The 288,358-nt window shown below is 40.1% G+C and overlaps 6 protein-coding genes and 1 pseudogene across 13 annotated transcripts in view; 2 read left to right on the top strand and 5 right to left on the bottom strand.

The window, feature by feature from the left end:
* Positions 1–21,993: 21,993 nt before the first annotated feature.
* On the bottom strand, positions 21,994–74,831 carry LOC109984350 (zinc finger protein 516). Of its 4 annotated transcripts, none has more exons than XM_065957781.1 (6): positions 72,144–74,099; positions 41,510–43,843; positions 36,392–37,732; positions 31,467–31,571; positions 28,234–28,304; positions 25,810–26,001 (listed from the first exon to the last, which is right to left on the bottom strand). In XM_065957781.1, exons 2-6 carry the CDS (start codon positions 43,275–43,277, stop codon positions 25,942–25,944), a joined length of 3,345 nt encoding a protein of 1,114 aa, XP_065813853.1. In that variant the 5' UTR covers positions 43,278–43,843; positions 72,144–74,099; the 3' UTR covers positions 25,810–25,941. The 4 variants fall into 4 exon arrangements, with proteins under 4 accessions (XP_029133292.2, XP_065813851.1, XP_065813853.1 ...); XM_065957780.1 differs by lacking the exon at positions 25,810–26,001 and adding an exon at positions 27,667–28,026 and having other exon boundaries at positions 72,144–74,101; XM_029277459.2 differs by lacking the exons at positions 28,234–28,304; positions 72,144–74,099 and adding an exon at positions 74,780–74,831 and having other exon boundaries at positions 21,994–26,001.
* Positions 74,832–99,865: 25,034 nt separating this feature from the next.
* Positions 99,866–165,173, top strand: LOC109984324 (zinc finger protein 236). The gene is made up of 32 exons (XM_020634431.3): positions 99,866–99,954; positions 101,758–101,891; positions 105,223–105,387; positions 105,514–105,692; positions 107,565–107,695; positions 109,376–109,548; positions 114,234–114,356; positions 115,099–115,272; positions 116,118–116,298; positions 116,615–116,887; positions 117,674–117,877; positions 118,089–118,212; positions 119,796–120,056; positions 121,020–121,252; positions 122,088–122,195; positions 123,147–123,289; positions 123,814–123,917; positions 127,660–127,811; positions 128,603–128,779; positions 129,097–129,400; positions 132,701–132,804; positions 133,854–134,282; positions 137,381–137,526; positions 140,801–141,032; positions 141,129–141,302; positions 143,291–143,449; positions 147,929–148,086; positions 148,809–148,937; positions 149,461–149,655; positions 156,816–156,945; positions 162,039–162,212; positions 164,137–165,173. The coding sequence occupies exons 1-32, from the start codon at positions 99,903–99,905 to the stop codon at positions 164,256–164,258; spliced, it is 5,547 nt and encodes a 1,848-aa protein (XP_020490087.1). The 5' UTR covers positions 99,866–99,902; the 3' UTR covers positions 164,259–165,173.
* Positions 165,174–168,062: 2,889 nt separating this feature from the next.
* On the bottom strand, positions 168,063–186,656 carry LOC109984383 (myelin basic protein-like). 5 transcript variants are annotated; one of them, XM_020634520.2, is made up of 7 exons: positions 186,394–186,656; positions 176,926–177,030; positions 176,715–176,741; positions 175,953–175,982; positions 174,018–174,101; positions 173,848–173,866; positions 168,063–169,626 (listed from the first exon to the last, which is right to left on the bottom strand). In XM_020634520.2, exons 1-6 carry the CDS (start codon positions 186,511–186,513, stop codon positions 173,864–173,866), a joined length of 369 nt encoding a protein of 122 aa, XP_020490176.1. In that variant the 5' UTR covers positions 186,514–186,656; the 3' UTR covers positions 168,063–169,626; positions 173,848–173,863. The 5 variants fall into 5 exon arrangements, with proteins under 5 accessions (XP_020490176.1, XP_020490167.1, XP_020490192.1 ...); XM_020634511.2 differs by lacking the exon at positions 173,848–173,866; XM_020634536.2 differs by lacking the exon at positions 175,953–175,982 and having other exon boundaries at positions 174,018–174,092.
* On the bottom strand, positions 186,650–236,420 carry LOC109984374 (myelin basic protein). The gene is made up of 4 exons (XM_020634498.3): positions 236,169–236,420; positions 221,728–221,786; positions 207,858–207,960; positions 186,650–186,948 (listed from the first exon to the last, which is right to left on the bottom strand). Exons 2-4 carry the CDS (start codon positions 221,770–221,772, stop codon positions 186,650–186,652), a joined length of 447 nt encoding a protein of 148 aa, XP_020490154.1. The 5' UTR covers positions 221,773–221,786; positions 236,169–236,420.
* Positions 236,421–247,426: 11,006 nt separating this feature from the next.
* Positions 247,427–261,513, top strand: LOC109984364 (galanin receptor type 1). Its single transcript, XM_020634486.3, has 3 exons — positions 247,427–249,114; positions 249,211–249,276; positions 257,492–261,513. Exons 1-3 carry the CDS (start codon positions 248,449–248,451, stop codon positions 257,810–257,812), a joined length of 1,053 nt encoding a protein of 350 aa, XP_020490142.1. The 5' UTR covers positions 247,427–248,448; the 3' UTR covers positions 257,813–261,513.
* Positions 261,514–271,803: 10,290 nt separating this feature from the next.
* On the bottom strand, positions 271,804–272,539 carry LOC109984136 (uncharacterized; annotated as a pseudogene).
* Positions 272,540–279,726: 7,187 nt separating this feature from the next.
* The window catches only part of LOC109984358 (DEP domain-containing protein 1B), a 13,352-nt gene continuing 4,720 nt past the window's right edge, over positions 279,727–288,358 (bottom strand). The window contains exons 5-11 of the mRNA XM_020634473.3: positions 287,326–287,456; positions 287,183–287,230; positions 286,154–286,294; positions 285,866–286,032; positions 284,568–284,744; positions 281,198–281,380; positions 279,727–280,935 (exon numbers count right to left, since the gene is read on the bottom strand). Of these exons, the coding sequence (XP_020490129.1) occupies positions 280,771–280,935; positions 281,198–281,380; positions 284,568–284,744; positions 285,866–286,032; positions 286,154–286,294; positions 287,183–287,230; positions 287,326–287,456 (1,012 nt within the window). The 3' untranslated portion in view covers positions 279,727–280,770. The remainder of the gene's footprint in view (positions 280,936–281,197; positions 281,381–284,567; positions 284,745–285,865; positions 286,033–286,153; positions 286,295–287,182; positions 287,231–287,325; positions 287,457–288,358) is intronic.

Here is a 288,358-nt window from a genome sequence, read left to right as displayed (position 1 = left end):
GTTTGGAGCAAAGGGAGACACAGATTCATGTCTGCTATTACGGGCTGTCCATGTTAGCGGGGTGAGAATTTGAAGAGGGGGGGTTGTTGGTTGAGTTGGTTGAGGGGGTTGGTTGCAGCCGTCAGGAGCAAGACCTTCTGGGAAAGTACACAGTGTCAGCTCCTTGCTCTACTGTGAGTCTGTGACGTGGTACTACAGTATGTGGGTGAGGTATTGCATTGTATATCATAAGCAGATGTAGGCCTACAAGCCACATGGGGGATGATTTTTATTTTCTTTGGTAAAGAGTGTAGTGTTCGGTGGGCGGGACAGACAGGGAAGCACACAAAAAAGTTTGATACACCCACTGATAGTGTGTTACCACACTGAGCACGAGGGAGGATGAAATCTATTCTATCATCACTCCTCGCAATAAATACGGCTTTGTGCGCGAGACTGATATGATCATTTTGATTTATGACACACACGCAAGACTTCCAGGAATCCCTGAGACTGCATGTGTGTCTGTGTGTGTGTGTGTGTGTGTGTGTGTGTGTGTGTGTGTGTGTGTGTGTGTGTGTGTGTGTGTGTGTGTGTGTGTGTGTGTGTGTGTGCGTGTGTGTGTGTACATTTTAGTGTCTGTGAGAAGAGCAGAGGAAGGGACAAAGAGACATACATAAACACAGAAAGAAAGGGAATGAAATAGCCAAGCAGCGGAAGTGAGACAGAGTGCAGCAGACAGTGAGGGAGATTGTGTGTCGGTGTGTGCAGTGTACCATTGACTCCTGCATGCTCCCAGTGATAGATAGTGTCAGGTTAGGCTGCTCAGTGGCAGGTCTCACACTGTCAATGCTGTGGCTGTGGGGAGAGCAGGGGCCTGAAATGTTTTAACACCCATCGCTGATCCCTGTCAACACACACACTAACACACATGACATCAGGCGGCAGTGGCTGATCCGTGTATGCGTGCACTTCGAGTGTGTGTGTGTGTTTCTATGTCTACTAGACCTCTACATGTTTCTGCACGTGAGTGTAACAGAGCACACTTCATGCCCTTTAGTGCTAGCATTATCCCAGATTTTAAAAAAACCCTAACATCTCTGTATCACAGCCTTAGAAAACAATTATACCAGCCCAGTTTTTTTTTGTTTCATACGGATCTTTTTTTTTTTTTTTTTCTCCTCCAGGCAGCAACAGAGAGGGGAAAAAAAGGCCCTCATTGTTCCATTGTTCACATTGTGTCATTCTTTGCCTTGGAACAGCGATTGTTTGCTGCACTGTTAGGAACACAATGGTGTTCACATAAAAATGAGCCACTTAGCTCGCACACTAAATTGCAAATTGCATAGCGCTGCAGAGGAGGAGAGTCAGGCTTTCCAAATTCGCTTATTCACATTTTCCGCTCCTTACCAGCCCTATAAAACCCGCCGCTTCTGCTGAGGTGGACAGAAACGGTGACAGCTGCGGCGCACGCTCTATCTGTAACCAGTGTTTTGATAGAGTTAGAAAAGAGATATTCAATTACATGGGGAGAATTGGGTTATCATTGGCCATAATCGTTTGGAATCAAAATCAGTAGACTGTTGCAGATAATACCAAACAACAAATACAGGGATTAACTATGAATGCAGACATGAGCTGCAAAATGTATGAAGTGTTAAAGGGGCTGGGGGGGATGAAAAGTTTGACATATTTGCTTCCAAAGTGAAATTCTTCTGTTTCTGAAGAGTCCCGTGCTTACTCTTATTGTAAATTCAACATACTGTAGCATGTGTACGTTACCCCGGCTCGCATAGCTAAAGGAGCCATGTTGCACCGCTGCAGCTTTAAATCAGAAAAGTGGCCGTGAGCTGCTCCTGCTGATGGGCGACTGGAAAGTATTGTGTCATCTGTAAAGAAGAAAAAAAAATGGTAGCACGGGAGTGGGTGATTTTTCCTGGCGCTGTTAAAAAATAGTTTTGCATGGGTGCCTTTGCTCTCCTGTTAGTAAAACACGTCTCCGAGCCCTCCTGCTGCCATGACCAAGAATGAAGTACTCTCTCGGGCCAGACAAAATCAATTCCTCACTCGGGTAAATTTCCTCCTTGCCTGCCTTTTTTCAGTGCGGCTATTTGTTTTTAATGCTGGCATAGACTTATGGCTCAGGGAAGGCAGTTATGCCAAACAGTGTAAAGTACACCTCCTGACAAACATTCACAACGCCATTGAACTTTCATTCATTTTTGGAGGTGTCAGCCTCAACTTTCCAAGGCTTTTGTTATGAAGAGGTAGTGTTGTGAATTTTACAGTTCCTCAAATGTTGCACACGGTTTTTTTTTCTTTGGGAACACATATCCGTCTGTGTTTATCCAAAACCAGCGTTTATCACCGAGATCTGTTTGTTTGAATGATTCCCTGGATGAATTACCTAAGCTGTTAGATGCAGAGCATTTACAAGAGATAGAGGCTTTTTTTTCCTGTGGGAAATCAGAGTCAGTGACTCAGTACCAAACATCCCCATTAAACCAAGTATAATCCCACATTTACAGCTTGGTACTTATCCATGAGTACAACACTTGTGTCATAAATTGATGTTGCTCATTCATTCATGATGTACACGTCGGAGAGGGATTGACCAGAATTGATTCATACCAGTGACTTTTTCACATTTAAAATTCTCCTCCCTCTATAATCACTCTGTTATTCTATAGAGTCAATGACTGGCACATGACAAGAGGATGATTCAAACGTCTTTTCATCAAGTTGTCTGCAGGACATTCGAAATGAACTTAAATGCCAATTTATAAGCTATAGATTTGAAATATGGACTAACACATTAGCACAAGAGGAAGGCCATTGTATGAAGCACAATCCTCTTTTTGATAACATAAAAATCCCCTTGTGAGCAATCATCTTTGTGTATTTGGCCGGAGTCCGTTTCACACGGTTTTCAGCTCCTCCTCCTCTCTTTCTGCGTGGACCCGGGCTGATTTCCATGAGAATCAACGTGGCGATTAATCACAGTGTTCCTCCACTCCCAGATGTCATTCAGGGCCTTTTAAAGACATCAGCACTCTGTGATGTTTATAGGAGGAGAGAGATATGAGCTTGGCAGCCCGGCCCCAAAGACCCTGCTGCAGTCTCCCTGTGGGACATTCACACAGTCAGGCAGCTACTACTATCCTGAATCGTCCTCAACAGTCAAACTTCCTCCTGAGAGACAGAAAAAAAATCAAAGTCAGACCTGAGCGACAGCTCTACTCTGTTTCTGATTGATCATGATTATGAGGCATCCCCATTCAGATGCTGTGTTGTCTATATGTAACCTTTATTTTACTATTATTTCTAGAAAGAAGTGGTTTATTGGCTGCAAAGTGAAAACACTCTTGCTTAAAAATAAGTCAAACTCATTGGTTGCATTGAATTAATTCAAGATTATTAAGTCATTCAGAAGTTTATCTTATGATTATAAAATTATATAATTAAAATATAAGTCTCATTCACAGATAAAATATGTACGGTATCTATTAAAGCCATGTTCAGGAACAGAAAGACGTTTCTTACTCAAAAACAAGAAGCTCTCTATCAAACCTTCACAGCAACTTCATTAAATGCTCATTAGACATTTAAAAGATATACTACAGATGTGGTTCTGCATATCAGAGCCCAAAGGCAACAAGACAGTTTTAAGACTCTCACAACCCCCCTTTTATAAATATTTTATTTTGACACGGTGAAATAGCTGATGTGTGTTTAAAAGTGGGTGAAGAAAATGTCAGCTCATCGTTTGATTCATCAGAAACTAAATGCTAGATTTGTAGAGTGAACAACCTCTCAGAAGAGGTTAAAACGATTTAACCCAGGACGACTAATAGGAAAGAAATCATCTGCATGAATGTCTAAAGAGGTGAACGTGATGGTTAAAGGACAGCTTAGATGGTGAGTTTGCTCTTAAAGCGGCTGTGATTTATTTATTTTTTTAATCTGGATGTGAAACAGGCCTAAATGAAGATGGCTGCCTCTCCTCTAAGCCAGCAAGATCCTTGTAGCAAGATTCATACTTCTGAAATAGTGAATTTTAATGCCTGAAGCGGCTGAAGCTGGGTAGGTGTCAGATGATGGGATTGACAGTATGCTTCAGAAACAGCCTCGTTTTTGCATTTTCCATATGGCAAAGATTATCAATGAATCGTGATTGTAAGAAGAGAGCAGGATATATAAGAGGTGTTGCATCCATTACATAGGTCGCTGGGACAGAAAGTTCCTCCTTGGTGCTCTTAATGTGCTTGTATGCCACAGTTCTTAACCCGTGTTGCTAGTTTTTAAAACAGAATTCAAAAGGCGTTAGAAAAGTTTCTCTCCACTTTTTGGCCGGTGTTGTTGTTTTACTCTCGTGTTTTGGTGAAGTATATGGCAGCCTCCACATGGTAGCAGAGAGAAAAGAGGAAGATTACCGCCTGCAGGGAAATTCCCCCACATGAAACCAAGCTAAAAGGTTAAGAATCCTGCGTGCTAACAGGTCCCTGATAATGAAAGGGAGAGTTCCAGTTAACGGTGACGCCTGAGTGAAGGAGGTGGGTGGAGGGGTGAGCTCAGTTTAAAGAGTCTGGTGAAGTCAAAGACGTGTTAATAAACAGTTATGGAGAGTAACCGGGGATGGAGGGGGGGGGGTGAGGATTGGAAGGAAGCAAGAAGGGTGAAAGGGGTTAGGGAGGGTGAGCTGGATGGGGTGATGCGGGGCGGGGGGTCAGGATCATGGTAGTCAAACTGCTGTTTCCTCCTGGGGAGAAGAAAGGAGTTAATGACACCCTAGAGCTTCCCACCCCCACCCGCCGCTCCTCCCTCTTCTTTATGGAGGCTGATCGACACACACAGCCGCACGGAGGTGAGGAGGCCGAGGAGACAGCCATGCCGTCCCACCGCCCCGCTAACGGGAGGCTCTAACAAAAAGGAAGGAGGAGGAGGAGGCGGCGCGATAACTGTGATTATTATTACTAAATATAATATAAATCAGTCGGTTTGCGGGGGCCCCGGAGAAAGTGATCCACCCCTCCGCCCACATGCTCACTGCTGAAAAACAGTTTTGAAGATGCGGGGACAGGTTTAAAGACAGCGCCTTTTCAATGCCAGGGCAGAAGGGAGGGGTTAATGAGGGGCTTGGTGAAGGAGCTTATGGCAGGGTGAGGGGTGAGGGAGCAGTGAGAGGGGGGGGGGGAGAGGGGTAAAGCCTGGCTGCCATAGTGTCAACGGAGAGGAGACGGCGGAAGCAAAAACCTGGAGACAAAGCTGAGACAAGGCGACAGTGAGGATGTCTTCTCCCGCACAAATGAGGGACAATCAGTAACAAATATGTCACCGTGTTTTTGAGCTGTAATGGAAGCTTCCCTCTTCTAACCACGAGAGTGTATTTTTTGAAAAGGTGAGATGCATCATTTCCGCAGGTTTTTTTTTGTCAAAACTGGCACGCATTGGTACATGTTGTTGGAGGTAGTAACAAAGTAGCTTCCCTCGGCTGTTGCCATTTTGAAAAATACCAGAATGTAGTGGATGTGTGTTTACATGTGGGTTTTCTTGTGATTTATCATGGACTGAAACATCATTTCCCCAAGAATCGAGAAAGTAGAACAGTGGTGACAAAACCAGCGAACAAACAAATAAACCGACACAAAGGCTTTGCTTTGATACATGGATTAAAGAAGGAGTTAACCTGATTTTCTCAGTCGCTCCGTAATGAACTGACAGCAGCAGCAGCAGCAGCAGCATACTGACAGCTAACAGCAGAGGTGTTGACCAGCAGGAAAGTCAAGTTGAGACAACACCAGAGACAGTCAAGGTCGCAGGAAATCAGAGAAAAGACATGAAGTTAAGTGCTGATGTGCTGTGGCAGCAAAGGGGCACTAAGTATGGGACGGTCCAGGCTGGTGTCCCAGGGCTATAAATCCCTCCTCTCCCTGTCTAAAAGTCATTAATGGCCACACAAAGTGGATGCTGGAAGGGGGGGAAATAAGGGTGGAATATAGGTGGTGTTGGGTCCTGGGATAGGGGGGTAACTGGTTCTACTCCAGTGTAGTGTGAAATTATAAAGCGTTACCTGCTTTAATTTTCTAAATACAAATTAAATCCTCAGTAAGCTGACTTTAAATCAATAGTTTCATTTAAGAGGGCGCGTGATTTAACAAAAATGAAAACTAGCTGGTCTGGTCAATGGAGTCGGGTCATAAATCACACAGCTTTGGGGAGGCAAAAAGCCGATTTGACTTGTATATGGAGCGCTCGGTGGCCAGGGGGGAGCGCGGCGGGCGAAATGAACTCACGCTTTATTAGGACTCATATTGACCTGCCTTCTCCTCCACCGGCACCTCCTCCACTCTCATAACGTCATGCTGCACACACTCCCTATTGAAAAACCAAGAGGCGTTCCAATTTAAAACATTTACTCCTTAAGTCATACGAATGAATTTTCTGTTTTTTTTGCTCCTGACTTTCTGGTTCAAGAGGGAGAAGAAGAAAAAAAGAGAAAAACAATCCAAACTTTTAAAAAGGGGGGAAAAGGTAAACTTGAATCAAATCTGGAAACAACAGAAAAACAACAAATGTATTGTCAAAATGCAAGAAGAAGAGGGGGTAAAAAAAACATGTCTCACCGGTGAGGTTTTTATTTGTACATCAGTTGTGCATGCCAACATCAAACATTTAATGTCAGCATTCTTCAGAGACGCAGACGAAAGGAAGAGAGATGCAAGGCTCACATTGTCATCAAACAATCAAACAGTCATCCGCTTCTCCAAACAGCTTGCAGCTCAGCTCAGCTGGCACCAGACACTCACATTACAATAAACATTCGCTCCTAATGTTGTGCTTACACCGCGCCATGCTTACACAGACACAATGCACACACACATAAAAAAAATAATACTCTGTTTAATAGGTCGGCCTGACAGCTGGAAAATGAAAGTCAGAACAAGGCGTGCACAAAAATACACGCACATCAACATGCAAAAAAAATAAAAAATCAGTGCTAGTTTAAGCCGCTTTCTCCATCAATAGTTTCCCCTGCGGATTATGGGAGAAGAAGGCCATGAAGAGGATGTTTGATTGTGAGTGAGCGCCACAATAAATCCATTATCAAGTAGTTATGTCATACTTAGATTCTCTCCCCCAAAGTGTTCCCATACATCTTGTCAGTGGTTCATTAGCCGTTTGGACAGGTAAAGCTTTCTTAGTCCGGCCCACAGCTGACCCCACATTCTGCATCTGTGTTCCACTTTAAATAATGGACATCCCCTGTTCCGCACCCATCAATCACACGCTGAGAATCCTCCCGGAAAAAATAGTTTAGAGGGCTATGGCATTACAGTTACGGCGGCTTTGTGACTGCGGATAGATTAGCCAGGCATTAGCAGTGTTTCATTAACCTTGCGTTAAGTGACATCCTCACATGATTAATGGACTTTATTAACAAAAGGGAGATTGTATTTCCGCAAAATGAAGCTTTTGTGAAATGTCTGCCGCATTGTTAATAGGTTTGTTTATTAATCATTCATAGCGGAGAGCCTTCATTTCAGAGGTAGTGATACAGAGAATGGACATGAGGCGGACTGACAGCAGCACTGAGTGAGCTCCGTGCAGAATGAAAGTATCTCTCTGCGACTGCACACTCTGCAGGATTCAGCGGATTCATGCCGTTCGTACTGCGTGGTGGAAGGAGGCTTGGCACTTCAAGGTACCTGCACTTGACTCAAGTATTTCTATATTATGCAAATTGATACTTTGACTCCATTATACCTTGAATGAAAGATTAATCCTCTACATTTATTTATTTATTAGCTAGAGTCTATGTATTTAAATGTTACCTTACTTTACTGTAGAAAAATACTTAGCCTTATTGAATAATAAAAATGTGGCTTGTCACCCAGTGAAAGTTAGGACCACTTGTTACGTTTTAAATGTCTACAAGTTGTTAGCACTTGTTCATTATACTTTTTAGAACAGGAAATTAAAATTGATTCAGTATTACTTTTTTTATAAAAAGACACATTCATCCTCTCAACTATTCTGATTCATCTTGTGTCCCTCAGGAGGAGGCCCTAAGATGGGAACCAATGGACTTAGCTTAGAAAAATGAATTTAATAGTATCTACAAGTCCACAATGTATATTATAAATATGCTATAATGTCTTACATAACAATATATCAATCAAAGGGAACATTTTACTGCAAAATAAATACTTTTAATGGGATGTGTAATTAGGGGAGACTGGGGACTTACAACCCTCTCTGCATTTCTCTCAAATATTCAGAGACTATTTCCACATGACAAACAAAATACATCTATGTATAAGATAAATAAATATTATATAGGGCTCACGATAGTTGATAAGAAGAAGGGAAGAAGTTAAAATAAATATTTTTCTTAACTTGTGCTAAAGCCTACATGCTTCTTTAAAATGATTTTATAGCCCTTGATCACTGATAAAACACATTAGTGAATAAAATTCCGGCTGTTAATAAGACTTTGACATTTGCTCTTCTAAAATCCAAGCATGAGCCACACAAGAGGTGCATGATGCATTTGACATTTAGCATGAAATAAGTGCAAGTCCGAGCTCTGACCACCACTGTGGCTGAAAGATCACCACCCACAACATCATTTGAAGTCATCAAACTCCACAGATACCTACTGACTGACACATGAAACCACAAAGCTAAGACATCACAGCAGCAAAGAGAAGCGGAAGCAGGAGCGTTTTGAGGATTACCACTTAAACTCTTCGCCTGTCACAGCGAGCTGTCTGTCCATGACGTCGGCTGGAGAGGGCGAGAGTTCACACCAGAGACGGCCTGTCCATCACCTCCCATCCTGCCCGGCTCTTCTGAGGGTTGCTGTCCTGCACAGTGAAAGGCGGCGAGGTGAGGCTGGAGGTGGGGGTGATGAAGATGAGGTGAGGGCATGAGGTGCTGCTGTCCAGGCCTCCTGTCCTGCTGTCTGGAAACTCTCCTGGCCACATGGGAGCTGGCGGGGCTGTGGGCTGTCGGATGGCCTGACAACACATCTTCTGTGTGTGTGAGTGTGTGTGTGTGTCTATGAGAAGTATGAGGTGCAGGTGTTTTTGACTATACACCTGTGTTTGTTTATGTGTGTGTGTGTGTGTCCTTGACTGTCATGATTGTTGTAGGGGGGGCTGCTAGCTAGTTTTTTTTCCCCCATTGACATATTGCACCCTCCTGCAGCTTAGCCCTAAAAAATATATAAAGCAGCATAAAATGAAATAAAAATGCAGGTCTGCCTGTTGGGACTGACAGGATAAGCAGCTCAATCACCAAGTTGCCAGCTGTCAAATCCCCAAACCAGACACAGAAACACACACAAAAGAAAACTGCAAGAGGGTAGAGGGCCACTAGACTCTTGAAATGTCACTTCAAAATCTTAAAACCTAAAAAAAAAAACAGGTATCACCCTCCTTTCCTTTGAAAGTGTGACTGCTGGAAGAAGTCCATCACCTTCTTTTGTATCTGCTTTGATACGTTTAAAAGACATTAGCAGAATGATCCCATGTAAGATCTGAAATGTCACATCGTTCCCCCGTAAACGCACAACGCTGCTCACTTTCTCACCTCCTCCTATAGTCAGCCTGTGGTGGTCTTACTCACTCCCCCCCCCTCCCCCATTCTCCTCCTACTCCTCCCCTTCTTCTTCTTCTTCTTCTCCTCTGTCCCGCAGCCTGCTGCTGGGCTGGAGGATGACTGACGCTGTCATAACGTCTGGCAGTCAAACAGACCCGCTCCTGACGGGTGGCGGCAAACGCAATGTGACACAGCCAGCAGTATCTGGTTTCTCCTGCACCGACTACATTTCATATGGCTCAGAGGGGCTTAGAGCGGCCACGGGGAGGGCGTCTGTGTGTGTGTGTGTGTGTGTGTGTGTGTGTGTGTGTGTGTGTGTGTGTGGCTGTAGGAGGTAATCGAGCAGATGTCAGAAGAGAGTCTGAGAGGGGATGTGTACACTGAGGGACGACTGAAACCTGTCACATTGATTTTCAGTGGTCTTGTAGCATTGGCGTGTGAGTGTGAGTGTGTGTGTGTGTGTGTGTGTGTGTGTGTGTGTGTGTGAGAGAGAGAGAGTGTGTGTTTGTGTAGAATACAGCAGCATGTCCATGTCCAAAGCAGAGAAGTGTTTGTGTGGTAACAGAGCAAATGTAATCACACTGCTGAACACACTGTTACACTCACTTACAGCTTAAACACCCGACTGAATTTTGAAGAACGATAGAGAGCAGTTATATTTATATATAACCATGAAAAAATAAATAAATGCTCAATTTTAGATTTGAGACATTGTATCCCTTTGCACTTATAAAGTGTGATTATACATCGTTTTAAAAAGGCAGTTCATTAACATAATCTATTTCCGGAGCCCAAACGATGTCACATATTCATGTTGCATTTTTGTGATAGCGGTAATATGATGCTTCCCAATAAACCAAAGAAGGGACATTACTAATCATTCATGTCTGGAAAAAAAAGAAAGAAATAGTTTACAACAGATTTGAACTGTCTCTGCAGCACCAGTGTGAGGAAAAAATGATAAAAAGAAATCAGCAACATCCATAAAAAGATGACTTTAGTGGCATTAAAGAAGTTATTTTCATGAGAAATTTGTTTAAAAAATGATGAATGAAGGGCTGCTTTTTCATTCCACTCTCATTTGTTTTAGGAACACAGAAATATTAACCTGCTCAATCTGCCCTACCTGGTTGGTTAGTGCATCAATTTTCAATGTGAGGCGTCAGATCAACAGAACAGCCGTTATTTTTAAGCCCTATTATCTGAGATTGCACTGAAACTCCACAAAGACAAAATGAAGCGGATGAAATGTCACATCCATATATCCTCAGGCTCATTTCAGTGTAAGAGCATCCACAGTTTGGCCTGTTGAGCAACATGAGCAGAAGCATGACATCCACTCACCTACCCAGCTCCTACTACTTCCTCCTCCTACTCCTCTTCCTGAATGGATCCTGGAAGCAAAAGATTCCCAGCAGAGGAAACACAGACGCTCTCCAGGTTCTAGGTTAAACACAGACACCAACACACACACACACACACACACACACACACACACACACACACACACACACACACACACACACACACACACACACACACACACTCACACACACACACACACACACACACACACACACACAAACACACACAGCCGCATCATCACAACGGCCCCCTTTTTTTTTCCTTCCATACATAGTGTGCCATCTTTTGGCTGCTCTCAGAACTGCTTCCTGTCTCTTCACCTTCCTTTTTTCTTTGCAGTGAAAAAAAGGATCATAAAATCAGTGAAATAAAGTGAAATGGTTGTCTGGGGATGGATATGTCCCTTGCAACGTGAAGTGGAACTTGAGGAAATCGACGGATCTCCTGCAGCTTTGCGGGGAACTATTGCTGCAGGGTTTTTTTTTTTCAAACCCTTACAATTTATGCAGGCTCTCCAGCCGTAAAAAACACACATTTCTCCCTTCTGATGTCTCTGCGCTCTCTCCTGATGAGACGATCGGATGAATGAATGAGCCACGAGCTGCGAGTAATTATGGCAGTTAAAAACAATTAGACATAAATATTACAACTTGGTGTAAAATCACGAGGACAAGTGTGCATATATGTGAGAATGTGTTTGTGTGTGTGTATGTGTGTGTGAGTGGCATGCATGCAAACACACAGCATAATACAGACAGAGAGAGAGATAGAGATATTCACCTTCGAAAGGGTCACTCTCCTCTCCCTGGCTCATTAAAAACAGCCCCATTAGCAACGTTCCTTCAGAGCCTGACTGCCGACAGATATGTGAGTATGTGTGTGTGCACGTGTGTGTGCGTGTAGGCTGGATGGTAAAGACATGCAGCGTTTTTGGAGGCCTCTAGGCTGCCGAAGAATACATTAAACAGCAAAGACTCCCTCTCCTCTTCCTGACTGACTCCTGCTGGGACTACTTAGCATTTCTAGGGTGAAAACTTCTCCAGCAAGGTTGTCAAACACTATATACAAATTACAGCCAAGCTAAATTGCTCCTGTATATAGTTGTTTAACTTTTTGTGGACGGCTCGTGTGTGTGTGTGTTTTTTTTAAGTGTGTGTTTGTCTTGGCCTGATGAAGGCTGTATTCCCTTGATGCTCTACGGGGCAATGTCGCCGGAAAGGAGAGAGCTAGATCTGTAAAAAAAAAAAAAAATTGCAAAAGAGACGTTCAAAGATGCAAATCCCATAAGGGTGCAAAAACAACTTCACAATCGTATGCTCATGAAAATTCCAGCAGTGTTAATGTGCTTTTTTTGGGTCACAGATGGAAAGAGAAAGTAAAAAAAAAAAAATCTAATGTCTTTGCACCCATCATATAACGATCCAGTAAGAATTATGCTGAATTTTTTAATTAAACCAAATGCTAATCACAATTAGTTCTCATGCAGGTTTGTCCTTGTTGCTCCATGAAGCTAATAGATGGGGTTTGATTGGAAAAAGGCCTTATCAACACTTGAAGGTAGAAAATGTCTCCAAAGTATTCTCCTTCATTACATCTGTCCTGGCTGTGAAATGAGAAGGTGATAATGCATAATGTTTGAACTCTATTTTAGACTTAATTGCTTGTTTTTGTAAGGATTGTGATGTGTTTTGCAATTGTAAGCGAGAGTGGAATATTCATTGATGGTTGGAGAGTGTTTGTTTCAAGGGAGAGTTAGCAGATTTGTCACCTTAGCTATATCCATCCAAGTTAGAGAAAGTGTGAAAAACTCCTGCAGTGGTTGCAGATGTTCTCAGTTTCTGGGGCACAGCAGTTAGCTGCGAAATATGTTGTTCTCCCGCCATTATCACCTTTATTAATGTTGTTGGCCAGAAAAAGATACAGAAGATTTTCAGCTTGGATTTTTTGTTCCCTTCATCAATTGCATCAAATTCTAGTGACAAGGGGGGTTGCCGGTAGCGTAGTGGTTAGTATATGCACCCCATGTACGGAGGCTATGGTTTCCAAGCAGGTACCTTTGGCTGGAATCTGACCTGTGGCTCTTTTCCAGCACGTCATTCCCCACTCTCTCTCTGCCTGATTTATTATTGTTTATTTGTTGGGTCGGGTGAGGGGCTTTTTATGCCTTTATTAAGAGACAGGACAGTGGATAGAGTCGGAAATTAGCGACAGAGAGAGAGGAGAACGAAATGCAGGAAAGGAGCCAAAGGTCGGATTTGAACCTGGATCGCCACCCTTGAGGACTATAGCCTCTGTACATGTTGCATGTGCCCTAACCACTCGGCCACCAGCGCCCCTCTCCTCTCCTCTCCTTTCCCTGATTTCTGACTCTGTCCACTGTCCTGTCTCTTAATAAAGGCATAAAAAGCCCCAAAATAAACCTCGCAGCAAAACCACCAACAGCACAAAAAGGCATCCCTAAAGGAGAAGAGAGGATATGAAGGACATCCAGGTTATCAAGATCATGATTATATGTTGTTGTGTATTTTTCTGTATTGGTATGTGCTTCTTTGTTTACATGTGGGATGTGTTTGTTTCTATTGTTTCTATTGATTATACTGTAGAGGCAGCTGATTGTGTGCAGCATTTCGGTGACAAGACAAATCTCCCCAGGGGACGACACAAGACGTAATGTAAGATACATTTTACATTTGTATTCATAACACAGAAGAGTTACTCAGAATATCTCAGATTTACATTTTTAAAAGAACTTTTAGTAATATTTATTAAAAGAGGTCTAAATGTGCCTTGTGACTTACACTCTTAAAAATACATCAATGTGTACGTAGCATTGTAACTGGTTGAAGTGAAGCTTCTGTCACTGTTATAGTTTTGTAATGTAATCAAGTGTTTAAAAAAATAGTGGGAAATACATCTGAAGATTTATGGGTCAGAAATATGTTAAGTAAGTTTTTCTGTTTGTGTAATTTTTTGATTCTATAATGAATCTTAAATTCTTGTTTTGTATTTAATGAACTACGTACTTGTACCTCTTTGGGACCGAATAAATTATTTGAATGGAAATATTTAAGAGGTCTCTTTCTGATGGAACTGATGTCAACTCACAGCCACCTTGTGATTTGAAGAACAGCCGAGTAAAAAAATTTTTAACCTTTTTTTCCTATGAGGGATCCCCAGCATCTTCCTTTGATTCTGAATATTTGATAAAAAATTATTTTATTTTATTTGACTCTTGAGTTAGTTTGTAATGGAAACAAATGTTTAGGATATATTTAAAAAAATAAAATATATTTTAATAAATGTCTGATTTAGTTACTGTAAATGTTGTAAGATTCAATCTTATTTCATGTCGACAATTATATAGTTAAGTGTTTTTTAACCGACCATCCTGTTGGTCGGCTAGCTTTTGTTAGAACAGGGTAAGCTTTGGTTTAACCTTGTAGCCACAAAAGAGAGGCATTAGGGAACCTTCTGTGTCTGTCCTAAGAAGGACAGTAACGATAATGTGTGTGTATGTGTGTATGTGTTAATGTGCATGTGGACGTGTCTTGTAAGAGTGATAACAAATGGCCCCTCTGCTCTCCAATACCACTCATCCATTAAAGCTGAACCAGGATTCAAACACTCGGCCCATCAGAGGTGCCAATAACGAGGAGCGCCATAGAAAATTACAGGGGAATTTAAGTACGCCGGCTAATGGCATTGGCACCGACACTTTGCCAATACACATTTAGTGGTGTGCTGGTGCGGCTGGCCTGGGGTGCCGCTGGAGACTGACACATCTCTCTTGAGTCTGTCCGGGCGGGAGATTGGCCTGTCTGTCAGCAGCTAGGTCCCTGCCATTACCCGTGATCACCCCCAGCCCCTCTTACCCTTTTAACCCCCCCACCCCTTTACTAAAAACACCCCTTCTCTTGCCTTTGTCCGCAGCAGTGTTTTCCTCTTTTACTGCCGCCTCTGTCCAGCAGCCTTGTATTACAATTGTTTTTCAACAGTTAACAAACAGACAGTGTGTTAACTCTGACCTCCAGTTTAAGATCTTAATAAGACCTAATGAAGAAGCAGATGAACTTGGAAACAGTATCAATGGCTGTAAATGAAATAACATTACCGAGCTCTTTTACTTTACCTCTGACATGTCTGTACTCTCAGTACCAACATGTTTTCAGTTCTTCAGTTCTCTGATGCGGCAGTCTTGAGTAGATTGTGGCTAAAGAAATTAAAAGTTGCCATGACAATTGGAAAATGAAGTTAAAATACAAATATATCTATTTCATCTTTAAGATTGTACTAAGTTTTGTTTGGTTATTATAATCAAGAATGTTCCATTTTTTGGTTGAACTCAGATTTATTGTTTAGTGTCTCTTGGGCAAAAGTATCAAAAGTTTATTGTACAGTTTTTATCTTGTAAATTAAAAAAAAATAACTAAAAAGGAATGTCTGCTCAAACATCCAAAGTGATTTTGACAAGAGTTTAAATTTACACATGACCTCTTGTCCCATTTCCCCCTTCAAAAGTACAAGTATTCTCTCATTACAACTATATTTAAAAAAAAGCACAATTAGTTAAGGAAGCTGATGTTGAACCACCTTGCTCCTATGTTTGCTAAAGGATCTGTTGACCTCCCTTATAGAGACACAGCTCAGTGCCCTTGAACAAGGTTGGCGACCATCACTAATAACTAGAGAGGAGGGTGGGGGGCTGGTGGAGACAGTCATTGATGGAAACACAATGCTCATTTTTTCACACAATAATCTCCTCCATGTACAGATCTGAGCACAAAAAAAGATAATAAAATGCCAGGGTTTACTTCAGGCCCTGTGATCCTCTGTGATTTGGCTTTGCTGGATTTGAACTATTATAGCAGAATGAAGTTCAAGCCGATGAAGAGGAAAAAAAGAGATGAAGGGTATCGGACAGCATTTGTTTCAACAAGAAGCACTGAGGGTGATAGAGCAGGCGTTGAGCCAGAAGAGAGAAGACCCCCCCCCCCCCCCCACACCCCCACCCCCCTTATTCTTAATCTGCTGCGATGCTCGTGTCAATTGGTAAAGAGGGTGTGACCGATAGAATAGATTCCCAACTTAAAGGCTTTATATCATCCGCCTCCTCCCTCTCTTTCTTTAATTCTCCTTCCTTGTTGTCCTCTCCCAAAGTGGCTGAAAGAAGTCAAGAGTAGAGAAAAAAAGAAGGGGCGACTGAAAGATTTCTGCCAAAAGTGTAACGTGAAATTTAAGCTGCAGGAGGCAGCAGGCAGCATTAGCTGGTTAAGTATCAGCAGCAGAGAAGAGGTAATGGATGTAGAAGGGGAGACATATGAAATGTCGTTAATGTTAATTCTAATCACTTTTTGGCTATTAAGCACAAATTAGTGAAGGCGATGTTAAATGTCATGGTATGTCCTGGGATTCATATAAGAGAGGGGTGGGGGGCAACAGAATAGGTTTTCTCATTTACATACTTAAGATCCAACTTAATTCTCACAAGGGGTGATGGAAAATGAAGCTGAGCCGTAAACCGATGACGATGACACGCCGGCTCGGGAAGAGAGAGAGAAAAAAAAAAAACACAAACGTTTTCTGGCGGGCTGATTCTTCATTGTTCGCGCTCAAGGTTATTTTCTTGAGCTTGTCGTCGAACGTCATTCCCTTGAATAATTCCGCTCAGGCTTTTCCTCCCTCTGGCTTTAAGGTTTGCGCTATTTAAGACCAATCATGTCAATGTGGAAAGGAATTAATCCTGCTTAAAAAATATATTACATGACTAGAATGTGTGTTAACGTCGTTCCCCCCCCCCCCCCCCCCCCCGATTCTGTCTCTGGATATAGACTTTGGTTTGGCGGAGCAGGAGATAGTTGAAGTAAATAATCATGCAGGCTAGATATCAAGAGGAGTTCATTGTCAAGTTCACTTAGATACTTACAAGGGCTTGTTTTCATGTAGGTACTCTGTATCTGTCAGGCGCTCCCATCCTGGAGAAAAATCAAGGCGGTGAACAATGCAGCATTTTAGGAGCAAGTCGAGCCAAAGCCCCACAAAAAAACCCATGTCATGTAATTCATTGCGATAGATAGATTAACCTCAGTGCACCGTGGAGGCCTCTGCATTCTCGTCCACATTGTTCTAATGGCAGCCCACGGTCTTTGGGAATATCCTGTTGTTTTTTTTTTGCTCCTCTTTCTTTCTTTCCTCTGTGGCTACAGTTGACTGTGGGAGAGTAAATAACATTTGATATGCATAAACAGCCCCTTCCTATTCATTACTGTCAGAGCGCCGGAGTGCAGGAGGCGGAGGTCAGCATATGAAGGTCCTCCTCAGGCAGGAGAAACGCCTGTGGTAGCTGTCACTCCTCTGCTACCCCCACCACCACCACCACAACTCAACCCCCCCACCCTCCCTCCATCACCTCTTCTTTCCTCTCCCCCCCCCCCCCCCCCCCCGCCCCTCACTCCCCTATTAGCACAGGCTCCGGGTCATAACCTTTCCGTGGCATTTTGCGATTCCACAACTCTTTGATTAGTGCAATATTTACATATTTCACAGTGGAGAGGGCGTTCTTGTGTCGCAGACACTTGAAGTGTTGTAAATGCGTTTGGCCTTTTGCCTGGGAGATGCGGAGGAGTCGGACTCTCTGGTGGTAACTGTAGTCAAGGCTGCCGCGCCAAATGTACGCCGTAGTGTGTTTTAAGTATATTTACCCCTTCCACCCGCCCACGCCGCCGCGGCCTTTGCACATATACAAGTGCCATTTGGTCTGTGATGTGGCCCTTGTACTCCTGAGGAAGGCCGTTTAGCAGCCATTAGAGAGGCATAGTGCTCCCTGGTGGCAGATACAGATCATGCCCTCTGACTCTGGACAGAACATAGCAGAGAGTTTAAAGTAAAAAAAAAAAATAGAAAGGAAGCTTCAGAGAGATAACTGCTATTCATTCTTCAAGGCAGGAACCGTAGAAGGGAAACCATACACATTTATTCACAGTCGACGAAGCAGCGGGAGCAACTTGGGGTTGAGTGTCTTGCGACTTGTGACTGCAGTCACACTTAAGATGACCAACTACAGCTTAAGCTTTAATACGGGTTTTCCAAAGTTCCAAAGGTGTAGGGTTCTGTATGGGTCACTGATACTTTCTGATAGTACCAAACAATTAGCCCCAAAGAGAGAAAGTGTCTCAGCTTACAGTTTGAAAGAACAGGATTTCTTTAAAAAAGTTATGCTCTATTTTGGTTTATTTCTTGAATAGTAGTTTGAAGGGAAACCCAGAGGATTATAAAGTAATTGTCTTGTTAGCATTGCGTCCTGTTGTTCCTTCTGATCCTCTGATCCTCCTGACTGAAATGTCTCTATAACTATTGGATGTCTTCTCCTGGGCTTTAGAACTAACATTTTCCCTCAGCATGAATCACAATGGCTCTTCTTATCCCTTAAGCATCCATTTAATAAACTGTATGTATGGAAAAAAAATACATATAATGTTTTATACACTATGGCCAAATTCCTCCAAATTTCATTGAATCCCCTTTACACTAAACTAAACTTTATGTTAAGCGCTAATTCGCATAGTTCAAATTCAAATTCAAAAAACTTTATTTGTCCCCGGGGGCAATTCAAGGGTTAGGGTTAGGGGGTTTCAGCATATAAGATGAAGCTTAGAGGATGTACAAGGTAAAGTTTATACCTGCTATATATTAACATGTTAACACTCAGAAAATGTAAATGTACTGATGTTAGCATTTAGCATTCCGTATGGGATCAGAGAGCTGTCAAGTAATACTTCTGTAATAGTAATACCTCTCTATCTTAAAAAAAAAAAAATAAAACGTTGTCTGACTTGAAAATAAAATGATAATTTATGACAGTGGAGTATCTTAAGACTTGGCTTTGCTCAGATTTTTTTTTTAAAGCAGGTAAACAGAATTTGTCCAACAACATCTAAAGCTAGATTGTTTAGAGTTACAAAAGTGGTCATGTTCCTAAGAAGGAAGAAAATCTGTCACAGAACAGAAGACGCCATAATAATGACAGGTTCGGAAAGTCTGTCTTTGAAACTATTCTTCAAAACTCACTTGTTTGAACAACAAACTAAAAGTGATATTTGTTTAGAGAGAAAAAAAAAAGAATTGAGCAAGAGATTAAATTCTGCCTACCTTCTTGTTCAATTGCAGCATGAAACGTGCTTGTCAGATTTGGTTTTTGTAAAGTTACCAAAACTGTCTGACAGAGCGCAGAGTTGAATACTTCAATAGAGGTTTGGAGAGGGCCTTTTTCTTCACTGATGGACTGATAGAATCAAAAAATACTGTTTCAAAACTGGAGTTGCGCCCACAAATATATTAGCTATAAACATGCATTCGTACTGATAAAAAGACATGTGTCCATACAACAGGGGAAGTCATCTGTAAACGAAATCTTACACCCATGTAAACACAAGTAAACAACAAGTCTTTTGTGACAAAAGAAAAAAAAAGAAAGAAAAAAGAACATTATACAGTGTTGTGTTCTCCACCACACCTATCCATCAAATCTGAGTCGGCCTGACATTCAGCTTATTTTCCTCCTCTGCCAGTCATTCAGTCAGTCGGCTTCTGACGCTGTGTGACAGAAAGAAGAGATGTCAGGGAACAGGTTTTTCAGGGAGCTCAGGGCCGTCACGTCTGCCTTCGCAGTGACTGATGAGGTTGGGAAGAGTGACGGGCAGCTGCAGTCTTTCCTCAGCCCGCGGGCCTGCCTGGCATTAACGTTATGTGCCATGTTCTCAGAGGGAACCTGTCAGTCAGCCGTCACTCAAACCGACAGACAGATGGTGCACGTAGACACGGAGCATGAAAGAGACTGGCAAAGCAGCAACCAATCCCTAGGTGGTCCCTCGCAGTTGAAGGGTGAGGGGTTCTCATCTCTGTTGCTTGGCAGCTCGACTTCAACCGCGCGGCCACACGTGGACATCAAGGTGCCAACGGGGCCCGATGAACATCAAAGTCACTATCCATCAAACATGTCACTCAGTATGAAAGGGAACAGCATGCAGCATGGCTAAGGTCTGATCTGTTTTCACCTCGTCTTCATGAATCATGACCGCTTTCCCTTTCTTCTTTGGGGTGATGGAGATTGTGTGCCGAGCAAAACAGAGCCACAAGGTTTGGGGAAATAGACTCTATTAGAAGAGCAGACGGTATTAGAGAAGCAAATTAGGATGGTAGACCCTGGGGTCTTCAAAGTGACAACCAGTTTGACTTAAAGTAACATTAAACTATTTGATTTTTGGAGGGAAGTGGCAGTTCCCTCCACTTTCTTTCTATATTATGGGAGAAAAACATATTTTTAAAAAGGACTTCAGGCTTAGAGATGGTAAAAATTATTAAGGAGAATTTACACCACGAGACGCTGATGTCAATATCACCGATGTAATTACTCAGACGTCAGTACCACCTGCCAATCACCACTGTGCAGATCCAAATGATATCACAAGATGTCAGTGCCAATGGGCATTTTTTGACTTTTGTACAATGGGAGGAGGTGGATGTGACGTCCATCCGCAGTCAATTGGGCAGACCATCTGTCTTTTTTCTAAAGTGTGATTAAAGTTAAGATGAATTGTCTTGTAACTATTCTTTGTAAAAAGTCCCAATCATCAGATCTTCTTATTTTATGTCATCACCTTGAGGTAATAATTGCTGTCATTCTTCACATGTTGCCTAACGACGAGTTCCTACATGCAGATGTTCTATTAAAAACAGTTTGCCTTCAACATGAAGCAGGCTACTTTTGTTTCACTTAAACTTGATGAGATACAGACAAGATAGAGAGAAGGACAGCTGTGGCTCAGTTGTTAAGAGTCGGTTGTCTCTCAGCCGGAAGGTCGGGGATTTCATTCAGCAACCTGTCCAAGTTGCTCCAGCTGCTTTGTCGGCTGCATGAGCTCAAGCTCAAGTCCATTTACCATTTACCAAAGAGTATAAAAGGACTAAAGACAGCATGCCATGGCTCACTGACATGATTAAAAATATATAAATCCTTATTCAATTTTGTTCTCCAAATGTTCTGATGGCAAATATTCCTATCAGGAAAATCTTTTGTTGCATGCAGATATAAAAATGTAGAATCCCGTTTGGTTTTATCAGGCGCAGTGTCAGCTCATTGTTGAGCTCTTCAGCTACAACCTTCTTGTTTTTGTTTGCTCTGTTTCAGTTCTAGCTGCAGAAAGCAGATGTTTTTATCTAAAAAGTTCCAAAAAATATACTATAAACTAATCACTCAGCACGAAAGAGCAGACATTCACTATGTTTTTGGATGTCACTACTATGAAAGATGGAGAGAAGTACTGTTCAAGTCATTTGTCAGTGGAGATAGTGGAGAATGTTTTACCTTTGCTTAAGTTATTTATCCTGTAGTTCCATTCTGGCTTTGGTTTTTGGACTGATTGCAGTGTATATTTATTGAACTATGGGACTGTAATCATGTATCTCTACATTTCAAAATGCCTGGTCTTCCAGCTCACCTGGCCTGCATGTATGGGCCAGGTGAGCCCGAAGCAAAACATATAGGAATAATAAGTAAACCTCACACATACCATTTAGTACATGTTGACAGTGTTAAAACAGAGACAACATAATGGTAAAATCTCAAAAACAGCTCTATGATTATTTTCTTCTGCCAAAATGGTGACATATTCATAGCAGATTGTGTCGAGCTTCTGTTTCCTCTAGCTGAGGCCTGGGTGAAATATGGACATGACTGACTGGCTCTATTCAATATTTACCAGTCCAGCTTGTGTTCTCGTAGCTGACAGTAAAATCAGATGACAGTGAGTGACCATGGTGAGAACAAGTTGTGTTAAGAGACACAAAGGAATACAAAATATGCTCCGTTTTTAATCCTGTCAATATTCAGAGCACTGCATGCCTCTTTGTAAATTTCACACCATCAGTGAGAGCAAAAGGGAAGAGGAACATTTGCAGACTGCGAGCGCACGGAGCTTTTTCATCTAAACTTGGAAGTGTTCAGTCACACAGCGGCTGAGGTAAATTTAAACAAACAAGCGGAACCAGATGAAACAGCGCCAACAGGTGCCATTTTGTGTGTCTTTATTGTGGACATGACATTACATCTTTTTGAAATGATGTACAAAAGTGTAACAGAACTGAGAATGGCTCAGACGAGGTAGAGCTTTCACATCGGCTTGCTGGCATGAAAACTACACAGTATAAAAACAAAAACAACCCAGAAAAATCAAATTAAACAAACACTCCTGTCTGCCTCTGTCCTCGCATCCTTTTTGAAGTGATAATAAATACAGATATCAACCAAATACATTTGGAATAATAATAATGTCTTCTAAGGTAAATTAATCATGAAGTTCAAAACGAATAAAAAATAAAAGAAAGCAATACGGACACAAATAATACAACTTAAGAGGCATCATAGAAAGAAAAAAAACAAGCAAAGAGAAAAGAACAACACCTGCCAGCCCCTCTGGGAGGGCAGCCATGACTAGCTACTGAACAAATCCTGCAGTTTAGCAAAGAGAAAGACTAAAAACACACTCTTACATCTTTTTTTTGTTGTTGTTGAAAAAAAGTAAAATAAAGCACTGCTGCAACTAGCATTATCAAACTTTCCATGAGCTAAGCCGTCACAGAACAAACCCTTTGTCATTAAAATCTATGAAATTATGCTAACAAAAAAGACTCTAAACCAGAAATGACATTGAAGAGTGTTAGCCGGCACCATTAAAAAAAAAACATTCTCAAAGAAACCTTAGCTAGAACGGTGCAAACTGAGAACGGTTAAAGCAGTAACCTAGTCTAAGTGCACTATTAATGCCATTTGGTTTCTACCGCTGTATATAAGGGTTTGGTAAAGAGTGGATTACAGATATACACTTTATATTACATACACTCACTCCTGCTTCATAGTTTTTCTAAGTCACACTTCGGAGTACAAATTCATAACTGAGGAGTTAATCTTAAAGGGAATTCTGTACAACATTGGTATTAGTACTACACTACCTCCAAGGCTAGAGTATCCTTATTTCAAGTATTTTCACTACCCACACCTTCAGTATACACACCTGTGTATGATCAGGCATTTTTTTTCAAGCATACAATTTTGTATGCAGCGACCCACTGGTACAGCAACCATTTTCATTAGAATGTAAAAACTACTGAGGTTTTAAAAGAGACGGGATGTACACGACTCTGTAACCTTTAACCTGTTTGAATTTAGATTTTTTTCAAGTGTACAAAACCATCTCTACGGCTCTAGTCCTACTTTGTAATTATGAGTTTTCCGGATTTTTACTCCAATATATCAAGGCATGGCTTTTTTTCAATCATTAAAGGCTATTGAGAAGGGGAAAAAGCCCCAGGTACGTCCTCCTATAGCAAAGAACAGTCAGGCCAACCAGCCAATGAACTTCAAATAGGTGTTCTTTGCTAAGGAGGTAGGCCAGTGTCCAAAGCATCTGCAGGGAGGCTGCAGGACAGAAGTGAGGCGGCCTCTTATACAGTGTGGAGAAGTTTGGAACAAAAAGAAACATACACACACACACACACACACACACACACACATCTGTGTTAAGGCTGTGACAGCTCTACAGCTTCCTTCAAAATCTCCATCTGGTGTGTTTATACCTGAACTCTCTGGAAGCCTGACCTCAGACCTCTGGCTGTTCTCTCTCTCTCTGACCTCCTCACTCTTTTCTCCTCGAATGCAAATCTTCTCATCACCATTCAAGAAACTAGACTGACAACACCAGGGAGTTTGGCTTATTAGTAAAGTAGCACCGTAACTCTGGTTGTTTACTTTTCCAGGTGAGCGCTAATATGAAGTGGACATGATGAATAAAAGGTCATGTTATATTATGTTGACAAACTCGACAGGTTTGAAGGAATGAGTCTGCTTTATTTTAGGTAATCGGCTCGTTCACTGTCTTGATAAGAGTCGGATGAAAAGATTGATACCACTCTTGTGTTTTGCATTCAACATGATGGTAAAGCAATTAGCTGCTAATTAGCTTAGCTTAGCACAGAGCCTGAATACGGACTTACTTAGTGTGGCTCTGAATGCTACACTACAAAAACACGATGGCTTGAAAAAGGTGAAAAAGAGAAACAGAATCTGTGTTGAAGACTTGTATTTTTGGAAATAGTGTCACTCTTTCCAGTGAAAAACTTTACAGTTTCTGTGAAGTTGAGTTTTTTAGTTTTTTTTTACTTAATTTTTACATCTTAATCTTCACAATTCACACAGCATATCATTTTAGACCTTTTAAACTTTATCAACAAATTGGTCCTAGCATCTGTTTCTGTTTCTGTACAGTTAGGATAGCTCAGAGCCCGGCTAAACCTACTAGCTGAAGCTAACTTATTCTGTACAGTCAAAACGATTTCTTCAAAAGTTGCAGGATTGGTTTGGTATCAAAGCTTTCATAACATAATGGGTTAAGGAGACTGAAGGGCCAGAAAGCTATTGGTTCCCTTCAGAAATATGAAATTAAGCTAACTCTAGCAAGGCCATATTTTTGTTAGCAGGAACTCAAGTTGGGAGCTATATAGCATCTTCTCTTAATTCCAACTGTTTTAGAGTCAGTCTAATTCAAAGTCAGAAGGATCTGTATCTGTAAACCTCCCCTAATATGAAGGAGTTATGGATGAAAACTGCCTCCACTCAGCCCCTTCCTCTTAAATGGACAATAATTGAATGACCATAAAAATGGTCCGCTCATTTATATTGGCTATTAAAAACGCACACTCTTTTTAATGAGCACTAAAGCAGACACCCCCATTAGCGTTCTCTCCCTCTCTCTCTTTCTCTCTCTCTCTCTCTTGCTCTTTTAATCCCATCTCTCTTTCTCTCTCTCTTCCTTTCTTCTAATCATCAACTGCACAGACTCAGAGTGGTCACTGCACTCCTAACATTACACTTTGGAGTGTAGGGAAGTTTAACCCACACACACAAACACACACACACACACACACACACACACACACACACACACACACACACACACACACACACACACACACACACACACACACACACACACACACACACACACACACACACACACACACACACACACAGATGGAAGTATTCCTATTTATGAGTCAGATCCCAGTGTCTGTTGACTGTTGATGAACTGCAGAGTGTCTCTTGTTTCTGATGATTGGTGTCCTGAGGAATGCACAATTCTTTAACTATAAAGCTTAGAAAAGGGAAAAGATGGGGGCAACTACAGCAGCCATGCAATGCCACAAGTCATTGATTTAACCCTCGAATTTAAGCTCAATTTATTTTTTCATTTTTTCTTGTAAAGCATGCCCGATGGCAACTTCTTCACCTGTTGGTACCTCCAAAAAGGCAGCAAGAGGCAACTCTTTACATTTTTTTCAGGCCTTTTATAGTCATCATGAATCATTAAAGGTGATGTAAACTACACACAATTTATTAACTTTCGTCAACCTTCATTTCAAACAAGACCAAGAGGAGCACCGATCAATCAGCGTTAAGTCCAGTTTTCCTGCTGATCGGACATTTCTCAGTTCACTCTTCATTTCTACTGCGTGGGGGGGATTACAAGCCAGTGCGCACACCTGACACCAGAAAAGTCTTTCTACAAATAGATGAGAAACTCTTGTCTTCTGATGTCAGTCATTTTGATTTTAAAGTTGCTTGACAACAAGCTTCATATATAGAGAAACAAATATTTTAAAAACTACAAGGGCCTTTCAGAAACATATTTGAAGGGATAATAGATGTTAAGTAGAGGCTTGGGTCCATCCTTTAGTCCTCTCATTTTTCAGAACAGTGATGCTGTTTTTGTGGATGTTTAATTCCCTGACTAGTCTAGTCCACAGTCCCGATCCTTCTCTATCCGTTGTTTGGTGGGTGTTTGGCATCCAGCGCTCCTTGCTCCTCATGGCTCAGAAACAAACTCCTGGTGTCAGGGTACTGGCTGTTGTCGAAAGGCATATGGTGGACACTCTGGACGTGCGTCTTTAGGTTCCCTTTCTGAGAGGCTCGGTATGGGCAGAGCTGGCAGCAGAATGGCCTCTCCCCTGGTGAACACACACACACACACACACACACACACACACACACAAGACACACACATAAATATGAAAGGTCAGGAGGAAGCCAGAGAGGACTCATACATTGGATTTAGTGACTTTTTAGAGGGGATTCAACATGACAGAAGAATGTGAAGCACAGAGACTGTGGCTGCAGTTGGAAAGAAAATGGGGAAAAACAAGAAAACACACCAACAAACAAAGACTGAGACTCATAATGGCATCCAGCTGTAAATTAAACCTTCTGCAGGTTAAGAGTAGCATTTAAGTTGAACTTCTCTTCCCTATTTTGACCTTGATGGACTCACTCTACCTTTTTTTTGCCATCTGGAGTAGAGCTACACACACGTCCTGTCTGAACAGTCCGACTTTTGTCTTTATGAATTTCTCTCAATCACCTAGTCTATTCCCCCCCCCCCCCCCCCCACACACACACACAATGAGATTCCACACACACCCTATACTCTCTCTTCTAATTAGACTGACCTACAATGGCACAGGCACCTCGGCAGAAATATACGAAATAATAAAATAATAAGCCACACACACCTGAACAAAACAAATGAGATTGCCATTTAATTGCACCTAATTATCATTTTGATAAATGGAAGAGTATCAAAGCGGGAAAACAAATGACTCCCCATGCCCCCCTCCCGCACCTCTCTCCCTGAAGAAGAAACAAGGAAATATAGCTGTTATCATACATCATCAGAAACACAACAGAGAGGAAGAAAGAAGGAAGAGAAAGAGAAAGAGAGATAAAACAAAAAAAGGTGTAATTAATCACACAAAAATCTAAAAAAAAAAAAAAACAGCTGGAGAGATGGCGAGGTGGAGACGTGAGAGGAAAGCGAGAACCTCCACGACATCGTCCTGCGAGAGGAAACATCGCTGACGGAACCAGTGCACTACATTATACTAAAGGTTATCGTCACCGTAAAGCAGCGTCAACACAACATCTAATTGGACCTCTCCGCCGCGCCTGCTCCCATCATTCATGGCGTGCGGTAAATCTGAGTCCATGCGGGTGTGCGAGTGTGTGATGTGTGATTAATTAAGATGGAGGCGCGGTGTGTAGAAAGCAGCACTCTCAGAATGTCAGAGCAGAAACTGATTTACTCCTCTTGTTTCCTCTGCCTCGACGCTCGTCTCTGTGACAAACTGGAAATCTGAAATGTCATTCGACAAACTACGAGGGATTTCATAATCAAAATTGATTTACATGTTCACCACTCACACTACGTTTATTTTTCTTGTTTCAAATGGAATTGATTTTATGACTGGTCAAGGACGACTTATTTTCTCATCACATTAATACAATAGTGTCTTAAATGTTGGAAACAGAACACCTGAAACCTGCTAAGATCATCTCATCTCTACTATCTTATTATCTTTTGTAGTTAGAATTTGTGTGGGCGTGTGTTTGGGGGGGGCGGGGGTCTCAAGTTTCTATCTTTGTACCAATACAGTGATCTAGTGGTCTGTTCAAATGTAACTTATTCAACTTTAGCATGTGTTTGTGTTTCGCTTCTGAATGTTAAGCCATGCGTTTTCCTCTACATGCAGATATTTGCAGGTTCAACACATCGTCGTCTACACATGTCCGTTGTCTTTCATGCTTGCTATGTTACTGTTTGCAGCCAAAAGTAGAACCAAGTTTGTAGTTTTATTTTAAAATGTACATTGAGTACAGGCCAAGACAGAACTTTACATTGTAAAATGTGAAGAGGTGATACAGATATAATCAGAAATACTTTGTTCTAAAGAACCCTACAAGAAGCAGTTAAAAACATGTATAGTGTGTGCTTGTGACTTCGTCCAATCAGGTATGTAAGAGCCTTTTCTAAATTGATTATGGCACCATTTGTGTTTTTGCTGTAATTAAATTGTGAAAGTGATTTGAAAAGTTTTCAATCAGCCAGCTGTGATTTTTACGCTGGATACACATGTTGTGATCCAGCAGAATGAGAGAATGCCAGGTGTTAATGCAGGTGCAGAGGGTGCCACATGTGACTGTTACACATGGAAAAAAAACAACAACAACAACAAAAGGATGTTGATGCAGGATTGACACACACACACACACACACACACACACACACACACACACACACACACACACACACACACACATGCAGAGGTGACACAACAATAAAAAAAAAAAAGCAGAAACATGCAGAAGCGATGAGGGAGCCCAGTGTTAGCCATCGTGCCACATACTTGTTTGGGAGCTTCAGAAGCGGTGGTGTGAGCGTCAGTACCTCTGTGGAGTCCGTTAAAATCAAAACCAACTGTGGGGGGAGAAGGAGGGGGGGGTGTGGGGAGGAAAAAGGAGGAGGAAGAGGAGGAGGAGGAGGAAGAGGGGGAGGAGGGCATTCGGTTAAAAGCGCAACCAGATCCATACAAGCAATTTTTTCTTTTTCTTTTTCTTTTTCTTTTTTTTTTTTTTTTTTAATTCCACCAGCACCCCACACAGCAGCGTTTGCCACCAGCACACCCTTGCTAATAGAGGGGAGCTGGCAGTGAAGATGATGGTGATGATGGTGCTGATGATGGTGATGGAACCTGGTGGAGGAGAGTCAGTGATTTAATATGACGCATGTTAATAGAGGCCTCGGGGTGGCTGGCCTTTTCTGCGTGTGCAAGTCAATGCTGAAGACAACCGTCGGTGACAACATTAATTACAGCCTTGGCGAGTGTTTACAGACCCTATGCATGGCCGTGTGTGTGTGTGTGTGTGTGTGTGTGTGTGTGTGTGTGTGTGTGTGTGTGTGTGTGTGTGTGTGTGTGTGTGTGTGTGTGTTTGGTAATGCAGTGTGTTTGTTTACAATGCAGCTCCGGGGGAAGCTGAGCTCTGCATCACTTACCATTTGGCCTCTGTCACTTGGAATCACTGGCCGTGCCACATATCATTCACACTCTCTATAAAGAAGCTACTTATCACACTGTCTACTGTGATCACTGCCAGCATGGGTGATGGACATGACAGCACAGGAGAGGGAAGAGAAAGAGAAGGAAGAAGTTGAGAGAGAGAGACGTAAGAAGATGAGAGAAGAAGAGAAAGGATAGCCAAAAATAAGAGAAAAAGACAAGAAAGAGGAGAGGAGATAAGGTGAGATGACAAGGGGAGAGGGTGAACAAGAAAGAAGACATGAGATGTTGGAAGTGGAGGGATATAAGTCGGAGACGGCAAATACAAAAAAAGAACTAGAGGAGAGGAGAAATGGAAATGAGAGGAAAAAGGGGGAAAAAAAGATGTGAAATGAGAGGAAGGGAAACAAGCATGAGGAGAGAAGAGACCATAAGAGGAAACGAGAGGTAAAGAAATAGCAATCCGGGGAACAAAAAAGATAAGATGGGAAGAGAAGACAAGACAGAAAATATGAACAGGAAAAGCACAATGAATCATAGAAAACAACGGAGGGCGCAGAAGAAGATGAGAAGTAACGAAAAAGTAGTTAAAGGAAACGGGATGGGGAATTAAAAAAGATAGAAGAGAGATATAACAGGGGGGAGGAAACGAAAGAAGCAAAAATGTGGATTAGAGAGAACAGAAAAAGGAAGGAAAGACAAAGTGGACTGAAGATAAGAGGGGCTGAAGTCAGACGAGACAAAAGAGATAAAAGAAGAGAAAGTGAGAGTGTAACAAAGAAAAAGAAAGGGATGAGAGCTGGGAAAAGAAAGGAAATAAAGGGGGGAGAAGTACAGGAATGAAAAGGAAGGGGCCGTCATGTAAGGGAATGCATTGGCTTTGAAGGAGATGGGAGTGGAGGAAAGGACTGAGACACAGAGGGAAAGTGATGAGGGAAAGCATAAAGTAGAGGAATGGGAGTAGAGGTATGCCTAAATCAAGCTGTTTGGTGAATGGCATCAGGACACATGCAAATGTCCTCATAAGGTTTGCGAGGACAAATGCTGCTCCGTCTCATTAGAATGCACAATTCCATCTCTCTAATTGACATGTGATTAATAATGTATACAATTTGTCACAGGTCAGTATCCGGAGCAAATCATGTTTCAGTTTTAAAAAATAGAGACAGCTGCCCAGCCCAGGGCGGGGACGACTCACAGACCGCCTGTCACACTCAGCTGAAGAAAAAAAAGATGTGTTGTGATTTATCTCGGAGTCAAGACAATGAAAAATGTTGAGAATGTTGAATCCCCATGCATATATTCTCTATATCTCATGCGATGAGTTTGCGGGGTGAATAAATAGCTGCGAGGACGATGATGTGTGTGCAGGTGAGTGACTGTTGGTGGAGTGGTTAAAAAATGTGGGAACATTTAGTTTTACATGAATAACAAGTAGATAATAAGGTTGTTCTTCAGGTTCATGCTGAACTTTTTGATTCACTTCGAGGTTCTGCTTCTTCCTCGCTAAATGCTGTTAGTCTTCTGTGACTGATGCCCCAGCGACGTGATTAATGATTATATTCTATCCATAATGTCTTTTGATTATTCCATATGCATTTGAATACTCATGTTTAAAGAAATATCACGGGACTTATTCTTCTGTCTCTGCTCCTGGAGAGTGAGGCTCTGCTCTATCTAAGGCACAGAAACCTATGTGCACCAATAGGTGTGTGTGTGTTTTTGTTCCCTGTACTGTTTGTCCCTTCTCCCCTTCTGTTGTCTCCCGCTCTGCCCAGATGGAGCTACGGATGCACCATGAGGTACCTGGCCTCAGTGCTTAAAAGCCCAGTGCTGACTTCTGAAGGCAGCGGCATTTGGAGCGGGGGACTGATGCCAAGCTGCCCCTCTCAGGGGTTTGGTGTTTTTTTTGTCGTCTTATCCCTGAGTTGATCTCGGTTTTAACATTTAGATATTTTCGAGTCTTATTGAAAGTCATGGATTTGAGTCTTTCCTGGTGTGTTCTTTGAATTTATTTGGTCATGCTGTGGGTTGTTGTTCATCCCATATGTTCACCTGTTGGTGTGGAGTAACACATACAACTTTTTTTCAGATGTCTGATATATCATGACCTGCTGGGCTTGATTTCAAACAGCTAACAGACCAACTTTTTTCTTTATGGCAAACACAAAGTATTGACATAATAGAGGTTAATTTATTCATTGTATATGTTTGGATCAAGCTTAAGTGAAAGTAGGTCATCTTAATTTAACTGTAATACGCATTTCATCATTGTGTCACCTGAATCACATGTTTGAATTGGTATAAATTGAAGGATTGCTACTTTTTATAATGGTTACAGTTTTAACTATTATGATTATATTCACAAATACAGCAGGTCATATGCTCGGACTGTAGTGGGACTCCAACAATGAGAAAGTGAAGCCGATTTTCATCCAAACAAAAACATCTGAAAATCACCAGTACATATACAATTACATAACATTTTTTGGATGAGTCAATTATATTTCTTCAGACATTTCAATAATGTGTATTTATGCAATCTGTGTGTTCCTGTATTACTTTTGTAAGACAAACTTTACCTGTATGGGATCTCATATGGGTGCGCAGGTGGCTCGGCTGGCTGAAACTCTTCCCGCACTCGTGGCAGAAGTACTGTCCCTGCCGCATGAGAGACCTCAGCATCCCTGATAGAATACACAGGAGAGGAAAAAAAAGAACACGATTACACCAAGTAATACGTTCAATATTACACATTCAACAAAAAAAAATAAAAAACTGAGCTGAAGTAACTTTTGTGGTCAAAAAAAGATATTGAAAAAGTCCACCTGATTTTATCTCAGTAACAATAATTTGCTGTATTTCGTCTTTATTAGGAGTTGTGAGCTTTGCCCCTACCGTATCTTGAGAAGTTGAATTAAAATCATGAGCATATTTTGAGCATAGGTTTTAGATATAACCACTAAACTTTTGTAAAAAAATTTTTAAAAAAAAGGGAAATCAGTATCAAATATTCTGACTGACTTTTTTGAGTTACATGTGCACATACAAAGGCCAACGTGTCCTTAAATCACATATGCTTTGAATTCCCATGCAAGATTTCACATGTGACTTTTTCTAAGAAGAGCAGGTGAAAAGGTGAACATCAGCATCAGTTTATTCTGTGTCAGAAGACATTTCCATGTTTCGCAGAGATTGAATGAAGACGTAAAGGTCAGTAATGGGCAGAGAGTGAGTGGGGTGTACATAAGAGCAGAGGCCGGCTGGATGGAGCGGCGGTGGTGGAGGGAGGTAGGTAGCGTCAGTAGTGGACTCGCGCCGGCATCATTAGTATGTCTAATGTGTCATTATGAGCGGCTAGCTCCAGGGGCTGGACTGCAGCTGTCACACAGCATCATCTCAGAGGCTGACAGCCAGACACACACACACACAGCACACACACACACACACACACACACACACACCGCATAAATTACAGGCAATTAAAACGCCCCGGCTGTGATGTGCCTGCTCTGCTGCCCGTGTGTCACATGTCAGGTGTGTGTTTCTGCATGTGTGTGCTTTAAGAGTTGTTTTTATGTGTGTTTGGTGAGGCATAGGCTGCACACACTTTCTACTTTTATACACACACACACACACACACACACACACACACACACACACACACACACACACACACACACACACACACACACAATGACACAACAACACTCTATATGCACAACACAAGACAGCTTCACATGTTAATAGGGCACAATGAAAAAAGAAACTTGTTGAATTTGATGACTTCAAAACTCATAAATATCAGGTTGTTTCCACTTTGTTTGTTCAGGTGGTGAAGCGATCTCATCATCCGTGCACATCTTTAAGTGCCCAACAAAAAACCCCTTGACCATCTTTAAAACACTTCATTAACATGTGAGAAGAACTTTGATTCTTTCGTGTGCCTTTAATCAATCGGGCAGTGGACAGAGTAGCAAACCAGGGAGAGAGAGTAAGAAAATGACATGAGGGTGAGGAGCCAAGGGCCAGACTTGAGACGCCCGCTTGGAGGACGATGGCCTCCTTACATGGGGCACGACCTAAACCGCTAGTCCACCTGTGCCCCGATCATGATTCTTTCATCATTTTGTTTTCAGTACATGAATCAATATTGATGCATCAGCCAATAAGAAATTAGAAATCAAATACTTGTTTTATAAAGCCTCCAACATGAGTTACAATGAGGCGTCTCTCTCTGTATCAGAGGGATCATCAAACTAGATTGTTTAGAACACTTGTTGATATTTGCATAAAATGACTCTCGATACGTCTTTTCAACATCATTATCAGCCTGAAAAATGTCTATACTCGGTCCAACTATAGTCTCCATCACTTTATGTGTTATACTATTAAACAAATGTACATCAAGTCTGGAAAACCAGGCAATGTCTTACTCCAGACAGTAAAGGGGAGTTTTGAAACTCTAATGAGGCAATATGAGAAAAATACAACCAGGAAGTTAATTGTTAAGGGACATGAAGCCCCAAATGTGTCAGTAAAAGAAGACTGAAAACAAAAAAAAGCTTTGAGATAAAGAAACATGTTGTAACATGTTGAGGGTCAAACAAAATAAGTGTATTTTGTGTTTCAACATTTTCATTATTTTTAAATGAGATGTTTTATGAAGAGCTGTCAGTCGTGTAATAATTGTCTTTTTTGCTGGTGTTACATGTTACTATGTTTTAAGACGGTGTGGTGAAATGGTGAATATTAGAAACAAACACAAAGTAATGCACACAAACACATGCAACATGCACTCCTGTGACCTCGCCTGCTGACAGATAACATGCCTGGGGGCTGGGGATGATTTTTGTACTACACTCCCCCAAAAGCACCGAGGCTGGTATACTACACCTGGGCAGTGCCCTATAGATGTGTGTATATGTTTGTGTGTGTTTGTTCCATGTAGACGGAAGGGGGGGGGGGGGGGAGCAGGACAAGGAGGACAGAGAGGCGGAGGAGGTGACAGAGAGTGTCTCTGGCAGCCCGACTGCTGGCCTCTGGATACTCTACTTGTACTCTGGGCAGCCAGCCCTTCTCACTGATGCACTAATGAAAGACAAGACAGAGCTGGACGGGAAAACACAAGCAGACACACACACACACACTCATACGAGTTTATTACAGGGAGAAATGGGAGAAAGACTCAGTTGCTCAAAAAAGGTCACTTTATAGCATGTGACTCAAAGGGCTAAGGCGGGTGGTGACGATATGCGCCTGGACGGCTGACAGCGATGTCATGCGTCCGCTCTGGGGCTGTTGTCTCTGACCTCTGGCTCTGTACAGCCCCACTTGACCTTAGAGACACAACTGAAAAAATGGGCAAATAACGTGGATGTTTGGTAATGACCATTTCCAAAGCAGCTGGTGGGGTAATTATTCTGTCTCATCTTTCTCTCTGCCTCACATGTTCCCTCTTTCTCTCTCTCTCTCTCTCTCTATCTCTCTCTCTCTCTCTCTCTCTCTCTCTCTCTCTCTCTCTCTCTCTCTCTCTCTCTCTATCCCTGTTTCGCCTCGCTCCATTCGCATCTGTGCGAGCCTCTCGTCAGGCAGAGCCGTGACCTAAACAGTTTGTGACAGCTTTCTGGGAGAGTGGAGCAGGAGCCTAGGCATGCCTCGCAGACCTGAGAGAAGCAAAAGGTTCTCTCACGTCTTTCAAAGTAAAAGAAAATCACACACACACACACACACACACTTTTGCATCTAAAACCCAAGCACATATGGACACACATGCACAGGCGCACACACTGCCCCAGTTACAGCCTTTTATTTTATCTTAACAAACATGCAAGCATGTGCATTCGATGGATCCTCTCCTTACTAATTCAGAACCTTGATGCTGTGTCTGTCAATCACTCTCATGCCAGATGGCGAGTTAGTGTGAGGGAGAGAGTCAGTGTGTGTTAAAGGGGGTAGATATTTATCAATGATTGAATATGGTTCATATGTTAAGTCTGGATCGCTGAGTCTGTTGGGTTCTTTTCCTGTGTCAGATTACGCTAACTCTACTCCAAACTATCACAATGCTCAGTCATTGGAAAACATTCATCTTCAACTCTTGACATCTGGCATTTTCTCCAATGCAACAGATCCTCTGGGGATTTTTGTATGTGAGCAGTGGAGAAAGAGCCTCTCCCACTTGATGATGTTAATAGTGTTGTAGTGCCTGAAATCAGTGTTGGTCTATATGATGGGTCAATGCCACTTTTTTAAAGGTTTTGCCTCGTCTTAGACAGATACATTGTTTACTTAGTCTTGTCTTTCAATTGGATAAGAAAGCTAAATATGAGACATATATTTTTACACATGAAGTAGCTTTGTGTGTCTGGCTATAAGTGCATTGCAATTTGAATCCACAGATGCTGACCAAATATATATTGTTGTTTGTTTTTTAATATACTTTATAATCCCCCGGAGGGAAATTATTTAAAAAATTGACTCTGTTAATTAGAGACATGCCACACACACATATGCCTCAAATACACACACATGCACAAAAATGAAATTTTGGAGATGCACTAATGGAGAGATGTCAGAGTGAGGGGGCTAAACATGAATGGACGCCCCAAGCAGTTTGGGGGGGGGGGGGTTTGGTGCCTTGGCCAACGGCATCCTGACAGTGCACAGGAAGTTAACTGGCACCTCTCCAGCAACCAGAGTCTAATTCCATGCCAAGACTTGAACCAGTGACCCTCCTGCTCCCTACAGACCTCTACAGACCGAGATACTGCAGCCCAAAGCATATATGAATTGGCGGGGAACTCCAAAAGCTTTGGTCGGCAGTGCCTTGAAACTCTTTTGTGCATGTTCTTTCAGTTTCATTAGCTTCTACTCTTTGTCTCTGTCAATCACTGTCTACTCTCTTCACGTGGACGGTTAATCACCTTACAGAAGATATTGTATTCAGTCGGGGTGATTTTTAGTATATTTTTGTTTGTATTGTATTCCCAATAGAAAATAAAGAAAAAAAACTACCAACTCACAAAATATTAGCCACTACAGGCCATACAGACATTTCTTGTTTTGAACTTCAACGTGCAAACAATTTCTGGCAATGAAAGAGATGATTAAAGCAGAATCTTAATTGGTTTTTCAGGGAATGTGGATCTTTCAGATTATTAGATGAGTGCCTATGGATTGCAGGATCAAGGGAAGGTGTGCCATGCTTTTGTTTGTCTGCTCGTACTCTTAGCTTGGAATCGGCTTGACTTGATCTTGGCCTAAACAGTGCAGATCAGTTGGTCTTAGTTTTGTCTGATCTGGGTACACACTGATCTGGGTACACACTGATTTGGGTACACACTGATTTGGGTTCTCTGTTCAGGTGGTCTTGACTTTAACACTAGATATAAAACATCCATCAAAAATCTAAAATATCAGCAAAAAACCCTGCAATATTGCATGGTGATAGGAAAAATGTAAGTATAGGCCTTTCAGTAAAAATATGCTTTAAATAACTTCCTACCAGTGGGATCCAGTAGTGCGTTAGCTGCACCCCAGCGGTGGTAGAGAGAGGCGAGCTCATGGGGACTGTAGTTTTTGAGGAAGCCGAGAACATCAGCTGGCATCTCTGGTGTCTCTGCAATTAGCTCCTGCTTTACATTCCCTCGAGCCTCTGAAGGCAAAGAAGAGGAGGAGGAAGAGGAGGAGGAAGAGGAGGAGGAAGGATTCTGCATGGAGCCTCCATGTGCCTGGGAGGCCCCGTAGTTAAGTCCCGCTGCAGAGCTGTGGGTGATGGTGCTGGGCCTTGTAGCATTAGCCCGGCCCTGGCTGTGGTGGGAGTTGGCGAGTGGCTGATGAGGGGAACCCCTGGCTCGGCTGTACTCTGCTAGACCGTGTTTGCTGGTCAGCATGAAGCCGAGGCCCTCCTGAGGCATCATGTAGCGGTCAGAGATCCGGGATGCAGAAGCAGAACTGGGGCTCGGGGCTGAGGAACGGGAGAGGGCTCTGGTGCTCTTCTCCAACGAGCTGGAAGAAGAGGACGAGCTTCCTCGAGGGTAAACATCCACTTTGGGCCTGAAGCGAGACTGAGGACTCTGGTCCTCCGCATGTCTGCTGGAGCTCCCACCTGATCGGACAGGGACTCTCACAACTTGACTGCCTGAGGTGGATGAGGGGCCCCTGGGGAGTGAGGAGGAGGAGGGAGTAGCAGAGGATGACGAAGGCATGGCTGCTTTAACAGTAGGCTTGCTCTTCTTCACAACCTCAGTGGAGTAGTTTGGGGGCTGGGTGCGTTGGGTGCGAATGGATGAAGGCAGCGGTGGACACTCCTTTCCTTCCAGGACTGGTGGAGGACCAGTACGTCTCTTGGAGGATAAGGAGTTGTCCCTGGAGACCTTGGAGCTGTTTTTCAAGGCCCATTTTGGAGCAAGATTTGAGCTACTGCTGTTGATGCGGTGAGCCACAGTCTGGTGCATCCAGAGCACCTCTGGGTAGCGAGTGGAGTGGGAGCAAAAGGAGCACTTGTGGCTAGGGAGGCTCTTCCTGTCCAGGTTAAGGGAGTTGATGCCCCTGCAGCCCTCGGCCCGCACACAGAGATCCACAGGGGTCAGGCTGGGATCGAGTGGGGATGATCGTGCTGAGCGGTGAGCAGAAGGTGAAGCAGAGTTGTTCGACCCCTGTAGAAGAGCCTTCTTCAGTTTGGGGTAACCACTGGGGGTGCCCCTGTCTGAGCTGGAGCTAGGGCTTGGAATGGGGCTGGGTCTATCATCAGAGGCAGCCGGGTGTTGGACACGAACATGAGTTGAATGGGTTTGCAGCTCTGTGGTGACAAAGTCTGACAGGCTGCGGATGTAAGGCTTCTCACCTTTAGGGAAAAGAAAAGAGAACATAATGGTCAGTGAATGTACAGGAAACCATTGATGCCTTATTCATATTGTTCGAGACAAGTGTAGTTTTCTTGCACAGCCACGAGGGGGCAGTGCTTACCAATTTCCCCAAATCTCCCCTTTGTGCTGTATTAGGGTGCTGAGAAACAAATCTCCATTTGTTTCTCCCATGCAAACAAATTATTAAAATCTAACTGTTACTTATTCTATTACAAAGTTAATAAACATATAAAACAATTATAAACAACTAATAATTAAAATTATATCATCTGTTGTTACTGATTCAAGCTTTTATTGGTTGGTTACAAACAACACAGCAGAATAGAGTTAAATAAAGATAATATTTTATTACATTATATTAAGGATTTTTTTTTATTGAATGTTGTGTAACAATAAAACGTGTTTATTTATGGTTAGGTCTTTGAACTGTTTTGGATTAGATTGCACAGTGTTAATTCTCAAAGTGCAGTTCTATAAATTTGCCACAAGATGGCGTTCGTGACCTGTCTGTCCTGGCAAATTAATTTTACTGTTGTCACAGGAAAACTTTATATCTTTCAGAGCGTACAATTTTAGGATTAAATACATAATTACATAAGAGCACACTTTGAGTAGAATACGTTTAATTAAGAGTGGAAGTAATGGGTTATTAACGGTGAATAAATATATAAAAGTCATCATGTTGACAATAAGAATAAAATAAAAAAAAACATAAAACCTTAAATTAAGAGAAACCAGGTAATAGAGCATCCTACACACACACCTAAGTCTCCAATGATGCAACAGCTCAAATTGCACTCCTCCTTCTCGTCTTTACAATAACACCAGCTACCTGCCATCTGTTTTTCATTTGGCTTCCATATTGGCAACAACACAGCTCAAAGTCTGCCAAGGTGAAGCTCCAGGGCTGGGCACTTATATAGGGAAGTGGTCAGGCATGATTTTTCCTTTTTAGCAGGTTGATATTGTTCTTCATTACACCATTAATGACCAGTCGGATCAAGAAATCAAAAAAGTAATTAGTACAGGGATTTCTAATAGTTTTACATACAAAGGATTCTTATTGCCATCCAAATACTGGTACCATCCTGATTTAAAATAGCATAGGTCCCTCTTTCATGTTTAAAAATGCAAACAAGCCTAAAAATACAAACTGAATAACATGTTTGTATGTATTTTATAATGCTGACATCCTCTCATTGCATAAACTGTTGTCTCTCAACATACTGTGTACCCTGGGAACAAACAGAACGAATCAAAACTATCCATGAAACCTTGACATTGAAAGCTACGGTGCAAAAGCAACCTCAATTTCACACTTGTGTAGAGTTGTTTGAAAGAATGCTCAGATGTGAGCTCACACTGTTAAATTTGCGGTGCAGAGATCTAATCTGTTAACACAATATTAACCGCTAAGGGGGAAAGAATCCCATCGGAACGCGCATTCAGCTGAAGTTTCCAATTTGCATTTCCAAAAAGTAACTTAAGGGACATCAGAACATTTGTAACTAAACTGTCCTCTGAATGACTCTTTCCCCATTGCCTCAATCCCTCTCAATCGGGAGGTGACTCTATAAATAACTGATCCCTCAGACATCGGACAGCCTGGCTGGCTCAGTGGTAAGAAGAGTGGATGAGAGACAGTGAAGGTGTCACAAGAGGTGACCTTACATATTTCGAAAGAGTCACAAGGAACAGAGAGTAGGGTAAGAGAAAAAGGATATATGGATGGACAGATTGCTTTCTTGACAAATGGCCTCTTCATTTAATGTATGATATGTTTGTGACAAAGTTTGTCACAAAAACAAAAAAAAATCATGAATTGTCAAGTAACAGGCTTAAATGGATTACATCACAATTCTCATAGCTACTGTTAATGTAGTTTTTGTCTTTTATATTTATATTATTAATTTGAATACATTGTTAAAAGAAAAGAAAAGTGTATCCAAAAAAACAGTGGTTTCTCAATCCAGACATCATGCCAGTGCTTTTGGAGTGATTGAATACAATAGAGAACACCTCTAACCAATTACCAACTGTAATAGGAAGTAATACTCGCCTCCAAGTGCAAGAGAACGTTGCTGTTATTGTGGTTCAGAATTAAAATAATTAGGTGTTACACCACAAACAATGTCAATGAAGAGTAAACAGGAACACAAACACAGATTTTCATGGCATCAATAGGAGAGCAAAAAACATATTCACACACAGATAAGGGGGGCGAAGGGAGTTTCCTGAGACAGGAAGACCTGAAATAGCTCACTGCTCGATCAGGCCTGAAGAAATGTTGCTGCTATTTTTGAATGTCTGTTCTAACAGGGAGGAATGGAAGCAATCACGACAGCTCTTAGCTATCCACTAACCATACCTGCACCAAAAAAAGTCTTTTCCGGGAGATTTTTCAGATAAAATATTAAGACCACAAAGCTCTGAAGTCAAACACGGGGATCCTTCCTTTAGCCTATTTTAGTCATGATTATGGGTGTTTTGCCCTTGCATGGGTAGGCTTTCCTTTTTTTTTGCTCTGCAGTGTTTATTGGGTTGTGGAGGTGAAAAAAATGACAGGCATTCCAAAAATGCCTTCTTCTCTGCTGACATGCCACTGAAAGTCACGAGGTTTAACTTAACTGTCTGCTTTATTGCCTTGTGATAGAAAATAATTGCCCTGTTGTAAACAGTATAGTCAGAGGTAGTTAAATTTTATTGTCAATATTTGATAGTTCTTTTCTGCAGCTCTCTATAAAAGAGCTTCAGCGGGATGCAATGTTGACATTTTACCACACGGTGGCTCCACTTCCCACTCCATAAAGACAGAAGATGTTTACTACAGAGTGACAGTCAGAGGCCATGAGTGGGAGGCTTGAAAGAGGCTACACTAAAAACTCTGCAGAACATTTGACTATTGATGACTTTATACATTCATTCATAACCATTCATAGCAAAGATGTTTTCCTATGTTATCATTATATATTGTTTGAATGCTACATAATTAAGGTTGATTCTGTTCTTTAAAATATGACAAAATATCACTGAAACAGCAGTGGTGCCGTCTTATGCAATTACACAAACAGCAACAAAGGAACCGTCAGTGCTATGATCTCTGTTTTAACTGTTAAAGATCTTCTTATTGTCTTAGTCCATTGGGCATCAAGATTATATGAACAATCAGTGAAATAATCATGAACTCTTTAATTATGCTGAGTATGTGTTTAAATGATAAAACTGGATGATTCTCAAATCCTAAATATTTATCAACCTCTACATTGATTCTTTAAATTTAAGACCATATCCAAGCAAAACATGTAAATAAAATGGCAAACCTTAGACTAAATAAAAGTAATGAATGTAGCCACTGTGACGTCACCCACTGGTTAGTAAACTCCCTGTTTTGTTAATCCTCCATTTCAACATCTTGGCCTTAAGCCATTTGGCCTTTATTGAGATGAATGAGTGGATGCATTGCTACATCATTATCCTTGTCAATTACAGGTAGTTATGACTTAAAGCATATCCTGCTTGTTTTGATTGTGTTTTAAATTTGATCAGAATTAAAACCTGAAATTAAGAAAAATAGAAAATACAAATTTAGACCATAAAAAACAGGGTTCCCCTCTAGTTTCATACAATCAGACTCCTTTCTGCAACAAGCTGAGTTGTCCCTTGCTAGTCCAGTTATGGGTAATTCTGCATTGGCTTTATTTATAAAACACAAGGCTACATAATGTAAGACAGGTTAAACTGAAGTTTCAACCAACCTGTAATATCTCCAGAGTTTGCCGTACCCATCCCTGAGGCCTGGTCTCCAAGGGTCGATCCTGGTGGAGAGTCTCCATACCCTGGAGTGCTGGGCCGGCTAGGGGAGCCTGACTCTGGATCACTGGTCGAGCCCCATCGGTCATCCCTTGCAGTTCTTTCCTTCTCCCCCACAGATGCTCTACCCCCGTCCTTTCTGTGGACCCGTTGGTGGACAATCATCTGGTGACGACTGCGAAACACCTTCCCACACTCAAAGCACTCGTTGGACCTGGCTTGCGACTGAGATGGTCGCCTTCGGTCCTGACGAGAAGAAGGCCTGTACTCTGAGTCGCTAAGGCTCTCTGGTGTCCGATCACCTGATGAAGCATGGCTTCCCAAACCAGAGCTGCTACGTCGCCCTGAGCTGCTGCGTTTCTCTTGACTCTGCAGGACATAACGACTGCTTTCCTTCTCAAAAACCACAGCTGCTTCGGCAAGGGCTTCCTCGCCCATACTTCCTCCCCCATAGGAGGCTTTGTAACTTGGCTCCACGGGCTCCACAACCCTTCCTTTAGTAGCTAATTGCCAGGCCTGGTAGCTGCAGACTGGATCTAGCTCTGGGATTCTTTCACCAAGCACCATGTTCTCGCTCTTATCCCCTTCTTCCCCTTCTTCATGGGTCTCTTGAGCAGGCTGAAGGTTCAGGTAGTCAAGAAGACGTCTTTTAGCAGCTGGTGAGTCCTCATCTTCGCTCAGTCTGTTTTGGCTTTGGGATTTCTTGCAGGAGCTGAGACTGTGGACTTTCTCATGGGCCCTGAGGCTCTCTTTGTTGTGGAACAGGTTGCCACATTTGGAACACACTTGATAATTGGTCGTAATGGAGCAAGTGATAATGTCAGGATCCTGGGTGACATCGTTGATGGTCGCGGGAATCTCGGCCGACTCCGCCTTCGACCGTGACCTGGATTTGGTGTTGTGTGTTTTCATGTGTGATTTGAGGAACCACGCTTCGCGGAAACGTCGTCCGCAGATTCGACAGCAGTGGTCCAGGATGCCTGCATGTTTCTTCATGTGTGATTTGAGAAACCATGCCTGGGAGAAGACTTGGCCACAGGTCTCGCAAGGGAAACTCCCATCGCTCTGGGGTTGGGGCACGTCGGCTTCAGCCACAGCCTCTTCTTTGACAGCGGCCTCGTCGTCTGCGTCTGCTGTTATGTGGACCTTCTCAATGTGACTGAGGAGCTGGTCCTCTCGCAGGGCCTCATAGCCACAAAGACGGCAACAGTAAGGCCTCTGGTCGGTAACTGACTTCTCTCTTTTCACGCTCCTCCCTGGAACTTTCCTCCGGTTCTCCTCACCACTATCCCCGTTGATCATCCGGTTGCATGCCGAGCTGCTCTTAGTCGGACTCGTACCTCCGTCCAGACCTTCTGAAACACTCATCTCCTCCTCCTCGGCCCCGCCATCTTCGTCATCATTGGAGTGGTGGCTAGACAGTGTGCCCAGTTTGTGGCTGCGAATGTGGACTTTGAGGTTGCCCTTCTGAGAGGCTCTGTGGTCACAGTAGGGGCATTTGTAAGGGCGAGCCCCCGTGTGGCGTCTCATGTGCTGCGACAAAGAACTGAGGAACGGGAAGCTGCGTCCACAGATGTTGCAATCGTAGGTCCCAGAGATTTTGTCATCCTCGCCTTCGATGTCGTTTTCAGGGTTCATTTTCCCTCCGAGCAGCTTCTCCTTCAGGCCTCCCTCCTGGGTCTCCATTAACTCAACACTCTCTCTAGTATTCATGGTTCACACTTAACAACCCTCTCGACCTAGACTCTCACAAGCTCAATGAAACTTGAAACTACTGCTATCTGCGGCAGCACATCTAGGGATATCTAGTGCGTCTTTGTTGGCCAATTAAAAATACTATCTACCTCCAGTCATCCAGAGATCCAGCTGCTTACACGGCAGCTTATTTAGTACCCTGGAGTTACTCAATGTGTCACCATCTATCCATCTTCATCCGTCAGTGAATCAGAGCCTTAAACTAGCTACGTCCCACTGGCATCATAGAAAACCTATGCTGTGTAGCTTCATCATTTGGACTGATATAGTGAAATGTTCAAGGTGAGACTGCAGTTTTAGAATGTCTTAGTACGTAGGAAGCAAAGGTTTCACTCAATTCCCGGTCATCATCGTGTCATTGGACAGAAAATTTGAGGGATCTTTCCATCAGGGTAATCCTTCCTTTCTTCATTATTTCACAGGCCTCTCTTCATTCTCTTCAGTTTATAAGCACCTAAGCAGCTTCCAGATCATACAACAATATCCATTTCTTGCACGTCCTGCAGGTTCTGTATATCATCCACCTAGAAAATGAAAGAGAAAGAGGAGACAAAATGGGACAACGGTTAGAGGAAACACAAAACATTTAAGTACAAGATTTGTCGTGATAATCATAAGGTCTACTACCAACAAAAAAGGAAATTTGCTTCTTCTGAATGGATTACACATGCAAACACACATTTGACTTGTGAGCTACAGATTCCATACACGGTTTGGTTCAGTTGATACAAAATCTGTTTGATGATCAAACTTGTAGGACACAATGAGTTTCTGCCGTTTTAAATACCCAAATCCATTTGGTGAAAGCTTATAAACGTTTTGGGCTTACAGTGCATGTGAGAAAGTTCTGGTTTTCCCTGATTATCCTGCCCCCTGTAGACAAAGCAGTGCTTATTTTCTCTTCACTGATCTTGTCCTGTACATGTGTAAGCTGTGTTTTCTAAAAAAAAAAAAAAAAATGCTCATCTTGCTTTACTGTGTTTTTTTTGTTTTTGTTTTTTTCACAGTGAATTTTTGAAGTAGAAACATGTTTCTGCAGCTTGTTGTAATACTTTGTCTGACACCTGCCCTGGAGCAGAAGGTATGGGGCATTAAAAAAAACTGGACTAAGAAGGATTCATAAATCTTATTGCTGATGGTTGTCTTTGCTTTTGTAGGTCATAGAGACACATCAGACACAAATTCATTCTCTTTCCAAACCAGATGCAAACCTCTCACCGTATCTTTAAATGAATTTAAATTAACCCACTACATACCTATTTCTATGCATGTGTGTGTGTGTGCATGTGTTGTGTGTTGTGAATGTCGATGACTACTGCAGGGCTAGGGGGGCTCGCACACCACACTGGCTGAGTCGACACTTTACACAAACAGGGGGGGTGGGGGTCAGTGTTGGTGAGGGAGGGGGAGACTCTATTCACATCAGCAAGATCAGCAGTGCCACCATATTCTCTCCCCGTACTGGCCTCATACGCCCGCCTCAACTGACACCATCACATGACAGGGATCTTAAGTACACAACAGGAAGTGGCTCTTCAGACAGTTTGCTTTGCTCTATTTCTCAGACTGGAGTTGAATGGGGTCGGGGGGGAAGGAGAGAGAGAGTCAAACAAAAAAGAAAGAGAGCAAAATAAAGAGAAAAAAAAAAGAACGGCTTTCACACTGCTGTGCTTTCTTTAAACGCTGGACAATTTTCATAATTTGCATATTCTCAGAAACATTTAATTTGTTTGCTCAAATACTGAAACCTTAAAATCCTTTTAGTTATACACATATTGAACGTTATTGTATTTTTCCACATCAAACTTCTGTCAGGTCTCTTTTCACACATTTCAGTATGGATTATTGGTTTTTGCTGCGTGGTAGAATTCTTATCACAAGAATCAGTGAGGGTTGAACACACCCTTACTCCTTTCTCGTTCTCTCTACGCTCATTGGAAACATCATTAAATAAGATCTCTTTCTGTTATAACTGTTGATCACTGACACGTTTTTTACTGGGGTATTAATTTCAGCAGATGCTTAGCGCCTGAAAGTGGGACTATATGAAATGTGACTGACAGCATTATTACAGGCTATTATATAAAGTGCCAGGGCCCATAAGCTGAGTTACTGCCAGCCTCTAATTATAAGTGGATAATTGATCATAATCATAAGAGGATAAGGTGGTGTAGGAGGGGAGTTAGCACAAGAACAATCATATGTCTTAAACTCTCACACTGAAAATGACTACTCTGCACCAGAGCCACCTATCTATCCAGAATGATTTATGCTATTGAAATCGGCGCGGCCTCAATGGTTCCCCGTGCTTCCTCCTGGAGTGCTTAGTAAGCTAAGGCTTTCAGCTAACAAGTGCTGCTACAGCCAGAAGTGCAGCTGTGGCTGGCATTACTGTGAAACTTCATTTATTTGCAGATATAGATCATTTAGTTTCAAGGCTTTGAAAGCACATTTATCCATTTTAGGATCATTGCCCTATAAATGGAGGTCACATGCTGTCAGTCAGTTTATCACATTTTCTACATATATCTTTCTGTTTCCCAGAGGATGAATCAAAGTCCTTATAACTTCAATGCTACCCAAATGAATCCTCTACAGCAAGTTCACATTTGTGGATATTTTCTTTAATAAATGAATTGACCAGGATGCCATCGGTAAAGCTATCATTTTTGGAATTTGGATGAATTCTTATTTGGTTTGGAGACTTCTGACTTAACATTATCAGGTATAATTTTGAATTTGTCAAACACGTTGATTTTACAGTTAATCAGAAAACCCACAACCTTTAAACAGCTCCAGCTGTAGCACAGACTAAAGCATGGTAGCATGCTAACTAGCTCAAAGCATCACTGTGCTCAAATACAGCCAATATATATCTGATATAGCACGAAGGGGCAACATAGAACACAGTTGATGATAAAATAATTAATGAACAAAACTGCTGAGCTATTTCACAATATTGCTTTATGATATTAATTATCCTGCATACAATTCAAATCCTTTAAGGTGAGAAAACAAAATTAAAATTATTTGAGTCTGTTGCCATACTACACATTCATTTACAAACCGGTACAGAGATGAAAGAGACAGTAGTGCTATTACTGACATGTAATGTGATACTCTAAGCTGTATGCACTGCACATATAAAGGTTCTCCTAGAACCAGCAAAGACTTAGTCTTTGTATATAACTTTGTTAATTTGCATCGTACCTATCAAATAAAGGAGCTTTCAGAATTAATTCAAAACTGTTTAGAAAGGATGAAACCACAAAAGTGAATAATTTAAGGAGAAAATTTCAGGCACCCTTAAACGTAGTTTATATTGTAGAGAGAAGGGAGAAATCATACATTGACAAACACTTGAGTGAGGAACAGCAAAGCTGGAGGGGTAACATCTAACACATGACATTAGAACCAATCAGGTGATTATGGACATAAACCAGCAAAAACAAAGCCACTTCAATCCATCCATCCTCTGTGGGTTTCCCCTCCATCTGTCCCATCTGCTCCCTGCCTACACATCCTACTGTAACTCATTAATACCATGGAGTTTCTTCCACTTCTTGCACTAAAAACAGGCTAATAATCGTATTTCCTGTTAAATGGCCTTGCTGATTGGGTGTCAGAAGGTCTGGGGGAGGGGGCGGGGGCGGGGGGGTTGAGTCTATTCAACAGTAAGCCTGTCATCCACCAGACAGTCGCATGTGCAAATTGAAATGTAATGAGATTATCCCCCAGAAGGGAAACAATGCAGGCTCCTCGCTGAAGGGGCAAAGTGTGTGTGTGTGGGGGGGGGGGGGGGGGGATAATGGCAAAATGGGCTTAAGGAGGGAGAAACTGTCCAGGAGAGCCGTACAAGATTAGGAATCATCAGAGTCATCAGAACAGAGAGGAGGCATCAAAGCTCTGCTAAAGACTATAATAGTGCAATAAATAGATTCAGTGTCTTCCTCAAGCTTGTAAGAACACTTCAATTTGTCTTTGACATCCTCCAGGCATCTAAACACAAAAATAATGACATTATGGATAAAGTTAAGTTTCAAATGATTTTGTATTTCTAACAGTAGTGTGACTGTAATGAAAACTGACTTTTTGTTTATTGCAGGAACATGGTCTTCCTTCAACACTTCAGACACGTCTAACCCTTGCTGGGACCGTCATGTGTCTCATGTCAGTCATGCCATTAATGGTCACTTTAGCTGCTTCACCATGACTCACTGGTAGTGAGTGGAGCCCTACTCTCAGCTGATAATGACTGCAGTGTCAAACATAAAAACAAACTGTTCCTTGTACCCCCCCCCCCCCCCCCCACCCCCCTTCCTTTGCACGCTCAACTTCTGCTGTTCTGCTGTTCTGCTTTCTGAATGCTGCACCATGGCAGCTGAGGTGGGCGAAGAGGAGGAAATCCACTCTTATTTTCCCATCCATGCACTACATTTGCAGAGCAGCCTGGCTATTTCTGTGCCTGCAGTCTCCTGAGGTTCACATCTGGAGTGAGTTTTGAAACAAACAGTGTCAAACTGTGCAGGCGGGCCAGCAGAGAGAACCTGCTTACAGCTGTACAGCTCTCTGTTTTGTAATTGTTTTCACACAGAAGAACTGTGCCAAAGTCAGATTTAAATTTTGTCATCTATACTACCTTGAGAAAAAAACCTACAATCATCAAATATAATGAGTAAACTATATAATATTTTTTTGTTTATTATTTTGGGTTATTGTTCTGTCTTACAGCAAAGTTTGAAAGAAAACTGCCTGTTCCTTGAAAATTGTTTGTTATCCATTGCAATATGCTCAATAGCTCCATCTAGAGGCCCCCTGGACATTCAGCCTGCAGAACACATTTGTTGCACTGTATGAAAATAAACCTCAGCATCTTTGACTTTATGGATAGACTGGAGTATATTATTTAAAAAGTTAAGCAATTAACAAAGAGCTGTATAATATTTTAGAAAAGAGCCACAGTCTTTAGCACCTTCTCTTGATTGAATCCACACTGTCATCCAGCCAGAAAGCACCTTCATCATAGCAATCATCTCAGAGGCTGCGGTGACACAAATCTACAGCACCCAAGGGTGCTGAGATTGGCTTTCATAACACGGTGACTCACTCATGCTGTCACCTGATCACTGATAATGACTGCAGGTCATTCTCGTGTGGGACATCCTTCAGCCATGATGGGATCTCTCCCCCCCCCTCCCCCCACAGGGACGAGTATTTAAGTTTTAAGAAAAGTAGAAGGGAAAACCACACACACACACACACACACACACACACACACACACACACACACACACACACACACACACATGCACAAACGCTTACATACATATATACAAGGAAACTAATGAATCAAGAAGCAAAACAGTGGGGGCTTTTAGTGTTGTCCACACACATCCTTTCAAAGTCTATATGTACACTGTGGGCTTTTAACACTGTTTCATACAGGCAGCATTGAGAGCTTAACGGCCCATACACAGAGCTGCTCACACACACACACACACACACACACACACACACACACATGCACGTACAAGCACACACACATTAACACATAAACTGCTCCACAGAGCATGACATACAGAGAGCACTTTCCCAAAACCTTGCTATCCTCTGTTCAGGCGCTCATAAAGTGGAGACATTCAGTGCCAAAAGTGGGACAGAGGGGATGGTATGGAGACTTCAGCACACACACACACACACACACACACACACACACACACACACACACACACACACACACACACACACACACACACACACACACACACACACACACACACACACGCATACACACAGTGCAGAGGCAGTGTATTCTCAGACCAATCTATAATCCATTATGAACAAACTGCTCTTCACCTCACACCCGGCTCTAAACTGGCAGACAAAGAGGTCTGCTGTGAGCTCCACGATGAAGAGAAAGAGGAATGAAGCACAGCTGGATGCATGCACAAACACATACACACATACCTACAGGGTGTTAGCTTTAGGGCATTTTCAGGGTGACAAATGTGTCCATTGTGGAACAAAAAAAAAAGGTTTCTGCAAACTTGTTTTGGTTAAAAGAAAAGGATTGTGTTCAACTGCTGTGCGGTGGGATGGACTCAGTTACATCGCATGTATGAGAAACACATCGAGAAGTATAGAGTGAAAAATCAAACACATACAAAGGTCAATTACTTCTTTTAAAAGATGCTACAAAAATATGCTTTTACACAAACAAGATCCTTAAACCTACAATGAGTGTATAATACTTGCAGTTTTTTGTTGCTATGGGCTTATTCCAGGATGTACTTACATAACTCACATACTTGCACAGAGCCACATCTGGCCATGTATGCATTTCTGTGTGTGATCAGGCTGCATGGGACAATCCTTTAGAGACAGGACGCAATGAATGTGCTGCAGCTGTGTGTCACTTTTGGTCCAGTTTAGGCTACGTGATGCTCCCTCATTTAGGTCTTTTCTAAGTTTAGTTTGGACCAAAAAAAGACTACTTCAGATTGACTCTTCATATCTAATGTGTTTTATCAACAGTAGTTTTTAAATCAGGAAACTTCATTTGTCATATTAAGACATCTTTTGTTCATTATCAGGTGCAGTTATGACTTTCATTACATTTCTAATGTGTGAATCTTTTTATATCACTTGCAATATTACGATCCATTTTGAGACATGTTGTGGTTATATGACATTACTTTCAATATTAAGGATATGTTCAACATTACCATTGTGAAACTGTCGCTATCGTGTGCTATTATTATTATCACGTACAATGGCTTTTAATATCACATAATATCTCTCATTCTCTATAGCTACTGTTTTTATCCCCTCTAATTATCACTGCATATAACTGTCAATAAGCATACTTTGTCACTTTACATATATTTATATCCACTATAGGCATGGTTTCTTTGCATTTAACCCTCACCCACTTAGTACTTTATTACATTTATTTTGTATTTCATGTATATCCGATGCCCATTCTTGTCTCGTCTTATTTTTGCAGGCTCCAGTTTTGGTCATGTTTGGCTCATTGGTGCCATTTCATGTTGTTTTTGTTTGACTCTTGGAAGAATAAAACACATGACTGAGTCAATGCAGCAATCCCAATCCACAGATAAGTGTCATAGTTAGGATCTCATTTTTCACGTGTCTCCTGTCTAGTTTAACTGCAAGTTGACCCACTTTATTGAAAGCTAGCAAAAGCCTTTTTTTTCTAATCAACAAACCATTTAGTTAAAGTTTTCTCTGAGTTATAAAGTTCTCGTCTGTGTTTGGGGGTCTGTCCCTCTCTCTGGTCTGTCAGAGCAGGTCATGCTCATAAGCAGGAAGAGCAGTAGGGGGCTTGGTGGCATTGTTGGGGTCTCCAATTCCCATCCTATTCCTAGTTCCATCCCTGCCCCCTGCCCCCTGCCCCCTGCCCCCTGCCCCCCCTCCCCATCCCTTAAACCCAGACAGAACAATGGAAGGGGTCCACGCTGTCTGTCCTTCCTCAAACCCCCCTCCTCTGATAAATAGGCTGAGAGGGGATCCTGCCTGCCTACTCTATTTGTGTGAGAAGAGCTTTAGGATAGAAAAGTGTCCTCTGGGTCTATGTGTGTGTGTGTGTGTGTATGTGTGTGTGTGTGAATAGGAAGTAGCAGGTTTTTTGGTAAATACTGTCTTGTCACATTTTGGGTGACCAGTCCATGCTAGTGGGATTACTGGACAGGTTAGTGGGAGTGAGGAGTTATTCCCACTTTGTCGTAAATTGAAAAGTTCATGGAAGCATACTCCATGTTAGTATTATTGAGCATATATACATGCTGTAAACAATTGTAAGTTGTTGTTTTTTTCTATTCATTTTTGACCAATGAGCATTTCCGGCACTGAACCGTGCTTTTATTAAAGTTGCTTGCATATTATTTACTCTTTAAGTAGAGTACTTATCTGATCAACATGAAGTGATACCTGCTGCTTTAATCGCCCTCTGTTTAAAGAGAGCTGCCTCCCTCGTGGGCCCGATTGTCAGCTTCCCTTTGGGAATAATAGTGCATATGTGTGTATTTGTGTGAGTGCGGATTACCCCCCCCACCCCCCCACCCCTTCTCAAACTCTGCCTGTTTTTCTCACACCGCTCGTTAACCCCTGGGTGCTCCTGCATGTAGATCCCCCCCACCCCCCTCATCCTTCAACACAGCAGCATTCCTCACACTCACACATACAACACACACACACTGCGATCTTCTGTCACTGTGCAACAAAGGCTAAACTATCATTACATGATCTAAACTCCCTTCACAAACAAAAGATATGCTTCCTGCATAAACTCGGTTTTATCTAACCATCAATCCAAATGTTAATCCTAGTTGTAAGGATGGTCAAATTATAGTTATGTAATAGGATCTTGTTCATTTTCCTGTAAACATTCAAACATTTCAAATGCTTGACTCAAACAAAAAAAAAAGAACCCCACAGATTGAAACTCTATGAAGCTTAAAATAACCTTGCTCCTCCATATATCACAGATCTGCTTTTTATTTGATGTTCCAGCCAGATCACTTAGCTCCTTTAATGCTTCTCTTTCAAATATCCCTCATGTCCCCGAGCACTGGTGGGAGCTTCGTGTCTTTTATACCCCTTAACCCTTAAAGACCTGTCTTTTTTAACTTTTCATTTGGAGTATTTTTCCCAGCCTTGGTTAATGTTTTGTATCATTTTTGTTGTATTAGTAAAAGTGTCATCTTTTGCATTATTCAACGATTTTAGGATTTCATTCTTTTGATTAATTTCTTGTTTTCTTTCCTCGGTTAATTTCATCATCACTAATGTAACGGCGCTTCTTGGATGATGTTGATTATCCTCAGTTGTCTTGCCGTTAACTATAACACTAAACATACTTAATTAAATATATATATCCGGGTGTGGGTAAGTAAAAGCACGGCAACAACTTCTGCTGTGCGTCTCATACGTTTATTGCCCGTCCGTAACCGAGCATGACATATCCAGACTGACCAACAACAGCGACACCTTACTTGTCTTAAAGCAATATCGCTCCTCAAAGCGTAACCATGGGTAACCTTAAAGGCACAGTGCATCATATCAAACAGATACTCTTGTAAAGTACAAATTGTAAATATAAATGAAATGAGCATTAAATCAAATAATGTATATTATCTCAACCTAAGAAAAATGAAGATCTATAAAATAAAACTTCACAAAAATAAATCTCATCTCCATCTTACACTAATATTTCACTGTTTCTTTTTTTTGTGTTTCCCTCTCTCTCATTTTAGCTTATTATAAAATGAATTATTGTTGTCAATTTCTGTTCTTATTTCCTGTGTGTTGTTTCTTTGAGAAGAACTTTAGGTTTTTTAGTTTTGTAAACAAACAGACTAATAATTAGGAAAGTTTCATGCAGACAGCTGAGAGAAAAGCTCCCGGTAACTCACACTGAAATCACAGATGAAGAGAGGCGGTATAAAGGAAGGAGGGATTAGACGGGAGCAGAAACAGACAAGAGGTAAAACAATCAGCAACAGCTACTAGTTGGCAGCGACAGCAGAAGAGGCACTCGTGGTTATAGTGTTCGATTTAAATCTAAATTGAAACTCCTCCATCTGCTATCACACCGTGCCTAACTGTCCGCTCCTCTCCCAGCTCTCCCTTCTCTTCTTCTGCACTCCTCCATCCGTCTGCAGCCCCCCTGCTCAACCTCTGCAACTGAACCTAAATCACTCTCTCTGAAGTGTAATTAGACCGCTGACCTCAGCGCAGGCCACCGGTCTTCTCACTGTCGCACTTTCTGATATCACTTTTTCTTTTTTTTTAATGTCCAGCGGTATGTGTTGGAATGGATTATTATTATTCTGCAACCAGGGCCTTTGGAAACTAATCATGTGGCATTTTAAATGAAGCATATATGGAAAAGACAGCAGTACATTAACTTACTATTATTCACTAATAATACCGCTTTCCTTTGCCTTGGACTTCAAATAAATATTATAATTTTACATTTTGGTTTATGACCTCAGGAGACAACCTCTGCAAAGAGTAATCAGGATCCAAGTAAGTAAATAAATAAAAAGCTACAGTCAAGAGAGGGATTTTATAAGGAGGCTGACTCACTATTTTAACATTTATGAGTAACAGCTGATCACTCAGTTCACCTGTATAAGGGGGGTTAATGAAAAGAGACTACACTGTGTGGTGTACCTTAAAGTTGATGGCAGTTTGAAGCAGAACAAGTAAGGAGACCACAATTCACACCAGTGAATCGCAATGAATTATGTTTCACATTAAACATTTTTTAAAGATGCATGTTGCAGTGTCACTTTTGTTTTTCTCTGTAAAACATGTTGGCTCTGTGGCATACTGACTTTGTAATTCTTAAGATAAGATAAGATATAAGATAAGATAATGTTTTATTGATCCCCAGAGGGGAAATTCGGGCGCTGCAGCAGCAAGACAGAGAAGTAGGTTATACAAAATGCACAGAATAGGTAAGATAAATATAAATACAAATAACAATAGGAGGTATATTACACACATTGTTAAATTCTAAAGGACTTTGTTAGAAAAAAGAAGGTGTCTGTGTGTTTTCATTCATTCATTCATGATGTTTATATGTTGGCAGGGTTACTTGAAAATACTCTCTAAGGGGCAGAAAAAGTTTGTGAACCACAGCTGTGACTGCAGGGAACAAAAACACATTTTCAATCTTCTGTCTGATGACAAATTAAGATTAGAATTAAATTAAATTTCAGAAAATGTGTCAGAGCTACTATTTTCTCAGATGCAAGCTAATTGTAATTTTAGAAAGTATTAAAAATGTGTGGATCTGAATTATTTGAGAATTAAAATGATTTTTGTTTTAGATATCACTCCTTAATGGCTTAATTGCATCTATTTTCATGCTACAAGTATCCTTAATTCTACTGATATGCTGCATTCTAGTTTTGTTCTCCTGCAAGAGCAAATAAAAAATGCCTGTTTGAATGTTTCTTGACTTCTCATTTACTTTTTGTTGCCTACTGTGTACTTTGTTTTCAACCTGTCCTTACCTCCAGGCAAATTCTGCAGAACACATCCTGTAAGAGTTGTCAAGGGGAGATATGTGAACATTAAAGGGCACCAGATCTGCCTTTATCTCTTCCTTACCAGTTGCGCATACACACACGCACGCAGGCACGCACACACACACACACACACACACACACACACACACACACACACACACACACACACACACACACACACACACACACACACACACACACACACACACACAAGCTGGCAGGCAGGCAGGATGGGAGGGTTTCCACAGAAATCTCCTGATGGCTCTACTACAGAGAGAGTGTGTGGGCTCCAACAGGCAGTTGTTGTTGTTGCAAGGTGGTTCACACACTGCTGCAAAGTACAAACACACACGCCAACCCCCCTCCTAACACGCACAACTCCTAACAAAGTAACCCGGGGGTAAAATCCAATTCCATCCCCTGAAAAAGTATTATTGAGCTCAGCAAACCGTTTTGGGTATTGAATCCTCTCTGTGTGTGCATATGTGTGAAACGTGTGTGATACCACAGGAAGTAAAAGGCAGAGCCAGATGACTCACCATGAATCACTTTTGGGTAATACTTACACATTATAGATAGGATTACCCACTGAAATAAAAACATCTTACATGGAACAAGATAGGTTAAGAGAAGGTGTAACAATAGTTAGAATTATATATTGGTAGTAGTATAAAATAAATTCTGATCCCCCATCTATCACTGATGGTGGTATGTCTTCATCAGACAACCTTTCACGTTTCGACAAAAACTGGATGATAAAAATTAAACAGTGTGTTCATAAGAAACTGAAAACTATTGTGGTTGCTGCAAATGCATATAAAGTAACTGGAACTCTTATATTCTAACTTTAGTGAAATTTGTACATCTTGGTGTTTTAGGAACCTCCTTTAAATGTTTCGAGCATAGACTGCATATTAAAATGGACAGAGCGACAGGTGCCTCGGAGAGATGTCAAAAGATTTAGCGCTCCCCCTGCTGGCTGCTCACTGCAGCATAAGTTACAAAACCTGCCTCATCCCTGATAACAGTTCGGACATGGGTCAAAATGTCAGCATCAAATTTACATCAAGTACATTTTTGTCAAAACTGTGTTTGATAATAATGTTGATGCTGATATATGTCTAAGTGTTTGTTTTTCCAAGTATTTTTTTTCTTATTGGTTAATTAAATAAGGACCGTGTCACATCATGATTGACAGCTCTTTCAACAAATGACTCTCCTGCAGTGTTCTCAACTGGATTAGCTAACGTAACAAAAACGAATAATACGGTCATTGAACATATCATAACCTCGAGTGTCTGCTTCAAACGGTCACAAGAAACAGTTTTGCTGTGGACTGTACCGTACTGAGGGGTCTAGGACCTTTTAATAGTAAGTTAAATGTGTGCATCAATTAGCAGAAGGGGCGTGGCGTTCTTTCTGCCGTTCCACCAGCTAGTATTTTAGCTTCATTTAATTCAAAGGAAGGAGAAAGAGAGGCACTGTCCATATTAGTACACAATTAATGGTTTAGAAATAAGACAACAAAAGGGGCGCAACTTAGCTCAGTCATCACAATGTTGTTGTTCCTGTTTGCATTTTTACACATCACACAGTTACCGCATTGCAAATGTTAGATCCTGCCAGCTCCATTGAGTTCACAGACGCCATTTTGCCTCTGTTATTTCTCTGTTACCGCCGCCAATTTACAACCTAGCATTGGAACAACTTCCTCCCATCGTTCTGCCCGTGTTCATTTTACAGTAAAAACAAGGTGCAACAGGGTCATAACAGCCCTGCTTTAAAAAGGCAATGTAAAAGGGGATTTTGTTACAGCCACCATACGGTTGATAAGCTAGGGCGAATAAAAAAATAAAAATAAAAATAAATCTAAAGCCCATCTGTCAATTTCGAGTGAATAAAGTGATGACATTAGCTTAGTGTTTTGAAAAAAGATATTGCATAAAAAGTAAAGTAAAATTAAAAAAGTACTCAAAATGAACTGTCAGCACCAGTGAGCTTCACCTAAAAAACATCTTGAAATACAGTTACTGACTGGAGTTATTTAAAAGTTTTCATAATAACACTCTTATGTCTCAGGTAAATATGGAGCTATCACCAGCAGACACCTAGCTTAACTTAGCATAAAACCTAAGGATAACATCTTATCGAGGTAACATCAAGTCAGCAAGCTACCACAATGTTTTATCTTTAATAATTTGTTTGTTTGTTTTTTACATTAAATACAGTAGAAATATTTTTTTGACTAGAGTTTGGCAGGTTGACTTTGTTAGCTTTGGAAATAGGCTACCTATGCTAGCTGCTCACCTCTGTATTGTGCTAAACTAACCTCTGCTCACCTCTGTATTGTGCTAAACTAAGCTAACAAGCTGCCTGTCAAAAGCTCCATGTTAACAGATGAGGGAGCAGCATCCATTCGTCAAACTGGCAGCAAGAAAGCAAAATGTAGAGATGAATGTGAAGCTATACTGTAATAAACAATGTATAATAAAAACGGTTCCGGTCTACTGTGAATATTGCTACAGTAAAAAAAATCACTATTGTGTCCTCCAGACATACTGTTTAAGTCCCTGTGGTATTATTATGGAATAGGAAGGCAATACAAGAGGAAATAAAAAATACATTCAGGGTCAACATAAACCCATTATAACCATATTATGTCCCCAAAGAAATATAATAGTGTGTGTGTGTGTGTGTGTGTGTGTGTGTGTGTGTGTGTGTGTGTGTGTGTGTGTGTGTGAGCAAGTGTTTGTGTGTCCGAAACATCTGCCCAGGATATTTTTGGGCCAAAAATAATAAAGCACCACACACACACACACACACACACACACACACACACACACACACACACACAAACATACTGCGACAGGGGAAGATAGACGACACTAACAAACACTGTAAGTTCTATAATACAGGACACTGAGGTTTTCTAGAAAGCTACACAGACACTTTATGACACATTTCTTTCATCCGAGGGCTGACAGGCATCACAGTGAGACAGAGTGTATAGTGGCTACGCAGTCTTGATGGATGGCTGTATAAAAAGTGCCAAAGATTCCTTCTGGGTCACGTCTTATCAGGTTGACTGATTCACATTGATGAAATCATGCCAGCTTGTTAACCCACCCAGTGGAAAACCTCTAAGCTAATAGTGAGGAAAACAAGGCAGTGTCTGAAGAGATAGAGAGAGAGGGAGAGATGCATGTCAAGGAGAGTAGAAAAGGCAGAGCAAATAACGAGAGGGAGGGCAGCAGAGGGAAGATAAGTGGTAAATAGTGATGTAAAGTCACGGCAGGAGATAGATTGGGATAACAAGAGCTGACGGAGAGGGAGAGAGAGGGATGTGTGAGGGATCAAGGAAGACAGAGAGAGAGAGTGAAAGAGAAATGCAGGCCGTGGGCTGCGCTCTGCAGAAAATGTCCATCGCACAGGAAGACTCTGACTTTTTAGGAATTCTGACTATTAGCACTGTGAGGGGAAAAATGGGACCAAAACCAAATTTGTATTTCTGGTTACTAGTTTTGACTGCTGTTCTGTCACTGAAACTATTAAATGATTAATAGCCTTGATACACCTGCTGATTTTGACAGATATTCTTTGCAGTGTAACCATATAGCACAGGAAGTCGGCCAGAATCCACTCTCTCAACATTCATTTAAAAGACCTACAGGGACAATCTGCTAGTCTAGTTACACTCTAACCTCTCAACCTCCCAATCAACCCTCACCGCACAGTGCAAATTAAAGTGTGTGTGTATGCAGCACAATGCAAAACGTGTGTGTCTATTCCTAATTTTTGTGTTTTCATATGTTTGTTAGAGCGTGTTAAATGGTGAGTTTGAAAAAAAATATTTGAGGTATTTTTTTTCTGTTTTAAACAGATGTTCCAGTTTAAAAGCATCAAAATCAGAATAATTGAAGACTAAAGAGGAAGTTTGAGAGCATTCGACTAAAAGATACGTTCTTTAAAACAGAGAAATAGAAGATAAACCGATGCAGTTTGAATGGTTTCAATGTAAAATATGACAAATAATTGATCAAATTACATAAAAGATGTACACTAAAATAGGAAAAAAAAATTTAAGTCAGATGAATGCGTGGATTTCATCGAAGATGTGAAATAAAATCATGGGATGAATGATTCAAAGTACAGCACAATATGTGGGGGAAAACTCAGTATAGCTGAATCCTGATTTCACCCCTCAGATGCAGGCTGATACACAAAAAGCAGAGTGCGGCATCACGTTGGAAGAAAAGGAACATTTCTCAACCTGTTTGCAATAAACACCATGCACAACTGAGCTGCACCAGTTGCTGTGTTTACACAGTGGAGGATTTGCCAGAGCAGCATCTGGAAGCATGCATCACCTAAAATGGCATGAACCACAGGCAGCGACAGTGATACTTTAATAGTTACACATTTGTGTCAACTTCTCAGCTGTCTAACTAACTGTGTTTACTCCAACAGTGTTAATGACACTCCTTCAAATGAACAGCTTGTTGTATTTTTACTTTCTGGAATCACTGGAAGGAAAAAAATCTGACTTTATTTCTTTGACTCAGACGGAAATATTTAAACACCTATTGGACGGATTGCTATGGAGTTTTTTTTTTTTTTTTTTATAAATCCTGCTGACTTGATGATCTTCTGACTTTTCCAATAGCACCAACATGAGGGTGGCATTTTGTGCTTTCTTTTTATACTTTAGTTTTTGTGCTCATTAACAAGTGTTAGCATGCTAGTATGCGAAAAGTTAGATGGTGACAATGGTCATTCTGAGCATCCTAGCAGGCTAACATTACACATATAACTCCAACCCTAACCCTAACACAGTGCCTGGAGGACAGCGAGCACGACCATGTAGCATAGCTTCAACATTAACCTTGCTTTACCCGCTCCCCTTTTCTTACGTTCATTAATAAAACATGTGTTTAGCTGAAGCGTTAGACCATCAGTCATTTGAGGATGACATACTATTGTTGTTATAATAACATGTACTGAGTATTACCAAGCCACAGTTGCTCTGTTGCTTATCCTACTATTAGACATCAACAATAAATCAATAGTCTTCATTCTGTGGCTGACCCTGATATTTAGGACAAACTGCAGTGTAACGGGCTGGCACAGAGACAGCGACTGGAAGGATAGATGTGCCTCATTGAAAAGGCAGTTTATCACCCTATAATGTCTGTACACTTTCAAAAACAGAAAATGCTTTTGTGTGTCATTCGGTCAAGTAAAGTAGAAAGATTGGATATAGGCATTCGTTTAAGAAGATCTGATATGCTCTCTTTCACCATTAATTAGTCAGTCGAGGACATCTATTTAGAAGCATTTCCAGATGTGTAGCTCAAACACCTCTTTTTATACTGGCGTCAGCAGAATCCACTAACTTTAGCCTCTGCCTGTAATGCTTGATTTCAGCCACTGTCTCTATAAGACCCCCCGCCCCCTTCCCCCGTGCCCACTTTCCTCTGATCGGCCAATTCTGTCTGAAGCGGCAGCAAAATTTGAGTGGGGCTTCCTGGTGGGTGTGTCCTTAAAAAACCAGTGGGGTAGGCATGTCCTACAACTTGGCTTCATGCTTTGCTTTTAATACGTCGGCTAAAACCTGACATCGGGTTCTGGCCAAGTCTCGCAAAGTTCTCGTAATGTCTCATTCAGAGCAGCAGGAAACCACGTCAGGGGATTTTGCCAACAACTGTGTATGTTGTGTTAAATCAAAACTTTGCAGAGGTTTGGTATGGACATCCAACATCATAACATTATGTGTATGGATTTAAACAAGGATCATAATAGATCTCCTTTAATAGTAATGCTATTCTCATTGTAGAATTGAACATAGTAACAGTAAAGTACAGCATGTGAGAAGTTGTTTTTTAAGAGGAGAGTTTAAATATAATTTTTTTCATTAGTTGTACATCTTTGAGTTTTTTTAGTATGAATATAATTTTTTTATCTTTTGCAAAAACTCACAGAAAAAAAACAGCACCACCTTGCAATCTACTTAACGCTGCACTAATAACTCTAGAGAAGCAACAGCAGAAAGCAAATGTTGCATCAAGGAGTCATGTTTGCGCAGATCTCCTCGGAGAGATCAGACGCTTTCCATCGGGAGTTACCTGCATCAGCCAGGCAGCAAAAACAGCCATTAAGCCAGCCAAGCAGCCAGCGGGGCCAACGCTACAAACAGACAGTCCCTCCTGTTACACAAGAAATAAGCGACTGAGGATTACGCACACTGTCATTCTCTCCACATCGCACCAGTGGACACATTTACACAACACAATCTGTGCCGAGCCCTGACTCAAAAAGACTGCAGGATGGGTTACTAAAAATGGAGACAATTCACACCTAGACACACACACACACACGTACACACACTAAGAGAGAGCCTTCTAGGTAACTTGCATAAATTTGTGTGAATCTAAGATAAGCAAATGAAATAGTGTCGTGGATATGAACTTCAGGAAAACTATAATATAACATGTTATTGTTAAAAGGACAGAAATGGAGAGAGATCACATGTTATGAAGAGATCAGAAGAAGCTCCACTGTGAATACTGTCTCAACAGTATAACAGCAATTATGAGCTGAGCTTGCGTCATATTCAGTTTACACATAACATGCAGTAATACAAAGGTGATTATAGTCTTTTACTGCAGATCAGACAGGGTCAACTGACTGTTATGTATTTGCTATTGCTTAAAGGGTGGTTCCTAATTGATTGCCTCTTCGTTGTAGAGTCAATCAATAACCCTTGCTGAGCTGGCACAATAAAATAATCAGGCGGACTTGTTTTGATGTCGTGATGTTGTATTAAATGCTGTACAGGAGCTTTTCTACTCTGATTATTTGGATTTCCTTGAAAAGGTTTTTAAGATAAAACATAGCCGTTTTAAAAATACAGAACCTTGGCAAGGATTACCTGCTGCTTCAGTTAAAGTGTTGGCAGCACAAGCTTTCAAAATTTACCCAATACATCCAAGGATGTATCAGATCTATCTGGGACAATGATGCCCGTGGTGCCAGCAGTCCAGGTATTTAGACTTAAGCATACCAGCTGCTAGCAGGATTGACTCAAACCTAACTGTGGGAAATCAATATGCATTTACAAATGGTCATATCAGGGCACGATACAACCTTTAATAACCACATTATATACACCCACAGCATGCACAGTTTGAGGGTCATGTAAATCGGAGATAACAATGGTCTCAAAATCGTAGACTAACATATTTACAAGACAGAAAAAAATCAGATATGTTCCCATTTTCAAGGATTATTCTGTACCCCACCTGTCTCTCTGTTTGAGACTAAGAATCAGATTATAACTCCAGAAATGGGTCAGATTTTTCAGGGTTTTTCTTCTTCTTTTTTTTAAGAGAAGGACAGCTTTTGTGGCCCTTCTTAAGACTATTAATTGGGTGATTTTGTGGACTTGGTTAGGTATAATCTGGAGGGATTAGCGGCCATGCTCTTTAAATAGAGGTCTACGGCCAGGGATTAGATGACCACAGCCAGTCGGCCTCGAGATAGAACAGATTTTCATGGTTTTAGTTAAGCAATAAAAATACAGAAGCAGTCACTAGTATTACACAGCAATCCCAAGAAGATAAACATATTTGTGTATGTGTGCACTAGCAGAGATATTGTGGAATATCAGATAAGAAGCCTTTAATGTGGGAAATAAGATTATTGTGGGATATTTACTACCACAAGTTAAACTCATTTAGTTGAGTTTTAAGCTGATAATACTGGGAAACCTGCGCTGTTGTGATGCTTTAAGATCAGGTCGGGGGGGTGGAGGAGCGCACTACCAGGGGCCCCTATACCTTCCTCCCTTCAACTATCCTCCTCACATCTGGATACAATGTGGGAACAGGGCACTGAGGCCAGATGGAGAGCTGGAGGGAGGGTGTGAGTGTGCTGGGGGATTCTTTACACAACATCAAGAGCCAGTGGAAAAAGGTGCTGCTGCTGCTGCTGCTGGTAGTGGATGTGGGGCAGTGGGGTTGTGTGTGTTGTGGTGGGGGGTAGTGAAAAAGCTCCCTGTCTTTGGTCTCTTCTTTCCTGTGTAGTTGCAAGGCCCCCCCCCCGAGCAATAGACATACAGAGCGAGAGAGAGAGGCAGCTGGGGCTGAGGTACGAGGCAAACAGAAGCTCAGGAATCACAATTTGGGAGCAAACATCCAGAGGAGGGAAAAATGTGGTGTTTCTGCTCATAACGTGGTAAATAGACTAACAGCACTAACAACCTGTTATAGGAACGATGTGTACACTTTTAAGAACAGTTTTCAAGTTCCAGTTTTAATGTGATACACACAAGAGGAATTTATATGAAACCAAAAAACTGAGGTGCACACAAAAAAGGTCATTTAAAAGTACTTCAACTTGAAACGTCTGCGGCATTGTGAAACCTGCTATGAGCTGTTTATCATGGGCGAGGCAGTGCAGCCAATCATATTGTCTTTTTCTTTCCTGCCTTTCTCTTCCTTTTCAAACTTGGACAAACACATTTCCCATAATCAGGGTGTTCTTTTTAAGGGCCTTTTTTAAACCATGTAACATTGAAACAAAACTGGCATTTATATCTTAAATACCTGTTCACAATTATTAAAGCCTACGTTTGACAGGAAAATAGAAGGGAATGATTTTTACATTACAGCTCCCTGGAACCACATAAGATGGGAAGTGAACGGATTAACAAGCACGCAATGATCGCTTTTATGAATTGAATTTGTAAACATCAGCACTTGCCTGCTATAAGAAGATGAACTTCTCAGCTGCCGTTTGCTAGCCTAGCAGTAGTGACATTGCTGATGGCGCTGATTGAAACTACATTAAGAAAAAAAAGATTGAAGAGCCGTCTGCAAAAACAATCCAATGGGGCAACAGTCCCACTTTTACTAGCTGACTGCCTGCAATCAAAAACCAAAAACCTTCTTTGACTAAAACAACTGCCTAGGTGGGAAAAATTAGTTAGAAATGTATCCCTAAAAATGCTAATCAACTGCTGTCTTATCTACATCAGACTGACATCAAGTTACACAGAGGACATTTATCAGTCTTAAAGTATTACAAAGGGTTTTTTCTACAAGTGCTCCTTTACTCACACTTTGGTGTGTTAATTTTGACTTTCACTTTACTATTATGTAATTCATCACATCAGTAATCTGTCAAACAGAAAGCCCTTCCAGTTAAGAGCAAAAATAATCTTTGCAATCGGATCTTTGCAACATGAACAAAGCACGCAATACAGCAATGGTCTTGCCTGAGAATTCATAATGTCATAGTGACACTCACAGTCAAAACACTGAAATGACTGACTCATGAGTATTTGCATACAGGTGAGAAGAAGAAATGGATGCAAGAGGATTTACACCTGTGCTTGCAACTACATTCATCTTGCTTTCATGCTCAGTATTGAAGTGTAGCTCTGATGTGGATTTGGGTTAAACCCTTTAGCCCATGAGCGACCCTCCTCCTCCTCCTCCTCCCCCTCCTCCTCCTCACCTCTGTCCTCGGTGACCTTAAACCTTGTTGACCCTGCCAGATCTGCTGTATTACTCCTCGTATCTTAACGCCAGCTCAGTCTCTTTACTGCAAAGTAGCATATATAGTTAAAGGAGAACAACTAACAGACAGATATTTTCAGACGTTAGAGCACAAATTTAGTTTTTCAAATTCTTCTATTTGGCTGGTAATGACGTTTTTTTAAGTGTAGAAATAGGGTCACTTAATAGTATGATTAATTCTTGTGACTGTTTTTTTGAGGTGGCCAACAGTTTCCAGCCCAGAGAGACTAAGTGCCTTCTTTATTTCCATATGAGTGGCTCTGCCCTACCACAGCAGGATGTCTTTTCTTTTCCCCCCAGCAAAAAAGAGACAAAACAATAGTGACATGCAGGCACGTCAATTACAGCGCCATAAAAAAAAAAAGTCCTGCTCATTTAAAAAAGCAAACTTTTATCATTAAAGTTGTGATCCCATAGCTGAAAAAAAGGAATGATGTCTTTTTTTTCCATCTGTAATCAGAAAAACAAACATTTCTGACAGGATGAAGTCCAAACTTCCGTACATCTGCACCCCCCCCCCCCCCCCACACACACACACACACACACACACACACACACACACACACACACAGGCTAGATCAAATCCCGGCAAGGTTAGGCTAACGATCAGTTCCTCTGTGTGCTGAATGATTAGCTGCAGTAGCCTGGAGACATTTCCAGTTTGTTTCCCTGAGTTGGTCAGACATGCAACATCACTAGCCTTCAAACTCCACTAACTACAACCACTATGTTCAATTCAGTCTGTAAAAAGAAGGGGAAAAAACACTTTACACACTAATAGATGATGAATGTGGGTCAGCCGAGAGGCATAGAGGAGCACGGGGATAAACATTTGTCTGTCATGTTAAAAGTTTTTTTCATACTCAAATGAGTAACAATGGGAGATAAGTGTGTGTGTGTGTGTGTGTGTGTGTGTGTGTGTGTGTGTGTGTGTGTGTGTGTGTGTGTGTGTGTGTGTGTGTGTGTGTGTAGGGTGGAGTAGGTAGCAGTTACATATTTGCATCAAAATGAAACTAAAAGTGAGAATGAAAAGTTGCAAATATTTTTCTTAAGTAAAAAAATACTAAACAGATAAAGTCCTTCATGTGGATTTGTGTTGAATTTCTGCTTCCAGCCTACCAGGAGAAACAAAGCAAACAAATCTTGAAAATATTCTCGTCATGAGCATTGAGCTCCTACAGGTGACACTCCTTTCTTTAGCTGTTTCCACACATGTACTCCAGTCGGATGATTTCAAACAACATTCAGGACAGCCTGTCTGACATCTTCCTGAGCTGCTCGTTCATATATGTCAACTCACAGCATGAAGTTTTCCCCTATGGGACGCAGTAGGCTCAGGGCCTCAGGAGGCAAGACATGACGTTAATCCACCAACATGGTCAGGGTGCAGGCAATTACAGTCTGATGCTATGATGACAGTTTATGCCTTTATATCAATGCTGCGTGTAATTTGACGTCACAGTGTTTAACAAACAAGGGAGAAGAACACACATGAGGTGAGCAGAAAGTTCCCACCTGTTGCACACTGTTTGCTAACTGGTTACTTGATATAAATGTCATCACCGGTCGGTTCAAACTCAGGGAATTTTCCTATTTTTTTGACTGAATCAGCTCCCCGGGCTTTACTTTGAAATTTTACTAAGGGGGCCGGCAGGAATAGATCAGATTAAAGTCGGAGTGAAAAATGTGTTGTTTCGTTGTTAAACATCCAGCTCAGCCTGACAATGTCTGGACATTTTCAGGAGTTTAGTGAATATGTGAAAACAGCATTTGACACCTGATACTGACTACTCCTTTAGTTCAATTGTCAACAGCTGTGAATAAAGCAGGACTTCTACCTGGGAAACCATAAAACACACCCTTAATCTATACACTCTTGGATTCAGCATATACTTTGCAGACTTTTTCATTCCCATTTTGAGCGTGTTTATGAACTGGTGCACAGTGGTGAATGCTAAAAAGGAGCCTCTCTCTCTCTCTCTGCTTAGGAAACAGTTCACCCAACCCCCACCCTTCCCCTTAATACCCTCTGGGCTGCTGTGAGTTTGGATTAAGTTTGGGTGCCATGTCCCCTCCTCCCTATACCGAGCCCGGCCGTCACCCCTGCAAAACAGTTTGTGTGGCCCATCAAATATGAACAAGGGGGCATTAGGAAGGCCATGGTCTTACAAAGAGACAAACAGACTGGACCGGAAAAGTGGAAGAAATGTGGAGACGAGAAAAACCTGTTCCACACATGATTAGTCAGTGACGAGATACACTGCATAACACACAATCAAATATGTTTTTAATAGTTTAAAAAAGATCTTATAGTTCAGAGGGCTTTGTTTGATCTTGTTTGAAAGAATCAAACATCTATATTAAGCATGCTTACAGTGTTTACGTAACAGATATGACATTATCCTTTAAAATCCCCATTTGAATGCTTTCTCACTAAGGTAATAAGTGCATCAATGTGTGTGCGTGTGTGTGTGTTTAATGCAGTGGATCAATAATGATAGTCTACTACAGTGACATCTGGGCTGGACAAAGAGTGCTGTTCCTGTCTCTCTCTCTCTCTCTCTCTCTCTCTCAATCCCTGATCACAGCCACATGGTTCTCTGGACTATTTCTCCCAGCTAAGCTTATTTCTCTTCTTTAATCCCGCAATCACAGCAACAATGCCAGGCGTCACTTCATAGATGCAGGCAGAAATCTATTAACTATGATCACTATGTCAGCCAAAACCTGATAAGCACAGCTGATGAATCCAGCACGCCCGGCTCGGCGCGGTGTGTCAGTCATTGTTATTTCATCAGATCATTAATTAATGTGTAAGATGGAAATCGGTGGACATATAATGCAGCCTTGTAATGCAGAATAATGTGTGGCTTTGAATCATTGGAAGTGTGGTTCCACTTTTGTGTAAAAAAAAAACGGCACGCTGCTGTGAGCATCCTCGGTTAATACAAACAGAGCTGCACTGATAAATGGGGTCGATACCCAGCCCTGATTATCAGATTATCAGCCACTCACTGTGATGCATCTCTGTCCAAAGTGATGTAGCTTCTGCACACATACTGTATACATCTGTACAACTTGTATATGGTCATAGTAGTAGTGGAAATTTGACACTGGCAAATTGTAGGGTTATTTATTTGAAGGGGAAAAGAGTTCGTGCTCATTTTGAATACACACACACACACACACACACACACACACACACACACACACACACACACACACACACGTGTGGAATAAGAAGACCAAGAAAACTAAAAAAACACAAAAGTCATGACACGTTTGCACTTTATTTGATAGCTTCATATTGTTTTTGTTTTTTTTACCTGTTACGAGTATATTCATCTATTAGTTGTAACGTTTGTAGTATATATTATACATATATAGTATAATGTGTTTTTTTTTGTCAATCTACAAAAGAGATTCTAGTTACACTTACTAGAACTAGCACTGAATCAATCAGTCAACACTTGACTTCCACACTGTCATATAGCTTCACATTTCAGGAACTAAATCACACTGTGAAATGTTTAACTGTTCATAAAAAGATCATCTGATATTAAGATCCCCTTAGAACATGGAAATATTCATGGGGACTTCTGTAGTCCCATGATGACATGCTATGTCAGAAGGGTTTTCTGCTCTACTGGAATACAGAATGAACTTCTAGAGAAATAAAAAAAAAATCAATAGAATGTGTAGCATTGGTTAAGTTTGATAACAATCTCAGCTCAATCATTTTGGCTGACTACAATCAAAAAGAATCAAGACGTGCAACAGGTGAGCAATATGCAACACTACAACCGCATTTGTCTCCCCCATCCTACAACCATGGTGGTACTAACCCCTCCCCCTCCCCAATACCCTGACCCCTCAGACACACTAACGCCTCTCCTATCTTAATCCTCTGATTACCACATCATTTTCTTTGGGTCTCATTTAGACAGCCATCAGGCGTCGCTCTATTATACCTGTAGAGAGCTGCATGGCTTATTGATCCATGTGGGTTTGACAGATGCAGGTGCGACCCAAATAAAGGGATTAACCGCCCCACATGTCAACAAAGTTTCAAGAAAACTGGCAACAAAGACTGTTTTAGCATTAAAAAACTAGAAATGTATAGGATGACAGAAGCAGGAAATGTAAATGCCCAGTGATTTAGTGCTACGTTTCCCATGGAGGACTCATTTATAATTTAATCTAGGAGCTTGGTGTTTCTAGGCTAACACAGAGAGATTGCCCTTTCAGAGTGGAACCCCCCCCCCCACACACACACACACACACACACACCATGCAGCAGGGAATCAATGCCGTCATCAAAGAATAGACACCAAACCTCATATTAAAATGATGGGACTGTCTGGACCGCCAGCAAAGAGAGCAGTTCTTCCTGTATGGTACTTTTTTCATTTCTGATTCCAAACCCCCGAAGAAAAAGGAACAGCAGCTAAAACAGGTCTGCACTTGTTTTCTGTCTGGCTCAATAATCCAACCTCAATATGCCACAGAAAGTTATTCAAGCCAGTGAAGGCAGATACATCTTTGCTTTCATGTCAAAGAGGCTGATACAATCTAAAGAATAACAAGGAAGAGATGAGAGAAAGAACAGGACGTGTAAAAGCTTCAGCTCAGCAGGAAAACATGTCTGCCTTGTGACTTGATGTCTTCAAGTCAAAGCCACGCAGTGCTAACAGGAGCAGCTTGGACAGAGATAAAGACGTGGAAGTCAGAGCAAGTTAGTAATTCAACTCTTAAAAGAACTCAATGGATACAATCTATGACATAAGCATGAACATGTATACACCAGCTAGCTCGCTCTGGAACTTTTCCAGCCATGAATTCCAAAAAAAGAAGGAAACCACCCAGAAAGACCTCGCTTGGTCCATGCTAATTCTTCCCAGCAGCACATAAAAAAAGGACTTTTCATTGCCCCAAAGGGAGATCAAGACACCCAAACCAACCCCTCATTTCAAGAACATTTAGCTAAGGAGATACTAGCGGAAAGGTGCCTATGATTACAAAAACAAATACAACTCTTAGTTTTTAACATGTCTTCCATTAAGGCAACCACAAAGGTCATTTTAAAGTCATTGCAGAAAGAAAACAAGCTGTAAACACAGCATAACACATGTAATCACCTTTCAAAGTTAAGTTGATGACCATGTTAGCAAAGGCTCATTTACAGCTTCACTAGATATGGAGAAACATGAATCTGTCTTTTTGTTTTGGCCAATTGATGAATGTAAATCCAATCTTTACTCTCCTTTAAGCTCTGGTGTCTCCAACAACTCTTGGGAGAAGTGTCTGATTACTCAGCTGGTAATTGCACCACTTTGTTTGCTAGCTAGTGGGTTATTTGGTCTTTCTATATGGTATATTTTTCAGGTAACTTTGCTGGAAAATATTATGACTCATTAGACTATTAGACCGGTCAAAGTGAATACAGTCTGGTTTGGGGTCAGACCACCAAAAAAATATTTCCTGAAGTTGCAATACATTTCTGCCAAGCTGAGGGGAAATGTAGAGTTGGGTGATAACTCACTGGGTGAAGGTTTTTTTTTACTGCAAATGGCCATGTCACACATCTACCCAATGGCAGACGTTACTGTCAATATCAATGTAGAACTATAGCCAACCTCGCTTATGGTCTTGTTTACTTGTAGACGTCATATAGAGTTAAATCACTACAAATTTCAGTCTGTCTCATAACCATCTTAAAACTCACCACAGGAGCTTTCACATACATCTAAGATATGATCTAATTTATGGAATATACCTTCTTAAAAGGACATGTTCAGCAGAAGCAATGACTTATCAATCAGTCAAAAGAGGAAAAACAAAAAAAGGGGCTGCTTTATAGCCAATTATAAAATATTGCTTTAAAAAATCTCCAGTGACAGGGTCTGTTTTAGTGTTGAGCCCCCCTGAGTTGGTGAAGGTAAATGACTATGTCCATGGTGAAAAGGCACAAGGCAGTAATGAGTAATGAAAACAGCCGAGTTAGTGCTGCCATTCAGTGAAGGGCCTGCTGCTGTGGAATGTGAGGCACCATTCATTCACATGGGTTAAAAATGCATTTCTGCCACCACAAAGCCCTGCCTTGTCCTCATTGTTTTTCAGCACACCAATAAAACACTTCCACATTCTGAAAGGAGAAGACAAAAAAATTAATTTCTAATTTTACTCCTACATATACATGGGGGGGCGGTGGGGGGGGGGGGGGGGGGGGGGGGGGGGGGGGTTGGCAGTGAACTTTGCAAAAACAGTCAAGTCTTTTTGAAGGAGATAAAGAGTGGTGGTGGAGTTGAAATTGAAAGTTCATGAACATGATAAGCATGAAGATGGAAAAGTAAGCACACACACACTGCTTACAGAAGACAAACAGTCCTATTGACGTGAGCTCAGTGTACGCAGCATTTATTCAGTGTATGAAAAGAGGCACGACAATCAAATACAAAAAGCTTCATTCGAGTAATGTCGTGGCTTTTGAGTGACCCGTTTGTGAATGTGAGGCATCTCCAACAGGCTATCTTAAAGAAAAAAAAAGTTTTCCTGTAATTTTGTAAGCTTTGTCAAAAAAACTGAATCATAACAGTAAGCTGATAGCCACAACATGTGACATATAAACATAGGTCATGTTCCTCTTTTGCTACTCAACAAGTGACCTCAGACATGACACTCTCCTATGACATAACCCTCTCAGAAAAACACCCCCTCATTGAAATCTTAATGTAGATTTGTGGCTTTCTCTTGAAAAAAAAGTACAACCTAAAGTCAATCAATGCAATGTTCAGAAAGGCTTCACTGACTATATGGCTCCTTTTATTCCTAGTACTCTTTAAGAACAGGTGGTGCTTTCAAGGACCATTTATTATCTAACAGTTGATTTGGGAAACTTAGGTCATTGATTGTTGTTTTTGTGCTATGCTGTATTGCTGCCGGGTGTAACCACAGAGTAAGAGCTGCAGGCGGTAGAAGAAATGTTTAACACAGTGTCTGAAATCTGACATGGGGGAGACAATGTAATCCTGTCTGCAAAACAACACTCTGTCTCTCTCCCTCCCTCCCTCCCTCCCTCCCTCCTCCTCTCCTCATAGCTCTCTCTCTCTATCTCTTTCTGTGTGTGTGTGTGCTGACAGAGAAGAAAATACTGTATCTTTAAACACCAAGACAGAAAAACAGCACACTGCAGAAAGTCAATATTTAAGGAGAGGGGGGAAAATGCTGTCAAGTACAGAAAACTCCCGGTACATGATACTGTGCACACACTGAGTTTATTAAGATTATCACGACTGTACTAGGCTAATACAACCGACAAAGACACTGAGAGAAGCTGCAAACACCAAACATTTCAACTCACCTACACACATGGTGACAACAGGAATGTTAATATGATTGTGTGTGTGTGTGTGTGTGTGTGTGTGTGTGTGTGTGTGTGTGTGTGTGTGTGTGTGTCAGCCCTACAAATGTGACAATTAAAATTCTTAATTGCTTCAAAGGCATATCAGACAACGCCCACATGTTTGTCTTGATCTTGTGTTTTCCTTGAATATAGACAGCACGGAAAAAAGCAGGTTTTGACTCTCTCTCTCTCTCACTCGCAAACACACACACACGCGCACACACACACACACACGCACACTGCAAACTATGCTTTTACATAACTATCTCCTCTGATAACTACTCCAGCTTTCCCCTAGGGAGGATCACTATGACAATCCTATTATAAACCTGTTATAGCACTTAATGTTTACTGTGACCTTAATGGATGTTAGCTACTATTATCACCTATGGTATAACAATAATTCTAACTCCAGCTACTGCTTTCTAAGTTTATAGGTCTCTTAGGCTACTTTATAACACTGTTTTATCACCTAAAATGCCACAATTAGATTCCTTTAAGAAAACAATTTACCCCAATATTAGGCTCCTATAACACACTTTCTGTTGCCTTCATTTATCAAGGTCCCATACTCTTGTTATCAGGCATACATTCCTCAAAATGACCCTTATCGCCGAGGTAGCAGCACATGTCCTTTAGCTGCCCGTTTCTTAATTCACTCGTAAAGGAAATGACTACAGGTTAAGAGTGTGGTAGTCAAAAGATTACTTTAAAGCAGCAGCAGTCCCGTGAACGCACCCTCCAAACAACAAACAATACTAATTACACACAGTCACTTCCTTACCAGTTCAAACACCGCTGGGCACAAACCCTCACACAGATACAGTGGAGACCGGTGCGAGCTCTCCAAAAAAGCTCACGTAAAGAGTCCAGATCCACAGAGATAAGAGGAGACACTGTTCTGTAGCTTCCAGTTCAGCGACTGACAACAGAGACCCCGAGGTTCAACTCTCCAAAAACCGTTAACAGTTTATATTTATCGGGTTATCTCTGACGGATTCCTGTCTCCCTGTGTTATAGAACAGCACAGGTTCCTCTCTCTCTCTCTCTCTCTCTCTCTCTCTCTCTCTCCCCTAGCTGCTCCGCTGTGTCTCTCTCTCTCTTGTCTCTTGTCGTTTCTCTGTTGCTGCCTTCAGGTACGGTCGGAAATGGCGATATTCCATAATGAATATCAGGACAAAAACAGGACAAGCGAAGGAATTCCATTGTAAGTTCAGTGAAAGGCTAAATAGGCTAGTGGGAGCTTTCAAAGCTCCTTTTTTATACCATTTGCATACAGGCCTAAGAAGATCGTTTTAGGTCCGTTTTATCCATACATAGCCTAATAGAATAATTATTAAGATCAGATAGCCTAAGCCCTGAAGCTGTCCTGTTTTTCTTTAGTGAGGGCTATTTAATTATTTAATAATAGGTAATAAGAAATAGTTACTACATCTGGGTTTAAGAAGATGTACCAGCAACAACATGTTCATGATTAATTGTTTTTCCATTGCTGTTCTTAGTTTCTCATTTGTAATGACTTTTAATTGTCCTTTAACAGTGTAAGTTTTAACTTTTGTTTTTTTTCTTGATTATATTTCCTGACATCAAGAGATGAAACCCACTGATTGGCGGATAAATTGTGAAAAACGAATCTTCACAGATTCATCAAACAGGAAATTATTTTTTTGTTATTAAGTCATTTAGACTCTTGCCTAAACTATTTCCCATAATTTATGTAGAGCCTATCTATAGAGAACCCTGAGTAGGCTAACGTGTCTTTCCTTTGTAAAAAAAAAATAAATAGCGCATTTGTATTTTTTGTCTCTAAAACACTTATTTGAATTTTTGATCAAACTCGTGCACTTGGATTATGGAAATTGCGGAGCTTATGGCTGTACCTGAACGCACCGTGAAGGGAAAGAAGCCCCGTAGAGAGCGAAACACCGAGGACAAGATTGAGGGCGAAAATGAGAAGCAGAAAAGTTTGTCCCTTGTCACTAAACCGCAGTCCAAGCAGAGAGACATTATATTTCCCAACATCTCTGTTTCATGTTCTCTGTATGTCTCCATCGCTTCCTATCAGCGGGGTCCATCCGCCGATGTGTTTGTGTCCCTGTGTGTATTTAGTCTAAGGTGCACAAGAGTAGAAAAGAGGCGAAGAGGCGACAGTGAACAATCAGCTCCACAGCAGTCTCAACAAAATACATGCGCAGCGGGATACGTGCGTAAAAAGACATGTTGGTGCTACAGGCAGATAGCGCTACCTGTGACATGCTTACTTATGTCATATTAGTGTCACCTGTATGTAATTTGGACAAAAAAACGAAAACATAAAACGTCAGTTTTACACACACACACACACACACACACACACACACACACACACACTCCAGCAGCTGCAGTTTGGCCCCCTTTGTGTCCCTATATCGTATCAGCAGACTCACATCCTGTAGGTGTATTATCAATTGGGGGAGAGAAAAAATAAGTTACATGCACATGGACGCGCATTTGCCCCCGCCCCCCCCTCCCCCCCACCTTAAACTCACGCACGCACGTACACACCAACACACCATGCAGATGAGTTGTAGGAGCTTGAATATGCGCAAAAGAAAAGAAAGCAGAAGAGAATCGTCACAGAATCTTCCAGCGGTTTCACATCCTCTTATTGGTGGGTGACAACGCACAACCCTCTCCAGCTAAAGGCACCTGTGCCTTGCTCAGTGGCAATTGTGCCATCACTATTAAGTAGGACAAGACTTCCTAGTATATATACCCCCCCCTCACCACCACCACCACCACCACTACCACTATTTTCCCCAGCGTCCACCTCCACCCTGTGTGTCTGTTTCTCTGTGTAAATAAAACAGTGTTTAAAAGACTTGGAAGTGTTCCTCCATCTCCTGAATGAGTTTGGATGTCTGTTATTTAATTCTTCTTGCCACAAAATGTGTGTGTTTGAAGCTGAGGTGATCGCTGTCCAAAAAAAAGGAGATGAGTGTGTTTAGTGGTAAACTGGTGGAAAGTTTGTCTAGTCCCGGGGATGTTTAGTGGAGGGTATGAATCAAGTCTATTCCTACATTTGTTTTGTTTTTAATTACAGACATTAAGAAGGCTAAGTTTTCAAAGATTGACACAACTGACTCGTAAAATTCACAAGTGTCCTTTAACTACTCGAAGTTATATTGTGCGTGTGAAAAGGGGTAATTGTACAAGTGTCTTTATCACCTTTATGACTCCGTGTTTCCTTAATATGGTCACCGACACAGGATTTTTTTTTCCGAATTAAAACACCCAACTCTTGCCTTTCCTGCATGTAACCTATTTATAAATCAAGATCAGACAATCGACTTCCACCTCTAGCCCATTCAAAGCCCACGATGTGGTCCAGCACACTGTGTAATGCGTAGAAAAGAGAGTGGGGAAAAGAGATGTTCATACCTGTTTTATCCACCAGAATAATCCAGGGTGACTTCAAGAAGCACAGACAATCCTAAAGGTGAAAGCATGCTCTTTGCAGTGTATGCTGAAGTGCATGATTGAGTAGGTTGAGTCTATTCTGCCTCGGAGGGGTGAACAGGGATTCCAACCGGATGTTTAAACTACTGCCAAAAAAACAAACTCCATTTAAAAAATAAAGGAATACACTCATGTTACATTTCTAAACACAAACACGAAGCTAACATAAAAATAAGTTAACTGAGTATTGCTGTGTCTGTTTTGACATTTCCTAACCACCCCTTTTCGGCAGCCAAATGGTTCCTCCCGCATTAAATGGAACTATCTGCTTTTGTCTCATCAGCGAAAAGTTGTTGGTATTACTAAAGACTCCAAAAAGTGCGTATATGGTTTGAAAATGGCTATACCGTATTAATCATGCTTGAATTTAGATTTAAAACGATGTCACAGTAAATTAAAGGGACATAACGAAAGATGGTGTCATTGAATAGTCGCCTAAATGGATGGCTTGAGAGTATCCTCCCTCATCCACCCTTTTGTAACACCCACAGCTGTGTCCAAGGGAGGGAATATATCTGCTTATATAGGAATGCAGTGGAGCCACGTTTTTGGCAATGGAAGGAAACCTAAGAAAATATGTCAACATTAAAGTCTAAATGAAATGAATTACTGGTTAAATGTAGTCTATGAAAGCCCACTTCCCATTTTTTATTAAATCCATTTATACATTGTTTACTTATTCCACCAGTTTATTGTCTCATTCTGTGCTGGCAAGGCAAATGTTTTCTGTTTTGAGTGGAAAAGTCCTGTAGGAAATGAAAATGTATTCAGACATTGAACATCTGTCCTAGCTTTACTTGCAGACTTTGACCTTTTTTTCTTTTTTTTTAGATTTGAACTATCTAAAGTGACTTTCAAACCATTTCCCTTTACAGATAGACAACATAATTTTCGGTCAAGCAGGTTCCAATCCTGTTCTACACACTCCTGACAATGACAAACAAAACAAAAAAGACAGACGTGTCTCTGTAAGGTCAATCGTTGTTGAAAAAGTTCAATGTGGTTACACCAACAAAGGGCTGGATATAGTAGTAGAAGTGATGCTCTTCCTTGAACAGAAAAGCATAAAAATACTAAATTTATTATTTTATTTGTTTTAAGATTTACATAATCTGATGGGCAACATAAGGGTTAAAAGTAACTCCCTTGCAGGACTGGAATATCTTGAAAAGCATGTAAATAAATGTGATAATCAAAAGGTGTAGAAATATTCAAACAGATCCCAATAAATGTGATTAGTCATATAATTATGTACCTGTGTCTTCTGCGGCTTTTATGAGCACGTCTTATAGTCACTCTATGTGTTCCTACAACAAGGCTGTGTAGCTTCCATGCAAATACTTCCGTACAGTTTATTGTACACTAAAGTCGTGTGTGATAAGTGTCACTTCACAGTGTTGTTGCGGGTGTTGTGCAGAGGTCAGGCTTGTTTGCTCAGCATGTGTTCAGTGAGAGGGAGCCATGTTGCTGACTGCTGATGTACCAGTGAGTTAAGACGTACGGACGTGGTATCAGCGACAAGCCCCTGAAATTGTAACGACAGACGCAGTGCTTTGTGCAGCTCCCTCAGCTTTTACACACACACACACACACACACACACACACACACACACACACACACACACACACAAATACACATTGACCCATGAGTATCATAAGCACTTAAATGCATCACCATTTCCTCAAATATGCTAATATCCTAAAACACTTTTATGTATGCGTACAGGAACATGTGAGAATTTTAAGAAAGTTCATTATGAAATATGATCATCTAAGCACAAAAACAACACACACATGAAGAAACATTAAAAGCTCTCAGAGGAATCCACACACATACTAACTGCTAAAATTCAGTGATGCATTCTTGAAATGTGATCTGTACACACACACACACACACACACACACACACACACACACACACACACACACACACACACACACACACACACACACACACACACACACACGCACACACACTACTGAAATGCATCATTGCATGCTTTGAAAAATGTGATACTCCCATACACACAATGTCACCACTGACGCTCCTTATTAGATGCATGTGAAAACCATCCAGTCACACCCATGAACATAATGCCAAACACACACATGCACATAAGTGATACATAGTTATAACACAATGAACAGAGGCTCCTCGCTGTCTCTCTCTCCCTGTAGTGTGTGAGTCACTGTTCAGATACTTCCTGTTATAAGATATCAGTCTTTAAAACAGCCCTTTTCTCTCTTCATTCCTGCTTTCCAAGTCAGAGGGAATGTCAGTCCAAACATACACCAAGGTGTCCTCTCTCCCTCTCACCACTCTCTCTCTCTCTTTTTCATTTCTCTCTCAACCGGGCGGCAGAGAAGCTCCACTGATGTTCGTCAAATGCCCTTCAGACTGCAGGTCACCCACTCAGCATTTTTTTTTTTTTTAAACAAACCTCAGTGAACCTTCACCTTTCTAAAAAAACGAGGGATTATAAAGTGTTCTGTTCTACTGTACATGTGCAGACAAACAATGCATGCATGTGCACAATTCTCGCATGCAGAGCTGCTTGTGCATGCGTGGCAGACACAAACGCACACCTAAGGGCAGCTCTTATAATAGCTCCCCGTTTCTATTCAACACAATGATGTGCACTGTTCCAAGCAGCATTGATTTACATTGCTGGTTATGACATCTGTGTGTCTAAGTGTTTTCTATAAATCTATAAACAAATATGATGTAAATGTGTGAGCAACAACCATAGAGAAATTCTACCCATGTAGTCCTTATATTGTCGAGTAAACATATGAGAAACATTCCTTTAATCTAAAAGGCCTTATACTGACTTTAATTTGCTCTTGATGTCACCCATTTTATCTGAACTGGTTCAATACATTTGATCCCCTCTCGTCTTAAAATGGCACAGGCATTCGCTTCCAGGATACGCAGGGCTCAGAAGCCTTCTCCAGTGACTGACACCTTCAGCCCCCTTGTGCTCAATTAGCTCGTAGTGCATTAGCGACTGAATGCTAATTGTCAGCTGGCAAGGAGAGTCCTCAAGGAGATACCTCAGGGAGTGTTGGGTGCTGGTGGGAGGGGTTTGGTGGTGGGTCTGTGCTTTGTTGCCTAACCAGCCCATGAGCAAATACCGTATCACGGAGCAGCAGGAGGAAGCCCATGTCTTGCTATACAACGTGAAATATTGATGGGATATCCCATTACATCCTTTGAATAAGGCAAATAATGCCTCTTTGAACCCTGACACCACACCTCTTTCAATTCAGCTGCTCAGAAAACACTTTAAGTCAGATGTGCTCAGTAGGTGCAAAACAAATAAATCCATTTCATTTTTTGCCTTCTTCACTGGCAATTAGGTGAAATGCAGACTTATGTACACGTTGAGTTAAATGCCTTTTTCTTCTTCATCAGGGGGTTTCCGAGAGATGCAAAGCGGTTTAAGTTTGAATACATTACAGTTAGAATTGAGAAAGGCAGGCTTGTTTTTACTTCTTCATGGTGACAGGAAGAAGTGCAGCTCCCTCACTCTCACTCTTCTCTTTCACTATCTTGTTGACTCAATCTGAAAACAGCTTTTTGGATCTCATCTATTTCCTGGTTTCACTGCTCCCCCTCCCCTCCTCTCCTCTTTTGATATTTCCACATCTCAGCCCCTCTCCTTCCTCTGTTTCTCTCCCTCTCCTTCTCTTTTTGACCACCTTTTCCTCTCCATCTTATCAAATTCCATAGGGTGGGGAGGGGGGAAAGCGAGCAGTGGATCCACCCACGAGTAATCATTCGTGCTATTTTAGCGGCGTTGTTCACAGCTGGGCTGCTACATCCACCTGCAAAAAGGCTCCCAAACACAAACCTTGTTGCGTCACTGGATCAACATAAATTCAGAGACATAAAAATGGCAATCCATCAGCACGAAAACATTGTTAAATCAAGCTCATAATAGCTCATTCAGCAGCAGTAGCAGCAGCAGGAAGGGTAAAGATAAAGGTAAATGGCTGACTCCTGCTGTTGTTAGTTCAGGGTGTGTGTGTGTGTGTGTGTGTGTGTGTGTGTGTGTGTGTGTGTGTGTGTGTGTGTGTGTGTGTGTGTGTGTGTGTGTGTGTGTGAGGCACGGAAGGCTTGTTGAAAAGTCCTCTCAGTATAAAGGGAAGGTGACTGATTGAGAAGTCCCAGGTTTGTGTTCTGTTGCTAATATAGTTATGCTGTGTAATCGTGCAGTAATAACATCATAATCCCATCTGGAATGAGAAACTGTGGACTGTGTGCTACAGTGATTGAGGCCATTTCCTGTGTGTGTGTGTGTGTGTGTGTGTGTGTGTGTGTGTGTGTGTGTGTGTGTGTGTGTTGCGTGTGAGTGAGAGAGACGGAGAAAGAGTGTGTATATGTGTGTGTGTGTGTGTGTGTGTGTGTGTGTGTCTGTGGCAGTGCATTTTAAGCAGCAGTGACTGCAGGAGGCAGCCTGATGGATACAGGATCATACTGCAGCGCTCACATTGTCTTCAGTACTCCTCCTCTTCCTCCTCCTCTACCCTCCCAACTGTCTGCCTGCCTCTCAGTAGAGTTATCACAAAAAAAAACCACTCACACACACAACACACACACACACACACACACACACACAATGTAGCCCTGAACACACACACAAACTGATGCAGTGTGCACATTCTCTGCATGAGCACATGTGAAAAATATGACACTAAAAATGTGCACTAGCTGATTGCAGGAGAACTAAAGTCCCAAAGAAGCTCACATGCAAAAGGTAGCTGCATATCCACCCCCCCCCCCCTCCCTTCCTCCCCGTTTCATACAAAGGCATTCATGCATGTTTAGAGACAAGGTGCAGTGAGAGCAAGCAATAAGACAAGAACAACCATCAGGGATACACAGAGAATATCACAACGATGGGACTGTATCATGTAATCCACTGTAATTTTTGTGAGTGCACTGCGAGGCTCACAGAAGGATCCCATGTCTGACTTATACAAGGCAAACAGGAAGTCGGTCAGGGAGCTGTTGTTGTACCTTTGCCACGTGTGCACGCATGGTTTATCTTAGCAGTGACAGCGACCCTGTTATATACAACTCGTCGTGGAGGAGGGGGTGTATCCACGCTGGTCTCAGCCCTTTAATTCAAACACACAGAGGGTCTGTGAGTCCACAGGTTCAAAGGAGATAGCAGGGAGGGAGGGGTGTTGGCTTTGAATTGGTGAGGTGCAGGACAAGGTGTCTGTTGTGTTTGAGCGGCTGCATTTGCCTGCCTGTTTAAAAGCCTTGTTCCACACATGCACACTGCAGTGTAAAGCAATAATGAGTCTATAGTGGGTTTTGTGACCACTACTGCTGTTTATGCATTTACAGTATCCAGTGACTGTAGTTAAAAAAAACACTAATTTTAACATCCTTTTTACTGACTTGACGTACTATCACTTCCTCTTCTCTCTTCAGGTCAGTGAGCTTGCTGTCATTTCTATGGAAACTGTTTTTAAAAAGAATTCATGAGGACAACAAAGAAGGAAAAACGGCTGCAAGTCATTAAAAGTTTTTTTTTGAAAGGTATTATTTTTCATCTAAACTACACAAATTTTATATGTATGGAATTTCTGTTCAGTTCAATGCTCAAGACTGTTTTAAATACCAGTTATTAAGAACTCTTTGAAATCATGAAAATTGAAAAAAAAAAAAAATTGAATGTTTAAAAACATTTACACACACGATGTATAGGCCAGACATTATATTGAACCACATACGACAACAAAAGCATTGCATAAATATTTAAATATGTTGAGGGTGGAAAACAAGATATTTTCTTCGTCCAAAAAAAAAAAAACGTTTTTTTTATTATTGGATTTGTAACAGAAAAATAGATAAATGAATAAATGAATACAATGCAGGGGAAAAAGGGAGATAACAAAGTGAGAAGTAACTATTAGTCAGAGTTGGAATAGTTGAAATACTGAGTACCACAAAACTTCAATTAAAAGCCCAGGCTTTAATTTCCTTCATTTTATGAAATGACCCTTCTTTGGAACAGGCGTCAATACAAGACGCGCCTTTAATCAATTTCAAACTAAATTCATGCAGAGCGAATATGGGACACACCATCAAATTGTAATTTAGCACCAGAAATAATATTTAACTGAGTATAAAACGAAGGATATAAATAAAGAAATTCAATTACAAATCACTTATTTGATTTGTTCTTTGCTTTGACAGCCCAACCACCAACCTGCTGCCCTGTGGGGGAGAGGCAGACACCCCTTTTTATACATTTTGAATCTGCAAACTAATGAACATTAAATACAAAGAGGCCTCTAACTGAGACCTGCCTTCATATGTCATAACGTGCGGCGACACCAGGCTAGTATAACAATTGGAAAAGGCTTTTATTTAAAGTTTTAAGGTAGTTGTTTATATAAAACCAATGAAGACATTTTTACTTTAGAACAACTTGGACAATGTTTTTAATAAAGTCATACAAGTTTCTTTCTAAAAAAAGTTTATTTAAGAAATCTTTTCACTATGGAGTCTACAATAACCAACCTTAATGAGAAGAAATTCAATTTCTACAATATTTGAGGTGAATGTGTCAGGTAGTCTTTATTCTTATATACGGTCTACTTCAGATTACATTATACATTATCTCCCCATTCTCACATTAGAAAAAAAAAAACAATCATACCCTGTGTTGAAAGCTGTCATGTAGAACTGACATGTTTGTTTGTGTGATGATTTTGTAATTAACACGTTGGCCCGTACGTGTTGCCTGTCTGACATTGTGTCTGACATTGAATCTGGCAGTAGACGAGATCGCTCACAGGCATGCGATGAGTATGCCGGAGAGAGGCCGGTCTAGACTCCAGGCGACACACCATATGATATTGATTATCTTTTGTTTGGCTATCTCTGCAGCTCCTTGCCCTAAAGGACTTAACTCACATTATTGTCTGGCATGAGGCTCTATTACTCCAATTTAGCTGCTCTACAACCATGCTGTATATGCAGCGCTGCTGAAATGTGACCATTTGATCCCATAACAAGGCAGCTACACTTCTCACTCTATTCACTCACAGCAGTTACATTAAAACTTTTTAGGATAAATCATCTGAGTTGCAGCTCTTTTTGATAAGTGCCTTTGGTTTGGGGTTTATTTCTGTAGCAGGAAAAGAACAATTAAGAAGTTGCCAGGGAAGTGGAGAAATAGCACTTTGTACACCAGTGCACAATAAATCTGTATGTTGTGACCATGCCAAAACCTTTCAGAAAAAAGGGGTAGTTAAAGGCACATTAAGTAGGTGCAGGGCAATGCAAAAACAGCACACTGAGGAAGACGATAAGCCTGCACACAAAAAGTGTGTGCAGGGCATATCTTCTTCAGCATGCGAGATTGTTAACATTGAACGTTGCAGAGATATAACGAGAGGTCAATTACAAAATGTGTCGATTTAAAACAGACCTGATCAAAGTCTGTATGTGTGAGCCGGTGTTTTTTATGTGACTTAGGTTGTGACAGTGAGACTAAAGTGTCACTTAGACCAGCAGTTTCCTCTCTTTCTTCTCTATGTTCTTTTTCCTGGGCAACCTGTTTTGAAAGAAATACACACTGTGTTCTGCTAAAAGAGGTCACAGGTGTTTCAGAGGGTGAGGCACTTTGACTCCTGTGATAATCCACTGGGTTTTACATATCTTTAAGTTATTTGAAGCAATATTTCCATAACTAGAAAATGTGGACAACAACAATTTAAGTTAACCATTGTTAGTTAAAAGAGAGCCATACTGTAAAAGAACACTATTTAAACAAAGAACAATGGCTGCAGGCCTTTTTAAGAATAACTGTAAAACTGCCGCTATAACAGTAATGGTGTTTTCACACTTGCACAAAACATCTCAACATGTCCCAATTTTTTTGGGGGGTGAGATGCATGTGTGAACAGAAAGAAACACATTTTTCACACAGACTTTACCTGATAGTCCCCTAGTCAAATTCTTGCGTGAATTCATGATGAGCCGCTGTGTGTACGCAGCAGGTAATGCGGAAAGAAATACCTGCAAGTGGCCAGGGGTGAGGACTTCTAAATCACGAGAGTGGTGCACGACCAGTACAGTCATCTTTTCAGATTGCAAATATGATCTATTCAATTTATTTTGTAATTTCACACATTGCTAACTGGAACCTTATTCATTTGTTTTATAGATGGTTAAGTAACATTTTTAGTTAAAACATTACATATTGATTCATTTTTCTGTTTTCACTAGTTTTAGAATCTGAGTAAAGAAATGTAGCCCTATATGTAAATGTATTAATTGTTTACGTATTAAAGAAACTAAAGGCGAATAGGATTATTAAAATGATTAAAATGTTTGTCTGTCCCCAGAGGAAACTGTTTTTGCAGCAGCTGCAGAGTAAAGTAAAAGACATAGACATACAAGACAAGACACAAACATAAAGAGTGAAAACATCATAAAACATATCCAAAAACTCCAAAATTCTAGCACTGAGAACACCAAAAAAATACTCAATTTGAACAGTGTGTGTACTTCTTGGTGAGAAAATTATGTAAGAGAAGGAAGATTCAACATTTTATTTTCATACTACATTATGAAAATTCCAGTCATTTAATTTTAAATGTTGAAATAATTCCTTTATCGTAGTTTAGAACTGTAAGCCTGCTTTCAATAATTCGAACAAAGCAGTTTTAAATACAAACCATTTCAACATTTATTATGTTTTACTATACAGTGCTATGTTTAAAATAACATGTAACAAGAATATATGTATGAGTCAGGCTCATGTGTTTAATGCTTTGGGGTTTTTTAACATTTTAGAAGTACCTGGCAAAGGATTTGAGTAAATGTGCTGACAGGAGGATATTTAGGTGAGACCCAGTGTCACTGTCTTCATTTTTTTTTTTTACTTGCACCTCTGATTTATCCATGAAACATGATGGTAGCTTGAGCAGCTATAGAGTTCAGGCCCCATATAAGCTGCTTTGCAGACACTTCTAAAATCTGAAATAGTACTACTGTAAATCTAAAAACCTGCTTACACACCCACTCAGCTAACCCTCAACTCAAATAATCTGCCTCACTATCATACCCACCCCCACACTCACTCCCTCCCCTGCACTGCTGGAAAGTTGAAACATTGCAGCTGAAACTTGGAAAACAACTACGGCTGTTACTGTTGAAACCGACTTCAGCAGTGGGTTTATAATTTCCAGAGTGACATCATCGAAGGGTTACTGCAATGAATCAGTGTTTCACTCGGGAAACTTTGTGAGCTCGAGAGAAAATTAGATGAATTCAAATTAGAATCAAAGAAGGGGAGCAGTTTCTAAAACAGCCTTTCAATCAAAGGGCTGACTTTAGACTAGAGCCTGACCAATTTATCAGCCGATATTAGCACATCAATCGACCATTGGTATTGGCCTACATTACAAGATATCACTGAATTACACCAGCAGTTCTATTTCAACAGCAGAGTGTGCTTTATGGATTACAACAAGAATGATCACGTTCCAGTCGAGCGATGATGCACGTACATGCGCAGTTACTTTCAAGTTGAGTGACCATCTTGTCCTCAATATTTATCTTTTCTAAAAGAGCTGGATAATTTGATGATAAATGGTAAAGGGACTTGAGCTAGTCTTATGACTACTCAAAGAGCTTTTACATCGCAGGTCACACCTACTCATTCACACTCTGATGGTAGAGGCTGCTATGTAAAGTGACCATCAGAAAGAAATCATCACATTCATACACATTTAGACGAGGCACCACTCAGTGACAGTCCAACTAGGACCGACGGTCGACGATCTCCCTGCTGTGTCAGGGCCTTTAGAGCCACATGCACTTGCAGGCTGGCTTGCTATTTGTGCATTTGAACACATATAACACACACACACAGGACAGGAAGTTGTATTTTGCTGAAGCATTCCTACAACCTCTGAAAGAATAAAAAACAAAGATGCTGAAAACATTTTTGCATGAGACCTCAAAGTGTGTCATCATTGATGAATTAAATCTATTAAAATCTACATCTAATAAATGTTGGTTGGACATAGTTTAGCATTGGTGCTGTAACACTTTACCATGCACGAGCCCCAGATTTACTGCTCTTAGTGTTTATAGCAAAAATGCTAAGTGATTTGCAACACCTGTCCACAGAAAGCTGTAAGAAATAACAGATAGAAATAAAGAAAAAGAAAAAAAATGAAAACTATGCACTGGTAGAATGGCAAAAGGCTGACAATGATAAACAAAGACAATAAAATATTAGGAGTCATAACTCGCCCTCGGCTTATCCTGTACAACGGTTGGTAATGAAGAGAGCCATAGCCTACTCCTTTTTGCCACATCCTGTGTGAGATAGGTTTTTCTGCTGTAGCCTCAATCAACACAAAATACAGATCAAAGCTGGACATTGAAACATTGAAAATTAACTAGGAGTGGCATACTCCCACTTGAGAAGATCTGTTGCACAAAATAAATCCACTCTATTTAAATTAATTGTAGGACTGGAAGTAAAAAATCTCACAAGAGGATTTTTATCATTTTCTTTATGTTGGGGGAATTGTCCATTTTCAAAAAGTCAGGTTTAAAAACATCTGCTTCAGGCAATGATGTAGTTACATCTTAACAATTTGGAAGTTTGATGTTGTATTGTCACGTTTAATTGCTTCCCCCGTTGAAGCCATTTGTTATTTTATTTTGTTGCTATTCTGTATTTTCTGTAGACAATACTTGAGATCAATTCTAAAAAAATATATTAATTTATTAGCACAGAGCATGACTGACAGTGTGTTTAGTGTATATCCATACAGTGTATGTGTCGATGTTTATGGTGAGGGGGACTTGAAAATATTTGTATCTACCAAATGGGGGCTCGGCAGAAAAGTTTGGGAACCTCTGACGAAATGGACAATGAACAGTCTGCACCCATATCTGTGTGCTTGATTGCTGGTGGTACTCATATACTGTATGTATAAGAATGATTTGAATTCAACTCTCTGTTTGTGTTTTTGTATGTTTAAGACAGAACTATCTTATTAAAAACTAAGTTTGAATGTATCAGCAGATACACTGATATTAAACTGTGGAGTATGTGTGCTTTTGTGTATCCTGAGTATTTGGAACAATCTCCATAGAACATGCTCAGTGGAAGTTTGTAGTGAACTCACCGATGTCTGCCCATGTTCTAAAATGTCCTCTAAATAGCGGGAACATTCTGCACCACAGAGTGTAGACTTCAGACCGGCTTTCAGGTGTTCTAAGGTGCAGTCGTTTTTCTGTGTCTTCAAGATGGGAACACATGCCAAACACACCCACACGAGTGCTGGGCATAAAAAATGACAACTGCCTCAGGTGGAAAATAGGAACATCTGACAATTTCTAGAAAAATGTCAGGACAGCCAGCTTGCCCCGGATGTTTTCCCTCATTCACACATGTCAAGGTGTAATGTTTACAACAAATGGAAGAGGGTGGCTGAAGCAACAGAGTCCAATGCTATGACAAGATTTTGCATTTGTATCAATGCTACATGTAGTATGACGCATTTGTATGCATAGAAAGTAAAAAAACAGCTTCGTTATTTGACAAAGTCTCCACTGATATCTCACCAGTCACATCACCACGCACACTGAGATACCTGAATGTCACTTGCTGCTCCCACACATCGGCTTACCTTGACTTCACTCCAACATTTTAGGCTGGCAGGAAAAAAGTCAGAGTTAAAGGGTTGTGAAAATTCAACTTTTTGCATTAACATATGACACCCATCTGAAAAAACATTAGTAAACCTTTATTAATCAATCAAACTTTATTTATATAGCACCTTTCAGACAAATTAAATTGCAGTTCAAATTGCTTTACAAGAGTGCAGAAAAGTTATTGACTAAAAAGTAGTTTATAAAATCCTTGAGAGACTAATGCACACCAATAAGAATTAAAAAAAATATGTATAAAAATAAAAAAATAAAATACGACACATAAAAGCAATAAGATATTAAAATTAATACATAGGAGAAGAATATTTAAAATTGTCGTAGGATAAAAAAGAGAATACAATAATGTTAAGATTTGAATTGACATAAAGCACTATATAAAAGATAATGAGGCTGAACCACCTGAATCATCACCTGCCAACAAACTTCTCCTTTAGCAGTTCTTTACACCATTAAGCACAAAGTTGTGTTTTTCAGACCAGATTAATAAATGGTCCTCAGAGAGTCACATCTGTAAAAAAAATTTAAAAAAAGAATATCCTCAGCTCACTACACATCCAAGACAGAAACATGTGATGCAGGGCCAAGACTAAGAACACTGTCATTCCAGCCAATAATAAAAGCAGGTTAGGTCCATCACCAGCTGTGCACGAGTTGTGGGATTAAAAACTGGCACACATGGCTGAGATGCCTTGCACTTTTTGACACTCTTTAACACAGTCATGTCTCAAATCTGGTGAACACATAAACGTGCGATAAGCAGGGTGACGGAGCCTCGTGCTGGCTCTCCCAGTTAACATGTAGCATCTTGGTGGTATATTCACCTGCCAGTTAGTGCGCCTTTATTTTCATCTGTAGGACAAATAATTGTTTTGCCAAGCACAAAGCACACACACACAATCACACACAGACGTCCTGAGTTGCCTCCTCCCCCCCCCCCCCCGCCCCACTTATCTTGATCATGCTAATTATATCTAAAGTGTGTGTTTGCGTGTGTGACTGCGTACGCAACAGTGTGTTTGACTTTCCTACTTATGCCACAGACAGCTGTTGTTTGTGTTGCCCTGAGAGCTCAAACACTTTGTAATTATCCCTATCGGTACTTTGTTGGAGTGATGAGTGTGTGTGGCAGTAGGGGGTGGGGGGGTGGGGGGGCAGCACCACCCCAATTCACAACACCCTAACTACCCCCAATCCCTTCTGCAAAGTATGGAGTGTGAGTCCACATACGCACACACACACACACACACACACACACACACACACACACACACACACACACACACACACACACACACACACACACACACACACACACACACAGGCCTGTAACAATAGCCCCGACACAGAAGCCATGTTCAAAACAGCTGACATAGAAAAGTGTGAGTTTATGACCTCAGTCACAAAGAATTGGGGGCGAAAGGAGTGTATGTATGCATGGGATCACACTGAAACAAGTGTTTATGAAAGCAGCGTCTACGCACAGAAACCTGTTGCCTCATAGAAGCAAACTTAAAAAAATAAAATAAATCTTGAATCAACACTAGACCCAAAAAGGTCACATGAATAAAGATACATTAGGTAATAAAATTAGAATGTTAAGAGCTAAGTTGAAGTTAAATAAACACAGGCCTCATATAGAAAGGTGAGGGAGGAAATCATGGTAAAGGCATGTGTGTGTGTGTGTGTGTGTGTGTGTGTGTGTGTGTGTGTGTGTGTGTGTGTGTAGGGGGGATGGGCAACTTTTTCGATGGTCCCTCCTCCCTCTTCCTCTGTCTTTTTTTTTTTTCTCTTCCCTCTCATCTTTGTTCAAGAGCTGCCCAGCTACAACAAGCCACCCCTGCACTCTGAAAGAAAGTCAGAATAAATTAGTCAGAAGTGTTCAAAAGGTTGGGGGGGGGGAAGGAAAAATATTGTCACTCACTTTGAGCTTGTCAGTTTACTTGAGATATTGTGTATTATAATTGTGTGGTGGTGGTGAGGGTGTGTTTGATAGAGCATGAAAAACTATGTGTGTGTGTTTGTTTGTGTGCATGGGAATGAGTGGATTCAGTAAAGTGAATATAACATACTTGTTTGGTATAATTGGAACTTTGATCACTTATTTATAATGCTTGACATTTCTTTTCCATTTTTGTTTACGCTCGTCTGCGATGAACTAAAAATACAAAGGACTAAGGAAAATCATTCATCATCATCATCATCACCATCATGCCTTTTTCATTCTCTCCTTCATCACTATAAGTGGCTCTGGTTTATCTCCTACTTTAATGACCACTGATGACGCACAAACACAATTTCCAACTCCATCTATATGCTGCGGGGAGGCAGGGACACACAAAGCTCCTCTCTCTCTCTCTCTCTCTCTTCCTCTTTCGCTCTCTCCCTCACAAAGCCTGCATGCCTCTCATTTGTAAATCACTTAAAAGCATGACAAATGTGCATTGGAAGTTCCAGAGCGTCCCCCCCCTTGAAAGCGTTTGTGAGTCTCTCTTTCACAGCCTTTCTCTGATACACCACTGTATTGTGCAAACTAGACATATAGCTTGGCATTTGAAGCACGCTTTTTGTTGCTTAATTACTCTCAGCTTGAATATGTAACACAAATATTTAGTGCGATGAAAACACAAGCCTCTTTGTGTTCCGATGAATAATGGCATATATTTTAAAAAAGGGTGGTAGCAGGTCCAGGGTGATTTGGATGATTACATTTAGGGGTTTCTGGTGGCTGAGCAGAAAGGAGGTTTGTAGTTGTGAAATGATTTTGAGAGCGGCGAGAATGTTCAACTCAAACCCTAAAACAAAGGAGTCTTGTCCACAACACTAATCCCACAGGAACATTTCTGCCATAGACTGGGAATTACTGTGTATTTCAATCATGTGATGGACCATCAAGCAGGGGGTTACAGCACTTTTGTGTGTGTGTGTGTGTTTGGGTTAGAATGTAGTCTGAGCTGCAGATCGATACAACAGTGTTTTATAAAGGTATAGACTCTGTATGTACAATAGCTGATCGCCTCATTTACACAAAAGACGTGGGGACCGGATTGGGGGGGGGGGGGGGTGGTGCAAATCTACAGCTTTTGAAGATTATCACTGGGTCAAAAAAGGGTCACCAATTAAAAAAAATGTAACCCACATGGAGTAGATTAACAAGCACACACAGGCTGTAAAAGTAGATGTCGCCGTATTGTGTGGGCTTCATTTATTGAACAGAACAATTTCAGTCTTTAACAGGGGATATATGGATGACAAACTGTTGTAAAAGTAGTAAACTTCACAACTTACTTTGTCAGTGTTTTTACACTAAATAGGATCATAAATGACAACATTAACATTGATTATCATAATGATTATTACACATTATAGAACATTGTACTTATAATGCTCATAAAGAGTCTTTTGAATTTGACTATTTGTATTATTTTTCATTGATTGCTCCTGACTTAGGCACAGGATCTTATTCCAAATTGCTCCTAACCTAACAAGTGATGTTTCTGTATTTGTCATGGGAGGTTGAAATCTTCCACTGACGGTGCTTTAACCACTGGCTGGTAGACGAGTCTCCTGAAAATGTAATTACAAGATTAAAAATATGTAACCATCCACTTTCAGAACAATACTTGCTGTCAACAATGATTGAATGAATGACCGTCTCTCTCCACTAACGAGACAGTTATTACAGACACAAGATGAGGCTATGGTGCCAGTCATTGAATCACAGACAGTTTATACGGAGGGACTTGACAAAAAGGAACAAAAAAAATAATGGATTTATCCTTCAATGGCAGGTGGTCTATTATGTCTATATGCTTAGCTGTCGCTGAGAACACACCTGAAGCTGTCTATCTATAGGATGTTGACAGAAGTCTTTTAGGTTGCTGTTCTCACAGGAAATCATGGCTTACTGCCAAAACTGCTGTTGTAAGGACTTTTTCAGATACTCTCTCTTTCATACTTGAATTATCCTATGGGTTTGGAGCTTTTCTTATTATCTTTTTAACATAATAAAAAATGTTAAGTATGAATATGTGACATATTCTGCTTCAGATACTGCTTCAGTTGTGTTTGCTTACTTTGTTTGTATTTCTTTGCCAGAGCTAGGCTGTCTATATAACAGCACCAAAACTATGAATTTGGACTCTTGTGATTTGTGAGTTTTGTATTAAAGGATTTACAACCTTGTGAAAGACTAAATATTCTGCTTACCCAAAAAAAGTGGCTGCCATAAGGGGGGGGGCATTGCTCCTACACAGAATATAAGCACAGATATCTAAGATATAAGCATAAAGATATAAGATATGAGCATTGAATACAAGTCTAAGCATAAAGATATATGTTATATGTACAATACAATAAAAACAGTATATAGCAAAGTAATATAGTTATAACTATAACAAGTATATGTAAAAATAGGAATATGCACCAGACATGTGTATCCAGACTATGAGTATTAAAAAATGAGAATGTACAAGATATGTGAATAATGTACAGATCAGTTACATACAAAGGGGGTGTATAGTGTAATAAGTTTAGTTTAGTTTATTTGTTTATTGTTTCGTGGACAATCCCCTTTAATTTACTGTACAGTAAAAGAAGCAGCTTTAGCCTCTAATTTCCAGCTGTAGTCCCCGGCCAGTTGTCAGTAGGCAACCTAAAATGCAATTGTTAAGATTTAAAACACAATAAAATTCATAACATTAGTAATTACAACAGGCCTAAGCAAAAGGAGTGGTGCATCATGGGGGGATAAGACTTTAGCACTGAACATTGTCCGGTGCTTTTCTAGTACTGCGTGGAGTTGGTAATATGCAGGTAACCTGCAACCTAGTCAGTATCCTCCACCCCCATAGTTGTCTCTTAATGAACCACTTAAAACAATCCAGTACAAATGGTGTATGTGTATAACTTGTCACATTCTCGCTGAGATAAGCGCACAAACTGTCTTAGGAATAAGAGATTGCTTGGTCAGCTCTATGAACCGTTTGAAGAGGAGCTGCTCCTCCAAAGTTTCCCCCCTGACAACTTAAACCGCTACTGCTATCACATCTTCACAATTCACCCGCAAATATGCTGCTGTGAAAAATTCATGAGGTGTACTTTGTCAAAGGATCAATTATTTATCTCCGCACAGGACTCCAACACCTCCATTAGGCCTCTGGTCACTCCCTGCATGCCTGTTTTCTATTTCTCTTTCACCACAACACACAAACTGAAAGGACTTCAAAACACATCAAAGTTTTCAGCTCTTGTCCTAAACTCCCTTTATTCCTTGCACTTTGGTGTCTTTGTCTCCCAAACCCACATGCATACTTCACGTGTGCACCTCTGCTCCCACCCCCCCCCCCCCCACCACCACCCCCACACCTCCTCCATACTCTTGTGTCTTTGTATGAAACCCCTGCCTCATCCCCATTGTCATGTTAATTACCTGTTTGCTCTGTTTTGCAGGAGCCCACCATCTATCAAAGCGTCTGCCTGCTTTTCATCTCGCGCAGTGCATCTCTACCTGTAATTAGGTTTGGGGCGAGGGAGAAGATGGATTTTGTTAGCACCCTGCAGAGGAAAGAGAAGACATTAGGAAGTCTCCTTGGCCTGTTCTGGGCCCGGCCTTTAATGCTGTCTAATTGATCGGAGCCGTCATGGGGCCCCGGCTTCATGTGGTAGGAAGCTGATTATCCCTATGTGTCAACCTCAGTGCAGCAACGTTAGCATAGCGCTGTGGCTTTTACAGTGTGATAAGGTGGATGCATGCATGTATGTGCATCTGGGAAGTCAAATATAACTACTTTTGAATGTACTCTGTATCTGTGTGAGTGTGAATAAAAGTGGGGGATGGGATAATGGATGGTCCTTCTTAGTCTATATAAAGCATTGCACTCAGGCAGTCATGGATTAGTACACGCTGTATTGCTTTGTGTATAAAGAGTTATACATACTGTTATGTGTGTGTGTGTGGGGGGGGGGGGGCACCTTAGTTCTTTTATATGTCTGTGTATCTGCATGTTTGTATTTATAGTGGCTGTGGCGAGCCTGTGCTGTGCTGTGGTTAGAATAATTTAAAATCCAGATGTGCGGAAGCTTGTGGGAAATCAATCCAGGCCCATGGCTCCCGAGCAGGTGATGAGCATACTGTCATAATGCAGTAAGGAGGGAGAGGCAGATTAATATTTAACAGCTATCCCGACTGAGCAGAAGGCTGTTGATAAAAATGCTCAGGAGTGTGAGGATGAATTAACATCAAGGACAAGTTACCACAGTAATACAGTTATAAGAATAAGATGAAATGATAATTAGGAGAAGATGAAAATGGCATCTACTCATTACACTTTTGACTTCATCCTTACTGCGTATTTATTCTGTGTGCCAGATATAAATAAAATCGTTTTCAGATACCTACAAATGAAGAAAAGAAGATTGAAGATGAGAGAATAAGAAGGTAAGAATTGTAAAATAGAAAAAAAATAAAATATAACTAATTTTTTAAATTATAATCATTGTTAAATTAAAACCTTAATTAAAAATGAAGGACCACACACTGAACAAGCTGTGTTTCATTTCAGGGGCTGCATCCTTTGAAGGTCACATTTAAAGACTGATTGCTTCCAGCGGCTCATCAAAGGCTTTCCCATTTCGAAGGCTCCATCAAATGCATCAAACTTAATGTGTCCTACTTGACCAGGCCACAGAGGATTCAAATTAAGATGAACTTTCAAGTATCTGTAAAATAACAGGTAACGTTATGTGATGATGGCTATGTAAGCTAGTTCCATTGCAGCTGTCAATGTTGCTAGGTGACAGCAGTGGTGCTTAGTAACCATAGGGAACAGCTGTTGATGAAACAGAGAATCTTCTGTAGACCAGACTGTACATTTCAGTTCAGTCTGAATGGTCTACACAGACTGGGTCCTTCATAGCCTGCGTCCTTCGAAAAGGATGCTACCCCCTGAACTGGTAGACAGCTCGTGGTTGGTTCCCCTTCAGGATTAATCATGCACTGAAACGTTGTTAGAATACGCTGAGAAATAGATTCCAAGTGGACAATTGCTCCTTCAAGGCTGACCAACAAAACTGAAGCAGAAGGACATTTGATTCTAAGTTAAAAGATGTAACAGAGTTTATTATAGTTTCTGTTATTCTACTTGCATACCGTGAGATTTATCTTCCTTTTGTGTAAATGGCTCAAGGGCACCCTTCCTCAAGTGTCATACATAAACTCAATGGGCAGCCATTATGCTTTGACAGTACCATGTACAACTATCGTACATATATGTTTGTATTGACACTTTATGGACTCATAAATACATTGTGATGTATAGATGCATTAATAAGATACCCCTGAGTGAGTGATTGTAATTTCTGTGTGGTAAAATGTCTACTTAACAACATTGTACACAAAGTAGCCAGCTAGCTAGCTCCTGCGTTAAATTCAATCTTTTTCTAGAGTGCTGCACATGAACTATCAAAATGAGCCAAAATGTATGACTGACCGGTATGTACTCTGTTCCTGTTCAAGTACATACATGTATTATTGTGCAAATGTATGTGTGCTTTGTCAGTGTATGAGAGTGGGGCCTGAGTGTGCTGTGTGTGAACTATCGAAACAAGCCGAATGTATGACCGACCAGTACTTACTCCTGTTCCTGTTAATAATAGAAGATTAAAAAATGGCGGCATAAACAGGAAGACAAACCTCCCGCTCATCACTCTATGCACAATGCAGAGTCGAGGGGTTGCCGTGAAGTGCAAGTGAGCACAATTACACATGAGGAAAATTCATGCAGAAACATGGTGGACCGCAGAAAACCTTACCTAGGTGTTTTTTTTTTTTTTTTAAGTGATGCATTAAATCTGCATTTCAAAGTATGCTTGCATACGCGGGGTAATTTAAAAAAAAAGTACTCACTGTCTAATTGTGTTCTACAGTCCACTTTAACAAATCAAAGAAAGAAAATGTCTTTTTTCCTGTACCTCATTTGGACCTATCAGTGTCCACTAAGTGTCTCCTTTGATACCCAATATTAAGTTATAACACTTACAGCCTTCAGCCCAAACAGATAAGATTAAATTATTGATCAAATAACATTAAAAGCACTTAATCAGAGGAGTATAATCAGCATGCGGGGGAGAATCTAAACATGTCTCTATATGGCAGCAGTAAATGAACAGTAGAAGTCTTTCCTCTATGTGTTTACTTCCTGGTGATATGCACTGCAGGGACGTCCATGCTGCTCTGCTGACCTTCAGCATGAAATGAAAAGTGTCTGATGCCTTTGGTGTGTTTGGAGGGGCTTTCTCCTTTCCCGAAGATGGACAGCCATGCATTATTGATTACAAAACACTCCTGCGAAGCTATTTCATCTCTCAAGCACAGCTGACCAAGAATTGGGCTTTATTTTGTGTGTTTTTTTAAGTGTGCACTTTTTTTTTTTCCTGATCAGCTGCATGGTTTTGTTTGTGTAATGCTTTCTCGTTCTTTTCACTCCCCCCGCCCCCCCTCCCTCTCTCTCTTACCTCCTTCCCCTACAACACCCAGTGGGAGGCTAAATAGTAGATATGCACAAACAGCTCCCTTATCTCCACATCCCTCTGCACAGTACACTCACTGAGAACTGCACGAGACAGAAGACAAAGGTAGGCAGAGACAAACCAGGAACAATGGGAGAGTGAAAATAAAATCTAACGGTTATCAAACCAACTCTGTCACATCTCACAGCATTTATTTGACTTCATTATGAGCTTTGTGTGTCAGCAGTTAATAAAATACACGCCTGTACACTGAAACACACTGTGTATGCATATCAGATGTCAGACTGTATACAATGCACATCTTCATTTTCTGTTCAATATTCTACAACCAAAATTATTATTCTTTATTTCTCTGGTTCACTTCTGCTCTACTGCTGTTAACAATATCTCATTAGAATTCTTATTCATTCCAGTGTGTCAATTACCGACAGTGAGATATTAAATATTCATTTCTTCGTATCTTATTCAGATTCTATATTTTCTCCTCTTTCAAAGCTTCAGAATTTCATCTTTAACCATCGAAACTTCCGCTGTGTTTAAGGTCTGGATATGTACGATAAAACACTTTTGCATAGTCAAAAGTCACTCCTTTAGCCTGCATAATCGATCATTTCTATACAAAAGAAGGGACCCGGCAGACCATAAAGTGTTGCTGAGCATGGCCTTACCTCTGCGGTCCCCCGTCGAGGATGGTCACAGGGGAGGACGCCCGTGGCGACCGCGGCTGTCAGAAGCTGTTTCCATGATGCCAAAGAATGATTGGTTCCATGGATGGGGACGGTGCTCTCTGACAGCACAGGGGGAGTCTCTGCCACACCTGGGAGAAGAAACACTGGCAGGATGTGAAATGTTACCCAACAAGGTCATTCCAGGGGTCATTGTAAGACCTGTCACCCTTTTTACCCCCACCATCATCAAGGAAGCTAAAGGCAAGCCTTGTGCTACATAGGGGGAATTTTATGTCTGAATTTATCCATTGTGTGGGATGGGAGTCTGACTCAAGCTTTGTCTACTGAATCTGCAGACAACAATGTCCTGGTGTAAAAAGAGAAACCTTCATGCCTGAATCAAAAATGTGTTTCTGTTCTTACTGTCACCGGTCTGGTGCCGTTTAAAATGCAACGAAAGCTTCTGATTGCTAAGAAATCAAGGAATAAATCTTTAATTACACAGGCCCCTTTTCACTGGATACCTCATCTGCAAAGTGCTGCAAACATGCACCACATTTTCAAGTCTGACTCATGTCTAGTCTGTGGCAAAGAGAAGCCAGCATCATTGATGTCAGTGTTGTTGGTGAGGCTTGTTAGCATGAATGACAAGGCTGGAGATGCGACTGAACAACAGCAGCCCCCTCACACTCTCTCACTCACAGCATGTTTTTCACATCATGAGTTTAGCCTGTCTTCTACAGAGGTGGGCTTCCTGACAATCCCCGCACCGCGAGTCCACGACAATTTTTAATGATTGATCACTTGTCTTTTGACTGCGGTGAGAGGGGGAGAGAGACAACCAGAGAGAAAGGAGAAAATAAACGAGGGAGGGAAAAAGATGGGCGTGGACAATCCCACAAGGTCAGAAAGATGTCCAGTCTTTTGTTTTCAGCGGTGAGATCAGTGGCCTGTGCAGCCGCGAGGGGACAAGCAGAGTGACTGGAGGCCTGGCAGGAACAGATGTTCTTACACAATGAACATGCACTTGGTTGGATGCCTATTCACAAGTCAAGGGGGTGACTTCCCCCTTTTTTTTTGGAAACAAAGACAATTACAGCAGAGTCAAAGCTTCCTACCTTTTTACCGAGGCATTAGGCTTATATGTAGGATAATCAAAAGATAAATCCATATAACAGTGTATTCACTTTTGAATTGCCATTTAAAAGTTGAAATTAATTGTGGTATGTATTCAAGCATGTTGAATATTTCAAGATTATAGGAAGTCAAACCCTCGTCGTTCTGAAAAAACAAACAAACATCTGGACGGGGGTGGCGCTCCTTTCTCTTCTCAACAAGCTAATACTACTCCCACTTCTTTTCATCTCTTTCCTTTAGGTGTGTGGCGGAGCATTTAATATTTCTCATTACCAAGCATTGCAAAGTACAGTGAGTTTGACAAACATGTGAAGAAGTTATGCTTAAACTGTCCACACACATAAATACTGTTTTCCTTTTCAACAAGACAACATACCTCCATAGAAGCAGCTCAGCGGTTTATGCATGTTATGATATTTGTCGGGCAAACCAAACAACAGTTACACCCATCAGGTCATTATATGAACAGGGAGAGAGAAGAATGGAGCAGAAATCAGTTAGATGACACCATCCCCTCATTATAAAGAAACAAAATATACTGAGACGTTTTTTTAACTTTTCCTTTATAAAACAGATTTTTACTTGTGTAAACAACCTCGCCCTAGAAACAATCAGTCAGCTGGCAAACAAAACGAACAGTCAACATCGGGTGGAAACTGTAGAGCACCAAAACACAGAAGAGGAACACACCTGCAGAACACATCACCATCTGAAATATTTAAAAAACTGACCGAGTTCAAAGTTTTTAAGACACGAGTCAAACAGTGGCTGAAACTGAAGCACGTCTGAGAGCATTGCATGTTCCCTCTGATAATCCTCATTTTACTGTTTGTTCTTATTTAGTCTCTTCTTTGTATTGAGTTTATAATGTCTGTATTTGTGAAGTATCACTATTTATGTATTTATTTAAGTCCAATGATTCTGTTTTAATCCAGGGACAGCCACGGCTAGAAACCTATATGTATGGCAACTACCATGAAGCAATGTTCGTTGCATGTTTCCCTGTTAACTAAACCAACAAAATAAAATACATGTAACGACAGTTATATAGCACATGCACCAAGTTCATATTTGAATACTTGAAGTTTATGATTGAACTCAACAAACACTTGTCCTAACAGTTTATGTTTGCATAACATGATAAGAAAATGATTGTCTCAATGTGGGTACATTAACAATGTAAGCTCAGGTTATCCATACAGGAAGTGCAGAATGAAAGACAACATGCTCATAATTCAATTAAACCCTTCAACTAGTTCAAAGTAATTGTAAAATAATATTGGTAGAGGTAAGGATTTGAGTTTGACTTTTTAATACTGCAGATATAGACCTACTGGTTTCACTTACGAGAACTGCTGGTGATTAGGACTGAATGATAATACTGCACTCCAATCCAGATCTGAAAAGGCTAAAAGGCATTTAGCAAACACTTATCGTATGGTACGTATCACAGTTCCTCCACCTTAAGTCCACATTAATCTTCCGTTACCTCCTTTTACTTCCTCTAAATCTGACCATCCTCAGTCTCTCTTTCTTCCTTATTTCCAACACACAGCTCTGCTAACTATGGTCTGTAATCTACCGCTATTTATAGAGTGCATGTTTGTGTCAATTTGAAAACAATAGACTCTCCTGACTTCTAATTAAGAGATGCTTAGTATCCATACCAGCTAAAAACACAGAAGGACAAGAAAAGAATAATGAAACATGTCTAATGTGTGTCTTTAAGTAGGGATGTCAGGTCAAGTGGCATGTTACATTTCCAGAACATAGCCTATACAAAATAGCTTAGAAGCTATATGTTGTTCACATCCAGAGGACAAAGTTGAGGCAGTCGATTAAAGATGTAGTCTTGAACATGACTATCAGTATGTTTGTTGACATGGCTGGGGTTATTGGTCCATAAATGACTGTATGACTCATTGCCTCCCTCTGCTGGTGATAAAATGTAGTGAAGTCATTTTACAAGCTGCCTCAAACCCTCAAACCTTGTTGAAAAATCAAGCTATGATATTGTCAATGACACGCAATTGAGAGTGCCAACACAACATAACACTTTTTTTAAATTTGTATGTCTGTTACTGTAATGGGAGTTAATATTCAAAAAAGGGAGTTTAAAAGCATCATATCAAACAGTATGCTACTTTATGACGTTTTTATTTCATATAATACCTCGTAGTTCATGTGTCATGGACTACCAATATTGACTTTCATAAACTTTATGGTGTTTTCTCTATAATACCACCAAATTTTAACCAAAGCAGTGCTTTGACAATTAACGTGTGTTGCTTGTAGGGAGTCGGACAAGTTTAATATAAATATTAAAGATAATCAAATTGGTCTACTTAATTATTCATGTGATATTCTTGTGTTCTTTGCTGTTTCATTCAACTGTTTGTTTTTTTGTCAGAGCTATCATTGTGAATTAGGATTATGTTTCATAGAATCTGTAGGCTTTGTGTATTGTTAGGCCTTCTAGCTTATATTTCCACCACTATAAACTCACCTTTATTTCCACAACTAGGATGTTATCTAAATAGGCCTATAGAATTCTGGGGTCATAGGGGTTTGCAAAAGCTTTTCAGTATTTTTTCCTGAAATATTTGAAGGATTAGTATGGTCAAACAGGTTCCTCACTTATATATTAAGGAGGATATACCATTGAATGCAGTCATTTTATCCTGAGCAGGCTGCCAAAAAAAAACAACAGCCTAACTTGACAGTCAATCTGATATAGGCTACTTTTAAATAACAAATTGGCCTAATTAGTTATTGATTACAATAATGTAGCGCGCTCCGTTTATCATTCACTTAAAGAAAAAAGTTGTTTTTTTGTGGAGCCTGAAGTTGTATAGTACAATTACTCAAACGGTAGATGTCTCCCTACTCCATGCAGCTGTGTGTCTTCATGGTGCTGTCTACAGATGACAGAGTCGCCATTTTGGAAAGCATATCGTTCACAGCACACCCACCCCGAGTACTGGAACTATGCCGCGGGGCCGGCCTCGCAAACAGAGAGTTAAAAGCAACGACGACACAGGTAACAAGTACCAAAATGCAACTAATAAAAAATATGGAATTTGGGCTACCCAAATAACCCGCCATTGTTCGGTTAAATAGCTCTGTATCTTTTATAATGACACTTCAATGTAGTGTATATAGTCCCCGGATATAGTATTGCGGGTGGGCTTTGCTTTGTGCGGCGAAGGAGTGATTGAGGCGGAATGATATTAATAACATCTCGGTGCCTCTTCTTATTGGCTTCCAGTCTAAATTGGTGTCCGGGAGGAGAAGAACCGCGGTAGCGTGTGGTGTTAGTCAATATTTGGTCGTTACACTTAAAATTAGTTTATTTGTAATTCATTTGTTAGCTTGTTGTTGCTAACTAGCTCACGTTGCTACTGGTAGCATCGAGGCTAACACGCTAAATGTTTGCAGCTGTGAGTTAGATGTTGTTAGTGAAGGTGTCCAGCTGCTCACGGATGTGTTGTGTTGGTCAGCATGAGTTGGCTGTGGTATGATCCAAACAAGGTGTTCACATGTGTGTCGGAAATCATTCAGATTGCTAGCTGTGTCAATGTCAAGATTGTACATATTTGGCCAAACCTAGACATTATAAGTGAACCTGCTGGACAACTAAACTAAATCAGCTCCAGAGGGAGTTCATACTGTGTTCAATAAATGGATTTCGGGCACATATTTTTCTATCGATGAGCCCGTAACAGACCAAGGTAGTGTAGTGTGGTACCAAGCTGTTGAACATTAGTGTTAAATGTTAGGCAAGGCGATTTAAATTTAAGTATAGCCTCGCACATTTCCGCATCAAGGCTATTCAAAGGGTTTCACACACATACATCAAACACACAATGACAAAAGGGGGAAAGGAATATTAAAAAGAGGGCTTTTGAAAGTTATTAAAAGTAAAAAATAACACTTAAAATTTCAGGTTTCCTATAAAAACTTAAACGTCACTGTTGATGGATTTATTCATATGTGACAGTGAGTAAAACAAAAAATATAGTATTTGATTTTGACACACCTTGAGTGACAGATAAGGTGAATTTAAAGTCTTTCAAATCTAATACACACACATGTTCGGCTCTTTAATTTGTATTTATTTATTAACTATTAACTATTATTATTTCCAATCTGACATGAACATTTAAAGGATAAACGTTTATTAACCTGACACATTTCAAAAAACTAAATAAAGAGTGATATCAGAGGGTGTCAGTTTCTGCCTCAATCTCTCAATTTTGATCTCCTCCTGTCATTATTAGAGTTTTGCCTTGTTACTTTTATTTTTGTTTTGTTTTTTAATCTGTATTGCTCTCTTGTTTCATGTACAGCACATTGGTCAGCTGTTACTGTTTTTAAATGTGCTTTATAAATAAATGTGATTGATTATTAGACTTTAACATTGTCAGCCCTATGAGATTACTTTAGTAGGGTTTTAGGCTACTGGTCAACTTTACTACCATGTGTACCCCAGGAAGGAGGTTTCATTTGAGGCATCAAATGGATCCCTAAGGATCCTGTTATACAATAATAATAATAATAATAAAAACTCCATGTAGTATCTATGGCCATAGTTTGAGAATAATATTTTTCATATTGATGCCAAAGTGTCTAGTCTTCAGTATGCTAGTTCTTAAAAAAATCGACCACACAGTTTCATTTTGGAGAGAGGATCAATAAATGATGGGGCGTATAAAAACAGTCTTTTGGAAGCAGACAGTTATTAAAAATATAAAGCTACAGACTTCAGCACCTGTGTCATGAAAGAGGCCTCTTGTGCAAAACTGGTACATTCAAGCCTTCTCTCTTACACTTTTCAATGCAGATCCAAGTGACTCTAAGGCGGAAAGTTTCAGTGATGGAGAGCTCAGGGACAAGAAGTGCACTATTTGCTCCCAGGTCTTCACCACTGAGAGCCAGCTGCAGAAACATCTACGTGAACACGAGAGTAATGATAAGGTAAGCATCAGTCTATCATAGTCAGGCATTGACCTTTGCATTGAACATGCAACAGTCTGTATTTTTTCAGATAGTGTCATTGAAGTATGCTAGCTCTATTATCAACACATGTTTATTTACAATTCTTGTGATTCCACACTTCAAACGATTGCATCCAGTTGCAGCCCAATGCTTCAACACTGTAAAGGGCCTTTCAGATAGGATGCAGTGGGCTCTGTGCACTGTGCAGGAGCATTTCTGCGGCCCGCTGAGCTGAGCGCAACTTGCTGTCTGTGTGCACTCTGTGGAAGTTAAAACATTTTCAACTTAGGCGCATCACTCTTAGACGTCACCTCTGCACGTCCAATAGGAGGGTAGATCAGATCACAACAAACAATGTCTCACTTTCCTGAAGTCTAGTTTAAAGACCCACTGGGACATCTACAAGAAAGTTCTTGTTTGGAAAGAAATGTCCAACGGTTTGGGCCTACCAGGTGTGTTTAAAACAGCCGCAGACATGTGTGTGTAATGCTCGTGAAGTGGTCGTTGGAGTGCTGCAGCTCCTGGACGAGCCTAAACTCTCCTTTTGTGCCCTGAGGATTTCCTAAACACACACCCTCTTCTCCTTTAATTCTGCTCATCTCCTCCTCCTCAGCAGCAGAAAGGTCAGGGCATCTACTGAATAGTGAACAGATATTGTACAGTGTGTTGGTGCAGAATCTACTTTCCTAACTATCGTTTAGGTCACCTAGCAACACGCGGCATTGATTTGCATGCTCCCCCCCTGCTCTGCGCTCTATCTGAAAGGCCCTTATTTGTTGGCTTCTTTACAGTTCCACTGTTAGGGTAGAGATATCTTAAAAAACATCTTGAATCTTCAATGTAATTGTCATGATAATTATATTTCAGACAGCATGTCATTCAAAATGTATTTCAGCTGATTGAGTTATTGCATCTTTATTACTGATAACCTTACCAATGAGTGCATTGTTCAGCATTGAGAACTTTTATGGCCTAAAAAAGGTCATAGTTCACAAGTGTCAGGGTGCAGCTTGAACACTGAGAGAGCTGACTGAGGTATAAGCTGGGACCATTTAAGGCCTTACCAGAGCTTTACACTACATCTGTTAGGTAGTTGACATCTTCTGGATTATGTTCTCAAAGCACATCACAAATCTCCACATTTTGTGTGAACAGTGGAAACCCTCCCCCCTGACATCCGTACCTGAGTTCGGTGCAGGTGTAGTGTGTAGCTAGTTTGCCATATTAGGTGAAAATGTCACTGCCACAGTTTGGATACAGGCCAAGCTATAGTGGATTTTTGCATCAAAGCTGGAATTGTCCTCAAATTTTCTGCTCTGATAATTATTCACAATGTGAAAGTTAAAGCTGCCGTAGATGCCAACGTTTTATTTGTCCGACGTGGCAGAGAGGTCTCAGCTTAGTCTGCTAATCACAGCAATTTCATGCCAGCTGATTCCAAAGCCTCTTGACTATTCTTTTATCAGTATCATGGCAGACATTTTTGGGGTATTTTCTTCTTACACAACACACATTGGAGTGGCTGTGGCTCAGTGGTAGGGAGTAGGTTGGGTTTGATCCCTAGCTCCTGCAGTGACATGTCGAAGTGTCCTTGGTGAAGGCATTGAACCCCGAATTGCTCCCGCTGCTACGCCTGCACCATGTTAGTGTTGATGAATTGAATTAGCTAATAATGATGAACACTTTACATTGCAGCCTCAGTCATCAGTGAGTGAATGTGGTGTGAATGGGTGAATGTGACATGAAGCGCTGTGATGGGTCAGAATACTAGAAAAGGGCTATATAAACTCAAGTCCATTTACCATGTACTGTATATCTCTAATTAATAACTATTCTTCTTTTTGCACAATGACATTAGAGGAAAAAAAGTGCCACTACTTTGGAGTCTCACTGATATATCGGTCATCCAACAATATCTTGCCAATCTGGCACTAAGGGATACGTCGGTATCAGTGTCAGCGTATATGTGTTCCTTCCAATGCTAAAACCTTCATTATAAGGATATAGATCCCCCCCTCCCCCTAATTTAGAATATGTAAATGAGAACGTTCTTGGTGGAGCTTCTAAATAAGACCCGATGCAGGACTGTGTGAGACATGTTTTTTGCCATGTTTGGAAAGCTGTGGAGTGCACAAGCACAACATGTACTCTGCCTTTGAAATCTGAACAGTGGGAACTATTGTCAGGCTGCAGTGACACAGTCTGACCCCCAGATGAAGACCAATATGGAAAAATGCATACAGTCACAGCTGCTACAGCAGAACTATAGCTGAGAAAACTATAAAAAAAAAACCTGAAAGCTCTCAGAACAGAACAATCCTTCTTGTACATGTTGAATCGGAGTCGTAATGTCCTCTGCTGCAGTGTTTACTGATCAACAGAAGTGAATCAGTGTCAGTGGCTGTTGTAACTTCCTCCCTCTGCTGCCATGTTTATGGTCCTACGTAGAAACATGCTCCAAAACACATCGCTCAACTGAAAACAATTAATGTCAAGACTCGCCACATGAGTCAGTGTTCTTGTGAATGTATCGATTTTCAAAGCACACACACTTACACACCACCCTCTCCTCACCTGAACCTTTTCTCTCTTAATTCAAATACCCCCCCCCCCCCCACACACACACACACACACACACACACACACACACACACACACACACACACACACACACACACACACTGCTGTTTCTCTAAGCATGTATCTGTCTGATCTTTGACATTATACTTCTCATCAGCAGATTGATAAGCTACAGCTATCTCTCTTTAATCTCTTTCTGATCACCTGCTGCAAACTAAGCATGTGTCATGTGCTGCAGGTTATAAGACGCAAGATAGCGAGTGAGGGGTGTTTGCCCACTGGTTCATCGTTTGTGAACGCCGATCTTAAACAGGTTAAAATGAAAAAAAATGCCAAAAGTAAAACAATGTCGGCAAATACACTTGGGCGGCGGCAAACCACCCAGGTATTATCTCTCTGTGGAAAACACCAACCCTAACCCTAACCCTTGTGAAATATTTTTAATGATTCAATGATGACAGGAATATTATCTTTGAACTCAATTTATTTGCAAAGTATAGACAGGAGTCTAGGAGACAGTTTTTTAAAAAGTGAAACAGGGGAAGAGTAGGAGGATAAAGCTTTTCAACTTAACAAATGTAGTCAAAATGTCAATAAAGTAACACCTCAATCAATCAGGCTCTCTCAACCAAGAGTAAGAATCGATGGCAGCATGGACTGAGTGCAGAGGGAGATGTGAAAGGTAATTTCCACTTATTTAATTCAATACTCTGTCTCCTCTCCTCTGCAGCCTCATCGGTGTGACCATTGTCCACAAACATTTAATGTGGAATTCAATCTCACACTCCACAAATCCACACACACAACCTCTGACTTCACCTGCCCTGTCTGCCACAAGAAGTTCTCCCGCATTGCCAGCCTGAAATCTCACGTCATGCTCCACGAGAAGGAGGAGGTTAGTCAGCTGACCAATTCAACTTGAAATATTCACTGATTTGCATTGGCTACCGGTTACAAACAAAAAAACTCACTGTTGTTTTTTTTTTTTTTTTTTTGCATCCTTACCACTTTTTGCTAACAGAATTTAATCTGTGCCGAGTGTGGGGATGAGTTCGTTCTTCAGAGCCAGCTCTCTCTGCACCTGGAGGACCACCGCAAAGAGCTGACAGGTGTCAAGGTCTACACCTGCAAGACCTGCGACAAAGAGTTCAAGACGTCAGCACACCTCAAGGAGCACATGAAGAGTCACGCCAAGATGAGGTCAGGCAGGGCTACAGATGCTGATTTATTGCATTCGACCAGGTCAGACAAAACTGCTTGAAGTTGAGGCAATCTAACAGTTAAAGAAACTGTGATTGTTATATATATATATATATATGCACTGACTCTGTCCTCAGTCAGTGTTTGACATTATTCAAAAAATAATTTCCCAAGATTAATGCCAACTGAATTACAGTAGTGTGCAGTTTTTGCACCATGTAGATCTAAGGAGACACAAACATGAGCTTTATGATTGTTTTTTTTAGTTAAAGTCTTTATTATTACTTTATGTTTTATTCTTTTATTATACTTCTGGTTATAGAAATGTGTTCTGCAGGTATCCATTCAGTGAAATGTAACATGGCATTCAAGAAATCAGGGAACACAGTTTGTACATTCTCATTCAGCCTCACAAGTTGAATGCATGCAAGAGCCAAAATAAGCCCCCACAAGGCTAACAGTCCTCCACGCTGTGTGCCAAACATCCATACACTATCACCAAGGGAGGCTGTACATTCAAACCAAGGTGAAAGAATGTGCCAGGCACAACAAAGGTAACAGCAACAGCTCTTGAGGATGTCGCTTCTGCATTCTCATGCTTTATCAACTTAAATCTGCATGAAATTAAAGGTGTGGTCTAATGGAAAAATAGAAACCCAGAATATCTTAGGGTCACAGATAAAACAGTGTGTCACCTGCACTTAGTTTTGACTACTGCAGCTGCTCACTGGCACATCTTCCAGCTTTCACACCTCAAACCTCTGCTGATTATTCAAAATGTAGCAGCAGAAGTTGTCATCAGCATACCCCAAACAGCACACATCACTCTACCGCTCATGGCCCTCCACTGGCTGCCAGTTTCGCATCAAATTCAAAACCCTGCTGCTCGCTTACATAACAGCAACAAAAACGGCCCCTTCCTTACCTAAACTCCCTCATCCGGGACTACAATTCCTTCGCCCTCTACACACAACGAAATGATAATGATTAAGCTGTTTATGATGAAAAAAACAAGGAAACAAAAACAAGAAAAATAGATTAAAACGGACAAAAATATATTCTTTACCCCATGAGCTTTATGGCATCACCTTGGACGGATTGGACTTGAAGCTGTTTGTTGGCTACCGTGACATTGTTTCCGTCTCTCTAGATCCTTGCTTGTAATTCCTCTTAGTTGTACATCTCTTTAGACAAAAGAGAATTGTAAACACAAACATTTCTATTCTTCAAGTTCAAAAGAAGCAGAGGATTTTCTGGCACAACTTCACCAACTACCAAAGTGCATGAAGAGTGAAAGGCTTGAAGAGGTTAAAAAAAAAGCTCCAGATGATCAACTTTATTAACAAATTAGACCGACGCCTTTCGGCTTGTGGCCTTCATCAGGGTCATCAAGAGACAGATTGCAAACATAATTTAAATAGGGTAGGTGCAAAATTGAAAGAAAGGTCCAACAATTCAAAAAGGTAAAGTAATACTGGAAAAAAAACAGCACTGTTCTGATTTAAATAGAAATAAGCACTTTTTTAAAAACTTATTTTCACACTTGTTTTGTAAAAATTGCTCTTTCATACATTTATACATTCTAATTGAAGCGGTTTCGGGTTCTTATTTAATATAATATCAAACAAGGAGCTTGTTTTTATCTTTATTTTTGTATCAAATGACAACACTTCAAGGTTCAATGTCCAAATTATGTAATTGAAAAAATGAGTACATTAGAGAGGTTCCATTCACACAAACAGTTTGTCTTCACACGACCAAAATAAAAAAGAAAACATGATCAAATCCTACAGTATATGACATGAACATTTTTCATTGTTTTGATGATCCTCTGTGATTTTTTTCTTAACCTTGATTTTCTTCTCTCCACAGGCCGCTTAACTCTAGTTCCAGAAACTACAAGAAGAACATCGACCGCAGCGGGTTCTCAAACAGCTGCCATCACTGTGGAAAGGCTTTCAAAAAGCCCAGCCAGCTTGTGAGGCACATACGAATACACACAGGTAAGTCAAAAGTGTAGGGTTTCAGATTTCATGCATTTGGAACATATTGTGCTCAGATGAAACAGTTTTGTTTCTAATTTTGGACAAACCTGTTTTTATTTATTTTATATTAATGATGAAATGCACAGCCACCTGGTAGATTTATGTAGGACTGTACAGCTTGCTGTTTGGGTGCTGTAGCTCACAGACTGCAGTGACCTGTTGGAGTGAAAGTAAAGGCTCTCAATTGTCTCTCCAGACTAAATGTACTTTTATGAAATGAATCAATGACACCTCCGACCAAGCAGTTTACCCTTTCATTTTCTCTGTAACCTTTAGTGCAGTGCATCACTCACTGCCCTGTGTGGGCAGAGTTGCCATACAGTGTTAACATTCTAACATCTTTGTGTGGATGCATGTGCTTGTTCATCTGTCTGGGTTCAGTCAGATAAAGTAGCCAGCAGCCTCCGCCCACATGATGTTTACACATCATGTTCATTTGTTTGTCTGACTGGCTGGATGACTAATGGTGGATGGAAACAATTCATCTGTGCCTCGAATCTCAAGCAGCTCTTAAGCTGATGAGGTTAAGAGTCACTTTGGAAGACTACACACACAGACACTCGGCTGCCAAATACACACAGACACACACAATGCTTAATTATCTCTCTCTCTCTTTCTGATGTTTAGAAGAGTGGGAACGGGTACAAGATTGATTAATAAAGTTTCTATCTATCTAATTTGAGTCATATAACTTGGGCTTGAAGTACGGCTAGGTGTCGAGGAATACAATTGGATTGTCATACTACTCAGACACAAACAATCACTGCTTTAATAATAACTTTAAAAGGTCATCTGTAAAACATTAGCTATTTGAATATATTCAAGATTCAAAAAACTGTATTGTCTTCACATAGTGGCAGCAAATAACCTTTGGTTAGAGGCTCAAGTAACATAAAAACATTCCCACCAAAAGTTCCATAAATAGGAGAAAACACGTGCAAAGTAGTGTTTATCTGGCCTTGTTTAAAATGTGTATTGCAGTGGGAATAAAATAGTTTTCTTTTTAACCAATGATACTCTGAAACAGCTGCCTGAGGGGAGCAGTTGAAACGAGGGATGAAGGGGATGTGAAAGGTCCTCAGTGATGCATACCGCTTTTCTTTTCTGCTGCTTGCATGTAAAGTTCTGACAGTTGGATTTGGATGGTGTTCGGTGATTTTAGCGGCATGTTTGATGATTCCTGTGAGTTTTTCTTTTTTTATATATTGTTGATATGGCAGGAGGAATTACAAAGAAAAGAGACTTAGTGGATTTTGTTGAGTGTCCTATGGATAGAAAACGTTTTTCATTTTGTGTTTTTTCTTGCTAAAAGTTCAGATAGAAATGTGATGATTGTAAAAACTCAAGATAAACATTATCTTTGTCAAACATTGCTGAAATATAGAGGAAAAAAATGTTCTACAAAAAACATAAACCCTGTATGGAGTCATTTATCTTAAGTAAAATCTTGTGCTTGAAATGTACTCGTCTGCTTATAAATATCTATCATAAATAAGATATGTTAAAGATTTCTCCAGAATTTCTTCCTAGTTTAAATTCTAATTATTTACGCAAGCTTGGAAACCAAGTCAAGCCAACTGATGGTCTTTGTTTCCAGTCTCCTCTTTGACCCGTCTTTGACTTGACCTTTCTCTCCAGGTGAGAGGCCCTACAAGTGCTCACATTGCGGGAAGGCTTTCAACCAGAAGGTGGTGCTGCAGACTCACATGGTGAGACACACCGGAGAGAAACCTCACCTCTGCATTTTCTGCCCGGCCTCCTTCTCCCAGAAGGGGAACCTGCACTCCCACGTCCAGAGGGTTCATTCAGAGGTAAGAGCACGGCGCTGAGTGAAATCCACAAACACTCATGCTTACTGCCTGAAACGCTGTACAGAAAACACCTCTGCAGATGCATGTGTGGTTGGGGAGTTGAGGAATAAAACAATTCATGACATTTAGTGAAGGTATTAACTTGAGTCAAATAATGTACTGACTGTCAGTGCTCTTGAAATGTGGAGGAGGGAAGAAAAGGAAAAATGTAAGAACATTAAAATACCCCTCCAATTTGCACATCATAAATGTTTCTCTCTGTCTGGAAGGAAAAGACAAGTTTGACACATTGCATCCTCCCTAAATCCTCAGGACTCATTGACTTTTTTTCAGTGCTTATGAATAGAGATTATGTTTTTGTCACTGACTACATTTGTGGGGCGGCTGTGGCTCAGTTGGTAGAGGCGGTCGTCTCATAACCGGAAGGTCACTGGTTAGATCCCCAGTTCCTGCAGCATCATGTCTGACATGTCCTTGGGAAACATACCTAACCCCAGGTTGCTCCCTCTGCTTTGACAGCAGCGTATGAATGTTTGTGAAAGTATTATTTAACACTGATGGTCACTTTACATAACTGCCTCTGCCTTCAGGGTGTGATTGGGGAGGTGTGACCTGCGGTGTAACGGCCCCGACACACCAGAGAAGATGGTCTGCCCTCTTTCCTAGTTGGACCGTCGGGTGAGCTTTCGTTGACCTAGTTTTTGTGGTAGTCCGGCTCCGTCGTTACCCGTCGGGCTCTGTCGTTACCCGTCGGCCCCCGTCGGCGTCGGTGAGAGGAATCTTTCTGATTGGCTGTTGGGAGGTTTCATTTATGTCCAGCTCTCGTAATACTTACAGCCTGTGTTCTCGACAAAGGTTTCGGGAAAGCCCCTTGAGCATGCTGTATCCGCGGTTTCACCCATTTGATGCCTCCGCCCTCTTCTTTTCTTTTTCGCACTAAAAGACCCAGGGCTGACAACGCCAGCGCCGATTTCAACTTTTGAGTAGGCTACCTATAATACGAGTGGTGCGCGGCAGCGGTGTGAATATGGTCTTCTCATATCATAACAACGGACTCCCGTGGCCTGGCATGGAGAGTTATTTCCTCTCAGGCATGCTCAGAAAGTACGTGGTGGTTGGCCGTCGGCTGGAGTCTTTGTGGTGTGTTCTAGTGCAACTTTTTGGGCAAGACATGAGGCGACGCCACAGGCGGCTTTCGTCATCACTAGTTCGTTGCTGTCTGCTTGGTGTGTCAGGGAATTAAAAGCGCTTTGAGTAGCCAGAAGACTAGAAAAACCCTATATAAACACAAGTCCATTTACCATTTACCATTCGTTTAACAAGGGAAATTGTTGCCTTCTCCCCCACCTATACATAGTCGCATGTAGAATGGTTCCAGTAAAATAGCTGGTGTTTTTAAATTGTGTTTGTTGTCATGTTGTTAGTATGCTCCCTATCTTTGTTAAGCAAGAGAACTAAAGGAAACCCACAAAAGAGCAAAGACCATTAAATGCTTTGAGATTATGGACTAGCTCATACTGCTGTTCATCACATATTTTTATCTCTACTTTATACGCTGTTTTTTTTGTGGTAATTCTGTATATATATATACATTGTATTCCGTTTGTAGCCCAACGGTTGTTTTACTTTCTGTATCACACCGATCTCACACACTGAATGACCACAACTCTCCTGTTCACAGATTGGGACTGCAAGCGGACTCCCTGCAATATTTGTTTGTCCTGCTGGAAATGGAACTAGATGAAACTGCAGCTCTTTGTTTCTCATTTGGTTCCTACCTTTTGTAAGCAATTCACAGCAGCTTATGTTATAGAGCCATGCAATTTTCTTTCCACCCTAATTTAGCCTGGACTCTGCTCTCTAACGGTTCTATGTCATTGAGTTCCTCATTGTGAAACCGGTGGTTTAGAAGTGGAAAGAGTTTGATACATCAAAGTCCTCCCCAGGTGAGGCCCGTGTTGCCAGATAATGAATATGTTTGTGTATTGGTGTCCTTTTTAGATTTTTTTTTTCTGAAGAGAAACCCATTAATAGGTGGTGAGAGAGTGTTGGGAATAGCTCCTTGTTGAAGGCTGCTTCCAATAATGTGTGAATGCACTCTGGACCTGGTCAGCTTTCTGGCAGTCTGATTGTAAAGCAACACAATGATCTCCGTCACAGGAGGTGCAGCGGGTCCCCCATCAGTGGATATGCCACAAAGAGCGCTGGAGGATTTTTTTTTTCCAAAAAGATAACAAAGCCTCAAAGTATAAAAGATGCTTTGTGCTCGCACATGGAGCGCCACACTAATCTAGTTGACAACTGCCAGTGCAAGCTGAAAAAATAATTCAACTGGGTTTATACAAGTTAGCATCTGAGAATTAAAATAAAGTTTGAATAGATTTCCAAAGGCTTGTGTGCTTTCACCTACTGTCGCACTCTTGAAACTTTTGATACTTTTTCTTCACATGCAGCTCACTTTGCTTTGCTAAGTGTTAGCTTGCTGCATTTGCAAACTCCAACAGGGGTTGTTGGAGTGTAACAACAGGGGTTGTTGGAGTGCTGTCGCCCTAGTAAAACTTTGGCATAAAGTCCAGGTGTGACAATGTGTGAACGCAACAGTAAATATTCAGGAAAATCTTCTCGAGCAAGGTGGACCGTTGTGTCCTCATTGCTCGGTGTGAACTGCTTCTTAATGTTTTCTATTGCCGATTATGTTCTTCTACAGTATTGTAGCACAAACATGCTATCTGCCTAATCAACATAAGGGGCCGGCTTTACTGCTTCTGTGGATTTATGGAAACCGGTATGAAAGCTACATACTGACAAAAAAGCTTTTAAATAAAGATACAATCTGAGAGAAGCAAGAATAATTGACCTCATTGGATCCTTTAAGGCACTGTGTCCACCTAGCCCTGGCTGTGCACTCAGATGAAGCGTTTGTCTGCTGAGAAGAAAAGCACTGCACGTCCGTCCTGTCTCTATGACAACAGTCTGTTGACAACGGCCACTGTATGAACCGACACTGCTCCGTTACTTTTGACTGCATGTTTCATATTTGAGATTGGATTTAAAGTATTAATTTCTTCAATTCTGTAGAAATGTTTGAGCTTAAAAAGCCAAAAATCTCATCTATTAAACAATATCTTATTTAAACTGATTTTGCTTGTTACTCCCCAACTGACACGTCAAGGTGTGTTTAGGCACATGTTTTGAAAGCAAATGCAGCCATACTTACATATTCTTGTTTCTATTTCATTAAATTAACTTTTTAGCTGTGCATCGGTTCTAACAGCGTAAAAAGGGCTTTGATTTTAGGGGTGGTATATACAGTATGTATAGAAAATAAAACACCCTTTTAAAACAGAACATTACAACCAATTCCAAACCTTTCATTCCTTAATGTGCCAGCCGACAAACCTGCAAACCTTCAATACCCAGAAGAGATAAGTGTATAACCCGTTTTAGATGGATCCCTTATCACCAAATTACCTTTGCTACAAAACCAAACACTTCTGAACCTCCGACACCTCCCACCACTCAACTTTTAGATTTCTGCCATGTTCCCCTTCTTCACACTCTTACATCCCAATTTCTGTCCTGATCCTGTCTTCACTGTTACTATCTCCATCTTCAATCTCTCTCTCACCTCCTCCTCTTCATATGACACCCATTTCACCTCTGTCTCCTCTCTTGCTCTCACCGGATGATTACCACTACAGTGACAACACACATCTTGACCACATGAGAAGTGAAACTCTCATTGTCCAGCCACCTTTCCTTGACAGCATGTTCCATAACATAGCCTACCCGTACCTGTAGCCACCATAATGACTGTGATACAGTCTGACTGGACCTCTCAGATGCCCTCACAATCTAAGAAAACAAGCTCCAAATTCATCCTTTCTGATGAGTTTCTCTTTTTCTGTAAACAATCACTGTTCAGCCACACTTGTCCCCCACTTCACCACTGGTTTGTCCCTAATGGAAAAGCAATGATCTTTCCCGTGTCTTTCTTTGGATGCCCATTCAACAGTAGCTCTGTCATTTCATTTCTGGATGTATTCTCAGTGGTTCATTTTTCGAATAGTTTCTCCCTCTTCATTTTTAAACAGAGTTGGGTCTCTAAAGGTCTGCTAAACCCTATCAAATTTCCCAATGGCTGTTGAATGTTCTCTTTCCCCTCAAAGCTCCCCTGAGGCAGATTCGACAAACTCCACTGTTTTCTATGTAAATGTCACCACTGCCTCTTTCCCATGTCAGATTCAGTGGTGGACAAAGCATTGTCCTTTACACTTTCAGACACATATTACTTAGACTGATAGACTTTTATTCTAAAAAACATGACAAAGTATTCAAGGTCTCATAGCAACTTTAATCTTAGAGGAACTGCCAAACATTATGTACAGCTCTAACTCAAACATGATGCTCACACTTCAGGTATTTCTATACACATTTGAAGGTACAAACAAAACAGAATGGGGCTCAATGCAGTGGTATAAGCTAGATTTCACCCACTGGCGATGGTTCTGCTTTCCTATCCGAGTACATTATACCTGGATAGCCGGACACCACACTTCAGGAAGCTTGTCAGTGACTGGACTGAGCCATTGGATGTGAGCTTTAGTAGCCAAACAGATACTGTACATAGCCCTATGATAGCCGCCATTCATCTTTTTGTGTTTTTGTTTTATGTTCCCTTTCAGACAAAAGGCGTACCACTGTTCCCGTGCATGGACTGCAGCTGCTCTTTCAAGAAGTTGGGCAGTCTGAATGCCCACATCAGCAAGATGCACATCTCAGTGATTGAGGTGCCTTCAAGTACTCCGGTAAAAGAACCCTGATAACTTAAAGAGTAACTAAACCCTAAAACCACTTTTTTCAACTATAAACCTCTCTATTTGAGTATTAAGTAGTGTTATGGATCAATCCAAGTCCCAATCTCGACATTTGAGTACAAAGTACAAAGTGTTAGAAATGTGCAGAGTGTCTGCCCTTCGGTTTGAAAAACTGTGTGTGTGTGTGTGTGTGTGTGTGTGTGTGTGTGTGTGTGTGTGTGTGTGTGTGTGTGTGTGTGTGTGTGTGTGTGTGTGTGTGTGTGTGTGTGTGTGTGTGTGTGTGTGTGTGTGTGTGTGTGTGTGTGTGTGTGTGTGTGTGTGTGTGTGTGTGTGTGTGTGTGTGTGTGTGGGCAAACATTGTATCATGTTGTGGCTGATAATGGCGCCAAAGGAGTGAGTGGGGGAGTTTACCCCCGCCCCGCCCCCCTCCCTCTCCAAGTTGATATATTGACGTTCTAAATGCATTATTTGTTATTAGTTACCCTTTAAGCACAAACACTGTTTGTATTGTTTTAGTGTCTGTTGACATGATGCATGGTAAATCAAAATGCCACTGAGTCAAACAGATGTAGGCACGTTTTATTTAATAATGCCAATGCTCTGCTAATGCTTTGCTTGTACACAACAGGAAGCCCCTGATGAAATTGAGCTCGCTTTCAGATCACAGCATGTCCTGATCTTGTCATTTTTTTTCAATTTTGGTCCTCTTCTTTTCTTTCTCTCCCCCCCTTAGGAGAAGGAGACGACGGGTCAGGCTCCTGGGGGGTCAGAGGGCGGCGAGGGGGTGACAGATGTCATCCAGCAACTTTTGGAGCTGTCTGAGCAGGTCAGCGGGGAGACAGCCCAGCCGCAACCTCCAGAGCCTGCTATGGTCTTGGAAACTGCAATTAACCAGGACATCCTGCAGGTTAGTGAAGGCCATTCACTCTCACTAAATCAATTGGATTGTCAGATCAAAACTCAGAGGTATTCAGGACCCTGCAGATCTGCTGGGAACTACATACCTTAAACCTCGAAGCATCACGAGGTAGCGCTCCTTCTCTGCTCCGACCTCTCAGTGTGACACACGGTGTTGAAGATATGAGGATGAGCAAAAAACTTTTTAACATTTTCTCCCAGTGAGCTGGCAGCAATTAGGCATAGCAGCACACACACACAGCTGCAGTATTCCACTTACACACACATCAGCACCTGTCAGTTTGCAGCTCAAGAAGTAAGTGGAACCATTTAAGTGGAAATGTTCTTCTTGGTGATTGGAGGACTCACATGAGGGATATTTTAATGAGGGCGAGACTGGTAGAAACTTCTCCACAAAGGCTCTGGATCGATGTTTATTTGAACTCGAGCTCTGTCAAGTCTCTTCCTTTATTTGACTGAATAGTGATGAAAACGTATCCAACCAGGGGAAAAGTGACGATACATTATTGAATTTGGACCATGAAGCTTTATGAATGAGTACAACCCAATTTAATGCAGCGACCGCTCTACAGCATAGAGGGATGTTCACAGGCTTTTGTTTTGGCCAATAGTTTTATTGTGTCTGCTAATTGTTGTCAGTGTTTGCAACATTTGTGTAAGATACACATGAAACTGTGTATCATATTATAATACCTTTACATGATGTATTTTTTATTTATGTTGAAAACATACCGTTATAACAATTGACTTGTATTTCTAGAATTGAATTATATTGTTCATAAAGGCAACTTGGAAGCTGTGGAGATTGAGAAGATTTTCGTTTTTGTTTCTTAGCAAGCGCTGGAGAACAGCGGGCTGAGCGTGGTCCAACCACAGAGCGACGCAAAATCCAGAGAGTCACAGAACCAGACCACTGAGGAGGGCGCCGCTGTGGAAATCAAGAGAGTACAAGCTCCAGAGAGACCGCTCCGAGAGAAGAAAAGGAGCATCTTCAAGAAACCTATTCAAATGCCAGGTTTAAAAACATAAACTTCTCTTTCTGGGGTAAACATTCAACGTTAACCATGTTAGAGAAGGAAGAAAAACAAAAATTACAATTCAGATACCTGATTAAAATACAGTAAATAGATTTGCTTGACTAATTTGCATTTGTGTAATTAAATGATGGTGTATACGTCTTTTGATAACAGATAGAGTTGCTGCTATACTTTCCATCCACAGAGCACTTTGTTGGATGCAGCAGTGGGATTTGTAGTTTTTATTTTCTAATGCACCCTCAACTTTAATTTTGAAACCCTGTACAGCTGCTTCACCCTTAATTTCCTTTCCAGGCTCCATCAGGGAGGAGAACGGTGTTCGCTGGCATGGCTGCCCGTACTGCTCCAAGGAGTTCAAGAAGCCCAGCGATCTCGTCCGCCACATCCGCATCCACACGCACGAGAAGCCTTTCAAGTGCAAACAGTGCTTTAGAGCTTTCGCTGTCAAGAGCACCCTCACAGCACACATGAAGACGCACACGGGCATCAAGGCCTTTGAGTGCCAGTGCTGTCTCAAGTGCTTCTCCACTTCTGGAAGCATGAAGGTCCACATGCGACTGCATACAGGTGAGAAGCAGGGTTAAGTTAATTTAAAAACCAAAAGAATGCACCTTTTTTTTCTATTTATAAGCTTATTCCTCACTTTGCACCACACACCTGTTAAACCTAACATAACCTTATGCCAACATAATCAGTATGCACATAATGTAAAGGACCCTTGTATATGCTTTCAGTGTGATGCTTTCACTATCATCTAATGTTCAGCTGTATGTCACCACAAATTATACAGCAAATTACAAACACTATACCTGTGTACATATTGCCTCTGTGCACTCCTGTTTGCCATCATAGTGTTCTGTGCTTCCAAGTGAGAGAACATGAATTCATCCCCTGGGTATGAAATGTCAGCATGAAGATAAACACAAAAAGGCTTATTATCATGTGTATATGCACGCTGGTTTGGTCTCTGACTGTAATGTCACCGTCTGTGTTATGTGTTAACTCTCAGCTAAGGCTTTTCAAAAAATGTGTTCTTATCCATGTCTTGCTAATGCTCTTTTTTCCTTATTTTTTAATTTGGTGTCAAAGAAAAATATATGAAAGGCTTTGTAAATGTTTTGTTGACAGACATTTAATTAAAAAGTTTGAGCTTGTTTACAGTTTTGGTTTATGTGCGAGTTTTATTTATTCAGATCCCCTCGGGGAGAGTCAATTTATACATTTCAATATCATTTCTAGCAATTACTAAAAAAAAAACGTTTGATATTTGTATCAAAGCAAAATGTCAGAATCTGACTTATTCTCTAAATGCTGATCCCTCCTAAAGTGTTGTTCTTTTCCCTCTCTTTCTAGGTGTCCGTCCTTTCCCCTGCCCTCATTGTGAAAAGATCTTCCGTACATCAGGCCACAGAAAAACACACATTGCTTCTCACTTCAAAAGCTTACAGCAGAAGAAGCACAAGTTCCCCCGAAAAACTAACAAAGCCAAAGTGTCCAAGAGTAACCTACCTCTGCCTGATATCCCCCTGCAGGAACCCATCCTCATCACTGATTACGGTAAGAGCAGGCCACGTGTCGACAGGCCCACGTCTATCCACATGTTGAATCTGTATTCACCATTTGATGATATTTATTTTTAGTTAAAGCAGAATTTTTTTGTTCATCACTTTTTTTTACTGACTTTTCACCGTATGTGCTGCATGTCTGCACAAAATGAAAACATGTTTTCACCTGGAAAACCATGACCTTAATGCTGCTTACTCAACAGGCTTCCAGAACCCTCGCTTGGCGTTACAACAGTACCTGGAGGTGGTGGGAAATGACCGGCCGTACAAGTGCCAGTTCTGTAGTAAAGCCTACAAGAAATCGAGCCATCTGAAACAACATGTCAGGTAAAGCGTCTTGTTCAGCAACATGAGCTGTAGGAGTTTCTGCAATACGACTTTTTGAGGGCCAAGACATTTTTATTTTTTATTTTATCTTGTGGTAGCTGATAAAATTTTTTTCATTTACATCCAATTGAGTGTGACAAAAAAAAAAGTTTATGCCAAAATAAAAATTCAGAAGTCAGATGCTTCATGCTCTAATAAATACATTGTAACAGATTGACAACCACACTGAATACAAAGTGATATACCTGTCAACTCAAAGCCATCAAATAAGCTTCATCACCAGGTTAACCGCGGAACTTGTAATCTACACGCCTCAGAACTTCAAGGAGAGAATATCAGAGCTAATAAATCCTGGCTGGAGGAAAAGCTCACCTCCGTTTAGTCTTGAGCTGGGATTCAGGAACAGCTGTAATGGCCCTGTCAGAGAAAGCAGGGAAATTCAGCATTAAAGCCAGGTGCCTCTCCATGAAATGCTGTAAAAGTGATCCAGACAATCTTAAAATCAACTCAAATTGAAGAAGCAAGCTCTAACGAGGAGTATTATGTCCCAAATTATAGATAGAAAATGTTTTTAAGTATAACCCTAAAACTTAAGATGAACGTCAGACAGTCAGCAGGTTAATGACAGGAGAGAGCAAAGCATGTGAAAACAAGACAATTAACAGAAATGGATGTGTTGAGGTATGTTTAGAAAGTGCCAGGGGAGGTGAAAGGAAATGAACGTGAGAGAGGGAGGAGAAAGAGTGGTTGTGAGCAGATGGGTATGAGGAGAAGCACCTGGATGATGTCCAGCATCTATCGTGAAAAACACTCCTCAATTTTCGGCCCTACATGAACGCTCAAATCAAGAAATCACCCGAATCTTTTCTAATTATTGCAAATCCTGCTTTTACAGTTAATTTGGAAAGATGTACCATTACATCAAATTAACAGCACTGTGGTGCTAAACTTACAACATCCTAAACCTGGCTTCATGTCCAACCTCGAGCATTTGAGTCAACTTCACTTGAAGAAGGCTATTTTATTAGAAATCTTAATAAAGGAGCTGAAACGTTTACAGTCTCTCTGCACTGCTGCAGCTTGCTGTTCCTCATCAGCGATGGCAGGTGTATAATAACTTGCATCTCCATTAGTAGAGCCATGTGACAGTGAGAGTTCCACTGAACCTAGAATTTTAACACATTATATGTTTTCAGGGAATTTGATTGAAATTGACTGAGTAATAAATGTGTATATACTGTATAATATTAAAGGTGCACAAATACTGGAGCATCTCTGCTGGGCTTTCATGTTGCATGTTTTATGTATTTATGCACCTAATGTCAGGTGGATTGTTTTCCGGCTGAAAACAAATTTGCCAGTGGGGACAATAAAGATAACTTTGACTTTTGACTGATGACCCAAATCAGACGCTCTTTTGCCATGATCTATGACCTTCCAGTCACTTTTATATAATTCATAATCGAAACATCACAATAAGCTGAATACATGTATTTTAATGTAATGCTTCTGTTCCATGTGTCCTACTTCTAAATGCTGAATTGCAGATTTATACCCCACTTGCCTCTGTTGTACCCTCCCAGGTCTCATACAGGAGAAAGGCCCTACAAGTGTTTGCAGTGCAGTCGGGGCTTTGCCTCCTCGGGAGTCCTCAAGGCTCACATCAGGACCCACTCGGGCCTTAAGGCGTACAAGTGCCTGATGTGTGACACCACGTTCACTACCAGCGGCAGCCTGCGACGTCACATGACCACCCACAGTGACCTGAGACCTTACATGTGCCCCTACTGTCAGAAGACCTTCAAGTCGTCGCCCAACTGCAGGAAGCACATGAAGACACACAGGTTCGTGATTTGTTGATCATAACGTTTAATTGCACAGTCAAGTGGAGCGATGATTATTATGGCTGCTTTGGCTTGATTAGAACAAGATTCAAGCACCGGAGAAAATCTAATTATTGACGGTTGTATGGCCAACTCCGCTACAGTAGGAGGCGATATGCCCCCTTTCAACTGCTTACCATTGAACTTTCTTCCACTTGACCTATTATGTCACATACCTCACAAGCGACAAACAAGATAGCAAGCGCCAAACTGTTTTCTTTACATCCATTTACTTGAATATATATATATTTTTTTTAAGGTTTATTTTTGGGCTTTTTGGTCCTTTAATGGAGAGACAGGACAGTGGATAGAGCTTGAAATCAGGGAGAGAGAGAGTGGAGAATGACATGCGGGAAAGGAGCCACAGGCTGGACTTGAACCTGGGCCGCCCACTTGAAGGACCACAGCCTCCATAAATGGAGCGCACCAACCACTGCGCCACCATCGCCCCATTTACTTTTTAACTCCTTCAGCTGATGCAACATAACCTTTGTCTCCTTTTTGTGCAAAGACGGGTGATTCTCACTTGAGCACTCATCTTGTTTTTTTTCCCATGTTTCCTCTTAAGCATTTCAGCTGTTCAAACTTGTGGGTCAGTTCCCAGTGAAGGAACTGTGGAGTATGTGCAAAACACCGAGGCCAGTTTCAGGCATATTGAGGTGTATACATGCAAGAATGTATCGACCCCAAACTGCATTATCTAGGTGTGTTGAGAAATTGGACTTTAAAAAACGAGTCCACTCAGACTTACATGTATTTTTGAAGTCCAGTTTTAGTCGGAATAACATCAAAAATTGAGAGGGGTTTGGATCCATCAAAAATGTATTCCTTTTCCCCATACAAACCAGTTCCAATTACACACAGTAACATACATAACTGCATCAATCACTATTAGATATTTAAGTTCTGTTCGTCTCGTCCCAGGTATGAACTGGCCCAGCAGCTGCAACCCCAGTCCACAGATGACCCCTTAGGAGGGGGCCCTGTGGCACATGACATGCAGGTGGAAATAGAGGGAGACTCTCTCCAACAACCGCCTGATTCCTCTGCAGAGCAGCAAAGCATGCTTGGACTGGGCCAGGCGGAGGTCGTGAATGGAACTCAACAAGTGACACTGGAAGCACCTCTGACTGACCAAAACCTCGTACAAGCAGAAGGTAAGCAGGGGGCGGGGCTAAGAGGGGTGGCACATCCTGGGACTTAACAGACTCACAGGGTGCAAGCTCAAGTCAATTATTTTTCCTGTTGTGAGAAAAGATTGAAATAAAAAAGAAAGCCTCTTGAACCCCTCAGGCTGCTTCATCATGTGTATCTCTGTGAAGTACCCGTACTCTCTCTTGGTATTCAAATATACGGCTAAATACACGACCTCCAGCTGAGCTTTTGCACTTTGCAACCATTGTCATCACTCGAAGTCCAGGATGTGGCCATCTTTTACCTCAGAGACTAGAATGTCAACCTTCATTGATCTCTCAGCTCTTACATTTTTTATAATGGATCCTAAGGGGCTCGCACAGAAGCACACCAACTTGAGTGTCAGTTTAAAATGTAGCTCATGTTGTCAAGGCTACAATTCTTGACCCCATCAATATAAAGTTACATTTTAATATTGTATAGACTCGGATTTGCCCTTGCATTCAAAGGAGGTTTTTTGTTAGATTTAAAAAAGGGGGGGGGGGGGGGGGGGGTCATGTTTATTCTGTAGTTATTTTTTCTTCTTTCCAAAGAGTAATATCTGCCTACTAGAACATCTGTTTGAATACTTGTTATTTCTCTTAGTTTGCACAGGTTGTTCACTTGAGAATTATTTTGAACTCTTGAGAGATGTTGGAACGAAAGAAAAAGAAGTGGAACAATTACCAATGATCCAACATAACCTCTGACTCCCTTTGTACTTTTCTTTAGAGGACGATTAAGTTACATCCTATCAATCTCCGTCTCTGTGAGTACCAAACTAACCTTTTGTGCTGCTCTGCGTCTCTGTCTCTGTAGTGTCCGACTCATATGTGACCACCCAGCATGCTTTGCCTCAGAATATCAGCCAGTTTGAGTCACCAGCACTCCCTCAGCCTGCCTTTGACCAGCAAGCTCTAACACAAGGTACACACACACACACACACACACACACACACACTTTCTGTCACACCAGGTTCACTTGTGTATGCATTTTTATTCAGATATCTGAGAATTGTGGATATAACTATCATAATTATAATACCTTAAATAAATCACTATTGAGGGTATCTATCTTTATTCATAATAAATAAAAAATAAACATTTCTACTCAATAAAGTGAATCTTCCATAAACTGTCTCTGAGAATGGCACCAGCCTTTCTCTCTTCATTGTGATTGTCTTAATCCAGTGTAGTACTCTGAAACATATGACTGCTACTTAAGCCCCACCAGCTTCTGTACCAGGTTGTTACCATGTCGACTGACTGTTGTCAACTTGCTGTGTAATCAGAGTTCTGGCAGGAGGTGTCTCTTCATACTGCTGCCTCTCCTCACAGCTTGCCATGTTAAAGTATTGTGGATATTGCAGAATGAGTTCCTTAACCCCATCAGATGGACTCACAGGTGCCCACAAACAGAACCAATTCATAGAGAAATATAATGCATTGTGGATGCCGAATGGTTCAATGTTGTATTGAGAATTTACTCTTACTGACTTCATGCACTTTGATTTCCTTAAAATAGAAATGCTTGACTCTGCACAAGCTTGCCAAATTTTTCCCATTATTGCATTATTTTTCAATTTGAAATTTGCTGAGAGAAAGACTGTTTTATCTACTCCTCCTTTATCTAACTCCTTTTCGCCTACTTGTAGATTCACTGTTGCTTTTATTTGCTGTGTTATGAGGCAGTCCGCTTCTAGGTTCACATTTTTATTCAAAATGCTCCTATTGCTCATAAAAGTGCTTATCCAGAGAATTGTTTTTGCAAAACTCAATTTTGTGTGTGTTGAAAATGTAATTACAATCAGCAAGTACTTTAATATCCAATTAGTAACTGGAGACGGATTCTTCTCTGTTGATTGCTGGTCCCCTCAGGCTTCACCATTACTGAATCAAGCTACAGTCAGTCCCAGTTCTCCACGGTTCAGCAGCTGCAGGATTCCAGCACCCTGGAGTCTCAGGCCCTGTCGTCGAGCTATCACCCTCCAAATCTGCTCCACATTCAAAGTGCTGAGGTGGTGAGTCCTGGTGCTCCTTAAGACCCTTTTACCCCCCCCCCCCCCTTTAGTTTTCCTTTTTAGAAAGAAGAATTATAACCAAACATCATTATGGTGGGGGAGTGGATTATTCATTGTGTCTTCACTGTGCACTTCAGGCATCTTTTATAGAGTAGGAAATTAGATTACGTCTTAACAAGTAGCTGTATACATTTGCATAAAAAATGTTTAAAAGGAAAAAATGAACTTTAATAGAAGGTAATGAGATTATAGCTAATCTGACTATATAGCTGCAGTTCATTTTCTAAATGTTGCAAAGATTTGCTTGATTATCAGCCCGGCTTAGATATTGATTATACATGACACTGGGTACAGAGCTTGGTATATAATAAACCCCTTCTTTCAGTGTTTTCTCGGCTTAGCTAAGCTCTGTGGTAATACCCAAAATGATGCTGACATCATCCATGTACTGTATTTCATGTATTAATGTATCTAAAGCAAACTTAATCAAAGTGTTAAAGTGAGGGTATTTGTCTCCTATGTAGACAAATGGGCTCCTTCAGCAGAGCAGTCAGGAGGAGCTTCAGCTGACCACTGAAACACAGGACTACCAGGATGACAGTGAGGACAGCAGCAAAAGAGCCTACAGGTTAACTTCACACTTGTTTCTTTTGCTCGTATATGCATGATGTCTTGTTTCAGGAAGTGCTTCTACAGCTTCACTTTTGGAAATCCAGCCCCCGATAAAATCACCAGCAGTTGTAGTCACAGCTCTCTTTGAACATCCTCATTTTCTCTAAGGTTGTTTTCACATTAGGCATGATTGTCTAGTACCGTGCCTTGTACACTTGTGTATCTACAAAGTCAGATACAGCAGGTGGTAGTATGCACATAGTGGATTTAAAAATCTGTGTTTACACTGATCAAATGAACCGGACTTTGGGGTTAAGCGTATTCGGGTCAGGGCCCCGGTCCCTAGTGTGAAATCAACCTCTAGGTCCTGTTTCTGTAACGCATTGAAATCTACAAAGAGGCTGTTAACCCACTGCCCATGTGTCACATGTACACAGCTCATCTCTTCCATACAGAGTGATGCATTGTGGGTGACAAACTCGTTTTAAAATAGCTCTCATCAAAGTTTGCAGGGTGTTTTCATGATGAACACAGTTTTCCAATGACAGAACTGAGTGAATTTGTCATTACTAACTGTGTTATTTATAGTAATTATGGTATTACATTGTTTAAATGGCAGCACAGTATCTTAATCAAAAGTAATATATTTTCTGCGGAGGGCAGAGACACTAAAGGCAGAAACATCTCTATGGTCTCTGCCAATATTTTTTGTCCACAACAGTCTCTCCTGCATGTTCAGTCTGTGGATGGATCATTCAAATAAGACAGCTGTCAAATGTTTGTCTTTGTCAGAGAGACATAGATTGACCCGACAAGCAGCACAAGGCTTCAAGATTTAATGTTTGGTTATTGTTTTACATCCACACTTACTTTATGTCCATTTGCAAATGCTCTCTCCCTCTCTCTCTCTCTCTCTATCTCTCCACTGCGCTGTCAGCGTGTCATACATTTAATTATTATTGATTTAATATTTGGTGCCAAGGGTTTTAGTTTCAGTGTGTTATTAAAAAAGGCTTCAACATGACATGGTATTGTAGGAGAAATCATAGTGATAATAAAAAGACTAAATCAAGTAAAGAGAGACCAAGAGGAGGAGTTCATAATAACAAAAAAGATGTTGCTACTGCAGTAAAATTAGCCCATAGAAAGATAGATCATTCATAAGCTGAGAGTGAGGATGTTTTCTTGCCATGACAACCTCACCGGGTCATTTTTGGCCCACTTGATGCAATCATCAAGCCTCCTCATGGCTTGGATGCCACAGTGATGAAACGTCTCTGGCTTCCCCAAAGAGCTCATTGTGGCTACAGATTGGACCAGAAACTCCTTTTCTAAGGGTTCTTTGAGAGGGGTTTGGATCCAGATCATTCAGGAGAGCTTTTCTTTTCCTTCACCAACACTGACGTCTGACTGAACTACAGCACTCAGGCCTGATGAGCAGTGAAGCTGCAGCTGACATTTTCAGTGGGATAGGATCTCCCTATTCTGGATATGAGCTAGGACATCACGGCCGAACAGGCTGATAATCCTCTGATTCTGGTCACCAGCCGGTCAATCAGTTCACCTCGGCTAAATTGCAGCAGTTCTTTAAGAAATGTGAACTTTTGCCTTCATATTGTTTTACCCTTTAATGCTTTGTAATCAAAGACAGACCAGGGGACTGAGTGGTTGTATTTGTTGTTTGTGTTTGTTATTGGCTTTAAGTTTTCCCTCATGTAGTGTTTGAATAGTTTTTATGTGCTCTATAAAACCAAAACAAACCGTATTCTAGGCTTCAAAAAGATTATCGAATGTAGGCATCATGATAAAAAATGGGGCCAGGGGAAATAAAAAGTCTTCAGTGTTCTCTACATTTCTGCCTTTAATGTATTTTCTTTGTCGTCAGCATCTTTCATTTGAAACCTTTCACTAGATAAGGTAAAGGGCATTCCCTCGAGATACATTCATTTTTATTCTCAGACAACTCCTCTTTGTGTTATCACATCTCAATGTGTAGTTCAGACGTGCTAAAAATACGCAGCACTACATTTTGTACAAAGGTAGAAACAGTGTGAACCCAAAGAAAACTGAGGCTCGCCCATGCTTTGTTGAATTGATGGAGGAGTATGGCAGAAACAGATTTTATCATTCTCGCGTTACTGTTTTCAGGGTTTTGAAGGTTACATGTTATGCCAAAGACACTTAACCATGTTTTTCTAAAACTAATATGTGTCCCTAGTCTCTCCACAAACCCTTTAATTATGAGAAAAGTCCATCCTCTCCGTCTTTTGCCTGCTCCACTTTTCAGAAAATGTGTGCTCAAACAGGCCGTTTGGAGATTTTCCCTTCATGACATCACAAAGGGCAGTAGCCCCTCCCCCAGGTGGGTGACACTCCCACAGTTAGGGGTTTGTTCTACCCTCTGAGTCTGCCTTCTCACCATAAACAAAAGGACATGGAGCGAGAAAGCCTGAGGCACACAAGCCCTTCCAGAGAGGGGTGTGGTCAGACACAGCTCATTTACATATTTAAAGGTACAGACACAGAAACAGCCTGTTCTGAGCAGGGCTAAAATAGAGGGGTTTATAGGCATGATCAAATACAATGTCAGAGTGGATTTAGAACAAGACACTTCTTAAACATGTTTTTGGGAGCTCTGAGACTTCTTTGTTGTGGTTGAAAATGAGAATAATATGTGACCTTTAATATGTATGCAGGTGAGGGTTGATGGTTAACAAAGGAGAGCTTGTTGCCCTGCAGAACCTTTTTCATTGATAGTTAACTGAAAACATTTAATGATACCTGACTCCACGTCATGCGTCCATGACTTGGAGTAGCCCTGTGATTGACTGACGAACAGTCCTATGACATCTGGGATCGGCTCCAGCCCCCCATGACTCCGAACGGGAAAAAGCTGTATAGATAACGGATGGATGGATGACGTGGAGTAAGATATTCATATGTGACAAACCTTCAGCAATAATATAAGAAGATGAATTTAATATAAATTAATTCATCCAAATCTTTAGAATTAATTTTTTCAAATAGTGTTCAGGGAATGTCAGAGATTTAAAGTGGTAGCTATCCTCTACAACTTTCTTGTAAAAGGATCCTCTTGATTCTTGAAAATGTTTCAGAACATCAGGAGATGATGAACAGCTACTCGTACCTTTCTATGCAGCAGCAGCAACAACAACAACAAGACACAAAACCTTTAATGTCACCTGCCAGCTGCTTCAGGGATTGTGGACTCTCGGCTGTCAGCAAAAGGGTTATCGTTTGTTGTTGAATGGTGCCAATGAATGTACCTCTCAGTCGCATGGCATGGGTTTTGAAATCATTTATGATGTATTCTGTCTTGAGTTGCTCCGTTTCTGAAACACTGACAAAGAAGCAGACGTGTGGTTTGTGTTGTTTGTATATGTTTGACAAGAGTCTTTCCTCCTGATGTGTGATCGAGGAATAATCTTTATATAGTAAAGTATTATTTGATCTTTATTTTGTATTATTTTATTTACACTCTGACATTTGGTAAACACACAGATATATCCATGCTGTGTTACTGTATCCTCCATAGAAAGGTTAAGATCTGCAGAATAGAAGCTAGAGAAAAAAGATGATTTAGACAATGCTTTAGAGTCTGAACAACATGTTGCCTAGGTAACATTCTTGAAGCTTCTCCTCTTCACTGCACACAATCTTTGCAGAGGAACCATGTCCACCACAAACTCTAACTGCAGAAAACAGCCTCGATAAGATGTTTGTTCCTCCTTTTTCAGGTGTAATTGGTGTAATAAAGGCTTTAAGAAGTCAAGCCACCTGAAGCAGCACTTGCGCTCACACACAGGGGAGAAACCCTTCAGATGTCATCTCTGCGAAAGAGCCTTTGTATCAGCTGGGGTTCTAAAGTCTCACCTCAACACACACACAGGTGAGCTCACTTTATTCCATGGTCTGAGAAATCTTCCAATATCTTTGTTATAAAGTAGGTCAGACAAACACAAAACAATTCAATATATTCTGTTTAACTGTTTTAGCTGGAGAATTTAAAGGATATTGTTACTGATGAATGTAGTGCCTTATCTTCCATAATCTGGAATTTCCCAACACGATAACAGATTGAAAATTCTGTTACAAATGTGAAGGCACAGTTACATCATTGCTTCCCAGAATCAGTGCTTCAAAATTCTAAAAGCATTTCAAATCTTTAAGAAGTTATTATACAGGGTGCAGTGGTTAGTTTGCACGCCCCATGTACAGAGGCTGTGGTTCTCCAAGCGATCAGCCCAGGTTCAAATCCGACCTGTGGCTCCTTTCCCGCATGTCATTTCCCACTCTCTTTCTCTCTCCCTGATTTCTTACTCTATCCACTGTCCTATCTCTCCAATAAAGGTATAAAAAGCCCCAAAATAATCTTAAAAACAAATAATTTATCCTACGTATTTGTAATATTTGTTATCCTTGATTAAAGATTGAGAACAGGATTAGAACATCATTTGATTTATGTAAGTAATTAAAAAACTTGAAGTACATTCAGGTCATGTTTATTAATGGTGCCTTGTTTAATTGACTGTGAAAAATAACAAGTAAATGATTTGTCAGTGAAAAGTTGTCAAGTTTTATATTGTTTTGGTTTAACTTTCTGAGGTAAAAAGTCCCAAAACAATAAAAGTGTAACCTGCAGACACCAGCGAACCCTTCCCTCTAATCTCTTCCTGACAGGAATGAAGCCTTATAAATGTAATGTTTGTGACGCCTCATTCACCACCAACGGCAGCCTGAACCGCCACATGATCATCCACATCAAGTCTTACAAATGCTCCATGTGTGACGAGAGCTTCAGGACCAGCCTGCTGTGTAAAAAGCATATGAGGAAGGTGCACGCTGTGGAGGAACAAAGTAAGAACGCCAACAACACCGCTTTGATGTGTCATTACATTTTACTTCTTAGACACAGGGTCATTTAACCTGCATTTCATCTCCACAGTCAGGAAGGAGTTTGAACACTTTGTCATGTCTAGGCTATGAAAATGATTTGAAAATGAAGGGAAAATGTAACTTTGGGCGTGCTAATTCCTGCTGTTAGGACAAGTTTATATTTTTACTCAAGTTTGAAATGTTTCCATTTACCCTCGTCTTCTTCTCAGTTTGAGCTGCCTAGTTTGAAGTCAAAGCCAAAGAAAAGGTACATTTATAATCCAAAACAATTCTCTCAGTTGTAGGTCTAGATGCTGAAGACATTGAAGAAGACGATGAAGAGGAAGAGGACGGGGAGCAAAAGGCATCAAAAAGGAGGAATTTGGAAATCATCACTTTCACTGAGGAGCAGGCAGCCGAGCTGGCCAAGGACCCCGGGGAGGAGGCCTCAGTGTCGGAGCGGATCCTCGCCCAGTCAGCAGCTGAGAGGGACCGAATCAGCGAGATCAAAGACAAGGCGGTGGAGCTGGAAACAGAACCCAAGTTTGCCAACTGCTGCAACTTCTGCCCAAAGAGCTTCAAGAAGCCCAGTGACCTCGTCAGGTACGATTTGAGTCTATTTTTCTGTCTGACAAACGTAAAACATTTCTTTACGATCCCTTAAAGTCTTTCTATGTGATTTTTCACACTTTAATATAATAGAAATCAAGTATATCCTCTGAAAATAACTCTGTGAGTCATGACTGTCTACAATGGGTGTAACACCCGAGTCCCACTGTCTGTGATGTTTTCAGAGTTTTCAGAGTCCTATCTTCAGTTTGTTTACATCGCCGGGACGGCCAGCTGACTCATCCCCTCACGTGTACAAGTTGTTTAATTGAGGGACTAGAGAAAAGAAGAATAACATACTGTACTCACTGCTTAACTGTGTTTCTAGATCACGCTCATTTCAGGTAAATTTACATGCAGTGTGAAGATACGAGCATAATAAAGATCGCTAGCATTAGCATGCTAACACAACAATGCACCGTGAGTTGTTTTGGTTTCATGCTGGTGCTCAAGGGCGACATCTGCTGGATCAAAAAATCACATATAAAGCCTTTAAAGGAAAACGTAAGTATTTTTACAAGGTCATTTAAGGTCATTATATCTCTGCACTAGCCACCTTCAGAGTAGGCCGTCTGATAAACAAGCATTGTCTCAGTCATGAAGCACATTCATTACAGAGATTTGCACCAAGATTAGCATTTGTAGCTAACTGTATTAAAGAAGACATTTTTTAGTTTGTTAGACCTCCGTCCTTCTCTCTTAGCTCAGCCCAGTTGATCATGACGACGATTAATAAAAGCACAAAGTTGCAAATTGTCTGAAAGTCTTTTCAAAAACCTCAATTATAAAATACCTATGAACATTTTACTAGCTTACAATTAGCAAAACAACCTTGTTATGGTACCAGCTCAGTTAAGAAAAGTTTCTACAGCTTTAACGGTAACTTATACATTTGATGATGCAGGCCATTATTAAAATACATTATTAATAAACCAGTTAAATTGTGTTCCCATTAATGAATATAATTCATATGTTATTGATAAGATAACTTGGAATATGTAGTTTGTCGCAAATGTTTGACCCCCTGCTGTCATGTAAATCCAGAATGAATTCAGCAGTCATGCTTTCCTCTTGCTAGTTAAAATGTAGGTAACATTGTTAACCCATCGCTAAAGGGGAGAACTGCTAAAATAAGTTATTTAATCAATGTTTTACGGACTACTTTAGAAGAAGCATCTCTAGCTGCAGGCTGTTTGTGTGTTCGTTCTTGATTAAGAAGTAACTGGCAACAAAGCAGCTAGCTTCATTAGCTAATCCAGGGGCATTTTCTCTTTACTTTCTTTTGGACGTAGGGACATTCTTTTAAAATGATAAACGTCATGTGTTAATCAGTCTCCAGAGATTTAGGTAACTCAGGCTGCCAAAGTGAAAATCTGACACGACCAATTGTCTGAACAGAGCATGTCAAACATATGACTGTTTGTTAAGAAGACTTCGCTTTTCTCAATTTTCACTACACAAGGTCGTCATTTTGTTTTGCTGTGTGAATAGAGCAACGCAGCTACAGTTACAACTGATAAAATGAGACTGCCAATCCTTTAATGTCTCTAAATCCAACACTTTCTCCCCTTTTTCTCCCCCATTTTTGCTGAATCTGATGTTCACTGTATTTGGCATAGACTAAATTCCTTGGTTTAGGGTAGGCATCCAAGTTCAATTTTATTTTAAGACTGTACGGTCGGGTTGGCTGTTGCTGCGTGTCAGAGTGTCCTTGGCAAGATACTGAACCCTTATTGCTCCTGTCCGCAAAACCAACGATGTGTGAGAGTGTGTGTGAATGTAAAGAAGTGTAAAGGCAACTCAACTGGCTGCTAATGGGGCAGCTGGGCTCAGTTAGTAGAGTTGTCGTCTCTCAACCGGAAGGTCGAGGGTTCGATCCCCAGCTCCTGCAGCAAATGACTGTCAGCCGTCAGTGTGACATGCGGTGTAAAAGCGCTTTGAGTAGTCAGAAGACTGTGAAGTCTCAAGTCCCTTTATCATCCAAATAAATGAATGAAGCCTTTGTCATCAGTGTATAAATGTGTGCAAATAAACAAATTACATTTATTTCATTTCCAGATGATCTGTCTGTCACTGCCTCTGTGAAAGCTATTTGTGTTTGCAAAGAGTTTTAATCATGTTTATATCTGTTAATTATCCATATTAATCTATATTATTTCCTGCAAAGTGAAATTTCTCACATCTGGTCAGACGTTCAGATAACGTGCTCATACATTGAGGTTCTATCATTTAAGTTTCCCTTTAAGTTACAAAATGATATTACAGAAATATTAATTAAATATATTAACGTGCTGCGCCCCTCCAGCATGCAAGAGAGAGAGACACAGCGGGAATGAGCACATATATTCATTCAGCGCAGACATGCGGATCTGCATTGGATCGGAGGTGAGGAGGGATCGAGTGCAGGGAAACTTTTTCTCCACAGGTCTACACAGCCGACATGTTAACTCATTGCGTGTATCCGGCGTTAGTGTTTGTGTCGCTGCACAGGGCATGAAACAGCTTGTGTGTGTGTGTGCGTCTGATCAGCACCAAATCGGCTATAGTCGTGAGGACCGGCCGGTCACCGGTCAGGGCCGAGCAGGCTGAAACTGGATGGTTCCGGTCACATGTTGATCTATCGGTGCACCCTTAGTTAAGATAACGAGTTTAAAAATGTGTGGAGGCAGGCTTTGTCACTTTACCTTGTCATTCTCTGCAAATACTGAATCAATTCCATGCATAGTTAACTTCATCATTCATTTTGTACTGTATATACCCCCTATTTTTATTTTTATTTATCTTATCTATTCTGTTTAATGTGTATTTTGAGCTTACTTGTCTGTGCTGCTGCGATGCCCCAATTTCCCCTCTGGGGATCAATAAAGTATCATCCTATCCTATCCTAGAAAAGGTATAAATGCGTACATCTCCCTGGAAGCTTGTTATTAGAACTCTAAAGTTACAACCACATCCTCAAACTTTGTTCAGCTCAGACTTTTCTATTTCCTAAACAACTCCGATACTGGCCAGTGAGTCATACATAGGAATTAGGATTTCATTTTTGGAGTCCATCTGTGTCTGCAACTTTCTTTGACACTTTTGTAAGAACAGTATTCTGAACTAAAGGAATAAGAAATGAGAGCGCTCTCGGGGTAAACACAGAAACACACAGAAAAGGCTGTTTTGGACTCTGATTCCGTTACTGCACACATACAAACAAAGCATCGCTCTATGTCTTTCCCCCCGCTCTGAATCTCTCATGTGTTTGTGATGTGTAACATTTACCCTGTGTCCCTCTGTTTCAATATTCAGGCACATTCGGATCCACACGGGCGAAAGACCATACAAGTGTGATGAGTGTGGGAAGAGCTTCACAGTGAAATCTACCCTAGACTGCCATGTGAAAACGCATACAGGTAATCCATGATCACATTATTCTCCATCTTTCATAAGGTTGAGGTTCAAGTAATTGCTGTTTACAAGGCGCCTACCGGTTTGTTGCATTTCTGGAACATTGTGGCAGTTAAGACAAGACCATTTGAAACAAAACAGGATCTGCCTGAACCACACAGTTTAATGAACTCTTTAAGTTACACTTCTTTAAAGGGTCACAATATGCAAAATACAGTTTACTATGTTTCTCTAACACTAATATGTGTCCCTAGTCGCTCTACAAACCTCCAAATTATGAGAAAATTCCTGCTCCACTTTATAAAAAATGTGTGCTCAAATAGGCCATTTGGATATTTCCCTTCATGACATCACAAAGGGCAGTAACCCCTCACCGAAGTGGGTGACACTCCCACAGCTAGGTGTTTGTTTTGCACTCTGAGTCTGCCTTCTCAACGTAAACAATAGGGCATGGTGCAAGAAAGCACAAGCCACCCCCTTCTAGAGGGGGCGTGGCCAGACACCGCTCATTTACATATTTAAAGGTACAGACCCAGAAACAGCCTGTTCTGAGCAGGGCTGAAAAAGAGGGGGTTATAGACCTGATCAAATACAGGATCACAGTGGATTTAGAACAAGAAACTTCACACACATGTTTTGAGGAGCTCTGAGACGTACTTAAACTTGTTGAAAAGGAGTATAATAAGTTACCTTTAATGAACAGTTTGACATTTTAGGGAATATCACTTTGTGCTATTTCTTTTTGCCAAGAGTAAAATGAGAAGAGCTGTTCCATTTTCAAAATTGTGCAGTAAATATAAAGCTACCACCAACAGCCAGTTAGCTAGCATTTAGCATTCAACACTTGAAACAGTGAAATAGTTAGCCTTGTTCATCATTTCATGTGACATGATGAACAACACATTGTGTAGTTTCTGTTTTTATATGAGAGTCTGATGTCAGGAAGCTATTTAGCCTGTCACAGAGAACACACAACATTGCTCAAAATCCAACTGTGATTCAGCCTCTACTCATGTTCAGCTGACTGCAGCTAACACTCTCCTTCTCCTCGCAGGCCAAAAACTGTTCAGCTGTCACATGTGCACCACCTCCTTCTCTACAAAAGGCAGCTTAAAAGTGCACATGCGCCTCCACACTGGCTCCAAGCCCTTTAAATGTCCATTCTGCGAACTCCGCTTCAGGACGTCCGGCCACCGCAAAACACACATCCAGTGTCACCTCCGGCCGAACAGCGACAGAAACAAATCCAAGCGCTCTGCCTCTTCTGCTGGTCAGGCCAGTCAGGGCCATGAATCAGCGGCTGGACAGGGTGTGGCATCAGGCCAGGGGCAGCAGCATGTGGCTTCAGATGCTCTTCAACCTGTGGGACTCTTACAAACATCCAACTCTGACCCCAACATTTATCTCCCAGCCAGCCAGTTTGACCAGAATCTACTACAACAGGGACTAGTGGGAGGGGCCATCCTGCCTGCGTCCATGTCAGGTAAGATTTAGGGATACACAACTTACACAACCATAAAATCCCGAAACTACCACTTAAATCAATATATATAATTTTAAAGTAATTGTAAAAAACAAAATCAAATGTATATCATAAGATCAAGTTTAGCTCATATCCCTCATCCACACGTTTGCTATAATGCTTGTCTCGTTGGGGGTAGCAAGGGTTGGAGCTGATCCTAGCTGAGAGTCAGGGTATATCCTGGACAGGTAGCCAGCTAATCACAGGGCAAACCATTAACACCTCATTCACACCTACAGGCTATTTCAGGCATTGGGGGGGGGGGGGTTCAAGGCAGAATTACTTAAAAATCTTAAAGGTTTTGTAAATTTGATAAAATTAAAATGTTCACATAAAAGCCACACACATTTCCAAAATAAATCAGGTACTTAAAGCCAAGGCCGTCCATACCGATAAAGGGGAAACTTTCTGGGGCAGTCAAATGGAGTTTAGCAAAAATATGGTCCATCCTAATTTTAAACAAAAATTACCACATTTTATTTAAACCTAAATACTCACCATTAACTCTTTAAGTGAAAAAAACACTAATTTTCTTAACAGTTGCTTTTTTTAGAGAATGTTACTGGTGTAAGGCTCAGAGGGAGTTAATGTTAGCCAGGAGGCTAGCGCTAACACTACTGATTGAATGTGCATACTTTAGTTTAAATCATGTCCTGTGATGGCCCATTATTTGGCCTTTCAGGTGCCCAGCCATTTTTGTGGGCGGGCCTGCTTAAAGCCAAGCAGGATTTTGGATTTCAACAAAAGTTATGACATTGCAATTAATCAGAGACCCACCAAGGCAGTGCAGTAAGACTGTGGAACACTATAAAATGAGAGAATTAGCATATTAACACATGTAGCGCAGAGCAGTGTGCCAAGAAACCAATCACTGCAGTTTGAGGAGATAAGTTGGAGAGGATGAAATGACCTGAAACGCTTAAATGAAGACACTAAATTGTATTATCCTAAAGAGTGTCTTACCCTGATGGCAACGTCATGCTGATGATAAATGCAGTGAGTTTATGGGGGTGACTGAAATACTGAAGGGATCATCATGCACACTGTTTATTTGTTATCAGTTGGAAGCATCAGCCCTGGTGCTCAGGATAAATTCCCTCTCATTGTCTAAAAGACCAACACATGTAGGAGCATGTTTGTTTTTGTTATAGCAAAAATCCACTTCTTGTGCGCTCCTGTTCCTCCAATCACAGGAAACCATTTGACAGTTTCAACACAAATCTGCTCTGTCAAGGCAGCAGAAATCCTCCCAAAAGCTGACAAACATTCACATTAAATTCTTGTATTCAGAACAGCTGCATAACTGGATAACACATCTAGGTGTCTAAAGGGTCTCTCTTTCACACATCCAGATTTTGCTGAGAGGTTTGTGACGTGTGGATAAAATAGTTTGGTTCTGAATAGGCAAAAAATGACACTAAGCTTTGAAATGGAAAGAGGATTATCAGATAAATCAAATACATCATGTATATATGATAAGGTAGTTTTATGTCCATTTTGAATCAAGCTCTTTGAATAGCCATGAAGGGAAATAACAGTACCCTTTTAAGTTTTGATCAAACAGATTCATGAAGATACTGGACTGTTGTCTTGGTGCTCTGGCTGTTACAGAGACTCTGTGCATTTTAAATGCAGAATTATGCACCTTTATCCTCCTATGCATCTAAGTTCAATGTGTTGACTGAAGTCTGACTCAATTTTGCAGCCATAAAATGGTTTTGCACACAGCTCCAGGAATTTCTAGTTTCTTACACTCTTACTCTACTGTATTTCTGGTTCTTTTTTAAAAGGCAGAATGTGTGACATTTAACACATAAATACAGCAGAGATCCAGTACATCCTGTATAAATATCTCTCTGAGTCATGACTGTCTACAATGAGTGAGACGTGTGAGCCCGGCTGTCTGTGATGTTGTCTGAGCCGTGTTTACATGGACGGGATGGGATGACTCCTCCCCTTGTGTATAAAAGCTGTTTGAGTGAGGGACTATAGATACTGTACTCACTGCTTATTTGAATGTCATGTAAGTGTTTTTAGATCACGGTCTTTCCATGTAAATTTACATGCAATGTGAAGCTACGAGCTAACTAACGAGTGCTAGCATTAGCCTGCTAACAGTGCAGCTTGTGCTTAGTGCTTAATTATGGTGGTCCAATTGAAAACTCCCTTGTGCAAACGCGAGGGGTTGATGTGTGTCGCTGGAGGAGAGCGAAGGCTTCAGTATGGAGGAGGCATGGCCAAACAGCAGTTTGTTTTGGTTTCATGCTGATGCTCCAATGCGACATCTACTGGATCAAAAAGTTGCGCATTCTTCCTTTAAAGAAAAAGTGTAGACTTGTCTAAAATTAAACCTCTCTAGAAGAAGTCTCTACTTTTACCATTTGGGAAGACATCATTTCCAGGTTTTTCTTTGTTCTCCTTTTCTCTTACTCTTTTTGTTTTGTGAAACTTACATAAACTATCGGTGACCCCCGTCTGTTTTTGAGAGACTTACTATGATCTTTGTGTCTCCAGGGTCATTCTTGTATTTGACCACAAAAAGCTATCTCTATATTTTACACCAACACGCTATGAAACGTCACTTTTATTCATGAAGCCTGTTGGCTCTCTACCCGCTTTTACCTTCGAACAGAGTGGAGTCATTATTTGAGACCTCAGAATAGAAATGTTGTGACTTTGTATTCCCCTGGAATTATCAATTGAATAAGCAGAAGGTTGTTTATAAAATGTTAGCACAGGTGGAGGCTGGAAAAAGAACTGCTTTCAGTTCCCTTTACTACAAAGTGGGATGAGTGCGAATATCAAATGTAAAATATCTTAATATGTATGTTTGTCTCTCTCTCTCTGTGTGTGTGTGTGTGTGTGTGTGTGTGTGTGTGTGTGTGTGTGTGTGTGTGTGTGTGTGTGTGTGTGTGTGTGTGTGTGTGTGTGTGTGTGTGTGTGTGTGTGTGTGTGTGTGTGTGTGTGTGTGTGTGTGTGTGTGTGTGTGTGTGTGTGTGTGTGTGTGTGTGTGTGTGTGTGTGTGTGTGTGTGTGTGTGTGTGTGTGTGTGCACTACAGCTGCAGGAGACCTGACTGTGTCTCTAACAGATGGTCTAACCACACTGGACGGCATCCACCTGCAGCTGACGCCTGCCAGCCTGGTGTGCCCCAACGTCCAGATCTCTGGCATTGATACCAGCAACATAAACAACATCACACTCCAGGTAACACACACATCCTCCACGTCATCATAACACTGATCTAACGTTATTGAGATGTATGATACATAAACTTATTTTGGCAAGGAATCAAGTTCCCTGTAAGTGGAGCTGCCTTTCATTAATATGACAAACTGAAACTTATTTCTCATGAAATGCATTTGAAGCACCACTTAGAAAAGAAATAAGAAAAGGTGATGTCTATTTAACGGGCTTATTCCTTAATTACTTTATAAGTATGCACCATCATTGAGAAACTGATGACTAACCTAAACCTAAATGTAGCATTAATATCAAGCAGCAATCTCCGGTCTGACAAAATGAAGCAAAAGCTGAAGTGCAAAATCCTGCTGTTCCTCGACCTTCTGCTTGAGGCTGGCTCCATGAAGCCTGGGAGTCACAGACACATGACAGGCGAAACAGATTTGACAGTACAGCATGTTCACAGGCAGGTACAAAAAATGGAAAAAGTCGGATTAGTTATTGTCATGATGGGCACAGACCGGACAGGGGGACAATTTTATTTTGATGTAACTGCTCCGTTTATCGGATATGTGTTATCCATTGTTAGTCCCGTAGCTGACATGATTGACAGGTGGGCGCGATGTAACGGTTTGTCATAAGGTTTAAAACCCGCCTCAGCTCCAGCTCTCAGCCTGTCGTTAGGTTGACTGAAAGTTAGGCTGAGACTGGATTTCCAGCATGGAGGCTGCTGCCGATGAGCCTCATGAGCCCCCTGCAGTTACAGATAGCGGACGTCACTCAGGCTTCCTCAGTCCATTAATATTTACAGTCTATGGCGGTGTTACTCAACCCGAGGCTCTCGAGCACCATGTGGCTCATTTGGGACTAGTTGTGGCTCTTTTAGGTCCTACTTGGAGAAAAAAAATCAAAAGTAATTATTAAAAAAATGGAAACATTGTCAGCAGAAATGATTCTTTGCATGTCATGTCACTGTGTTTCCCACACATATTTTAGGAAAGAAAGAGGTTTTTTGATTGTGGCTCTTAGAGAAATATTTTTTGGTCAATGTGGCTCTTCGGTCTAACAAGGCTGAGTACCACTGGTGTATGGTTACTGGTAATACATAGAAAATCTGAAACTCTGGATGATAGGCCATTCAAGTAAGGTTTATATAAAGAGACATAAAATATTGGCTATTAAAGTGTTTAATGGTTTAATATTTCTGTTATATAAGCCTTATCTTCTGTGGTCATTCATAATGTAGGATTGTGGTAAACATATAAAAAAACTTTCTTATGTCCTCATCTTTTCTCTGCTCAACATTTCTAATAATACAAATAAACTTTGTTTATTAAGTTAAAGTGGAGCAGTGGTGTAGACTTGTTGTTTACACTTTGAAGTGAAAAGCTCTGTGAACATTCAAATTATGAGAACACACCAAACCATTACACTGTTGCTGCTATTTAAAGGGGCTATATATAACTTTCAAAAATACTGCGTTTGTAGCGACACCGCATGGCCGTTAGGCAAACTGCACCAGTAACCTGTTGCTCGCTCTCTCTCGCCTGCTCATCATACATGTTCGTACGTACATGAACGAGCATTTTTCATCAGCCGTGAAACACTGGATATTTACCGTCATAATGTTTACAGAGGAGGTAAGTGGTCATACACATGTGAAAGTCTGTGAAGGAGTCTGTGGGTCTGTATTCATTCTCCATCCTACAAACGACAGTCTCTGCAGGCACTGGCTGAGAGCAGGAGTGTGTGATGAGTTTGTCTGCCTTTGAGAGCTCCTAGAGCGCATAGAAGTGTGTGGAAGACGGCCTCTGGCTGTAGTGGGAGTGTGTGATGAGTTTGTACTGTTGATCTCTGTAAGCAGAGCGGAGTGAGGAGGACGTTGAGAACGTGCATAAAATGTCACTTCCTGGAGCTTTCGCGGAAAATAAAACCTGGGGAAACTTTTTATACAGGCAACACAGATAGACAGTGAACATCTACTTCTTCACATCAGTTAACTGTTCGCTTATTAATGGGCAATAAAAAACGATTTACACATGTAAAAAGTTACATATAGCCCCTTTAATGAACCCAATATCAGGAAGTTATTCAGTTTGTTTTTTGTGACTTGTTTGTTAATACTTTAGCCTTTTCAGACAAAATCCTTCATCTTCATCAGTTAATCGAGCGGCTGAAGCAGTCGACATTTTAATTCTTCCCGCGGTGTATTATCATCTCATCCGAATCATTTCACTCAGTTACTTCCACTGATTGTGATAATGATGGTTTGTTCATGGCATCATGTGGTGCCAGCTCTACACCTGTAGACCGGGTGTTTGTTTTTGTCAGCTTGTAAGTGTGTTTGCATCAAACCAAACGAGAAGTCTACTGGAGGAGAAAGAGCACCAGAACGAGACTGAACAGAGCTGCTTCATGGGAAGCCTGTGATGAGTTTAGTTCAATCAGCTATAAAAACAACAAATGAAAATGTTTTCTCTAATCTGCACAGTGTCGGATGAAGCTCATCCAATTCTTACATGCTTGATTGTTAGATTAATCCTGGAATTTGTTCTGATTTTGTTCAACCAAAAGCATTCAGTGTCTTCAGAATAGACACTGAATGCAGAATAGACAGAATATCATTGGCAATGAATAACTACACACTGACAGCAACACAACTTTTACATTTGTTCATTCATACAAATGTCATCTGACTTCTTTGACTGAAATGTAGTCCATGGATTTGAAGTTGACAAAAAGCTTAATAATGTGGAATATATTGCATTTTGCTTCATGATCCTGAAATGTTCTCCAGAAAGAAACCATCACTCCTACGGCTGTTGCTGTGCCCCAAAACATTTCAACAAAAACACCCCCTTCTTCCTCAGCGAAAACACATTTAATCTATCTTGTAAATTATTCAATACATTTAAAGGGATTTTATTGGTATGGGACACATTGGTTTACCATTCCAAATCAAGAGTGAAATAAAAACACAAAAATGAAGTACAATGAGTGATTAACAGAGAATAAGAAGCAGAGCTGTGCCAGGTTGCACACATACATATAAAATGTCATGTTTGACCTAAAGATACAAATTGTAAATGTACTTAAAATTTAAACAAGTTAAGAAAACATACAATAACAATAGATTTTTAAACAAGAATGTATAAATGTAGGCTTTCTTGGTTTAAAGGTGAATTTATAAAACTGTGATCTTTGTGTATTTATAGTGTTCCCCGTGTACAGAGATGAGCAGTGCAAATAAGGAATACACAGATGGTTCATGAGAAGTATCTTTTGATTTCTCTGACAGATTGACCCAGCGCTCCTGCAGCAGACATTACAACAAGGTGGCCTCCTCTCTCAACCCTTAAGTGTTGATACTGGTCTCGTCTCCAACTCTGGCAGCCAGCTCATGTCCACCTCTGACCCCTCGGTATCTGCAAATGTTGTGCTCCACCCACTGACCAGCCTGGCCCTGCAGCCCTCCTCCATTAACCCTGCTCAGGTCACAATGGCCGGTCTCTCTGAGCAGGACGCTTCAGGTAAATATGTTATGACTTTAGAAAGAACTGACTTAGCCCTCTTTAAAATCACATGACACGGATAGCTAAAGTGTGTTTTTTCTTTGGATCCTATAGGTTCTCAGGATCTAAGCCATGTGATGAGCAGCTCGGGGCTGGTAGCTGGAGGTACCAGTGGTCAGGAGATCACGCTGACCATCAACAATTCCAGCCTGTCTCAAGCCCTCGCCTCAGCGTCGTGTGCCAGCGGTGCTGCAGGAAACCCTCAGGAGATCACCCTCACCATATCAGGTCAGGACAACTTTATACGATGCAGGTCAAGCAAGAATGTTGACAAATACACAGTGGTGGAATAATAATAATTATTAGTAATAATTCACCACACAAGTAAAAATCCCATTCATTTTCTTCACAGCTGATTTGATTATAAGCAATAATGTCGTAACCATCCAAGGTAGACTTACCACGAGCATGTGTGAAACGATGGTTTATGCTCCTGTGGAAGACACAAGTTCATATGATTTCAACCTCAAGAAAAACATGGTTTATTTGCGATTTAGGGAAAATAACTACACTGCACGATCGTAGAGTGTCAACGCGACATCTCTGATTGGTGGAGCTTTTGCTGTTACCATGGCAATGTTTCCCGCCCCTAGGCGCCGAATGTGAACAGATAGTTAGCTAACATTAAATGTACTAAAAACTTTATTATGCTGCAGTAAATGTAGTTTATATTTTCCACAACACAAACTACAAGATATCACAACACTTGTGTTACCGGAGTAAACACTGTAACAACGACAAAAGTTAAAATTTAAGAAGAAGCGATGTCATTCGCAATGGATTGTGGGAGAGGTAGTGCCTTGACTCTGGACGAAAGTCTTTAACCTTTGCCCTTTTTTCTGTTTTTTAATGTCCTTTTGGCGCAGAGTATAAATGTACTATAGTGATGAGTTTTGTAGTAGCTGGTTGTATTGGTTCAAGGCTTCAATCTCTTGATATAAAGTTTATGTGAAATGTCGATGGAGGATTTGAATGGTAAATTTACTTCACACACTTATCATCTATTACAAGACAATGTAAACAATTATCTTAAAATTCAGTGTAATGAGTGTAAATGTTTTTTTTTCCTTGTTTAACATAAGTATTGTAACATTTTAAGGACTAAAGACCTTTTCATGCTAAAAACCATAAACATAGCATTGGCTGGAAAACACATCTTCACACTGAAAACATGCTTTATATCCTCGGCTCATCAAAACTAGTCTAGGTAGAGATATCTGTTACTACAAACCTATTCACCTTGAATATTATATACAGTTGTAGGTGAACCAATGCAACAGATATTTTTGTTGGTACTATGGTAGTATTTCTTAAAACGAAAGCAAAGTACTAAAGTAGCCAAGCACTTCTTTTGACCACTGCAAACAGAGCATCACTCTGTGGACCTTAATCTTGTCTCGTCCCGACTACAGAACCAATCAAAGAATAACAAATGGATTTAAAAAAACATCCCAGTAGGATCCAAAACACCTTTATTGATTTTCCTCATGCAGGCAAGCATGTTTGCAGGAAGAGAGAAAAGAAAACTGACACACTAATAACTCATAACCCTTTCTTACATTCTAAAGCCCCTACACAAAACAAGATCAAAAGCTTCAGTATCAGAGCTCATGAGTAATGCACCTTCTTTACCAACCAATATTTTGGTCCTATATAGAAGCTCAGGATATATGAGTATCAGCTGTGTTGATGTAGTTAGTGTCTGAGCCCGTTTGAGACATCATAGATCATCTCGTGCTGCGTGACTGGAGCACAGAGATTCTTCCCGGCACTACTCAGCCTTCCTCCATTTAGCATTCTGCTGTATTTATTGTTCTTTCCTTTAGACCAGGGTTATTGCAAGTTATTATTATGTAACGCCTTATGTTTTGTTTTTCTTAATCTTCAAGCTGCACCAAGACTTTCAGTTTGTAGGTTTTTTTTCACAGTTTATTGATTTTTTTTCCATAAAGTGGATGCAGTCGTGAAGACATGGAGATAAATCATAGTGAAGGGGTTCCAAACAAAATGTCCAAAGTAATTTAGAGTCTCTGTCATTTTATCTATATTGCTGTACCTTCTTTCAGAGGTGCACACAAGACTTTCCCTCCTTAAATAAGCCACAATATTTGACTTCCTATTCCTTACAGCCAAACAACCAAAGCTTAGAAAGTGAACATATGTGGAAAAAGTAGAGCTAAATGTTTCTGATTGTGGAGTAATTGCTTTTTTTGCAGGTCAGGATCTGCTTGCCCAGCATAGCCACCCAAATGGTGCTGAGATCAACGGCAGCATCAGGCTAGCATCTCCACTCAACAGCCAGCCCACTAACGCTACCCTGACCATCACAAATGACCACCTCCTACCTCAGAGCCCTAACAACACTGGAATGGCAGGTAAGACGAGTAACACCGCGTGTGTTTAGTATCCATGTGTGACTGGAAAGGAATGTTCTCAGTGTTGTGTTGAACAGAATACCAAAAGGATAATGCAATCGTGTTCAGTCCCTGAAGCAGATATTATGTCTTGTCCTTATGTGAGACATTGAAAGTTATTTTGTGGCCTTTGTTTTTTTAATCAAAACCCTGCTCAGTGTGTGGAAATCTCATCTGCAATGTACTTGTCTTGAAGTCAAAATGCCACAGCAAGTTCCAAATTGGCATCACAATTTATAGTGCCGCAATGCCACCTCATCATCAAAACTTTAATAGAGAGTGTTAATGAAACTGTTAGCGATGTGTTATGTTTATCCATTTTTTTTTACCTCTATCCCTGTCTCTTACTGTAATTCACAACCAGCCATGCACATCAATTTTTAGCCCTGTTCAGACTGCTGTTCGTAATGTTATACGCCCCTGTGACATTTTGGATTCAATCTGAATGTGCACGTAGGCGTAATGGGTGGGTGGGGGGTGGGGGGGGGCAAAGTGATCCCTTCTCTATACCGTCTTCAGAGGTAGTAACAGAGGCTTGACAGAGCGGGCAAAATGGTTTCAGCAGAGCCAGCAGTGTGTTTGTGCATGTCTGACTGTGTGTCTATACGGAGCTCCAACTGTGCCATGCTTCCTCAACGCTGACACGCAATGTGAATTCACAGTCTGGGACACCAATATGACAACATCACTGAGCTTTGTTAGAGCAATATTGCAGAAAATAAACAGCATGACAGCTAAAGAAATACATCTTACTCCCTTATGTAATAAAATGAGTTGGGAGTGATATTTACATTTTATATTTTAATTTAAATGCACTTAATTAAATTTGAATGATGTAATGCTTCACACATGACCTAGAATCACTTTGCCAATGTGTGAATCGATTGTAAGTTGAAAAGGAGATCTGGCCTGTCTTTCTCAGCTGACACTAACTACCATAGACTGATTGTTATAAGAGGATTTGGGTCCGTTTACAGGAAAAATATAAATGATGAACCCTCCGGAACCTTGCTTCATTTTGACTTTAATAAATGACTGGATCCCCATAATGCAGACAAACCCAGCAAATAGGATAAAAGGTCATACCAGAAATAAAGGTTACAGACAATGAGGCCTTCTTTGGGTTTTGACAGCCCAATAGCACGGGCATATTGCTAGATAGCTTATATGGCAAGATATCATATCAGTGAAATACTTGACTTGGCTGGCTTTCCATTTGCAAATTACTTTAACAGTTAATTTTACAATAAACTACTTCCATGCAGTTTAGCCAAGCTACAGCTCGCTGGCTAATCTACCACAATTGCACACTTTAGTTATGGTTAGCTGACTGGATAGGAACATTTTTTAAGCTTGCCTAGTTATTTCAGTAGCAATTTTGATCCATGATACTAACTAGCCAATCTACTAACTAATCTACTAATCTACTTGTTTTGTTGTATAAAACATAAAACAACTGGCCAACAAAAAGGATGCTTACCTGTCAGTAGGCGGAAAGATGCCACAACCTTTGACTTATTTGTTACCATTTATGAAGATCTCCATATTGGACCTTTGATAACCTTTGGGTGGTTTACTTTTATTCTAAACTTTATATTGAATCTCTGTGGGACAGAAAGTGTTTTGAAAGGCCAGCTGTTCAGGTTATAAAGAATCCAACTTCTCTCTTTAAGTCTTTTTTTCCACACAGCTATATTCTTGTGGAAACACCATAAATGCACACAAAAGCCACCTTTGACCTGCATCGAGCCATCATTAGTGACCTACAGCCCTCAGTCGTAACACTACTTGATCCACTTTCCCACTTTAAGTCTTTTGGTTTACAACAAAGTAGGATGTACCCCGCTGGCTGCAATGCATATATCACCACGATTACCCTCTTGAGCCTTACTAATGGCTACCCATTTAATGGAGTGAACACCCACACTTAATGAGAGGTCCTTATCTAAACTGAAGGCGCCACCATCATATAAAGAACAGGGATTTGTGTCAGATGAGACTTAACTCTTGCTGGATGAAACTACAAATGATAAATCACATAAGGTATCTTGACAATAAGACTGAGATGTATTTTCAGTATGTGTGACTGATGACAAAGCCTTTTCTGTCTGTCAGGAGAGTGAATAACAGCGTTCACCAAAACAGCGGTATGCTGTAGCTTCTTCAAATACAAAGGCCACATGACAGGCATGACTCACAGGCCACCGCATGAGAGTGACTTTAGCTCGTATTCCTTTAATGGTTCAAAAGAAGCTTCCCTTGCTTATGGAACTAGCGATATCTCCAGGGATGAAACATTGGTGGAGCAGCTCAAACAGTCCTTCAATCAATGCCCTTTTTCATGAAACATCATGCAATGGTGTATTAACACGATATGGAGCCACCAAAAATCATTTGTGAAGCTGCAATAGCCCAGGGGTAGATTTTCATGGGTGAATAGGTCTTACTCTTAAAGGGGCGGCTGATGCCACTACCCTTTGGTAGTGTCGGTCCTCTCTCAAACAGAAAGTCGGAGGTTGTGTTCTTGGGAAAGACACTTAGCCACAAGTTGCTCCCGCTGCTTCGTCAGAGAAATATGAATGTGTACGAATGGGATTAGTTAGTACTGATGGTCACTTTACATAGCAACCGCTGCCATCAATGTATGAATAGTTGTAAATTGGTAGGTTTAACCTGCAGTGTAAAAGACTGGAAAATGGCTATACAAGTCCAGTGGGATTAATAAACAAATATTAAAGCTTAGCTATTAAAGCTACAACTCACATCTACTATGTCTATCTCCTTTTATCCATGATTTACAGAACAGTTGTGTTTGCAAAATGTCCCAAAATAAATGCAAAATAATGTTCCAAAATAAATGCAAAAGGCATTTTTCTACTCAACACAAAATCTGCATTAATTGTTCTGAGGGTAGCTGATAATTCATCGGACTGCATCAACATGGTGTGAAAGCAGGGCCAATATACCCAGGCTTCATTCAATGTGTAAAATATACCCAGTCTTTTAGGACTATAAATAATCTGTCATGACGTACGAATGTGTGCTAAACAGTAATCGATTCAAAAGATTGACATTTGTGTGTGGCAAAGTCAAATGAGAATGATTGTTACTTAGAATAAAGTGCAGTCTGCTCAGGGATAACAGAGAAATGGGCTTGTGTGCTGTGAAGTGAGCAAATATGATTTGTTTTGTGAGAGATGGCTTCCTGATTGTTCTGTCGACTGGATGTCTGTCACCTAAGAAGCTTAATCAGATTTCCACTCTCTTCCCCCTCTCTTCATTACTCTCCCCCACTCTCTCAACTCAAGTGAAAAACATTCCCTGCTGCTTCTCCGAGGCACCAAGAGCATATCAGCTGTATTGATTAGACTGAAGCATTCCTTTCACTCAGTATGTAAATGTGCTTCAACCTGAGCTCGACGAACCGTACAAGCATACACCTTAATAACTGATAATATGATGAACATTCCCTCCTGGCAAAGTAAATGATATATGGATACTGTTGCTGTAGTAAGGGGCAAATCACCAGGAGGTGACCTTTAACAAATACAAGTAGACAGTTTAGGGTCAGCCTGACAGTCTGTACACTGCACCCAATACTAGTCACTTCAATTCAGATTGGGCCTGTAACCCTACAAACCATTCTAGAGCAGAAAGAGTGAGAGAGTTTTATTTTACATTGATTCAAATTCAATCATCTGGAATTAATCCATCCTTGACTCTCAGAAGCAATTCTTTTGTTCCTTGTGCTTCATTATTACAAGGAGCTAAATGACGCGTATGACTGTCAGACATAACTGTCTGTAGTTTGTTTCAGAGAGGCATTTATTCAAGGAAGAACAAAGGGTAGATGAAACACTGACTTTCAATTGAGGGGAATTTGACGTAATGTCAAGTAATGTAAAAAGATTAATAAATCCTTCTGCTGTATCTCTGCTCAGTTTGAATCACTGCAGGTCACTGACAATGATGCCAGGTTTGGTTTAATACAACAGCAAACTCTCTTTCTGTAGATTTTTTTGGCAGACTGATGTACCCATTCACAGTGAAATCAATATGTAAAGAATTATCTCTTCTATCATGACATCATGCAATCTGAACTCATAGCTCAGGTATTTTTTATTAGTATTAACAGTGGTTTATAGTTAAAAGAATCACCATGCACTACAGGTAGACCTGCTCCTTCTTCATGTGTCATTAAAGTAATCACTGTAAACACAAAATAACATCATCGTTCTTAAAGGTTTCATTTCACAGCCGCTCACTTTAATGGCCTGTAATGGTCCCCATTTCAAGAAATCCTGTTGTTTGTATACAGTCTTCTACGTTTTCCACAAAAGGAATACAGCTCTGGCTGGTATTGAAAATGGTTTCATTAACTAGTTGATGGTAATGGGTGTAAAAGCTCTCTCTAACCTTGCTTTTTCTCTCTCTTGATAGTTACCAGCCTGCCACAGAGCACCACCCTATCACATACTGTTGCGTCCCAGAGCCTAGTGATGTCACCAGGAGGTGTGGCAAGTGATAATAGTGTCACGCTGACACTGGCTGATGCCCAGGGCATCCTGGATGGAGTCACTCTAAATCTCAATACACAGGTAAAACAGATTCATAGTACACACAAACTAACATGTAGCATTTGTTTTTAGCCAATTATTTGAATCATGATATTTTTTAAAGGTCACATATTGAAGTTTAAATAAGTCTCACAGGTCCCAAAAACACATCTGTGAAGATTTTTGAAAGCGGCAGTAGCTCAGTCCATAGGGACTTGGGTTTGGAACCGTTGGGTCGCCGGCTCAAGTCCGGATGCGGACTATAATATGGAAGTTGGTCTGGTAGCTGGAGAGGTGCCAGGGCATTTCCCGAGTACTGCAGAGGTGCCCTTGACCCTCAAATGCTCTGGTAGAATTGTGTAGAAGCCCGACTCTGACATGTCTCCACTAATGCATGTCCACAGATCCTGTTTGTACATGTGTGTAATACGGGCCTATGTGTGTGAGAAGCATGTCTCTCTATAACAGAGTGTAAACCCAGAATCCCTCTCAGAGATTACTAAAGTATATAAAATTCAAATTAAAAAAATTCACCCACATGGGGAAGGGGTTACTGCCCTTTGTGATGTCACATTTGGAAAATCTCCAAGACAGCCTGTTTCACATTTTTCTGAAAAGTGGAGCAGGCAAAAGACATAGAGGGTTATCTCATAATGTATTTATAAAGTTTATTTTTCATCATCTATAACCTTTAAAGTCTATGTAATTCTCAAGATGGCTGGACTCTATAAGTTGACATAATGTGAGTGTCTTTAAATCTTTAGGGTCCAGGATTTCCTGCAGTGCTGAATGACTCTGGTCTATCAGGACAGCCAGCCGTCTCAGGCCAGCAGGTCATATTGGTCAGCCACCATCCTCAATCCACAAACGGAGTGTCTGACAATGGATACAATGTGAGTGTGTTCTTCTTGTATTGTGAAATGTAAGATATCCAGGGGTGAAGTATCTATACATCTCTGACTTTCTGCTTAAGATGACATCACAATGAACCCAGGAATCTGCTGCGATGGAAAGCTTATTTTAAGAAATATGATATGCCCTGAAATCACAAATCATCTATTTGGGCTCTTCTGCAACAGGCTGCCTCAAATCGTTCTTTGCATTTGGAGTATTTAGCCTTTTTAAAAGTAGATAAGGATATTTTAATATCGTGATTTCTCACCATAAAATTTTTAATTGATTGACAGCTCAAAGAAACATACAATAAACTAATAATCTAAATAAAGAGGGTATTATTGAGATGTACAAATTAGTTGACATTTTGCCTAAATTTAGTCAAGATTGGTCTACAGAAACTTTGGTTGTGTATTTGAATTTGACGTATTATACCGATAATACAGATAGTTTCATTGCTTTTGTAGGTGTGAGATTTTGTGTGCATTTGCAAATCTGTTCTTTTTTGTTTCTGTGATCTAGATCACTGTTGATGGCCATAAGGGTGGGAAGTCTGGCCACACAGAGGTTGATAATCGAAACCAGTGTTACTACTGCAGCGAGGCATTTGAGAGCGTCAACACACTGCGACGCCACTGTAGGCAAGCTCACGGCAAGGACCGCTGTCACGTCTGCAGCCTCTGTAACAAGGCCTTCAAGAGAGCTACACACCTGAAGGTAACAACTCTCATTCAAGCGTATATGGGAATGTTCAATTTAACTGCTTTTGAATGTTTAGTGATGGATTTTATTGAATGCAGCATCTTCTGTTTTAGCAATTTATTTAAGGACTTGTTTCAGATTGCATATGAATGAATAAAACAAATAGGTTCTCTGAAGCTTTTAAGGAAACTGTAACTCAAAAATCTCAGCACAAACATTATCTTAAGTCATCGTGTCCTCCGCCTCAGGCTGGAAAAAAAACCGCTAGATTGAAGGAGCCAGTGAGAGGTGGGATACCATTAACAAAATGTGTCTCACCATTTGAGGCAAAAATAAGGGTAATTCATCGAGTGGCATTTGAGATGTCGGAGTGTCACTCCCTGCATCAAAAAACACTTAAAGTGAGAGGTATTTTGCAGCTGACGTGGGGAGAGGAGCACAGGTACTTTTCTTTACTCACGATCCTCATGATGTGGGTGAGACACTCCAGCACATAAATGCCAGGGCTCTCAGACCAGAGCAGGGATGATGAGGAGTAAAAGGGCTTATATAAAAGCTCTTTCCCAACTATATGCCATATTTCCATTAAAAGACGTTGTGCCACAGGCTTTTCTCAGCAGTACTTTCACACTGAATACGAAGGAGGCTTGGAATAGGTGGGTGTTACAGTCTGAATGACCGAGCTTCATCCTCTCTGAGTCCCCTGGGTACTCATTAGTTTTCTATAAGAGCTCAGATGTTGTTTTTAGATTATTTTAAAGGCACAGTGTAGTGGAAGATAAATGAAGAGGGCTGTTGTTTTTCACTTGTCCACTTCTTAGATAATAATCTTTTTTCTGAAGAGCAAGAAAACCTAGTTATATGGCTTTTTCATTTGAGGAAAGTTTTTAGATTGATTGCATGCATTTCTGCTGGCACATACTACCAGATCAGTTAGGGAACATCAGGAGACTTTCACACAGGCCGGACTTTATATGGTTATGACCCTGATAACATGACATGGATATGTGTAACATGCCAATGTAGTGACCATCATCTTTATGTCTGTGGAGGTTCTCAGTCATCCAGGTCATAGTCATTCAAAGCTTAATCCAAAAACAACTGGACTTGGTTGAAGCTCATGCTAATCAAGCTTTGAATCCTCGTCTTTAGTTCCAACTTATTTTCACTATTACCTGGTTGCTTTAGATTAGACTTCCACTTTGTTTCCTCAAGTCACATTTACACTGACAGAAGGAGAAGTAGAAACGTTGTATTTTTTGGTTCTTTCTTTAACCAGCCCAGAAGTTATAATTTCCCCTTGGCAAACAGAAGTATACATCAGATTTTAGATATAATCCTACTAGACAACAACTGCATGACTTCAACTTCCCCATCAGTGAGCTTCCAACTTGTTCTTTTTCTGCAATGTGACATTTAATATCTCTGAAAACATCTGCACACTAACTAAGCCACTTGTTCTCAAGTGTTGTATTTGAGATGAGAGAACTGAAAGTGATAAAATGCTAACTCATTTCAAGGATTAAGGACTTATTTTTAAATCACTAATTAAAGTTTAAGACAATAAAACATACGAAGGTGTGACCAAATGTTTTAACTAATCTTTTCAGCCATTTTGAAAACATTGCATAAAGACTCTCAAATTGAAATAGCTGCAACAAATTAGAACTACAAACATCACTATTTAACCTGCTAAATTTGTCTATTAAAGCTGTACATAGAGTGATTAGAGACTGATCAAAGGCTACTAATATGTAGCTTGATATTTAGCAGACACCTGATGTGTTCAATAGCTACAAAGCTACCTAGCATGTTTCCCAAAAGTTGTTGCTTTAAGCTGAGCTACTGCTCTATCTTGATATTCAGTCAACACACATCATGTCTCGTAGTAAGAAAGCTATTCAGCATTCATAGACGTTTTTCTTGGTGATGAAATAACCTTTAATGAAAGGGAGCATGGTAAGTGAAGCAGAGATGCACTGAGCAGTGAAAACTCTTCATTTCTTCATTTTTGTTGGTGTGTTTGAAGGTTTTTCTGTTTTTCTCAAACTAACCCAGGGCGCTTTTAATAAACCGAGACTCTTAAATGACCCCAAACAGCCTCCAAACTCTTCTATCTCCTTATAGGCTTGATGCAATTACTGCACAAGCATCGGCATGTTTGATATCCACAAACTTTTTATTTATGCCTTTGTTTCCATATCCTGTGTGCCTGTCTGCTTTTTTATAATCATCAGTATTCTGGTGATCTCTTCAGTTCCTTCAGTCCTTCATAACATGTGACACAGTAAACAAAGTTTCATCAGCATTTATCATCCTCTCTCTTTATATTCAATTCAATTCAATTCAATTTATTTGTATAGCGTCAACTCATAACAAGTGTTATCTCAAGACACTTTACAAAAAGCAGGTAAAATACCTTACTCTTTGTCTGTTAACATTACAAAAGAGCAGGTAAAAAGACCTTACTCATTGTTATGTTACAAAAAGCAGGTAAAAGACCTTACTTATTGCTATGTTACAAAGATCCGGCCTATCCATCATGAGCACTTTAGCAAAGCAGCAAAAGTTACAGTGGTAAGAAAAAACTGCCTTATTAAAAGGCATAAATCTTCGGCCGGATCCCCGGCTCATGTTCTGGCAGGCCGTCAACCAACGATCTTGAGGAGCCTAAGAGAGCTCAAGAGCTCCCAGAAAAGTAGGTGGTTAGTGACTGAGATTTACAGATAGATACATGCAGTAATATGATGTACTGTATATGCACAGAGAGAGAGAGAGAGGAACTCAAGGTGCCAGTTCCCCCGGTAGTCTAAGCCTATAGCAGCATAACTAAGAGCTGGTCTACACCAGCACCGGCCCTAACTATAAGATTTATCAAAACGGAAAGTTTTAAGTCTATTCTTAAAAATACACTGTGTCTGTCTCCCGGACCCCGGCTGGAAGGCGGTTCCAGAGGAGAGGAGCCCGATAACTGAAGGCTTTACCCCCCATAGTACACTTAGAGACTGTAGGTACCACTAGTAGGCCTGCATTCTGGGACCGTAATGTTCTCGAGGGACAGTACGGCACTAGTAGCTCCTTAAGATAAGATGGTGCCTGGCCATTTAGAGCTTTGTAAGTGAGAAGAAGGATCTTGAATTCTATTCTAGACTGTATAGGGAGCCAGTGCAGAGAAGCCAAGACAGGAGTAATGTGGTCCCTTTTCCTAGTTCTGGTCAGTACACGAGCTGCAGCGTTCTGGACTAGTTGAAGAGTCTTTAGAGACCTGCCAGAGCACCCTGACAAAAGAGAGTTACAATAATCCAATCTGGAGGTAACAAATGCACGAACTAGTTTTTCTGCATCATTTTGCGACAGGATATTCCTGATCTTGGATATATTACGAAGGTGAAAATAGGCTGTTCTTGAAACTTGCCTGATGTGAGAGCTAAAAGACATATCTTGATCAAATAGAACTACTAGATTCCTAACAGTGGTGCTAGATGCCAGGCTGATGTCACTAAGGACAGTCAAATCACTAGAAAAAGTCTCTCTGAGGTTCTTAGGGCCTAGCACAATAACTTCTGTCTTGTCTGAGTTAAGTAGCAAAACATTTCTGGTCATCCAGGTCCTAACGTCCTTAAGGCACGTTTCTATCTTACATAACTGACTGGTGCCATCGGGCTTCATTGATATATAAAGCTGAGTATCATCTGCATAACAATGAAACTGTATGGAGTGTTTCCTCATAATATTTCCCAGAGGAAGCATATATAATGTAAAGAGAATTGGTCCAAGCACTGAACCTTGTGGGACTCCATGGCAAACTTTAGTGTGCATAGAGGACTCATCATTAACATGTACAAACTGAGATCGGTCTGATAAGTAGGATTCAAACCAACTTAAAGCAGTCCCTGTAATTCCAAGTAAATGTTCTAGTCTGTATAACAGGATCTGATGGTCAATGGTGTCAAAAGCAGCACTAGGATCTAACAAGACGAGCACAGAGAGAAGTCCCCTGTCTGAGGCTAGAAGTAGATCGTTTGTAACTAACTCTAGAGTAGGCTTTTTAAGTAGAGGTTTGATTACCGCTATTTTAAATGCCTGTGGTACATAGCCTGCCAGTAAAGACGAATTGATCATATCTAATATAGAGTTGCTAACTAAGGGAAAGACTTCCTTAAACAGCTTGGTTGGGATTGGGTCCAAAAGACAGGTTGACGGTTTTGACGCAGAAAAAATGGAATATAGCTCTGAAAGGTCGATTGGAGAAAAACAGTCGAGACTAATATCTGGTCCTGGAACTGTCTCTGCCGTATCAGACGTATCCGCACCAGGTAAGGGCAGGAGGTTACCAATTTTGTCTCTGATGTCTAGAATTTTGTTGTTGAAAAATCTCAGTAAATCATTACTGCTGAGGGCTAAAGGAATACAAGGCTCAATGGAGCCATGACTCTCTGTCAGCCTGGCTACAGTGCTAAAAAGGTATCTAGGATTGCCTTTGTTTTCCTCGATTAGAGAGGAGTAGTAGGCAGCTCGAGCGTGACGTAGAGCCTTCATATATCTTCTATGACTATCCTGCCAGAATAAATGAGATTCTACCGTTTTGGTTGAGCTCCATATTCTTTAAAAATTCCGCAACGTTTGTTTTAGAGTACGGGTTTCTGAGTTGAACCATGGAGCCACTATCCGCCGCTTGACAACCCTCCGTTCCAGGGGAGCAATCGAATCAAGAGTAACTCTCAGCGAATCCACTGCACTATCAACAAACTGATCTAGCTGAGAGGGACTAAAGCTATCATAAGAGTTTCCAACTGGGTTGAAACACGGTACTGAATCAAAAGCAGCTGAAATAGCTTCCTTAAATCTAGCCACAGCACTATCAGACAAACTTCTAGAGAGCACACCTCTTCCAAGCAGAGATAATTCTGGCAGGACAAAGTCGAATGTAATAAGGAAATGGTCTGATAGAAGAGGATTTTCTAGGAAAACTGTAAGGTTATGGATTTCAATGCCATAAGCTAAAACAAGATCCAGGGTGTGGTTGAAACGATGAGTAGGTTCGTTTACACCCTGGGTGAAACCAATAGAGTCTAATAGTGACATGAAAGCTGTGCTAAGGCTATCATTATCAACATCCACATGGATATTGAAGTCACCTACAACAGTTATTCTATCACTGCTAAGGACTGAATCTGATAAAAATTCTGCAAATTCAGATAGAAACTCAGAATATGGGCCAGGAGGACGGTAAACTACAACAACTAGAACTGGCTGAAAGGTTCTTGAGACTGTATGTGAAAGACTAAGAACAAGGCTTTCAAAAGAATAAAAATTCAGCTTTGGTCAAGGGTTAACTAGTAGACCAGAATTAAAAATAGCTGCTACTCCACCACCTCGTCCGGTGTCTCGAGGTATATGAGTACAAAAATTACTGGGAGGAGTGGATTCATTCAAACTAACATATTCATCTCGACACAGCCAGGTTTCAGTCAAAAAAAGTAAATCAATATGCTGATCTGATATCAGATCATCCACTAAAAGAGATTTGGATGCTGGGGTGCGCTGGTGGTGCAATGGTTAGGGTGCGCGTCCCATGTATTGAGACTCTCGTCTCGAGCGGTAGGCCCAGGTTCGCTTCCACCCGTGACCCCTTTCCACATGTCATTCCCCGCTCTCTCTCCCTGGTTTCCGACTCTATCCACTGTCCTCTCTCTGCATTAAAGGCACGAAAAGCCCAAAAATAAAGTCTTTAACAAAAAAAAAAAGAGATTTGGATGCTAAGGACCTAATGTTCAAAAGTCCGCAGTGAATCTTCTGATTTTTTAGCAAAATCATATTCGTAGTTTTGATTCTAATGAGATTTTGACGATTTACGCCGTTTGGATGACTTATAAAAACGGGTCTGGGCCGGGGGACAGACACAGTACCTATAGTATAACTACAGTTAGATTCAGAGTTACAGCTATAGTGACTGGGAGACAGATCTAAGGGAGGCGCAGAGAAGCGTGTAAGACTGCAGCTCTGCCTCCTGGTCTGAACTCTGTCTTGTTGTCAAGGTTTTGGACTAATAACCTCTGCTATGTTTCTAGATAATAGAGCTGCACCGTCCAAAGTGGGATGGATGCCGTCTCTAGCTAGCAGACCAGGTTTTCCCCAAAAAGACTGCCAGTTATCTATGAAGCCCACATCGTGTACTGGACACCACCTCGACAGCCAGCGGTTGAGTGATGACATGTCATCACTGGTCTGATTTGGGAGGGGTCCAGAGAACACTACGGAGTCCGACATCGTCTTAGCACGATGGGACACTGGGACTTCTATAAAATCCCAGTGTGTGTTCACTGCAGCTGTGAGACTTTGAGGTGAAACGTGACCCGACTTTGAATCCTGGAAGGTTTTGTTGTTGACAGTGTCAGTTGACAGTTTGACTTTAAAGAGTCATTTCAGATTTTAGGATGCTTCACTTTTCTCCAGATCCTTTAGTGTAACATGTATGGTGGCCGGTAGGTGCAAAGGCTCGGCACAGGGCTGAGAAGGTGTACATTAAGACAAACGGGCAGCATATTCAGAAACGTGGCAAACGCAAACATCCAAAACAAATGAACGGCTGAAACGTGCTGCTGAAGTCGAAACAACTGCAGTTACTGCCAAACTTGCTGCAAATACATAAACAGAACCCTGAATCATTCTTAATTATGAAGCTAAATTACCATCAAGCTTTTCCTATTTATTGCCTAGTATTAGCTTATGTCAAAAATGTTTTGTTTATACATGAAATGAAGTCATTCTCATCAGATATGTTTGTTTATGTTATCTGTGTATATAAAGAAAGTCTTAAATATCTGAATAGATCAGTCTCAAGAATGTGGTGTTGGTGGAGAAATGTGTTGTTGCATTGTTGTGGAAGTTTGCGTTCTATTGATTTAGCATTTCCCAAGGAACACAGCATTTGATTATTAATAACAGTAAGCACATAAAGAAAGGATTCAAGACAACACAGAGTTGGATCAAAGCCTCCTTAAAGATCATTGTTAGAGTGGCCAGACCAACAAGAGTCCATGTGATATGTGCTTTAATCTTTGTGTCAAATTCTCAGAGTGGAAAATGACAGACAGATCTTCAATCTCTAGATATGGGACTTTACTACACTTTAAACTCCATAAAATACTTTATTTTTTAAATTCTGTCTACAGGAACATGAGCGAGTTCACCAGCCGGGCCCGTCACCCAGCTCCCAGAAACCCCGAGTCTTCAACTGCTCCTCCTGCGTCAAAGCCTTCGCCAAGCGCAGCCAGCTGGAGAGACACAACCGGACACATACAGGTACGAGGATGATGGCGCAAACTCTCACAGTGATGTCATGACAAAAAAACAACAACAACACAACAATATGATTTAATCAGATTATACTATTTGAAATAGTCTTAGCATGATCTGATATCATCTTTTAGAACCCCAAACTTTTTGTGTGTGAAAGCTCCTGTGAGGAGGTTTTAGCTGGTTATGGAACAGACTGATATTAATATTGATTCCTGTTTATGAGCTACAAAAGAAAACAAGACCATTAGCATCAAAACTGACTGATTTGATTTTACTATTAATGTCTGAAAACGCTACCTTGGAGTAGGTGTCAGAGAGATTTGTTTGAGTGTTAAAAGCAGGATGATAAAAAAAATGGGTTTTTTTACACATGTAAAGGACAAAATCAATAAAGAAGTAAGAGGCTTTTCTTTGTCCACTGTGGAGCACCAAGATCGATACAAACCATAAGTTCCTCAAGTTTCCTTAAAGTAAATCAGTATTTGTATACAAAATCATATGAATAGTTTATAGTTTAATAATTTACATTTAATAACACACAATTCTGATCATCATTATTATGTCGTCAAAGTTATGAAATGTGTATTTTATCATTCTTACAATAATGTCTATTATTCAAGTTTTAAAATGTCACTTCGGTGACAGTGGTGAGAGGAAGTGTTTGTGTTGTCCTGTTCTTGTCTCGTCTTGTTCTGTGACTGTTTGGAATGCTGTTGGAAATGTTATACGCTGCTATCTTCTAACTGTGCTGTTTGTCCTTTTAACATGGACCTTTCCTTTCACACACCCCCCCCCCCCCCCCCCCCAAAAGGCTTCTGTCTTTTGCCAGGCCGTCGTTGTAAATAAGAATATGTTCTGAAAGGCTTTATATGTGATTTTTTGATCCAGCAGATGTCGCCCTTGAGCACTAGCATGAAACCAAAACAACTCGTGCTGCATTGTTGTGTTAGCATGCTAATGCTAGCAATCTTTATTATGCTCGTATCTTCACACTGCATGTAAATTTACCTGAAATGAGCGTGATCTAGAAACACAGTTAAGCAGTGAGTACAGTATGTTATTCTTCTTTTCTCTAGTCCCTCAATTAAACAACTTTTATACGTGAGGGGAGGAGTCAGCCGGCCGTCCAGGCGATGTAAACAAAGTGAAGATAGGACTCTGAAAACTCTGAAAACATCACAGACAGTGGGACTCGGGTGTTACACCCATTGTAGACAGTCATGACTCACAGAGTTATTTTCAGAGGATACACTTGATTTATATTACATTTAAGTGATAAAATCGCATGTAAAGTCTTTAATGACCTGCCTGGTTAGATAAAGGTAAAATAAAATAAATAAATAAAATTATCAGGGGAAGGCTTGGGCAGCAAGTCTTCAAACTTTAGACAAACATCAACTGTGAAATAAGGATGAGCTGACTTCATTTCAATAGTCAAAGGTCAGAGTCACTATGGCCTGAACTTGGTCCTATTCTTGGGAACATCTTATATAAGCAACGCCTGAAGGGGTTTCATAACATGTGTTTTTTTTTCAAACCATCAAAGAGGAGGACAAAAGTCTCTCGTGTGAACCTGTTGGTCCTGATGTTGTGAGACGGGTCTACGGACAATAATCCGCAGAGACACACAGAGTAATGGGGACTTTTTCTGTTCCTATATATGATTCCAGCCTGACCTTTCCTGTTTAATGTCAGCCTACTTATCCCATTGTTTTGATTTGTTTAAGGGTAATGTCATTTTTCAAATATTTCTACTATATATATATATATATATATATCTATCTATCTATCTATCTATCTCTCTCTCTCTCTCTCTCTCTCTCCCCCCCCCCCCGACACCATAATAACCACAGCTTCACTGTCAGTCTGTGGGAAACACAGTCGGATGTGAATGCCTGGAGGGAATAGTTTCAAATTCTGCACAAATATCTAATATTGATTCAATTTTCCAGATCAACGGTCAAGGTCACTGGGAGCCCTCTGTGGGAACCACTGCATCTTTGTGTGCTGCTGTGTGGAAATACACTGAGGCGTAACTCTAGTTTATTTTAACGGTGTGACTCCATAAGTGGTCACCATCAGATGTTTCAACTTTCTCTCTATAGATTTAGCAGGCCTTTAGAATCCCTTAGAGACTTTTATTTCTGGGGCAAAAAATCCAGAGGGGAAAGTGTGAAATGAGTTTGTGCTTTAATTTCTTCAATTATCAAACCATTTATTTCTCTATTCATTTCATTTTCTTCTATTTATTCTAATGATAATTTCTTTCCATAATTACTTTTTTAGTTTGTACAATAGTGAGTCCTTCAGGTCTCTATAGTAACCTCGCTCCTTGTGTTATATCATCAGACTGTGAAGATTTAGACAGATGTGTGAATGAAGAGAAACAATTGGTTACCATGGAAACATGTTGAATTCTGCAGAATGCATTCTATATCATGCATGAATGTGACATCGGCCACATGGGTTAGGGAGAAATACATGTGTTCAGAGAAACATTTTGGGCGGGCAAGATAAAGACTTTTGAAATCAGTTTGCTCCACTTTCAGGGCATAAAGTGTTTTCTGAAATAACAGATATTGTTTCTGCAAATGTTCACTGGTGTCTTTATTTTCACATCAAATGAGCATTGAGTTGTAACGACATGTTTAATGTGTCTACATAAACAAAGAGTCCTGGCCCTTAAAAGAAGGGAATATGAAATGAGGAAGCTGCACCAGTGATTTGATATCTATTGGCTATCAGCTCCTCCGGCCAGACTCAGGTCATTCTCTCATGCAGACACGGCTAATAAGCAGGGGAGAGGCCTTGAATGCATCGTCTTGCTATTTAATCCCAAACACCCTAACATGATTATCAGGCCTCACTTTACATAAAGAAACGGTTCTGTTGGCCTATTTCCATTTAAATAGACTGATTTTAATACTGTTTGAGAGATTCTGAATTTACATTGTGTGTCATCTCCTCTCCTCAAAGCATCAGGGCTTTTTTTTCTTCGTGTTATTCAGTTCTTCTATTGGAGACTCATCACAAAGGTTTAAGGACAAACCCATCCATCCCTGTTCCTTTTCTACATGTTTCACTGTTTGTTGCTGCTCTTTGAGAATGTGAATGAAAAGACAAGTCTTGAAAAGGGAGAGTGACGGTTGTTATCCAGCCAAAGATGGCGTATTAAACAGGAGCCTTTCTTGGTTGTTTATCTCAGATCATTTAATATGTGCACAGAGTTGTTTAAAGGTGACTTACTGTTATATTAAAAGTTAGCAAAGATTTATTTTGACATTTTTAATAATCAGCTTATTAACATAAACTTGCTTTAGAGAATAAAATGAGACTTTTTATAGTTTTATTATTATTATACTGACGTCCAACTGCAGAGGTAGATACTTCTGGTTTACAGGACAGAGCCTGACAGCATTTATAATTAGATAATTAATTATAAAAATGGTAAATGGATTTGAGCTTGTATAACGCTTTTCTAGTCTTCTGAATACTCAAAGCCCTTTTACACCGCAGGTCACACCTTCCACTTACGCACGTTCACACACTGATGGCAGAGGTTGCAATGTAAAGTGACCATCAGAAGTAACTAATCACATTCATACACATTCACACGCAGCTGATAAAGCAGCGGGAGCAATTTGGGGTTAAGTCTCTTGCTCAAGGACACATTGGAGCTGGGGATTGAACCCCCAACCTTCCGGTTGAGAGACCACCGACTCTACCACTGAGTCACAGCCGCCCTTAAACTATTTCCTCGTGATAAATGCAGAAAATGAAACCCACACATCAATAAGTAATACGAAAGAAACAGGAAATAGACAGAAAAGAGATCAAAGAGAACTCGAGGCGTTAGAGTGTTGAAGTGGTTTTGCACATAAAACTTCAATTGCACGACAAAATGTAGTTCTCAACAGTATCAGAAGAGATTTATACAATTTTAATGGCAAAGACTGAAGACCTTGGATGAAATAGAAATACACTCCCAAACATCATGCACAAAATGGATTCACAATGTATTTCCCTAAAAGCGTCACATTCAGGAGTTGGTGGATTCCCCACCTCTCCTAAATGATATGTCAGGGAAAAGTCAGCAGCAGACTTTGACAACTGAACTAGGGTATGGCTGTGAAGTAGAGCAGAAAAGATGAGTAAAAGAAATCAAATAACGTCTCTGGTTCCACCTTCAAACACTGAAGTATTTGCTTCTTCCCTCCATCCTCTTTGCAAATAAATAGAATTGATTTGGGTCTGGACTTGCTCGTCAAACAAAACAGGGCCGTGAAGGACATCACCTTGGAGTCTGAGACGTTATGAAAGGCATAAAAAGGGAATCGTTTCACACTGAAAATGTTGGTTGCAGCCCTACTTTGAAGAGATTTTAACAGAGCATGTTGTCCTTGTGGCTGTTTCTGCAAGGATTTACAAAACTATATAGAAATCCCCTTGAACATTACAATGTTTATTCATGTTAACATTTTGAAAATACTGGAAGTTCTTGAGGAAGATGTTGTATTTCAGTGTTTGCCACGGATGACTAGCCCCTTATCTGTACCATTTGATTTTTTCCTCAGTGTCCAGATACACACAAAGTATGTATCTGTATCTGTGTGTGCATCCTGGGAAATAGAAAGTTTCTCATTCTCCTTTAGCATCAGTGTGTGGTTCATTTTCAAATCATCCTGACAAGAACCTTTCATATTAACAATATGTACTAAACACTGATCTGTAAATGTCTGAGCACAAATGAACACAGAGTGCATTATGTACAGCTGGGAATGTGTGTGAACATGTGGGACGACTGCAGAGCACTTTTCATTTAAAATCATTGAATAAATGAAAGCACAATCATGTTTATCCTTATTTGGAGCTCATGACATGTACAGCTCTGACAGCATAGTAGTTTGTTTTTATTATTATTTGAAATTGTCCTATCACATATAGTCTAATAATTCAGTCATGTTCTTTGGAATATCAAAAATACAACTTTGATAATCACAGTAAATCTGACAGCATCGTTTAAATGGCCAAGACATCTGAGTGCAGCAGCATTCTCTTCTCATGTGTCCGTTGGTTTTTTGTGTTTTTTGTTGCAGGCGAGCGTCCTTTCAAGTGTACTCAGTGTGATAAGGCCTTCAACCAGAAGAGCGCTCTGCAGGTCCACATGGTCAAACACACTGGAAAGAAGCCCTTCAAGTGTGAGGTTTGCAGCATCAGATTCACCCAGAAGAGCAACATGAAACACCACATGAAGAGAGCGCACGGCTACGGTGAGCAGCATCACACTAATTCACACTCTGCCTTTGCTGTTATTCTCGATAAAAAGGAATAGCTAATGTATTCTGTGTAGGACATGGACATTATAACAAAATCAACAAGTATCACCTATCTTGGCCTCTGTATCGTGATACGTATAGTATCATGAAGTTGAGGGGAAAAACCCAGCCGTAGAACCTATTCAACTTTCAGTATGAAGAGTGAATTTGTTTTTCACTTCTGTGATCAGACAAATGGAGAGGACAGATCTCACAGTAGCTCCCTCAATGCGACCGAAATACTCAAGTGGGATTGAAAAGAGAAAAAAACACCTGCTTGTGTTTGTAATAGAAGTCTGGCTGCTTTTCTGAAGCAACCATGCAAAGATTTCCATTTACACCTTTTACACCAAAAGCAGGAAACAGTTTGAAGCCTCTCTGCGAACATGTGGGCAAGGAAAAACTTCAAATGCTGGAGAAAAGGTTCAGTATATTACATGATGGCGCCTCAGAAATGGTCTTGTGTTGCGAAGGTTTTTTAAAGTATGGCAGGAGTTTGAATTATTGCGCATATGCAATGCATATGTACGGCAAAACTAGCAACATAATTTCTCTGCAGTAGCTAATATCACCACCACTTTGGTTCACACTGAAGTATCAGATTATGTACAGGTGGGGATGTTTTCTTTGTGCCATCAGCTGGTCAAATTTCTTAACTCATCCTGGAAAATGTCTCAAAATCTTTAAATTGGATTCGTAGGACATTTTATGCAGACAGTGATGGCTCCCAGAGAACGAGTTACATTTCCTTTAGTTATCCAATTACTTTTCAATCTGGTTACAAAAGGGGCGCAGGTAGCCTAGTGGTTAGTGTGCACGCCCCATTTACAGAAGCTGTAGTCCTCCAAGGGGGCGGCCCTGGGTTCAAATCCGACCTGTGGCTCCTTTCCCGCATGTCATTTCCCACTCTCTCTCTCCCCAAATTCTGACTCTGTGCTGACTCTATATAAAGGCATAAAAAGCCCCCCCACTCCCTAAACATTTTTTTTAGATTGCACAGAAACTTCAACATCATTAAAGTTTTTAAGAACCGTCCTACAGAGCTGCTTGCATATTTGTAGACACTTGTCTCCTCAATGTATGATTTGTGACTCTGAGAATAAATCATGCTTTTCATTTGTTGTGTTTGTAACACAGTGCAGGTTGTTGCGTGGCTTTTAAAATGATTATTCCTCTGGAATATTTCACAGTTTTATGTGATTTCATAGCATTGGCCTTGACAAGTGTTGACAGGAGAATTAATACAGCTTCACTGCTCAGGATAGTTGCAGAATGTCAAATTGTACTTAAGCTGGAACAGTGCCATCGAAGCAATCTTTTTTATTTTAAGTACATGAAATATCCTCCTGTTCGTTCTCTTTCATGCTTCTAGGAGCACACTAATGCTCTATCAGAATCATGAATATGTGTTTCAAGGGTTTCAGCTGCAGAGAAGTAAGATAGCCAAGATAATGAAATGACTCCCACTGTAAAACTGAGTCCAGAGTGTGGCCTGCAGCTGGAGATGAAGCATGTCTGAACCTCTCAGCCTGTGCCAAAGAGACTTATTGTTATTTAGTGCTGAATGTACAATGACACGTGGCTCCTATTCAACACTCACAATGAGCTTATTCCACATCTGTCTAATCATGTAGTTTATGTAACAGGCAGAAGAGAAAACGGATAGGAAGTGAGATATTAAAATCAAATGTTGGAGAAGTCAGGAGGAGAAGAAATCGCAATTGGATGACAGCCACAGGCAACTCAAATAGAGTCCCAGCTGCTGGAGCGGCTCTGTTAATGTGTGTGAATGGCCTTCTGGTTTACAAACGAGTGATTCGGAAATGTCAAACAGGGCTTAACTTTTTCACACTCTTCTTTTTTCTCTTTCTCTCTTCAGGTCAGGTCCACGATGTGTCCATGGGGGAGGAAGAAACAGCCACACAGGTGGAAGTAACACCTGACCTTGACCTGGAAGTGGTTCCTGAGTCATCAGAACACTGGCACAATGTCTTCCCCTGAACACAAACCACACGAGTCATACATCGATATGATACCGTGCCAAAACACTTTCCTCCCCTGGAAGGTTTATCTGGTTAGAAAAAAGACGGATGTTACTGAAGTTCTGCTCCTCTGTAAATGGAGGGTTTCACACCCAGCAGCAGTCCCTTGTTGCTGATCTAAGCTGTGGAGTTAGGGGGATCTGGTTCCCTGTGATTGGCTTAATGACATTAATCTGTTTTGCTGCTGTCAGTCGGTCATGAATATGGTGACCTCTGGAGAGTTTGGACTTAATAAACACAATCATCCCATAGACTTCTCTCTTCTGGATGTGCAGGTTATTCCCATATTCCAATGCAAAGCGAGGAAGCAGTATTCTGAGAGTCTTGTGTTTAACTACTGCAGAGCTACAAACAACTGCACTGTTGTCATTAACTGCTATGTAACACATCAGAACATCATTTTTTAACTGGCCAACCAGATTTGTGGCACTTTTTCTTTTCTTTTTTTTTTACATATTTATAATGTACATATTTTATTTTGAAGTGAATATCATTTTAAACATATTACATGTTTGTTCTAGTTCAAAACAGAGCCGGAATGTTTGTACCAAACATGCTAAGCAACAAGCATGTTGCAGTGAGGCTTGTGAGTGAATATGTAAGCACTGTGTTTGTTTTTCATATCAATGAGACCCACAGCAGCAACATTTGTACTGTGATCCATTCTGTAAATATGTGTAGTTAGATTCGATATATTTTCTGATGAACCAGCGAGACATGAATTTATTTGGAAATATGTAATTTGAGCATAATATTGCATTTGTTATAAGGCCGTGCCAATGTACAGAAGTAAGCAGTTTTTTGCTCTTTTTTTGCAGCTGTATTTTCTATTGTCCATAATGAAGTAAGAAGATTAAAGTAATTTTTCTACTAATTTAAAGTTTCATATCAGTCTTTTAAGGATTTCTCCTCTAATTGGAGAAGAGTTTCACGCTTTTGAAAATGTGTTGATTCACTTCCATGCTGAGTAGGATTCATACACAGCTTATATCTGCATCAAAGGTTCCCTTTGGAGAGTACAAATATCAGGAAATGAGTAGCTTTGCTTAGCTTAGCATAATGAATGGAAGTAACTCCCAAGAAGACTTCTACAGTGGAGGAAATAATTATTTGATCCCCTGCTGATTTTGTAGGTTTGCCCGATTACAAAGAAGTGAGCGGTCTATCATTTTTATGGTACTTTTAATTTAACACACAGAGACAGAATATATTTTAAAAAGTCCAGAAAAAAAACATTACATAAAGTTATAAATTCATTTGCCTTTGATCGAAGGAAATAAGTATTTGATCCCCATGCAAAACATGACTTAGTACTTGGTGGCAAGCACAGAAGTCAGACGATTGTTGTAGTTGGTCACCAGGTTTGCAGACATCTCAGGAGGGATTTTGGTCCACTCCTCTTCACAGATCTTCTCCAAATCCTGAAGGTTTCGAGGCTGTCGCTTTGCAACTCAAACTTTCAGCTCCCTCTACAAATCTTTTATGGATTTAAGGTCTGGAGACTGGGTAGGCCACTCCATGACTTTAATGTGCTTCTTCTTGAGCCACTCCTTTGTTGCCTTTGCCGTGTGTTTCGGGTTATTGTCATGCTGGAAAACCCATCCAAGACCCATCCTCAGTGCTCTGGCTGAGGAAAGGAGGTTCTTGTCCAAGATCTTACGGTACATGGCCCCATCCATCGGCCCCTCAATGCGGTGAAGTCATTCTGTACCCTTAGCAGAGAAACAGCCCCAAAGCATAATGTTTCCTCCTCCATGCTTGACGGTGTTCTTGGGTTGGAATTCAGCATTTCTCTCCTTCCAAACACAACAACTCCAGTTTATGCCAAAGAGTTCAATTTGTTCTCATCTGACCACATCACCTTCTCCCAAGCCTTCTCTGAATCATTTAGATGTACCATAGAAGTACCATAAAAATTATAGACCGCTCACTTCTTTGTGATTGGTCAAACTTACAAAATCAGCAGGGGATCAAATAATTATTTCCTGCACTGTATTTGTTGCTTTTAGGCCTAACTTAGACCACCTTGCTGTTTCCTTTGAAAGTCCTGGGCAGGGGCGTGAAACACACTTTTTTGACAGGGGTGGCCCAACAGGAGCACTGACTTAAGCTAGAGTGACATTAACTATTTGTGCTCTCACACGCCTACAGTATGCATTTATTTACTATTTCTGCCTCCACATATCTACTTAGGCTATTAACATGAGGGTGTTATACTGATGTTACATTCCTGTGTGAAGAAAATAACACAGTAGCGTGGTAAAAGTATTATACAGAAATACGAGAATACATCTTCCATTCTAAATTCTATAAGAGATATATCCCCATTCAAAAATGTAAATCTGGGCCAACAGCATTGAAATGCATCTAAAGCTATACTGGCAGAGTATTCAACACTACCCCAAAAAGTAGGTTTGAATTTCAGTCCGGCCCTGACTAGGCCAAATAGCCAATCATAGTCTAGGAGTATGAGCTGTCATCTTGAGAGGCTCAGATCAGATTTCAGGGGTGAGCCATGCTACCCAGGCCACGCCCCTGGTCCTTTGAACTTGTCCAGAACAAGCAGCAACCTCAGCAGGAAGTGAAAAAAATGCAGTATATTAAGTGTCCACTTGAGGCTGGCTGCAGAAGCCCAGGAAGTCACATACACACCCATTCACAGATGTCAGTTTTTACAGCAGAAATAAACATGTTTATGACCTGGCTCACAAAACGAAGGGGGAATTTTGAATTAACTCAAGATTGAGATTTTATGAAGAAATAAGAGTTGTTCATAAAAAGGCGTGTAGCTGATCTGACAGGCGCGGTGTAGCTGTTTCGTCAGGAGGTTTAAGACCACGCCTCAGCTCCAGCTCTGTGCATGTTGTTAGGTTGACTAAAAAGTAAGCTTGAGACAGCATTCCCAGCATGGCGACCGTCATCGACGGGCTTCCAAAGCCACCTTCAGTAACCAATGGGTGCACTTACTCAGGCTTCGCCCACTGTTATTTACAGTCTTTGATGGAGAACAACTCTTTTGGGGGGAAAAGAACATACTTCACATTTATCATTCTCTTATCCCGCATATTCTTTTCAAGATCTGCATTCTCTGGGAAAACAATTATCTGGTCCACACATGTAAGGTTGCCTTACTTATTGTGTTTGAATAATACATGTTAACCAATGCCTGTCCTTTAGTCCCCTTTATCTTATCGTGTTTTGAATATTGTCCCCATTCTGTAAGTGGGTCACTCTGTCAAAGCAGATTTCACAGTTTCACAGGACGTGTGTTTCATTCCCTCTAAACCATGTTCCATGAATACAGATATTGTTTTGAATAACATTTTGTTATGAGATATACATTAAGTAAGTATAGCACCTGTCAAGAGCAGACATCACAATAAAAGAGCCATTATTATAACTCCCACTATGTCCTTTAAAGACCTGAAATATGGATTGAAAGTTGTGTATTTCATTCATATTTTTCAGTGCCGCAGTGAGCTTTGTTCTTTTGTAATTGGTCATGTCATAAAAATGCATGAACTCTGTCAACACTACAGTGAGTGCACACACTTGCGACTGAATGGTACTCCATCTGCTGCAGTCCTCAGAAGCTCTGAAAGCTGGGCATGAATCCTGATTAGGAAATGACTCGTGGGCTCTATGAGAGGAACTGTGTCATACCTTTGTCTGTCCATGCTCTGACCTGACCCAATGACACTATTTCCCTTCACTTCACTTCTTTTTGAGCCATGCTGAACAAAACACACTTCAGGACCAGAGGTTAGAGATTTATTATTTTTTATTTTTTATTCTCAGTTAAGTGGCTGGTCATGTTTTATTACACATACAATAATGAAGAGGATCTTTACATTCAACCACAGGATCCATTCAGATAAACACTACACAGCACTCACAAAGGCTCAAGCACGCACAAACAAAAGGAGAGATGAAGGCTACACTTTTCACACGCCTGCTTTACAACACATTGAGGATGTTTCCATCAGCACGGTGTTGGTGCTGAAATATTATTCTAAACCTTTTTTTATTTTCTCATAAAACTTGGAAAGAGTTAGTTTGAGAGCACCTTTTTGAAATTGTGTTTGTGTTTTTCCCACAGTGAGGAAACGCAGTGTGTTGCTTTGGTAGTGAGGAGGAAAGGCACTTGTTGTTGAGCTAGGGTTTTTTTTTGTGTGTTTTTAATGGTTGTGTAAGATACAAACAAAGGGACAAAGAAGTGATCTAGACTACACTGAAGCAAAGAAGAGAGGTCTGAATCTGGAATAATGCAACGCCAAATCTCGCCTCAGATTCAGATTATGGCAGTTTTTTAAAGCTGGAAACAGTGCAATAGAAGGGATATATATGGACAGGAAATAAGAGTGAAAAAAAATTCACGTTAGAAATGACTTTTTTTTCAGTCACATTTGCATAAAATTGATTTAGAAGATTTAGAAATTATTATTTTTTTAACCATAACATCCACAGCTAGCCTCGGGCTCTTAGGACAAACATAGATCAACATTAAAGACAAGACACTTTAACCGCTAAAACACAGGAGGTTGAATAAAAACACACAATGACCACAAGGCTCTCTTAATAATGTCAAATCCGTTATCTTTCACAATACACAACTTAAAGACACACAGGTTTGTGTTTGGATTCACAGAAAAGGGTTTTTGGGGGAACGACAAAGACAAGTGCAACAAGACAGATAACCGCTCTTTACTAAACCAGAAACGACCCGGTTCTTTTCATCCAATCAGCAAGCGGCAATGACGGTCAAGTCAGTCGGACTCTCACCGGCCGGAACCTTCACCTACTCCAGGTCTGCTTTTGGTTTAGCCGCCATTTTTGTTAGAAAAGCCTCCAAAGACGTCCACAAAAAACTCAAGCACATGAATCGAGAGCCATGGCAGGCGGGGGGTGGGTATAGTCGAGGTTGGGGATAGGTGGGGGGTCATTCAGGCTGCACACGTGAGCGGCTTCAGGATCACTTTCAGCAAACAGTTCACACCGATCATGATGACAGCAAAGACTCAGCACAAAGCATGCATGGACAGGGGGGGGGGGGGGTGGGGGGGGGGCAACAGATTGTGTCGCTATCTACCAGCCAAAAAGGGGGTGGGGAGATACTAGGGTGAGATGGGGGATTTAGCGTACATAATTAGAGTGTTATCAGAGGTAGGGAAGGGAGGGTGAGGTTAGGGTGTGACAAGATTTCCTCCTTTTCTTCCTCTTTTTTTCCCCACTTGAGTCCCGTGGTCTTGACCTTTTGCCCTCGTGCTGTTGGATGGGGGGGTTGTTGTGGGACTTCAGCGTTTGGCTGGAGAAGCACTCCTACTTCCCTGAATAACAAGACAAGACAACACACGATGAATATGAGGAGGTAAGAAGTCCTTCATGTCTGATTCTGCATTAAGGGTCTGCTCTGATGTTTCAGGAGTCCTGCTTAATGGTGTTTTTAGTCAGTTTGTGATGACAAAGATTTCTCTAGAGGCCGAGTCAGCACTAGAGTTAAAAGCATGTTCTGTGATCACAAAGTCTGAGCTAATGTTTTATTCACTTCACCACTGACACTGTGACATTTAATAACGAGCTGTCAGTAATTTAACATTTCACCATATTAGGTTAGAAAATATTCAAAGGTCTCAGCCAAAAAAAGAGAAAACCATTTCATCAGACTTTTGGTCATCAATTCTTAAAGCAGTAACGACGTTTATCGGCCCGATTTTAAAGCTTTGAGTGTTTAAAAAGTTCTCCATTCAAATAATAAGAGCGGAACTTATCCCTAATAAACGTCTGAGTAGTCCATCAATATGGGCAGGTTAGCATGTTTAGCTTATCAAGCCTAAAATGATGCATAGCTATGGAAATGCAAATGACATGCCTTTTTTTTTACTTGTTGAATATTTTGAGAAAGTCTGCAACATTTTCTAAATCTTCTAATCTTCTAAAATCATTCAAATGTTAACAAGGAAATAATTTAACTTGATAAGAAATGAGTACAAGTGTTGATTTGTCAGTGTATTTGTGAAAAAGGGTCTTAGTCTCAAGATCACTTCTTAAGGTCTCGTCTTGGAATTGAAAACAATTTTGCTCGGTCTCGTCTCCGTCTCAGACTGGACATACTGGACATACTTTTTTTAAAGATTTTTTGGGGCTTTTTGTGCCTTTAATGGAGAGATAGGACACTGGATAGAGTGGGAAACCAGGGAGAGAGAGTGGGAAATTACATGTGGGGAAGGAGCCACAGGCCGGACTCGAATCCGGGCCGCCTGCTTGAGACCACAGCCTCCATACATGGGGCGCGCACACTAACCTCTGCGCCACCAGCGCCCCAGACTCTGGATTTTTAATCAAGACTGGTCAAGACCAACACTGACAGGCTATTTTTTTGCCACATCATTACAAACTAGAAGAATAAATTCCCCTTTCTAAAAGAATGAATAACTTAATTTCATACATAGTTTGATTTTTTTATCGCCAGGTTACCGCCACAACCTTCCCATTGTGAAATGAGTGACACGCCCCCTAAACACAAGATGATGACTTTCAGTGATATTGACGGTCTTGGTCTTGACTTGGTCTCAATCCCTAAATGTCTTGGTCTTACACTCTGGTCTCGGGTATGCTTTGGTCTCGGTTACGGTGGTCTTGACTACAACACCACTTTCATGCAAAAGTATAACACAATCCAGAAATCTATTTTTGACATATTTATAATAACTTTATAAGTGTTTCATGTTTTATAATTTTAACCTTAAGTCCACCTGTACTGACTGTTTGTATAGTCATGACTAAATACTTACAATATAATATTTAATACCATGTTCCCCCAGAACTTCACAATATTCAATTTTCTTTCCATTTCTGGGTAGAAAGGGCCACCATATAGTGCTTTTGTTTCCAATGGGAGGCCATACTTCATAAGCACCTCCTAAATCTTTCTTTTTATCTCCAGAAAAGTTTCTTTGTCTAAGTTTGCTCTTGCCTCATTTGTCTCTAAGATAAAGAGAAAAGAGTTTTCAAACAGTCTGAAAGGAAAGTCTTATCCAGTGGCCGCAGGTAATTACATATTGTTTCACAGATATTGTAAATGTTTTTTCTCTGTGGCCTTCAGTCATTTCATCTTTTCAGAGGCAAAGACTCTTATTGATTTTTCTGTTTGTTTTCTGTCCCAAAGTTTCAGATACGACATCCGGCATTTCTCACAAAGGCTTCTCTGACACACATTATGGTAATTCTTCCATCGCACTCTTTTACTTCGATCAAAAAAAGAGGAGCGAGAAGAAGATCAGGAAACAAAGAGCTTATACAAACGAGACAAATCTTTATGGACTGCTTGAGAAGATAATCCACGTTGTCAGAAGTTTTTTTTCCCGCCCTCTTTACGCACTAACATTGGCAAGAGACTGGGCTTTTTTTCTGAGCTACTCTTTCAAACATTGCAGATGACATTCAGTATCTGACATGAAAGAGTGAAAAAATCTGCAGTTCTAGGTTTTAGATCTGCATTCGAACAGAGACAAAGAACGGAAGCCAAGAGGAAGTGAATATGTGTTTGTTCTCAGTCCCATTTGGACATTAAAGCCTGTAGTGTTATATCCCTCTGTCAATGTTAATTAGCGGTATCATAGGGATGTAACATGAGCGTCCCAGAACTGTGTCATCTCTGGAGCTGTTTACTCTCTTGTACTTCAGTGACAACTATTTAGCCACTACATCTGAGGGCACAGCTCTGGGGAAATTAAGTTTTCTCTCCACTGTCATTACCAACTAAACAAACGAATCTCAGGTACAGTGAGAGAGGCTGGCTAATTAGAAGCTGACAGGGGGGGAACCTGTGGAGCGGGGAAAGCTTTCAGTCTTTTTTCATGATGTTTCAAAACAAATCAAAAGGTTAAAAAGCTGCTCTCTTCATTTGAGATTCAAGCCGTCATGAATTCAGTGTTTGGAGGCAAGTGCTAATGAGTGGGATAAAGCTGAAAAGTTGGTTGAATGGAGAGCAGTTTCAAACTGAATGTTGATGTGGGAGCGTGAAAAAATAAGCAAAGAGCCATAACTTCCATTTGTGTCAAGAAGATTGTTTTTTTACAGTCATCCTTGGGAGATATGGAAGTTCTTGAGTTAGAAAAAAAACCCATGTTGTGGAATTACGAATTCACAGACAGAAAATAAACACACATAAATGCATTTTTTTTCTTATAATCCCCTCCATGAACACGACTGACTATCCATCTATTTAAACTTGAACTGTTATTGGAAGTTGCCAGTTTGTATTCACTTACTATTTGGGAATATTTGCACATGAGTTAGAAGATGCTCAGGCTGCTGGGCTTGAAGTTTGAGTGGGTCAGCTCTCAATTGTAAGGTTGGTTGGATCCCTGGCTGCTACATTTCAAAGTGTTCTTGGACAAGACAATGAAACCCAAATTTTTCTCCTGAGGGTGTAGTCATCCGTGTGTGGGAGAACGATGTGATTGGTTGGCTCGTAATGGTGAGTCGGGCACTTGGCAAAGCAACCTCTGCAATCAATGTGTGAAAGGTTAAATATTACATGTAGAGTAAGAGCGTTTAAGTGGTCTAAAGCTATTTAAAAAAAGTGCACTCCATTGATATTTACCAATTTTGTCATAATAGTTCCTTCATGACATGGAGTAGGTCAGAGATTGCTTTGTTTTCTTATATTTTTTAATGAACAAATGGTTAAAGTGCTGTACTTATGAGGTGCTTTTCCAGTGTTGTGACCACTCAAAGTGCTTTAACACTACACATCACCAATTCACACAACAGTCATATACTAATGGCAGAGGATGCTGTGTAAAGTGTCCATCAGTATGATCTAATATGTGTGCATACATATTCACACACTGCTAGGAGCAAAGTGGGGTTCAGTGTCTTGTCTGAGGACTTCGACATTATGACTGCAGGAGCTGGGATCAAAACGCCAACTTTCCAAATCAATGACAACTGATGAGCAGCCACAAGACTTCTGAAAAATCTGTTACTTTACTTTAAACCTTGTGAGTAGCATTGATATTCGGACTCTAAATATTAAATAAATGCTTAATTGCGCTAAATAACTAATTTTAAATCTCGTAATTTTTTCCAGAGTAGTTGTCACTAAATATTGCTCATGTTTAAATATTTGGCAATATACTTTTGTAAATCTGTCTCTACAGAGACAGTAAGACAAGCTTCAAACATACGTAAGATTATTATAATATGATATTTAGCCCTGCATTCATTGATATTGTGTGTTTGCAGTGTGATTGATGATATTGCATAAAAGTGTTATGTTGTGCATTAGCCGCCCTTTCCAGCAGGTGCAGTATGTTAGCGATAGCCCCCTGGACCCCTCAGAAGTGGATCCTTCATGTTCAGCATGATCATATCAGCACTAGCGTGAAGCTTGTTGCATGCATGATGATCAATCTTGTCTCTAAAAGCCCATTATTATTCTACTGCCGCTCTAGTAAATGAGATTAGGATGTCTTCGAAGCATTTCAAACGAATGTGGAGTGAGTTCAAGTCGAGCACTCCTCCAGCACGTATCAGTTACTCACTCTGCTGCTGATATCATCACTAAGGCAGGAGAAAGAAACAGGGGCAAAAAAGTTATTATGGAAATATTCCACTTTCAATAAGATTTCACTTACAGAAAGGAGAGGCAGAGCAAATAGGCCTCTGGGAGATAACTCAGAAAGGGTTTGAAAAAGAAAGTTTTTTTTTTTACCATTTTGAAGATCCTAGTCAGGGTTCCTTTGCCGTCACCCGCACCGCCCTTTTTGGCTTTAGCAGACTGTGACTTCTGATCACCCTGAGAGAGGGAGGAAAGAGACTGTGTGTTGAAAGAGCCTCAGAGTTATTTAGCAGGGGATTAAGACAAGGCTGACCTTTTTTAAACTGAGAGACCCAGAGTTATTATCACTCAGTGAGTGAGGGTGTAAAAATGTAAGTAAAAAGAAACTAAGGAGAGGAGAAGGACACACTAATAAAACATTCCTTCCACCAGCCTTCCAGGGTTTGTTATTGAATTATGAACTATCTTTTAGAGTGTAATTTTATTCCATTTCTGGAAAGGTTTTCTTTGAAGTATTTTGTATGAATTATGTATGAGTTAGAAAAGTCAGCAAAGTTTGGTATAAAGACAAGTGTCTGCTCGCTTATTTTTGAGGAATTTTGGTGAAAAAATAAAAATTAAATAAAAAGAAAAGAGATTTAGACAGCATATTGCCCATATGCTCATCTGGTTTATCCTTAAAATCAAACGCTAATACGTTCTTGAAATTTCTGTTTTCTGTTGTGTCTAATTACCAATTAGTAAGCACATTTTTAGTTGAGTTTTTACAGTAATCCAATTAATTAAATGTATTTTATTTTGGCAACATTGTAAAAGATTACTGTTCAAAACTCGGATGAAAAACCAAAGGTGAAAGAAACTTGCCCGAAATGCATAATTTTACTTCTTAAAAATATATAGCCCCTCATCAGCATCATTATTTTTAACTTTGAAGCCTCTCTCGCGTAGGGGTAACACTTTTATTTCTTCAATTCAAGGGCTGTGCATCATGAGTGGAAAGCTCCTGCATTGGTGCATTAAGCCTGCAATACTCCTAATGGCCAGTAGAGGGTTTACAGAAATATATCCATTTGCATGAGACAAGTTAAGAAAATGAGCTGAACTCTGAGTTGATTTATTAAATCATTAAATATGTTTCTTATGAGTTCAAGTTCTCAATCGATAGCATGATGTTAAATTGATAAATGTTTGTAATGGGTGTGGCCTCCTGTGATGACAAAGTTGATGTCATAGCAACCTTTTAACAAGAATAGGGAGGGACATAGTACCATGAATCTGACCTTTGGTCTACATATGGTGACTTGTTGTTCAGAAATCAGGCAACCAGAATTAACAAACAAAACCATAGCAACAAAAAGGCTGTATGTCTTTTATACCGTTTATGTCTTAATTACAAATTTATGGATTTCTCAAAAATCTGTTTATGTTAAATCCTCCACCTCTCCTGTGCCCATGTGACAAATGTGATAAAAGTGAAAGTAATAATACTATATATGCAACCACATTTCAGAGGTTTCAAATTCAGGGCAAAAAAGTTAATTTCCTGCCTTTCTGACCCCCTGCCCCACCCTAATCATCTTCTAATGGTCTCAACAGAAGATTGTCTTTGTCTTTTACCCTCCACTGCTTCTTGATTCAGAACAAGCACACACACTTTACTCACACTCACTGGCACAGATATGAGAACCTTAAATGAGGTGCTGATAATGTCGCTAAATGAAGCAGTAGGCAGCCGCACTTCATTCAGTCTCTGAGGAATTTTTGAAATGAAACAAGGGTAATGAAGAGCAGAATAATGCCTGTGTTATCATGAATATACAATACATGAACATGATAGGGATAAGTCACACTGCGGAGCTGCAAAATGGGAATGGAGTATTGGAAAATGGACTTGGGTCTGAAGGAAATGAGGGCGTTATCGCTGATGTACGGTCAGATTATGGAGGCTAAAGTGCTTGATGGAGACTAAATGGACAGAGCCACAGGCGTCACGCTCGGAGGATGTTTGAGAGGATGGCCTCAATTGTCCTATCGGTTTAATTAGGCATGATACCTGTGTCTTTGCAGATTTTTTTTTAAACCACCTACCAGGCCTATCTTGGCTGCTAGTCCTCTCCACTGGACGTGCAGAGAGACAAGAGACAAGGACAAGAGGTAAAAGAGACAGGGGACAAATAGAAGTGTGTTTCTTACTCAGAGAAAAGGCATGATGGGAAGGAGAAGGAGGCAGGTAGGAGGGTCCGTCCAGGGGGGAAAGGTCACAGGGTCACGGGGGGCGGAAGCAGAAGAGGAAGAGAGGGGAGGGAGGCAGAGGGAAGGAGAGAGGAGCAAGGAAGATGCTCACAAAGGAAAGAGTACAGATTAAGTGACATTCAGCAGAAATACTGTGTATGGGAAATATTCAAATAAACTTCAGTATTTAATGAACGCCTTCAAGTACTCTGCCTCTATGCTACCTATTTCAAACTTCAAGCAAAACTATTTTTGGTTTTACTCGTCTTTTGCAGTGAGTTTATATTGTCAGAAATTGATTTGTCTGGTTTGACTTCCACTAGTTTGATAACTGCTTCTCTTGCTGTCTCTCTTGACTACTGCCATTCATATTTTTGTCAACTTTTTAAAAAAAGTTCAATATTGACTGAAACATGGTATTTACTATACTGAAAGAAACTTCTTAATTTGAGCCAGAAAATAAATATGACAAACATACAGAGGGTAATGAATTGTGAAATTATTCATTTTTACAAGAAACAAAATATGTATTGTCTGTTATTTCTTATCATTTAGTGTGTGTGTGTGTGTATAACTTTTAACTTCAAAATGAATAACAGCCGGATGAAGCAGACTCACCCTAGACTTGGGAGGGGCAGGGGACACCTGAAGACGAGTAAATGACAAAAAGTAAAACGATTTGACAGAGTTAGTGAGGGACAAGACAAAGAAGACATAGAGAGACACACAGAGGGAACACTGACAGAGACAGCAGCAACACTGCTGACGCAGACTGTTTCTAGGTACTGCCAGTCCTTCACAGATGAACAGTGTTATCTTTATTACTCACGATCGTGCGGAAGAAGTGGACCACTGCGTTCTCCTGGCCCTTCTTACGTGGGGAAGTGGTGGAGGCTTTCTGAGGGGCTGGTGACAGAGCACCCCGGAAAGATCCCTGAGAAGAAAAAGAGAGACGGAGAGGAGGAAAGGAAAAGAGAGAAGGAGAGGAAAAGAGAGAAGGAGAGGAGAAAAAGAACAATAGACCTACTTGTTTAATAAATGTGTGCTTATGCCTCAAAATCAAAATGAGCAGACCTTCCCTTCCTGAGTAAGATCCTTAAATACAGTTTCATCAGGATCTTTTCAACATTTTTAAATGATAAATGTGAGATTAAAAGCTTAACCACTGAGGTATCACATATTCCTCCCACTAATGAGGCGACGCCTGCGAGCGAGTTCAGGCAGTCAGCTCGAGCTGCACTGATTTCACACTTCACATGCCTCTTTCTAGACAGTCACATGGCAACACTTCCTTCCAATTATCTGCAAGATTTCTGCTCTCTCAACCTGCACTCCTACTCAGCCCCACTACCAACCCCCCATTTTCCACCTGTAGATTTCGACTGGTGAAATTTAAGATATCATCCCATCACTCCTTAAATGTGGGGACTGATAAGGTCAAACTCTCAAAGTAACTGCTGCACTGAATATTTGAGTCGATTTTTAAAACAAGGTGTTGGCTGATGTTAGACAGGCAGGCTCAAAAATGGTTGAACAAATGATGATACTTACCTGAACTATCAATAATGTTTCTTTTTGAGTGGAATTGTGAATGAATCAGTTTGGCATGTTTAGGGTGGGACATTGTTTTTTTTAAATTATTATTATGTAAGGATGTTTTGGGCATAAACTGAAGTGTTTTCCATCTGTTTCAAAATCTACATGGACTGTGTGGAAGCTAGGATTTAGTTAAATGTTTTAACCATTTAAAAAGTATAAAGTTGGGGCGCTGGTGGTGCAGTGGTTAGTGTGCGTGCCCCATGTGTGGAGGCTGTCGTCTCAAGCGGGCAGCCTGGGTTCACATCCCACCTGTGGCTTCTTTCCTGTGTCGTTCCCCTCTCTCTCTCCCTGATTTCCGACTCTAGCCACTGTCCTATCTATCCATTAAAGGCACAAAAAGCCCAAAAATAAATCTTTAAAAGAAAGAAAAAGTATAAAGTTACATCATAGGAAAAAGCTGCTCTGGCTATTTGCATGCTCTGACTAAAGTCACTGATATTCATTCAATCAACCGCCTCATTAACCCCTAACCCAAAAACCTCTTTGTCCACAAGTGACTAAAAACAAATTAAACAGGAACAAAGTAGGGGGTGAAGATGTCAGTATTTACTTGTCAATGACTTGATCTGAACAAAGACGACCCAGAGTTTAAAATCAGTGCAGCGAGTTCAGACTTTACAAAGGATGTGTCAGCGTGAAGGCTTAATAAAGTGATGTGCTCTGACTTTAGGCCTTCAAATGTGAAAAAAACACACTCGTGTATTAACAAAATCTTCATGCAAAATAACACGGATGCATAAAAGGTGAAAGGTATAATTCTTCTAATACTGAACTCCATCAACAACCTGCAGCCCACACAAAAAAAATTTAATTTCCTCCCACTCAGAATGTACAGACGTTTCTGTTAATGTCGCCTCCTTCATTCTTCTCTGTGACCCCATTGATGTAACAGGAAAATGTATGTGTTTGTACCTGTGTGTGTGTGTGTGTGTGTGTGTGTGTGTGTGTGTGTGTGTGTGTGTGTGTGTGTGTGTGTGTGTGTGTGGTTATACCAGTATGTGTTTGGGGGGGGGGGGGATTGAGTGGTGGATAGGAAAACTGTTGATGACTCACAGCCATTATCTCACATCAAAGAAGCCTAGGGCAACAGAAGGGGGGAGGGGGACTTTCACCGCCACCACCATTTACACAATCTGACAGACATGGGGTGTTAGATTTTATGTCACCTTCACTGTGTTTTAAGGGTTGTTTTCTTTTCAATATTTACAAAACAACCATTAGATCAATACAGGAAAGGAAAGATAGATTAAAAAAGACGGGTTTCCAACTGGAGCACAATCCACCCCAAATGGATAGCTAGCTGGACAATCGTGGCGTTTTCAAAGGGTATACTGTTTCCATTCCAAAAACATAATGTCCTTTGTCCAAACCAATGTCCCAATTTACAATGTCCACATAACAACTCTTTGAACCTTTTGAATGGGCGCACATCTACTCTCTCGGTTGCTGTGCATTGCAGGCTCTGAAAGTGCCACAGATCCCCTTTAATGATGTCCCCATGCATAAGTGTGTGTCTCTGTGTGCGTCTGTTTTTACCTCGATGTAAATGATGGCAGGAAATGAAGGCAAAAATGACAGGGAGGGGAGAAAATAGGGCACCCTCAGTGGCCTTTGTTCAGTGGGAAGGAGGAAAGAAAAGGACGAGATGGGAGAGGAAATAAGTGATCAAATAATGCAGGATGAGTTCTGCTGGTGCAGCCAGTTGTCTCCCTTTGATGTGAGTGAGTTCATCCTCTATATCTCTTCTCCTCTCATCTCCTCCCCCCCTCTTATTAGAAAACTCTTTATATTTTTTTTACATTTGAAAAAGCTGAAACATTTCCAAGATGACACCAAAGCACACCTGCAGCAGATGCCTCTAAATTCCAGGTGCATATTGCACATATTTAACGGTGGGTTCAATCAAAAGCAAATTGGGTTTCCATTAGCTCCTGGCATGATTTTAATGATGATGTAGACTTTTGAATCTTGAGCTGTGACACTGACTCATTCTGTCATTACCAAGCTGTTTTATTATTACATTCCTGTTCCTAAATTAATTGGGGGTTTTGTACTAGACGACAAGGATTCATTTAACTCCCACTTCAGTAGTCTCTTTTAAAAAAGGAGCTAACAATCATTGCCCTGTTTATAGTCAGATGAGACAGAACAGAGACAAAAAGTGAAAAGGATGTGCGGACAGACTAAAACTCTATTTAATTTGTCTGTTTGCACACATTGAATCTGCATTCCATGTAGGCTATACAAATACTGTAGTGTTGTAACACCTTCCCTTTGGGTTTCAGGTTAATAGAGTTGGATTTTTCTTTAGCTGGTGCTTCGTCTTGCACTGTGTCTTGAATGAAAGTGGATTTATTTTAGGATACATACTGGATCAACACAAACATTTCTATGTATACAAATGCCTTTAAATAAGTACTTTTACATTCTAGGGCATAACATCGTTTTTGTTGATGAGAGTTGGAAAATAAGTTTGATACACAACTTTCTACATTTAAAACTTAACAAGTTAGAGGTTAGCCTAGAGAATAATGACTGAGTTATCTCTATCAAAAGGTAAAAGAAGTGTCCCCGTCAGGCCTTTTCTAGGCAAAGGTGTATTGAGAGCTAAGTGTTAATACTAGCTAACATGCAAAATGCATACAATATGTTTAGCAGTAGATTGTCTTTCATGTAAGCATGTTCAGATATTCTAATTAGCAATAACAGGAGATGTAATTTGCTGTGCAGGTATTTGTTCAAAAACTGGAACATTAAAATGTTGATAACGTGTTACATGAAAAGCCAGGGATCACCAGTGATTGTCCAGTGGGGAATGACGAGCTCATTGTTATCAAATGTATGGCTAGCCATCCATATGTGTATTAACCATGTCATGACGACCAATGATACAATATTGTTGAGCTATTTCAGCCTGCTCAGTAGTGATCATCTATTTAAAATGACCTACCCAACAGTCAAGTGCTGACCAGAAAACATAATGCTGACTGATTAACAAGTTGAATTATGTGTCTACAACCTGTTATTAAGGGAGCCAGGCTAGCTGTTTCCTTTTTTTTTAAAGTCTTAATGCTAAGCTAAGCTAACAATCATCTGGCTCCAGCTACAAATATAACAGGATGGCAATCAGGACACAGAACTAGCACTTGTCATAAAGTTCAGGTTAATCAGCTGAAGTCAGAGGTCACATCATGGCCAGCATCTGCTTCATAACAGAGGATGTTTAATAATTAATCCCACGAGCGGAAGATTTGATGATTCATAGCTGAGAATCTCTATCTTCATAATGACGGAGTATTTTCATGCATCAACATCATAAAAGAAAAACAACACTTACATTTTCCATTAACCCTGATCTATGTTGAGATATGCAGCTCATTTCCTAGTAGTAGCCCTGAAGCAATGAATGAATCAGATGAAACAGCTCTTTTTTCTTTAAACAGTCACATCTAGCTATCTGCCATAGAGTCATATGGTGATCCAAACACAAATACAAAGGTGTGTGTGTGTCACAATACTTCAATGTTCCACTTAAAAGGCAATCAGGTCTTTTTGCTCACAAGATCAAACTGCTACTGGAGGCTAACATAGCAATTATCTGTGCAGTCAGATTGAAATAATGATAAAACTTTTTTTTTTTAATTACACATTTGGAACTGTATGTACATCACAACAGTTGGAGGTCAGATTTTTTTCAAAAGAGGTGATATTTATTTTTTAATCGACCATATTTATATCAAAACAGTAATTTCAAACTGTTGTTTACTGCACTTAAGTTTTTTTTTATTGAACAATGGTCATAAAAACCTTTATTCAATTAACGTAGCTTGAACTAAAGGCAACTGGACTAGGCTGAAGTTCTCAAAGATATTTTACCTCCCCCACGAAAGACCTTTTCAGTTCTGTACTAACAGGTGTACGGAGCTAGAAATATAAGCCTCTACGGCTCATTAGCATGCTAATGATCACGGATCGGAAGTGAAGCCCAAGTCCCACCTGGGAGCATGTGACCCCAACCCTGAGCATGTGATTGAGGTGTTAACGACTTTAGGCTAAACTAGGTCCACAACTCAGCTAACGACTCCCATGTGACTATCCGTGATCAGTAGCATGCTAATGATCCACACAGGGTTTTATTTCTAGCTCCCTCCACCAGCTGAAGAGGTGAAACGCCTTCAAGGTCTTCAACTAAGTCCAGTTGTGTTTGGAGCCTCGATTAATCACGACATGGATGACTGACAACCTATACAGACATATTCATTGAATTGTTTAGGGCACGTGTTCAAACTATAATGGGGAGAGTGGCGTTTTAGTTTCTTTCAGGAGGCTTTTCTTTGTTTTGCCAATAGGTAATTACCAAGAGAAGGTGCAAAAACCTGGACTACACTCTAATGTCCACTTGAGGCAAAAAGTCACGCCAGACGTTATATGCACACCCATTTTAAAATGCCCATTTATTTTACAGCAGAAATTAATTTGTTTACTCTTTTTTTTTAAAAAAAGGTCTGAATAGCTAATTTCTTATCGAAACATACTGAAATAAATGACCCAGATGTTTTGTTGGTATTAAGGCGAAGAGTTATTCACAAATAGGGTGGCATTGTAGTTGTTTGTCAGGAGGCTCCTGCTCCTCGCTCCCGTTCTGTGGCTGTTACTGGGTTGACCAAAATTAGCCTGATAAAGCATTTCCAATATGGCCACCGCCATCGATTGGCTTCCCTTCAGAAACCAATGGGTGACCTCACTGAGACTGTGTCCATGACATGGCCATGTCATTTCCAACTTCACACTTTAGTTCTGACAAAAATAGGTTTTAAATTTGAGCATCCATCTGAAATTTTGCCCAAAATCAGTAATTTAATTCCACAATACCAATGTGAGGATGGTTGTCTATTTTTCAATTTGACATGGAAAAGGTTTGACATGTGCTTTTATTTCATTAAAAAATAAATCATGTGATCATTCACAGACCCCCAAATATTATTCATACACTCCCTAAAGTCTTATTAGGTTGAATGTATTTGCCTTTCTCAACCCAGGAATGAAATGCTTGAGCAATGTTTGCACTTCTCATTTCTGGAGCTCAGCAAGGGTGAGCAGGTTTCACTGTCTTCTTTCATGTGTGACTGATTAAACTGGCCTGCCGTCCCTTCTGCAGTATCACTCATTTGCAGCTTGCATCAAAATTAAATTCAAATGCATTTCCATCCAAAATCTCGTCAGTGTTTGTTTTGTGCAGTTATTGTCTGTGGCAGGGTGCCTGGCTCTAGTTGCTTGTTGGACCATCTCACCAAGTATTGAATACAAACACACTCTCAGATTGTAAATAGAAATTGAAATGAGCCAGAACAGACTGCACTCCTGAGCTGATTTCTATTTCCTTTTGTTCGCGACATAATCCTGATTTACATGATGCCACTCTTGCAAATGCAAAGTCTTTAGGCGCACTTTAAGTGACTTAAATGTGTCGATGCTTCTCTCAGATCAGTCTCAATTCATGCATGCTTGTTGTTAGGAACACAAACAATCTGTGCTCTTTTAGCAAACAAACTGAGAGGTGTTAGGTTCTCTCTTCATGTCACTTTCTGTTAAAGCGCACAAAGCAATCTTCAGTCATCCATATCTGAGATACGAGATAAACAGCATCTCTTCTTTCCTGACATCTCTATTTTTGCAGTTTTGTTTGAGTGACTGATTGAACTCTAGAATTCATACTTGTCTTAAAGTGGATCATTTTAGAGGTAGCGGACAAACCCAAACACACTGAATCACTGACTGTTTAGTTGTGCTTTGGGCTGAACTTAAAGAAAACAATTCAAGTATCTTACCAAAGTGGCTGGATGTTAGCAGAGAAGTTAAAACACACTTTTAAAGAAACACATGAGAGATATTGAGCCACATATGGATTAACACAAAACAAAACAAAGAGAGCGCTGAGGGTGTTGTTAAAGAGTTTTAATCAAGCAAAAAAAACGAAAACAGGATCAGGTTAGGAACAGGTCATTGGTCACAACAATTCACAACAGATACAAACGGTCACAGGTCTCCACTGCAGAGTTGAAGGCGTTACACGACAGGGATCAGCACCAATGCACTGCTGTGTTCATCCAAGACACCATGGGTTAAACTACGGTACCAAAGAGGTTCAGTTCTGACTGTGAGCTGTTCTGCTAAAGCCTGATCTTACATACAAACAACTGATTCTTGGAATTAAACAATTAAAGAGCAAATAAAACAAAATAAAAAACCCCTCTGTTCAATAAGAGTCCTCTTTTCTGCTTGATTAGCTGCTGTTCATGCAAACGTCTATTCGCACATAATCATCCCTATAATTGAAAAATTAATCAAGTGCAGATTTCCTGCAGTTGTTTCATGTCCTGAGGCTGGAGTTTGTTGTTTTTGGCGTCGTTTCACAACTTATAAAACATCTCTTATATACTATCCTTACTTTCTCGAAGAGCTCAGGCTCTGGCTTTGTTTGCAAACTAAGTACATAAATCCAGAAAAGGATAGAAGATTAAAAAAAAACACACACAAGGGAAACCTGCCAAGCATTCAAAATGACTGAAATTAGCATGCATTTCAAGATGCAACAGAAAATACAGACACAATGTTTTCCACAAATACTGCAGCCTCAACTTTAAAGAATACACTAAAAATGTCTGTGGAGAATCTGTGCACACATACAGACAGAGTTTAAGCTAAAAAATATCTGTCTTCATGCTGAATTGTTGGAAAAATATGTTTTTTTATAGCAGAAAATCAAGTGCAGGTTGTATTAATATTATTATTATTATTTGCTAGAGGCAACAGAGGTGGGGCAAACCCTGTCATTCACAAGAGATGTGAACGCTCCTCATTTGAAGGCAAACCCTTGGTGAATACATAAATATATATATATTTTTACATCTTTGTTTGAGTAAACTTGTCAGCAATATGGAGAGCAAAGTACAATATTATGGCATAGAGAAACATTAAATGAAACAAATACTGCAGAAAACTGGTCACAAACCCAACATTGAATGAGAGCGTCTCAATTTGATCGGATGAAACTTTTCCCTGAACATTTTCCAAAAGCAAAACAATATCTGATCAGCAGAAAAGGCTCAAGCAAACATTTGTAGCAAACAGTTATAGAAAATAGTTTTTTTTTTCTTGAATAGCTTTTTTAAGTGACAATAAGGCTTAGGAGGATTTAATGCATATTTTCATGCTGTTGGATGTTTTCTTTTCAATCACCTTCCTATAGCACCCTGATCAGCATTCTACTGGATACAAATGAGAGGAAAATAACGGAGAAAATTTATGTCCACTGGTCCACCATTTGGTTTGTTGCACCACAGCAGTAATACCAAGTAATATTCCCTTTTTAAGACAGCAGTCATGGTCAAAAATAAAAACAAATATGGAGCTAAAATGACTCATCTTGAAAGCATAGCAGGCTTTGGCCTTTAGCTTGAGTGCTGTCAGAATAATCAATATTTCAATGCATGTTTGCTGTAAACGGCTCTGAATTTGGAGTTAAGAGTTTCATTTCCATTTCATCACCACCTCCAGGGGGCACCACAGAGTGCATAGCTCATTGTGTGGACATGGGTGGAACCAACAGACCTGCAGTCTGGTTCTTAACAGCTCTGGCGAGAGTGCCAATCATCGTGTCTGAATTTGGTCCCAGGCTGTCTACACGGTTTGATACACTGGAGGACAAATCTAATATTCCCTCCCACAACCAAACATGGACACTAAAACTGCATGGGAATGCACGTTTGTGAGTTTTTGAAATGAACATTATGTCAAAATGAAGATTTCTTAATAAAAAATGACAGAACGATGTTAATCAAGGCTAAAGCAGGCTTAAATAATGACTTGTCTGCAGGATAATTAAAATCATTTTCTTACTTTGCAGACTCTTGAATATATTCCCCAACAGAGGATGATACTATGCTCAGACTCTTATTTCTCTTTGATCATATATGTAATCTTAAAAAGTGACTTAGCAGACTGCTTCAGTCAACAACAGTATTGAGGTACCTCCCTGTGTTTTTAAAAGGAAAAATCTAAGAGACAATGCCTCTACTAAGAAGTAGTATGAACTCTTTGCAGAGTATCTAATGGATCAATAAACCACTTTCACATCTTAATGATATTGGCAACGCTCTCATTTTCATCATCATCATTAAGGGAAGTACCAGAACTGAGACACTGAAACTCCAGTTTGACGAATGTTCCAATAAAACAAACTGCAAAGCAGCAGCAACGAGAGCAATTCCACCAAATCACATCCACAACAGATACATTAAATTGAACGGAAAGAAATATATGCTACTTAATGTCAGTACCATCAAAAGAAAAAAAACAAAAAAAACAATGCAATATAGAAATGTATCTCTTACGGATTAAAAATCACAGCCTCTTTGTAATAGAAAATAAAGCACAGAACAAACCCCACCCAAAGCCATCATCCAGTGAATATTCAAAGCCTTTTCAGCCAGTCTTTGGCTTCAGTTCACCATAAGAACAACGTGAAAACCCAACACAAATCTATATGACAAATATGTTTCAACTAATTCTTACAAGATTAAACGATCAGAAGTAAAAAATAAAATAAAAAAAAGTGGTTCTGGGAGCAAATCAGCAGAATGAACTGAGATAGATGAGAAGGGTGGAGTTTTCACCTCCACTCTCCTTGCTTCCTCACCTTGCTCTTCCTCTTCTTGTCCCCTCCAAAGAAGTTTCCAATCTGGTCCAGGAGGCCAGGGTTCTTCTTCCTCCTGCCCAGCCCGAAGGCGGCCTGTGCGGAGCTGCTTGCGGATGCCATGGTGGTAGTAGTGGTTGGTAGTATTTTTTTTTATTTGTCAAATGTGGGGTTCTTGTCTCTCCAGTAAATGAGAGAGCAAAAGACAGAGGAGGGATGAGAGAAAAGAAAGGGAGGGAGGGACACAAAAAAAGCTAGCCTAATCTAGGTCCTGTTCAGGGTTATCCGACCCGCACTCTGAAGCCGCTCCGCTGTGCTCCTGGATGGTCTGTAGCTCGTCCGATTCAGAGGGTCGCTCTTTGAAGGTGTTGTCCTCTCGGCCCGGGGCATCTCGGGAGAAGAGGCGGACCAGGTGGGGGCGTGGCGTGGCAGCGTCAGGGTCGGCTGTGTTGGAGTCGGTCCAAGGTTGGCGGGGGCCCTCAGCGCCCGTGGAGTCAGTCACCGCCGGCTTCTCCGAGACGCAGCCATTGTTCTGGTTCGCATCTGCCTCACCCAGGCCTGCGCAGAAACAACAAGGGTCATCTATGGGCTCGGGCCTGCATGGCACACAACAAACCGCAGCAGCACAAAGGACTCTTTTGACGAGGCAGTGCCCTTCCTGCTGCAGCGGACACCAGCAGAGCTAACTTTTTACATTTTTAACTTCATTTAATCGTACCTGCTCTACAGGGAACAGTGGAAATGTGCCATTAAAGACACTGTATAGGTGTTTATTCCTGAGTAGAGTTTGGTCTCTGAGGCCACCCTCTGTTTCTCTGGGGCAGAGTTAAGAGTGAAAACAGTGTTGTAGCAGGTGTGCTAACAACTCCCAACTCAATTTAATGCATTAGACTGCTTACAAGAAGCATTTCTTCTTTATATTGGGTTACACAGGTTCACAAGTTAAGCTTCTTCAAGATGATACTGACCTAAATCTATCTGACATTTTAATGCTGCACCATCTTTGCAAATGGAAAAAAAACAGCTGCTTCTCTGACATCCACCTTGACAGCTATCCATTTAGTTAGCCAGCCCCCACTGCAGAGGACATCCAGTGCATTCCTGCCTCCAAAACAATATACACACTGTACTAGCAGAAATGGTGTAGCACTACACCAGAGAATCTGCATGCTAATAATGGCTGAAAACAGAGGCCATTTGTCAGAGCTGCATAGTTATTACAGAGAGACAAAGGGCCCAGTGTCACTAAAATAACTCCTATAAGTATGGATTTTCAACCCAATGCACGGTGTCACTTATCTGATTCGAGGCCTCAGACTCAGAGCAACCGGGCGACTTTCTCTGGGTGCAGAGCAAATGGTACCATGAAGAAGTTAATTATAGTCTAAAATTGAATTCACCCAAATAACATGTCAGCATAATAATCTGTCATTATTTGGTCGGATGATCCTCAAACTTGTGTATCACACATACACATATACTGTACTAGATAGAAGACTGGGTTGCAAATATGACTTTAGAGAAGGAGACTCATTTTAGCCCTCTTGGGAAGGAGACCTGAGAAGGCCATGCCTCTCTGCATACATCATTCTTATAAAATATATTACATCTATGCCTCAGTCAGAGCTATGTTCATATTTGTTCATCCTGTGGGATGATATGATTCTCCGTCTTGCCAGACTGGTACCATCAGTAGTATTTTTTAAATCAGAAATACAATTTTCAGACAAGAAAATATGAATATACAAATGCTTATGTATTGTCAGCTTTAAAACTGTAACAGTCAGGATTGCATATAAATATATGCATTCATTGTTTTTAGAGTATACTGATCAAAAACTGATTGGTTATAAAAAACAGTGACAGAGTAGTATGCTTTTTTAAATGACTTGGCCATAAAGAGTATTTCATAGAAAAAGATCCAATAACACAATTTATCTGAAATGTCCATCATCCCAGTACCTTGAGTTATGCAGCCTGGATGAACACACGTTGCACTGCTGCAAAAGGAGCCATTAAATTCTCACTCTGTGTTTCATGTCCTGATGATTATATTCCTGTCACCTTGAAAAAAGATTTTTGAAAGGCCACTAAAGTCGTCATTGTAATTATTATTGCAGATTAACAGCTGCTCTAAGGCAGATGTCGGATTAATCTCATCAGAGTTTTGTCTTTAATGAGGGTTTTACAGGCTATCACGCCTTTATTGGAAGGACAGGAGAGTGGAGTCAGAAACAAGGATGATGCGGTAAATGGCCATCATTCAGAGATTTTTAATGAAGATTATGTGCCATATTTCACCTCGTGCAAAGCAGCTCAGAACACAGCGCAACAGTCATTGTTATATTTGGACTCAAGCAGTTGTCATTTCTCACCCAGCGCCCATTTCAAGTGACCAATGTACCTTATCCCACCTGTGTGCCTCTTGGTGCATAGTTTTAAAATGAGGTGTGGTCAGAGGCATCGTAGGGGCATTGCTATGTTCAGGGTTAGGGTAACAACTGTCCCACCGACAAGCCGAAATCTGGCTGCTCAGAGAGATTTGAAATGCATTTTGCCCTCGAAGGTAGAGTGAAGAGCGTATAATAAGGCTTTTTTATTTTTAAAAGGCATAGCTGGGTTTTTTTTGGCTGCATGATGGTGCAGTGGTTAGCGCTGTTGCCACACAGCGGGAAGGTCCCCGTCAGAGACTCAGGGACTTTCTGGTTGGGGTTTGCATGTTCTCCCGATGCCTGCGTGGGCCTCTGGGTACTCTGTCTTCCTCCCACAATAAAAAGACATGCTCATGAGGTCACTGATGACTCTAAAGTGCCCGTGGTGTGAATGTGAGAGTGGCTGGTTGTCTGTCTCTATGTGTTAGCCCTGTGATTGAGTGTACCACGCCTCTCGCCCAATGACATCTGGTATAGGCTCTAGCCTATTGACACTAAGTCTTGCTACTTTATATATTTAATGGATCTTGCAAACATGTTTGAAAGTAGCAAAGAATGTATTTGAGATCTATTATGGTGACTTTGTTTTAAAAACTGCAGAAAAAGTTGGGCACCCTCTCCCCTGAGTTTTGAAAACTCTTTAAGTTGCGATGTAATAACAGTGAGTTATAACAATAACTGTTTTTTTTTCCAAAGTACTTCTTTTTGGCACACAGTCAGCAGGTTGCATTTTTCTTTTTCTTCATTGGCCTGAAAACTTTTACTGCAGTTAAAACAAAGTTATAAGAACTCCAAAATAGACTGCTCACTGTTGGTTTCTGTTAAAGTTTATTCAGGGAGTTGGAGTCAGCATGAGCTGCCGGTGACCAGGGGAAAAGAGGGATTGTGATCTGGGCAGCAAATAATCTTGTTCCTCATTAGAGTCACTCTGCATGTTTATAGTGTTTTATGGATCTGTGAAAATCTGAAACATAACTCGTCTGTGTTTGTTACCAACAATAGATGTTATACTAAAATGTTAGTCCCTCTCAGGAGCAGCAGAGAGAAGAATAAATAAAAGGCTGCTGTTGTTCGGTCCTTCACTGGCCATACCCACGAGGCTTCTTCAACTGTCAACTGTCACCTGTTGATCCTATTTCTAAGCCCGCCCACCACTAGCATACCAATGAAGAACAAATTACATCGAGAAAAACAACCTGACATGGCTGAACCGTAACAGTCCTCCAGAGCTCGTAATATTGCAGCATAATAAGGAGTGCATGTTCACCCTGTTCGCCCATAAAAGGTTATGTGCTGATGAGTAACTTATTAGTCAGATGACTCCCCGTGTGCTCCTATTAAAGGTTCATTAAGTCAGGGTTTTAGCGCCCAAATGTACAAACTGACCCTAATACATGTGTGGGATGGAGAGGATTGTTGATTAATACCAAGGACTCACGGATTACTGAGGCAGGTAATGGCATTTCTGTTTCAGCCAGACTTCTGCCAGACACATCTTCAACAGCCTGGAGAGTCAACCCAAGTGGACAAACAGGCAACTTGAATTGTTTTCAAGCGCAGAACCCTAACGACCTACTGTTGTTTTTCCAAGATTTTTCAATATGCAATTTACTTTCCAGGGATTTTATTGGTTTTCTGGTCATCTGTACACTAAAGATAAGAGCTATCGAGTCCGTAATCACCCACCATACAGTGTATCAGAAGCCTGATCGATAATGTTGACAGTCTTTGGGAGAAGTCAGTTATTAAGTGACGGTGTAATGACCCCTAATGCGCTGTGATTGTAATCAGCTGTTTTCAGTGTCTGAAAAACAGGCCTTGGTTTCAAATATAGACGATTAAAAGATAATGATTCACATGTCTTTGTTTGTAAGATTAGAAAGATGCTTATGAAAACAAATGCTGGCTACAGCTGTAATGAAAGAAAGTATGTTTCATACAGTTGCACATGGCACTGCAAAGAAGTGCCAATAAAAAATCAAAGACAGCTGGATATTGAAACTGGAAGAACAAGATGATTTTATCAGTTTGTTTTTCTGCATATTTGCATTTTGAATACATATCCTCAAAAAGTTAATTTTTTCTCCATAGCTTTAGCATTTATTTCCCTGAGTATATTATGACAAACAATTCCTCCTCAGCTCATAATCTTTATATCCTGCATCATTACATTTAGCTCTTACAGAAGCATGTGTAAGATGAACTAGAGACTCAGGTAGAACATTTAAAGATACCTAGTTTCAGTGGCTGGGTCAGTGGCAGCATTGTGACAGCATGTACTCCTCTGTGTGCTGACTTTTTTAAATTAGACCGAGGCTCACTGTCTAAGTTATGATACATCAAACACTTTCTTCCTTCATGACTTTATCTTCCTTTAAGTTTAATAAAAGTGCCTCAATTCTGGCATTTAATCAGCACTTAGCTGAGCTCAATATTCTCCTTAGTGAACTTAACACATTTTCAGTAATTACAACTGTATGTGTAGCGCTCAGTCTGATAATGCAGACTTATCTGAATAAATGCTTTCAGAGGAAATCATTGGACCGCTGATAAACTCTGAAAAAACTCTGAGTTTAAGTGCTTGACAATTTAGGGATGATTGTCAATGTTTTTAACATCGGAAACAACTGGGAATTTTCAAAGGATAAATAACTCTGTGATACTGATCTTCAAGATGCTTTTAAACAGGAGCTAATGAGAAAAAGAAAACGCATTAAAAAAAGATGTTGCACATTGCTTTCTCCTTTGTAAAGTCCTTCAGAATATCAGTTTATGCAAAAGCAACTTGTAAACAACACTAAGGGCCAATTATCAAGTGGTCTGCTGCATAACACTGCAAAGAAAAGAGAGCAGGAACCCACCAAGTAAATGCTGCTTGACTTCGTTGGCCTCTGTCATAAATACTGGATTTATTCATGCATTAAAATCCCAAGATAATGGCAGTTTCTCAGGCCTGCCCATCACAGGCTCATCAGAGAGGTCCTCCAGCCACCAGAAAAGACAGTAAGGTCAGAAACTGTCGTCCTATATGTGACCTTTTTAAACACCGAGAGATACTGGTCTCATTTAAAATAGACTTTGTTTCTTGTAACCAGCCATTATTGCACTCTGAGGTAGACAAGATAACAGCCGGTTACCTCTTCTTGATTAATTCTACATGACAACTTGTACAAGTTCCTTTGACAGCCAAGGCGTTGGAAAAATAAATTGTCGGGGACAAATACATGGTTGGCCACTTCTTCGTTTATCATTGAGCCAAGAAAAAATATCAATCAGCGCAACTTTCTCCTATACCATCTACATTTGATTATCAGCTGCAGACATCAACATATGGCATCTGATCAGTTGAGCAAATACATTCTGATCTGTGCAAGAGGGGAAAGATCAGAATCTAGAAAGGAGGAAGTATGCAGGGAGTGGGCCTCAATCTCCTCATTTTTCCTCCTCTTCCTCGGTGTGAAGAGGATGTGTGGCCTAGCATCTGGTACAACAACAAGGACTGTGGTGGGACCGAAGCACGGGAAGCATTCCTCTGAAAAAAAAAAAAACATCGCTATGTGGACCCGGACCAAACCTCCCACCCGGGGCTGAAAATCTCCCTGCCACTGCATTCATGGTGGATCTGAAGCACCCACCAGCCTCAAGTAAAAAGCAGCTCTCTGTCTCTGAACCCCATCTGGCATCCAGGACATCAGTCCTACAGACATTGTTCTGGACGAGATAAGAGGGACAGAAGAACCACTCCCTTCTTAAGGCCGAACTCATGCCATGTTGATGACCTTTGAACTTCACTTTGAGCAGGGACTTTGAATGGGGAGGGATGTCACGATGTTAAGACCAAGTTTCACCTAAATATCTTGCCTTGTCCAATTAAAAAGAATATCAGAATTAAATCTTCTATATTGTATTGATGAAATGTGGCATGAGCAGCCTTTGGATAATTTTTTGTAAGTGTTGTAAATTTCATTACAAAGACACAAGTGTCAGAGCTTCTGTATTTACACGAGCAGCTGTGAGGCTTTCCTTCCATTGTTCCCAAGTTAAATAACAACCCTGCCCAGCCCTCACCAACAGCTCCTCTCATTGATCTGTGCACAGACAAACATCAACTTTAACTCACTGGATTAATTTCAAACCTCTTGAAACTATTCTTGATTTTTTACTGATCAGAGTATACCACTGATGTGCCATTTTTGCTTGTTGTAAATTCACTACAGTATTTAAAAGATATCTTGACTATTAATCTCTCAGCCACAGATCAACAATACTTTTGGGTTCGCCCAACCAGAAGGCAGAAGGCAAAATAAAATTTGTTAAAGAACTGTGAAATGTCCATAACGTATATCCAAGGCCTCAGCTGGCATCTTCATATTCTTTCTATGTCCAGCTTGTAGCCCATTATCTCAAAGTATTTCCCTATAAAATCTAGAAAAGATTATAAAATCTTGAGAAGAAAAGAGGACTCCTTTGCAACGTAGTCCTCTCAGATTGTAGGCCAGCCTGTAACTCCATGAGCAGTATGGGAGGTAGTGCTTTCAGGTATCAGGCCCTTCTTTGGAATCTTACCATTCAGGGCTCCGGGAAGGCAGATCCCTGTCAGGCAGACAGCAGGCTTGAAACTTATTTTCATAAAGCTTATAGTTAGTTTTTTTGGTATGAATTCATGTTTCATTACAACATGTTACTTTGTATCTACCACAGAGTATTTGTTCTCTCTCATTTTAAAGGTTGATGAGTGCATTGACCTGCTTGACTTTATTATCAGTCGTACTTATAGCATCATTTTGTCATTAATATCAGAAGTCATATTTAGAGGTGCAACAGATCACAGTACAGTTACAGATCACAGTGTTGATCCCTGCTACGTTCAGATCAGCCCCATGGTTCGGGCCACATGTGATCAGCAGATCAATGGCAAGTTTATAACCATGGTGTTAAATAAATGTATGGCCAATAATCCCTGTACAGATTCTTAGTGAATAGAAGGGTGATACAGGATGTTTTTAATTAGTTCATGTAGGTTCAGTGCTCGATCCAAATGGAAGATAAAGTCCCTGAACTCACTCTCCTCGATTGTCCGTCTGACACAAACAACACGAGCTACAGGAGCAGCCTGTGCATGTATACTCTGTGTGTGTATTTTATGTTATGTTAAAAGCATTTTTAAAAATAAAAGGGAGTTCACGTTTATCTAACAGCTTGTGTTATTGCTATTGGAACTGTGGCAATGAGTATATAGCAAAGAAAATGAAGAGGTGATACATTATCAAGATGCACAGAGATGCATTCTGATTTGTAATGCTGTTGCAATGCACATTATGAGTCATGGGTTGCAAAGGAGTAGAAAAGTTATCTGACACATATATGTGATCCGATCTGAACTGCAAGAGTATTTCTTAAAGTTTTAGTGGCAATTTACTGTGCTTACATATGCCTGTTTGTGTATCAGTCTGTCATTGTCTCTACCCACCTATCTCTTTCCGTCTCTAACTCTATCCCACATTGTCAGCCCATCTGATCACAGCAGATGGCTGTTCACAAATGAGTCTGGTTCTTCTGAAAGTTTCTAGCCATTAACAGGAAGTTATTCAATGCCACTTTCGCTTAATGCTAACTCATGGTAAATGGTAAATGGACTTGAGCTTATATAGTGCTTTTCTACTCAAAATGCTTTTACACCACATGTCACACCCACCCATTCACACACTGATGGTAGTGATGATCACTATGTAGTATCATCCATCAGAAGTAGCTAATGCCATTCATACACCACCACCGAAGCAGTGGGAGCAAATCGGGGTTAAGTGTCTTGCCGAAGGACACACCGAACCCTCGACCTTCCGGTTGAGAGGCGACAACTCTACCAACTGAGCCACAGCCACCCGTGATTGATTCCTCTCTAGCTACAGAGTCTGCATAAAGATACAGGATCTGTAGACGCCGGATCAGATTTTGGTGACTGAAGTGTATTGCTTTCCGTTTGCAATCTACTCCCCATACCCATCAGTGGTCGTCTACCAATGGTACGAGTAGTTTAATTAATGTCTATTATCAGCTATCTTCATGCAAGTGCAGCTTACCATCAGATCTTAGATGCAGTGTCTCAACTCAAACTATATGCTTCTCAAGTTGTTAATATCGTCCAATGTTAATATTGGACGAGAATCCCCAAGACCAAATATCATCCTCAGATGATAGCCAACGGGTTCTGATATAGATGATTAAACAATTTTTTGATCTCTGAAAATAATGAAACACATAGGGAACAGCCTAGACCTGATCTACTGATTAGAGCTCTCAAGAACTGCCGTCAATGTTGTGCTTTGCCTCTGGTCACTTCCTGTCAGCACCTGTGTGTCCAATCAGACTCAAAGCTGATCGTTTGCTCTTACTGACATTGTTCCCTTTTTTTCTAGATCCTTGCTTGTGTTGTACTTACTCTCTGATGTACGTCGCTTTGGATAAAAGCATCTGCTAAGTGAATTGTAGAATTGTAGAACTGTAGAATCTATATGTTAAATAATCAAAGAATTGATATGATGTGTGGAGCTATGTAAATACAAATTGATTGACAATGGATTCACTTGTAAAATCTCATATTCAAAAGTTTGGAAAATAAGACATGTTTACCAGACAAGACGCTCAATAAATCCACCAGATTCCAGCCCTTAAACATGAAGACATTTTTTTCTACTAGCTGACTCATGAATCATGACTTTGAGTCTGGTGTGTTCACACATTACTATATCTCTGTCATGACAGACATGTTTGTGGAGGATGACGTTTTTTATTGGCAGCCTGTATGAATGGGTGTCTCGAGTAGGACAGTGGGTCAGCACAGAAGAAGAATAGAGCTCAACATGGGTTGATGCCATTGGTGTATTGCATGGGACATTTCCTCACCCCTGGAGACACCAAGACACCTGAATACACATTTCAACAGTGAAGTGGACATGACGAATGTTGTGAAGTTGTAAGCTCGTTGGATACTTGTGTCAAAGGCAGCGACTGAGACATTACACTTCAACTTCTTTCTTCAGCTCTGTTGACCCTCCAAATATTACAGCCTGTGACCCCAAAGCAAGGTGACAGACACAGCATTTGTAAGAGCAGGATGGTTGTAAACCTACATCCATTGCTACATCTTGCTCAGTTTTTCACACAGTGGAAAACAGTAAAAGATATAGTAGTGCAACAAGGCTCAATTTAATAAAGCAAAGACCTGATGAAGCTTTATATGCTGGTCTGAGATGAATGAATGCAGATTATGATACTGCAGTCACTCTGATTACAAGCAGGCAACTTCATTAAGTATGGAAAGCTTTATAAGTGCACCCAATAGGCACACAGGAAGCATTGATCCCCCTCGTGTTAGTCCAAATGTCACAAATAAATCTCCTGTCCCCAGATCATGAACTTGATTGCATTGGTCTTCCTTTTCCCTTTCTTAATACACCATAGCATAGCCAACAACACACTTTGATCTTTGGATATTTAATGGCACTCGGATCTGCTGAAATCACACAGAACGTGGAAATCGTCACAAGCACGACAAGTGTTTATGGCTACATGAGTGCATAGAGCATGAATAGAAAAGGCATCTTTGCAGTGAAGGCTCAATAAGTGGTTGGGATGCAACATTTAAGTCAGCCCAGGGTTCAATACTAACCTTGGTTTTTGGTCACAGGTTTCAGTGTTTTAAAAAAAAAAAAAAAACTATTCCATTCTTTTAGGTTTTTAGTTTTAGGTCACATTGAAGCATCTGCTGGTTACAGCTGGCGTGTATAACAATCAGCAGCTCCATGTTAGTAACATAACAGCCTGCTGGAGTCTGTTGCTGTAAACTTAGCCAAACTCTTTACATTTTTCCATTTGAGTAGGCGAGATGTGTAAAACGGGCATCACTTTCATCATGTCTTTGCTCATCGTTGTCTCTTCCTTGTTATACTCATTGCTGACACAACGAAATATCACCACACCACCGATTTGAAAGACGGCTGTACTTCCTTATACTGCTGCCGCTCCTCACTGCACGCTACCAGTCTTGTCAGCTTCCCCCAACTTCAGCGCATGGTGATTAAATATTAACTCGGGGGTGGGGGGGACTCGGGAGTTTTCTTATCCTATCGATGTAAACAAAAAGGTACACACAAACATAACCAATATGGGGATTAATGAAATGCATTGAAGCTACTATGCAAAACTTAAAAAACGCAAATTCACAACCGCGTATTGAACCATGAATGTCTTACCAAGCGGTTCAATATTAAATGAATTCCTACAAAGAATACTGTGTAATTAATAAAAATATGCCTTGCCCAGATAAACAATTATCAAAGTTTTTGAAAGCCAAACATGTTTTAAAAAATGGACCCAAGGCAGGCAACCCACTCAAACAGATTTCTTTGCCAGCTGCGTTAGGTGAGCATGAAAAGTGGAACGTTTCCATCTGTTTGTATCCTTGGGAAAACTCCAACAGATGTCAAATATAAGCATCGAAGCTAAGTTTAACCACATCAGTAAACCGTGACACACAATTAATTGCCAAGAGTGAACTATAAGTGGATGAGCCTTCAATATGCTTCTTGATGAAACACATGATGTCCAAACATGGACAAGGACACTTCTACTGCATTTCTTCCACTTCAGGCCAAGTTTGTTGTTTTCCTCAGAGGGGAAAGACTTCAGTCCATCTTGTTGGACATATGGGATGCAGTAGCTAGGGTAGTGCTTTTGTACTCTCTTGGTTACCCATCATGCCCTCCCCTTGGACCGTTGTAGCCACAGACCCAGCTGCTAACACACATGCACACTCAGTGATTGTCCTGCCAGATGGTCCAAGCTGGATGACGTGGTCTACTGAACTCATAGCAACACTGAGGCGTAAACTCTTGCAACGAAGCGCACAAACACACAGGCCGAGAATCCACAGAAAGGCTTATGAGAGGGTTGTGTGTCTTTATGAAATCAATAAGGAAAGCTCTAGACACAAGGAAATGAATACACCTGTATTAACAGGAATGCTTAGGTGGATCATAGGGGGAGGGGGATTACATGCAGTCGATGCAGAATCTTTTGGAAGTCTGAGTGTGATTATAGATTATTCATCTTAGAGAAAAAAAAACCTTCAAGAAAGGGAAAGAGATCAGAGGCCAGAGGGCAAGAATGAGAGGTGAGAGGGGACAGAGAGAGAATCTGAACAATGGTGTCAAACCACAGAACACTGGTCCAGTGATGTTGCCATTTAACAATCAGAGCTTTTGAATGGAAAGGAAAGGAGGTGCTTCATGTTGGCAGTGCCAGGGCCCGTACCAGCCAGAGTCAGTCTCCGCCACAGACACAAATGACTGAGCCACTGCACTTATAAATGTGTACTGAAGACAAATATGCAGCACAGGGACAAACTCATTCAGACTCTCAATGTGGTGCTGCATTCACTGTCAGTGATGCTCTAACAGTCTTAAGAGGGTTTAGTGGACAGCAAACAGTTTTTTGAAACTTAGCAATTAAGGCTAACTCAACTTACAAAAAGAGCTAAATGACATATATAATTAATACACTGTATTTAAAATATTGGCATGATTGACTCTACAGTTGTCTTTAGCTCCATGGAGCACTTTTTGTTCATCTATAATCTATTTCTTAATTAGTTTTCTTTTTTAGCAAACTTGACTGCTTTGCTTCACTTAAATCTTGGAACTCGTCGGCTTTCTTCTCACAAAGTTATAGCTTCTGTGAGGAAGAGCTAACTTTTTGTGGCTTTCAGTAAATCAAATAGCAACTTGAGAAGTGAGTTCAAGAACCAAGCGATCTGCACGTGCATGTAGATATCTGTTTAACATCATTCATCAAAGTTAAATCATAGATAGAATATCGCTGATGGGTTCTGGTATTGCAAAGTAGTAAATTGTGCCGTCCCCTTTTGCTCTCTCTCACAGCTGTTTTCCTGCATACAGCAAATGCCGGCTGAAATGCTCTCTACTCATACACCAGCAGAAACCAGAATGCTTCCAACACCACATTTGAGTCCTATCCCTACAGATCACTCAATTTTAGATAAGAACCACTCTTACTGCTCTCGCCAGAGTCATTTAGGCAGCATAAAGCTGTTACACTGCGTGTACAGCCCCAGACAGTCGACTGTTATGCTGAATAGCCAGGTATTGGCTCAGGAGTTTGTAGAGACTTGCATCATCAATAAAAATGGTGTAATGTCACTTTCCTTTTTCTATAGCTGTGAGGCACTGACATCGAAATAACCTAGTATGACAAAGAAAATAAGCTTGTTTGATTCAAATCACTACATAATGGGAACAAATATCAAGACAATGTTGAACCAACTTTAAATGCAATGTTTCCCACTGCATTTAACGTTTTAAGAAATACATCATTTAACATTTTTGAACAAATGGTGGAAACACTTCAGCTTCTGCTAAAAAATTGCGTCATACTCATAAAATGACATGGTCGTAAGAGAAGGATTCTTGTGCTGAATCTGCCTTCTAAAAATCGCTTTTTGAGCTACAAGCCATTTCTCTTCTTTCTTAGCAGGAGATTTGCTATATGGTATTTCAATCTGATGACATAAAAATCCATTAATTAAAAAAACGACAACACTTTACTCCTACCCTTTTTTTCACTGACCACAGAAAAACATTTAGTATTTAAAGGACACAATGAAGGCTGCAGAATTAGGACAGAAATACAATTATAAGTGAAGGAAGCAGAGGAGGCTGTGTGTGGGCTGGATGAAGGGCACGTCGATAAATGAAAAACAAGCTGTTTACATCACATCACACAGCCCTGCTTTCACTCCAACATCCAGCCCTTCTTGCTTATAATCTAACCCTGATATAAAACCTTCAGAGGGTAAAATCTTATTTCTGAAGAGCATGCTCTTAGTCTCTTTGCATTACAGGTTGATCAGTGTTTTCAGAGGCTCCTCTACAGAGAAAGTAATGAGAAAACAGTGAGGTGGGGAGTGTTTGATCATGCCCCTGCTTCCTCTCGGCCAGTGGTAAAGAACAACACTCCGACTAACCCCAATAGCCTTCGACCAAATCAATACAATCCGCTAAAGCCGGTTCCAAGATTTTCAAGACCAGCCAGTATGTCCCTGAAGCAATTACGAGGGAAGCACAAAGTGTATGAAATATGTGATAACTGGCTCACACCAATATCATTCAATATCCTGAATAGAGGCACAAGTGTGACCTTAAGACAGATTGGATCTCAAATGGAAAATGATCTTCAGAGTACAATCTCTTGTGTTGTGTCCATGCCAGCTACTAGCTTCCATCAAATACTGCTTTGCTATAAGAAGTTGAGCCTTTTTCTGATTTAAATACCCCGTCTATTTCTCTTCGCTGTTTGCATTTTAAGGGTGTTATGAAGTACGAGTACTTTTGTGGGGTTAGCAGGATTATAATTGGGATCAAACTCCTGTGACTATGAAATGTATTTTGTGGCCTGGAGTTAGTGTGGGTTCTAAGAGTCTTCTTTAATTTAAACAGGATTATAAAAATAGGATCTAATTTGTTGCTCACTGTGCATTTATCTAATCTTTGCGTCCCACTGCTCATAATTATGTACATATTCACATCCTTCCTTAATTCATGACGTCCAGGGTTGAGGATTTTACACTTATCAACATTCCTATAGCAGACTCACAACACTGACTTTCTCACAAAAAGTCTTTAGCAGAAATTCAAATGAGTTCTTCACAGACAGTGTGTTATTTCTTGTGATATGAGACCAAAGGAGCTGTCCTCTGGATCACTCAGGAGTGACCACTGCCTCTGTCGCTGTCAGTGCAGCTCTCTTACATTTTCCTCTCTTTATGACAAAAGAAGAAGTTAATAGCGTCCATAATTAACATGCAGGAATATTAGGTAATACAGTTTCGCGTTTGTTGTCATCGCCTCCCTTGTACTCTGATCTTGACTTTGAAAACGTTTTATCCAACTCTTTGGCATGAGAACAAATTGATCTTCAGCATAAGAGCTAAGGTAACCCCTATGGATTCATTTAAATGAAGCTCTCCTCTTGAGTCCGTATGTAGTAGGGGAGTTAAGCACAACAACAAACTATTTACTAATTACAAAAGCCCATGTTCTGAATCACTCCAGAGAAGCAGCTTAAAGCCCCTTTACACTTACATCCTTGTTTTCTCTGTGCGTGAACCAAGCAGCCCATAGATTAATGATGGTAGAGGTTTATCCTTGAATGTACTCACTGGAATAGGTCTTATTTAGAAGGTTTCACAAGGCTTCTTCTTTTCTCTAGTCCCTCAATTAAACAACTTTTATACGCAAGGGGATGAGCAGGCCGGCCGTCCCGTCCATGTAAACACGCTTTAGATACTTGATTTCTGCTACATTTCTGATACCAGGTAAGAAAATGAATGTTGTGCTTGTTTAGGTTCTGATATATTGTGGAGCATGCTGTTTCATTGTTTGTTGGATTAAATGCTGTACCTTGTTCTAAAAATAAGCTGTGCACTGTGAACATGTTTTCACTCCAAACTCATCAAATATGTTTGTTTGGTCAAATGCATTTAGCTTAATAAAAAAAAATATGGGGTGTTGTGCCTTTATTGGAGAGATAGGACAGTGGAGTCAGAAATCAGGGACAGAGAGAAAGTGGGGAATGACATGCGGGAAAGGAGCCACAGGTTGTACGGCCCACCTGGAGGACTACGGCCCCCGTACATGCGGTGCACGCACTAACCACTAGGCTACCAGCTCCAACACTAGGATGATCTAGTCTGACAATATGGTCACGTTAGCAATAGTGAGTATTTAGAATTAGCATGTGTGCTAAACACTCAAACAATGCATCTGGTTCAACCAATGTAATTGTGATGTCCATGTCAAATACAAAATCCATCTATGAAAATATACACTATCAAAATAAAGGAATAAGGAATATCAAGCTTGATTTTCCAAAAACATCATGCCATTTTCATTTTCATGTTGAAGAGCAAGATGTCAATTAACATGTGGTTAACGTTGCAAAGCATTTGGTTATTATAGGAACATAACAACCTGGTTGTGTGTAGGAAGTAGGAACTAAAAGTACTTTCTCACGTCTAGAAAATAAATCATGGTTCTTTTATGTAAAATAATTTTTGGTTTATGTAAATGTATACGCTAGTTCCGTAATAAATGCAAATTACACAAGTGATGCACCATTTACCTTACATATGTAACTTGACTAATGCATTAGCCATAAATATGTTTCTTAACCGAAGGACATTCATTAGGCATGTGTTTTACATAAAAAGAAGAAAAAACCTCTGAAGAGAAGGCCGCCGGTTTCACAGGTGAATCAAATCACAATTTTCAGGATGCTATGTTTAATAGACCAACACCTACGTCGGCTGACTTCAACACAACATCAACGACAAAAAAACGTAATCTGAAAAAACAATCAAACAATGACTTCATTGTGGTCTTTGTTGACATGTAAAAGACTGATCCCTGCTGCACATACAGAACACTTTGTGGTTTGTTCAACTTCAGACTCTTTAACTATGATAGTTTTTATTCAGATTTCCGTCTTATCGACAGAACTCCTTGTTCTTTATAGTTTCAGAGTAACAATAAAGTATAAGAAAAAAACTGTAGCCATTAATGTATCAGCTATATTATGCAAATCAATGGGCTGAATGAAAATTCCCTTTATGTCTCTTTAGTCGAAATTGATTTAAAAAAAAATGGCAGGTTGGGAAACCTTGATAAGGACCATCCCATTGTTTTCTTGTTCCCCTGTCTTTCTACCTACTACTGCTGTTCCTTTTTTTCAGTTCCCCCTGTGACGATGATGAAACAGTGACCCAGGCAGAGTCAGGACAGAACAGGCAGATAGAGGGGGTCTGTTTAGCAGAGCAGAGGCCTGCCATAGGCTGGGCCAGGTAATGGAGCCATAATGGGCTTTTAACAGCCGCACAGCTGATGGGGGTGTTTGCCATTCAGTGGAAAAGCAGTGCAAACAGGAAGTGCTGCACAGAGACGTCCCCAGCCGCAGAACCGGCTGGGTTGAGTCATGACGCCTGCTGATTACAACTCCACCAAAACAGGCCCCAATAAAACACGGCTTCCCTGTCCCTCATAAACCACTCACACAGTGCCAATTTGGTAGAAATTCCTTCTTTTTTTTTTTTGCCCACACCCTGAATCAACATAATGGTGCTAGATTAGATCAGCCTTGGTACACATTAAGAATGAGGTTTTAACTTAACCCTAACTGCCAGGTTCCCTAAGCAAGAGTTGAAAATGGCTTTAAAAAATTAGATTTTTACACTATCAGAAAGTTTACCAATCAAATACTATTTAAAGTGACAGAGTGGAATCTGAAGCAGCTTTCTGATATTTACAAATAAAGAAATACGCACCATGATTTCTGCCTACACCTCAAGCAAACCTTGGTTATTACAAAGTGCTCAAAACTTAAACCTGCATCCTTATTCATTTTGTGTATGTTGTTATATTTTCTTGTGTGACCAGATGCTGTGTGAGGAAGCTGAGTTTTACAAGGACTCCTTTCAAAGATCAATAAAGCTATGAGAACAGCCTGGTGACTACAATAACCTATTGTATGTTAGATTGCTTTCTGTCTTTGCCCATCATCCATGTTGTCCCTGAAGACATAAAAATAATGAAACCATGTTCAGCATGAGCTGCTCAAGTGTCACTTGTGTCTCATGATCTTCAATGGCAAGTTTGAACACATGGGAGATTAATAAGTTGCAGGAGAAGGAGCATTATCGAGTATCGAGCACATCATTCTGAAAAAAAAGGAGCTTATTCAAGGTATAACTTCTCTGCCGGCTCTAATGCATCCGTGAGAACAGCAGATGGGTGCAGGGGGCTGGATATCTGATAAGTTCCCTCGATGAACAAAGGGACATGATTACATACAGAAAAAAGCTGTCGTGACCTGAAATCCATATACACCCAGGAAGATTCTATCACGCAGCTATGCGTGTACACAAGACAAACACACAGCTACTAGGCTGAGAAATGTGTTTTGTTTGACGTTAGGTAAACACTGACCTTTATTTCAAGGCAGTCAGTAATCCATCCTTTATGAAGGATCTTCCCACGATGCGGGAGAACATAATCCATATTGTTAATGAACACAGAACTATCAAAGAAAGTTTACTGACTAAAAAAAACACAAAGCACCACTTGAGCATTTTAGGGTTGTTAAATGAAAGTATAGCACATGTATATGTGGAAGTAGTTTTTAATGTCACATTCTAGTAGCTTACAATGATCCAGGAGTACTTCTCTACATTCTAATTTACTTTTTGGTACTTTTTTTAACCTCTATGGCATTTGTACATTTCACGCTGTATGGTTCCAGAGTCTTAAAGGGGAATGAGATTTGTTCACAGGTGCTGCAGCCAGCAAAGCTGAGCACAGTAGACCACATCTATATATAACAGTCACATCCTGAGTACCCAATCTAACACAGGCAGGTCGTGTAAGGCAATAATCCTTGAGGTTAGCAGACAAATGTAAACAATATGAACCTCACTACAATACAAAAAGAGGGCATGTAACCGACTTACAACTACTGACACAGATTTAACTCTGTAAAATTAGAAACAACAAAATATCCACTGAGTCAAATATTTTAAAATAATGTCAATACAACCTACATCAACTCGTTTACACCTTACAAACAAGATTAATCAAACAGTTAGCAGCCACACTTGAGAACTACGTACATCAGAAAAAGGTCAAGATAAATGTCTAATGCACATCCCACTGCACTAAATCAAACATTTGAATTATCTTGAGTTCATTTTTCCTGGGCTTTTCCGCCTTCATTGGAGGGGACAGTGGTTACATTAGAAAGTCAGGAAGAGACAGTGGGGAATGACATTTCTTGGAAAAGAGCAGCAGGTCAGATTTGTAACATAACAATAAGTAAGGTCTTTTACCTGCTTTTTGTAACATAACAATGAGTAAGGTCTTTTTACCTGCTCTTTCATAATGTTAACAGACAAAGAGTAAGGTATTTTACCTGCTTTTTGTAAAGTGTCTTGAGATAACACTTGTTATGAGTTGACGCTATACAAATAAAATTGAAAAATTGAAAATTGAATTTGAATCCTGGTCGCCTGACTTGAAGACTATGTATGTTGGGCATAACCAAACTGCGAGGCCATCGGAACACCTACTCTTATTATTCTAATACATGTTTCTCCAGCTCTGTGTGGTTAGTTCATGTATACTGTAGCCAAGTTAATATCTGGCAAATCACAGACTTGTTTCTCCACGGTAATGATCCAATGGTAGAGAGGCTTGTTGATGATTTCCTAGAATCCTTAATTCAACTTAACTACTTAAAAACTACTTACTTACTTTGAAGAAATTCACTCACTTAGTCGGCCTTAATACCTAATAGGAATTTATGTCATTAGCTTATCATGTTGTTTTAATGATATCGAAAACATGGTTGTAGTCATTAATAACCCTATAATAAAATGTTTTTCTGTTCGTAGGGCGAATCTAAAATGTTAAAGTGTGAGTATCTGACTTGCAACTCTTGCAAAACTTAACTGACCTTAAAGCTCTTAAACCTGGAGTTCCTGAATAAGAACTTTTTTAAGGTGAAACATTGCAAACAATTGTATGGTATTCACACAAAAACTAACTAAAAATATTTAACCACCCTCTATTTGCCACTGTTGGTCATTCACACGACAGCTTTTAGCTAACTTCTCCATGAAGATTTTTCGTGCAATGAGCTAGAAAATGATTACAGACTCCCCACTCTATCATATGGGCATTATGATGTAAGCCCACTCTCTCTCTTTTAAAAACTCTAAATCTCTACAGTCACTGGATGAGTGAAATAGTTCATAACTGAGAGTATGTGGCCTCACGTATAATTAGCGGTGATTAGCTACAGCTGTGTGCAGTAACAGCTGCGTATAATTTTAGGTCAAAGCTTTATGATTAAAGTTTTTTGCTTGCAATTATGGTTTTTACATAAGGCATTGAAGCGAACACAATATTTACAATAAACACTATTTGCTTATTACTTTAAATACAAAAGGGTTTGCACTCACAGATCTCTCTAAAATCAACAACACTGGCTTTCAAGTGTATTGAGTTCAGTCTTGATGAATACCTCCCTAAGGGGGGCCCATCTGACAGCACTCTTCTCGTTGCCCTGCTGAACGTGGGTTGGAAGGCCCCCCAATTGGTTTTGCCTAGGGCCTCAACAGGGTCTAGAATCGCCGCCTCGGATGTGTCCTTGGGCAAGACACTTAACCCCAAGTTGCTCCTGCTGCTTTGTCGGTTGCGTATGAATGTGTATGAATGGAATAAGTTACTTCTGATGGTCACTGCCGTCAGTGTGTGAATGTGTAGGTGTAACCTTCGGTGTAATAGCGCTTTCATTAGTCAGAAGACTAGAAAAGCGCTCTACAAGCTCAAGGCCATTTAACATTTTGTTGTGTCACTTTTTGGTTTACAGAAATTTACTTTTTTTTTATCGTCTCAAAAGATCAAGTTATTAAAAAAAGTTTTTTGGTGTTGTAAAAGGAATTTAATTCAACACACAAAAAGCAGCTGTAGCTACTTGAGGCAGGACATACAGCCAAACCCTCCTTCTGTTGGGTTTCACCTCATTTCACCCTGAAGACAAGCGACTGACAGAGAGTCAAAGACAGCGTTTGTCTATTCAATGTTCTGTGCTCGTCCTACACAAATGTGGTCAGCGTCTTGAGTTTTTCATCATGCATGACAAAAACAAAACATAAAACTTTTCCCTGTTTTAAACTTTTCCTTTGCTTTGCATGTTTTCCTTAACTTTACTTTTTGACACATCACCAAGTCCCAACAGGCAGCAACAACAAGTCAACACACTTGATGTCAGTGAAATTTGTCTTGTGGGAATTTAGCCACAGCACATATTGGAGGTAATAAAATGAATAAATACAATATGTGGGTCACTCTGGGAGGTACCCGAGGCTGCATCTTTGAACAGCTCTTGACATAAGGTTGAAAGGAGCCAACAGGATGCCTCAGAGGCATTAATGCATTCATTCCTGGTGACCAGAAAAAAACGAGATAGACGATGTTGTTTCATGGAAAACTTGCAATCTCAGCTAAACGTTTATGGATTTTTTTATGACATCATTCTTAACACTCTAATCTATTATCCATACACTGTGCTTTATACTCTATCATTTTTCCATCTTAAGATATTTTATTTAAAATAAAATAAAAATTCATTTTTTTCAGCAAACTATCTTTTTTGTATTGAGTAAGTAAACCAGTAAACGGAATCGACAGAAGCCCCCTTCTGTTGTGCATTGAACTCTGCCCTCATCTGCTGAGCTGCAGTATTGCAAAGATTACAATTACAAAAACCTGTTGAAAGCCCCTCCCTCTCTCACTGGACGACTCACTTAAGGGAATGAAACATAGACTTGATTTTTAATCAGTATGAGAAATGGGCAGTTTCCACAGACCACTCAGTTTCATCCATCATGGATAACTGTCTAACGGTTCAACAGGCTGGTCAGTCCATCAACGTCACACAATGGAACCAACAGCTACTGAGCCTGGTTGTGAAGATGCATGTTTAACTGTTGATATAGATAAAGAACTAAAACAGATATTAATCCATGGGTAGCTTAGGGAAAAGCAAAACTAACTGTTTCAGGGTTTCAAGCTGTCATTTCAGGTTTATCTGATTCATTACTCACAAATTACAAACCTTTTAAACGCTCTGTATGGCTTAAGTGACCCTTAACAAACTTTTCTTTTAATGTAGAACATTTTTAGATAGGAAATATTTAAGAGCTGACTAATAATCATAAAAGGAGATCAAAAAAGTTGACTTCTTAACTCTTTATTCTAATCTTACCGTCAATTCTGTAGAATAAACGTGATTCAATAATTGTGCTATAGTTGTTCTACAATAGTAAAGGCTGAAGAAGACGGGGAGTTTTTAGTATCGTCATCAATATGCATAGATCCAGATTCCAGGAGTGGCTTGACCTCTTACCAAAGACTTCATCTTGGGATTCAGGTTCTGCTTCTACTACTTCTGCTGCTGCTGCTACTTCTGCTTCTGCTGTCTGCGCTGCTTCGGGTTCAGGTGATGAAGCCTTAAATGGGAACACAGGCACAGATTGAAGAGGTGAGTAACTGAGGTGCCATGGCAACAGAGCAAAGACACTCACAAAAAGAGAGAGAGAGAGAGAGAGGGTGAGAGAGCGACAGAGACTTTATCATTCAGAATTATACTTAGACCCATTTATTTCACATTCAAAAAGATGGTGCTGTATTAATATTGTTATTTGCCAATTTTTGCTGGCAGTTCTAAAATAAATATGTTTTATTATCTGCATTAAACAGGATTCATTCTGTGAAGAAAGCATGTAGAAAAGAATATGTTATCTTTTCACATTTTTAATCACTTATTAATTTATCAATATGTGATCGATGTGCTATAACATATATCTTTATTTATTACACGGCTGTGAAAAAATACTTGACTCTGATTCGCTAATTATGCATAGCAACGGTCTGCTATCCCCTGATCGATCGAAGAACAAACTGTTTCAAAGAATATCACACAGTTACTATAGTAACCCTATAGGGAGGCAGCTCTATTCACAGAATCTGGAGAACTCTAATGATATCAATATACTGACAGAAGCCTTGTTTATTTGGTGTCGTCATGTTTACTGTGGGAGAAAAGAGAAAGGAGACTGTAACAGCGGAGGAATGACACAAAAACTCAGACAGAAAAATCTACAAAACTACAAAAAGAAGGCAAAAGTAACAGAACGTGCTATGGGATATGGTGGTGTTTGAAGATTGGTGAATGAAAAAGAAAATGTTTACAGACTCCAACATGACGAGGCAGAAACACTTGGGTAAGGTGCTGCACTGATTCATGCAGATCTGTACACCTTGTCTCACTTCACACATCAATGGAAATGTTCACTTTTTCATTATGTGCGTAATGAAAGCTAGATCCGCTCATTTCTTTAGGAAGTGGCCGTGTAAGAAAAGAGATACAAAAGACAGACCCCTCATTGTCCGGGTCTCGTCTCACCCTGTCAGGTTCCAGTCTGTGAATACAACCAGCTCATTACATTTATATCGTTAAAACATAAATGTGTTGTTTGATACCATCTCAAAGGTGACTGCCATATATGTAATATTTTTTGGATGACAGGTCTTTTTCTTTTACACATTTGTGACTACTTTCTTAAGGAAATTTATTTTTTATTTTACATACTTTATCAATCCCTGAGGAGGATTCTGGTTTCCTCACACACATAGGCCTGAAATAAACATACGTGCACAAACAGGACCTGTGGACATGCATTAGTGGAGAGATGTCAGAGTGGGGCTGCCACACACTGCTACGCAGGCAGCGCACCCGAGCTGTTGGGGGTTCAGTGACTTGCTCAAGGGCACCTTGGACATACTTGGGAAGTGATCTGGCACCTCTCCAGCAAGGCCAGCTACCACACTAATTCCATATTTTGGTCCGCACCAGAACTTGAACCAGAGACCCCCCGACTCCCAACCCAAGTCCATACAGACTGAGCTACTGCAGATAATCTGTGTCATGAATCTGTATATTATTTGTGGTGTTTTTTTACATGAGATTTGAGCTTCTTGTCGATGCATGTTTTCATCATAAATGCTCCAGGCGGCTATGATGACTTCATTGACAGCAGTGTGTCAAAATTAGACCAAAGAGTCACTTAAGAATCTTTAAATATTTTACAAGACAATCCGTGCTAATCTTGAGTGCAGAGAATTAAGATTAAACCATAGAAGCTGTGAATTAAAACCAAATGATAGCGGCTGTCTGTGCTGTGACTAAGTCTTCCTTTGTGTCTGAGTCAGATGGGATGAGAGCTGTGAATGTCTTCTTCTGGGACTGATTTCATAAGGACTTTAAAACAGAAATGATGTGATTCAATAATCAAAAGGGTTTGCATCACAATCACATTCGTTTGATGTCCTATTAGCTGCAGTATAAAAACCTCCAAAAATTATTTCAACACATAAATCAAGACAAACATGCCAGTGTATTTCAAAGTGTCTTGATTTTATGATTGATGCATACATTTCAGTTTACACTGAACAGTTGTTGCCCTCACTGCTGCTCCTTCTAATAGGTGACCTAATACTGAGGAAGCCTAAAAATAAAATGACACAATATGTGTTACAATGAAAACAATGTCCAACTTTTTTTATCAGGCTTTCCAGAGATTTTGAAACAATGATCCAGCTTAGTGCCAGACCGACTCAGGCAGAAATCAGAACTTGATGCATAATGACAGTTCAATTGTTATACCCACCAGTACAGACACACTTGTGTAACTGGATCAGAGAAAAATTATAATTTTTTTTCAAGCTGCCCATAAAATGAACAAGTCCACATGTCATGTCCATTGCTCTACAGCATATATACAGTATATTCACAGATGATTTTTGTTGCTCATTGCTAATTCTTAAACACTAGTAATATTTCAGATTTCCACCCCTCGCCAGAACAATGTACACTTATATTAAAGGTTTCCAGACAGTGTGGGTTAGTGAACATCAGGCTCAAAGAAGTGTGGGCACTTGTTATGATCACACAGAGAAGAAAAACTGTGACACCGTCCTGTGAGCTGTGGTGACGGGAAGAAAAGCATCACGAGTAGGCACTTACATGCAAATCACATGGTCAGGATAACATGCTGTCGCTTTGAAAAATGTTCTTCAAACACACAAAGACTGACACTTATTATGTACATTTGTTTTGTTTTTAAGAGATTCAGACTCAGTTAATAGGGTCAGACCTTGAATCATATTCATTTACAGGGAAACAAATGCATATCTTCAAACAGCCTGATATTGAATCCAAAGTAATAGTGGATAGAGGGCGATCCCTATCTCTTGAGTCATATTTCTCATATATCAAAACTCATACAATCAAATTTGTTTTCACCTTAAATTATCACAAACTTAAGAGACCACTAGAAGTGGTTTCAAGGTCACATATATTTCTCCTTTTCAACGAGTTTAAATAAGTCTCAGAGCTCCCCAAAACATGTCTCTAAAGTTTCTTGTTCTAAATCCACTCTGATCCTATAACCCCCTCTATTTCAGTCCTGCTCAGAACAGACTGTTTCTGTGTCTGTACCTTTAAATGCAAATGAGCTGTGTCTGACCACACCCCTCTCGTCTGGCTCGGGCTTTCTCGCCCTTCTGCCCATTGTGATGTCACGAAGGGAAGATCTCCAAACAGTCGGTTTGAGCACACATTTTCTGAAAAGTGGAGCAGGCAAAAGACGGAGAGGATGGACTTGAAGACAGATTAGGGACACATATTAGTGTTAGAAAAACACGGTAAAATGTATTTTCCAGAATATATGACCTTCAAAAATCCTTTTTGTCATACGGGAGTGATGGGGTATAACACTAATATTATTTTCTTTTGCCAAAGTTAGGGCAGATTTTCTCTAATTGTGGTTAAGGTAAGTGTACATTTATCCACCAATCAGGATTCTTCAACATTTGAATACAAGTCTGACGGTATATAGTGGGTTGGCTGGGCACTTTGAGTCACATCTTTTTAAATCCCACCCACACAGTCTTAACAGAACAATCTGGAAGGACAACATTTTGATGACTAAAACTTAAACTGTTTTTAATAGATAATAGAAATATGTATGTATAGTTTTGTATTTAGTTTTGGAAGAACAAACTAAGAAATACAAAAGTAAGCTATTTATAGAGAAATGTCCTGACAGAGATGTTGAGGGAAACAACTGAAGAGAGAAAAGAGGTAGATCTGAGATAGCCATGTGGAGACATGGATTTAGCCAAAAACTGCAATTTCAAGTGGGATTTTCTAAATTAGTTAAAAATATAATATATACAATATAATATATAATAAAATGTCAATATTAATTTCAAGAAGTGGCAATGACAACCAAAGAAAAAAAAACTGGACCAGGGAGACATTGTGCTACTCTGATGTTGGGTTACATCAGAGTAATCATGAGGAGCCAACAAATTGAGAAGCGCCAACAACAGAGATGTATGGTTCAGAAGTTCATTGCAAACAAAATCAATGCCAGTTCTATTTATGCTGCCTGCACCCACAACAAGGTTGTGTAACATCCTATCAAATTTTCACATGAAGAAGTCATTGCAAACAAAATGAATGCCACTTTTATTCCTGCTGCTTATACAAAAATAAAACTCAATGTTCAAAACAAATGCTAACAAGTTAAAATTACACTTCAGCATTTAACATTTCGCTTACATTTATCAAAAATGAGAAAAACAAGAAGACGTTAATTTTCTTAGCATGCACTTTAAGATGTTTTATTTTATTTAATTGAATCTTGTATTGAAGTCTACTAACCCACTGAAAGCTCAGGTAAGGAAAAATAAAGATGTTTGTAAATCTGTTCCAACGGTTTACAAATCAGTAAGGTTTAGGGTTCCATGCCCATGGATTTGCAATCTGTGGGTATGGTTTCATATGCTGTGTGCACACATTTGTAAATTGTGTGCACAGGGTTGTACACTGTATGCACCGTTTCATAAACTGTACCCACAGATTAAAAATCTTTGTGCACCGTGCCCACGGATTTGTAAACCATGGGAATGGATTTACAAACAACTTTTTATTTTCTCTTACCTAAGCTCCATAGAAGTTCCACATTTTTACTAGAGCAGAAAAAGAGACTAATTACACCACACAAAGTAAACAGTATTATTTGTATTTTTTCAAACACACCTTCAAGCAAAGACACAGCGATGTTTGCTCTAGCTTCAACGTCTCACATATTTGTGTATAGAAAGCAGAATAACAAAATAATCTACAGTCTGATGGGCTGAGCTGCTGGTGACCCGATTATTGTTCAGCTGAAATCTTTGGACATTTAGGAAACTCAGGATTAATTCTGCTATAAATAAGATTGTGTTAATATTTGACAATGACAATTTTTCATCTTGACCTACAGGAAAATTACAAACAGAATTGTATCTCTTTATTTTTAATTGGATGACTATTGAAGCGTTCTGGAGGAATCTTTGCCAGGGACGTACTGTTTCTAATCCTGTTAACGACATATTATTGGAGGCAGAAAATAGAGGTTCTATGTTCAAGAACCAATGTCAGGCACAGATGGCGGTCATGGTGGCTCTCCATTGTGTGTTGGCAGCAAGCTAAGTGCACTTCTGAAAAATAAATAACACTTTCATACTAATGTAAGAGATTGTGACAATCATCATCATCACATCTAAATGAATCCTGTATTGGACAGCTGGAGACTGACAGATAGTGTTTAGAGACGAGAGTGGGGGGTGACATGCAGCAAAGGGCAGAGGTCGGATTCAAACCCACGGCTGCACTGAGGACTATGGCTTCTTCATATGGAGACATAACTGCTAGGCTATCCGGCGCCTGCTACACTATCCGGCGCCTGCTTGGCTATCCGGCACTCCCTCTCTTCCATAAGTTAAATAAAGGCAGAATTGGAAATGCATTCTTTTGTTATTAGTTACATTTCTCTCATTTACATATGCCTCTTGAAAATGTGACTTACAAGTGATCATTTTATTAAACCAATTATTAAAGGGGATTTAAAAAAAACATTACTAAAACATTCCTCAATCTGTACCATCTGTATTGTGAACTTAAAAGGGACACTGGTGAAAATGTGGAAGAAGGGGACTTTTTCTGAGGTAGCCATTGATGGACCAAGATGTTTAAATTGAGCTATGATTTTTCAGTGGAAAATCAGTGTAACATTTATTTAGTGCATCATTTTCCCACATACACCACAGTAGAAAACTGTAGAATAATGAATTATGTGAAAACATTTGATGTACGGATGAGTGGAGAGGTTTCTATTCTGATTTTAAAACAGTTTGCTGCAGGTGACAAGAAATGAAAGCAATAGAAGCCCCAGAAAAATTCAAGCTTGAGATTTGGACAATACAACTTCCAGTAACATAAAAATAGATCTGTGTAGGCCTTAAGAATATATTGTATAGCTCTTAAATCGTCCCACACGTTATGGTCTGTCCTAATTAACACATTGGGTGTTGGGAGGAGATGCAAGAGAAAAACGGAAGTGGGCAGTCGTGTCGTCGTGAGACAGAGCAGCAGCAGTTGTCAGCATGTCCTCGCAACTACACGCTACTGCTGGCTTATTAAATATAGCTCTCGTTGAACAAAAGGCTTGGTGCTGGAGACAGTGAAGCATCACCGACCCTGTGGGCATGTTGAGGAGATCAGGACAGCAACTCAATTAGGATCGCACCTGCCAATTATATATGTTTTCTCTCTGCTATTCTTTGTCCTCACATGGTGATCTTTCAGCCAGCTAATGGCCATATGTGTCATATGTATATGTTTGCCTGTGTTATAAAACACAGGCAAACATATATTATCTCAGATAACTAGAGCTGCCTTAAAATTGTGCCATTTCTATATTCCAACCAGATGATAACTATTGAGTGCCCAGCAACAACAACTGTGAAATGTTAAAGCCAGTTTGTAAGATGCATATCCTCCAATGGTTGCTATATTATCATCCAAATATAGAAAAATGATTGATAGAACTGATGTTTATTTTTACTAGATAGAAAATCTGTACTTATCCACATGTTGAAGTAGTGTGCTTTAGGCTGGAAAAATGTGATAGTAACGTGTTAGTAACTAGGTGAGCTCTGAGCTAATAAGCTTCATTTAAAAAGGTCCTAATAACAACCAGCATTGTCTGTTGTGTTTGGTGGTTGAACTCAGACTTTAAGCAAACATTATCACTTTTGTCCTATTGTTAAATCTAGGGGAGTTTTACCTCTGCTTTGAGGGCAAGATGCAAGATAATATTTAATTTACCTATCAGTCCTGAGCCAAAAACCTTTTTCTTAATCAAATAGTTAAAAAAGTAAACACATATGCTCGATGGCCTTCTGGTTTATGTTAGACTGAATAACAGTCTGATCTTACAGTGATGGCACTAACTAGCTCGACATTACCTAAAATCCTTACCGGTCCTTTGTAACAAATCATAGTTCTTGCATCTTAAGTCTCAGACTTTTAGGGTATTGTGAATATTTTGGAATCATTTGACAGGAGTTCCTTTTAAATAAGAGATCCAGAAAGATGTTAAAAGTCAGCCAGAGGCATTTAGCTTATTTAACTAGCCACAGCTACAGTAATACAACATGCCAGCAAACATGCCAACAATTTCCAACTAATTTCAGCTGGAAATTGGGAAATCCAGTTGTGTCTTCTTTTGAAATCAAGGACCTCTTGTTTCAAACATGAGACATTTTATTGTGAATATCCCACATTAAAAATAGTCCAAGTGCCGAGTGAGAATCAGGTGAAGGAAAAATAATGAGAAAGGTAGAAAGGTTTCCAAAGCTTTAAGTCTTTAAAGTTTTTGACATGTCTTGGCTGATTCCTGTTGCTGCTCCAGCTCCACTCAGCACTCTGATATCCATTCAATACCAGGGAACTGGATGAGGTTCAATGTGTCAAAGTACTCCTTATGTTTGAGTAGTGACAGGGAAAGATGGGTGCAGCCATTTGAACACCTTTCTGAGTTTGGCTGCAATCAGACATTTAAAAGAATCTCTTTCTAGAAGGCTGGTGATAGCTGGGGCTTCAGTGTTTTCATCCTTTCCAAACGTAAGAGATGGCAGAGAAATGAAGCATTCACATTTCATCTCACCTTTTTGATAAGATATAAAACACCCCTTCCACAAGACCAGTTTTATACTTTAATAACAAAGATGAAATGTCAAAAGAATGTTCCATTATTTTCACTTACACCTATTATTTAAGCAGAGAAGAAAGTGATTCAATTTTCAGAAATAAGACTTTTACTTGATTTCACCGTTTGGTTTCTCTCAAACCAATGCTGTATCTCACTTTCACTTTTTGAGTAGAAAAAAAATACCAGAAATGGTTTTCCCAGTAAATACACAACAAGAAGGAAAAAGTAGATCAGACTGGGGGTGGGAAAAGTGATTCAGATCTCACACAGAGGAACAGAAGACACAAGAACAATCCTGCTGGGCTGGTCACGATACATACTGCGCTTGTTAGGTGGGGGTTATTTCTGTAGTAGATGGACAATTATGAAATCGTGAAACAGACTGTGGATCATCTTAGATTTATTCAGCCATGGTCAGAGAACATAGAAACACAACACACATGGCTGACAAAGTGCAGACCATCGCTGACCCATGCTGACCAAGATTTCACAATCATTGACAATCATTGACAAAGTGGCCATCATGGGCAAAATGGCAAAATGGCAAAGTCTTCATCACACAGTGTGGCTTATATTCTGCTAGAAGGTACAGTCCACAAATTCCTTTCCATTTGGGTACATCACTATAAAACAATAAAGATGACGTGACACTGATTTGTATACGTAACAGATGTAGACTCTCTGTCTAGCAAACAGTTGCTGACAAAATATAGTTGGCTCCTATCCATTTATAGATCTGCTACTACTTAGGTGCTTCACCCATATAAGGTTACAGCTTCACAGACCCAAAAGTAGAATTACTGTGAGATGGTTGACACAATTTAAAGATATGTCCACAAAATTATCAAGATGAATGAATCCATGAAAATACGTACTAACAGCGCTCTAATTGGGTAAAGTGCAGTGGTGGAGCCTATAGTTTCTGAAGGCATGGGGTCTACAAGCTGAGCCTCAAGCTCCCTCATCTGGAGAAAGGAGTCAATTCCTCGGTTTAATTTACAGGACTTCATCACAACCAGGCACAAAGTAGAGACTTCAACAAGAACTGGCAAAGTCAAAAAGTTTCTAAAGATTATTTTATTTTAATTAATCAATGACACCTCAGAAAACCTATGTTCTATAATAAGTAGTCATACCTTCCATTAACGTGAGAACAATGTAGCACCTATGTACCAAAACGATGTAATGTTGAAGAAGTAAATTATCTGGTTTTGTTGTTGGGATTGTTCTGCAGTGAAAGATGTGATGTCATTTCCTTTACTCAGCTTTCATTAAGTCATTCGCTTTCAGTTTGTTATTTCCTGTATTTCACACAATAATATATGCATGCTACCTTTTTCTCATTTTTAAATGATTAACTGCAACAACATGTATGAGTATGAGCAGTTCTGTGGGTTGAGGAATGATTGGGAAAATATACAGTAAAAGCAAACCTGCACTATAACTGTTGTGCTTTCATTCAAATTAAGAAAAGTCACAACCATATCCTTTACTGTAATCACATTGCCAACACAGCATTGCATTCTGGTCTTTTGAGTTTGTCCCTTGAGAAATTTGATTTGTATATTGATGTGTTTGTATGTAAAGCACTTTGTGATTCATTATTATTTTATGAAAAGTGCTATACATATAAAGTTTGATCTCAGTCTTTGCTGCAGTGACTGCATGAGTCTGGTTCTACTTGAGGTTTCTGCCTGTTTTTTCCTTGTCACCATTGCCAGGTGTTTACTCATTGTAGATTACGCTACCTTCTAGAACTGCTCCTTATTTAAAGTGTCATGAGATCACTTTTTTATATGATTCAGCGCAATATAAATAAAAAAGGGATTGATGGCAAGAAAAATAAAAGTGCAGAAAAGAATGCACTCTGTGAGGTCTTACTTGCATTTGATAAAATGTAAGCAAACAGTAGGATCAAGGCTCGAGTTATCATGCTGCAATTCTAAGTGAGATATGAGGGTGAACATTTTTTTAAACCACGAATGAGAAATATTTTATCAGAGCTGCTGTCACGAGGTGTAATGGGTACACGTCAACCTTCCTGAAACGATGAGGGATTGGAAGAAGGATCACAACTCAGACAAAAGCGTCTAAACACAACCTGCCCTACTATGTCACGCACTGTTCCTTTTCTGTTGCTATGACAACCGGCTGTTTTGTAAGACCCTTCAAATTGACTTTTTTTGTCACGAGGATCAAGCCGGAAGAAAAAGGGAAGGCAAATGGTGGACCTAGAAAGATGTACCAAGTAATTATAGGAGCTAAATAAGAATGCAGTCCAGGTGCAACTTGCTGCTCTAACACCTATCCTGGCAGCTTCACACTCCACAAATTAATCAGCCTCTCCACTTCCTGCTCTTCGCTCTCTCTCTCCCCTGAGTGTGCTTCACAGGCAAAGGAAACAAATAATCTGCGAGCTGAGCTATCAGCTTCCCTGCTGGTTCAGGCGCCCCTCATCCCCAGCACGTCGCAGGATCACTCCGCTCCGTACTGACAGTGACCAGGCAGTCTGCAGTTAGTGAGATCACACAGACAGGAAGCAGGATTTACACTTGAAGCCTCACATGCTGACACTCAAGGGTACTTCTAACCTTGCTCACAGTTTGGGTTTAGGACTGCTCACAACATGCTAGAAACGTGTTCAAGAAGTACTGCAGCCTAAGCCTTTATGGTCTTAATTTAAGTTAACTCCCCTCCACACCACAAGGAGACCCCATGCAGTGGTCAGGGTACTTGGTAGCACTTACTACCTTATAATGATAATAATAATAATTTATACTTTGTTGATCCCACAAGGGGGAATTTGTTTTTACACTCTAGTCTAGTTAACATGCTACACAAAATAGGCTGAAATACACACACATGGATCCTGTGGACATGCACTAATGGAGAGGTCTCAGAGTGAGGGCGCTCCTGAGCTTGTGGGGGGGGTTGGGTGCCTTGCTCAAGGGCACCTCGGCAGTGCTCAGGAAGTGGACTGGCACCTCTCCAGCTACCAGGCCAGTTTCTGGACTTGGTCCATGCCGGGACTTGAGCCGGCAACCCTTCCCAACCCAAGTCCCTACAGACTGAGCTACTGCCACCCCATAAATTATAAATAGAGGTCAGGAGAAGGTCTTCCTCCATTTGATACCAAACATTCCCATGATGGACTCCATGTTTGCAGCTGTTTGCCATGTGTCTTTTGAATGACCATCAATGTGAGTTGAAGATGAATTTTACTTTAATCAATTAATCAATCAATCAAACTTTATTTATATAGCAACTTTCAGACAAATTAAATTGCAGTTCAAAGTGCTTTACAAGAGTGCAGAAAAGTTATTGACGAAAAAATAGTTTATAAAATCATTGAGCTACTAATGCACTCAAATAAGAATTTGAAAAAATATGTATAAAAATGAAAAAAATAAAATACGACACATAAAAGCAATAAGATATTAAAATTAATACATAGGAGAAGAATATTTAAAATCGTAGTAGGATAAAAAAGATAATACATGTAAAAATTTGAATTTATATTCATTGACTGAATAAATGAGTTTTAAGACTGCGTTTAAAAATTTCAATATTCTCGGCTCCTCTCAGACCCTCAGGAAGGTTGTTTAAGATTATGTGTTTAATGAATTGACATTAAGGTAAATTAGTAATATGATGTATTTTCTTATGAGATAAGGAATTATTATTCTAATATTTATAGAACTTTAGCCCTCCATATATAATGCATATATTTAACTTAATTTGAAGAATGTGAATATGATTTGTTTGGACAGATATTGTAATCAATTCTTTCTTTAGAACCGTGGCAATCACCATTACATCCATAAATCCCTAAGTTATGTTAAATAAAGTGGATTGATCTGATTGCAACTTCGTTTCCTGGTGGTTTGTGGCTCCAGTTAGAAATGGAGCTCAGCGTAACTAGTTATATTCTTTCACAAATTCATTCATCCTTTCACTTCAACCTAAACTACTTCCTCCGACCACCTGCTCTGGTGATCAGCTGATAATGGACGTTTATTCTTTAAGTAATTAACCAACCACATTCATGCACAACCTCTCTCAACCAATCATCCTGTTGCGGCAAAATGTTAAAACAGTTTTCTCTCTTCCACAGTCATTCTGTCATTTCAGGGCAACCACTGAAACCCACCACAGCCCCAGTCACCTCCGTTCCAGCTCAGCATAGTCCAGATCCAGGATCATCATAGCCTCCCTTCATCTTCACCACCACCAGGGTCTAGACTTCATAGGGGGTATCCTATCCTGCTGTCGGCCTCATTACCCTTCCGAGTACATGAAGTCGTCACAATGGAGTCTAATCCCCCAAAGACTTTGCACATTCAAATCTAAATTGTTGCACAATGTTCAATAAATAATTGTTCATTCTCAAGTCTCTCCTGATTGTACTGTCAATAACCTACACCCATGACTAAAGCTGTTTTCACACATGAACTCATGCAAATGTCTTTTAAAGAATCCAAAATATTGCTGTCCTTGAATTCTTACTTGATTATTTGATTATTTACACACTACTCATAGCATTACCGTAGATGCTACGGAAATCTAAGATGAGACAAAGCAACAGAGTCTGACACTTTGTGTGGAGAACAGAAAAGAATATGAATCTGCAATATTACATCACCCATCTCGTGACATAAACATCATCATCCCACGCCAACTCAGGTTGGGCTTTTGACCTTGTAAAATCAGCAGGTCCTGAGGAAAGCTAGGGCCATACTTGTGATCCCAGGTCACCCACTTCACACAGTGAGTTTGACCTTTGAACCTCAGGTCGTCATTTTAGAGCTCCTGTGAGGAAGACTAAAAGATTCCAGGTCTCATTTTTACCAAGTGCAATTAATATGTTAAACGACAATTAGGTATTTGTTGCTCTTTTTGCACTTGAATTGCACATTTGCACACCTCCACTTTGCACTTTAATAACTTGAATTTCCATTCTGGTATGGGCTCTTGACTGATTTTATTGTGCTGTTTTTATTTGGTTTTATATTTTGCTGTGTTGTCTGATTTTTTAAATTAGTTTTGGTTTATGTTTTATGGTGATGTTGTCCTTGTGTTTCTTGTCTTCTGTGTGCTCCTGTTGCAACGCAATTTTCCCCTTGTGGGACAATAAAAAATCTGAATCTGAAACCCACTCACAGGGCATTTTCCCAAATATGTCCTGCTGTGTTCACGCATCGGCTTAACCCGACTTCACGTGAAATTACTATGGGGCCTATATGGCAGGAAAGAGTCGGGGTAACGTCAGGGTGAAACATGTTGCTGTTTGTGATCACACATGCAGCTCACCGGGAGAGTTTCAGGAACATTTCAGGAGTTTTAAGCATGTGAAAATATAAAAAAAAGAGGAGGCAATACTGTGATTAATTACACTAATGTCCCAGTTTAATCCTGATCCTGCTCTGCACTACAGTAACAGCGTCTGGCTTGTAATTACTGCACTCAGAAAGAGGCGTGGGGGTGCAGTTTGGCCTTGCAGTTAGTTTGTGTGTACAGAAGAGGCTGGTCCACTCAAAGGTGCAGGATCTCCAGCCGGTAACTCGTTTCTCGCATGTCATTGGGGATGCAATGTGCAAAATATCCCTAGAGAATTTCCATTTTCTTCAAAAAAAGCTGAGTATAAAAAATATGCTGGCCTTTTTTGTTTGTTTGCAATAACACTAAGTGAAATGATGTATTAAAATACTTAAAACCCTACTGCAAAGTCATCCCCTCAACATTTGTTCTCCACCTCATTCCCCCTCCTCTACTGTCAATGAAACATTTTCATATGAAGAGATGGGACTCTGCATTAGTCATACTTTACTGCTTCTCAACACATTTGCAGTACAGAGTTGACTTTTGCGGTGTAAAGTTTTAGAGGGAGGAGAAAAAGTCTAATACAATAACCTGTATGACTGATGGAGCTCTACCACTTGTCATCAACAGAGTTCAAAGTCCTGCTGATAAAGGCCAGCGTTCACACTTGATAAGGTTCAAACCAAATTCTCCACAGATGTTTTGTTCTCAGATGTACTCACCCACACACTTCAACGTTCTCATTATGTCAGGTGCACAAAAAGTGACAGAGAATACAGTGAGGAGGTTTACCTTGCTGTCTGCAGGCGACTCCCTCTTTACTAGATGCTGGCCCATGCTGCTGACAGAGACTGTAAGAGAAACAGAGACTGAGTTAACACCAGGAGAAGACCAAACAGCATTTATGTAAAGAGTGCTTATCTTGAGTCAGTGTGTGAAAATGTAGCATCATACTTTGGATTCCTATGGACTACTATTAAATATCATCTCACATCATGTAACAATTAATAAGGTCTTTAAATCTTTTGTAAAGTGTCTCAAGATAACATTTGTTATGAATTGGCGCTATACAAATAAAGATGTATTGATTGATTGACATCAACCTTGACATCCATGCTTTGATTTTGTCTTGAAAATATAAAATCACAAACTGACTAAGAGTTCTGCTTGTGGTTTGTTCAGTGATGATCTTCCCTTGTCTGTAAGCCATGAGAGGTATACATTTATGATAATCATTTTGTAACCACGGCAACGCGTATATGCATCTCAAATTGAATCTAGGATTTTATATTGCACAGAGAAAGCATTTAAAGCTGAGGTCTAATGTTCTAATCCTGATCTGTGATCTCTGGTCCTATAAGTCTATTTCAAGATGTGTAAAGTACCGTATGTGTTACAGCTGCAGGAATATCACCGTCCTGTCTTTATCTGTTATTGTCAATGAGAAACTGATAATGCACAATGTCAATGACATCACCAAACATCAGCCTATGAGTGAAAGTCTGGCAAATTATGAGAATATCGCTTTACTTGTTATTTTGCCTATTTTTGTACTTAACGGGTACATTAATACATTATGTAAAACTTGTGCTATACTTCTCGTTGTTTGTGTTGATAAAGTTCTGTGGGTACATTCTGGCCTAACTAACTTCTGGCTGACTGGTTTGGTCTGCTCTTGATTTTTTTTCGATTGACAGCTTTCACAGCAGCCCAGACACAGGTGAGGTTACACACAAATGCAGCACAGATTGATCAGAGTGAATCAATCAAGCTGTTCTCAACCAGATCTGGTCTGTGTCCACACTCCCTCTCTGCATGTGCTGTAGCCCTCTGCATGTGCTGTAGCCCTTGAACATTCATTACAATATTATGTGCAGATGCTCTGTGTTGCCATGAGGTTATACCACTGCTGTGAAGCACCACCTGCTAGTGATTTGTAGATACTTCATTAGTGTCATCATCTCTAAGTCAGACGCAGATCTCCGTAGTTCATAATGGACCTTTTTGTAACTCAGACTTATTACTTTGCTGTGGGGATTTGCATTTCAGTCTGTTCATCAACACTTTCTGCTGCTGAAGTGTGTTGGTCTTACAAGGAAACATAAGACTTAAAATATCCTATTCAATAACTCATCTCCTTAAGAATCAGCATTATCAAAAGGTGAAGGTCAGTCTCAACAAATTATGACACTGGGTAGTTTTGTTTCCAGGGTCACTTTTACAAAGCCTTTGCTTTTAAGTATGACTCAAGTGAACACCTCTGGGGAGGCCACCTGAGGCTGAGGTGAGCAAACAACTCAAATAAACATAAAACCATCCAAGAATCTTTATCCTCACACAAATGTGATACATGGAAAAGTACTAGCTGAGGCTGATGAAAATGGTAATTTAGTCATATTTTCAAGCTGCACAGCAAAAAGGTTATAGATTATCAAATGGAAATGCTTAATATTGCATGAATCTCTAGCCAGCACTCAAAGACAAAAATACATTCCTTCCTCTGAAGGACCAATTCCTTTACTTTCCAATAATCACAGCATGCATTTTTGGCTTTTAGGAGCTTTTTCAGTCAACAGAAGAGGCTTTCATCCTGACTTTTTCCCCCCCTTCTCTGGTCTTTCTCCCTCGTAGAACAATACATAGACATAAAATTATGATGTACCATGTCAAAAATGGTTATCCTACAACTCTGCAATTTGGTAATAAGCTTCAGAGATGGGGTGCGGATGTTCCCAAAAAGATGTTGGAACAAGCTTTTAACATTATGTATGAATAATGTCCAAGACAAGAAGGCACGGGAACTCTATGAAAAAGCCAAGAATGTTCATTAATTCAGTTTTACATTTCAAACTCACAAGAATAAAATGCTCTATATTCACCATCAGTCAAAGGAATTCAATGAAAATGTTAATATAACCTTTAAGAATAATTAATGATGGAATCTTGGCAATTTTATGTTCTTCACACACAAACACCTTTACTAAATGTAACACAGAGCCTCATGTGCCTCCAGTGAGCACATACAAACTATTGAGAGGTGTTTTGTATCCATTATACTTTGAAAATAGAGCACAGGGGAGCAGAGCTGATTAAAATGAAATCAGTTTGAAGAACGTAAGACTTTACATAAAAACAATATAGCTCAAGGTTAACAGCTAAACCCAAAAGAACTGAATTTGAAACAAATAAATCTGAAAGACCCCTTTAACAGCCTCGCATAGTCATCACCTGAGAGAAAGGAGCTTGATGTAAACGCATCACCCTGCACCAGTGTGTAGACAAGTCACCAAACTTCAAGTCAGAGACTTGAGGTCTGGTGCTACAACACTGCCCTGCACAGTTGAGTCGAATCCCCAGTGCTCAAGCCCAACTCAAGTCTGAGTCACCAAAGAATCTATAGCAAGTCTGAGTCTAGGCGTGTCCCTATTACCTGACCGAGTCCCAGTCTAGTCCCCATAACCGGAGAGTCAAATCCAAGTCCTTAAAGTTGAGTCCGAGCTGTTCCAAGTTAAACTTTAGTTTTTCATCTTAAGAAATGTTTTAATTAACGTAATTAAATTAATTATGTTAGTGAATGTGCATGCAGGTGGACAGAGCAAGTATCAGTCCTCATTCTGAACTGAATAAATAATTAGGGCCTTATAACAACAGCATAAAAAAACAGTCTTTGTCAATGAAGTCAGAGTCCTCCACTCCATGCAGAGTCCAAATGCAGTAAATGCTTGAATCTGAGTCTAAGCGTAAGTGCTTGAGTCCGAGCTCGATTCCTAGACCTGGACATATCTACTACAATACTGTTCCTCACCAAGTCATCACTAATGCTAGCTAGCAGTGGCTCGAATTACTCTTCCAGCAGACACACAGCAACATTGCATTTCATTTAGATGTATACCTCGCAAATGTAAACACAATATTTAATTTCCCTTTTAGCTCTGATTTGAAATTCACTGTCTTATTTGGGCTAATATTTGCCCTTCGGTTGTGAAGCGTTGTTTTAGCAGCTGGACTCACTCCAGCAATGAAGGAAACCTTGTCATCTTTGCTTAATCCACTGTGACTGAAGTGTGTTGAGAGATCCATTCAAAGTATTTAAAAAACACTTGATAAAGGGAATAGCTGTTGAAGGTTTAACATCCTTTTCTGGGTGGCAGTAGCTCAGTCTGTAGGGACTTGGGTTGGGAATTTTAGGGTCGCTGGTTCAAGTCCCGGCATGGACCAAGTCCAGTAACTGGCCTGATAGTTGGAGAGGTGCCAGTCCACCTTCTGAGGTGCCCTTGGGCAAGACATCTAACCCCCCCCCGCCCCACCCACCAGCTCGGGAGCACCTACTGTGGGCAGCCCCCTCACTCTGAGACCTCTCCATTAGTGTGTGTCCATAGGATCCTATTTGTGTATGTGTGTGTATTTCAGCCTGTGTTTGTGTAGCATGTTCATTAAACAGAGTGTAAAAAATGAATTTCCCCTCACAGGATTAATAAAGTATAAATTGTGAAATAAGAAATGTATTTTTGGACTATCTCATGTTCCTATAGCCATACATGTTCAATTATATCAACAACATCCTTCTGTTAAGTGTGGAATTCCAATAACACATGAATCATCTGGGATTAATCAGAGTAGCATGCATCACAGTATAGTGAAAGCCATTAGAGCAAAGATGCTAAAACTCCATAAATCTGAGGTGAACCGGAGAGTAAGGGGAAAAATCAGGTTTGGGCTCATAGAAGCTGAACCTTGCTTGACATGTTGTTATTTGATCCTCTAGTTAATACCAGTAGGTGCAATTAAAAATAGGTTTGTTTCTTTTTTTTTTAAACAGAGTTCTCACAAATAAAAAGACAAAACTCATACAAACCTTTCATACATCAAATGAAACACACAAAAGGGAACAAATCTGCTTAAAAGGCTTTTTCTGATCCTATGAGCATTTGATACGTATAAAGAGGCTGTGGGTCAAAGGAAACATATTTCACAATTGCGCGTAATGTTATGAAATCTCTATCAGGGTACAAGACAATGAACTTCCAACAGGAAAACAAAACAAAACAAAAACCACGTTCACACATGAACTGTGTCTTTTTGGGCAGGTTCCAGCTTTAAATGCTTTGTGCTGAAGACTGCTTGCATGAGACATGGGATCTGTGTCACAATTTGAAAGCAAGGGACTTCTAGAAAATAATACAAGTTTCCTAAACATTGATCATCAAAAAAATTGGAAGGCTCTATAAAGAAATATTAGAGCATCTTATCTGAGTCCTGAATATGATGGTGGTTGAGCCAAAGCAGGACACAGGAAAAAACATTTGCTGATTAAATCATGTCATGCCACTGGTTACACATTCAGTTAAGCACCAAACTGATGCCCTCTGATGCCTCCAGTGTTTGGCGCTCATGGTCAGACTTTGCAGGGATTCTGTGAGACTGAGTGTGACTCCTGCCAGCCAGTTTCACTCTTGAATGTTACACAATCAAAACTGAGAACTCTGCAAGGACTTGCAGTGAAAGCCTGTTGCATAATAGCATGAGAGGGAGTCAGAGAGGAGAGGGCTGCAATTATAACTCAGCTGCAGTCCTTTATAAGCAGCGCAGATTTCAGTCTCAGGCCTTTTTACGCTCTCCTCACACATTGACCTGTAATTAAGCAAGAGATAGGAACCTGTTGGAAAACATGCAGCAAGAGAAAAAAAGAGAAATTAAATCGCTGCTTCTCAATTTAGCTTGTATAAATTGCAGTTAATTGCAAGATGTGTCACAGTGCATTTCTTAATATGTCTCTGTTTGCCTTTTGAATACATCCCTAGGGTGGAAAAAAAGCTCTTATCATTGTGTGGCTTTGCAGAGCAAGGCAATGAAGAATCCATTACCATCCAGCAGAGCACATATGAGCAATTATCTATGTGTCTGAGCTGTCCATTACCTGAGGCTATTTTGAATCCATATCCTTACAAGCCCCCAAATGTTTTTACATGGATCAACAAGCATAATGAAAGGGGTCATTAGTTCGGAAAAGGAAAAAAGAAAACCTGTCTGCTGGAATTCAAGCAAAGCATCTCCTATATGTTTTCGGTTTCCTCTATATTCTGGATTACTTTAGCTATAGTTTCTCTTCTCTGTGACTTTATCATGGATCAGTATCACACTAGAACGATGGGGAAAGGATCATAAAAATAGGGTGCTTTTTCTACCCAGCGAGGATAAGAACTTACTTTGCATTTTGTAGAATAAAAGGGATATATGACAGCAGAGTTGTCTACAAGACAGATAGGAGGACCGCTTACTGAATGCTATACCTGTAATGCAAATAGTCTACTGCAAATGTGGATGAGATAACATTTTATCACCCAGTAAAGACAATCCTTCCTTTTTTTCTCAGGGAGAATACATGGGCTGTGCACCTGTGAAGTTCAAAGGGATATTACCTTCCTGCAACATAAATCTCCCTATCAGGATAAGATGAGCTTTTTATAACACTGACAAAAGGGAGAATGGATTACTTTACTACAACCAGCGCAATAAAATGTGTTGGAACAATCGGGTTTAGAAGCAGTATAGCATGTAGTCCAACGCGGACTGCAGTAAGTATGTTTGTGCTTCCATTCTGGAGAAAGATTTACAAAAACAGAGCTGAAAAAACAATACAGTGCAAATGCATTTCACAAGCACCAGGACTGGCTGTCAGGGGGAAACTTCCTCAAACAAAGAGTCAGCGGTCATGAAACCGACTTTTATGGGGCTGTGACTCACAGAAAATATGTATGTGCCGAGCCAAGTAAACAACGTGGTGTGTGCGTATGTTGTTCTTTCTGGACAGCACGGACATCCAATGTTCCCTCCAAGCATAACCACAAAAGCACAGATGAAAATAGTAATAATGTTTTGGGAGTATGAACTTGGTAGTGGGATTTTGTTGTTTTGGGATTTAGGAAGGTCACTGTAGTGCTGAACACACAGGAGATGAAGCAGAGGAAGTTCCTGCAGAGAGCCAAAGTAACAGCATGTTATCATACATATGTCTGGTCTGTTGATAAACCAAAGATTGACTGTTTTTATTATGCACTTAAAATACGAGCCAGTGTCACACAGCTGTTGATATTCCAAACAGCTTCTGGTTTGATTTGTGAAAGCAGTACAGCAGAGTCTTTCTAAACTCCTCAAAAAAAGTTTGGTCAATTATTTCGCCCCTTTAATAATACTAATTGTGTGTTGTATTTTATATCGTTGAAAAACCTGATTAGTCACCTTTACAATGAGGTATAACTTTTAAAGGATCCTGCATTCGTGGAATGTGCAACACAGCTAAACGTGTGAGTAGCGCTCTAAAACAATGTGCTAAAATCCCCTGCAATGTTCTTCTGTTGGTATTCACTCCTGTTTTGAGTGGCTTGGTGGAATGGATGATTGCACTCTCCCACAGTAATACGTTTTTTACACTTCATTCATTTTACAATGTCAGGGACCTCAGAAGCGTGTGGAAGAACCATACACAGCCACAACAACTTGGCACCTCCTCCTCATCTTGGTCACCAGCCTGGTCACATTTCGGAATGGGCATCCCATTCCTCAACCAGGAGTTGTTGAGCGTGGTTGTGTTGGTCACTCTGGCATGAACAGCACGCCCAAGCTGATCCCACAAGTGCTGTCAATTAGATGCCAATCACGTGCCAAAATAACTGGCAGCACTTAAAGCTAAAAACACAAATGACGCATGGTAAAAATCTGCGTTTTTTACCATGAAACTGCTTCAGTCTGTGTTTTCACCTGTTTAAAATCCCCAGGTCTGTTTGTATATGTGGAGAGAAGATTTGTCATCAGGAGGAGGTCTTGTGAATGATGACAGACAGAAGACTCATTTTGTAAAGTTTACAGCCTGCTGTTGCTCCTGCATGTTTTGTGAACATTTCCACAGCTAAAATAGACAGATGACCTCCACATGAAATCTTAAAAGGGGGAAGCTTAAAGGCTTTATATGCGATTTTTTGATCCAGCAGATGTCGCCCTTGAGCACGAGCATGAAACCAAAACAACTCTCGCTGCATTGTTGTGTTAGCATGCTAATGCTAGCGATCTTTATTATGCTGGTATCTTCACACTGCATGTAAATTTACCTGAAATGAGCGTGATCTAGAAACACAGTTAAGCAGTGAGTACAGTATGTTATTCTTCTTTTCTCTAGTCCCTCAACTTTTATTCGTGAGGGGGGGAGTCACAAAGTGAAGATAGGACTCTGAAAACTCTGAAAACATCACAGACAGGGGACTCGGGTGTTACACCCATTGTAGACAGTCATGACTCACAGAGTTATTTTCAGAGGATATACTTGATTTCTATTATATTTAAGTGTGAAAAATCACATAGAAAGCCTTTAAGTATTGTTCATAATCTAGTACTCTTTAATGTCCTGTTGATATATAACATAACACTGATAATTCAACCTGAAGTAAAGGAAGTATGAAAAGTTTATCTGTTAGCCCTGCAAAACTTTAAAAATAACAAAAGAATGAGAACATACTCAACAACTGGCAAATAGTAAAATAGTTGTATTTCTCTAATTGTCTGAACAGCATATTAAATCAGAACCCCACTTCCTATAAAGATGTAAGTACACTCAACGATAACCACAGCCTGCATATTTGATTTAGTAAGAAGCCTGCACAACAGCTGACAGAACCATTTGTCAGTTGAAGCTGCAAGTGGCTGAGGCACGTGAGTGTCTGTCTGCCATTGTCTGGTTCCTTTGTTTTGCTTTAAATTTGCTCTTGTGACTGTGAAACAACAGCTTCTTTTAACCCTTTGGCCGTCTTCAGTGTCTGCACCATGTTCTTCCCTACTGGATGTCAATTACGTAATGAATACAGAGTGTGTGTGTATGCTGAGGGGACAAAGAGGGGACACACAAGAGAGCGATGAGATGAGAAAACACACCGTCTATCTAGCAGTAAAAAGCACTCCGCTCTTGATAAGAGCTTGGTGGTCAAAGGTGAACATCTGTTCCAGGGGGAGGACATATGTCTGTGTACAGTGCAGTTGAAGGAAGCCTGACATCCAGCCCTCTCTCACTTCCTCTCTCTTCCCTTCTCCCTCTGCCTCCACTCATTTTCTGTGAGGCTGCCAGAACAAAGCTGTGTCATGTTTGAAAAATCCAGGTTAAAGTGAAGGAAAAAGAAACTTGATTAAATGGTTATCTACCCTTACATTACCTGCATCTGTAAGCACATCCACCATCTACAATACCTATGACTAGAACTGACTATATTCACCAGGGGGGCTTCCAAGGTCAAGGAGCATGTATTTAATTCACTAAGTTTGTGGAGTTACATGTTCGGTTATAAAGAAACGCTACACAACTGGCTAACGCTGTGTGTGTCTTTGTGTGAAACTGCAGCCAACCTGATCCGCCTTATCAGTGGGAGTTACATTTGCCCAACACACTTAGTTAGTCATGTCCTTCAAGCATTTCCTCTTGTAATGATTAATGTGAAAAATGACTAATTATAAATTACACAGAAACATATTATTATCTTCAAATGGTGAAAATGAAAATGTAATATACAAGTAATGATGAGACAATAAAATGTACCTAAGGTTGATGGTACGGTCTGAGTAACAGTCTAATATGTTTAAAGACTTGATGAATTAGCAAACACAGCACTTGGCTTTATACGAGAGATGTGCTGAGATCTCGTGCCACAAGATCGTGATATTAAAATGTCACAATATTTCCTGTGTGGGTGAAAACTGTCTGAGGATATCAGTACTGAGACGCAGAGCAGCAGCCATGATGACAGAGTCTGAGGTTAGAAGATGCCCCCAGTCTCTATTGTTTGAGTGGCAGCTAGTGGAGAAACAGACCACAGCTGAGGAGGAACTCTTATGGTACCTGGGTGTTCACCTGAACAACAAACTGGACTGATGAAATCAACACACTGTAGAAGAAAAGGCCAGAGCAGACTCCTTCAGCTGAAGGTCCTTCATAGTGCAGGGAGCACTCTGAGGACTTTTCATGACTTATGTGGGGGCATCAGCCATCCTGAATAGAGTGTTACGGCTGCAGACAGGAACAGACTGACAAGATGGTAAAGAAAACCAGCTCTGTTATAGACTGTTGTTACGGCCCTGGCTGTATTGTGTTTATTGCCTTGTGGTGTGGTTTGATAATTGTAAGAACTATTTGAGGTAATGTAATAACTCAACAACAACAAAATATTACATAGGTTTAGTCCAATTAAAAAATCTGAAGTGACAATTACAATGCTGTTTATCTCATAAAAACTTGTTTCTTTGAACAAGTTGGGGGACATGTTGACTTTTTCATTGGACGTGACAATGTAGCATTAGTCTCTAAGTGTATATGTTATGGATCAGCACATAAACAGTCAGACTTACTCATTATGAATGAGCTGGAATTATTCAATAGTTACAGTGACTGGTTGTTGATCATGTAATGGGCCTAATGTTAGCGTTCATAGATATACAGTAGCTACTGCTGGTCAAATAAATTCAATCGGTCACATTGCTGCTGGACTAAGGCTTCTTTCTTGTTACCTCCCTTTGCCTCAAATATTACTTTAAAGTCTGAGCTTGAAGTCTGTCAGCATTATTGTAAACCACAAGCAATGCAACAGAGACTAAAGGGAGGGTGAGGATTAGCTAACAGTTGATAAGTTGTGAGTCTTGTGATGTCTCCAAACTCTTCTTAGAAGGTGTTACAAACCAACCACAAGCACCAAGCTGTAGAACCAAACTGATCCCATGACTTCACATGGACTGAGTGTATTCATTTTTCTAATTCTTGGCACATTAGCAGAGGAATGGGATGCTGGTTGGCACATGTTACATCTTAAGTAATGGATAAAGCCCTACATTGATTCTCAAAACAGCTGTTGTAACATAATCATCATGACTCGCCCTACATAACAATGCCAGTCTGGTTTACAGCACTACACATGGGACTAAGTGAGGATGGTTGTATGTGGGCCAGACGAGCCAAGATGTCAGAGTTTTGTAAGCCTAGTGACCAGTCAGCCATGAGCGTCTGGCTGTACTACAACAGCTTCACCACCCAGAGAAGAAACCAGCTGCAGCTAACACATGAGGGGCGTTGTTTTCGTAAGCCTTTATCATACATGCACTACTGATCATTTACATTTCAGAACAGGCATCTCTGAAGTCTTTGGACAGGAGGGGTTGGGATCTCAGGAGTCAGGACATGACTGGTGCAGAAATAGTGGACAAACAGTCTGACACTGATTACAGTTTGTGCCTTAACATCAATGCTGCTCGTAGTTTGATGTATTTATAGCATCAAGTAAGTGGAAAATGTTTACTGCTGAGCAGAGAGGAGTTTGGAGCAGCTTTAGTTCTTGAAGATCATGCTGGTTGCCGGTGCTCGTAGGATATAAATGTCATCACCCCTGCCCACTTGCTTGTGGTGAATTTTCCTGAAAATGTTGCTGCTTGATATCGCATCAGCTCCCCAAAGCTTCTTGTGGAAACTCTACTCGGAGGCTGGGGGAAAAATGAAAAATGTGGCAGTTTCAGTTCACATACAGCCCACCCTGAAAAATGTGAGGGCATAAATGGACAGGAGTTATGTGCATACAAAAATAAATAAACAAAGGCTAAATAATAAATGACTGTCCTAATTACAAACAAAGCTCACTGCGAGGAAAGGCAGTCTAAACTGAAAGTCCAAGGCACTCTGATGCAGTACAAATCCTTTATTAAACAGGGATGTGTCTACGCCTTTCCACTCAACTGGCTAATAGTTAGTCAATAAATAAACATTATTGCCTCCCTAAAACAAGGTTAATTCACTCATACCACAGCCATTTAACAAAATAATCACACTTTCTTCGGACAGAGATATCATACCATGACGGTTTCTATTTTTCCTCTGTTCTGATAGTGGAACCAGTTTTCCAAAAATACTAAAAATGCAAACATATGTATGGATACCGAAAAATAGGGATTTTTGAGCCGATACCTACAGTATATCAATTTTGGGGAGAAAAAATCTGATACCGATATATCGACAGATATCTTTATTAGATCTGTGTTCAATCGATCTGTATATTGATAGATATAGATACACATGTGTATTTCATTGATCCCAAAAATGCATATCAAACACTTGTGGAAAAGATACAACAAAACAAGACGGTCACTCAAATGGAAAGTAACTGAGCATATACGTTGATCACATATGCTATTTCATTAAATGCTATTTGACTGGTGAATAAATTTCGTAATATCGGTGTACCTGCGATAAAATGATCTGATACCGATAGTCATTGGATATGCTAATATCTGCCAATATTATCGGCTGGCCGATAAATCGGTCGGACTATACCGTAAAATGAATAACTGGTTTTAGGTAAGTACCCTGTTACAACAGCCAACAACAGACTATAGAATTAGTAAAACCTAAAAATACTCAGAACTCACATCCAGACATAGATGCCATATCAGGTTAATGGTAAAAAGTTATTATATCTTCTTTTCTGCACACCCACTCTATTGATGCTACAGAGGTTCAGTGTGTAGACAAATTAAGGGCTTTTTTTTGGGGGGTTTTTTTCTGAGCAGACTGCTGTGGGACTTTCCTCTTGAAAGGCCACATATGGCTCTGAGGGAATATTAAACTACAGTGGAAAATCAACACTCCCAGGGGTGCCATGTTGTATAAAGCTATTGCAGTGTTAATCAGGCATATATTTGTTTTTCTTTGTTATGCATGGACACCATCAGTCAGTCCCTGGGGTGTCATGGTGATACAGCCTGGAGCTTCAAGTGTGAGCTCGATACTTCTCAATGTAAATACACAACCTGAGGTTTCCATCTAATAATCCAAGCTGCAACCTCTCAGCTTGGATCTGGAGGCAAAATATTCCACTCAACCATCTGCTGCGACCACTACGAGGAGCCTGAGTTATCGCAAGCTGTGACGCCACTGCTGTTAGCAGAATATGCTGTCAGTATAGCACCACGCCTTACAAAAAGCTAGCAAGACTGCTGCGCTGTTGAGCAAGGGGTGTTCATATAGCAGGTAATGTGACTCAACCTGTCTGCCAAGAACATGCACAGACGGGAGGGGAAATGAGAAAACAGAGGAAGTTTCTGAGTCAAGGCAAGGACGGAAGTTGACAAACCTCAGTGCTCTACCTGCAGAATGCAGATAAGAGTGTGAACTCAAGTTTAAGAAGATTATTGAGCATGATGGGGAAATACAATGTTAGCCAACTTAAATAAATCTTTTCAATTGATACAAAAACTACACTTGAGGCCTGCTGCTATAAGCTGTCCTCGTCCATAAGCAATAAGGAATGGAAAGCGACACACATGACGTCTTAGCAAACCTCTTTTGCTCAATTTCTCAACTGACTGAGCTGAGCAAACTCCAATGAAATGCAAAGGAATGCATTCCTGTGGCTTTCCCAGCTCAGGTAGTTCAGGGCAAACAGAAGCCTCTATGCAAAATATGTGAAGGTTAAGGTACAAATGAGAAAGTATTCCAAAGCTTTTCATTCCACAGACTCCATCAGAAGTACCTAACTTATCAGTTGAGCTGTGATCTGCATAATTAAACATTAGAGCAACAACAGTGTCTTACAGTGTGTGACAGTGAAGTTTCACTCCGCAACTGATAAGATGTGATTCCTCTGTATCAACTAACATGATCAGCTTTGTTTTCTGTCTGTGTCAAGTAAAGGACAAATGAGAGCATATTTTTTTAGGGCAGAGGTTACCTTGAAGAGTGCTCCCTAGCTGCAGGAAATTCAGGGTTGCCAGCATTTATAAATCAGTGCTGTTCAAACATGTGTGACTAATTTATTTATAGACCAAGTGCGTCGCAGCGACAGTTTACTTGAGAGCATGTCACCGATTTGAGACCACTGGTTTTTTCATGAAAATACCAGCTATAGGTGTAAAAATAAAAAGACATGTCATACTGCTGTGATCCCAGCACTTCTCAGCAGACCAATAGTGCAGTGGTAAGCAGCTGCTCTTCAATGCAGACCAACAGGACCTGTGTGGTTTCTGTTACAAGCATGCACTGTTTTCATGTAAAGTGGAGTAACAAGGGGAGCTTGCTACAGACCAGTCCTTGCTTAGTATGCAGAATGATGTAATACTTAATTTCCTCAAGGCTTTACATTGTATGTTCTGGTCTCCTGAAAGCAATGCTGACAGAACAAAAAGAAACACAATGGAAGACCTAACATATATAGATTTAAATTAAACACATCATTTATGTTTGACTTGTCAGGCCTATACAAATTGTAAAGGCATAGTTGGGTAATAATTCATACACAAACACAAATTCATACTCAAACACAAAGTTTAACAGATGTATGTGAAGTGAATTTCATGTGCATTGAACATTAAATATGACATGGCAACGGGTTTCAGTCCATTGATTTATGTTTGTGACTACTAGCCTGAAATGATATTCAAATAAACCCATGTGTCTGGAATGTCAATACATTTCAATTAGCTTAAAGCAATGCTAATAATACTGCTGAAGAGCAGGACACTGAGAAATCTGCCTAATTAATCACAAAACTGCTACAAATATATTTCAAATGATAGGTGACACAGTTGTTGGCTTGCCAGTAGTCCACAGCCACCAAAACACTGAGGTGTCCGATAGTAAACAATGTGACGCAAATAAACAAAACAACAGTGTTGTTCGGTTTAACACCTGCTGCTTAACATATTATTTGTCAGCCGAATTTCAGAAAACTACCTAGATATTGACGTCGTACCTTGAACTTAATGACATTGTCTTTAATATCGCCTCAAAGTGAAGAAGCATTAAGATGCTGTATTTGTTTACTGGGATTGGTGGGACGACAGAGCAGCAGGGAGGGGGCGACGCTGTCAAAGCACATGACAAAGCAGTGACACTGTCTGGTGGCAGGGATGCTTTTTTTGTTTTTTTAATAACACTTACTACGTAGGCTACGTTAATAAAGAGCGAGGTCGACTTGGACGAAGTAGAAAATTGCATTCCGAGCATATTTTCCGTGCAGGTTTCGAAACGGCTGTTTCACACTGTAAACAAGTCGACGTGGATCACATTTACTATCGTTACACCACGTATCCTGCGCCGTGTAAAAACAGCAAGAAAGCGACAGTGATGTAAACACCAAACTGTGTCTGTCTTTACACATGCTTTATCGCATTATAGAAGTATATTGATGTGTATTTAACCAGTTTGACCGTGCACATACCCTTCTCCGGTTAGTCTGTGTCAAATGCATCCACAGCTGAGCCTTGCACTGGATGTAACCAGACTGTCAGTCTTCTTAGTAGTCGACGTTGATCATCAACAATCAGGTCTACGTATTTTCCCTCTGTATCGGTCGACGTTGCTGTAATCACCAAAAGTGTCTCCGTACAACAACAAAAAACACAGAAACAGAGAAACAAAAAAACGTGTCTCGATGCTTCCTGATTTAGGTACAGTGGTGATGATGTTGTTTGTAAGGGGTGGGGCGGAATGCAGCTTTAAGTCCGCCAAGAAATGTGAGCTAAAAAGCACGTTGGTGCACGTCTGTGCATGATTAGTCTAGTTTATGGTTCATGGCTCGGAGGAAACCCGCGACAGAGGGTCGTGATTTTGAAACATTAACATCAGACTCGCAAAAAAATGACAGGGTTTGCTCATTCTGTCATCTCTGCAGCTATACTGTTATTAAGCACCATTCTGCTGTGTGTTATCAGCAGCAAAATGACAGGCAGCTTGCAGGAGCTTAAAAATGAAACCTTATGAGCACTGTTATTGAGCATAACTTCTTTATACCCATGGTTTAAAGGATTTATTACTAATTCTATTGGATACAATCCATCCTATAGGCAAGCACCTTTCATCAACTAAAGTTCACTTGTAATAAATTCTCATTCTTATGCAGGGTAGCCTTTTTTGTCTGACACAAAATACCAAATAGTCTCTGAATTGCAGCACACCATTTCAAGCTTGATGAATATGATCTGGTTAAAAGTTCATGTAAGGAGTTTCTACTGGTTCTAAAACAAACATTAAAATCAATACCAATGCCTCTATAGCCTATATGATAAAAAAAAAAGAAAAAAAGCACAAGGCCATCAGCAACCACATTGATTAGGTTTTATATTGAGGCCTACAGTGTAGGCTTATTATTAAGGCTGAAATCCCACCGCTGCAGGGTGTAAGAAGAAAAAGCCTCCTTTTTAACATTTTCCACAACATAAGTTTACAATCACTGAGACATTTGATTGCTACTAGATAGCAGGATGAGATTTGTTTTTATTGTTGGGAAAAAATAATCACTTATATTGTGGACAAGATATGCAAAAATATAAGAAGTAGGTTAATACTTTGTCCACAGGGGGCGCCAAAATGGACACAAAACGAAAAGATCCTCACAGGGGGGTTTATACTATAAAGGTAGCACACGTGTTACAATTCTTTGTGTATTTGTTTTTATTTAAAAATTAACACAATGAAGTGCTGATGCTTACTTATATAATGACTCCTAAAGAAATGTCTGAAATATGCACGTTTATTTTAATTTGTGCTCTCTCATCTACCTCACTCACGGATGTTTTCTAACACAAACAAATGTTCCTCATCTCTGATTTCATTTCACACACACAAGTTATCCCCTTCATTTTGATCAAAAACTAAAATACCAAGACAGTTATTAAACTGGATGTTCTGTGACATTTATCCTTACACTGGAAACATGTGAGTCAGGGGCAAAACAAGATACTTTCATTTAGCAGTCTTGAGATTTTAGACATCCCCACAGAGCTTTTCCCCCAGGATTTTGTTCCTCTAGTTTGTAGTGTTCTCTGAAGCATCCTTACGTAGTAAGTTTTTTTTTTTGTTCTTGTGTAGTGAAGCAGCAGCCGCTCCCTGAGACGTCCCGTTGACTCATCATGACAAAAGTAGTGAATACTGACAGCGAGTTTGAGCACAGTGTGATAGCTTGTGTTGACTAGTCTGAGTTGTGCTTGAAACAATCATCATCAGGGTCAAGTCCAAACCCCCACAGACTCATTTGTCCCTTCAATTTGTCGGCAATGCACCTGAAGCAATAGACTTAAAAAAAAAAATCATGAGGGCTTACTATTTTGTTGTCTTAATATTTTGACTTGGAAAAGAAATATTAAATGTATTCTATTACTTTTGACAAACATGAAAAATGCATTGTATAATCAATCAATCAACACTTATTTGTATAGCGTCAACTCATAACAAGTGTTATCTCAAGACACTTTACAAAAAGCAGGTAAAAGACCTTACTCATTATTACGTTACAAAAAGCAGGTAAAAGACCTTACTCATTGCTATGTTACAAAGATTCGGCCTATCCATCATGAGCACTTTAGCAAAGCAACAAAAGTTACAGTGGTAAGAAAAAAACTGCCTTATTAAAAGGCAGAAATCTTCGGCCGGATCCCCGGCTCATGACGAAACAGCCTTCACAGGCCTAGACTGCGCCGGGGTTGGAAGAGGATAGGGGGAGAGATGGGATAAGATGCAGGAAGAGGGACAGGGAGCAAGGCGGTTGGGGGGGGGTGTTGTTCAGGCAAGCCGTCCATCAACGATCCAGTGGGGAGCAGCCCTTAGTAAAATATTGTCTCTAAGTGTGATAGAACTAATGACACATTTGCAGATAATGTTTCACAGAAGTCTTTAAAGTAGGCTATGTAATTTGTAGTTTCATTCAGACTGCGGAGATGTAACATTGAAGGGTTTTCATGGACAGAAGTTACTGCTTGCTACTATCATCTCTTGCAAACTTATAGCGATCATCTCATTGGTCTTATAGGGATTTTTTAATTTGTGTTTTCTTTGAAGCTATTTTGCTGCAATGGAGTATATTCTACTGCAGCTGCTATTAAACGCTTAAAACAATATGAACAACTTTATCTGAATACATTTATGATCCTTCTTGATTGACATAAATCTCCGTTTTGTTTTTTTCAATAGCACAATGCAGCCGTTATTGATTTATCACAACAGCCTCTGCACAATATCCTTTCATACAGTACAAAAGCATGGCAGTAAACACATGCTATTCTAGTTGATCTGTATGTAACTGTAGTCTCCATTGTATTGTTTTAGTGGGTTATTGGGGGAGATAGTCCTAGGTCTTTTTTAAAATCATGTAGCATACTATTTTATATTTCTTTGTCAGTTGACGTTGTTTGTGATTATGTTTTTAGCTCAGTCCAGTCTGGATCCACGCTCTCTCAGATGTGATTGTGTGAGACTGTGACTGACAGGTTTGTATTAGGATGTTTCAAAAACCTACAAAGCCAATCGATTTTTTTTTCTGTTTGTTAACTCAGCTGGCTTTAGTAGAGTGTAAAGTTCACTTATTTTAATTAAAGCACTACAATAAGCTGCTCTCCCTTTATGCTACAGGAAAAAAAAGAAAGAGGGGGAAGAGACATGAGGAAAATCTGTGAAATTTAAAAAAGCTAATATAAATGAACATGACTTACCAAGAAATTTCCAAATAACCATCTAAACTGAAATCATGAATGACCTAAAATAACAATATATTATTACACACTGAAATAACACTCAGAATAACTACGATCACAGGATGGATGGATGGTTAGATAATTTGTTAACAATTTAAAGGAAATTATGTCACAGCAGCTACAATCATATTTGAACACTTAACAGAAAAAACACTAACAAATGAGACGATAAAAGATATCTTTAAAAAAATATAATAATATGTCCGATTTATGTCTATAATTATAAGCATGTGCAACTGTTTCATGTATATGAGTGTGCATTGTTATTTCAAAGAAAGGACTTTGTGTACTGCTCAGTCTTGCACCTCGGTGTAGATGATCAGATTTGATGCTGATATATGATAACGCAGCGATGACCAGAGAAATCTAATCATCAGAAGAACTGCATCCAGCTAAAAGCAGAGCTCTGACGGCCTTTGTTATTCCAGAGTTTAGCAGTGAGGAGTAGGTGGAGGTGGTGTTGTTGTTGGTGGGGGGGGGGTTACCAAGGGAGATCAGCCTCAGGCAGAAAAATTGACTCAACATCAGCAGTCATGTAATAATAACCCATTAGCTTAGAGTCTGGACCAATTTCAACATTAATACAGTAACTGGTTGTCATGGAAATAGCCAGAGATGAGTCGAACCAGCTGAGTAGTTATCTATCACAGTAATACAGGGGGAGGGGGAGTTGTTTGTCTTTTATGTTTCAGTAGAGAGAGAAACATTTGCTTATTGCTTGCAGATATACATATGTGTTCAAACATTGTAAAATAAATGTAGATATAACTCCATCCTCTATCGCTGAGTGGAAACAAACCCCACAAGATGCTCAGGGTGTCGGTTTTCACCAGTTGCAGACAAGACCAGATGGTGAATTACATGCCTTCAGCAGACGGCATCCTCATGTTTTTATGTTTTTATGTATTGCTAGATGTTTTGCATGATTGCACGCTGGAAATAAATCCAGGTGTCCTGCTCTCCTCTTGTGTTTGTCTGGAAGGTAATTAGCGTGATTGAAGGTTCTCATGCATACAGCAGCAAGATGGATTTCTCCTGATCCTTGGCTAAAAGCTTCATTTAGATGTAGCTTGAAGATCTTTCCACTCTCTGAACATAGTGTGCTATCTCATGCTGTTTTTTTTAGATGAAAAGAACCACAAACAGGGCTCAAACCAGCGCTTCTTTTTATGCTGATGGGAAAAAAAACAGCAGGAACCTACAGCATAATTTAACAAAATGACTTTTTTTCTGAACATCTCAATTGGATAACTTAGCTTTCATTGTGCAAAGGTTTGATCGCAATGTTCTAATTTAAAAATCAGACGACGTGTATGCCCTTTTAGCTCCATCCCACACCCTCTCCTGGGCCACAGTGACCTTGATGCAACTGAAGATACCTTGGTAGAAAAAATAAAGGACATTGGCACAGTCCTGCGTCATGTATTGAAAGAGGGACGGAGATCTCACAATGAATGTACCCCCAATTTAATCTTAAAAAAAACCTCTCATTCTGACAAAAAAAAACCCAATCAAGACTATTCTCCTTATAATCAAACATGTTTGAATACGAGTTGAAAGTACTTTCCTTCAAAACACAGCTTAACAATGAAATAAGTCATGCTACTTCAAAACATTTCCAGAACAAATTTAATGACTAAAATAATATATTTTTATTTTGAAGGTCTATTTCAGAAAAAGGACTAAATGGTAACCTGTCTGCTTCCAGCTGGCTACATGATGCTAGTGCCACGTGCACAGTGAAATCATGAAGGGAAACAAAATGCACAAAAGGGAAAGCACCTGTATCTGCCCTTGTCAAGTGGACTGCTCTTTGAGTGAGCACTTGGTGATGAGTAAAGGCGTCATTATACACAGTTGGATAATTTAATTATAGAATAGAATAAAATAGAATTACTTTATTGATCCCACACTGGGAAATTGTGGCGTTACAGCAGCAGGTTATCCAACACACAATATGAGTAAAAAAACACAATGTTAGCAAATCTAAACATAATATAATATTAAATGCAAAGTAAATAAGCACTAAAAATATCAAAACTAAGAATGTGAATATATACAACCAGGATTTAACTAAGCATTACTAATCTTAAATAGGAAGATTAATGGAAGATTAAATGTAAATGTGCAAAAACAGAGTTGTAAATGGACAGTATTGACATAAGTTAATTAACTAAATGGAAAAGATGGTTGTTCTGTCTCATGTTCATGTTTTACATGGGGTTACATGGGGCAACACTTACTGTGTAGTGTTCATAAAAACCTGACAATAAACACTTTAATAAAGTGCTTTTTACCCTTAGTTACGTTTGGATTTGATACTCATCAGTGTGTTTGCATGCTCACCATTGTTAGGAGGTATGTTATCTTTGTGTCACAGTGGGAGCAGACAGTTACTGAACGAGGGCTGCAGGTTTCTCAGGTGCATCCTGCTAAAGCCTATATACTGCAGGTTTGCTAATGATAGGTTGCTGGCTTATCTCCATACCTGTGGGCACTCAAGCTCCATCCTAAAAAAGATAGTTGCTTGTCTATAAAAATCCATAAAATGTCTAGACTGCAAAAGAAGGTTGCAAAACAACTAATTTTCAGCTGAGCAGGACAGATGTTTCTCTTGATAAACACATAAGCGGAGGCAACACTGACCAAGCGTGTAGTAGGAACAGAAAGTGACAATTTTAAGCTTTCAGTTCTTTTGATCTGAAGTAGAGACGTCACGTTTCACTGCTGTGACATCCATTCATTCTTAGTAAAAAGGTACTACCTCAACTCAAAGGGCACTTAAGGACATTGTATGAACAGTTGCACCTTATCTCTACACATCTGACTAATGACCTCCAAGAAACCTGATGGATATTAAACATCGCCTGGTTTCACCTTTTAGGTTTAATCGTGTAGAAGTGTGTGTGTGTGTGTGTGTGTGTGTGTGTGTGTGTGTGTGTGTATGTGTGTGTGTGTGGGGGGGAGCTAAAGCTAGATAACATCTCACATAGAGCGAAGCCGCAGCCCCCTGCATTGGATGGTAGTAATGACAAATCATCTCATCATCTCACACAAGGATGAACTTACAAGGCTGATAGGTACAGATGTATGATGGGTTAAATGATGCATGTGTGATGTCCAAAACGTTTATATATAGATACATCTATAGTAGGATTAAGTTTCCTCTGCAGTTTCTTTACACAGTAAAATACTCTCTTATACTTTACAGCCATCAGCCTGTTGAGTGCCTAAATTCACAACCCTCACATAACTTTCAGACAAGGTTTACATGGAGAAACGGGCAAGATGCATTTCTTGTTTGTTTCTTTAATTTCCCTCTCCAATAAAGGGGAAAAATGCCAACCAAAAACAAACATTTGAAATTGACCTGCTTTATCTTTTTCTGACAGTAAATGTGCCGTGCAGCATGTGTAATACAATTCCGGGACACTGAAACTGAGGCAGCAGTTGTAATTCGTAAAATAGCATTGCCTGCTGAAAGAAATCCATACGAACGTGATCCCTGATGTGCGTCAGAACAAGCAGAAAACCAGATTTAAAGGCTGAGTTTGTTTGGAACTGTCAGTACAGAGATATCAGTGTGCTTATGCAGCTCCAATTGTTCTAGCTATATGCAATTTCTGTTTGGATCCACAGAGATCAACCAGGTGACTTTGCCAACTCAAATTGGCTGGTACAGTGTTCTCATTAGTTCCACTGATGACTCCATAAAAAAACATGCTGAGGGGGAGTTAGAGCCAATGGCAGCAGCAGACAGTCTTTCAGAGGGGCCAACATATTCAAACACATATCTACAATATTTTAATTTCTAGTCAAAGCTGGATTGAAACATGTCTTAAATACATATCTTAAATATAGTATAGCCCCATCTAGTGGAATATATCCATTAAATATTCTTAAATTGATAATAAAAAAGGGAAATAACAGTCAACTGACAGGGATGCAGCAGGGTGTCCAAATTCTGAATAGCATCTGAGGAAAACTCCTCTTTGCTTTCCGTTATGCTTTCGTCTGCATTTAAGATGAAAAAGATTAAGGGTGAATATTGCTGTGGAAAAGGTTGTGTTATGTCGTCTTTGGCTCTGAAGGAAACTTTCCAAATGCTCAGAAAACGGCCCTGATGAAACCGTCTTGGTTCGAATTTTTTTCAGCTGACAGGGATGTTAATCACACGCTGCAATTTAGGTGCATTTTGGGAAATGTAGGAAATTACAGCATTTTCTGAGTTAAACGCATACAGTACAAGGAGAGTTAAAGCTGGGTTATATTGACTCTTGTGGTATAGATGTTGCTTGTTTTTGGGTTAATCTGTCTCTTGTAGGCCTCCCAACTTTGTGACAGTCATTTACTTATTTTCTTGTAATCTGTTTTTAAGATGAGGGTGATATTTTAGAAAATAAAGCTGATCTGTATGGAACATGACTGCACTTTACTGAGATTTTGAGACAGATTTGATTGATTCTGGATTTAAAAAAATGACAGAACATTTTCAATTTTGAGCTTGTAGTTGTGCTTGCAGGCAGATAAATGTGGGAAAACTGAGGGAAAACTGAGGGAATGCTACTTTCAAAATCATGCTAGTTTTGGAAAATGAGCAACCCTGCCTTTATTGGTACAGTTGAACAGAGCGGAGCACAACATTTTGACATGTTTCAAGTCTCTGGGTTAAACTGAGGTAACCAGCTGCTGCTAAAGCATCATATTCTGTGTATTACAATAATATTAGTCTTAAAATTGAAGCATTCAGAAATGTCAAAAATGTCAAAGGGCAAAATTTGAAGAACATTATAAATGTCAAAATGTCAATAGTCTAATCTATCTCTTCTGGATTGGTTGTTGTTGTTGTTGTTGTTGTTGTTGTTGTTGTGTTTCTGACCTTTGAATAACAATGATTACTGACCCTTTGGAGGTTACATTTAATCAAATCTTGTCCAAATGAATAGATGAATGGATGACTTTGATGTGTGTGTGCTCCACACATGCCCTCTCTCCAGTCAGAAACTTTTCTGTTAGCTTGGAGGCACAGCGGGTACAGAGCTGAACCTGTGGGCTCTGAAACAGAAACCAATAAATGAGCCTGTCCTAACCCTTTCTTACCTCCATTCAGATCTGCTGCCACCACTGTCGGCACAACTCATTGAATCTGCGGTCCAATTTTGTCTTCGAGTACAGAAAAGTGTCATGGGACAAAAACCATTGTCAATGGTTATGTTGGTAAGGAAAAGAAAAGCAAACAACAGAAAGTGGAAAGGAAAGTGTCTTCTGACATGAAGCCAATCACTAAGTACTATGAAACCTGCATTTCTCCATGCTGCTGAAATAATCTGTCAGCGTCAAATATTTCACAGAACAGCAGTAAATCATACTGAAAAATCATTGATGACTGTTAGGTAAGCTATCAAAATAAAGCAATTATAATCTGCTGCATATTTAAGTGTGTGTGTGTGTGTGTGTGTGTGTGTGTGTGTGTGTGTGTGTGTGTGTGTGTGTGTGTGTGTGTGTGTGCCAATGAAAAACAATGCTGTATTTCTACATTGCTTTTTTATACAACACATGAGTACATCAATTCAATACATTTTTCTTTTACTTTTTTGACCCACTTATGTTTTTAAATGCCTCTCCTGGGAAAACAGAGGGTTTGACGTTTCATAAAAACAGAGTCATGAAGCCAGGGAAGGTAATGAAAGCCAAAGAATCAACAAAGAGGCTCCAAGCAACAATGTTGTTCACCCAAGGCACAGGCACACTCCAACAGATTGTCTTTTAGCCACTGATTCTCAATCCTACAGCAACAGTGAATGAGGTTTCTTTTGTTGCATTCTCTCAGCACCCATACAACTTTAAGGATGCATGATACATAATTTATTAAAAATAAGATCAACATTTAATTTAAGAGGAGAAAATAAGTCAATGTTGTGATCATTACTTTTCTCTGCTGCCCCCAAGTGACAAAAAATGTGAACTTATTGCATGTTTAAGAATAAAGATGTGGAGCACCGGTAGACTAGCAGCTAGTGTGCGTGCCCCATTTACTGAGGTCCTTAAAAGTGGACGGGCCAGGTTCGAATCTGACCTGTGGCCCCTTTCATTCCCCACTCGCTCTCTCACTCGTTTCTGACTCTATCCACTGTATTATCTATCTAAAAATAAAGGTATTAAAAGCCCCAAAATAATTCTTTATAAGGTGTCACATTGACATCCATACTGATTCATCATATAAATAAGGTATAATGTAGTGAGCAGGTTCTTATGGCGGAGGAACCTCTTCAGGGTGAGACAAGACCCCAGGCTTCCTCCAAGATAACAACCCATTTACTCATACATTATCCCGCTTATTGCACGGCAATACATTTGATTTAAAATGTATTTATTTCTTCACCTACACAAAAATCCTGTTGGAATCTGCATCCGTTTCATTATAATGGTTTGTTCTTCCAACAAAGATCTGTTGAGGGATGGCAGACCGTTGCTATGCGTAGTTGGCCAATCAGAATCAAGTATTTTATACAGCTGTGTTATAATTGGCAAAAAAAAAAAAAAGATTAGAGCCCCAACCAATTTATCAGCCAGATGATATTAGCATATCCAGTCACGGTTTCGGCTGATTTTAGACAGATAGCATTTATTTAAGTATAATTGTATTACACTAGCAGATCTATTTCTAGGCGTCACCAGCAGAGTGTCATATATGGATTACAACAAACATAATTGACCTCCAAAGTGTCAAGCTGTGATGCAAGCACATGTGCAGTTACTTTTCAGTTGAGTGACCATCTTGTCTTAATAATATATCTCTCCACAAGTGTTTGATAACTGCATTTATGGGATCAACACAATAAACATGCATATCTTTATTTATCTCTAAAGACTGAAATAGATCTAAAAATGATATCAGCTGATATGTCGATATCTGATTTTTTTTTCACCCCAATATCAATATCGGCCCTAAAAAGTACATATGGGTCGGGCCCTAAAGAAAACACAGTGTTAAGCTTAAAAATGTATCCAAACTGAAAACAATCCATGTTTGATAAAAAGGCTAATATTTTTTATTTGACCTCGTGGGCAGGTCATTGCTATTAATGGATTAAATACAGTAATTAACTGTCAAACATACTAAGTCCCATTTTAGCGCTGAGGTGTTGAGATTGGGAATATGGTTTAACAACTTTCTGACTGTTTCAAACTCAGTTAGATTTAGCTGAAAAAATAATCAGCAAACAATTCAATAGAAATGATCCAACAGCTCCTCTGATTGACACTATCACTTGATTGTGCATGGCCAGCTTGCCTCTCTTTTTGATTAAATGTAGATTATAACAGCAGCATGATGGACAGGTTTGTGTGATTCTGGAGATAAACGCTTCAGTATTTCAATACTGTGTCTCAGCTGAACTTAACTCAGTGGGGTTTCCCATCAGTCAAGAATAAGCCAAGAGTTCACAAATGAAAAATTCATAAACTTGGACTATAATATGACCCTTTAGTCTTCTGGGGAATCTGTTGATCCTGAGGGAGCTCAGTTTGCCCTTTGGTCAAAGACTATAATTATTTTCCGCTATTTGAACTGATGACATCTGACGTCTGTTGGAAATACTATAACATCTGTCAGCATCAGCGTAAAGGAATAGTAATTGAAGTGCTAAAAGGCTTCACACTTAAATGTAATATAAATCAAGTATATCCTCTGAAAATAACTCTGTGAGTCATAACTGTTTACAATGGGTGTAACACCCGAGTCCCACTGTCTGTGATGTTTTCAGAGTTTTCAGAGTCCTATCTTCACTTTGTTTACATCGTCAGGACGGCCGGCTGACTCCTCCCCTCACGTATAAAAGTTGTTTGACTGAGGGACTAGAGAAAAGAAGAATAACATACTGTACTCACTGCTTAACTGTGTTTCTAGATCACACTCATTTCAGGTAAATTTACATGCAGTGTGAAGATACGAGCATAATAAAGATCGCTAGCATTAGCATGCTAACACAACAATGCACCGCGAGTTGTTTTGGTTTCATGCTGGTGCTCAAGGGCGACATCTGCTGGATCAAAAAATCACATATAAAGCCTTTAAGGATTATTTTTTTAGTTGTTGTATGTATCCTTTTACTTTTTATATCCATATGGATCCCTCTTCTTCATGTGGGACTCACTCCAGGATTTACAGAATCCTTCTTGAAGTCTGGAAAGCAGTCTGTTAGAATAAAATAAGACATTTTGAAAATATTCAAGTCTATATTTCCTTTTGCATGTACTGTTTCTGAGATGCATCCTTTAATATAACTCAGTTCTTTGTGACAGCATTGACCTTAAACATTCAAAGAAAGCAATCAAGACTAACACATATAACACATCTTTTCATTTTGTACTAAACAGCAATTTTTTCAACCCTGCCTTCTAATAACAATAATTTTGCACATAGGCTAGAATGTGTTGACACTGATAGAGTGCGACTGAGAAAATGACTTTTGCCTGTGAAATCCAGGGATGGTTTCAGAGACGTGTAGGACCAAACAGATCCTGAAGATTTTTTTCCCCCTCGCATTTCTTGGGAGGTGGTGCGAGGGCTGCTGACGTGATGAGACAGCCCAACCCCTGCTATACTGTGGAGGAAAAGTCCAGGCGCAGGGAAACAGGCTTCAGAGTCAGATCAGCGCGTTGACTGAGCGCACGCTCCATGCGCACCAAGACTCCAAGACGCGCGCCACGGAAAGACTGATTCAGTCTTTACAAAAAAATATATTGCTAAATCATTTGAATGTAACTTTATAAAAAAACAGAGCTGTGGATTCCATGAAACATTTAAATAATTAGACAAGCAAGGAAAACCAGTATTTACAGGAACGCGAATGGAGACGCACTGGATCCAACACGCTTCATATACTATGTCATGATGCAGCAGCAACATACAGACCTCCCACAGGTAATTTACAGCAAAGATTAAGTTCGCTTCGAGAGGGAAAGGGAATTATGAACTCGTCCGAGTCTGTTTGGCTCTTAGGGGAGCCGTGGAACCTGAGCAGAGCGGAGGAAGAGGACCAGAAACTTTTATTCGGGATTGGCACAGATAACTTCATTACGCTGCTGGTTTTCGGGCTCATCTTTACGCTCGGTGTTCTGGGTAACTCCATGGTGATCACCGTGTTGGCCCGGAGCAAACCGGGCAAACCACGGAGCACCACCAACATCTTCATCCTCAACCTGAGCATAGCAGACCTCTCCTACCTGCTCTTCTGCATCCCTTTCCAGTCCACTATTTACATGATGCCGACGTGGGTCCTGGGCGCTTTTATTTGCAAATTCATCCACTACTTCTTCACCGTGTCCATGCTCGTGAGCATCTTCACTCTGTCTGCCATGTCTGTGGACCGGTACATCGCCATCGTGCACTCCAGGAAGTCCTCCTCTATCCGGGTGGCAAAGCACGCTCTGATCGGAGTGGTGGTGATTTGGATTCTCTCCCTGGCCATGGCTGCGCCGATCATGTATTACCAAAACATCTTCCACAGAGGAGAGAATCACACCTTCTGCTGGGAAGTGTGGCCGGATCAAAACCAGAAGAAGATCTATGTATTTTGCACCTTTGTGTTTGGTTATGTGTTGCCCCTGCTGCTGATTACCTTCTGCTATGCCAAGGTAAGAAAAATCCTCGTTTTTACTCGGGTTATTTAATAATCGTGAAAATGTTTGAACACTCACAAATAAATACTGACCCTATTTCCTTGATTACAGGTTTTAAATCACTTGCACAAAAAACTAAGAAATATGTCCAAAAAGTCAGAGGCATCAAAGAAAAAGGTATGTATTCATTACTCTTTAACAGCTTATCTCTAAACACAGAATAACCACTAGATAGAAATAATGGTGGATGTTCAACCAGTTGAATTAAATAAAATATGGAGCTTAATTTGTAGAAAGGTTTTCGAAAACAGTGTAACATATTTTTTCAAATATAGAACTTTGAATCTTGCCTTCGACATTGTAGTGGGTCGAGAAATAGTTCAATCTTTGTAGCGCTTAAAAAAAATTAAATATAGGATAAAGATATTAAGTAGTCTGTGAAGGAAATGTATGGAAGCCCTAAGCAGACATACAGCCATACATTTTGTTTGACTCTTTTTTTCCTGCGATAACCGCTGAATTTCAGTTGTTTTGTCTCGAGTTCTTGACTTATTAATCTTTTGTCCTGTGACATTGAGTTGATTCGGGGTAGCTTTCTCGAGATCTCAGGAAAAGAAGTCTTTATCACGAGAAAACCGGCGTTCTCATCTAGAGATACTGTCATTAAAAAGTGGAGATACTGTATCAAGAAAACAGCAGAAAAATTACTCATGAAGGGAAAACACGAAAAAAATAAAAATGTTTGGCTGCTCAGGGCTTCCGTAGAAATGTTGCCAAAATGCGTTTTACTGAAATCTGAAGATTGCAATAATATTTATAAAGAGGGTGAGATGTTCTTACCTTCAAAAGAGGCATCTCTACAGAAATACTTAATGTATCTCTATCAGTGCCTTCATGGTTCACAGAGCTGCAGCCTTTTCTCCTCTTGACATATGGTCTCATTCAAAGCTTGGGTCAGTGCTCTTGACCTTAAGGAAGCTATATATCACAGCTACATTGAAGGATAGCTTTGAACAGAATTATTCGGGGTGGGCTGGTTTTGTGTATACCATAGCTTGTGACATTTCCTCCACTTCAACAGTCTGTATTCCATCATCTCTGTTTATTCCTAGGGGGACAGAAGGATTAATATCAGTGTTATAATGGCTGCTGTTAACTGACACACTCATGTATAAGTGGCCAAATAGCAATGTGTCATCAAACTGCCATTAAGACTTTTCTTGGTGGAGGTCATTAAGCTTTCCAGAGAGCCGGCGATCAGTTTTTGCCTGCATGATTGCTGAGCCGTCCGCCTGTCCGTCTGTCTGTAAAATGTCCGTCACAGCTGGTCAGTATTGCAGTCTGATCTGATAACTGCCTCATATCATGAAAGCAGGAGTTCAGGCTCCTGGTTTTGTGGGAGGGGAGGGTTTGAGAAGCATGTTATTGTGATTGAATGTGTTCCTCCATATATAAGTGCTGCGTTACATAAGCCTTAAAACAACTGCAGAAAGGGAAAAAGAACATTTAGATTTTTCTGGTAATTTACTGGCTCAACCTTTTTTACACAAAACTATCAGTGCAACATTTGCCTTGTGGAGAGACGCAAGTTGTTTGAACCTTCATTATTGTAATTGCAAAAAGCTGCGTGTGTTCAACAGAGCAGCATCTGTGAAGCACATCCTGGCCCCTTAAAAAGCAGACACAAAGTCGGCCATCAGCTGATGCTCTCTCTACCAGCTTCTGTATGCCTGCAGTGTTAGTTCCTCATGTCCTAGCACTTTAACAATTAAAAAAGGATGAATACAAATGACCTCCACCTGGTAACGTATGATAAGTTATTTCATCTCATACAGATACAAACTAAACATCCTAGAGAGCTGTTGGCTGTGGTATTTGCATTGGGTTAGACTGTATAAAACATGGATGTAGTCTCAGTGATGTCACCCATTGGTTTCCAAATACATTATTTTGCCCAGTGATGGTGGTGACCATGTTGGAAATGTTATCTCAACCTAACTTTCAGTCTAGTAACAGGCAAAGAGGCGGAGTTGAGGAGATCTTAAAAGTCCTGACAAACAGCTCCAACATGTCCATCTGTCAATCAACTCCACAACACCCCTCATCATGCAAATGTTCTGAAACTCTCAGGCTCAATCATTTCAAACTGGATGAGTTATAAATAAAATATCGACCCCTGAATACTGTGTACCAATAAAAAAGTGAGCTATTAATATCAAATGTGTTTTTTTTATAAACCAGGCATTGTCAGTTTTATTTATGCTTTAAAAGATAAGCATTTCAATATGGGGTTTAATAGGGATTTCCTTGGCAGCCAGTCTCAAGTGGACAGTTAAGGAACTGCAGATTTTGGCATCATGGCTTCATTTCCCAACAGCAGAGGTTTCCACTTGGGCCCATTACAGATTCTTATGAGACAAAAACATCGGAAGTGATGCAACAGTGTGCTCTCCTTGCTGATAGTTCTTTGATGCCAGATTAGTGTGTTTGGGGATATAAAGTTGTGGTTTCAGCCGTGACAAAATAACAATCTGCTTGATTAAGTTTATTATTCACAGCATGGAAGTGTATTTAAACAGAGATTGATTGTAAACTTCATGATGTTTATCTTAATAAACCAATCCCAAACATGGTTATTCCGAAGGAAATTAGAATTGAGTAGTGAAGGGTCATTAATCTATAACAAGTGGTGTTGTACTTGCAAGCTGTTTTTTATGTCTCAGAGCCAATATGTCACACTAGCAAGGGGTGCATTTTACAAAATACAAGAATCAAATGAGACAAATAAACAAATGACCCCTGGTCACACAGGAAAGTGGAGGGAGTTTGTTCAGATAAGTGTTGAATCAATAGTTTTTGGTGGCTCACTCCAGTCTCTGCAGCTCACCACCACCCTGTTAAATATCAAGGCTGTGACAGCTGGGAAGAGCAAGGTTACTCCCACTGCTGCTGTGAAATATGGCGAAGGAAACTTCTTATCACCCTGGGGCACCCAAAGTAGGAATATGATTCATTTAAATGAGATTGTTTATGAGCCAAATCCCCAAAGCCAGTAATAAATCTTTCTTAATCCATCTGGAAGTCCTCTGCTCTATATAAATCTATTTTCCCCTTTGGTTTTTTATGTTGTGATCCAACAAAGACAATCAGAAATCTTGTTGGTTTTTGGATTCATGGCTTCTGATTTGTATACTTGGTGTTTCCAGAGTGTTGGAATTCATTTTTCTTGGCAAACCCTCACATAACCTTTTACTGGAATTGTCAGTGTTGAACAAAAGGCTAAAAAGCCAGTAATTAAACGGTATGTTTATGAGTTTCACCTCAATGATACGAGTCAGTCAGTCAAATATCCAGAGGGGACTCACAGATGGTTATAGATGATTATAATAATACATTGTTTTTTTATAGTGCTTTTCTAAGAACTCAAAGATGCTTTGACAAAACATAAAACCATAAAACAAAACAAAAAAGCGACAGAGAAGGCCCTGTCCCCCCAGGACCGAAGTTTGGTCCTGCAGGGGGGGGGGGGGGGGGGCAGGAGGTTTGCATCTGCAGACCTGAGAGTGTGGGTGGGAGTGTGTCAGTGGAGGAGCTGAAACAGGTAGGGGGGAGCCAGGTTGTGAAGGGCTTTGAAGGTGATGATGAGGAGTTTGAAGTGGATACGCTGGGGGATGAGGAGACAGTGGAGGTCATGAAGAACAGGGGTGATGTGGTCTCTGGTGCGGGAGGGTGTGAGGAGACAGGCTGCAGAGTTCTGAATGTATTGAAGTTTCTTGAGTGAGTGTGATGGTGATCCATAGAAGAGACTGTTGCAGTAGTCTAATCTGGAGGTGATGAATGCGTGGGTGAGGGTCGGAGGCGGGCGATGTTTCTGAGGTGGAAAAAGGCTGTTTTGGTGATGTGTTTGATGTGTTTGTCGTAGGAGAGGGTTTGGTCCAAGATGACACCAAGGTTACGGATGTGGGGGGAAGGGAGCACTGTAGAGCCATCGATGGTGAGGGAGAAGTTGTTGGTGGATTTGATGAGGATTATGAAAATTAAAATATGGCACAGAGTTCTAGAGATTGTTCAACAGAATGTGTACAGACTATAAAGAATAACAGGACAGTAGACTAAAGCTAATGTTTGACAGAGAGGCTACCTTGAATGATACTAATGTGATATGACTGTAGGATATATACATGTATATATTTATCAGTCTAACTGCTGACTTTGATTCTGGTCCATGGCTAAAACACAACACAATATGAACTACAGGTACAAGAGACCTTAAGGAATTAACAATCACTTTGTGAATAGTTGCTACAAACACTGTGAACCTCACATACAGATGTTAAAAGCTCATCATCACTTTAGCTTTCTTGGCTGAGGAGTTTCCTGTAGCCAATTGCTTTGATTAAAGTTCCTAGTTTTTCATGTTACTGCTTGTTTTCCTGTTTGTGTCTTATTCACTTCCATCAGTTAACTTTGACACTATGATGTGTGACAAAATAGAAACTGAGTGAGAGAAACAGACAGTTTTAATGCGTTTTCTAAATTCTATCATCCAAAAGCGTCTGACAAAATGGTTAAAAGAGAGAATATGTCTGGAGAGGAGAGGCTGTGAGGCATGTATTTTCTATTAGAGTGCTTTCACACTGTAACCCATCGTGTTTGCTTTGTTCCAATTCTGATAAGGCATTTATGCATTGTTGCATTTTCCCCTTGGTTTTCTTTGTGTTTATAATTCAATGTTGTGAAGCGGTCCAAAGTTAGGGCTGTGAAATTAATCGTTATTGAGATATGACCCTTTGTAATAAACACAATTAAAAAAACTTCAATGTAGTCAAGCAACACTTCCTCCCTCAGTATATGTACATTGCAACTACTAGAAGGAGGCACGAGTGTAATATTCAAGGTTTCGAGGATTTATTTGGATTTAGGGGGGACATGTTGCAAACACAGATATTGTATTAAACAGCAGATAGCAAAACAAACTGAGTTATGGCTAATGCACTCTTTTTTTAAATTTATTTGTAGTTAGCGCTATTCATATCGTTATTGCAATATAGAAAAATGTTATAGCACATGGCATAATTTTGTCATATTGTGCAGGCCTATCCAAACCAAGCACCACCACGGTGCTGTATTTAAGGCCTTTACGTCACAGCTTCCTTTTTGCACTTGGGAGGTAAACTAACGCCATTTGTACTAGTTACACTTGGCATTGTGACTTTATTGTCATTTGGGCAGATGAGCATGTTTGTCAAAAGTTGGACGCCACAGTTTACAAACTTGTGAGTCAGCGCATGAATGAGAGAGTCTTTTCAACAAGCAGTGTCAGGTGAAGGCCAAGAAACTCCAATGGCTTTACCCAAAGGTACAAAATGCAATTAAAATCCCTCTGGTTCGACAGACTGGACAAAATTTGTGACACTAAACCAGTTTTTGAACTAGGAGATGTTGTTGAGTTCTATGATGTTCTGCTGATGTTGAATTTGATGGAGATGTTGGGTAGAGTTAGCCTATCACTATTTCAATGCTAATTATCATAAATTGCTGTTTTCGGTCATTAATTACTAACCTACTACTGCTTCTGCATATTCTACTCTAGCCTTTACTGTTACTGATACTAACAACTACTACTACTGAGTCAATTAGTTCTTTGTTTGCTTGTTTGGGTTGTTCTGCATCAGAATGCTATTGCAATGTTCCCAAATGTCCAAACAACCCAGTCTTCTTCAGATGATCGAGTTGTGAAAGCACCCTCAGAACTTTCTTCCTGTGGTGATGCTGTTGTTTGTATTAGCCTGACTGATGGCTCTCCAGGGTGAGGTGAAAATATGAAAGTGTTATGGAGGCTATTCAAACAAGAAGTGTAATACACACAGCTCCAAGGGAACTGTGGGAACCTCTCCCTGGCTATTTATGTCAACAGTGTGTGTGTGTGTGTGTGTGTGTGTGTGTGTGTGTGTGTGTGTGTGTGTATGTGTGTGCTGATATCAATGGCCAATATTGACCTTTATTTTCAAATATGATACAATCCAGTCGGTGAAGTTTTCTCTGATATGATAGGTGCAGTTTTCATTTCAGATTTATTGTACACCCCAATCGATCAATATTGTACTCAACGTTCAATTTCAAAGGATTATCACAAATCATTTCATCAGATTGGACAAGCATCTGTTTTACATTCGCATGGACAAGTTAACTGTTTCAGAAATGTGATCATCTGAATGAAGTCATATTTAATTCTGATGTTTTAAATGACCTTTTGATCGTTCTCACCTTGGTGAACTGTTGGTAGCAGTAATGGCCATTGGATAATCATACACAGTAAATCTTAATGAGAGGTGATACAATCCTTTGTGACCTACGTTATAACCTATAAGATGATGTGAGTGGGGATAATCATGCCTGCTGAGGGTTTCCAGGGGGGGTTGCCATGGTGGATAGCCCATTCAATTCAACATTAGTAATCAAAAACCTGTCTCTCTCAAATATCAGTTTTTTAATCATTTCTGGATATGAATGCATTCATTGATGTCACATTTTTATGCAATAAAGTGATTCTGTGCTAGTGATTATTATTCTCTCTTTCTTACTCTGCCTGTGACATTCCTCCGTCAATATATCACTCAATTTAATTAAGCTCGTAATGATTTCTGTAAAAGCCAGACTGGAGATGTTTGAGCACATTGTATCTTTACAGTCCATGTTTCCTTGAAAGAAAAATACACAGAAGATTTCTAATAAACACTAGGCCCTTCTGAGTTATGTGTATTTTTATACGTGATTGGAAATAATTAGTTCTGGACTACATCCACCCTGACATGCAGTCGAGGGGCTCTGCAGATCAGTCAGCATGTAATTACTTTTTAATGATGACTCACTCAGGCTTTAGCCTTTGGTTTTGCTGATAGTCATGACTGAAGTGAAAACATTTACCACTTTTAACCTTAGACTTCCCATAAAATTAATTTGGCACTTTTAGTCAATTGCGTTCATTGATAATGTCTGGATGGCAATTGGTAAAAGGGAACGAAAAGGTCCCTCTTATTGTCCAGTCCAGTTTATTTGTATGTACTGTGGTAAATTTGATATTCTTCATTTATCTTTTTATATGTATCTGCTGCCAAGTAACTAACTAAGCCAATAGTATATACCTACACCTTAGCACAGGCCCGTAGTGGCTAATCTGGAGAACCAGGAAATTCCATGGTGGGCTGGGCTGCGAGGACCAGTGTACAGTGACATTAAAAAGATCACACAGGCTGCACTTGCTATACATAATTATTAGAGTGGTGTTTCATTAAAGCCAATATGTTCTCCCACTGCCAGTAATTACGTTTGGTCATTGACATTGGTTCATCCCTCCGCCCCAAGAAAGCCAAGAGCCGATAATAAAAGAGGCTGATGTGCCCAAATGTGCCAAATTAAATATGTTTTTTTATTAAAACAAGTTTGTTGCTGTCTGTGGTCATGACACAAGTAAGCTAGCAGTGAAAGATCAAGAGGCCAGATTCACAAAACAAAACACAACATATAATGTGCAAACCACCAAGTTTATGATCAAGCCAGTGAAATGTGTGGTGTTATATTAACTAAAGTATAGAATACTAATACGTTTTTTGCAAAAATGTTTTGACAAGAAGTGTGAAACTGCCACGTAGACCAGCAGCAGCAGCAGCAGCAGCCCTTCAACCAGACATTGTGATGTTGAAGAGAAAAGTGAAACATTAAGTATGTTTGAGTGATGGACATGTGCACTTTAACTCTTTAGCGCCTGGAAGTATTTATGATCATTTGCATTGAGAAAGGATTAAAATATATGCTAGTTGTGACCTTATACAAATGTGAGTCAAATTTGAAATGAGATTTTTGAGGAAATACGAGTGAGTAACAAGGCTGTGGAGAGAAGTGCACTATTTCAAACTTATCTAGAAAGGCTAAAAGTATCTCCAGTAAAAGGTTGTGAACTAAAGCGGTTTTGATCTGAGCCATGAAACTTCGGGACTGAAAATGCGTCCCACTGCAGCCCTTCCTAAGCTAAGCGTCTCTCTTCACCTAATCTGTATTTTACATTAAAAAAGGCAATTACAAAATGATCCAGTGAAGGTGACAGAAATGAATTTACTTAAGGTGTAGCAAGATGGAGTTGTAGTCCATGTGTGCACATGGCAAAGGTTGAATTGAAGCATGGAATGAATAGGACTAGGAATAAAGCCTTCAGTACCAGAATTATAAAGCAGACATTTGTACAAGGTGCTATCCTCTTAAAACTTTCATTTATTCTTTTATCCAGAATTATACTTAAACCTGAGTACATCATTAATGTTATCACTGCTGTCTCCACCAAGGGCACTTACTAATCTCTCTCCTACTCCTGTCTTTTTCTAATTTGTGTTTCCAGACTGCTCAGACGGTCCTGGTGGTGGTGGTGGTGTTCTGCCTCTCTTGGCTCCCTCATCACGTCGTTCACCTCTGGGTGGAGTTCGGGACCTTCCCGTTAAACCAAGCTTCTTTCGTACTACGGGTGGCCGCCCATTGCCTGGCTTACAGCAACTCATCGGTCAACCCGGTCATCTACGCATTCCTGTCAGAGAACTTCAGGAAGGCGTACAAGCAGGTGTTCAAATGTCAGATCGGTTCCAGTGGCTCCCCACTCAACGACATTAAGGAGATCCGCAGCAAGGCGGACACTCCACCCTCGACCAACTGCACCAATGTCTGAATATTTCTATGTTTGCTTGGATATTGCCACAGCTGAACAATTCCACATGAGCGCTGTTCATTAAAACGTGAACTAGAGGAGAAGGGAGAACATGATTACTCGCTTTTTGATCAGTCTCTGTTTCCTGCTTCTCTTCTGTCGTAATGAAAACAAGTACGGTCTGAACTCAGGAAATGTATCCTCTTTCTAGACTGAACTCATTTACATTGTAGACATTTACGTGTCACATCAAGGTATATTCCCTGACCAGTACATTCAAAGTGAATGACTAACATTCTGTCACACTTCAAAGGTAGCCTATAAAATGTTTCATATGATTGACATAATAACAATACAAGTTATGCTACATCGAGTCACAACATAGTTGGAATACTGCTCTAAAACTGCATAAATACGCTACAGTTGCTAATCCCTGTAATGCTCTGTTAGTATGACCATTGGCCCTTTGTCCACCTAACATTTTTTTCCGGGCTGAAAAGCACTGGCTGTGCGCTCAGGAGCACATGCATGAAGCGTTTGTGTGCTGAGAAGAAAACATGGCAACAGTCTGTAGACAACAGCCGCTGTATGACCGACACTGCTCTGTTATTTTTTTTATGTATGTTTTATCATTTTAGATCATTTATTTACCCATCAGGCACAGAGCCTAGAGGATATGGGAACAAGACACGATCCATAGGCAGAAAAAAAAAGGGGAATATCATACATTTTGGAAAAAGTTGAAAGATTCGGCCGCACAAAAGCGGTGGAGCGCTCGGAAAAAAAGACACTGAGCGCAGTGCATTTTCCCCAGGCGACCACAAAAAAGACGCTGCCGCTTAGAAAAAAACGACAGGTGGACACTGGGACTTAGAGTGTCCGCTGTAATACTGTGAATCAGTTAGTTTCATGTGAAGAACGCTATGAAGAGAAAAATGTAACTTGCTGTTCCTCCACATTATAAAGAATGTAAATGTCGTAACATTGCCCGAATGTTTCATGATGTAAGTAGACATTGCTTTGTTGAATGTACATGAACTATAATAATTACTGTCCAGAGTTTGAGTGGACCAGTTTTTCCATGAATTGTTGAATTGTTGACTTTTTTTCAATAATTGAAACGTGGCTGATGGAGTGATTAAGTTGGATATGTTGTTGTGTTAGAAGAAAAGGTGACTAAGCAATCACATCAAACCCCTTTGCTTGCCATATTTTGCTTTGGAATCCTATTTTCAAATAACATAAAATATGAATTCAATCAAAAACTTGTAGTATAGCAGTTTGTTTGTTTTGCTAGCAAGAGGGGGGCTTATAGTGCTTCTGCTGACTGGTCAGGTAAAGGATCGTTTGGTTGGGTGATAAAAACAGATGACAATTTCTATAATGGTTGCAAACAGAATAGAGTGGTCTCTAAAACCTCTCTATTCTTTACATTACTACCTAAAGGACATTGTAAAACGCTCAGGAGCCATGTTTCCCTTTTTTGGCAGGTGTCATTGAATGTTACTATGGAAACATGGCTTGTACACTTTTTTTCAGAAAAACATCTTTCACTGCTGTTCCTCACTGCTTGAATGTTTCTGAATTCCCAGAACTGAACATTCAAACATGTAGCCCCTGACAGATACAAAAACATTTAGGCTAGAGTGGGCAAAATAACTTTTTAACCAATTCTACTGAAATGTAGGCTAGTACTTGATCGTCATTTGCATTAGCGTTACAGCTAACATGTTGTTGATCTGGAGTGAAAATTATTGTGCTGACAAACTTTAAACGACAACCAAAGCAACTTTTTTTCATATTTTAGTGAAAAAAAACGAGTTTAAGCTATAGACAATATATATGTCAAACGTTTCCCTTGAGTTCAGCATGCGGTCAACGTGACTAAGCAAGCTGTTGGTAGACTGAAAAATAAGTACCTAAACTCTGCTGAGTGATGCCTGGTTTAACTAATTTCCCTACTTTTATTTTTACATTAGGAAAAACAGAAGACACCATGTGAGGAATAAAGAGTTGTTATGAGGTACAGTAGAGCTGGATTGAGTAAAGACAGTGCAATTGATCACATTTTTAATTTTCCTTAAACAGCTGACAAAAAGTTGCAACTTCACCTGAGAAAAAAAAAAGAATGCCATTGTTTTAAAACTCAGTATAAAAAGTTATATTTCACATTGATACATTGTATATTAATACTGAAGCAAATATGCACATAATGTTTTGCTATGTAAACAGTTTTGTGCTTGTGATGTGTTGTATGATTAAGTCAGGTGGTTTAAAATATAGAGCTCTCTACTTGTTTTGCACCTTGCTGGTAGCTATTTTTTTTCTAAACTTGAAACATGAGTGAAAATAAATGACTTTTAAGCCCTTTACAATGTGTATGTGATGAGCCAAGCCTCCACAGCTTTACACCAGTACACACAAAATATTGAAAAAGTGAGACCATTGGACCTACAGTTTCCTATGTACATTTTCAGAAATTTTGGAATGCATTTGATTTCCACTGAGTATGAAGGATCTCAAGTTATGTTCATTGTGAATATTCAGCTTGTGGTTCGGTAACAGTTTGTCATGGAGGGGAGCGAGCCTGCTGCTGTTTTTTTTTCTTAGCTGCAGCAGCTGATTAACACTAACTTCATCTTGAGAGAAGGAACTAATCCGTGCAATCAGACGACTCTCATCCTCCCTGTCAGTGAGGATCCCAGGAGTAAGTCAACCATTATTCCCACACAGCTGAGGAGGTGAAGCTGATGACTTTGCTCACTTGACTGACTGCAAAGATGGGAATGCTCTATCATGCACACGCAGGACTAAGAATATTAATTTTTAAAGTGGGCATTTGTAAAGGAATCTAATTAAAGCTGTGTGAACTCGAAGCTTTGTTGTGGAGCTTCAGTAGGACTACATGTGAATGAATGACTTTTCTGTGATGTGTTTCTGAAACACATCGAGTGTTGTTTTCTTCAAATTATCCATATAAAGAGCACATGAACAAAAGATTTCTGCTCAATTTTTTTAACACTTAAAACAACAATGTGTAACTTTTCCACCTTTAAATAGTAGTTTCAAAGGTGGATTTAATAGCACAATAACTGGAGAATGGCGTCCGGGTCGAGGTCATCTAGCAAGAAGTGCGTACACGGTTTTACGGCACTATAGTTCACAGAGCAGCCTTCAGTGATAAAAAGAAGCCAGTTAGCTCTCTGTGCTGGTTGATGAGGCTAGGAGGAAGAGGACGGTTGCAGATGCTGAGAAAGAGAGAGAGTGACAGAGCAAGAAGAAAGTCATCTAAACTAAGTTATGTCTCAGGTTTGTATACAAATAAATAAATAAATCCATTTTAAGTTTGAAACCTTACAAACTTTTCTCAAATAGCATCATAAATGAGCCTCTCAAATGTAGCCATTTACTAACAAACTAAAGACATCATGGTGCGGGTTGAATACAAATACTCCACATGCAAACTGTTTGCACATAACGCGCTATAGATGGTAGCAGATTATTAAATGTTGGTATTAGCTTTTCAACACATTCTCATTTCTTTGGGTTTATAAAAATGTGTTACCTTGTCTTTTTATTTATACACCCCAATCCTTACTATCTGCACACTGCTCTAGTCAGGGACTACAAACCTACTGCTAAAAGGTTGATGCATGGAAACATCCTAAACCCTGGAAGATAAGTAAAGACATTGCATTCTCTCTTTAATGAAATACACTACCTCTTAGCTCACATTTCTAATGTTTTTTTAAACTTTAAACATTATATTGGGTGGGGGGGAGGGTGTGAGTCTTACACATTTCTTGTAACCCATATTTAAACCAATTACAATTGTAATTTTTGGTATCTTTTCTGTAACATGTATTATGTACATAACAATCATCTTCGCTTGAGGAGCATAGCGCTGAATAAATCTGATGGAATCAGTTGTTTGGCGGTCTGGCATTTGGCAATATGTCAATTCATAGTGAACCCTCTGACTGTTAGATCCTGTGTGGCCCTGTCATTACATATAATGTACCACAACATAAAAGTACTTTGAGTGTTAATTATTACTATTCAGTATTCACCCCTGAATGCTAATTTGTTTAAATCAGATTCCTGGGTTCCAGTGTGAACAAAACAAAAGTACAATCATTTGAGGGCAATGTTCTAAAGTTTCCTTTTAATTTTCCAATGTCAAACCTTCATTTCGGTTTATATTGCTTTAAAAACCAAAAGGTTTTTTTTTATCATGACATTAATTATTTTTTTTTAAAAACAAGCAAACACACTGAGCACGTATTTAAGTGAGGGGATGCAATAAAGGTGCTCTTATCATTATTATTATTATTATTATAATTCATAATTCTATGGTGTCTTTCTTTAGCTATTCCATATAACTTACCTGAAAAGGAGGGGGAAATATATATATCTATTCTTGACTATGTTATCTATCCTTGCCTGAAATGCAACATAAGAGAAAGAGTAATGCGATGTCTGGATGGTATTCTGAAGGGCTTTATTTTCTGCATGCAGTGCTACTCACATTATATAACATAATTAAGAAGAAGAAGAAGAGGACGGCTCCCACCAGTTGGGTTCCACTCAGAGTTTGGTTTAGCTGATAACACACGAGTGGAGTAAATTTCCTGGCATAGAATCATCCCAATGATCCCTGAGAGGCCTGAGAAAAACAGCCTGTCTTCCCATGATGTGCTGTGCTGTAAATATCTAGCATGAAGGGTCTTTTTTCAGAGATAAAGTTTCTAATGGTCATAAAATAGGCCCCAGTGAACAAAAACGCTACCCACGTTAGAAACAGTTGTATCAACAGGTGCTGTATTATTATTTGATTTAAAAAAAAAAAATGAAACAATAAGGCACATTGCTGCTACACCACATTTGACCAGAATTGTCCCGGATGTAGCTGGAGATGGTTTCTTGCACACTGTTTCAGTATGGTATTTGTTGTCATGGTGGTCGACCAGGGCAAACACTGCAACAGCCTGAAAGTTTTTTGGGAGAAACGCATTGAAAATTCATAATAGTGCAAGTTCAAAAAGACTATCAAAAGTCCAGATGCAACAATGGAAACCTGCTGCAAATGAGATAACGTGCTACACAGGACTCATACAAATGCCTTTAAAGAAAACAAGCTGCTAATGCATACTTGATGCAAAGTTAAAAAAAACACAACCTCATATGACAAATGCAACAGAAATACACCACAATAGGAGGGTTGGGGATAAATTGTCACTGGACATTGGTGAAAAGTATTTTCTGGAAAACATAATCCCTACGGCCACCAGGAAGACAAGGACTTCAGACCTGCAATGCAGACAGGAAACAAAACCTACAGAGACTATTATATGACAGGGGATATATTGGTGAGGCGTTTTTTATGTGCGTCCCAATTCCCCACCACCACCACCCACACTCATGCCTCTTGGGATCAGCCTGATTTTCCTTGTACTAGCTATTAGTGTATCGTCAACTTGTCAACTAAAAATAATCTTTCCCACCATGCCATGCTAACTAAGCTAACAGCAGCTACATATATAGTGACTGTTACTTATAGCAATTCTATTCATTATTGTCTTATTTTCCCATCTTTAATTGTATAATTTTAACCTCACCTCCTGTATCAAAACACAAAGCACGTAACTAAACAAGACCAAATCATGACTAAACCATTTGTAGATAATAAATGATCAAGTGAACCAAAATTATATAGACCTAAGCATTTGTGTGGGTTTGGTGCTGTTTAGTGAGTGTAGTGTACGTTACTTTAGTTTCTGTGCAGTGGTCAGTGTTGCAGGTTGCTAAAAAAAACTGATAATCATTAAATTCTCCCTCTCTCCAGTCAATAACTAAGATGTTTCATGTAGCACCCTCTGCAGGCCAGAAGCAGCTCCAAAATGACATAGGCTGGTATTCCCATGCACTGATCAAATGAACCCACCTTGGGGTTAAGTGTACTCGGATCTGGGACCAGATCCCTAATAGGAAACCACCTTCAGAAATCTGAATGGTATGAGGCACTCCACAAGTGTTTTTTTTTCATTTAATTTATCATACAGTAAAGATTAAAAGTAACATTACAAAAGTTACAGTTAAACGGGTCTGACTCAGTTAACACTGAGCAGGTTCCTGTTCTGCAGCACATAAAAACAAAGATCACATCAGACAAAAGACACAACCAACAGTCAGACTTAACATTAACACAGACAATTAGAGGTAAGGGGGAATAACTGAAATTAACACATCAGTTAAATCAATTGGTTGCAAGTCTGTTCATTCATCAGGAGATGTTTATACACCTGCTTGAAATGCCTAACTGAGGTTGTTGTCCTGATATAATATGGGACCTCATTCCAGAGTGTACATATGAGAGAACGACCTCTGAACATAGCTGGTTTTGTAAGCCTGTACTGGGATTAATGGTTACGAGAGTGATCTATACATTCATGACTCGTGTTGGATCTTGTTGATATGGAGTTCATCATCACTTGGACTTCAAACTATGTATCACTCACCCTCATGGGGTAAAAAAAACAACCCAAAAAAGCTAATTAACATGACAGTAGACTACCTTCTTTCTAGGTTGATAAAGCTATAGAGCTCAACAGTGACCTCCCACTTTTTCAGCGGTTCTGGTTCCAGAATTAAAATTCCCATTTCCAACCCTCTATTGACATTTCACAGAATCCTTGAGATTAAAGCCTGGAACCAAGACAACCAGCCACCCAAAAACTGCTGACTACTTTATTATATATAATACATTTGGGTCGGCACAAAAACAACATTAAAAAATTGAGAAAAAGGAAAAAGTTCAAGACTGTGTACATATTTTTCTTCCGCAGTCAAGGAAATACCCATCCCACAATCCATTGCCAATGATACCGCTTCTTCTTAACTGTAACTTTTGTAGTTGTTATAGTGATTATACTGTTAATAAAAGTGTTGTGATATATTGTAGTTTGTGTTGAGTGAATATATCAATTATGTTCATTGCATCATAACAAGGTTATTAGCACATTTAGAGTCAGTACTAAATAACTAATTAGCTAGCTAGTCTGTGATAGCGAAACTATGGGTTGTAAACATCGTCATGGTAACAGTGAGCTCCCCCAATCAGACACATCACTGTGGCACTATTTTATCATGGGTTGTGAAGTTCTTTTCCCCGATATCGTGAATAAACCGTGTTTTAAGAAAAGACACTGGTGTCTTACAGGAGCATATATCATCTTTTCACACTCAGGTAGCTCGCAGTAATACATCTTGGATGTTTATGACATTACAGCTAATTGAATCCACTACGGAGAAAATATATGGGATTTTTACCAGAACCACTCTGTTGAGCACTATTACCTTACAATATGCCACAGTTCATCCAACAAATCTTAAACGATATTTCACTGACTGTAGTATACTGTATATGAAAACCTAATTATAGATGAACATCATACATGTTAGCTGTTTTGATTAAACATGTACATACGCATTATTTTGTTTGCTTGTGACTCATTCAAGCTGTGGAACTTGTGCCATCTGCATGTTTGAATAAACAAATATGATCATCAGTTTTTTGTTTGTTTTTTACTCATGCAAGCTTTTTGCAGAACTGTTTCTAAAACACAACATGACATTCAGGTAAAGCAATAGATTTGCCCAGGACTGGAGGGAAACACACAGAGGCAGGAATAAATCCAAGACAAGAAACACTGGAGACAGGAACTACAAAATAAATCAGGAAACACTAAAGACACACAGACAATAAAATACACACTAGACAGGGGAACACAAGGATAAGAAATTACAAAACAAAAACACTCAAGACTAAATTAGGAAACATTAAGATAACACACAAGGGAAAGAAACAACACCAGGGAAGAATGAGATCAAAAACAAGAAAAAGATATTGAAACTCTGAAATACACAAAACTACACCAGACCAAATGATGACAATCTCCTAATGAGTCCCTTTTGTGTGCACTTGAAAAAACTAATAAACTCCAATCTCCTTGTGTAAAACGTTCAAATGTTCTGATAGTGAATCTCATATCTCAGACAGTCACCAGACTTTCATTAAACACAGAGGCAACAAACACAGGTACGCTCGAGCTTGGAGAACAAGCACTGTTCTGCTGGCACTGAACAAATATGATCAATTTGATCCGAGGCACAGCTAATTTACAAATCTTTGTTACACAGGACTTGTACTTTTGTCTATTCAATTGATTAAAATTCACAACAGCGATTATAAACTGCCAGACTGGCTGACTTTTGCCTTGCTATAATAGATACACTTTAAGATGGGAGAATTAACTAGTTTGCTTGGACTTTATTTGATCATGAATTATGTACATATTTTCTAACATCATTTTGCTAATTTTAGAGTCATGGTGGCAGTTTCTTTGTCATAAGATGGGCCTGGTATGGACTTAACTCCAACAGATGCTCTCATCTGATGACTGACATCAGATGATATGATTGCATATGTATGTCCTGATATTCTCAATATTTTGCATATATATTATATATAGAATATTTTTCAGATGTCCATCTGAAAGGGGCAAGACACAATCTGACAAAAGCTTCAAAATCAATCCCAAACATTTGGGATTTTTGCACATAATTCATATTTGAAAATTAGGTTTTTGTACCAAAATTGGATGAAGTTTGAAGACCAATTTTATTATTTTTTAGGTTATCATGGTCTGGGCAATATCACAATGTCAATGCTGACTTCACACAAGACATGAAAACAGTGGTGTCAATCGTGAGATTGATACAGCTCTGCCATGCTTGTAACAGAACATGAAACTTACGGTGATTGGAGGTTAAATTACCTCTACAGTTTCTAATTAAGGGGACAAATACTTCACATCAATGGCTATATTTGACACTATAGGACTCAGATTGAAATTATTTCATTAAATAATTTCGATTAAAATGGAATGAATGGATTCTGTATCCATTAAAGAAATATAATGAGAAAGAACAATGGAGAGACAATTAATCCAATTTCAATCCTTTTTATAGATTTCTTTTGAATAATACCTCTTTATTTCAATTCAGGAATGAAGGACATATTATAACTAATCATAAAATCACAATTTGAGGTTTGCTGGAGCCATTTAAACTGATTTTACGCCACAAAAGATCAGACAAAAAGCTCCCTCTGAGCAGAAAAACACTTGACTGAAGCAGAGACTAAAATCTCACTACCACCGTCAGACCCTCAGTCATAAACAAGCATATTGCAAACTCTGCCCACACACAGACAACTCATCCTCATTTTCTCTAAGCTGGCTGATTTAATGGACATGGATGAAGCAAGAGTTTTCCTCACGCCACATCTCCAGGATACAGCCACATTAAAAGTGTCACCAGTATGTGATTATCTGCATTTATAACCTTTGAAATTATACATTTGAAAGATACATGTAGCAGCACCTGACACCCCAGGGAAAGTTCCTACCTAGAGTATCACCTTAACCTAAAGGTGACACCTGCTGGAACAATTTGTGTTTTGCACTTCATACTCCTAAACATGGCTCCTACACAAGGTATATAAAACAAGTTAATCCAATAAAGCCGCCGCAAATATATATTAACTCCAACGCAATTAATAAAATGCAATAAGTTTTATTATGTGCATGGCACATAATATCTGGGCATGTGAAATAATATATTTACTTCTGGGTAGCTTTAATTGCTCTGTCTAGTTTTGACATAAATCTGGTTCCATATCTGCAGTGGAAGTGAACGTCAAGCTTGTTTATGTTCTTGTAATAACGACTTATCAGTTTATAGTGAAAACAAGGTTAGAGAACAGCTTTTAGAAATATGGATTAATTAAGATCATTTATTTTTCTTAATGTAGGATAAGTGATAAAACACCATGTGTTTGCTGCTGATGGCAAACACAAACAACTGTACAATGAAGGAGCAGCTGTGAAGTTTATAGGAAAGACTGCAATCAGCGTACACATAAGCTGTTGATAGTTGGACAACATAACACAAAGCAGGACTTATTTTCTTCACATGTTGCATTGCTTTCAGGCAGCAGTGATTATGAGTTACAGGGGTACTTCAAAGCCCTTTCCAAATGAAATTTTCTCACACACATTCCCAGAAAAGCATTAGGGAAACAGCATGGGCTTTGCCAACCTCAAGAGCACAGGCTGACTCACTTACACACAATATAAAAAAATAAAACACGAAAGCTTCAGAACCGATGAAGGCATCTGAAGCTGAATTTATTTTTTCCTCAAAGAATAAGGCAGTCTTGCCAAATTGGCAATCTAATCTGCATGTAATGTGGAGTTCCCCACAGTTCCCTGATGGGGCCTCTTCTGTTTAACATCTTTATGCTCCCACTAGCTCAAAAAACAACAAAATAAGTTAACATAACACAGATGACACACATCTATCTTACAATTTCGCCAGGGAACCATTGCCTCATACAAGCACTGGATAAATGCATAGAAAATATCAATTAGTGGACATACCATGGACATACACGTCCACCCCCACTCCAGAACACACAAACACACACACAACCAGAGAGGAGGTACACAAATTACAAATAATTAATCTAAACCCTGTGCCAAGGACACAAAAGCATACATAGCATTATACATCATCCATATGTTAGTGCTACATCCAAGCTGTCCATAAATAAAGCAAGACAATAAAAAAGATAAATCCATACAGGTACAAGGTGATTGTTTTAAGAGCAAAGGAGGAACGATAAAGAGTCAGCACTCGGCTTCAGTCTGTAAAATTGAAAACCACAGACCAGGCAAGAAATCTGGGTGTGGTGATGGTCACATTAAGACAATTGCAGAAGTCTGCCTATCAACTGAGGAATATATAAAGAATTAGACATCTTATGCCCCTGCAGGACCTGGAAAAACATGTCCATATATCTTCAGTCGACTAGATTAATGTAAAAGTGTCTTTACAGGTCTGCCTAAATCATAAAGTGAATCACATCCTGCACTTCTGAGATATTTACACTGGCTCCCAGTCTGTCAGAGAATATATTTTAATGTACTGCTGCTGGTTTAAAGCAGTTAATAGTTTGGGGCCATAATACTTGGTGACCTTATTAACTATGAACCATCCAGACCACTCACGTCATCTAGGACAGGTCTGCTTTCTGTCCCCAGAGACAGAACCAAACATGGAGAAGCAGGGTTCAGTTTCTATGCTCCATATTTCAGGAACAAACTCAGAAAACTGAAGGCCTGCTGAAACTCTCAGTTCCTTTAAATTAAGGTTGAAGACTCACCTGTTTTAACAAGATTTACCTCTAACTCTAACTGAACTGTAACTTTTACTCTTATTTTTATATAACACTTTTCATATTTCAGCTTCAGTTTAAGCGGCTTTTCTTTTTTTCTTCAAAGGTTTTGTTTGAATAAGTGATGTCTCTTTTAATGTGTTCCTCTGCCCTTTGTCATGATGCTTTTGATGTCTTGTGTGACGCGCTTTGAATTGCCTTGTTGCTGAAATAAGCTGTATAAATAAATGTGCCTTGCATTACACATGAATACAATGGATGTACTTTATTGGAAGAAACAAATGACCTGGAACCAATAGTTTATAATACCAAACGTTTTTTAGTCACAGCAGGGAGAAAATAGCAAGAAACTCAAAGTAGTGCTAAAACAAGTAGCCTATTGGTCAAAATTCTGTTTTTTTATTTTTAAATGAAAAAACAAAACCTTAACTCCCCAGGTATTTAAGATTTGTTTGAAAGTCTTCCTTATTTCTACATGATACCCTGTCATTTACACACAGGGAATCAATACGTTGCGTGACTGTGGAAAAGGTTTAAGTGTATACTGAACAGCAGTTATACAGTCTTGTAGCCTGACTGTAAATTGCCTGCTTTGTATTCAGGACAGGTTTGTGCCCTCATGGCAACAAAGGCTGAAGAGGTCCCTGATGATGGTCTTAATTCCCTTTCCTTTACTCCATTGCTGAGCCATCAGCTACTGCCAATCACCCTGAATGTAGCACCTACCATACTATCTGGTACACAGGTTGGAATATTAATGCACTAGTTACCGCCCGGTAACATACCTCACCATGGCCAAGGTCAGTTAGGAGTCATGTAATACATTTTTCATATTCAGATATCATTAACTGAAAATAAAAAAACGTTTCAAAAGACATTTGAAAGGTTGTTAAAGGCATCTAGCACAGCTCTGTCATTAAGTGATAGATGATGATTATCAGGGTTTCTAGTTCAGTAATTATTTTTTTAAATATGTGCTTTTATAACAGCACCTAAAGCATGCTTGGTTTTGCAAGACTGTCAGTGAGTGCTCCTCTCAACCTAGGTGCCTTTGAAAAGAAACAGCAAAGGGAAGAGGAAATGTAAGAGGAAAACATCCATTAATCTTAAGTGTATGTTCAGGATAATCTAGTGCAGGAATGTCAAACATCCGGCCCGACAGCAGGTTACATATGGCCGGCGAGACGTTTTGGGAAGAAGGGGGAAATGTATTGAAAAATATTTTGAGATTTTTTATAAATTAAATATTTGTAATACTTATTTTCCCTGAATTGTATTAAAAACCTATGTATAATGAGCAACGTAAAGGTTGATATCGTTATACGAAAATGGGGCACTTTGAACTATCTTTTCAGCAGTATCATAAAAAAGACTAGTGGCCGAGCTCACGAGCTGCTCCTGCATTACCCCAATCAGCAAACCTGAGAGAGGTGACACAGAATGCAGGTTTTCAAGAGAGATCGAAGGGGTGATATTGTCTTGTCTCGTAGCGACAGTCCGATTAGTGAGAATTGTCTTGAATACTAACATCCCTCGCGGTTCATCTCTCCGTGAACGGAGGTTGTCAGTCTGTTATCGCTACTGAGAGAGAGCAGACGTTATTCTACACACTCGACATTAAAGGGTAACTAAACCCCATATTTTCAGCTCTACTGCTCTACCCTGGAATTTAAAAAAATGCATTTAGAATGTCAATGTATCAACTTCGAAAAGGAGGGGGGCGGGGCGGGGGTAAGACACGCCCACTCACTGCTTCGCGCCGTTATCAGCCACAACATGATACAATGTCTGCCCCACACACACACAGTGGCTCAGGCTCAGGGCTCAGTGCGCATGTGTGTGTGTGAGGGGAGTGAGTGAGGAGAGAGAGTACGAGGTGAGTGTGTGTGTTCGGCAGGTGTGTGCGAGAGGCACGTTATGATACCGGGGACCGGACATAGACTGTAAATATTATTAATATTGCTTTTTTATCAGACGTGACAGAACTGTTAAACGGCCTTAACTTGCAGCTCCAAGGCAAGAGGAAGCTGGTTTGTGACATGTATTCCCACATAAAATCATTTGAGGTGAAACTAGCGCTGCTTGTGGGACAGGTGCAAAAGCAAAACTTCACCCATCTCCCTGCTACCCAAAAACTCTCTGCTGAGAAACCAGCAGTCCCGTTTCCAACTTCCGCGAATTACATGTTCACTCAAAAGAAATCCGTCTTTTCCAGAACCCCTTTGTTGCCGACATTGACGAAGCCCTGCCTGCTTATCAGTTTGAGTTGGCCGAGTTACAGAATTGTGATGCTCTGAAAGACGCATTCAAGCCCAACAATCTCATTGAATTCTATGCGGAACTCCCAAAGGACAATTACCCAAACATCAAAAAGCATGCTATGAAGATGTCCACACTTTTTGGCAGCACATATATCTGCGAGCAAACCTTTTCACGCATGAAACTGCTGAAAACTCCGATGAGATCAAGGCTTACTGATGAACATTTGCATCAGTCTTAGAGACTGGCTGTGACTAGAATGGAACATTGAACTCCTCACCAGCCAGATGCAGGCACACAGCTCACACTGATGAACATGCATAATAGGTAAGCCCTCTTTTCAGACTTGAAATGCAAAATTAGTTTGAAATCCTCCTTTTCAGCTCTTGTGGATGCTGTGGCTCCATGGGCACCGACATCAAACTGGCCTTGTCCTCTAAGTTGCTTTGCCAGCTCAAAGTATGAAGGCTCTTCTGGGAATGGTGTTCGAGGTGCATGCCTTCAATAGGACATGGGCGTTTATCGCAGCCATGTCCAGAATGTTATAAAACACAGCAACAGGACACCTTCGAGTTCCCCCTTTTACGGTGTACTGACGAGCCATCTGGTCCAGCACATCAACCCTGACCTGATAATAAAAATGATAATTATTATTATTATAATAATAGAGTAGCCTGATGAAATGATAAAGTAAAATGATAAAATAGCTTACCTTGGAGACGTTGTAGAAAGTGACAGTCTCTCACTTTCCCTTCCTATCACTTCCAATGAAGACAGTTGGGTTCTTGGTGCTAAGGAGTGCGACACTCTTTCTTGGTTTCCCCTGGTAAACCGTCAGGGTTGCCCGCTCATGCCTGAGCACCTTTGTGGTAAACAGCTCCTCATCTCTGCTCCTGGACTGAAGGCGGCAGCTCTCGTCTGGCCTTGTTGACCGTACCGACCAGGCTGGTGTTTTTCCAAAGCAGGTTTTTGTCCAGGGTGAGGGATGTGAAAAAACTGCCTGTTGTTGCATTCCTTCCCTTTCCTACGTATGGCTCCACCAGCTTCATCACCACACTCTCCCCCAGACGTTGATGAGCCAGTCTCGTGTTGTCTTTGGCGAGGTATGGGAAGCCATTCAAAAAGTATCTGGTCTCAACATCTGCAGCTAACCAGAACTTTAAACCAAATTTGTCTGGCTTATTCGCCATATACTGCGTAAAGCGGCACCGTGCTTTGGTGGGGAACAGTTGCTCATCCACAGTAATGGACGCCCCAGGTTTGTAGCAAATCCACCCCACGCCTCAGACATCAGACAAATTTGTCACTGCACAGATGGGCATGTCTGTCATCCTTTTTGTCAAAGCGCAGGTAGCGCATTATCTCCCTAAAATGGTTCCTCTGCATCATGACCCTGAAGAACGCCAGTCAGCACTCCTCATGACCAAAAGCTCTCCAACTCGATGTTCTTGTTGTACGCTCCTCTCACGTACAGCAGGGCAATGAAGGCCTTCATCAGCTCGGTAACGGAGAGATCCCATGAGATGTCCTCCTCAATACGGCACGCCTCTGCCACAGTGCAGTCCCCGTATGTGCTGAAGCATTTGACCGTCCAGCAAGCCCAAGAAAGCGCTCAGAGCGTCCTCAATATTGCGCCTCGCATGAGCTGTGGGAACCCGCGGAGAGGACATTTTGGGACTGTTGCCTCCCCGAGTGTCCTCCAGGCTGTATTATTTCCCAGATTGTCCCATCTTTTCCCTTCTCACATGTGCTCAGGACTGCAAAACATAAAATAATTGCACATGTAAAGATAGGCTATGTGATTTTTAAGATTTTGATATTCAGGCTTAATGTAAATATTTACTTATTTCTAGAAATATTTTTGTTTTCTAGTAAATATTTGGAAGCGAAAATGTATACCCCACTAATAAATTCGACGAAGAAGAACGTGACACAGTAAACAAAGAGCAACAATGGAGGACATCCAGCAGTTCGTAGTCTTTCTCATCGGCTTGTGGTTCTTTGTTACAAAACGCAATGAAGCTTTGTTTCAGACGAGGCCGCGAGGAAAAATACAGCCGTCCTTCATCACCGCTGTCACACAGAAAGTGACGATTCTTTCGACCAATCAACGGACTGCAGTGTTTAGCTCCACCTTTTAGGGTCGGATCGGTAGACTTTGCACCCCAACAGAAGGGTAGCAAAAAGTAGGACGGTACGGGACGGTAATTTGGGGACCTTTCCCGACTTTTGATAGTGGAAATGCCACAAAATGCCGTACCGTGATGAACTGAACTGAACTGCTTGGTGGAAACAGGGCTTTTTCTACATTAGGCCCTTGGGGTCTCATTTATAAATGTTGTGTATGCACAAAAACGGGGCCTGAAACTGGCGTACGCCATTTCCCACGCAAAGTTTGTGATCTATAAAAACAAACCTGACGGAAAAATGTGCGCACCGGTAAGCAAACTCCGACCCAGGCGTACGTACATTTTGGAGGCATGGGAAATTGGCGACACAGACGGCGAAGTGGTGAATTGAAGCCTGCAAATACATATTGATGTCTCTTCCACATCAATTTCACTAAATATCAAACTTTACTGACAGATCCACGTCATCATAATCATTCAAACCGGCAGTTTTATTTTTGCTTTCATGTAGTGAGCCGTTTTCAATAAGTTACTTTTAATATGACGATATAAATATCATGTCCTCCTTATTGGTCCTTGTCCTCTTCCTGCTCACAGGTGGAGTGAGTGGGGTGGTAGGAGTAAGGGGTTTGAATACCTGTATTACAGCTGTTTTATCATATGAAACAGCATGAGGTGCACTGCATTAAGGTAAGGTCAATGTTGGTGCCTGAGTATAGAGTGTGCAGGAGGAGAGGGAAGAAACACCTTGGTGTTGGGTAGACTGAGAAAATCAGAGTGTGAACTTGCAGAACAAAAACTGGTTTGAGGAGAAGCAGAAGTATCTGTAGTTACATTTGTGTTTTGGTTAGTGGAAGGAGACCGCAGCAGCTCTGGCTCTAAATGATTTTTTTTTAAGTGACTGGGCTTATAAAGATGGGTCCTCACATTAATTTCTAGTGCCTCCTGACAATTTATAGTAAGTATTCCTCATTTTGCTCTGGCATGTCTACCCCCAAGTCCCCCAGTTTGATTAATTTGACCAAAATATCTTTCTCCCTTTATTTGAGTAAGTGGCAGTAGTCAGATTCTAATGGTACAGTTAACACAGAGTGTTGACCGGTAAGATGCAGGAGGTCTACTTTACTCTCAGTATAGTAAAGTTTATGCGATGTTGAAGGCTCCTAAGGCACGTTGTGGGAGAATTCTGGTAAAGAGATGCATGTTGATTTGATGCATTGTTTTAGAACAGTTTATAAATTATATCCCCAGGTACGACTGCAGGCCACCACGATGGCAGAAATGCTAATGTAACAGGCCCTGTATGGAGGACTGTTGCCAGATTAGATTTGTCCTGTTAATAACAGGGAAATAATGAGACAAAGCAATGTAGTGTGTTTCCTATCCTCGCTTCTTCTAGTCTTTATTTTTATACATATGTTTATGTATTTCAGTTTTACTTAAACTGTATTTTGGTTTTCATTTCTTTCTTCAAAAACAACATTTTATCCACATTTCAACACAATATGCACAGAAATATACATAAACTTATAGTTTGTCTTATATAACATGCAAAAGTTCTCAAAACTACAAAATAAATGTTTCTGTGTGTTATTAGTCCTTAAACAAATATAAAATAATTTGGTTCTGCTACTTAAGAGCTTATTAATACAATACAGTTGCATACAGGTTCATACAGGAGGAGATCAATCCTTGCTTAGCATTATGCTAGCAAATAACATCGGAAATCCCATAGAGAAACTGCGAAGCTAGCGGAGTTAGAGTTATTTTACAAGAAAAAATAAGTACAAAATATGAAAACGAACAGTCTTCATGAACTCACAGTTACTTTAAGAGATATGTAGGAGCTTTACAAAACTATCAAAAGAGCATGGGAGCTAGGTACAAGCCATGACAGACATACAGTGGCGCCCATATATGAACGTGGCGATGAGCTAAGCTAGGGCTCATGAGCATTATTGCTAAAGTACCTTTAAACCTTCAAAACAAATTTATAACACATCCTGACACACACTTAAAGATGGCGTTAGCTTCTACATGTTATAGAAGAATATATAGACCACATGTATGTGATTTGTGACATTTACTCAGCTGTTAATAACAGGGAAATAATGAGACAAAGCAATGTAGTGTTTCCTATCCTTGCTTCTTCTAGTCTGAAGATGAGGGCTGCCAAGCACACTAAGCTGTCTCACCTGGAGGTCACGCCTCCTTGTGGCACAAATTGCATAATGTGATCACACATTTCTGTGTGTCACACTAACACAGGATTGGCTGTGAGCTCAATGCTGGTGACCATGTTTGATTAAAGAGAGGAAAGGCCTCGTTCTACGAGGGTGCAAAAGGATAAATTGCACCCTCATTTTAAATTTCTGCTTAAATTTTTTCTCTAGAACTGGGCCTGGACAACATTTATAAATGTGACTCCAGTTCCTCAGATACACACAGACAAAACTCACGTTTTCTTTGTTAAACATTTTGGGTTGACTAAAAGCATTGTACTAAATCAAATGAATGCTGAAAAATATAATTTGGCTAATAATTGTGCACGCAATGTAGGCCTGTCATCACTAGGCTCCATCCAAAAAAACATAATAAACACAGTTCTCTCTTCCTGATACAAATTCAGTGTATTATTTTACTTGTACTCTCTAGACATCTAACAGCTGTAGTTTATTTTTCAAACCCTTCCTGTCAAGGGAAATCAATTAATCATCAATGGAGTTAAATTGAATGTAAATGGGGAATACATTTTTCTTTAAAATTCTACTTTTTTGGATAAACTTCATAACCCCACTTTGTGAGTAAAGTCAAACATAATCTACACAAATTGTTTTCAGTGTGGGACGTTATACTTGTGATGTTATGCAGGTGTCAGCTGCTAGCCTCTGAGCGATTTATGAAGCGACACACATCAACATTCCCCGTCTGTAGATTCATCTCCACATATGCCTCCTGATTATGATCAGTTAAAAAGCACAAGATGGAAAGAGAGCAGACAGGGCAGGCAATTTAAGGATTTCTAATTAATAGAGACTGTATCTTACTCTTTCACTCTGCTGTACTTGTCTGGGAAAAATGCTAATTAACTTGTGAGATTAAGGGGAACCATAGCATTTGGATTGAACATGTAGTGAATGTATAAAGGCAAAGTGAGTTCCCTTCATTAGAATTAAGTACGGTTTGCATGTTCTATTAAAGTTCAATTAACCAAAAGTACAAAAGGTGTCAATTCTGTAATGCGATTTAGTTAAGGTCTCTTTATAAGTCATTACCTCACTTCTTGTGTTTGTATTCAAAATGAAAATGGACTTCATTTGCCAAATATATGAACTATCTGTACATGCCATGTTCTTGCAGTGTTGTTACTGTTTTTTTCAGTTAAAGGAAATTACACCCAACATTTTTCTCTCTCTATTTGCTCCCGCTAAGTTCAATACTTAGGAAGCATGGCATTGCATTCCACTGTTATGCAGACGACAGTCAGATTTATGTGCCACTTCAAAAGAAAAATGAATACTCTGTTCGATTTGTTTGAGTGTCTTGATAACATAAAGGCCTGGATGGCTCTGAACTTTTTACATTTTAATGATAAAAAGACAGAAGTGATGGTTTTTGGTGGTACCACTGGTACCCCCCCTTGTAGATCTAGGTTCCTTGGCCCAGTATACAAAAAATGCATCACAAACCTAGGGGTTAAAGTGGACCCTGATCTTAAGCTTGACAGTCAGATTAAGGCTGTCATAAAATCAAGCTTTTTTCATTTGAGGCAGCTGGCCAAAATAAAGCCAATTCTTTCAAGGCAGCACTTTGAGACGGTAATCCACGCCTTTGTTACCACACGGCTGGATTACTGCAATGCATTGTATGTGGGGGTTAGTGGGTCCTCCATCGCCCGTCTCCAGATGGTACAGAATGCAGCTGCACGTCTTTTAACTGGCACACGAAAATATGACCACATTTCCCCCATTTTAGCTTCACTCCACTGGTTGCCCATACAATATAGGATCAATTTTAAAATTATTTTATTTGCTTTTAAATCTCTTAATGGTCTTGCCCCGCCCTACATCTCTGAGCTTCTACACCCGTACACGCCCACCCGCTCTCTCAGGTCAGCTGATCAGCTGCTCCTGAGGGTGCCTAAAACCAAGTGGAAGCTCAGAGGGGACCGTGCGTTTGCTGTTGCTGCTCCAAAATTATGGAACGATTTACCTCAGCACATTAAGCAGGCCTCTTCTCTGCCTGTTTTTAAACCTCGTCTTAAGACCCATCTCTTTTCCCTGGCCTTTGACACACACTAAGACGTCGACTTATTTATTTCTTTTATTTCTTTTTTGGGTGCCTATTCATTTTACTACATTTAATGTCTTTTAATTTGATTCTGTATTTCACATGTAGTTTTCTTTTATCTCGTGAGCTGTTATGTATTTTATTTATTCTTCTGTACAGCACTTTGGTCAACTGTGGTTGTTTTAAAGTGCTTAACAAATAAAGTTGGATTGGATTGGAACATAGTTCCCAATCACACCCTGACAGATACATTTTGAATCGTGTTTATGTTCAACATCAAACTCAGGGTTTCACTGTGTAAATTATCAAATAATCGCTCAGACTTAGACCCACGAAATATGAACAAAAGCTAGTTAGCTTTAAATGGACTTGAGCTTGTATGGCGCTTTTCTGGTATTCTGACTACTCAAAGTGTTAACACAGGTCACACCTACATTCACACACTGATGGAGCTCAGTGTAAGTTCAGACAAGAAGACTGGTTGTATTCTTTCACAAATTCATTCATCCTTTCACTTCAATCTAAACTACTTCCTCCGTCTACCTGCTCTGGTGATCAGCTGATAATGATTCTTCCAAGTAATTAACCAACCAGATTCGGGCACAACCTCTCTCAACCAATCATCCTGTTGTGGCAAAATGTTAAAACAGTTTTCTCTCTTCCGCAGTCATTCTGTCATTTCAGGGCAACCGCTGAAACCCACCACAGCCCCAGTCACCTCCGTTCCAGCTCAGCATAGTCCAGATCCAGGATCATCATAGCCTCCCTTCATCTTCACCACCACCAGGGTCTAGACTTCATAGGGGGTATCCTATCCTGCTGTGGGCCTCATTACCCTTCCGAGTACATGAAGTGGTCATGATGGAGTCTAATCCCCCAAAGACTTCGCACATTCAAATCTAAATTGTTGCACAATGTTCAATAAATAATTGTTCATTCTAAATTAAGTCTCTCCTGATTGAAATGGCAGAGGCTGCTATGTAGTGACCATCTCATCCCATTCATACAAAGCAAACGCCACCGACGAAGCAGCTTGAGCAATTTGGGGTTAGGTGCCTTGCCCAGGGACATTTCGATGGGTGTGCCTTGGGCTCTCAACCGGAAAGCTGGGGTTCGAACCCCTACCCTTCAGGTTGAGAGTCCATCAGCTCTACCAACTGAGCCACAGCCTCCTTGCACATGGCTCTGAGTTAGCTTGGATATTTGACACTTTATAGATCAGATATTGTTGTCCGTAGCCACATTAACATCCCAAAATATTTCACATATAGTTAACTGGGGGTATTTTGTAATTAACTTGAGGCAGAGTTATCATCCTACGAACGCGCACATTTCAAATAGTGAGATTTTTACTACCAAACATGGAAATCCATGTCCTTGGTTACTTTGTGGCAAGATTTTTGCACCTGCGTGCATTTTATTTCAGCCACAAATGGTGGTAGTTAAAATAACTGAACTCAGTTATAGGTTGGGTGCATTTTGGCTTTTAAAAAAGAAAGCGTATACTCACCAAAGAAGAAAACAAAGAGTTATATTTGCCAAACAATATTTTATATTTTATACCAAAGTCAGCATTTTTGTTTTTTAACAACTAAGAGCAGCGATTCAAGTGTAACAGTTATTCCAGCATTGTTTGTTCAAGAGCATAATGAAAATTCATAAAGAGATATCAGCATTAATCATTCAAAAATACAAAAACATTTTAAGTGTCAAATTAAGTGAAAAACATCCTGATTGACGTGAAAGAGCAGCAGGTAAGAGAAGTGACAGAATACAGTGAAAGTATTTTAAACATTGAAATATGTACCAATCAAGACGAATAGTTCTTATATACAGAATAAAACCAACAAGTCAAAACATGAAATGAGTCGTTTTAAGAGTGCGTATACTAAAGGAGCTTTCAAGTAAGGTGTGGGGAGGGTTAAGAGAGAAGGGCTGGGACCAGATTTCCCTTTCCCTTTTTTTTTTTAGAATAAGATTTATTTTTACAGAAAGAAATTCATCTACAAATGAAATCTTGACTAAGTACACTGTCCCTCTGTTGTTGTGATATTTGTAGTTCCATATCAAATGGTGACCTCAGCTCATGAGGAGCTTTATTTTTTATGTAACAAGCCCCACCCCTTTTCTCAGCAGACACCCAATATGTTCATTGATATTTTAAGGTTAGGCTCTAAGCTGCCTAGATTCATTATCATAATGACCCGTTCCACTTTATCAAGCACGTTTAAAAATGAAATGCAGCAGAATATTACATCATGATGACATCATCTTTTTCAAGGTGAATTGTAATACGGTGAAATGCATCTGAACATTTCTCAAACTGTACAAAACTATGCCTCAACAATGGAACATGATTACGTTCACACACTTTAATGGCAACATCTAATAGTCTATTAATACTTTTGAAATGCATTTCATTCATTTTAGTTTCAGGTATAGAATTAATCCGCAATAAGCCATTAATACTCCTAACCCTTTCTATTTTATCGTACAGTATTTTTATTAGGAGGACGCAGCAACACATTAAACTTTATGTATTTCTATTTTAAGAAACATCAGTGTTTTTTTTTAGTGCTAGTGGATTTAAGTTTTCTATTCTTTGTTCAAGTTTTGGACCATTACTGTGAGTTAGTTTTTGTTCTTAAAGGGTCAGTTCAGCTGTCAACATTTATTCTTATTTTTATACTTTAAGATAAAGCTTTAAAATGTAATTAAAAATATTTAGCGGCTATCTAGATCTCAGCTAGATATCATTTGACATGTACCGTTATTATTATTATTGTTGTTGTTGTGTATTTGTGCTGACTGAGTCTTTTAGTTATAAACTTGTCTCAACAGTGCTACAAAGTCAAAGTCATTATTTTTAAACAGGCTATAGTGGTAAATGGTGTTTAAGAAGTGTCCACTGTACCATTACAGCCTCAGTGCTCCTTGTCTCATAGCGCTAGTGTTGTGTGGTAAATGTAGCCTGTAGTGCAGATGTGTCAGAGAGAGAGAGATTAGGCCCTGAAACTCCAGCTCCTCTGAAAGGGCTGGAAGGGTTTCTTGAGGTTGAAGAACATGAGATGAGGTTTGGGCCGAGGAGTTTTCTCAGGTATGACAGCAGCTTTGCTTTCTTCGGTGGGAAATCGATGGTGGTACACTTCTGGGTACGACTTCTGGAACTGCAGAGGGGAGGAAATACATTACTCTCGGATAGTCATATGTTTGACTTTGATGACTCTTGAAACATAAGAAATAAAGACTTTGTACATAAACAACACACTATAACACATCTGTGGCAATGGTTCATTTTATAAACAGATTTTTGATCAACAGTCACATTTTGCTGCAATCGCCCACACAAACTTATAGATAGAGAAAAAAAACAAGATCCAACATCGAACATTTAATGACGTTTCTCTTTTCCAGTCATTACAGCTGTACCTGTTTAAGCCGTTTCTTCTTGTCCTTGGCAGGTAGTTCTTTGTCTGCAATCAGGCCTTCGAGCAGCTCTTGCAGGGGGGTCTGTGTTCCAATCACCTTCTGCTCCTCAGACTCAACCCTGCTGATCTGTTTACAAAAGGCTGGAGATGAACTGAAGTCTGTGTCTGAACCTGCGTATTTGATCTAATGGAAGACACAAGGAAAAGGGAGATGAATGTACATACTTTCAGATTCACGAGTTTTTTAAAAAAAGAAGCTATATTAATATGACTGTGTGCACTCTTTCTTTTTTATTTATGAATAAATTAAAAAAGAGAAAATGCAGAAAGGTACAGTATATTGTTTTTGCTGCAGCATCATGAATAAATAATGTTCTTTTGAGGAAATAGAAGTCTCTCATGGTTAAACATTTTTTAAACTAAATTCTCCATTCTCAGGAAAAACTAAACAAACATGTTTTCAGTCCCGCTCATAGTGTGGGATGTATAAGCTTAGACGACCAATGTTGGACTGAAATAATTCAATCCATCAGGCCTTCATTTGGGGGACAAACAATGCTGACTGCCAATGCAGTCTGTGTTCTACATATTCTGATATTTCCTGCCAAAAGGAAACATATGCACACATCAATATTCACCAACTGTGCATAGAGGAATTCAAAGCATTCCACTCTGTGGGCGACCAATTGGTCAGGCGCACAAAATCCAAAGACAAATTAATTTAAGAAAAGAGAAAGCCCTGTCTGTTAAAATGTTGACGCAGAAATGACTCTCATTTTTAATGATTAGTATGAAAGTGCTTCAATCCTGCTCCTAAAAGATTTACAAACAACTCCAAACAATGCTGATGATACACATGTAATCCCCCACTGCCTTTTCCTGTGAAGATTGACTTCATTCACAATGTTTTCGATCTATAATGCAAGTCTGCATATCCCAACCTCGAGGGAACACAAGTTGCATTTCCTTGATTTATTCAAAGAAACGTGTCTACAGTACAGCGTCTTTAGGGTCTCTTTTGAAAACACAGGGTAACCTTGTGTTAGTGGGAAAGAAATGTTAATACAATGTCCTTAAGACTGTAGTCCTGATTCTGAAATGTTTTTCTATCTAACAAAGCAGATACAGGAACATAGATCCTCCGTGCACAGTGACAGTATTGTTTTCAAATATTAGATTCATGTGAGCAATCTTTTTTTCATTTAATAATACTCACAGTTTCCAGTATTATCATACAATACTGCTGTTCTCTTTTGTAAAATTATTACTTCTTTGACTATAAAGCAAATTCCAAGAGGTATCTTTATTTTTTTTCAGACGTGGTTCCAACTCAAACATAACATGCGGACACTGAGAGCCTGAGCTATTGGGACTTTGCACTTGAAGTCTTACACCTCCATCAATAAATCAAAGAAGGTACTTTAAGTCTCTATGTGGCTTTAAATATCTAAACTGACTGCACCTCTTCTCCAAACTTTAGCTTGGTAAGAACATGGAACTCATCAGGAACATTATCTCCACAAATGATGCACAGATATGGCTCTCACTTGGACTCTGGGAGGAAGAAGGTAAGGCAGAAAAACTTGGTGCACGTCGATGTGATTTAAGATGCAGTGAGATCAGACCACCATCACAGACTTTTTGATCCGTGATTCATTTTGGAATACCCCCCCAAGGTTCAGGCCGTAAGTGACCTGCGGATCAATGGAACATTTAGAAACATGCTGTAGCCAGTAATAAAAGCTACCGCTAAATCACTGAACAGAGACTCAGTGAAAAGAAGACAGCAGTTATGTAGTGCCATGTAGACCATGAACGCTATACGACATTCACACAGAAACTGGTCGCAAAGCGTTGATATGTCAGGCAGTGTATTTTTTTTTTTGATCACTCTCATCTCATCTGCTATCATGCGGACACTGAGGTGACAGCTGGCGGCTGTGTGTGAAAACCATCAGTAGCTTCACTTGAGTAACATTACAGCCTGCTGTAGTCGCTGTAAACGAAGACACACTCCATTATAGAGCGCCGTGGTCGCTCCACAGACTGAAGATATAATTCCCTGAACGCACGTGCATCGTTTGTTGTTTGTCTTTTATTCTCAGCACCTGTGCTCCTGAACGCACAGCCAGCACTTTTCTGCCCCCTGCAGGGCACCAAATGCACACATAGACATGCATAAGCTAAATGAAAGTTGTGTGTTACTTCATTAGATTACAGCAGACATGTTATTCACCAAAAGATTTGAGTTGCAGTGAATGTAGTTTGGTAAAAGTTATATAATATTAAATGTCTTTTTTTTCTGTCTTTACAAACAATCCAAGCTTTTTACATCAGTTTTTCCCATTAATTACCGAGACTGTGACGGCCTATCATTTTAAGTCCTTCAACTAAAGCAGTAGGTACCTTGTTTATAAAACCTCCTGCAGAGTGTTACAACTCACAGCTGTTCCAAGCTTTTCAGTTGATGCGCACACATTGAGTTGTGTCGGAGGTTTTAAAAGCAATCCAAGAAATCAAAGACGTTTGATCATCCTGTCAGACAAAGCAGCGTACCTATTTGTTTCCCTAGATTTTGAAATCCTAGCTGAATATTCTTACAGAAACTGCAGAAGAACTTCTGACAGAGTGGAACAAATCCACTTCGCCTTTAGTTTATTTACTAGTCTAAAGATTAGATCACCTTCAAAAGCTTCTCACCTTCATTATGTCAAAAACATGCATTTAAAGAAAAAGATGCGTGCTTGAGAGGGGGAGAGAGCTACACGAGCGAGCGAGTCGGTGCCATTGCACAATGTAAGTGGACGAAGAGCTCATCTGTCTGTGCGTCTGCACGTCACCCTCCCTGCTCTGTTTATTTGACTGTTCTATAATCTGGTCACAAAACACGTCTGAACCTTCAGTGTGAGGTTTGATGTCTGTTAAAATGTTCTTCAATCTGTTTGAGCTTCTGTTAATACTCTGAAGTATTTATAATACTTACATTACAATTCATTAATAAAATGTGCTTTTGCAGCAGCAAATAGTATGACATCATCAAATAGAACTCCCAGCATCCCCCGCTAATGTCATTTATAATACACTGCATGTTGTAGAGAAAGCGGGTGGAGCTGGAGAGGAGCGATAATCGTAACTAAAAGAGGAGTATGAACAGTATACCCTAACCCAAGGAGAGCACCTGGCTGCCTGCTTGAGGGTCTCCATCAACGGTCAAGCGCAGAGGCATTACACTTCCATGGGCCTTGGATTTTATGTTTTGACAATTTGTGTTTAATTACTACTAGAGCACACAATTGTTAAAAGAGAACAATGTTTTTCATACATTTAGCTTCTAAATTTTGCACAAAACTTTATCTGAACTTTGTACTAACTTGGACTCTTTTGAGATGGGACAGGTGCTCTTCAACCTGGCGACGCAGTTTGGAAGGAACCTGGAAGATGGTGTTGTGGTGCTCCATCATGAAGGTCACCAGTTTAGTGGCGAGCAGCTCGTCCAGGTCCATCTCATCTACTGAGCCCAGGACGCAGTGGGAGAACATCTGCACCATCTGTAAAGAGACAGGAGATAAGTTAGAGGTCAATGCGAAATTATAGCCCACACCTTTACTCATTTATACAAATATCGATGATGGACAAACTATGATGAGCATCTGTCAAATAAAACATCAAAGCAATGGAGCAAGCACCGCCCTAATGAAGCTATTCATATTGGAATTTAGTATGTAAGCAGACTGATTGGTCTGAGCATGAAACCAGTGGTGGGCCGTCAGGGTAAAATCATATGTATTTTTTTTTGCTCTGACATTGTTGATTGTCAGAATAATTTGCATTGGTTTATCTTCGTTCTTTTATCCAATCAGATTTGGCCCCCGTGTTGTCTTCAGGTCAAAATGTAATTTGCCCTGAGGCCTTCAGAATATTAAGTGAATCCTTCTGCAGTTTGAGAAAACAATATTGTTTAAATATTCTTCCACCAATCAGATTTTGACATATTGAGTGTATTCTTTGACATGCGTCAGAATGTAGTGGAGCTTGATTGGTCAGTGAGCCTCTTGGACGCAAGAGAAGGGGAAAATTTGTGTTTTAATCTGAACCATGGCGTGAGCTGTTTTTAATGTGTACATTTATCTTACTCACTGCCTGAATGTTTTGATGCTGCTACATATATCTGAAGAGCCTGAGGCACACTCCTATAGATTTATTCTAAAGCAATCATTATGCAATAAATCTTGTTATGAGCAGTTTAAGACCACTCTTTATTCCAAAGATTTTTAAGAAACTGGAGGTTTTCGGTCTCCATGAAAACACTGTCCTGCATCCATTTGTCTTATTAACAGGTGGGCAGGTTTCTGGACAAACAGCATGTTTTCTTTTCTTTGTCCTGCAGGGAGACTGTGTCAGATGTGTTCCTTTCACCTTGATAAAATCCAATAAAAAACAAACAAACCAAGGCCAACTAAACCTCTGCAGCTCAATATAACACGCTGCATCTTACAAGCTTTAAAAGGGATTTGTTGATTGCAAAATATTTGTATTGATTGTTCATTACGTTGTGCCTATATATTCCAAGGCTGATTTATTGAATTGCGCAAATTCCCAGTTTTATTTGACCTCAGATAACAAGCAGTAGCACAAAGAGATATTGCAAATAACTGTCAGCTCTGTATACCAGTGTGCGGGTAGCAATGGTGTCATTGAGTGGAGGCAGGTGGGGATTGTGGCAGACCCGAGCCATGAGGCGCAGTAAAAGCTGGAGGCGTCTCCGGTTGGGTGGTGGCAGTAGGAGACTGCTGACTTGAAGGGCCTCAGTGGCCACCTCCTGATTGTGTAGCAGGCCTGCAGAGACACGAAGAGAAAAACAAAAATATGAGTCCAGCTCCTGAGGGGCAAACACAGGCTACACCAGAAGAAGCACAGCACAAATATTAGCAGTGGAAGCTCATCGTGATGCACTCACTGAGAATGTTGACAAAGACTTCATATAGATGGAAAGTCAGCAGGGGTTCTTTGAGTCTCTGAAAGTATTCTCCTACTGTTCTCAGCACATCCCTCTCGAAACCCGGGTACATTGGCTGTTTGGTTTCATTGCCATTTGGCCCTGGGAAAGAAGACAACTGTATTTACATGTCACAAAAAGTACAGCACCATCACATTCAAATAAGTATATATAATAGCTAGAGTTTCAGTGTACAACCTGGACTCTGCATCTATGTTTCTTTTAAAGAGCCCATATTATGCCCTTTTTGGGGTTTGCATATTTAATCTATGTTCCTACTAAAGTATGTTCACAATAGCTAAAGTTTTAAAAAAGTGTCTGTTTTCATGTACTGCTGCTCCATGCATCGGCTCGCTTCTGTCTCTCTCCCTAAGGCTCTGAAGTGCCCACATTCAGAATCCCCACGTGTGCCAAGTCTGATCTGATTGGTTGGCCTGTCGGCTCTGCCGTAATTGGTCAGTCGCTCAGCACAGTTCTCGGAAATGTCACGCCCCTTTTACCATATTGGGAAAGCAGCCACTTTGGCTCTGAGGGCCCGGGAGCAAAAACATTAGCACCTTAGCACTACTGTGCTATTGCAGGCTACGGCATATCGTGGGCGTGCTACAGAAGTTAACGGGCGTGCAACATGAGCTGCTGGGCTTGCCACAACGAGCCAATGGGCTTAGATCAGTGATCTCACACTGACAAGACGTCACACTGGCAAATTTTTATCGAGGGGGGCTAGAACCGAGCGTTACATGCAGCTAATGCTACAGCTAACAGGAGGAGGTAGGAGAAGCTGCGTTTCCGTAGACTTGGTATTTTTGCACATAGATGTCCCTAAACATGCACAGGACACATGGAAAACACACCAAATAGTATATAAAACCAGAAAAGGCATACATACTAAAGGCATATACCCCTTTAAGAAAAAGTCCTAAAGCAAATGTGTACCTTTTCTCTAACATCATTATTTTTTGAAGAATGGGCAGAAATGGTATTACTTACAGTTAGCGAGACATTTCATGGCTGAAATCACCCAATACGGCATGTCCTCTAGAAAGGCAAGAGAAAATAGTTGAATTCCGTTATAAAAATATCCGGCGTGGCCAAAAACTATTCTTCTTAACATGTGAATGAATCCATCATACCTGCTTTATTCTCCAGTACAACGATACCCGTCCTATTCACCTTGAACACGTTGTGAACGATGTGCTTGTCATTCACATGTGTGTGGTTTAAAACTCCATCCATTGACTGTAGGCCCAACACTCTCTGTAAACTAAAAACAACAGAGTTAGCATCAAATCTAGCAGTGGTTCACAAAGTAAGTGTCTGTCTGAGGGGTCTTTAAGGTGGACAAATATAGCTCCAAGATCATTTTGTGGTCCTTTAAGAAAAGTGTCAATTATGAAGTTGAAAACTTTGTTGTGCTGCAGCTTGTGACTTGACAACCTTCATGCTTTCCAGCTCTGAATTTTCAGGGGCTCAGCATTTTTAAAAAGTCAGAACAGGTGATGAAATACATGATAGGATTAAAGATCTCCGAGAAACGCTGATACATACAAGCTGTCAACACAGTCTGACAGGAGTGAACTTGGGGATTTGTGAAGAAAAGCTCAATCCCTCTCTGGCAATGTGATCAATTAAATATTACCGTTAAATATGTATCCTGTACTGAGGGCAGTGTTAATCTCCTCAACGAAATAAATGACGAAAATATTTGTTGACGAAGGTCTTTTTAAATTAGTCAACTATGATGACGACGAGACGAAACTCCGCCATTTGACGATTTGATAAATAATATTACTTCATCTAATTGACGAAACGAAAACTACATTACAAGTGACGATTATCACGTCCCCCCTCAGCTGTTCTTAAATCACTGTAAACCATAGCAGACTTCATCAAAGGTGTGTGTGTGTGTGTGTGTGTGTGTGTGTGTGTGTGAGAGTGAGTGCAACAATGTGCAGCCTGGAGCCTGCAGTCAGTGAAGCCCCACCCCCTGGAGCTTCTGATAATAAAAGTAAAAGCTTGCATCTGATTTTGTTGACTAAAATAACTTCTATTTTCGTCAACTAAAATTATGTGCAATTTAAGACAGTGACTAAATTAAATCAATAACAAATGACTAATATCTGACTAAATATAAAAAGACATTTTCGTCAAGAGACTATGACTAAA

The sequence above is a fragment of the Labrus bergylta genome, chromosome 8 (genome assembly GCF_963930695.1).
Source record: "Labrus bergylta chromosome 8, fLabBer1.1, whole genome shotgun sequence".
In the NCBI taxonomy this organism is placed as follows: domain Eukaryota; kingdom Metazoa; phylum Chordata; class Actinopteri; order Labriformes; family Labridae; genus Labrus; species Labrus bergylta.
This window is presented reverse-complemented; position numbering and strand designations above follow the sequence as displayed.

Coding starts and splice junctions, on each gene's coding strand:
- LOC109984374 (XM_020634498.3), bottom strand. CDS start 221,772: ATGGGCCAGCATCTAGTAAAGAGGGAGTCGCCTGCAGACAGCAAG. Junction 207,961..221,727: donor AGTCGCCTGCAGACAGCAAG/GTAAACCTCCTC, acceptor TTCCCATTTAAG/GCTTCATCACCTGAACCCGA. Junction 186,949..207,857: donor ATCCCAAGATGAAGTCTTTG/GTAAGAGGTCAA, acceptor GTTTCTGCGCAG/GCCTGGGTGAGGCAGATGCG.
- LOC109984383 (XM_020634511.2), bottom strand. CDS start 186,513: ATGGCATCCGCAAGCAGCTCCGCACAGGCCGCCTTCGGGCTGGGCAGG. Junction 175,983..176,714: donor CTGCCCCTCCCAAGTCTAGG/GTGAGTCTGCTT, acceptor CTGCACGTCCAG/TGGAGAGGACTAGCAGCCAA. Junction 169,627..174,017: donor TGACTAGGATCTTCAAAATG/GTAAAAAAAAAA, acceptor CTTGTTATTCAG/GGAAGTAGGAGTGCTTCTCC.
- LOC109984350 (XM_029277459.2), bottom strand. CDS start 43,277: ATGAATACTAGAGAGAGTGTTGAGTTAATGGAGACCCAGGAGGGAGGC. Junction 37,733..41,509: donor AAACTCTGGAGATATTACAG/GTTGGTTGAAAC, acceptor TTTTCCCTAAAG/GTGAGAAGCCTTACATCCGC. Junction 26,002..31,466: donor CCATATGAGATCCCATACAG/GTAAAGTTTGTC, acceptor TGTGTTCACCAG/GGGAGAGGCCATTCTGCTGC.
- LOC109984324 (XM_020634431.3), top strand. CDS start 99,903: ATGCCGCGGGGCCGGCCTCGCAAACAGAGAGTTAAAAGCAACGACGAC. Junction 132,805..133,853: donor CCATGTGAAAACGCATACAG/GTAATCCATGAT, acceptor TTCTCCTCGCAG/GCCAAAAACTGTTCAGCTGT. Junction 134,283..137,380: donor CCTGCCTGCGTCCATGTCAG/GTAAGATTTAGG, acceptor TGTGCACTACAG/CTGCAGGAGACCTGACTGTG.
- LOC109984364 (XM_020634486.3), top strand. CDS start 248,449: ATGAACTCGTCCGAGTCTGTTTGGCTCTTAGGGGAGCCGTGGAACCTG. Junction 249,115..249,210: donor TTACCTTCTGCTATGCCAAG/GTAAGAAAAATC, acceptor CCTTGATTACAG/GTTTTAAATCACTTGCACAA. Junction 249,277..257,491: donor CAGAGGCATCAAAGAAAAAG/GTATGTATTCAT, acceptor TTGTGTTTCCAG/ACTGCTCAGACGGTCCTGGT.